Here is a 227,986-nt window from a genome sequence, read left to right as displayed (position 1 = left end):
GTCAAATTATAAAATACTTTCATTTGGCTTTCAGCTTGGAGAACGAGAGATTTGTACATGCTTGCTTATTCTGGACCTTTGCTAGGGAACATCATGCAGCTCTGCTGCACTGGCTTGGAGTGTGTATTTTCTTTAAGTGATGAACAAGAGACTTATCAGTTAATCAAGGAGATAATTCCAGCCACTGATTCAGTAAAGTCTGTCAGTGGAATATAAATATTCCTGATGACTTTAGAGGGCTTTTAGACAGGCCTTGTATAATTTTTAACTCCTAAAATCAAATTTAAGACTCTTGGGAGGAAAACAAATCTAGGAATAGAAAAGAAAATGAATGCATCTCCAAGCAAGAGAGTGAGAAATCAAATATCCCCCATCAAGGACAGTTCCTTCTGTGAGTACATAATAACAGAAAAATTGCTTTGAAACCTATCTCTGTACTTTCCTGAACCAAATAACAGGAGTCAAAAGCTCCATGAAGCTTTGAAAAAGCTCCTTCTTGACTGATAGTTATCATTTCCTCATCAGATGCAGATATGTTCTGAACAACCAGAAAGTACTTTGTACTTTCTCTAATCCCTATTTTTCCTTTCCTGGTAAAGACACATTGATAGGAGTAGCAAGTGAGAGATCAGCCACCAGAAGTAACAGAGTGGATAGTGAGTGGTGGTTTTCAAGGGGAATGACTGCAGTGTCTTCTAACTCTCTAATGGTTTCCTGCTTCATGGTAGGTTTTGTCCATTGACACAATCCTGAATGAGGTAGACTATTAGGGCACTGTTGAGATACACTGAGCACAGAGCAGAACCTAGCTCCATTCATCATCAACATATGAAAGCCATTTTTATAAATTTCAGTACCTCATTTTCAGGGAGTTCCACTACTGATCATTCGTTTGTTCTCATGGATGCTTACATTTTTTTAAAGAGGATGCCACTAATTATGATGATTACTATTAATATCAGAGCCTTCACCTGAAATCAGAGCCCAAGAACCAGGTGCTTGAGATAGATATGAGACTTTCTCAATTCTGAAGACTTTACTCTGTAATCAGACAAAGGGAGATGAAGTGACACGGTCAAGGCAGTGGCAGAAGTCCACATTGCCCCTGCCTGCTGCAGAACCTGAAAAATCCAATGAGACTGTCTGACAGAGCAATATTTACTCCCAAGTCAAAGAACTGCAAATCAGACAGAACTTGCTGGGAAGCTGTGTGGAGTGGGTCAGAGGAAAGGAGACAAAATGAAAAAGAGTGGGTTGTTTCATCTAGAGATTATATTACTAGAGGAACACACAAGAAAAATCTTAAAGTATAGACATATAAATATATGTCTATTATAATGAATGTATGCATGTATGTATGTGTGTACTTATATATAACGATTACTGCAAAGAAGAGTAGGTAGTCTATTCACCATAAACGTTGAGGATAAGGAGAGCAGTATGGATTTAAATATACAAAAAAGATTTTAAATCAAGATTAGGAAAAAAAATCTCTTTCACACAAAGGAGAGTGAAGCACTGGAATTTTGCCTGCAGAGGTTGTGGGATTTTCATGACTGGAAGTTTCAGGAACAGGTTTGATAAATGTCTGACAGACATTTTGTGTCTGCATGTGTTCCAACACCACGATGGTTGAACTAGATAATTCTTTTTGCCATCTTTTTCTTCTAATTCTGTGAAATAGATTAGAGACAGCTAAACAATTCCTCAAAAGCTCTCCACAAGCCATAGGCAGTAGTCCTCCTCATTTCTATGGCTTTTGCACCTTCTGCCTTCCTTCTCCACTGATCTGTTCTCGTAGCTCATAGACATGAAAAGAGGAAATGTTGCATTTCCAGGACTCCACAGCTTTATGCACTCAAGTTCCTGCAGCCACTGTCCCCAGTAACCACCTTGGTCATATCTACATGCCCTACCTACATGACCTGTAGGTCATCTCTTAGAATATTTTGGTTTCCTTTGGGAAGAATACAGCACATTGAATCCTTGCCCCAGGAAGACTGGCTGAGCAGAATAACTCTCTTCAGAGAAAGAAGAAAAATCTCTTCTTTTCCAAACCACTCTGGGAATACTCAGAAATCTCCTTTCTCAAAACGTCTCCAGTATAAGCCTACAAGCAACATCATTTCATTCAAGTGATGGCTTCCCCTGCCCAGGGGCACAGCGAGCGCAGTTCATTTGCCCCTGCTTTTCACAACGTAATTGCAACTTCTAGAGTTGCCTCACCTTGACAGTTCAGTTGGTTTTAGCTGGAGTGCCCCCCAGCTATGACGAGGAATACACGCAAGTCAGACTTGTTTGGGCCTGATCTCCTGCCCTCTGCCAGTTCTCTGGCAGCTGGTGAGGGAGACTTTGTGTCCTCCTGGCACCCACCAAACTGGGGCTCTGGCTGCCACCCAGCAGTGCTCTCGTGCCTCAGGCTCTCATCCACCCAGCCTCTCAGCGTCAGCACCACGGGCGTTACCAGCATACTCCCAGCACCGCTGGAAGCTCTTTGCTTGGAATAGCCAGATAATGAATTATCAGGTAATAAAATGCTTGAGAAAAACATCTTGACCTAAATGATCTTGCTCAATAAGAGATAGATATTCATTTTAGTCTGTATGACCCGCACATATTGGTATATGATTGAGACTCACCTAAAAGACAGAGCACTCTGATGGAGCGTACTCAGAGGAACGATGGTCATAATGTTATGGTCATAATTGTTAGTGGTCATAAACAGCTGGCTGTCTAAGCCTAACTCCTTCAAAACTGAAGGTCTCTATAGCTTGCTGCCTTTGAGGAAGGTTTGAGGCACAGGCCTAGAGGTCATTTCCTCCTGCAATTGTTCGGTCCCATATTTTCTTCTGCATGTGGGTACAAAAAACTGAATCTTTAATTTGAAATGTACTGCATACACCCAAAGAGTGAATTTGTGCCCTTTACTATAGCAACAGAAGGGCTGGAAATGGGTCCCCAGAAGCCACCTAGTCCATATCCCTTCCCTCAAACAGAATCAACTCTACCATGTTGTTCCTGACCGCTGCTTGAAAAATCACAGATCAAAAACCTCCCAGGATGGCAACTCCTCACCCTTCTCAGGACAGCAGCTAACAATTATCCTTACAGTTAAGGCTTTCCTGATGTCTAACCTAAGGCTTTTTGCTGTAGTATAGTCCTTTGGCATCTTACAGTACATGAGAAATTAGCAAGGCATCAAATAGAATAGCAGAGTTGTAAAAAATAACCCAGGATAGTACAAGCCTAATAGTTCCTAGTAGTGCCTCTGCGTGGATGGATTACATTTACATAACAAAATATAATGGCAGGTTTTTTGAAATGCATTCAGACAAGTTTGAACTGCATGCAGAACACCTCAAGTAAAAGACATATAACTAATACATATTTATTCATATTCATATTCATATAACTAATACATATTCATTACAAATTAATGATAAATTTCAGCATTGCTAAAGCAAGTAGGTGTATGACAGTAGTGGCTCAAAAAGCTGTTTGAGAACAAATATCTGAACTGACATTATTGAGATAACTGCTGTGTCTCATAGCCCTCTACTGAGCCACAGTCTTATGGCCACCCCTGTGCTATGTGGTCCTGGACTCTACACCTCCAGTTGTGCTCCAATTGTACCAGCCAGGCTGCTCCTTATCCCAGCAAAGCTTGCACACAGGCAACGCAAGAAGGGCTACATCCCTGCTGTTTCCCATCTTGTTCATGTTTATCCTCCTTCTACAAGTGGTCCTAGATCACCTTAATTGTAGCTGCAAAGCTAGACCTGCTGATATTCTGACACCTCAGGTGACAAATACCCTCTTGGCAGATGGTAAACCTGGGGCTAAGGGCTTCTCTTCAGCTTGCCTCAGGATGACCTCACATGAGAGTGTCTAAGCTACTCCTGCTGTGAAACATGTTCAGACAGGGCTGGAGACAGCGTAAGTACTACTGGGTTGAACGTGGAGTCTGACAGCTCCTGAAGTCTGCCAACTGACTCTGCTTGGCCAGCTGGGAGGATGCTTCTCTGGAGAGCTGAGCCAGCCACCCCGCCTGCCCCACCTGAATGAGACAGACATTTCTTGGGCATCGGCTCCTGTACGGACTCTGACTTGCCACCCTCCCCACTGGGGGAGTCACTCCATGGAGACAACTGAGGAGCGAGCAGGGGATCAACCAGAAAAATGCAAACCTTTTCCTGTTGGCAAGGACCACAGAGAATACCATTCTGCTCCCTAAGGTACAGGATCTGAGGGGATTGGGGGCTCCCCATCGATCCATCGGGGCAGGGTCCAGCAGCCAGGGCCTGTCCCACCCACAGCCAGGAGCAGGCAGCCGGGGCACTGGGGCAGCCCCAGCCCTGGCATCGGGCACCTCCCGGGGGATGGGGATGGGCTGAGGCCAGGCCTGAACGTGGGCCTGCGGGCGGGCCTGGCTTGGTGGGGGCCAGTGGCCAGTCAGGGCTGTGGGGAGCTGGAGACCGGCCCTGCTGTGGTGTCGCTGGGGCAGGGGCTGATGGCCCCGGGGGCTGACGTGGGGTCCTGGGCTGGGGGGAGCCCCAAGGGGCCGGGCAGGGACGGCTGGGGCTGGTGGTACCATCAGGGCCCTAACAGCTACAGGCCAGGGAACAGAGGTAACAGGAGATTATTTCTGTATCTTGCACTTATGCCATGACTAAGAAGTCCCTTTCCTCTGCACAAAGCAGTTTCTTTTGTTATAAATACCACTTGTCCAGAAGAAGCCCATTTAGTTTCATGTCTTTTTAATCCCTTCCTGCTTTCCCTGGACCAAGCTGGCATCCAGCCCTGGAGGGAGAAGTCCACAGTCAGAGGCATTTCTGTAGAGAAAAGTCTGCAAGAGCAGTTTCTTTCAGTGGAGAAACTGAAATTCAGGACATTTGACTGCCTGTTATCTTTGCACCTGCAGATGCACAAACGTAGCACCAATTTTTCTGATTTTTTCCATGCTTATGTCCACCATGACTTTTCCAGCACGGTGCAGGGCTGGGAGCTGGACTGGCACAGGGAGCACTGGCGCAATCACCTCTTACAGCCCTGGGAAGAACTTACTCATTTTGCAGAGACATTTTACTGAGCAGAGAGATAATAATCTGCTATGACATCTATTAGTACATGTTTTATTGGGTTTAAAGTAAACATCAATACTGTACACAAGAACACAGCAAGCTACAATGCTGGACAATATCTTACATGAAGAATTTATGGACTATTTAGCCCTACATTCACTTTGTCTCCCCCATACCTTCCTGCCTGTATTATGTAGAAGTTTATTTTTCTGTCCTAAGCTGGGCCTTCCTGTAAGGAAGGAATCTTGTTCCTTCTCATCTGAGGGGAGCATTTCAGACCCAAACCTCTCCTTTCTCTCTGATAGATGTGACAGTGATCAGCTGCATGTCCTGTCACCCATCACTTTTCAGTGACTAGCCATTCGCTAGCATAAAATAAATGCCAAACAATTGTGATGACTGCATACATTTAATTTGAACTGTCAGCAGTCAGCTCTGAATACAGGTAGGAGCTAACTTTGTTCAGTAAAATGAAAGCAATATATGTCTTGCCTAGTTGTAACGTTAAGCCTAAAATTATCTCATCCTCAGCTCCTGCTCTCCAGCAAATCTGAAACTTAGCTTGTGTTCTTGGCAACTGTGCTCTCTAGAAAAAAAAAAAAAGCCAAGCTTATTACTTTTTTTTCCTATAAAGGACGTGTTTTTAGGAAATCACAAGAGCTGAAACTATTCCACCTCTAAAACCACTTTAGAATACTTTTGGATAAAGTTCTTTTGGATGAAGTCCCTTTTAATAACAGTTTTATTTTCCTTGGAAACAACTTGACATCACATTCCTACAGGCAGAAGCTACTGGCCATTAGGACATGCTGGCCAACCCATGCTGTAATGAACTATTTTTATTCTCCTCCCTTTTCTGATGGGAGGTCATGCCACGTTCTTCCCTGGTGAGTTAGCAAACAGCTTCTCAGCACCACGATCTTCTGTCCCCTGTGCAGCTGTCACCCAGGTTCTCCTCTGGCCTTTCCCCTGATTCTGGAGTTTCAGGCTGTCAGGTTATGCAGAATTCCCTCTTGAGACATTATGCTTTTTTCCTAGAGGAAACTGAAACAACACAATCTTTAGCCCTGTTGCTTCTTGGCTAGAGACACAAGGAGGAGGTATTTGGGTAAAAAAGGATCTACATTGGTTGCCTGGGGTGAGAGGGAGGAGAGACCTGTCTACCTAAAGGTAGGACAGTTGCAGAAAATGTCCCTTTTGACAGTTGCAGAAAATGTCCCTTTGGTCAGTTACAGAAAATGTCCCTTTTCCCCCACAATCATGCCTCCATGTCGTCCATGTGTAGGGACAAAGCACTCAGGCAACGATGAAGAAAGCAGGAGCTCTACAGTGTGGCCCCTTAATAATCTGCAAAATTTGCAGATTTGGGGGCTTGCAAATGCCTTTTTGAGGTTTACCCTACATTTGCAAATTAAATGCATACTTAGGTACCCTGGGAAGGAGGCCTTGATGTTCAGAGACACTGTTCAAATGCAATTCCTATTCTGCACCTGAACTTCACATTTACAAAGCAAAACAAGTTCACTTGGTTTGTGAGCTAGTGAGCTAGAAAGGGATTTAGCTGTCCGTCTTGGTAATCTTTCCAGAAAGCATATTAGCTTTAATCACTCCTTACACAGGGACACAAATTATTGTTTATGTTTGAAAAACATCTTTTCTTTCAACGACCTTACCTACTGCTAAAAAGAAGGGAGGAAAGAGGATTACTACTAAAGGAGCATCCAGGCTTTTGTTCATTGTCAAGGGTATTTAGTATTGCTATGATAATATGCTTGGCAAATAGAGAGCGCAGCTGGATTGGAAAACTATTTAAAATTCAACAACTCAGCTGTGTGGCTTGTTCAACAAATTGTTCCTCCTACTGAGCAAAGACTGGGTGTTTTCATTCACTTTTAGGGGATCCACTTTTGTGGTCAGAATAGCGATTTGTCAATGTGCATCTTAAGCAAAAAGTCACAGGTAAGCTATGGCTAGATGTTCTTTGGAAAGCTTAGCTAGAAAAGCCACATTAGTAAAAATCCTCATAAAGGTATAGATATTGGAGTAAAAAATGTACATAGAAATGCAGCTTATGCTGGGCAGGGCACAGCCGGAATCTGCACTAGTATGAACTCTTCCATAACTACATCTGCTTTGGGGTATTTTCATCAGTTTAACTACCTCGGAAAAATTAAGGTGGAAAAGTCTATCAGTTCAGTTATCTTCTAAAGAGGTGGAAATAATTTTGTAGACCGTGAATCCTTTGGAACAGAGTTCCACTCCATACAAAAAAAAAGGTGGGAAAGGCTTTTTGTTTGCTTGTTGTTGCTGTGAATGTGGTCTAAGAACATGGGCAAGACAAGATTTATAGGTGGAGTTAATATCTTCTGTTAGATCAACTAATATTGTTAAGAAAAATAGACAAGTTTTTGTGCACACAAGCACTTCTTTGTGCCTTAAAACTCACCTAATTTTTCCAGCCATGACAGCTGGGGTGATAAAGGTGGAAGGCTGGGCCAACAAAGGTGGTAGCAGGACAATCAAGAGATACACAGGGGTGAGATAGAGAAGGTCGGTTCACACAGTGTAAGAGCATATTATTTACTTTGAAGGCAGTCTTTTGCTATAGGCTAACTCAGAATACTAAAATTTGATCTAGCTAACGAATTCCACTTTATAATACATATACAGAGACCAATACTGTTGATATGATCCTGGAATTACACATCACCTGGAGGTATCTCAATGCTGGTTTAAGTTCTTTTTTTTCATTCATTTTCTAAGAAAAACAGAATTTGAAACAAATTATTTCTTTCTCCCTAATGGAAGTGATCTCATACACAGAACACCAAACTGCTGACTGGATTTACTCCAAACTTTTCTAAACAAGAACATCCGGCTGAAAGAGGCTAATGCTAGAAAATTTCTGTTTGAGAACAAAACAGTATTTTGAACAATTTTGTGACTTATGTACAATAGTTGCTATAAAGAAATCAGTACAGTAATTTTTTTTTAAGTTTAACTATATTAAAAGCCAACAGCAACTTTTAAAAGTCTTTATCAAAATATTTGCATATTTCACATTTAGAACGATGATAAACTTAGTTTACAGGCAAGGTTGAGATTGAAAATACAGCACTCAATGAAATAATTAATAAAACTAGTTACTGATGCTATAGTATTTTACCCCTGCCACGGAGAAAAGGGTTATGAGGCAGGTATAAAATCCTTAATATAGCACGTGACATGCCAAATAATTCCACCTCCTATAGAAAATGAAAAACTATAGAGTTATGCAGCCTATGCCTTCTAAACTAGTATATAACAGAGAAATATGTAGGCTATTATAATATAGTGCGCTGTCCCTAAAGGCAAAATAGAATGAAAAAATTTACATAAATCAGATTAGTAATCTTAAATCAATCTGATTCCCTACTGAATTGTATAAACTGATGCTAAAACTTCCTGGGTGAGTAAATCATCCTTTGCCAAATTCTTCTGGTTTTCAAAGTAATTTTTGTTTATTTGGGTTGATTTTTTCCCCCTCTTTCTCTCTCTCTCTCTCTCCCTCTATTGTACAGGATTTGCATATGAGAAAAAAAAAGGAACAACATCTACACACTAGTCTTTGTTATTTAGTTATATTTGTTATATAGTGTCCGAGAATGATCAGGTGCAAATCAGGGCCTGTCCCCCCAAGAAAGTGGTAGGACAATTAACCCAACTGAAGTGCATCTACACTAATGCACGCAGCATGGGGAATAAGCAGGACGAGCTGGAGACCATCGTGCAGCAGGGAAACTATGATGTGGTTGCCATCACGGAAACGTGGTGGGAAGACACACACAAGTGGAGTGCTGTAATTGATGGCTACCAGCTTTTCAGAAGAGATAGGCAAGGGAAGAGAGGTGGTGGGGTGGCCCTCTATGTTAGGGGCGGTTTTGAATGTCTAGAACTCAACAGTGTGAATGACAGTGTTGAGTGTGTATGGATAAAAATCAAGGGGAAGGCCAACAAGGCAGATATCATGATGGGAGTTTGTTATAGACCCCCTAATCAGGATGTAGAAACCGATGAAGTATTCTATAAGCAGCTGGCAGAGGTCTCGCGATCATCTGCCCTTGTTCTTGTGGGGGATTTCAACTTCCCGGATGTCCGCTGGGAATACTACACAGCAGAGAGGGAACAGTCCTGGAGGTTCCTGGAGTGTGTGGAAGACAACTTCCTAACACAGCTGGTGAAGGAACCTACTAGGGGAAGTGCCCTACTGGACCTACTGTTTGTTAACAGAGAAGGTCTTGTGGGGGATGTAAAGGTTGGAGGTCATCTTGGGCAGAGTGACCATGAAATGATAGAGTTTTCAATTCTTGGTGAAGGGAGGCGGGGAGCCAGCAAAAGTGCCACCTTGGATTTCCGAAGGGCAGACTTTAGCCTGTTTAGGAGCATGGTTGAGAGTGTCCCTTGGGAGGCAGTTTTGAAGAGCAAAGGTGCCCAGGAAAGCTGGTCATACTTCAAGCAGGTGCTCTTAGAAGCACAGGTGAAGGCCATCCCCATGTCCCGGAAGACGAGCCGACGGGGAAGAAGGCCAGCCTGGCTAAATAGAGAGCTTTGGCTGGACCTCAGGAAAAAAAGGAAGGCTTACATTCTCTGGAAAAGGGGCTTAGCAACTTATGAGGATTATCAAGATATAACAAAGCTATGCAGGGGGAAGATTAGAAGGGCCAAACCTCAATCAGAACTCAGGTTGGCCACTGCAGTTAAAGATAACAAGAAGAGATTTTTCCAGTATATCAACAGAAAAAGGAAAACTAGGGAAAATATAGGTCCACTGATGAATGAGATGGGTGCCCTAGTGGTGGAAGACACAGAGAAGGCAGAGTTACTGAATGCCTTCTTTTCTTCGGTCTTCACTGATAAAGCCGTCCCTCACACATCCCATACCCTGGAGGCAAGGGGGAAGGTCTGGAGAGAGGAAGATTTTCCCCTAGTTGAGGAGGACCGGGTCAGAGACCACTTGGCCAAGCTGGACATTCATAAATCCATGGGCCCTGACGGGATGCACCCGTGAGTGCTGAGAGAGCTGGCAGATGTTATCGCTAGACTGCTCTCCATCGTCTTTGAGAAGTCATGGGGAACAGGAGAGGTGCCTGAGGACTGGAGGAAGGCTAACGTCACTCCAATCTTCAAAAAGGGCAAGAAGGAGGACCCAGGGAACTACAGGGCGGTTAGTCTCACCTCTGTCCCTGGGAAGGTAATGGAGCGACTCATTCTGGATGTCGTCTCCAAACACATAGAGGAACAGGAAGTTATTGGAAGTGGTCAGCATGGATTTACCAAGGGCAAATCATGCCTGACCAATCTGATAGCTTTCTATGATGTTATAACGGGTTGGCTGGATGAGGGGAGAGCCGTAGATGTCATCTACCTTGACCTTAGCAAGGCTTTTGACACTGTCTCCCATAACATCCTCATTAGGAAGCTGAGGAAGTATGGGCTAGACGAGGTGACAGTGAGGTGGATCGAGAGCTGGCTGAGTGACAGAACTCAGAGGGTTGTGATCAGCGGCACAGAGTCCAGTTGGAGGCCTGTAACGAGTGGTGTCCCTCAGGGGTCAATACTTGGACCAATTTTGTTCAATATATTCATTAATGACCTAGATGAGGGGACAGAGTGTATCCTCAGCAAGTTTGCTGATGATACCAAGCTGGGAGGGGTGGCCGACACTCCAGAGGGCCGTGCTGCCATCCAGCGTGACCTGGACAGGCTGGAGAGCTGGGCAGAGGAGAACCTAATGAGGTTCAACAAAAGCAAGTGTAGGGTCCTGCACCTGGGAAGGAAGAATGCCAAACACCAGTATAGGTTAGGGGCGGACATGCTGGGAAGCAGCTCTGAGGAGAAGGACCTGGGGGTCCTGGTAGACAGCAAATTATCCATGAGCCAGCAGTGTGCCCTTGTCGCCAAGAAGGCCAGTGGCATCCTGGGCTGCATAGGGAAGACTGTGGCCAGTAGGTCGAGGGAGGTCATTCTCCCCCTCTACTCTGCACTGGTGAGGCCACAACTGGAGTACTGTGTCCAGTTTTGGGCTCCCCAGTTCAAGAGGGACAGGGAACTACTGGAGCGAGTCCAGCGTAGGGCAACCAAGATGATTGTGGGACTGGAGCACCTCCCTTATGAGGAAAGGCTGAAAGAGCTGGGACTCTTTAGCCTGGAGAAGAGAAGGTTGAGGGGGGACCTGATTAATGTTTACAAGTATCTAAAGGGTGGGTTTAAGGAGGACGGAGCCAGGCTCTTTTCAATGGTTCCCAGCGACAGGACAAGGGGCAATGGGCACAAGCTAGAACATAGGAAGTTCCGTTCAAATACACGGAAAAACTTCTTTACAGTGAGGGTGACAGAGCACTGGAACAGGCTGCCCAGGGAGGTTGTGGAGTCCCCTTCTCTGGAGATTTTCAAGACCCGCCTGGATGCAGCCCTGAGGGATGTGCTTTAGGCAACCCTGCTCTAGCAGGGGAGTTGGACTAGATGATCTCTAGAGGTCCCTTCCAACTCTGAAGATTCCGTGATTCCGTGATTCCATGATTTAGATTAAGTCTTCTAGCCAAAATGGCAAATAAAATCAACATAGAAACAAATCAGGTTTTTGAAAGATCTAGATAAAAGATTTGTCAGTTTCTATTACATACATGTAAGATTATTAAGCCCAACACAAGTGAAACCATAGACAATAAGTGCATAGTGATTAAGATGAAAGAGGGGTGATATTTTTAGGGAAGCGATATGGACAATTAATTTTGTAATGTCTTAATGCATTGTGTTTGAAAGTTTTGTAAGTCAAGTAATAGAGATGTTTTAGCCTTGTGTCTTTATGAGACAATGAAGTCAAGACATTTGTGAAATTCATGTTGGACTACTGTTACTCTTCTAATAATATGAGTGACAAAAGTACAGTATTATCCAATCAAATAAGATAACCAGAGTCTACTGTGTATATCTACTAATGCACATTGCATATAAATATAGGTATAAAGTGGATACTTTAACGATAAAAACTGCAAGTTTGGTTGTTCAGTTAGAAAATGAACTATTGCAATAACGTTCTCTCTGATACATATCATCTGCTTAGCTATTGCCAAGATAATGGGCATGGTAACAACTGTTAGAGTTTTGTTTTGTTAGAAAACTTACTCAATATTAATACTTGTCCTATGCCATTATTCTCTTTCTACTGGACAAGTGTGCATTTATTATAATAAATCCAATAACTTCTACACATATTTTTAGGGAACAGCTATTCAATTGCTCTTTTTCATCTCTACAGAATATTGAATGTGGGAAATAACTGGGGTATTGCTCAAAAGCTTTCTCAGCTGTACTGAACCAGCAAAAGTAGCAAGTGAGGGCATGGGATAAAAGACAGCAACATTTTAACTGATAATATTATACAGCCAAACTGGCTTTAGGATTGGGATGAAACAGTGCTCTTCCTGCCATACATGTAATTTTAAGCAATAAAGATTTTGCTGTTGGAATTTACAAAACAGATGCTGAAGAGGCAAAATAAGTCAGGCTGGCCTTTAATAACTGTGTTGACTCTGCAGGGAAATGAACAAAGCATGCATTTTTTTTTTAAAATAAATTAATGTGACCAAAGAACAGGCAGCAAAATTCACAGTTCAAACAGTTTGCAGTCCTTAAAAATTATTTCTATCTATTTTCTACTCTCCAAGGAGAAGAGCAGGATGATGAAAGTCTTGTGCAATGGATAGTTGAATCTAGTCCAGGTTGCTTGTTATTTAAACACAGGGTGAAAATTATTCCTGGGGCTATGAATGCAGATGATCTTTGGGTGTATTGACATTTCTAGACAGCTTGTCAGTCTTTTTCTTAAAGACGGCACTTCATTATATTGTCAGAAAGAAAAGTGATGCTATTTATAACACATTGTGGGAGAAATGGTATTGTTTGGATGCAGGGATAATAATGATGGAATGGGCTACTGAAAAACGAATGTGCCAGTGCAAAACAAATCATTAAAATAGCTATACTGAGATTTGATGGTTTTTTAGTTTAGTATTAGAAGTCATGGCAAGGACTGAAATGCATTACAGCTTCTTTGTTTTCTTTTCCTCTGTTGCATGTCTTAAATTATCATGGAGCAGTAAAACTTATTTATGTATCTTGGTAGCTAATGGGAAAAACCTTCAGTAGACTCATTGTGATATAAATTCTTTCCAAATAGGGCAGAAGAATTACAGCTAGGCTGGGACTTGTTTCAGCAAAGCATCTAATACCATTTTCAACTCCCTAGGGAATCCTGTGGGGATTACAGCTGCCACTACAGAAAGCACTGGATCCCCTTCATATCCTGTAACATTTCTGCCAGCCCCATCCACATGTCTCAAGAACCTGAAGATTTCTAAATGACTCTAGCCATCTGTTTTGGGGCAGTTAAATCCTACCTCTGAAGTTTACACACTGAGACAGGGTAGGTACTAAGGATCTGATGTCATTTTTACTTTGCATTGCAATCAGTTGTCAGCAACAGTGCTGACGAGCTCTGAAGACTTGTATCAACCTGTCCAATGGACAAGTTTTTGAGATGGCCATTTGATACATTTCTGCACCATGTGTACTCCAGTGCTGAGACTCCGTAACAGTTCTAAATTTGCCATACACAAAAATGAAGAAAAAGTCTCTTCCATTTTCACCAAACCAGACAGACCCTGTGAAAATCCTGCCAAATGCTGATTGTCAAGTACGAGAAACCTCTAAAAGAGATGGGTTCTTTGCTGAGTCTTTTCTTCTACCTGCATAGCATCTGGAAGAGAAAATAATCCTCATGCTTGGCAATTGCCATGATGGCTGTTAGGTAAATTCCACAGCATGGAGACCACCAGAGCCACATGCTGCTGCCTGAAAGGAATTCACAGTCCAAAGCCTGCCTATGGAGAATCTCTGCCTCCCACAATTCAGCTTGATGTCTTCCTGACCTATGGGAAGCCCTGAGAGAAAACTGGAAGTATGGCCATTTATAATGCAGGAGATCAGTGAAAATGTTGAGAGCACAAAAGACATAGAACAATACAATCTCTATGAGAGCTAGAAATAGGTGTAAGATTCAGCTACACAGAGAACGTGGTGTTTTGAATGGGTCCTTCACCTGTTTTTCTTGTAGAATGCACTGAAATACAGAGCATACTGAAAGAGGGGAACAAGCTATGAGTTTGGCTACTTCTCAGAGTGAAAGGTTGCAGTTACAATAGATTATATTTATTTTTTATTCTTAAAATTTAATATAATTTTAATGTAGCACTTGGAATCTCATATTTCGAATATGCATACTGTTCTCCAGGAGAGGGCAGTACATTCCCAGGATCAGTCGGCTCCCATCGTGTTCTTAATCCAAGAAGTGTAACTAGAAACTGGCAAAGACAGAAAGTTTTTTTTGGCAGGGCACAACCAAGAGCCCAAGAGGTGAGTTCATATTAGACAACACTGTCTTGGACAAGACAAGGTTCTTCACTGTCTCCTTGAAGAAGAAAGAATGTAAATATGTAAATATGTAATGTATGTACAATTTAATGTAAATACATTACTAATCAACAATGTGCAAAAAGGAGGCACAGAAGTGGAGTGAATATATCACCACAGCTATACAAGAGCAAATAAATAGCATAACCTGAACTTTGGCTAGGAAAGAGTTCTCCCCATCTATTACACCATTATTGTAAATCTGTATGCTATAAAGGCATAAAAGCTCTATAGGCAGACAGGAGCTAAAACTGGCCTTTTATTTCATGTCATTTCATTCTTCAATTCTCTTCATTTCATTTCATTTCATTACTTTTCATATTTTTATTTCATACTTTCATGGAACAACATGAGGGGTTATTTCTGCAAACAACATGTAATGAGTCAGGCTGCTTCTCTTTGCTTACAATCGTCTCTGTCCTCTCTCTACCTGGCTCTGCCAAGTATATGATTCACCCCAGAGAGCTTTGAACTCCGCTCTGGAGTAAAAAGCAGGGTAGCCACATCAACAAGATACAGCAGCTAAAGTAATTAGCCTTAACAGCATCTGGCACAGACTCTCCTGAGTTTGTCTGAGATAGTATGTTCACGTATTATATTTCATGGTTACTGAAATCCACAGAAGATACTGGCTCCTCTCCTGAGGTGGTGTAGCAGCACTAGTGCAGTGAGTCCTCTGCAGCAGCTCAGGTGCTGACACAAGCTTATCTGCAGCTATTGTCGCACTGCATTGTAATTTGCACTGCAGGAGATCAATGTAACAAAACTCATGGAAGGAGAAGGTGATTTCTTTTACAAAATGTCTAAAGCAGTTGATTTTACCCATTCAAGCTCATTCTCCCATAAACTTCATTTGCTCACGCTCGTACACTTACATGCACTCAAAACACCTCTTGGCGCTGGACCTCTATGAGTCCAAGCCGTCTGCCCAGGATCACTGCTGAGGCACAAGGGATGCTGGTTCCTGAGTTCTCACCATGCCTCCCGAGTTATTTTTGATTAGCAATGGCTAATTAGTTTTTGCACAGGTCTTTTACCTCATTTAGGAGTCAAGAGCTGTAATGAGGTGGTCCTTTTCTACAGCCTGTCTTCCTGATCAGTTAACAGAAAAAAGAATGGCATAATGTGGTGTTTAGTCATGCAGTTCAAGCACTAGAAAAGGAAGGGCAAGGCATGGTGTGTACCTTTTAGCTCTTACCTTTTAGATGGAAGGTAGAGCATTTATCACCTGAGTAATAATCTAAGAACTCAACTACAAAGACTAACAGAGAATTTTTATTTGCTTAGAGAATCAAGCAGAAGCTTGAAATACAGTCATAAACAGTAATAAAGAAAATCAGTGAATATATTGACAGGACCAAAGAACTAGGAAAATAAACTTCTAAGAGCAATGTACTTTCTCCAGGCTTGCAAGAAGGATAGAAAAAGATAAGCATAGTCAGTGGGTTAGGATGAAGAACTTCATACTACAGAGTTGAAGGACAGAGGATTTCATTGCGAGGGAAGTGTACTGGCTGTTTATATTAGGAAGGTAGTATTAGGTTAGGAATACATGTGAAACTTTGAATTTAATCTCAGTTCACTATATTAGCTGGAAATTGGACCTAGATCTTTCCTAAATTATTTTTAGTGTGCTTGCTATCTCACCATCTACCCACATTACAGTCACATCCACTTCCTACAAGTTCCTTCAGAGTCTGAGACAAGTGCTGAAGATAAGTGCATTTGATAGGCAGAAGGATGCATCCTCCAAAGGGCAACAAAGACCATAGCCCAGTCTGTGTTCCCTCCTACTTTTCAGCAATGCAATGTACTGTCTGGGTGGACAATCATCAATAATTATGCACTTAAATACATGTGCATAACAAAGACTTGGTTTGAGAGCTTTATTTTATTGCAGTACTCAAAGGGAATGTTCTGTTAGCCACATTGTTCTTTTTCGGAGAATTTTAATTTCCTCTTGCCTTTCATTGGGAGTTTTGCTCCTGTGAACTTGAGGAAGGGCAAGGGTTTCTGTTTGTCTCTGAATTTGCTTTCATTTTATTAAGCTGTGGTTGTGACTTGTGACATCTCCCTTGCCCTGGTGCACTCCCCAATCCTAAATCATCTGCCACTCTTGCCAGACCTTTAGTGCAACATGCCACGGATCATACTTTCTCTTGTTGACTCAGAAGTACACACAAATGACTGTCTTTACCTTAGGAACTACATCTACAACCCCTCTCAGAGAGTGATCTGTATCCTTGCCCAGAGCTGGATGGGTAAACTCCCTGGGTAAATACATATTTACCTTGTCTTTTCCTTGTCCCACACTCATCCCAGTCCTGCAATGTTCTTGCAGCAATCCTAGTCCTTCCAGGTAATGATTTTAGTATCAGGATGTCCTTTGTCTGTTGAAGAGGGGACAAATACTACGTCTATACTAGTAAACTAAACATGGCCAGAGCCTGGGCTTGCACACTATCCCGTGATGGTACAAGGTGTTCAATAGCACATTCCCTGGCATGGCTCTGGCCCATGCTGGCTAGCATGGTCTCACATAGTGCCAAGACATAGTTTGGGGGCTCACAGAGTCTAGGGACTTTCCCAGCAAGCAGTGCATTTCTTTCTTGATAAAAAATAACAATGTTTGTAGAGTCTTAACTGCAGGCTGTACAAATGTTACGAGTGGCCGAGTAACGCTTGATGACATAGTATTCCTCTTTACTGACATTCATTAGAACATACAGGCAACTGCAGAAAATATCCCTTTTTTTTAAATTCAAATTTGAACTGAACCATATCTTTCATAAGTAGGAGCTTACAATAAAATTAAAAATATTTTCTTTTTCATTGTCAGAAATTGAGAAAACAACAGATGATTGTTGTTTATAATGTTTACATATATTTTTATATAATGTTATAATTATAATGTTTATGTCCAAGGACCCGTGAACACATACGCATATGAATTTGAGTAGGGATTCCTATCTAGCAATAGTTCTACTGAATTCAGTGAGCATTTCCCCACATAAGCGTTTGTACAGTGAAGGTTGGATGGGACAGTGAGGGGAATGGTCTTACTCTCCCCGAGAATTTTACAGAGCTCAATTAATCTCTCTGTCTTGAATCAGAACAGTAACAAAATCTCCAACAGTTTCACAAACAGAAACCTTTCACACACAGAAAAAGTTGATGAAGAAAGTGTAATTTGGGATGGAACAGAAAACAAGAGATGAGCTCTTGAACAGAGATTTATGTGGGAAGATGTAACAATACACTGGAAGGATTTGGGGAAAAATGACAGATGAGAAAGCTGAAAAGGACAGGAGTCAGTTAAATTAATTATATTGGTCTTATCGTTTCCATTCCAGTTTACAACTATGGGTAGGCTTGCTAGCCATTCTGATTGCTTTGCCATATAAAACACAGTCCAGGCCACTGATAAATGTCAAGCTGTTCAATTCTTCCATCTATTACTCTCTAAAGCACTTTAAAGGCTCTTGCAGCTCTCTCAAATATTTATAAAGAGACAGTTTTGGAAAGCACACAGCTATTTTGCCATATGTCTGAATGGCTGTTCTTCAATATGTTCTTGAAGAGTCATGACAACTCTTAAATTTTTTAAGGGCAATTTAAAGGGATCCTCTTCATTTACATTTAGTCCATAATTTGAGTTTTGTGAAAAAATGACTAGAGGGTCATTTTTAATGTTTGGACACATGATTTTTTTAATCAAGTACATTCCCTTCTACTTTGAAGTACTGTAAGGCAACTGCGTGGAAAGCAAGAGCAACTGGCTAACATAACACAAAAATTGCAAAATAAACATACACATTTGGGAAATTCCTTGCTGTTCTGTTGTGATGATGTGGCATCACCAAGCTCCAGGCTTGGCATTTCTTTCCCGTAACAGTAAAAGAAAGTGTTCCATGGTAATCCAAGCCTCCCTCTCTCTCTCCGTAGCACTCCTCTAGACTTAAAAACTGCATTGACATATCAGCATCTGTCTGCAGATATCAGTCTCTTAATTTCATTTATGTGTTTAAATTTAAAAAATAATAAAAAAACCACCAAACATAGACTTCAGGAAATAGGTGAAAGAGGGTTAAAAAAATCAGACAGATTACTAAGCAGTTACAGGAATGTTTGAGAATAAAGACCAGAAGGCATTCGTACGGGTGTCTGGAACGACTTCACGCAACAGATGGTACTTGGTAGGAGCACTTGCATTTCAATGCACACCACATTTGTGTGCATTAGGGAAGGAAAACCTTCACATACAGCTCTAAATTTTCTTCAAATGTAATTTTTCATGAGTTAGATTTAGGACATTCAGGATTTAAAAAAAATTGATTGTTATCCTCTTATTTATTTTTTCTTCCATCCTCATTTTCACTTTCCCCCCAAGCCTGCCAACACATGCAATAAGAGATGTGGTGCCCAGTATTTTGATTTTTACCATATACCTTTAGTTGCGTTCATTTCTGTTATGCTCCTATATTTATAAAAGGAAAAATAGAACTCTCTAATTTGTCAATCATCAGACTTAAAAACTTCAGTGTCAGTTCCCCTGTGATCAAAAGGCCCTACTTTCTACCCATGACTGAGAAAGCTTTGCAGCATGCACACAGGATCAATAAACAATCAATGGTACTGAGCAGAGTTTTAGTAGAGATTTTTACAACACAAATGATCACCTTCCACTGTATTTTATGCTTCTGTAGCACAGCTGTATCGCCCTCCATCTTCCCTGGGATTTTTTTATGCTGTCTCTGGATACTGAGAAATGCCATAATACCACCATCATGTCATGCTGGTGGTGGTATAGCACCAGGGCCTCTTCTTACCATCTGGGTTCCTGTAATAATTTATATCTAAACTCCTGAAAGAGAAACATAGAGTGAAAGCAACAGCATTCTGGAAATCTGATGCCAGCTGTCATATGAAGGTATAAAGTGTTTTCCTGACCTGTTTAATACTAGTTTTATTTACTGAAGAGTCATCATCACAGATAAAAAAATCATCCCATGTTGCTGTTCCTTCATGCTAGAGACACATTCTTTCAATGAACTACAGTTTTGGAAGTGATCAACAAACTATGCTTCAAGTTGTCTTCTTTACGCTTGCAGTAAAATATGCCTACTGATAGTATGTGTACTGGCAGCTGACCAGTCCATTAAGGCTGGCTCATATTCAAAATGCTGACCAGTCTCAGGTGCCTTTTGCATGGGATCAGTTATGGGGAGACATACTCTGACTTTTGTGGGGAGGACTTTACCTTGACAATACATTTTCAAACGTAATTGGACTTCTGAAGTGGGTTCTGCACTTCCTTTTAACAGCAATCAGGTAGAAATATGACCAAACTGAACATGATTCCACTCCACCAGGCTCAAGAGTGTAGCATTGGTAGGTTGAATGAGCAGCAGTACTGGAAAGAAAAATGTGGACAGTCAGCTGGAAGAGACAAGTTGGAGAGAGCAGGAAAAAGTGAGGGTAAGAGAAAAGAATGAGGTATGAGAAGAAGCAGTGAAGGGTACAGAGAAGTAGAACCCTACCCTAAGGAGAAGTCAAATCAAATTCCATTCTTCTATGCACAGTAACTGGACTTTATCAAACTACAACATTGCAGGGGCTGGGTTATCCCACAAATCCATATGAACAAATTCAGCCTTATCAATAAAAATGCTCTAAATTCACATGTAGAGAATAATCTGAATATTCTTTCATAGTTAAATATGTCTTACAAAAGAAAATAAAAATCATGGTAGAGAACACAGTGAGGAGAATGGAGGGAAGAAATGTACATGCTCTGGCCTTTACACTCTGGGATGCCCCAGTAATCTAATCTGGTAGCAGGATTGCTTGGGTAACACCATGGACTATTTTCATTCCCATCAGGATTCCTGCAGCAGTTTTCTTCAAAGCCCACATGAGTGAAAATTTCAGGTGTAAAGTTGTAATGGAAAGAAAAACACCATTACAGAAGTGAATTTTTTTTACAAATGTTTGTGGCTCAGTTCATGCAACCTGAAAGCCAAGAAAATGGATACTCCTCTTGTGGAACTGACGTCTCTGCCCAAACATTTTCTGCAAGATAAATTGTCATAAAAAGTCTCTCCATCGCCACTGGAATGCCCCGAAGAACCAACAGCCTTCAGTCCACTGTTTACAGAAGTGCAACAGTCTCAAAGGGTAACAGTACTCCTCTGTATTTTCATGCATCTGATATATTTGACTTTTATTGCCATATCTATTGTTTCTAACCTACAAGGTTTAAAAAAGTAATAGTTCACATAAGGAACTATGACATTTTCTTTGGAAGATACAGATAGGGGACACTGACTAAACAACAGAGGTTTTCCAGTAACACAAATGCCAAACTTGTGTGAAGTTACTTAAAGCGCAGCTAGACCTTCTTGCACACTTCTCACATAGTAACAATAACATATGGGCAACAAAAAGGCTCATCAATGTAATTATACTATTTCAGTTTCATTTTCACCTACTAAACAAAAAAATCCTGGCCCTACCGATGTTAAGAATTAAATTTTCATTGTGTTTTTTTTTTTCCAAGTGAGTGTTATTTTTTTCCAAGTGAGTGTTTTGCTTGAATAAGGACCACAAAACTTGGAAGCTTATAATGCCGTTTTAATCAAAATGGGACAAATTGCACAGTGTCTTAAAAGCATATCTGTCTGGCTTATTTTTGTGGTAAGAGATAAAAGTCAGAGTGAGATATATGTGGAGGAAACTATTCATTATAAATTAACTTCAGCAATAAGTAACTGTCTTTGATAATCTATGGTACAGAATTGCTGAAAGCACACTATTAATGGATAGTTCTGAAAGGATCATTCATAATATTTGGACAAATATGAGACCAAACTTTGATATGTGGAGTGTGCTACCCACTCACTTCTGGCATAGCACCCCCTTCTGAGTTCTGTCTTTTATTCTCCTGTAATCCTCCCCCTTTCTTTTCTTGCACTCTAGAAGATAAACTGAAACAAGATACACTGCTGATGAATCAATATTACTTTACGTATGTCTTACCTAACTGACATTCTGCACTTATTGTAACATATTTAGCAAATTTCAAACCTCAGTCCTACACAAACATGCATGTTATTCCACTATCATCAATAAAAGAAAATTAGAGGTATTAACAGAGTATTTATACACGGAAACTCATTAAAGGTGTCCTGTTCTCAACAGGAATGCCCCGTTGAAACTGAGAGGGGACAGCATATGAAAAGCAATAAGCCATTTTGTTCAAGCTGTTCTGCTGCTGCAGTTTCTGACAGCATGTGATTTTATCTCCAGCTTCTCATGTAGCGGTTGCATTGAAATGTTATTTCTGTTATTTGTATTAATGGTGGCAAACGGAATAAAGCCCATTCTCCTGAGAGTGATACAGGGTAGTGTTGCTGGAATCGGCAGTGAGGAACACAGGGGGAGGCAAGGCAAAGACAGAGCCTTCATCAGTACAGTTTATTGCTTCTGAAGGAAAATATTACCTTAGTGCGTGGCAGATGGGTTTCCCATTCAATGTCCTGAGACTAGGCACCTTTTAGATGCCACTAAAAGTTTCCTTGCATGTTAGCTCCTTATCTTTTAAATGCCTTGTTTACAGAGGAGTCATGAGGATAAATATATGCAAAGTTATGAATGAATCAAATGTGACAGCAAGGAGGACCTTAGAAATAAGTAGACAGTGACACAGATACCACCCCCTTACAGAATTACAAAGCCACCTGTAACTCTCTCCATCTCTGATCTCACATTCCTTGTGTTCTTCAAAATGGTTCCAGTTCAGCTACTCATTCATTTTTGCTCATAAAGAAATGTGCATTCTAGCTGGTTCAAGCTGAACAGAAGAACATTTGGGTAGGATGCACACTCAAGTAGGAGTGAGACTTAACTGAATCTCTAAGCAGCAGCAAGTAAAGGAAAATGTGGCTTAAACTATCTGAAAAGGACTTCAAAATAAAAGCTTAAAAACTTATTTGAAAACATAAGCAATAAACATCATTGTGGTTTGAAGCCTACTCTGTTATAAGCACAGAAATAGTACAGAAAAATTGATCAGGACAACCATAAAAATAAACTGATTTATTTGCCTTACAGACACTTCTCTTAGAAATGAACTTGTATTAATCCAATATATTTAAAGGCAGCTTGACTGACGCACTATACTGCATTACCTGGAAGTAACAAGGACGATCAGATAAATAACTCTTTCTTAATAACCCAATGTACACACAGCACATTCCTGCTATATTTCATAATTTTTCTATATATTTATGTCATATGGCATTTCTGAATTACTACATAACTGTACAAAATGTATTGACATGCTTGTTACTGTGTCTTAAAAATGCAGCTACAGCAGTAAAATAGGCTTATTTAATGCCTAAATGAAAACATGCTATCATTTTTTGATGTCATGAATGTCGATTGCACTGTGTTCACAGAAATGTTTACTCCATATAACCAAAGCTTTTACAGATCAGCTAAAAAGCAACATGTATCTTTTAAAAAGTTTACCATATTGCTTAGCATTTTCTAAATCCACTTATATTCCCTTGAAAAACAAATCCTGTGATATCTAGGCAACAGAAAATTGTATTTTAATCTGCTAAAAGCCTATTTTACTCCTATTTTTATATGCAATAAGAAAGTCTCATGAAAATGTAGTCACAGAAAACAGTGAATATTCTGTGCCTTTGGTCATGCTGCTTTTTAAAACTTTGGATTTCAGAAAAGGAGGATTAAAATTAGAATTGTTAAATTGTGAAATATTTCATAGTAACACGGGCAAAAAGCAGATCCAAGACCTGATCCACATTCCAATGGAGTTTAATAGATATTTTAGCTGAAATTAAATAAGGCTTTTTTGTAGAGTTTTAAAAGTCTAATTCTGAGAACATCTGAAAGACATCCTTGTCTAGACTGTATCCTTTCCCCCCAAAAAACTATAAAGGGATAACCAGGGAAGCGACCCTGGATAACAGGGTGTTCAAATATAGCAGTTTCTCTAGCACTCTCCCAGCCAGTCGTTTTCACATCAGCTTGGCTACAGCTTAATTTCTCAAGCCTGATACTGTGTGATACTTGAGTTCTGTTTCTTAAGCCCATCCCTAAATCAAACAGAATCTTGCAGTAGCTTGTTAGGAGTATGGCACCCACTTTCATGCCTCTGCGAGCCCCTACAAAAGATATTTCTCAAAGACGAGAGCTACAGATTCTACAAGTCTTTAAGTGGAACAAAGCTACTAACATTTGCGCTTTAAATATATATATATCATCATTTTCAGACAGTAGTTGGAAACCTTAATAAAGGTCCTTGATTTTTTTCAATCCTCAGCTACCATGGGTCTGATGTTATTGTAGTGACTGTGACAGTAGGTCAGCAAATCTGAAAATCACAACCTGACTGCACAAACTTGATTTTGAGAATATTTGATTTTAACTTTAGTAATTCAAATCTAAGGCAAAGAAATCTTACCAGAGCACAGAAATGCCAGAGAAAGACAACTTTGCTAATCCCCATTTTTGCCTAGACAGCTGGGGCTGGAAGCTCTGTATGTGAGTGCATAAAGTTTTATTGATTCCCACTGGAGTTACGCATCAGCAAACAAATGTGGTAAATGAAGTTAATAATTTCCTCAGTTCCAACCTCCATTTATTAATCTCCAAACATGACCTGGAATGTAAGATGTTACAAAATAATATTTAAATGTTTGTACTGGGTGCTGGGATACGTGAACTCGCTCTTGTCTTACTAAACATGCCGTTATTCTGAAATTGCTATGCGTCATTTTGTTTAACAAAAGATGTAGATAATATTGCTGAAAATCATGGATAATGTCTCTGAGCAGACTGCTGGACTCTGCATGTTCAACTCCAATTGTCTCTGCTATGAAAGGGTTACCTACAAGACAAGGAATACAGGACTGAAAAGGACCTTCAATCTAGTTCCCTGCAATTCGAGAATAGTACCATGCTGTCACACATAAAAAATTATCAAAGTCCATTGTAAAACTGTGTATGTTCAAAGCTTATCTCCTACATACTACTCCAACCAGGAAGGCTGTTCTTAACTCTTAGAGCTCTGGTAAAAGCAAGGACTAATGTAAACTGGGAAGGAGTTGGATGAGCTAGCATTTACAAGACTATGAAATTTCACAGAATTTAGAGTGAATCCTCTCTAACTTAAATTTCTCTAATAGTGTCTCTAAACAGAAGTTTGTTTGCACTGAAAACTATTTGAAAGCACCTGGAAAAGCCTAGAAGTGCACAGTCTCCCTCGAGGCAGGCTCTGCCTGGAGTCCCATATGCTTATTAAATCTGACTTTAACTTGTGGAAGGTCCTAGCTCCACAGACAGAGCAGAGATGCTTTAATCTAGGGAGGTGGGTGACACCTGAAAGCCAGACTCATCAGAGATGGGGAAAAACAGCCGAGCAGAGGGAGAAAAAGCAGTATGTAAGGTTCGGTTGTCCTTTGGCTTGACAGGGTATAGTTGTTATGCAACTGCAGTTTTCAAGAAAGAAGGACTGAAAACACTGGAAAATGCACAATAGTGCTGGCATTTGACCTCAGAGGTCAAATTTCTTTACACACAGACTCTCTAGCACTTAGAGTCTCCATGGCTCAGCTGTATGATGGAATAATTGACATTGACCCAAAGCTTGACTGTGTTCGGGTACACTCGAGGACAGGAATAGCATTACACATTATCTTGACAAACTGGAGGACCAGTCAGAAAAAAGGACAGTGCAAGACCTTAATTTTATCCAGACAAAATAGTTATGCAAAATGGAGTGGAAAATAGCTAGATGTATAGCAAGTCTGTGAAAGAGACTGAGCGTTCCCATTATTCAGAAGCCAAAGAGGACTTAGTATCAAAATCATTCAGTTTTGGCACAGCATTTCCAAAGACCGTTTGAGAGAGGACACTAAGAATTATCTTGAAATATTATCTGTGAAGAAAGCCTGAAAGACACAGGTTTCTTGTCATCAAGAGAAAACTTGCAGTTCTGTGGCAGTGGGTAGGTAGACAAAATAGAAACCTTCAGGTGTGTAAAAGGCTCTGCACTCATGATGGATAAGCTTAAATTTAAGTTTGAAAGACTCAGAACAGACATGAGGAACAATCTGCCTGGAATAGATTGGCTGAAAAGATGTCTTAAGTTCAGGTTAGACAAACCTCTCATAGGAATGATGTAGAAAAAGTTGCACTGTTGTAGGAGAGACGGGTAGAACAGATAACTTATTTTCCTCTGAAACTTTCTAGGATCTTGGACCTCAACTCTCCATATGTCCAGGAAGTTGTGTCATCTGGCACTTGGAACAAGGATGGGACCACAAGCTCCAAACCAAATGTCACTGTGTCTTAGGCCACTTCCCCATGTCTCATTTTCCTGTTCCAGTTTGAAGTTCAAACTTCAAAGTTTGAACCTGCAAAAAAGGTTTGAATCTTATTGAGCAGATTTCAAGAAGCCCAGCTTTATGTTTTAAAGCTCTCTGGTAATGCAAATATCTTATCCTACAAGATAATTGTGCCATTTTAATGTTTTATCTCTTCTGCACTGATAATATACCAAATGTTCTCAAATATTTTAGATATTCAAGCATTTATGGCATTCATTTATGGCATTACTGGATATCAGGGAAATTAAATTAGCAGAAAAATGCTTTGGACTTGAGCTTTGGAAAAGACAATCAAAATAAGATTAGGTTTTTTTTAAATTGTAGTCATCAAGTTCAAATACTGAAGCCTGGGATTACTACAGGGGATAAACAATTCAAAATGAATAGAAGGATACAGGGGCTCTCCAAAAGACAGATTAATAAAAGGATTTTCTGAAACTCAGTACCTCTCCCCTGAGCCCCAGCATACGATCAGGTGAAATGTCAGCACCATTCCTGGGGAATATACAGGAAAATCTTTTGGTGTCCTGCTCCTACTAGAAAAGAAATGCAGAGTGGAATTCAACTTACCTAACTTAGGTAAAGTTAAGATTTAGGTAAATACTGATTTCTAACTAGTCTCTGACTAACTAGTCATCCTTCAGGTTCCCTTTCCAATCAATTGAGGGATAGGTTTTTGGAAACAGTTTGTCTGACTAAACATATATGTCTGCTTTGGAATGAGCCACATCCTGGGAATTCTCATTTCTCTCATTCACTACAAAAGGAATTTAGTGTGATGAACTTGGCAGGAGACATCTACACTGTTGATCTCTGCATTTGATCAGATAAATCCACCTACGCTGTACATAGTCCCATTGAGACAGAGCTTGCTTCACTTCAATCTGTTCTCAAGAATATGCTGAGCAAGTTCTCCTTCCACTTCAACGTGCTCACCGTTAATGGGATGGCAAAAACAAGAGAACCTTTGGGCCTTTTCGTTTACTCTTTTTTTGCTGTGGAGAGACTACAAAAAATAACTCATTTGTCATCAAGATCCTCATATGCCTGTGGTCAGGGGGTTGCGACTACACAACTTTTCTTTGGGCAAGGTAGTCAGGCAGTCTCTTCTGCCATAATGTGAGTTTTGATATATGACCACAGACTCTTCTGTGCAGTACGTTTCTGTTTTTATTGACAGTTCTGCTCTCTCATTCCTAGGTAGCCTAATGCTTCAGCCACTTCATTAACTTATGAGGGGACAAACACTGACAACCAGGTGGCAGAATTTAGCTGAGAGAACAAAAAAAGTGAAGTACTTTCCCTTGCCTGGAAAAGGAGGAGACTCTGGGGAAGAGAATTTTAGAGGATTCACCCAGGAGTCTAGGCAGGAGTCACCCACCTGGCTATGAAGAGCCCCAGAAGCTGCTAAAGCATCAGCATTTTGACATTTTCTTGAAACAGGACAGTGCATGCCTGTAATGGTTTTTGTGATGACCTTTGAGGTATTTTGGTGCAGATTATTACTTATGATGATTGCAATATCTAAGGAGCTTTGCTCCTCAAAGTCTTTAGTCAGGATGTGCAATTGATATAGCATTCATTTATGCAATTTTCCATGCTAGTGGCACTCATACACACCTTGACAAAGTTTCCTCATTTTCTATATACTGATATATATAGAAAAAAAAACAGGTTTTTTGACCTTCCCATGTCTTAAGTTTGTCACTCATCATTTTATTCTTTTTATTATTTAGTTTTTATTGTCATATTGTTAACTGGTAAGAATTTCTTTCCTGCTCAAACCAAAATAAAAATACTAAACACACAAATAAATGAAGGACTACTATGTTTCATTCAATGTGCATATGAAAAAGAGTTCATCAAAGTACTGCTGTAATCAAGGGGAGTTGTCACAGACTTCAATGCAGTCAAAATATCATCCTCAGAAATATGGTACAGACAGCTGAGCAGACTTTAAAATGTACACGTCAAGAAAATAAACTGAATAATACCTGGTCTATTTGCAATGCCATATAAATATTCTCAGTTCATAATAACGTAATTTTCTTATGCTTCAACAAAAGCATTACTATGTGTCTGTTAACAAAAAGACTATTTTCTCAAGAAGACATCTGCTCCTTAAGGTATGGCATCCAAGTTTAAACTCACGCATACTTGCAAAACTCAAGTTAGTCCATGGAGACCTCTTGGACATTATCATCCATCATTTGTTTCCTTAGAATAACGGTGTACAGCACTGCTATTGAAAATATATATCCTGATATTAAATCAGCTAGTGCATTATTGATTTTTCCTTTTATGGACAAATTGAGTTTATTTGTGTTTAAAGATGTCTTGGGTTGGACTTCACAAATAAGACAAATATCTCAATTGCCCTTTTCATCTATTCTTTTATTCTGCGTGTAGGATACTGTACTGAGAAATGACATACATTTTTCTGAAACACTCACAATTCCTCTTCTAGTAATGAAGTTTGAGGACAAAAAGAAAAAACCCAAAATACACTTTTTTAGTGGAAGCACACACACACATACGCATATTCATGTCTTTTCTGTAGCAGGCAGCATGTGAAGTCTATAAGGAAGAAGATCTTCTTTCAAGGGAGGAGAGCTCTCCATTTAAGGCTGCACAGGTATGGCATTAACACAGACATGGCTAGCTTCCACTGATACTCTAATTTCAACAGTTACACCCTTTTTTTAACCTGTGTCACTTCTTCGTCATGCTCACTGTATTTGTTGTTTATCACTGAAGACAGTGAGGACTGAAAATCACAGCTCAAGAATGTGTAACAGCAAGGAAAATCTCTTCCTTCTCCACAATTTTTTTTCATTTCCTGAGGGAAAAAGCAAAAATAGGAATAAAATGCATGTACTTTCCATGTACCTTCTAATTCGTCTGCCTCCAATTTACAAAATATTATACTGTGGTTGCAATTAACTGAGCATTATATAAGAAATGTGGGAGCCAGTTTTTTGTCCTTAGGCAGCAAAAAGTCATATAGTGTAAGTATAGACATGCGATCTGAAATCATACTTCAATTTGGGCGGAAGATAGCACTGAAACATTTTATGCCATTGAATCTGCCGTGGTCTCAAGACCAGCCAGAAGGATGGAAGTTAAAGTAGGTTTTGCTTTTAAAAGCATCGAAACTGAATTTTTGCTGATCCAATGCATCGTTTGATTTTACTACATATCTGTATAAATTGTCTTTAAAAAAGTGCTCTTCTGTGGATGTCTGTAAGAGTGCTGCTTATGACATTTTATTTAAAAAAAAAAAAATAATAGCACAAGTTCCAAAATGATAAAGATCCTGGTAACCACATTGTTGCACATAGACAGGAGGTATTTGGTTATTAACTGAGTTAATTCGCAACTCCTTTGCTATTTCCTTGCCTATTCCACTGAGCTAAATTTATACGGAAACTTGATTACAGTCCCTTCTCTTTTCCCTCTGCTTCTTTCTCCCTTGTTGAAATGATTAAAAGGACCAGAAAGGAAAAGTGATTCAAGATTGAAATGTCAGTGCTGATGGAAAGAGAGGAGAGCTGTGCAATGGAGAATTTAAACATGATACCCAGGGACAGACTTTCACCTGTTTTCATTTGTAAAGTCACAGAAACATTGCAGAGAACTGTAGCCATTATTTCCAGAGCTGGATCACTCCCATAACACAAATGGTGTCTTGCTAATTTGAACCAGCCTATAACAATAAACTGAGTAAAAACGACAAGGAAAGTCCGAGTAAAGGTAAGAAAATTCAAGCTCTTACTTGTATCTTGCAGCTTGGGAGCCAGATAACTAAATCACTGGCACTTTCTTTTTCTCCCAAGGAAAGTAATTGGTTATTGAAATGAGAACTGCTCAGAATAGCTTTGTGTCGAATTCATACTCTTGAGGGTACGAAAGTTTGACCCCAGGAAGTGTATTGCTAGATTCCTGATTCATTAAACCCAAGTAAGAAAAGAGAAGCAGACATGAAATAAAAAATGGAAGAAGACAACGTAAGCATGGAATCAAAGACACAGACATTGGCAACAAAAGGGCAATAAGAGACAAAGCTATGAAAATGCTATGAAATGCATGAAGAAAAGCAGGCCAAAAATCAAGCTTTTGCACCAATTTGAACTAGAAGACCTCAGTACCCATTAATTAGAAAAGGTGCTTTAACATTCTATTTAATGTGCAAACATATTCTAGGGAAAAACAGTGAAGGTAATGAAAGGACATGCATTTTAGGGTCTCCAACTAATTTTATGAATTCTTAAAACTTGCTTGCAAAGATCTGACTCTATAAATATCGCAATAACTGCAGCAAATGAAAAATATGAAGCATAAGATGAGGTGTATAACAGGGAAAGATGAAGATTCAGAACAATATATCAATAGGAAATTCAGCTTTGTTTTACTGACTTTGAACACATATATGTGTACTTTTTGTTAGAGGTTGACAAGTCCATTAGCCTGACAGAGCTGCTGCAGCTCCATGTTCCCAGGTCCAGCACATAGCGAGGCTGAGCACGTATTCCCAACATGCACAAAAACACATACACATGTACACACACACACATGGCCAACCACAGAGCCATGGGACCCGCTTGTCCTGCTGGTAACAAGCTCTCAGCCTCTCTTATCTCTCCGGTAACTGGGCCAGGTTTGTGGCGGCTTTGATAACTAGCCCCCAACCCTCTACCCTACTTACTGGCTAGTTGGGCTTAATACTCGCTGGTAACCACACACGGACATACACATACTACTCTCAGTTTGCCACAATGACTCATGATCTCACTCCAGTTGCTGCACCTAAACCTCCAAACACTCATGTGCACCTGGAATAGAGACTCCTTCACCCAGAAGAATAGAAATGGGCAGGAGAGACAGCACTGATCAGGTGTAGAGTGTGGCTAGACCCAGCTCTTTGCATGCTATCAGCCCCTTTTATCCCCTTTTCCCTCTGGTTTCCCACACTTGTTCCTCCACAAATCATGTTAAAATCTCCCATTGCCTGCCTTTGTTTCCTCCCCTAAACATCCCAAAATAAGTACTGTAAAATCCTAAGGTGTTCTTCCCCTGCATCCCATCTTGAGTCCCACATCCCCTAGACAGTAAGCCCCCTTCAATCTGAAAGTGATCTGGGGAGAATCCCCCACCCCTTGTCTCATCTTGACAGGTTTCCCACCTGGTCCATGATGACCTGTGACAGCCCTGGGAGGAGCTGGGGTAGGGACTCTTTTTTCTCCTGCTGAGTTATTTGACCAAACAACTGAAGGCAGCGGCAAGGAACTCAACTTCTGACAGCACCTATGCACTTTCTGTCAAGCCTTTTTTTATCCGATGTGTGTGCCTTAGAACTGAGTTACAGGACCTTGGAGGAAAACGAGTGTAGGGAACATAAAAGTAAACAATAGTATCTTTTTTAGACAACTAAATAGAAAATTAGACACATGACTCCCATTTCAAATGTATTATATTAGGGTAGGAAAAAGCATTTCAATACCCAGCTCTTCATGGATTCTCGGGCTGACTTGTTATGTGGAGCCAGCAGCAAGTCATGGTCTCCACGAAGTGTGAGTACCTGCACATCGCCCTTCCAGTGTGGACATGTACACAAGCTATTTCATTTGCTACTCTGCATTTTTTGCTCTGATATCTGATGTTTCACAGTTCTCCACTGAGAAATATATTACCATGACAGTGAAAAAGGAGTAGGATAACAGTCACGGGGAGTGGTGTAATAGACAGTAGGCACAGTGTTGTTCACAGTATCGCAGTGTTCACTTGTTTTCCAAAGTGAATGAGCTTCGTGACCTTTAAATCTGTTCCTGCTGCTTCTGCAGTTTGTTTCTTACCCACTGCCACTCCACCCAAGCCACTGGACCCTAATATACATTCGGTACAGCACAATTCTGGAAGAGGCCATTATATATGCAGTAAGTAGAGGAACTTTCTTTAAACTATTGTGTTTTGCTTTCTTTGGGTTCCAGTCTTGCCTAGGTTTTTTGATTGCTTTGGTAGCTCTTTTTTTGTTTTATTATACAAGATGCCATATTTAAAAGAATTGTTTCTTATTAATCATGACTATCATCCTGATTAGCATTGCTATGAGTTCTCCTGGCAGAGATTGGGACCCAGGGCTTGGTGCCATATAGCCATGCAGGCCAGGAGAAATGGCCTTGGGGGTGAAACGGAGGTGCAAAGACTAAAAAAATCCCGACCAAGGTTAGGGAACAAGAGAGTAACAAGGCCAAAGCCAGTGGTCACTTAGGCTCATTGCAGAGTGCTATCCGTTTTTCTCACATAACTTCTCTTGCAACTCCTCACCACCTTGCTCTCCACCTGCGGAGGAGGCAGAGGGGAGCTGCTGCCCTCTGCAGATACCCCTGGCCCTGGTGCCCCTCTGGGGTGGCACCCCACGTCCTGCACGCTTGACACCAGCACCTGATAACGCACTTTGGGTAAAGCAGTGCTTGCACTCCCTGTGAGTAAGATGAGGGTGACAACACGTGCCTGTCTGCTTCCTTGGCTTCTGGGTAGTGAGCTTGTGCTTGTTAACAGCTTTAAAAATGAAAAGCATTGCCTATCTGCTCAGATGAGTTCCTGGTGAGCCTCCGGTTCCTACTGAACATGTCGGGGGCTGATATTTTAAATACCTAGCATCTATCACTGTAGGACTGAGTTTAACTTAAATATAAAAGAACCTCTGTATTTACAGTAGAAAGTGAGCTCTCCTTTTCTCGTCAAGAAATACGATTTTCTACTTGTTCATGCTTTCCTAATCTGTGAAGCCCCAGTGGTGTGGTGCATTTCCAGAGGTGCTTTAGGCTAGGTTGGGAGCTGTTTCTTAGGGGAAGTCAGATAATAATTTTGTTTCTCTCTTCTTTTTTTTCCTACGGATGAGAACAAGCAATCAGACTGGGTCATTTGAAAATTTCAGAGTGCCCTCTGCATTCTAGAATAATAGACTGAAATGCCTACATGTTATTACTGTACGATATTACAGTTACTTACATAGAGTTAGCAAACCATCAAGTTTATCTCAGTGCAGTTAGGACTTAAATAATTTCTGTATTTTGAGCAGATTTTGCTGGAAAACAAATACAATATGATGGTCTGCTGCAGCTTTTCTCAGTTATACATCCCATACGTGCAAATTTGAAATTTTCAGAGACGTATGAGGGCAAATATAAAAGATCATTCTATAGCACTGAAAATATCCACAAAATACTCAAAATATATTTTGCTTTTGTAAAACTACTTGAGTTAATTATTAAAATATACCTTTCACAAGTACATAGAAAGTTCAAATAATCTGGAATTTAAAGTGACAAACAGGATGGCTTAACCTTCACAGTACAGCCAGCTTTGGTGCTTTAAGATACTATTGCCTACGTTTGACCAGTTGTTTTCCACTGTGTGGTCTGAGGGATCTCTCACCTAAAAGAGCACATCCTAGGCACCAGCCTCTGGGCAAAGTTGCTTGGCTGAGTTTAAAAGCCCCTGTCTGCCATGGCGCAGTCTAAGCTGACTGCTCGTGCTCAGGCAAGCAACCTGCGGGTGAAGCTCAGTTAGATGGGCAGTAGTCGCCTGCAGACAAACGCTGCCCCGCAAGGGACAGCTAGGAAATGGTAACGTTTTAAGCCATTACAGCTGTTTCCAAATAAAACCAGGCTTAGATCGCAGCCAGATAAAATGTTTCAGCTGTTCCTGAGACCAGATTATCACCCAGACTATTCACACCGTTAACCCGTCCCTCCATATTCCACCATTAATGGCTTGGTTGGTTTTCTCGTTCGTGCAATTTCACAGAAGAGCTGCACGGTAAAAGCACTGGAGCGGCGAAGCAGCAGCAAACAGCTGGGAAGATAATCTTTTAATCCAGCTCATCATAAGAGTTCACCTGACTTCTCTTTACAAAGCAGATTGAAATGACTAAGGCAGCAGGTGTGACTCGCGGTGGTAGCAGACATGACTACAGCTGCAGCAGGCGGCTGCAGGCCGTACCGGGCTGTGTGACTAACAGGCTGACAGGGACAAGGCCATCCCCTGATGGCCAGAGGGCTGACTGCTTCCCACAGCTCTGCTGCGGGTGCTCGCTCTCTGGCGGGCTCGTCTGATCTCCCACACCTCTTGCTGCATTCCGGCAGCGGATCTGCGAGTGCTCAGCACATACAAAACCTGAGGGCTTGGCTCAGGCCACACGTGCGGTTTAACCGGGGAGACCTGCTGCCCGGGGTGCTCTCTGGCAGGCAGCAGGGTGCTGTGGGACCAAGGGCAAGGGAGGTGAAGTCTCCCCCACCCCACAGACAACCCATCAACACTGAGGAACGCCCCACGGCAGCTGTTGTTCTCAGCTGGTCATCCGTAATAACCCTGGTCAGAAGGGCAGATACTGTCAGAGGCGAGCTCCGTCACAGGTCACCTCTGAGTCACCTCAGTGAGTCACCTCTGCCTGGCCTTGCTGCTGGCTACAGAGCCCCTGGCTAGCGAGCGGCGTGGGAAGGAGCAGTCTCCTTTCTGTATGTCTTTACTCCGTTGTTCTGCTGCCATTGGCCCCTCAGCTTCTGCCCCAGCATGTCTTGTCCATGCCAGGCCCACCACCCAGGGGGTGTCCGTCTGGCCGGGGTGCCCCAGCTGGCCACCTCCGGCCAGGACAGCTGCTGCCCATAAACACCTCAGGCAGTAAATCGATCCCCGGAGAGTGACAAGCAAACACACAGAAAGCCCGGTTTTTATTTGGCTTGCAACAGGGTCTGAGGAAAATGGCTTGGCCTTGACACGTGACGCGTTTAGATGGAAATGGGAAAAGGTGCAGCCTCTCCTGGGTTGAGCGCAGAGCTGCAGCTCCCCGAGCCTGCCAGACTGCTCGGGCCAGCCCGTGCAGGGGCAGCTTGGTGGACGAGCTGAACCAATGAGCCCATCTGCTTCGCTGACGGGCAAGAAAAGCCTTTCATTTGGCTTGTGCTGCAGGTGCCAGTGCTGCCTCAGGGTGAGCCTGCCCAGGGCTAGGCAGGGAAGAGGAAAAGGGGCAGGGAACCAAAAGGTCTAACACAGACAATAAAAATAAATAGTGCAAACACTGCTTGATATCAAGGACTGCAGAGAAGGCTTCTACATTTTCAGCCAGTCTTCCTGGGTCATATGGTCTTACTGCAGGAAAAAAAACAACTCAAAACAAACCAGCTGGGTCACACAATTTTTATGAGAGCTTTCTCCTGCCATTGTAGTAGCTATTTAGTTTTACAGGTAGAGGAGTCACTTAGGACACAAGAAGGGCATTGCAAGCAAAGGAAATTATTTAACAGAAATAAAATGGTCTTGTGCACATACTGCAATGGAGTAAGAAGTTCTGCCTCTCTATATAATGCAAACCTTCTTTTGTTATAATTGCCCATCTATCCAGCAGAAGTCCTTTTAGCTTCATGTCCTTTTAAATCCCTTCCTTTTCTTTGCAGAACAAGCTGGCATTCAGCACCATAGGAAAGAATCCAAGCTCAGAGGCGTCTTTTTAGAGAAAAAACTGTGAACACAGTTTCTCTCAAAGGAGAAATTGAGTGTTCGGGGCACTTGGCTAGCTGTCATCCTTGTCCCTACAGATGCACAAATGTAATACTAGCAAGGACCTTTTGCATATTTTTTTCCATGCTTACGTTCACTGTGACTTTTCCTGCTGGGCACAGGGCTGGAAGTTGGACTGACAAACAGACTGTGTGTTATTATAATCACATTTTTTAAATCCTCTGGAAGAGCATGTGGGTTTTGCATTTCACTCTAAAGCATTTCATTAGGCAACTGAGCAGCATAATAGCAGTTACCACTAATAAAATATTTTTGGCTTTTTTGTAAAATGACAGAGCTACAGAATATGCAAATATCAAAAAAGTCCAGCGAAGTATTTTGCAATTTTATATCTATTTTGCAATATTTATATATAAATTTTATATATATATATATATATATATATATAATCAACAGGCTGAAAGAACTCAACTGAAAAAAATCTTACTATTATTTTTGTGGGTAGTCTTGAAAGGGTGGTTCCCCAGGTAGCTGGTGTGAACGTTGGATGAAGAGCGGGATTTCACTTCTACAGAGCTGGAACCTTTACAAGGACCGAAAACCCCTTTTGTTTCCCATGGGGCTCAGGCCTGTTTGCTTTTCAGTGTTTTGCTGCTGAGACAGCTTGCTGTCCCTGAGGGAAGGTGGAAAGTGGGGAGGAAGTGCAGCTTCTCAGGTGACAGAAGATCTTTGGAGGAACTGATGCAGAAGGACTGCTGTGGCAGGTCACATTGCACAGCTGACTCTGCATATTTTTTTGTCTTACACATAATCGTAATTTCTGACATTAACTGGATAAATTACTTGGCAGTGGGTCCTAACCTCTCACTGGTACACTAATGGTGTAAAATGGAGTGATTTTAAGATCCTGTCTCCTGTATAATTCAGAACAATGGCAGCTGATTCCTGAAGGACACTAGAGAGATAAAAATCAGGGATGCTTCCATGTCCTTCTTGTACATATTTAATGAAAAGTTAAGTTAAGCTTTGACTGAATAATGTGCAAGAATCTGCCTTGCGGGAGCTATCAAAACATCATTGTACAGCTAGATACATTTGGCAAATACAGTCATCCAAAACACTTTTGGCATAATTTTAAACCTGTTAATCTTTAGATTCATTACCAAAGTTCTATATGCCAGTATGCATGTTTTACAAACATGTCCCATTAAAGTAATGTAATATATTCATATAGGTACGTACAGATAAGAAATGTACAGAGAGCAATAAATAGCTCGAATAACACAACACATGATTTTGCACCACAGAGACAGGATGATAAAAGTTTTGGTAAGGAAGGACATACAGGAATTCTAGGCAGAATAAGAATGACACATGCAGAAATTTCCATCCTAGTATCTTCAAGGCAATAGTGCAGGCACAGGCTTGCATAAAGGTCAGTATATTGCAATATTGCTCTGTTTTATTTTAGAGAAAAAGAGTGTCCCACAAGAGATCCCTGTTCTGATGAGAGCCGTACACATTCTCTTCTTATAGCCTTGTATGGATCGATACAAAGACAGACCCACCTGTGGTCTTGTCCTGCTCTCCTAGGCTAGCACACAGGGACCAGCTGGTGCCCTGAGGAGATGCAGCTGTGACTGTCTGGTTCTGATTCTGGACATTAAAGTACTCATATTTACCATTTGGACTGGAGGAGTTTTAAGGATTTTCTCTAGTATTGAGACTGTCAACACAGAACATGAGGGACACATTTTTAACATAACAGTCTTAATTTGCATCTAAATTACATATATATGTCAGAAGGCACATATGATAGAGAAGAAAACTTACCTGCACCACTCCAGATGTCAGCCTTCAAACCCTGTATTCTGGAATGAGGAAGTCTCCCAGATAGAGGCCTGAACAAATTTATTTCCAGTACTTCATTTGCTTCTTATTACAGCTTTGGACGCAAGACTTAGAATAGGAACTGACCAAAATTGATATTTATTTAACACTTACAATGTAGCAAGTGAAAAAATCCAGCCAGATTATCCACTGTTGTCTTAAACGAAAAGGAAAGTGATGATTTCTGTCCCAAAGAACCAACTGTCTAAAAGATATGTGAGTGGATAAGATCAATCAATAAATCAGACTAGGGCAGACAAGAGCAAGAAATGCGGGTAATTGGTTAAGGCTTGCCTGCGTTCAATCAGGAACACCTTCCACAGTTTTCCAATTACGTAGTTTATGAGATCACAGGGGTTTTCACTTTAAAAGGAAATAAAATTTTTGCCTGGTGAACCTGCACTTTTGGAAGTTCAATCAATTGAATACTGTTGCTTTTTGCATCACACTTAAAGGAAGCGTGATAGAAGAGGAGGAGGAGTGCACCGAACAGCTCCTGTCAGTCTCTGCCACTGTGGCGAGGCAATAGTTCAGATCCAAGAGGCAATGTTGCATATTGATCTTTGTGGACATGCCCTGCTAACTGCCAAGGTCTGGGTTTCTTTTTTTAGCAGCTTAGCATGGCTTTTAGCAAGCATAAATATAGCTGCACAAATAGTGAGAAGCTATTTTTGAACATTTTGGTCACTGCTAAATACAGAATTGCTAACCCAAGCATTCACAAGTCATGATTCAGGTCCCCAGAATGAGAAGGCTGGCCTAAGTATGTAGATCCTTTTTTACTTGCTGTCTGTTTGCTTTGCTTAGTGAAACTTTAGAATATTTCTGGATCACGTCTTCAAGTAGTTTGCTTCAAAACTGAAGATAGAATTTTAATCTGAGTTCATATTTACCTCTAATTCCCATGGCTCCTGGAACTGGGACTTAAAAATTCTTCCTAATGTTCTGAGACAAGGGGGAATCTTGGGAAACACCGTAAAAAAAATTTTTTTTGCATCATGGTCTCACCTCTTATTAGCTCTTTGAGAACAGTCAAGAGATGTTCTTTGCTTATCTGCCAAAGCGTAGGTCATACTGGTAGCTGAAATTTCTTTAATCAAACCCAGGATGTCACCAGTGAAAGGACAGAGCAACAGAGGACTGAGAGTCCATTCATCTCCCACCTTCCCTTGTTTTCAGAGCTTTGATAGAAGGGGAGCACAGTGCCTCCCTGTACAGGGGTGACACTAGTCAACCCACGGCAGCACAGCAGCAACCTTCTGAGTGAGGCACTTGCTCATGCAGCATAAATACGTCATGAATGTCACACAGCACACAAACATCATGGCACAAATGTCAAATACTCCAAGGAATACTTGCAACAGGCATTAGCTTAAACTTGCTTGATGAATGTGTTGTATAAGTAATTCCAATTTGTGACGCATTTGGGAGGGTTTTTTTGTTTTGCAATTTTAAAAGCTGTTAATAGGCTGCTCATAAGCAGAACAAGGATCTAACTTTGTCCAGTGAAATGGAAATAATATATTGCTTGTCCAGTTGTAACCTTAAGCCCAATATGATTTAGTACATCCTCAGCTCCAACTCTCCAGCAAATTTTAAACTTGGCCAATGTTGCTAGCAACTGAATCCCCCTGCAAGAATGGTTTATTGTCCTCCTTCCCTTGAAAGGATCCATTTTTAAGCAATCAGTGTCATAAGAGCTGGTGACTGTTTCATTTCTAAGAGCACTTGAAAATATATTTTTGTGGATGAGGCACCCTTTATTCACTTTTGTATTTTTCCTGGAAACACCTCAAAACCAAATTCATACACAGTGAATATATTGGCCTTTTCGATAGTACAGATGAGCAAGCTTCCCTTCTAGAAAACACTTTTAGCATCCTTTTCTATTGCAAGACTCTCAACTGTTCTTTGCTGAAAATTAACAAACTTGTCCTAGCACCCTAATACCTGATGATTGGTTTTGTAGCCATTCGCCGAGTACCTGTTCTATCTCCTTCTTGCTCTCGTGAATTCCATGTTTTGCCTTACAGGGTCACCCTTCTGCTGAAATAAATTAGCTAAATGTATTTCTGTAAAAATACTGTCGTAATGGCAGGTTATTTTTCTCTGTAGCTCTCAAAGATGGCTGTGTGTCTGTTTTACCCTCCCTCCTGCTTAAAAGCTTCAGAGTCTGCTTGATACCTGTGAAAGAACAAACAGTCTGAGAGGGAAGGGCATGGGCAGGGCTTGCATCACCCTGACCCGTTCCTGCCTGTTGAGCCAGCTAGGCAGCCCAAGTCAGAGGTTACACCTTCCCAAAACAGGTGTAACTTGAATGCTCCTCCAACTGTACTAGAGAGCTTGGGGGGAAGAACCAGAGTCCCTGAATAATTTCTTCTGGGTTTTCTTCCTGTGGCTGAGCGTTGACGTCCAACCAAGAGGCAAAGCACCTCCTTGGTCACATTGTTTGTACCCCTACCCTTGCAGATAGCAGGTAGAATGTAACAGGGTTATGACTCACACCACAGTAACCTGAAAGTCAAGTCAGCATGGGCCATGCACTCTGCTACTACCCATGGAGGTGAGGGGATGGAGCACTCTGGCAAGGGAGAGACAAGCAGACAAGTGCAACCTCCAGGCTCACGGCAGGTCAGGACTCTGCAGAGCAGGAGCAAGGAGGCCTGCAGCAAAAATGAGCTGGCCTAGGGTATGTCTGGCCTTCTGTTGTGACCTCATCCTCCTGCAAAGCCACAGGGATTTCTCGCCAGGTCACTGAGCTGAATTTGCAGCTCTTTGATTTTGCAAATGTTTTCTTTAAGGTTTAGCCCTAACAAATGCAGATTAAATGCATAGCTACATACCCTTGCAAAGATGTTCAGAGACACTGAATATTGCAACTCCCTCTGTGCTTTTGCATTTCACACAGAAAATGAAAAACAGGCTAGCTCGGTTGAAAGACCTTGAGCTACACTGAAAAATGTTAATATTAAGTAGCTTTCTTACTTGGATGGGGGTTAAGGTTTTGGAAAAATTTCTTTCCTTTTCTAGCACTTTAAGGAAATATGAACCTTGAATATCAAGGGTTGCTGGTGGCCCTAAGGAGAACATCCAGTCTTTTCTTTACAGACAAGAAATCTGGGTACTGCTCTGATAATATATTCCGCAGATGGGGAGCACACAGCTGGATGAGCATTCAACAGCTAAACTGTGCAGCCTGTTCCTTAGACAGCTCTTTGGAAAAAAAAAAAAAAAACCAATGCATCTTTCTGGCACTGAAACTGTATCTTATTTTATTGATAAGAATAAACTTTTTTCCTACTTGTCTGCACAATAAATGAGACTTTCACAGTAAGCTGATGATAGGTGTCTATGATGTATGCCAGTAGCAGCTCTATTATTGATTTAGTTATACTGGTAAAAAATGCACATTTTATTTTAGTTTTATGCTGCAATGGGAAGAGATTCAATTATGCTCGTAAGCACTGCTGGAGCTGTATTTATAGTTCTGCCCATTTTTCCCAATATACATACACCAAGAAAACCTTTTTCAGCTAGGCAGATCTAACAGAAATTAAGATCACTCTGAGTGAGAATGCTTTGGAACAAAATGCCATGTAATCCAAGCATATGGAAGCAGAAAAATCAAGCAATAAACAGAGGTGAGAAGCAGGTTCATAAATGCATTGTAATAGATGACATAAATTAAACCTCAATTAGTTATTCTTAAGGTAGACCTCTTACTTTGAAAAAAAATCAGCTAAATTCAGTGCCATCAACCATGGTTAAATGAATACTTAGATTAGTATAAGGCTCAAGTTACACTAGAAGGGCAGTACTTACAGCATCCCCTTGTTCCTGCTATCCATCCTTTCTATAGCTGCTGTATATAACTGTGATTACTAACAGAACCTACCATTAAATATGACATCTGGATGTGCCCTGTCATGGCTGTAATTGTATTTATCTAAGATATTTCTTAATTCCCCCCCCATATTATACAACAGCAATGTTATATTTCTATATTAAAATAAACAAAAACAAAGGATGAACTATGTTAAAAAGAGGCAGTTGGAAAATGTAGCGGACTTGCTTTGTAACATCATGTAGGGAAGCTGGCTGATTCTTTACGTAGCTCGGAATATAGAGACTGTACATTTAAACAGTACCTTTCAGACTATTTTTATATGCAAATAGCCATAGTTTCATAATCAGCTTCTAGGACTCTGATGACCAATATGAGCACAACTGATTTATGTTGAATCTTCATATTCATGCATGAATGTAAGGCTCTGTGGATGTCAAGCTAGTAATCAGATTCACTTCTGGTTTGCACTAAAAATTGCAAATAGTACAATATGAAGAAAACTTCTCAGTGCACTTTAGTTACTGAGCTGTGGACCAAAATGCCGATGATCAAATAGGAAAGGAATTCAATGGCATATTTAAAAGGCTGGTTGCTTGTTACTGCTTTCTCAGGCAGAGATCTTTTAAATTCACATAAAGATCACTTGACCTTACAGTTCACAGGAAACTGGACTCTGTGCTGACAACACTACAAGCTGTGACTGTGACACCTACAACTTGCAGCTTTCTAGGAGACTCATATTCACTGCATTACATCAGAGAGTAATTTTGTTAGCTCTGCCCTTACCCTCTTTAGACAAGTGATGAGGCAGGCAAAACATCCCTTTCTGAAGTCTATATGAGCTAGTTACTTCAGGGAGAGAGATTCATTCACAGTTAAATCCTCTTATTCCACACTCCGGTTGGCAGGCTGTTGTGGATGTAACAAGAAGATTTGGAATAGCTGGAATAAACGTAGCATGAAATGTAACTCTGAAAATATTGGTGATATAAATAGATTTTAGGTATTTGCGGCACTAAACGTGCTTACAGGCTATTTTCAAATATATGCAGTGTGATAACTAAAATATATCAGAAAGCTCAGCTGAGGTGCAGTGCCATGAATGGGGACTAGCACAGAGCAAATTAATCTCTTGGTTGGGCAAACCTCACGCAGGGAAAACAACTGTTGAAATCAGAGGAGTCTAAGATTTTCAGAATATGACTTTGTACAAATGAACAAGGGTGTCGCATTCCCTTTTTGTGGATCACTGAAGCTGACCACATCCAAATAACAAGCTTGGTTTATTTGACACGTAAAATTCAATGGTTTATAATTTATACAATTTGAATATCAGGATTTTGTATCACTTGAAGTACAAAACCAAAAGACATTGCTAATGTTAATTGTTCTTTAAAAGTTTCTTAAAGCAATTAACTTACAGTACAAGTATAAAATAATAATAACAAAAAAAGGTGGTATGGTCAGCCTGGCTGTAAAACTTCATTAGTAGGAAATGACACAACTTTGGAAAGGAGGAGAATCCATATAAATAGTCTTTGTGCACCTTCTTCCAACAGGACGTTACAATTTAATATGCAGAAGTGGTGACTTAACAGCAGTGTGATTGATATATTTTAGAATAACTATTCTACCTGCAATTGTTCCTTATTCCACAATTAAAAAATTTCCATAATTAAAAAAAAAATATTTGTGACAAAATTATATATAATACCAAAAGTATTCTGGTGCTGTGTGCTTTTAAGTAGTTGTATTTCTTAATGAACTTTCTGTATTAGAGATGGCTTGTAATTTAAAAGTATTTATAAGCTCAATCACAGAATGGTTGAGGAAGAAAGGTTCATAATCTCATCCCAACCCTCTGCTTAAAGTAGAGTAAGCACGAGCAGGTTGCTCAGGGCCACAACCAATTGGGTTTTGAATATCTCCAAGGATGGAGACTCCACAACATCTCTGAGCAACCTATGCCATTGTTTAACCGTCCTCATGGTAAGGAAAGTTTTTCTCATGTTTTAACAGGATTTCCTGTGGTTTAGTTTGTTCCCATTGCTTCTTGTCCTTTCACTGGACACCACTAGGAAGAGCCTGGCTCCATCTTCTTTACTACCCCCCATCAAGTATTTATACATGTTGGTAAGATCCTTCCTGAGACTTCTCTTCTCCAGGCTGAGCAGCCCCAGCTCCCTCAGCCTCTCCTCAGATCTCAGATGCTCCACAGCCTTCGTTATCTTTGTGGTCCTTCACTAGACTCACTCCAGCATGTCCATGTCTCTTTTGTGCTGGGGAGCCCAGAACTCAGCTGTCATTTGGAGGTGGTTTATAGAAGTGTAAATATTACCTTTTAATGTAAAAATTTTAACCGAAGTGTTGTTCTTAAAATTTTAGGTCCAGATAAGAATAGCAGTCCTATTCTTGTACTAACCATAACTGTCCCTAGTCATCTTCCGTAGCTTATAGAACACATATCTTCTCATTCCGTGACCAGTCACCAATGCCTAATGAAGACAACGAGAGACTACCTCAGACAGATGGGCTATAGCCCAAATGCCCATCTAGAGAGTTAGTGTCCATATAAAGAGTTATGTAGAAGAAAAATAATCCTGTGATCTCATCTCAGGCAGGTTATAGTTATGCAACATGTGATGAAGTTTTGTAACTGACCCATACTGAATGCTTCCAACAGGTGAACAGGCGAGCTCTCGTCAGCAGTCCTTCTCCAGTATTACTGAAAGAATAATGTGTGCTCACCCTGTTGAAAACTGGGTGCCGAAGCTGCAGATAAACATTTTTTCCCTAGCCATGTATGCTGCAACGTCCATGCATCGTTAGAAACCCAGAGTCTTTTAACTGACACCAGCATATTTTATGTTAGTGTCTTAATGTCTAGGCTAAGTAGTAGGGCTAATTGACTGGTGTCTCTGCTGGGATTAAGGGGGAAGAAAATTTCTATCACAGACTTCAGACTATCTATAGATAAACAGCAGAAAGAGGGCTCAAACATGCCATAGCATTCAGCCTGTAAGAGAGGAAGAACTGGGAAATGGCAGATCCTCAGCTTCAATGAGGTCATCCTGTTCTCCACCAATGCATTATCTCATTCTATTTTCCCTGGACAGAAACAAGAACTAACAAAATTTTGACACCTTTGCTTGTATTTCTGATTACCACCACAGCTGAGAGCAACTGCCATGGAATTGAATGGCTTCAGAGTGCAATTTGGAGTTAAAATGGCTACTCTTAAAAAACAAAGCCCATTGTATCCTCACAGTCACGGTGAAATCCACCCAAAGATGCTGATAGCAACCATCTTTTTAAAAAAAGCATTTTCAAAAGCATTCACAGTGCTAAGAAAAACAGAATAAAGTTACAAGTTATGTTTGGGTTATGTAATATTTTAACATCTTAATTGGTTAAAAATCACTGACATCGCTTTGTTTTTATCTCCAGAAAAGCAATCATGGTATCAGTGATACCATATTGATGAGACTAACTGTATACCCATAAAGATAATAGGAACTTTATCTTCACCTTTTACACCAAAATGATATAAACATCTCATGCTTGTTAACAGACGCTGCTGTATCAGATTTTGCTACTGAACTTTCCCTTGGCAGATACACTAGAAAGAATTATTTTTCTGATATTCTGTTCTTCCCTGAGCATTAGTATGGCAGCAGCTGCAAAGTACTACCTGCACTGGCCTTAGACTGAGATGAATGGATTACCTATCGATGCATGGTTATATCGGCAAATAATTTTTTTTCAGATGCACTTCACTGGGGTTTTTGGAATTCTGATTTGTAGGAGAAAAGAAGGAAAAGAATCCATGTTTATTTTTATTTTTTTTTAGGAATGAAAGAATGTGAATGGGATTCCAAATTGCTAAAACTGTCCAAATTTTGACAAAACCCTTTCTTGGATGGAGTCTGAATCTGGAAAGTAGTGGTTCATTGAGAAGATTTTTGGAAAACTATGAGCGTAAGAAAAAAAGCAAAATGATGTACCCTCTCACATTTTCACTAAGGCCATTGCTATGGTAACAAAAAATACTTACATTAAAATAAAACATAACAATATTTTTCAATTTTTCCCAAAATTTCTTTTCCTTTTTCAAAAACGTCATGGTTACACGGGTAAATCTAAATCTCATGTTAGCCAACATAGTAAAAGTAGATTCTATTTCATTTATCTGTAACATATCTTCCCATCAACATCTTAAAAAGAAGGAGCTGTTACGCCACATGTGGGATAATAGGATTGCCAAGAATACCTAAAACTCCTGAGGGTGTCCAACAGCAAAGGCAAAACTTTTTCAAGTCGTCTACAGAGGTAGTTCTGCTGGCTCTGTGCAGCCTCTGCAACTGTGATGGACGCGTGTAGCATTATTCAGGCAAATGGGGGAGAGGAAGGAGGATGTCAGAAAAGGGTGTAAGTGTGGTAAGATTTGTGGTCATTGCAACTATGAACTTCTATAGAGCTCCATAAGAAGACTGTGCAGCCACAGAAAAAAAAAAACCCAAACAAAAAAAACCCCAAACAAAACCTCAACAATCTGATTTCCTGCCTTTGTATCAAAAAGTAAAAAATATTGTTCTGGAATAATTTTATCCCTTGAATTCCATGGTAAGCATTAATATTTAATCTCCATAGAGTACCTGGTTAAATGATTGAGTTTTTTCTTTTGGCTAATATGCAGTCTAATTCAAAAGACATACATGCCAGTGCTGAAATATTACAGTTGTGAATTTGAAGATGAACATACGGGAATTCTGAAGTCAGAAGTACATGATCCTGCAGTAGCTTTGGTCATGGTTCAGATAGTCAGCTTGGTGTTGCTTTTGATTCTGACACATGTTATTTGAACATATATCCATTCTTAGGAGAGGTCAAAATGTAGAGTACTTGAAGGCATGTTTCAGAAAGGTGATGAGCATAAATATGTTTGATACAGCATCATTTTTTACTCACAAATGCATGAAGGCCATGCTGAATAAATTCTGAAACTCTTAGAGAGAGCCTGCATTCATTATGGATCTTACAAATAACAGCTGAGATCACTGGGATTATTCATTTTCTTTTATTTAATCCACCCTCCTGTGCTTCTGGGATAATAGGAATGGTTAGATCATCCACTTTACCTGCTACTTGGTCTCCTCGGTCCCAAACAGACACAAGCCTCCCTAAACAACTTTAGAGAGTCTAATGAGATGAGCAGAGGGCTGCTCAAGCTGGGAAGGGAAAAAGTCAGAAGAAAAGGCCTCAGAAAACTGTCTCAGTCGACGGGCATAATACATTGCCTTACAATTTATCACCTGGGCAACAACCAGTATGTATTTATAATGCACCTGGAGATGCTAGGGATCTCTCACCTCAGTGGGAGGTACTAAGTAGGGCAGCCCAATGCTGTGTGATACCTGCAGATCTGTGGTGCTCTGATTCTCCACAGAAGGATGTGTGAACTCCATCATACAAAATAGGGAAAAAAAGACTCTTTCAAATCCTATAGAATATACAAGTTTTGCTTGGTTGAAGGTCTCTGGGGAGGGAAGGGAAAAGAAGGAAAAACGGGGGAGTGAAGGAGCTGTTGAGCTTTGCTGTCCAGCTTTTCATAGCTCTTCCAGGGATTTGAGTGCTGTCTTTTATGGTTCTCCATTGTTTTTGTCTAGGAAGGCTTCAGAAGTGGTGTCATTCATAACTGCCATCCATGACTCCTTCTGAACAGCCTCATAGAGGTGCTAAATGCATGAAGGCTACCTCTTCTGTAGCTGCTCAGCAGAAAATGTCACACGGATCTCAGCTCCCTAATACAAGGGTCATAAACTGGATTCCTCAGCTGGCTGTAGCTGGAGAGACTGCTGCTGCCAGGAAAGCAGATCAGCTCGCATCATTCAACAGTTATTTCAAGTGCTGCGTGCTATGTTTCCTAGCATGGATGTGTCTTAAAATAAGCATCAGTACCTGTTAAGAGGAAATACAAAACAATTCTAGAAATCATGACAGGGGTCAGTAAGACTTAAGTGAGAATAAAAAACTCTAAATGCATTGAAATAATGTCAAGTGGCAGGCGATTATCTCTTTAGAGTGTTTTATACTGTAGGAACTGTGTAAGTATTTAAAAGGATGAAAATAGTTATGCTCACAATGAGGTAATAGCTTTTCTTAAATAATGAAGTGGGCAGAAATGAGGGTTTAAGGTAAAAACTGAAACACTGCAGAACTGGAGACAACTGGGAGTTGTAAAATGAGTTACTATCTTGCTACCCTCTAGTTAGGGGGGCATTGCAACAAGTGGAGAATATCTTATTTCCTATTGCTGTTTACCAGAACCGAGCCATCAACAGGATTACACCACAAAACTCACCCTGTGAACGTGTGGGTGCTAAATTATTCCAGGTGATTCAGAGCAGAAGGAGGAAATGGATCATATAAACACTTACATAGATAAGTAACTGTCCTCCCAGGGTTGTCCCATTGATTTCAGCGTGCCTGTTATGTAAGTGAACTGATGTGAATATAAATGTTTGCAGGGATTAACATTAAAATTTCTCATGGCTGCTTATAACTGCATACAGCTGATGCAACAGCCAGGAACTGCTGGGGTAAGGGACTGTGAGATGCTGTGACTATTCGCACTGTAGAGAAAGAGCTGTTGGAAGGAGGAGAGACGGACAGGAGCTGTAGCAGCCATCCCTAGGCAGGGAAGTTTGATATAGACCTCACAGCTGTTTTCTGCTGGGATAATGCAGCTGCTGTAAGGCGGATATAGAAAGAATCTCAGATGCACAACCAGATATTTTAAAAGATATAGTCTGGAACGTTTTTTTTGCTTTCTGGGCTGATGAAAATAAATAGCATCACTTTAAAACTTTTAATATAAGCAAGTGTTCAAACTTGCAAGATGCTTGAATACAGGGAGAGTTGCATGCAACGATGCACTGAATCGCAGTGTCAGGCACACACAGAAAACAGATGGATATGCTCTGGGTCTGCAAACACGGTTTCAGAGGATGGGCCCCGATTCTTCAGTGGAGCTTCTTTGAAAATGAAATTGCTATATTGAAAACAAATGCAAACAAGCACTGCAATGATCTTGGTCTTGTTTATAAATGTCCCACAGCTGAGTGTGTCTATTATACAGCTGGGGAAAGAATTACAGTGTGATTTAGCAGGAGCCAAGCTAGCTTTAAGCAAGCTTACCCTGTTGTGCATAGTCGAGTTCAAGTAGCACTAAATTCAGCGCAGCTTATTTTCACAGGTCCAGCATCAGTTCTTGGGGAGACGTAAGCTACTGTCTGTTGTAACAGACTGTTACAATACATGTATTGATTCAGAAACATTTTCAGTCTCTTTATATCTAAGGACAATCTGTTCTACGTCCAGTGTCTAGGTACCTTTGAATACCAGCCCAGCTTTACAGACACTAAGTCCAAAGACAAGCTTTACACAGTAAAAGCATACTGCTTTGAGCACAACTGAGGTTTACACTTCTCGTATGTGGGTCACGCCGTTTTAATAATGGCAGAGGCAGTGTTACACACAGTTGCTTTTTAGGACAGAAAGTATCAAAAAAAAAAACCCAAACCTACTCCAGGTGATAAAACAATAATCCCAGGAATGCTTCTGACCTCATGCTACTCTTACGAACACATACTCCTTTAATAGCGATGAGTTAATGATATCAAGCCCTATGTGATCTGACATGCAGCATGTGAGATGACAGTCTTTAGTCAGAAATACTCTACCTCTGTCTAGCTAGCTGGTTCCTATTATAGCATGGATGTTAAACCACGCTGCTGAACAAGCTTTGGCAGCTATCATGAGAGCTTCTGAAGTGAATGAATCACGGTGGTAACGGATGATTGAACAGGGGTATATACACCGTGACTCCTTATTTTCTTTCAGAGGTTCACACTTCAAATCAATTGCAGCAAAACTCAAGTTATACGACATTGAAAACTGAGTTGGGTTTCTTTCAAAAAAACCGTCCCAACCTGATCTTCTGTGAAAACAACAAAACTGTAGATGGAAGAATCTGCATATTTCCAGGTAGAAATATGTCTCGGTATTTTATTTTTACTCTGGTGTAGCTAGCTGCAATATCTACATAAGAAAGAAATGGTGTCAGACTGTCTTCTAGATATTAAGTGCAGGTATTGGTCATGTTTTACTCTTCATCACATTGCAGAAGAGCATTTCTAACCTGGGACCAAGAAAAAATGAAAATTCTATCTTCAGCACATTTAACTAGATCTAGACTAACTGTATCTAACAGGCTGCTTTGCAGTGTCTGCTGCTGAACTTTTGAACAGCTTTTAGTGGAATTGAAATAAATAATTTATGGGAAGGAAAAACTAAATCTACAAAACTGTTTTTGTTGAGAATTTCATTTTTGCATGCAGTTCAGAGTGAAGAACCATCCAATTACTATGTTTCATTAACTGGTTAATGAACAAGTTGTGCCTTATTCTGCATAACATTCATAATGTGAAATGAAAGTTTGGCTTTGTGACAGGTACTGTGAGAAAAATTTTGAAAGATATTCTCATAACATATTTAATTACCTGCATGGACCCAAACTTTCTTTTTCTTCATGAGTATTTTTTGGATATAGAAAAGCTGTAGAACTTACAAATGACAAAAGCACAGCTGCACGTATAATCCCGCCTGATACTTGTGATGAAATGAGGAGAAAGGAATAACAGAATCTATGTCGCAGCAGTAGATAGAAATGTAAAGGGTAGTTGCAGTAGAAATTAAAAGAAAATCTATTTGAAAGACTATTTTTGTTACTAGGATGCTATTGCCATCTCTTAAATTTTTATTGCAAGTTCTAGCACTGCTGGTGTAATAAAAGGCATGCTGTTGGAATAAAAAGCAATTCCTAAGCAGTCGCAGTATCTGCTAAAAATATAAACCCACATGGTGGGTGAGAAAAAGAACAAAATTTAAAACAGAAATAAACTGGAAAAAGCTTGTCTATTTTGACAGTTACCTGTTTTCTTTTTAAACCTAATTTAATTTTGCGGTCGTGGTTTTGCAACTTCAGGCAATAAAGTCCATTAACATTACTAATATTTTAACTCATTTTTTCTGACAGTTTAAGACATAATTTATTTTAATGTCTGTTTTAATTCTGTGCATTCTTCTGTTCCAGTAGTGGAACCAGAGCGAACAATTTCATTTATCAATTTCCATGCACCTGTGCTCTGTTGATATGTTTAGACTCAAAAACTAGCAGTCAGGGAGTCTTTGAAGTAAAAACACATTTTTATTTCAATAAAAACACAAGAAGACAAAAATCATTAAAAGAGTTTGGTGCGTATCAATTTTTGTAAGACCTCTGCAACTTCTTTAAATTTTGTCTTTGCTAAATATTATCTCTGTACAGGCTCTGACAGTCTTATGACATCTGCTGTTTCCTGTACCGTCAGCCCCATATATTGCTGCATCTCTCCTTTCCTTCCAAGTTCTCTGTAGGCCATTCACAAACCTCCCCTCTTACAATTCTCTCCCTGATGCCAGGAGCTATGTTGCTCACTATGGCCTATTGCAGACAAAGAACTGCCATTGTATCCAACTTAGAGCCTTGCTTTGCTTGGCCAGTTATCTGTAGTGTTAGCATATTCTCCACGGTATACCACAAGAATGTGATGCAACCCAATATGGCGGGTTGCCCTAAAGGGAAAGGGGAAGAGGCATGCAGGGAAGTTTATCCTGGACCTCCTTGTTTGCGAGGCTGCAGTGAACCCCAATTTGCTTCAGGAAATCATCTTAATATTTACAGAAATTAGTGGCAGCAGGCAGTCCCCATTTCCATCTTTGCATTTCCACCTTTGTCACACCATCACATCTGTGGCAAAAGGCAGGATTAAATTCTTTTTTTCCTAGTTAATGAAAACTCTGGGCTTCTAACATACCACTACACTGATTGTTTGGATTGAAGAACCAAAGAAGCTGAAAGATTTTGCTGTGATTGCTCTGCTCTGCAAATATCTGAAGAGGTGGCGTCAGATGACGATCCATAACACGGCTGAAAAGAATGCTAAAAGCCATTGCTATGCAATTATTAGGAAAAATTATGCAAATAGTAGGAAAAAATTTAAGACTGAAAGGGTTATCAAGCATTGGAACAGGCTGCCCAGGGAAGTGGTTGAGGCACCATCCCTGGAGGTATTTAAAGGACAGGTAGACATAGTGCTTAGAGATATGGTTTAGTGATGGTTTTTATCAGAGTTAGGTTGATGGTTGGACTAGATGATCTGAAAGGTCCCTTCCAGCCTAGGCGATTCTATGATTCCATGAATTACTTCATCAATGACGTTGAGCCTTTGTTATTTGCAATCATACTTTAAAAAGTGCATACTGTGAAATAAGCATCTTTGCTTTAGATTTAGAGAATTTATGGTTTTATGGAGATGACAAGTAATTTACTAGGTTAGCACTTCAGAATTTCTAATGTTGACTTTTGTCATCTATAGTTTCTATGTACAGTTCATGATGACAGACTAGTAGGAACGTATTGTTTGTATCTGTCTTTAGAACTGCTTTTTGGTTTCGAGATCAAGTATTTGACCAAAAATCATTAACATGCTAAAGACTGCTTTTTTTCCATTATATGAGGTAATCTTAAGTAACAATTCTGCACTTAAATGATGATTGTGTTGATGTTTAAATGTCATGACCATCAGGGTCATGATGATCCAGGTATTTTTCTTGACCTATAGAAAACAAGGAACTGGCTTCCTGGATAGTGTGATTCATCTGGTCCCACATTTTAATACACTAAGATGATACATGTATAGTAGAATCACCTTCTTCATTTCAGCTTTGAAGAAAATCTCTTATTTCAAAGGGCCTGTTAAAATCAATGTGTAGAAACTTCTTTTCTTAAACTTGGACAGATACGTGGATAACTTTATATCATGAACAGTGACTTTAGAACTGAACTTCAGTTTCAGGCTAGAAACCTGTGCAAATTTCTTGTGCAGTTAATTTAATGAAGGCACAAAGCAGAATCTAGCATTGATTCCAGTCCAAGTTCAAATTTCACTCTTCAGAAACAACATATACTGTTTGTACACACATTACCGATGCCACGGTTTGCTGATCTGCTTCCAGCCCTATAAAACAAAAGATCAGGCTCTCTCTCACCAATTGTAACAATTAAATAACTCATGGCACTTTTCTGCTTTGAAGGGCGTTAACGTTGGTATTCCAGCCAAGCTATAGTTCAGGAAATTACATTTTTCCTCCCTCTATTTCCAAATGGATAACGTGGCTCCAGTTCTCCGTTCAAGGCCGATAACCATTGCTACTGGAGGCTTTAGAAAGATGGGGTTTATCCAATGAGACAAGTTGCTCCGTAAGCAGCAGAACAAATGATGCCTGCTTTTCTTTTCTTTTTTTTTTTTTTTTTTTTTCTCCTACTTTGCCTGCAAAGCTAAGAGCACCCCTGCTCATTCTTCCATCTAACGCCTCCCCAGGGGGGCCTTGAAGGCCTTTCATGCCTGTGACCTCCTCGGAGAAGGCTGTGGTGGCTCCAACCTCAGCAGGCGCGGGCCATCAGGCAAGTGGGCTGCAGGGAGCTGGCACCTGCTGAGCTAACCACGTTCCTCTCAGTAATCAGCTTTTTCTTTTACTCTACTCCCGGCTGCTCAAGCCGTGCGAAAACTTGCAGTTTTTGAGACCCCCCCCGGCACCCGCAGCGACCGGCGGTGGGTAACGGCGACCAGCCCCGTCGCGGCTGGGGAGGGAGCCAGGCGCCGGCCGGCGGGCCGACAGCTCCCGCCGCCCTTCCACCGCCGCCCGGCGCCGGGACACAGGCGGCCTCTCCCGGCTGGAGGACGGCGGGGAAACACCCCCCCGCCGCCGCCGCCGCCGCCTCCCGAGAGGGAACGGCCGCAGCCTCGCAGCCCCGTCCCCACCGCCTGCCTGAGGGGCAGGCCCCCCCCCCGCCAGCCTCGGCGGGGGCAGCGGGCTGGGGGAGCCCACGCCCCACTGCCGCTCGGCGCCCGGCCACAGCGCAGCGAGTGAGCGCCTCTGTCTCGGCCGGTCCCTCCTCGCCCGCCGTAGCGATGCTCCCGGCTTCGCTGCCCTGGGAGGCTGTTTTCAAGATGGCGGCCGCGCGGGCGGCTCTGCGCGGCCGGGTTCCTGCAGCTGGGTAAAGACATCCCTCCGTCCGTCCGTCCGTCTCCCCTCCTCCTCCTCCTCGCTGCACCCCCGGCGCCGCAGCGGGACAGGCCGGGCCGCGCACTGGGACCCGCCACCATGGCGGTCTCGGTGCATGCATGAGAGACGTCGCCGCGCTGGTCTCTGCCGCCGCCATGGAGGAGCCGCCACTGCCGGGGAGGTCAGTACCCGGCGCTGCCAAATAGGGAGCTACATGCAGAGAGCGGTGCGGGCCGCCCGCTGCCAGATCGTGAGGCGGGCCGGGGGTGTGAGTGCCCGCCGCCCCTCCGGCACGGCTCTGGCGCTGCACGCCCGCCCGCCGCCAGCCGGGCACGGCCTCCGGAGCCCTGCCTTGCCCGGGGTGCGATTTTAACCTTCCCACCCCCTTCTCCCCTCCCCGTCTCTTTGGGATGCAAAAGCTCCGGCTGCTGCTTCTTCGGCGCTGCTGGAAAGGGCCCACCGAGTGGGAAGGTGCTGCGATAAGGAATCTCTAGTGGCTGCGGTGGGTAAGGCGGTGTTTTGTGGGCACTTTGCAATTAAAACCAAATCGTTTCCTTCCTCCCCCCTCTGAGTTGAGCAGCGGGTGCTGCTGGGGCCCTGGCAAGGCCAGCTCTCGGGCACAGCTTTTACCGGCGGCGGAGCAGCGTGCGGAGGGGAGGGGGGGCCGCGGGGGAGCCCCCCGGCATGCGGGCAGGGTGTCACCCCCGCGCCTGGGCTTTGGCGAACTGCAGCGATAAAAACCCCGCCGCCTGCAAGAAGGGTGTCTGGTGTTCCCGGCAGCCGTGCTTAAACCCAAGTAGTTTGGTTCTCTCTGGCGCAGCGATAAAACAAGCAGAATCTTGGAGTACCGCTCCTGGCAATGTTGCAATCGATATTTGTCAGAAGATGCGTTTTTTTTCTAAAAAAAAAAAAAAAGGTTTTCCACAAAGAGGGCTAGCATTGTGATGCCTCGAGCTTTTTGCAACTGCTGTTACCTCCTGAATGTGCTGACCTGCAGATTGGCTTTTTGCAAGTCTCCATCTGTGCCCTGCTGAGAGATGGGGATGCAAATTGCTTCATGGTTTAGTGTTTCCAACTGGCTGTATAAGTGTTGCATAAGTCCAAGTTATTAATTCCCTGGCAATTATTTCTCCTTTTAAAATAACATCCTGTTGATGCACTTCACTTCTCACTAGGAGGCATTCAGGAAACGTTTTTTAAAACGCTTGTGTGATCAATTAGTACCGTAAGGCAATAGTCAGACATGTTGTATTCCAGGTGTGCTGTACAAAAAAGCTTCATGCTGTCACATTCCTGAGATCATTCTTGGATATTGCAAGGTACCATTTCGTATTGATACAATAAAAGGGAAGCGGTGATGCACTCCAGTTTGGATCGAGGCTATGGAGTTGAACAATGTCTGGTTTGAGTTTTCATTAATGCAGTTTAATGATTTGTTTTTCTTATGTCATGAGAATGTCAAAACCAGAAGGTATGTAACAGTTAATTAGATTTAACAGAAATGTTATGAAATACAAATGCCAGTAGGGCAACTGAATTCATAAGCTTCCAAGTTTCTTTTTACAGGATCTTCAAAGAGTAATAGTGCAGGTTAAGCAGAAAGTGATTTAAAATGAAGTTTGTACAACAGCATGACCCTAGACCTGGGCTGTCTTCATGTAGAAGAGTAATCTGCAGTGCCTGAATGGAAAACACCCAGGCATTTCCTGTCTAGGGCCATTTCTGACCTCTGCTGGATTCTGCTTATTAAAAGACAGTTTATATGAGTCGGATGTGGGTGTGGATAGTGTGGTGGCAACTTTACCTAGCAAATGAAAATTGAATTAGTTATTTCAGAGTGAGCTGGTGGGTGGGAAGGAGATGTCTCAAAATAATTAGGTAGCCTTAATTTGTGTAGGGTAATGCATATACTCCACCGTGATTCACTTCTGTGTGTACTTTGTGTATCAACTTCCCATCTGCTTTAGAACAGAACTGCTTCTCTGACTTTACATAGTACTTGCTTTTTCTTAAAAGAAATACAAGAGTAAAGTATCTGAAGCTTTTTCAACATGATTAAATTTGATTTAAATTTTGGAGTTATTAGGTGTTGAGTCTTGAGGCTGTGAGGTCAGAATCTTGTTGAAATCAGTGGGACTGTGTGCTGGCTTGAGAATTTGAAATCCTTTTGGTGGCAGATAGCTTTTAATCCCATTTGTAGAGTGTGAATGTGTTCTTATGATAAAGAGTTCTTCTGTCTAGCACTGAAGTGCATTGGTGTAGTGCATTCTTTTTAAGTTAAATGTAATTCTGTTGGAGAAGTCCTCAGTCGTTGTCATTAACAATATACCTACATTTAGTTAAAAAAGGAATTTTACTGATTTATTGTTGTGAGACTGCCGTGTGTTGGAAATCCGTTTGTGTAAAAATTCTGTGCCTTGTCATAATGTAAATGAAATGGTACATTTTGTAAATCTAAGGCAAGCTTACAGTATATTCATGGCATTTTTGTTTTGTACAGTCCTTAGCCCAAATTGATTGAGAATCCCTCTCCAAAAGCAAACTGTTTTTCCCAGGTCTTCCTTTCTTTCTTGAAGCACCCTGTGGGGTGGGGAGAGAGGGGAGGCAGCTCTGAACTGAAAAAGACTTAGCGGACCTATGAGCAGATGCTGATTTTGAGATAGGGTTGTACTTGGACATTGGACAGCCTGCTGTGGTTATGGATAAATGAAAAGATACTACTAAACTGTTTGGGAAGAATTCATGTTTAAGTATGAATCCTTGTAACAAAGCAAACAGAAAGTTTTCAAGGTAAGGTGTTTCCAGTTTGATAATTCAGAATGTGAATTTAAAAAGGTACATGTTTGGTTCTTCTTGATTATGGCCTGTAGGCTTTACATTTTCTGAGCCCAATTTTAGGCTTTCCCAAGAATTTTCTGGCACAAATCCACTGTAGAGAAAAATGAGGCCTTAAGCATTTCCTTTGTTGGGATGACAATTTTGGTGGCACTGCAAAAGCATGAAGAGCCGTAGGGCTACTCTAACTTGTGCCTTGATCACTTGTAGCCCTCTTTTCTCCTGGTGTGCATCCAGGGCAAGGGGTGAAGGAAGGAGCAAGGCTGTGAATAAAGCGGGACAGAATTGTGATTAAGGTGGAGGCTTCCTTTGCACTGGAGAATTTTTCAGTGGTTGGTCTATCAGATTTGTTGGCTCTATGATGACAATGAATTGGGCTGTCAGTCTGCAGCATCTGTTGTTTGGGGGAAGCCTGAGGTCATGTCATGAATTGCGCTCAACCTGTTTTTCTATTTGCCAAACTGTCTGTATGACTGATAGTGTATCAGCAGTGAAAGAGTTTAAAATTATTTTATTAACTTAGGATCATAGCTTCAGTGGGAAAAATGATTTAAGTTTTGAGTTTGACTATCCTTTATTGTTGTTATATTTTCCCCATGCATTTAAATGAGGTAAGATGTAATCTCTATTCTTCATGTATTGCATTTTCTTGTTTACATGTGCAAGATTGGGATGAATGACTGATTGCTCCACCTACGCGCAAACACACACGAAGTGCTAGTTGAGATGTCTTTGGCATTTGTAGCAGCAAGGATTAGTCTGCGTTGTGTGGCTGCTTGAGTTGTTTTTATGTCTGTTAATTAGTGCTGTCTGTGTCGAGGTTGGTTTTACTATTATGTAAGCTAGTGATATTGGCCCTTGTGGAATGCAAACTGTGCTGTGATGAAAAACAGATCTACTGAATTTAAAGGAAAGGATAAGGGATATGCAGTAACTTTTATTTTAGGAAGCGAATTGGGAATTTTAGAGGCTTATAAAGATTTGGCTTCCATGACAACCACATTTCTTAAATGACATACAAACCATTCTTTTAAACTGCATTTAAAATAGATTTAGAAAACAATTTTTTTTTTTTCTTTACTACCCACTGCTAGTCAAGTAGTATGTTGACCCCTGTCAGCACAGGAAGATAGGGGTATCTCAGCTCATATTTCTTCAGCTGTGTGGTTGGATTTGCTGTTGTATATGCCATTTATGTTTGCAGGGCTATTACATTCCTTAAGTTTTCTTCTGCTCTCAAGTGTTAACTGCATTGATGCTATGTTTAGCCTGTAATTTATTAACTAATTTTTTAATTTTTAAAAGTTAACTTAAAAGCTTATTTGTTTAAAGAGTTGCTAATTGTCCCATGCTCATCCTTGGCCAACTGCAAACATAAAGCCAAACTGGAATGTTTGCTCTTAACACCTGAGTTTTAGTGCTACTGAGTTGCCAAATGTTCACTCATGTCCAGTCCAAGAATGCTCTATGTAAAATCACATCAGCTCGACCTGAATCTTGATCAGGTTTATTCTGAATCCAGACAAAATGGCATATAACTGTATTGCCCTGATGAGTGTCTCCTGCTGTCGTGGGGTAGGAGGAGGACTTTTATTCTGTTCTTTCTGTGTCCTGCTAACATTTAATGGTATTGACTGTCATGTGTTGCTTTCTAGTGTGGTATACATGTATGATTTATTCTGCCTTTGGCTTATGTGCACTGCTGGTTTACTTGCTCATGGCTTCTCTGAGAGCAGTACTTGTTAAGGTTTTTACCATTTTAGCTATGAAACATCTGTCTGGTAAGTGATGTCCACTGAGCATTTGGGGTGCTCCAGATAGTGCAGAGTACTGCAGGTCCATTGCATTGCCCGATTTTTCCAAAGATTGTGGACTAGTGGTCCAGCACCTAGTGTTTAGGCACCAGCTTTCACTAAAAACATATTTAAATCTTAGTGCTTCATCTTGAGGTTTCTTGTAGACTTTGAATTCATCTAAAAGATGAACTGAAACTTTGGGATCAAAACTCGTTGGTGGCTTTTTCTTATCTAGGAATGGGACTCTCTGCCAGAAGAGTAAAGTTTGTGCACAGGAGAGCAGGGGAAGAATAGCTGTTACAGATCGTGCTATCTTTTATCCTAGGTCTGTGTCTTTCCCAATTTGTCACTGTTATATATGATATATTTATAGTTGAGCCTAGCAGCTTGATGCTTCCTGTCATAGTATCTCTTTTCCCAGTAGTATGTAACTTTTCCTGGTGTGGCTTAAATGTTCCTGAAAACCATCCAGATCTGTTAGTATAGATTTTTCATAAGTAGTTCTTAATTAAATGTACCTTATTTTTTGGGTGTGTAACTTGAGTAGCTTGAGACCTGGAGATCTAATTTGTGTAGGTGCCAAGAACTTATGGCATAGTTTTAACCAAATAATATATTTGTGAATGGTGGGGAAAAGCTCAAAACTGAATGTACATGCATATTCTGTAAATGCTGTTATGTCATAATCCAAATTTGCATGAAAACTTATAATAATCAAAGATGGGAAAATTAGTTAACCTTTCTCTGTTTCCAAATTTACTAGTAAAAAAGAACAGGAAGTTCTGATTATTATTTTTTCTGAAATGAGAACATGAAGAACAGCCAATACTGTTATAAGAGCTGTATTTTATTTATTTTTTGTACTTATTTCTAGCTAGTGTAACTTGCAGAAGAAAAATTACTTTCTTAGATCATTTAGATAGGTCTCAATAGCTCTTATTTCTGCTTGCAATAAAAAGATATGAATACTAATATGCATTTTGCTTAATTTATTTTTAACTCATTGTTTGACAGTTTCTGTCTTTTTGAAGTTTACCACATTTTTGTAGTCAATCAATAGGTGCTTCAGCACTTCTCTGCTCTTTCAGTAGCCTTTGTTACATTTTTCTGTAACTCTGTGTCTTTCTGACAGAAATACAGTAATCAAGCACTTAGAAGCTTCTGCAGGAGAATTTTGGGAAAAGTGTCAAAGTGTTGTAATTTGCAAGACTGACTGGTAGTTTCCAGATCTTGAGAAGCAGAAGATTTTATTTGAATTTCTCTCTTAAAATCAACATTGCTAGTCAGTACAGTAGTGCTCTAAGCAACTGTGTAATGGGGGGAACTGGCTACAGTCTGACATGTGCTTGAGGTCTACTGTAGAAATGAAGCGTTCACACTTGCTGGGTCCTTCTGTTCTAATTAAACAGCTTAATTGAGAGTTACCAAGGAGGAGAAGATGTCATTGGGAAGCAATTAAAGATTAACTGTTTAGCTCTAAGCTTTACATTAGTCTTTTCCCCAATGATGACTCTTTTTTCTTGTAGATTTCTGCAGAAATAGTGGTGGTTGTGTCACAGTGAAGTCTTGCTACAAACAACTGTTATGTTGCAGCAGAAATACTTACTTTTGTACTTCTCTCGGGCCTCAGCTGATCTGGGATTTATTGTACTTGGTGCTTAACTGTTAGCAGGGCTGTTGTAGCGTAAATCCATACTTTGCAAGCAGGTTGCAAGATGTATGTCCGGGGCTTCATGGCAGCATTGGGTGTTTGCATTTGTGCAGCCATGCTACATGTTAGTCTTCAAAGATAAACAAGGTGTAAATAGTGAGCAAAGCATGGCTATTACAGGGCTATTATTACATTCTGACTATTTACTAATGAAGTTTTAGTGTTTCTATAATTATTTCTATGTTGATGAGCCCTTGTTCATAGATTAATTTATAAATAAGCTACTGGAATTATGTAATTCCATCAGTTCTTGGTAGTGATTCAGGTATTACCTTAAGCATCTTCCTGACCATGTATTTTGCTTTTGTCATTGCTGCAAGTAAAAAAATGCATTAGTTTTGCCACTGACCCAGATTAGAAATTACTGTTCTCATCTCCTAACATCACTCTCTTTCCCCCCTCAACTAGGAGTATCTGCCGTATGAAACTTGGTAGCATAACATTAGGAATATTTGGTTGCTTAACCAAAACTAAAGTGGTTGAAGTTGGAAAAATCCTGCTAACAAAGACATTCCAACGAAGCTGTATTGTTTCAGCAGCACCAGTGAAGAGGCGGGGTTGGTACTTTCAGTCATACCTGTGCATCTTGGAGGCTGGTGACTTCTGTCAAAGTGTCAGTGGGAAGCAGAAAGGACAGTCATCTGAGAAATTGCTTCAGCTGCAGCCAGAAGGGAGCGTGACTGAGGGCACAATTTCACATTACTCTCAATGTGTTGGAACAGCAGGTTGTGTTCTTCCCCCTGGTCTCTCAAGAGGAGGCCGAGCTCCTTCACTGTATTATTTCTGGATCCAGCAGTCACACGTCCATAGAGTTTTCATTTTCAAAGGCTGGCCCCATCCTCCTGACACCCACCCTTTAAGTATTTATAAGAATTGATAAGGTCCTCCCTCAGTCTTCTTTTTTCCAGACTAAGAAGACCCAAGTCCCTCAGCCCTTTTCCATAAGAGAGATGTTGTAGTCCCCTAATCATCTTCGTAGCCCTGATGAAAACTTAGATTCTGTAAAATTTACGTCTGCAGACTTACTTCCTGAAAGATGCAAATGCTTTTTTTTCAGTTAGCGTCAGCAGTAAATGGTAAAATACTATCTCTGTTATAAGTAAATTCTCATGCCTGCCCCCCGACTCCCCCACCCAAGTGCCACCTTTTTTCCCCAGCATGCTAGTTGTTCATTCCTAGATTATAGAGACAACTGATGACATACCTTGCCTTCCCCTGATTCCTGTGGGAGGAATAATGTAGCTAGGTACAGCTGAACTTGAATATTTTTTAAACCTGAAGTTGTTAAGCTGGTACTATTTCTTCTTTAAAAAGTTACTTTGAAATACTTAGTGAATACAGAAAACCCCTAGATTTCTGCCGTAGGATGTTGTTTTAAGATGACAACATGATAAAATGTTTTTTCCTTTCCTCAAATCTCTTCCAGACATTATCTTTAGCATCTCTGTCTCTTTCAAACTTCCTTGTAATTTTAAGAAAAGTTTCAAGTTTGTTTTTCTTCTTCCTATTCATTTTAACCTTGACATTGCTGTGCCTTATCTAATACCTGCTTTTATGGTTAGAGAAATCAATGAAAGGTTGACTGTGACCCTCATAAATATTTATGTCTTAGTTTTCAGAAGAGATGGGAAATGGATGCATTTAACTAGATAGGATTAGCCACCTCATGTAGAAAGGAAGAATAGTGCAAATGTAGGGTGATCACAGGGATACACAAATAGAGTTAGAGAAGCGTGCTTGAAAAACAGGTCTGGAGAAATGAAAGGAGTTAGCAATCTTGCTTTTTACTTACCAACTGAAGGAAGAGTTGCAAGGGCAGCAAGTGCTTTAGAGAACAATGTTTTTATTTTGTGCTTTCTCCCTGCCTGTTTTTCTGTAGCCTTCGTGCCAGAAGAGATGATGCTCTGAAGTGCCCCTTTTCCACTATGAGATTGCTGTTAGGTGTTTCTCTGCCAGGCTTTATTGTCAAGTTGTCCAGATGTCTCATTTCTAGAGTAAAGATCGTTGTGGGCTGGAAACTTGGAACATCAAAGCTCTTGTTACTGCTCTCCCCTCCAGCTGAAAGTTGCTTTCAGTGTTTTTTGTTCTACTGGTGAGATGTGGTATGGGTCTGTGTGGTCTTGTTCTCTCTAAAATTCGGGAAGGCAGCAGGTAACAGATACTTCTTCCAGTTACTTACCCAAAAACGTGGGCATTCATTTGCCAAGCAGTGATATTTTACAGAAGTAATAAAGTTTGTTTTGTTTTGTTTTTTTCCCCCTCAGGAGGATGCTGATCTGGGCCTTAATAGAGGCATGGTGCTTTTTGCAAGTTTAATTGCATTCACCCTTCATAATTTGAAGACTTTTTTGTTCTTACATAATTTTTACACTAAAAGAACTTTAAGAAGGACTGTATCCACAGTTTATCTTCGTGGTAGTGATTCTTGTTCAAAAAAACCCCCAAAACTTAGTGCTTTCTTATTGCTTAGACAAATTATATTAAGGATAACAAATTAAAAAGCCAGGTGTGTCCTTAGTTTCAAGTTGAATTTAATTATACTGTTAAAAATAAGTATATATATATGTATATATCTCAAGTATATTACCAGCTTTGTAACAGTAAGTCTTATTAGTATGTTGGCAGCAATCAGAATTTATTGGTGACTGAGGTTTAATGTTGACTGCTCAAAAATGCTGAGCTCTGGCATATGAGATTCAAATGTGAATACGAGGTCAAGTATCTTCATTACTGTATGTCAGTATTAGGTTTTAATGTGAGCAATTTTTTTTTTTTATTGTCTTTGGATGTATAGTCACAATAGGAATAAGTGACATGTGCACCATTTAAATGTCCATGCTAGTCACTGAATTTTCGTGTCTTGCTAACCAGGTTATTTTTCCCCCCCCCCCCCGTAAGCACTGTGCAAGATTTATACAGGATGTATTTAGCAAAAAACCCCGGTTTTATTTTTACAAACTGTGAGCAAATTCCTGCTGCTCAGTAATGAAAAACAAAATAATGAAAAAGATACCGAAGATTTTTTTCTTGCTTTTTACTGCAGGATTCCTTGGAATTGCACTCATAGTCCCTCCTTCAAGGTTTTTTGGGTTACTGTTTTCTTTTGCTGCTCTTACAACAGTTTGTAATAACTGCTTCGAATGCAATAGCTGCAAGCACTTAATTTTAGTATTCACAAATGTAGCAGATCTTTAAGAGAAGACCGTATGCAAAATTGGATTTATAGTCCTTTCTGCGTTCAGTTCAGGAACTTTTCAGAACCAAGTCTGTTTGCTTAAGCTTATAGCTTCTCTGAGAATAGGGAATTGTTAAAAGGTGATTAAAAAATAGGACTGTGTGATGTTTTCATTATGTTGGAATGTAGCACTAGGAGTTTACACCAGATAGCAGTCCTGTACTTTAGCAGAACTTCTGTTCATTTAATCTTAACTTGCTTTCCTGATTAGGTTGTCTAATCCTCAGTCTTAGTTTCCCAAAGGGCTTCAAGTTGATTAATGGAGTTGGTCCAGGAGCACTGCCCCGTTCTCTTGTGTTGTGCAGATAAAACAAAACCCAGTACTGCCCCACAGAAGTTAGGGCTGCTGATTCCAGAGCTGTGTTGTGTGTGGTGTTTAGCAGCTCTAACTGGACACCGTTTTGTTTTTCAGTTCTGACAGATGCAGAGATGGTTACCTAAAATTGTCAGTGTAAGTTAGTGAGAGCATACTAATGAAGCTTTGTCTTCCTGCATACTTTAATTATCAAGCTGAATCCCTGTTAAAGAACATATGTTTGAAAAATAGGCACTTTGTCTCTAAAACAATGGCAAGTGAGTGTCAAGAACCAAATACTAGGTAATTCGGTGGTGGACCTTGTACAGATCTTGCCGTTCTCTGTGTGGAAATGGCAGGGTGCCATAGGAAGTGTTGAGAAAGAGCCCTACTGATGTGTCAGTGGTGTCGTGTCTTTGAAACTGCAGGAAGCTGTTGACGGCAGCAGCCTGTGGAGTGGGAAGCTTCCTAACTGTACTGGTGGGAGATTATCAAGGCTGCTGCGTTGTAATTGCCTAACTCACATTTATTGCTATGTGCTATATGCTATGTGTAGTCCAATCAGTTGACCTCTCCTGCTCTGATTCCCAGCAAGCTTTTAAGCTGTGTGTGGGATGATAACCACTTGCCAAACCTGAGTTAATTATGTAAGTGCGTAATACATTTGAACTCTTGCTTATGAGGATCAAGGGTAGCTGATATAAAGGAAAGATTAGAAAAATGTTTCCCCCGTAGAGCTGTCACAGTTTTTAGTATGACCTGTTATTATTGGTTGTTTCAAACTTTGAAAATTTGAATAATGCTTCAGTAAAGTGCAAAAAGTTTATACTGGTTAAAAATCATATTCTTAAGTGTGAGTTTAGCCTACTTAATTTTAATATGTCCCCATATGATCTTTCGTGATCTTTTAATGTGTTAGTTTATTTTTAATGATAAATGAGTGTGTTTCTCCAGAGGATTATGGCCTTTATCAACAACAGTAGTTACTAGACCTTTTGCTCCCTGTCCTGCTGCTTCAAATTTCATACCGCAGTTTTCCCCCTCTCCTGTTTTTGTTTTCAGGTCTCTGAAAATCTAGATGATGTATCTCAGTTTTCATGACTGAGCTGGAACTGTAAATACATTGCCAATACTTTGTTAAAAAAAATAAACAAAAAATCTCATTGTCATCTACACATGCAAATTGAAGAAATTCTGTATCCTGTTTCTTCACATTTTGGTTGAAGTGCACACTGGTGTAACATACAGTAGTTACTTGTTGGAAACATTCTTGGTTATTTATTTTTTGTTGCATTTCAGAGCTGTGAAGGCGTTTTGTTTGGTTTTTTTACCCTACTGCCTTTGCAACTTTCCCAATATTCCTGGCTATAGTCTCTTCTATATTCCTAAGGTAAAATTGATGAGAAGCTTTTTGGTCATTAAAATTGAATCTGGGACCAGCCTGTAAATAGACTGATGTGAAAACTATGCACTTCACGTTTTCCTTGTAAGCATTGGTTTTAAACTGTCCTTGGCAAATAGTGACTTCAGTTGTCACGTTTCTAGCTTTCACTTTTTGCGTGTATGCCTAATTAAGATTAGGATGGTTTTCACTGGCTGTGGGGGAGAAAACCTGCAGTTCTTGGTAGCAAACAAGAAATTAGCTTTGACTAGCGTTTCCCAACTCTGGTTGCAACAGTACCTAGGAACCAACAATTCTATGTAATAACCAGTGCTATAATCTGATTTAGGTTTGCCAGCAGTGCACTTTATAGGTTTGCAGATTTAATTAGTCTTTGGTTATGTCGTGGTTGAGATACACTATTTGCACACAAACCCTGAACTGAGTGTGCTGAATCTTTAAACTTGAATTGCAGCCTGTGCCTTCCTCCCTCTAAGCAGACCAGCCGGCTCCGTTTATATCATCTCGTCAGCTGCTAACAAGAGTGGTTCTGTAGAGCCTGATTGCTGTTTTGTGATGTGACATCTAGTGCTGCATATTTTGTGATAAATCTGCTACGGTTTTTAACAAATTAAAGAACAGCTTGCTAAATTAGCCAGGAAAAAAAAAAATCTGAATATTAAGTAAGTCATACTAGATCCCACTGTATAGGTCTTTATGTTATTCAGATGTGAGATTGGTGAGTGTTTTGAATGCTTTTGGACTTCATGTCCTCTCATTGGGTGTAGCAAGAAACAAACAAGGTAGTGACTGTTGGGGGAAGAACCAGCTTATGGTCTTTAAAGATCAGTCAGCCTGGTGAAGAGGTTTAATCGTTATATTCTTAGAAGAGGTTACTGACTTAAAAACAAAAGGAAAGCAGTGTTTTCACTGGTCTTTTATAACGAGATAACTTGTCCTAGTTCAAAACTGCCTTGGAACTGAGACATAATGCGAGTGCCGCAGGACGCTCTCTGCCAGGCCCTGCAAGAGCATCAGCACCCCACCCTGCGCCTTGCCAGGCCAGTGAGATCACTGAAAAAATAAATAGTTCCATAAGCACTGGAACTAATGACTTCTTGTTTCATGTGGTTTAGTCTCTTGTGGTTGATTTGTCTTTGGCAAAATCAGAAGGGTGTGCTCTGCCCAAAGGTTTTTTCTGCAGTAGGGTTGTTTGCAGTGGTTCTCAGGAATAAAATTTTTCTGGTGTGCAAAAACGTGTAAGCTTGTGTTCCACTTCTGCAGTTCAGCATTTACAAGATCCTTTTCTATTGTTTATCCACCGGTTTTCACATGATCTGTAGGAACAAATTAAGACTTTTTTGTTGTATTTGGCCAATAGTGGTTAATTAAATCAGATTGTTAGAAGACACACAAACAGCATGATTTCCCAAGGCAAGCAAACTAGGCTAAAAGTATTGGTGATTCTGTGTGCTTGTCATTATGGCCAAATTCACTGTAGGGCTCTCCTTAGACTACAGGTGGTGCTACGGTACCACCTGAGTGGTTTTTGTTAGGTAACTTCTAAAGTTTATCTGCCATAGTTGGTGAACTTCCCTGCCGCCTTCTCAAAGCTGTAATCTGAGAAGAGTAATTTCACACACTAAATGTTTCCATGGCTTTGCAGAGAACATAACTGTTCTGCATGTTAAGGTATTTATTTCTGTTTGTAGCTAAAGGCAAAGAAAAAGTACTGTATCTGACTTTTTGATTTTTTAATTTTTTTTGTTAGCCTTACTGCTTTTCAGCTGTCTGGCAATATTCTGGCATATTTCTTTCTGCAGACACTCAGACTCGCTCCACCACAGCATGAGTAACATTCCTCGTCTGCCTCAAAAATAGCAGCAAGTAGAATGTCAGTTGTGATTCAAGTGAAATTAAAATTGAAGTTATCAGGTACTGATGCTAGTCTTGCACCGTCTGATTTAGGTCAAATGTTTCTTTGCTTCCATGTCTTTTACAAGAGTCAAGATGGTGTTATTTGTATGCCTGCTTCAGAAATAAAATACGTGAGAGGTTGGAGGCAAATTGCATTTTTTCCCTCCTCCAAGCTAGAGTGGTGCATGTTCTTCTCCCAAATGTGTGTTAAAACAAGAGTTGCACATATGGCATCAGTGAGGAATGGTGGTGATGAGAGGACTCTGCTGGGGAATGGGTCACATATTCTGGGAGAAGGCAGAGGTCTCGGAGTCACTTTGAGCTCCATGGGATGAATCCATGGGATTCAATCAGTTAGGGACTTGTTTTGGCTTTGGAGTCCTCTGCTCCTCCTTCCCTTTTTATCCCTTCTCTGTATTTACCCTAGTTAGATAAACATCCGATGGGTATAAAGGGATAGTGATAAAAGTTAAAACTCTGTCCTGCTGCCATGTACTTTCCCCTGAAGCCTGAACCGACCAGAGGATTTAATTATTTTGTGGGTCTTTTTTAACATTGTGAAGAATTAAAATGATATATTATTGGTGGGACAGTGATACAGTTCACAGATTGTCTTAAAATAATTTGTTTCCATGTATGAATTTGAAATTTCCCAATATGTCAGCGTGCAGCATAAAATGTACTGAAGTTTGGTCGTTCACAGTCTGAGAGTAATTTTGTTGCTATGTGTCACTTTATCATGCAGAGGAGATCCAGCTATTAATGGTATTGTACCCAACTGCCACTCTACTGAAGTAATCTTATTTGGTGGGGCAGAGCAAGTGCTCAGGATGAAGGAAAGTGTATCTGACATGATTACTCATTTACTGTATTTGTCATATTTTATTTTTAAAGCAACTCCTAATATAAGAGTGCATGCATGCCCCCCATTGTGGTTGGTGTACATCTGACCTCGTCTTGTGAGAGCAAGCTGGCACTGGAAATTGTCTTTGAGCTTGCCGAGAGTTTACATAAAAAACCCAATGGCTTTTCTTTTTTTTTTTTTTTTTTGCCACATGAGTTTACAAATAAATCAGCTCCTGGAGTTGGCTTAGTGGGCAATTGTATAAGTGTCAGAACTGACTCAAAGGAAAGGCTATATAGGAGGTTTTGGCTGGGGGGAAGGAGCGGGACCGAAATCACAGCAGTCTAGACTTTGGTTGTCTTGTTCTGCAATGGAATTGTGCCATTGCTAGGGTGAACTATGTGATATCATGCAGTTGTTGTTTTGGGTTTTATTTGAAAAGACCTGTACCTCACTGAAGGAAAAAGTGTTGCTCTCTAGTTTTGTCTTTGAACAGTTTAAATCAAAATAGTTTAGAGTTTTGGAAAATTACAAAGACAAGCCAGCATTTTTTTAAATAATGAAATGTTTTGTAATACTGTATGTAATGCTATTCTATAATGTTTGACAATAGTGCTAGATGTAATAGGAATGAAAGTTTTACTTGGGGTTGGAAAGCTATTGTGCTGTACTCTACCGACACAGGTACTAATCTTGCGAAGATACATGCTTTCTGTTGAATTCAGTGATAGAACATCCAGTGGTTAAGCTGACCATTTGGATTTGGGGTTTGAAGAACATATATAAGTTATCTTAATTTTGTGTTTGCATGAGCTCTGACTTCTTGTTAAGTATTACCAGTGTCTTTTCCAAACCATCAAAGTAATCAAGGCTAATTATAAAGTTACTATGGAGACTCCGTTATTTTTTTGTTACCAAAAAAAAAAAAGTTCTGAGGTTAAACCTACTTAATATTAAAATCAGTGGAAAATACATGAAATACATTCAGGTCTCTTATGCTAGATAAAAGTTTTGTGAGGGGTGGAGAGCCTTTTTGGTGAACTTAGAAGTTGCTGTCAGGGTATGCACAAGTTAGGGGGTGGAGGGTGGAAGGGAAGACCTCTGCTGTTGTCTCTGCTGCTGATTAGATTGACTGTCTTGCACTATGTTTGTATTTTTTAACTGTTGTTTCATATATCTCTTAGTTTAGGCTTGCTACAGGTTTTCTCAGAAACAAATATATTACATATACATGTATGTTTGTACTGTGTTCTCCTCGTGACACTCTGGCTATACATTCTCTTTGTTGTATGTTGCTTATACTTTGCTTGATTGGAAAGTTGCCCTTATGGGTGTGAAAAAACTTGGGACAAATACACATGGCGGTGGCTGGAAAATATAGAAGGTTGACTGTGGCTGGGATTTATCGATGGATTAGCTTTCTAAACAGATATTGCAAGTAAAAACTTGTTATCTTTTAACACCATGGTTTAACTTGTTGTCTACAGGAAAGAGTGCAAATCAGAAGATGGTACTTGCAAGATCTCTGAATCTGACCCTGAGGAATTGTCAGATGAAGCAAGTGCTGATACCTTCTATGGAACTTCTCCTCCTAGCACACCCCGCCAGATGAAGCGTATGTCAACAAAGCATCAGAAAAATAACGTTGGGAGACCTGCTAGCCGCTCCACTTCGAAAGGTAGTTATGGTGTTTGTGGTTTTTTTCGTAAAATGATTGTAAAGTCATAGTAGTAGCCCTTTATTACCTGACAGAGGATATATGCAGAAGGTGGAGCCAGATACTGAGGTGCAGTGAAAGAACAGGAGGCAGCTATCATAAGTTGCAACAAAGGAAAACTCTTTTGTGTATTAGAAGAAAAATTTTACCATGAGAGTGATAAAACAGTGAACGGTTTGCCAGAGAGGTTATTGGGTTGTCGAATCTCCATCTTTGGAGATTTCCAAAACACAATCGTGATCAGGCTAAACTACTTTTGAAATAATAAACCCTGCTTTGAGCAGGAGGTTGGAAAAATGACCTTCAGAGGTATTTTCCAATCAATTTTTTTCTACAATTCTGTGGTCTCTAGTAATGGTGTAGTTGCTTCTGTGCCTCAATTTCATGTTCTGAAGCACTTCACAGTCTGTTTTATAGAAAAATAGAGTTTTCTGTGATTATTCTTTACTTTTTAGTGTCACTGAAGCAACTATATTGTAGTTACCACTGTTTACTTCTGTTGATACTTTAGTCATAAAGTCATAACTGGGGAAAAAGCAAAAGATACTTGATATATGTTTTTTCCTAATGTTACTAAGTAATGATATCTAATCCTAAATAAAACATTTTTAGGTTAAAGTAGGAGTTTTAAGCTTTTCTTTCTTTAATTTTGAGCAGCTATAGAATATGGTAATTGCTTATTGAAAAGACAATTTTAAAAAACATTCGGTAGCTACATCTTTTCAAGCTGCCCTTCCAGTAAGAAAAGAAAAAAATGTGCAATGGTAGTGGTTTTACTGAGCTTGGGATGGCTGCAAAAATGCTGTTTTTTAAGATTATATGTTCAGTATTTTCATATAGAATATACCTAGGTTTGGGGTTTTTTGGGGGTGTGTGAGTTTTTGGTTGGTTTTTTTTGTTTGTTTGTTTGGGGTTTTTTTTAAACTATGTCAGGCAACGTTATTTGCCAGAGTTGTTATGGCAACATGAGTATTGCCAATTAATATTTTGGAAGCAATTTTTTTAAATGCTTCACAGGAAACAGGAAATGTTATCACAGAGTGCATTTACTTGCAAGCAGTACATTTTCAAGGTAAAGTGTAGCAGAGAAGAAGGTAAGTGGTTTATCATAAGGGAATACAGTCTATTCTCCAGTTGTATAGAGTTGGGGGGTGTAAGTTCATAATAAAAGAGGGGTCCATGCAAACATCTTCCAAAACTTTTGGTTCCCTTCCATTTCACACAGCCTCTGAATAATGTCACTGGGGAGAGAGCATTCACCAAAAGATGTCTTCATTAAACTAAATTGAAGAGAAATCTTGTTACACTTGCCAGTTAGCTGTGTAGGCATTGGAATTATTAAGCTTCTTTTACTAGCTTTTTTAAATTGTGCCTTTTGGCTAAGTTAAACTCTTTTAATGCAACACTAACCTTATTTAGTTTTCGATATGGTAGTTACGTAATAACTTTCCTTGCTTTCTGTGATTTTTTTTTTTTTTTAAAAAAGTTTAATTTCTAAACAGAAATTGTGATGCTAAAGAACTATAATGCATAGTATTTCACAGTAATCCTTTGATGCTGAGCATATGTTGAGGATAGATAGCTTCATGAGAAATAGGGAGCTGTTGTTTATCCCTACTAATAGATTTTGAGTTCTTGGAGCAAGTTTTCTCTCTTCTGCAAGTTCTGTGATGACTTTGTGATTCTTCTTTCTTCCTCATATCCTCAGAATATAATTTCTTCTTTATCCAGAGTCAAGTGCCATTGTACGCATTGTGACCTGCCCTAATCATACACAAGTATGGCAGTAGTTAAATTATATTTTTTAGATGTGGAGGTTGGAAGGAGGAATGTGGCAGGTCACACTCTTATTAACTCATTTATTGCTCATTAACAGCTGAAAACAGGGTTTGTAATGGAAACAAGCAAAGGAAGGTGTTCTGACCACATAGCTCTTCACTTCTGTTTCAGACGTTTCTGCAACCTTAATACAATGCCTTTGTGTGCATACATTTGATAGTCTTTAAGCTACGTTACCGCACCATTTCTTTTCCAGAGAACTGCTGTCTTACATGAGAAGAGATTGTTTGGAATTTTGTGATGAAGGAAACAGATTTCTGTATGACTGTACCTTCTTTTGTTGCAGATGCTAGAAGATATGTAGTGAATGAAACAAGAGTGAAGGGCCATCTGATAATTAAGTCAGTGAAGTGCGTCATATGATAACAGCATTCTGTCAGGAAAATTTGTGTGATGCTAGGCAAATAACACAAATAAAAATCTTCTGTCTGTTTCTTGTTTTCCTAGAAGCAAGCTAGAGATTCTGTGATGTGGTCTGCAAGTTGTTGAGAAGTCAAGGTGCAGTTGAAGTCAGGGAGTGTTGAACACGAAGTGCTCAGTGTTCTGAAATGCTGAGCAATAGCTCTTCCCATTTTTGGCAACCAAAAGTATGCTGGCTTGATGGATCTTTGTTGTGATTTTCCATATATAGAAAGGGAATAATATTATTCTTCCACTGAATAGGCCTGTTTTGCAAATAAGCTTATTAGCGTTTCTGGTATTAATGCATGTTATGGTGAGGAGCAGAGTGTCAAAGACTCTAAGGAAATTACTACTTCTAGGGTGGGGAATGGGCCATGTGCAGCAGGTAATCCTTAGAGTCACAGTGAATAGTGAAAAGAAGACACAATATTAAGCCATCGTTCTGTTGTCTCTTCTGTTCTTGAGTAATCAGGGGCCCTATGACCATGTAGCTTGTTGTGTCCAATTGCTGATCCCTGGACTGCAGCTAGTCTACATACAGGTGCTTCTCTCCAGCCTGCCACCAATTCCTTAAGGGAGAGAGAGAGAGAACTACTGGTTTAATACCACGTAGTTCCTTCTCTCCTGATCTGCAAAGCCTAGGTTGAAGCGCTTTTGTTAGTGCTGCAGAAGAGGGATAAGGTCTGCTGCTCCTGAGGAAGAACAGGAAGAGAAGAGGAGATGGCACAATTAGGCAGGAAAGAGCTGCTGTTACGTGGTAAGGGAGAAGGCAAGTGTTTGTGTGTTGGGAGAGTGGGGAAGTAGGCTCCTGGTGTTAAGGCAGTGTATTAAGACTACAGAGGGGTTCCCAGAACTAAGTTCAAGCCCCAGGATCGGATCATTCAAGCTAAATTTCAGAATCCGTACATGCTCCAGTTTCTATGAAATTGCATGTGCAGTGGAGTCTCTTTAATTCTATTTGACTTGGAAACCTCAATAATGCTCTGTTGCATTTTGAGTTTTTGTTTGGGAGGTTGTATGGATAGAACGATTCTTTTTCTTGTTGCTGCAGTCACATTCTTTCTTTATTTCTTTTCATACAGAAAAAATGAGTGTGCCCACTCAGTCTGTGCATAAAGACAATGGGAAAACCATTGAGAATGTGGAGGAGCACAGCTATAAGCAAGGAAAAAAGATCCGAGACACCCTAAGGACAACAGAACGAGATCACAAGAAAAATGTGCAGTGTTCATTTATGCTAGACTCAGTTGGTGGGTCTCTGCCAAAAAAAACAATTCCAGATGTTGATCTCAATAAGCCTTACCTCAGCCTCGGCTGTAGCAATGCTAAGCTTCCAGTCTCTGTGCCCATGCCAATACCCAGAACTGCACGCCAGACTTCTAGGACTGATTGCCCCGCTGACCGTTTAAAATTCTTTGAAACCCTGCGGCTTTTGTTAAAACTTACCTCAGTCTCAAAGAAAAAGGACAGGGAGCAAAGAGGACAGGAAAACACCTCTTCTGTCTGGCTGAACCGATCCAATGAACTGATCTGGCTGGAGCTGCAAGCTTGGCACGCTGGCCGGAGCATTAATGACCAAGACCTCTATCTCTATGCAGCCCGTCAAGCTATCCCTGATATCATCAATGAAATCCTCACCTTCAAAGTGAACTATGGAAGCTTCTCCTGTGTGAAAAATGGAGCCAGTCTCAATGGTACTTCAGAAGGAGTTTGCAAAGCAACACATGGAACTAGTGCTTTGGGTTACTCAAGTTACCATGAACACCTCCATCGCCAGCGGGTCTCATTTGAGCAAGTAAAGCGGATAATGGAGCTGCTAGAGTATATAGAAGCACTTTATCCATCTCTGCAGGCTCTTCAAAAGGACTATGAAAAGTATGCTGCAAAGGACTTCCAAGACAGAGTGCAGGCACTCTGTCTATGGTTAAATATTACAAAAGACTTAAATCAAAAACTAAGGATTATGGGAACTGTATTGGGCATCAAAAATCTTTCTGACATTGGCTGGCCAGTGTTTGAAATTCCTTCTCCTCGACCATCTAAGGACAATGATCCAGAGGATGAAGAAGTTGATAGGGAAACAGAAATAAAGGAATCCTCAGGAACGTGCACAGAGGAGAGCGATGGTGAAGAACAAATCTCTGAGGAGAATGTTGAGGAACTTAGACAAGCCATCAAGAACAATTTTACTAATAAGCCAAATTTTGACTTTCAGGAACATTTTTCAAGGAGGCTTGATAGGCTTGAATCTGAGGATGACTCTGCCTCTTGGGTTATTCCAGAATGCAGTCCTGAGGCAAGCTGCAGCCAACACTGTTTGACCTCTATTTACAGGCCGTTTGTAGATAAAGCACTGAAGCAAATGGGGTTGAGGAAACTAATTTTAAGACTGCACAAGCTAATGCATGGTTCATTGCAAAGGGCCCGTATGGCGTTGGTAAGGAGTGATCACCAGCTGGAGGTAGGTTGCGTAGGCTGCTACTAATGTAAATGGATAACAGGCGTACTGCCCCTGCTATGTTGTTTCTAACTGAAACTGTAGGAATTGGGTTCTTATGGAAGTTTTGGTTGCTTTGTTGGTTTTTGAAAGATAGTGTATGTTATGAATAAGAGCCCAGTTCTGCTTCTGCTGAAACGAATCTGTCATTTGACCTGAATGAGAATTTGTGTGAAGCACAAGCTAATTCTCTGTCTTGTTTGTAATTGAAATGACATTTTTATGATAACATCTTTGCTCATTACATTTTTCTAATGTCTAAAGCCATAAGTCAGAAAAATTACAATGGAAAACTAGGCACAAAAGTTGAATCGTGAGAAAAATCAGAGATGGAAGTGGTCATTTTCCTTTTCTTGTCTGCAAGACTGGATATCTCTCTGCAAGACACCTTTATGAAAATGTCATTATTGTTTTGGGGTTTTCCTCATCTAAATGAATGAAGTACTGTGGTGGCACATTATGCTTGAGCTCAGATTGGATAAATGAATGGACTCTCTTAACGTTGGACTCTATGAAAGCAAGTCATGTTAGCATGTTGCATTCTTCAGCTGGCTCTTAGTCTATTTTTTTTTTCTTTGGGTCTTTTTATATCTTTAATTAAGAATGATTGCAAGTTTATAAAAACAAAAATATGAAATAAGCTGCAAACGGAGGACAGTAGCTGAAGTTTCATATGGTAAGTTGTGGTCACTAATTCTTTCAAGGCAGAATACTGTTTCTTAATATAAACTGTTACCTAACTTTTATAGACATTTTTATATTAGGCAGAACTAGTAGTAAGGATTACTTACCCTCCTCGATAAAGCAGCACTGTGTGTGGGGCTTAACCATGGATTCTGGACGACGAATTTCTTAGCCAACATGCCCATTCTACTATGGGTACCATACGTGGTCTTTGACACATTGTTGGTCTCTTAGTGTTGACTGTCACATTTGCAAAAGGAACAAGAGTTGTTTATCTCCCTTGGAGGTTATCTTTTTAGGATGAATAAACTTATTTTTATAAAGTTACTTGATTTTGAAAAAGTTTTTATACGTACTGGTGCTAATGTAGATATTACTGTAAAAAATGAAGCTATTAGTTGAATTTTTACTTACTCTCTAATTGGTTTCAAATTGTGTTCTAGGAAGTTTTGAATTAAGAAAATCTTTGTGAACTTCTAGAGTCATGTGCCTAAGCAAAACTTGCAGGTATCTGTTACAGTAACCAAAAGTACCCCCAAACCATATAGACTTAGATAGAAAGCTCCTAATATGTACCTAATATGTAGGTAGAAATACCTTTAAAAAAACCAAAGGAAATAAAACATAATTTGGGGTATTGAAAACTACTTTGAATGTATTTTTGAAATTCCTAAATACCTCAAATGTTTTGACTACATAAGTGTTCTTAAAACAAGTTAATGAAATGCTAGTAGCTAGAGTCTTTGCTGCAGCTTCACGGAATTAAACTTTTTGGTAATTTAGTGTTGGATGACTTCTATAAGATGTAAGGTTAATCTTTTCTCCTTCCTTTTCTACCCTTGCAGCTCCTTTGAATGTTCTTTTTCAGTAATTATTACATTTTCTTTGGAATATTGTCCTCTTAAAAAATGCCTTTATGACTAAAGGCGAATATTATAAAATTGTAAACTTCTTTCCTGCCCCAAAATTAAAAGAATGCTGTCAAAAAAGAAGATACTTTTTGTGAGAAGTGTGGTACCTACTGCAGCAAAAGGTGACATCAGGCTAAAATAGAAGAGATGGTTTTGAATTGCTAGGTCTTTGCTTCTGACAGTACATTGAATGTAGTGTCTTGGGTTTTTTTTGGTGCTGTTCAGTTTGATATTTGTTTGCAGCCTGAGCTATTAGTGTTTTGTTAATCTTTGTTACTTCTGTTATTCTTGTATCTTGACTCTGTGTTTATGTGTGTACATGCATTTTTTAAATCTCTGTACATACTTTCATTTCTATTGCTATTTAAACACTTTCATCTAAAATGTGCTTTCTAGATTCTTCCACTGTATCCATTTTAATGCTCATTTCATTTGTGAGTTTATACGCAGTCACTGGTTTTAGTGGTTTTTAAAGGACAAGTTTCATTTCTCATAGGCTCTCATACTTTAACAACGCCCTAGGTGCTATATGGTCTGTTTTGTGTAGAAGTTGTATGATTTGATTGTTAAAGAAAATGGCTAATATTTCTTATTTCAGTTTAGAAAAACAGAGATGATATTTTAGTAGAACAGTATTTAAGCCTGTGTACTCTGCTTGTTGTTTATTTAACTGGCTGCACTTTTGAGTATGGATTTTATGTATGATCTCAATAAATGGCTTGGACTTTGTTTTCTTGGGGGTTTTTTAAGAAGTATTTGGTAGTCACTTGAAACATTTCAGGTTGGGCCCACTGAAGATTAAAATTAGTCAGATTGAACAATAGAAGTTTAGGTGTCTAATACTAAGCCCTAATGTCATGTGCTGTTATCCTTAATGTTAGAAAATGAAATAACACATTCAATTTTGTTGTGTCATTTTTGCTCATAGACTAGTTCTTTCATATTTTTATAAGAACTCAGTTTTCTGACACTGTACTTGCGTCACAGTGAGGATTTTATTTCTTAAATGTTTTGTTGTGCTGTAGAAGTGTAGTATTTGCATGATCTGTTATTAATGAAAATTTCTTGTATAAAAGCCTTTGTCTCTGGTGCTATACGTTTCTTTAAAAGAGAGTTTGTAAAAATAAGACGTACCATCTGAGAAGATAAGTTCTTATACTGTAGATCAACTAGTGATTAAAACTTCAACTAAATTAGGTATAAAGGAAATCCCCACTCCTGCATGTTTGCTGTCTCTGCATAACAAGCTAGTGGTTTTATAAACCACTTCAGAATCTGCAGCGCATGTTTTGTGCCAACGTTAGACAGTAGTGAACATGCTGTCCTATCCCCCGACAGTTGAGAAACATGACAATATTAAAAAATAAAAACACTAAAAAACCTGACTTTGTCAATAGCTGTAGTTTTGTGTGACTCTTCTGAGAAAGCAGAGCTTGTACAACACCGTAGGCACAAATACCAGAAATGCATGTGTAGGTGTAAAGGAATAAACAATTAATTTTTTAATTTTTCTTATTTTCTGCAAGATAATAAGCTTAAAAGTGGCTTCTTTTTTTTTTTTAACTTTCTAGGCAGCATTTCATCATTCAATCTAATTTCTGGTAACCTTTTATCCTTTGAAGTGATGTTATTTAAATTTGGCACTGAAGAAAAAAAATGCTAGTTATGTCTAATATATGAATGAAGAATATTCAGGTGTCATATGTCATAGCAGCTGTGAAATGAGAATTAGGATAAACCAAACTTAATCTGAAACAAATCTTGTCCTTAGATGGTGTACAGTGTGTTGTTATCTTTAAGAGCTGCACACTTATTGCAGTCCAGATTTTCTTCCTAAATTAAATCCCATATTGCCTCTGTGTACAACTTTGCTTAGAATGTTATCACAAGGTATATAGTTTAGGTACCTAGAATGTCTATTTCAGATAGTTTCAATTATTTTCTCTAATTAGAAAGGTAATTTCATTTAAATGTAATTGTGATTTAAATGAAAATTAAGTTTATTAATTGACAAAAGCATCTTGATCTCTTTATAATCTTCCTTTTTTAATTTCAGTTTCAATTTCTTAACATCTACCAAAGTCCATAAGTTATTCTTTCAATAGTTATAAGTTATTCTTTCAATAGTTTTGTTCAATTTAGCTAGTGACACTTTCTTGAATATTGCATTACTTTACAATGTGGAGTTTTATATACTATAGGCACTATGTATTTATGTTACTTACCTGACATAGCCAAATGCAAACTTGTTTCTCTAGATATAGTCAGTAGTGTAAGACCTTTTTATTTACTTAATTTTTTAATATATGTTTAAATTCTCAAGTACTGTATTTTATAATGACCTGAATGTACGTTCCTATATGTTGTGTTAGGTTTAACTTGTATGTTCATCATAACCTCAAACAGCAGTTCCTTCCTGTGGGGAGGTGAATGCCAATTTTAATGGCTGTTTTAATCATTTTAAAACCAAAACGTAAAGTAAGAGATTGTTTTGTTCACTTTCAAGGGACTGTAATTTTTTTCCTCAGCCTGGTGAGGAAATAAATAAATTAAATTAATTTAATTTATTTATTTAATCCTTAAATAAAAAAAGTAAAAAGTTAGCTTTAAAAAAAAAAAAGAAAGAGATTGAAACTTCTGTGGTTGGTTTGCCAGTTAGCAGAATCTTAACTTTTAAAAATAGACTTTGGTGCATGCTACTTTAAACAAATGCTAAATTCTAGAGAATTTAAGGATCCTTTTCATGATGCCTGTTTCTTGTTACAGTTTTCAGAATTTCCAGATCCCATGTTGTGTTCAGATTATGTGCAGTTATTAAATTCCCCACCTTGTTGTGAGCAAAAATGCAGCACTGTATCATGGGAGGAGTTGAAATCCATGGATTTACCATCTTTTGAACCTGCATTCTTGGTCCTCTGCCGAGTTCTGCTCAATGTTATCCATGAATGTCTCAAGCTAAGGTTGGAACAAAGACCTGCTGGGGAGCCATCTCTTTTGAGTATTAAACAGGTTTGCTTCAACTCTTGTTTTTTTTTGGGTTTTTTTTTGTTTATATTTCCTATTTGAAATTACTTTGTAATTTCGTTATGATAAATTTGTCAGTTTAAAGGGGATTAGTTTAAGAAATGACAATGTATGATTATCTAATAACTTTTATAAATAGTCTTGTATTTCATATGGAGATCTGTTTTTTGCATAGTAAACAATTGGTCGTAGATACCTCTCTGATTTAGACTTCCAGGAATCAAAACTGGTGATTAAAGAGTAATCAGCCAGCGAAGGTAAACAGTATTTCTTCCATGTGCATTATAAGCTATATAACCTTCTCCAGCACATGTTCCTCCATTTGGATTTCTTAGGTAGCATAACCTGTTTTAAGGGCCTGTATGTTTCATTGTTCTTAGATTTGGTCCTTTTTTCTTTGCAAATGTAAGACGTCTGCCAACATACGGTAGACACATAGTGAAAGCTGATTAAGAAGAAAAACAACATGAAGAAAAAAATCTCCCAGCATGTCGTTTTATATAAACATCTGAATATTTTCTGTGGGTAGTGACCCCAGATTGTCAGTCCTGTCACTGGTTGAGAATGTTGTATGAGGATTTCTTTTCTGGTGGTTATCTGATACAGTGAACACTGTTTAGATCAATGCCATTTTTCAGAGGCTAGTCCAGGGCATACCAAAATTGTCTGAAGTCATCTCCCTGCTCCCTGGCGAGCATAACCAGATCAGGGTTTTATCAGGTGGTCTTTAAGGGTAAACAGTTAAGTAAGGTCTTGGGCTGATTATGATTTCACATTCCAGTTATCTGCTGCTCCAAAATCAATTGCTAAGTTACTTTATGGTCCCAAATAAATTTCAGTCCTGTCTCTTCCCCCCACCTCTCCCCGCCTTTTTATTTCCTTGGCATACTAGGATTTTGGATGTCCTTATATCCAAAAGCACAGTACCTACAATTTCAGTCTTAAGAGTCATAGTTATAGTAAAATATAGTATAGCAATACTGTATTGTAAAACAATATATCATTTTTCCCCAGAGACTGGGGCTATTTTTTTTGCTTTTGTGTTTTGTGTTCACCTTATGGACTTTGAATTAAGTAAAAATGACACTTTTTTTCCTGGAAAACAATGTGTTTGTTACAGACTGTTTTGATGGTGTATACTGTCTTGCTAATTACATTGAAAAAATGAATTCAACTCAGCAAGTGCTTGCTGTCCCACGCAATATTTCTGAACAGGCAAAGGAGCTGTTGAGGATATTTCAGAAATAGATGTATTTGTTTCCTGAAGAATTACAATTCCTAAAATCTTGGGCAGGCTCAAAACAGGGTCTAGGGGTCAGTTTTGTTTTGTAAGTTCACAGAATATTACAGAATTACAGAGAAGTTTGCGTTGGAGATAACTCTGGTCCAAACTTCTGTGGTGGAAGCTGGGCCCTGCATCAAGTTGTCCAGGGCCTTATTAGGCCAGATCATGAAAACTTCCAGTGAGAGAGATTCCACAGCTTTTCCACACAGTCTGTTCCAGCATTTGCTTTTTCTGCCCAGTAAAGCATTTATCTTGAACCCAGACAGAATTTCCCTGAAGCAACTTGTGCCTGTTGCCTCTTGTCAGGTCACCGTGCATCCTAGTGAAAGGAGTGTCCCCATTTTCTCTGTAACCACCCTCTAGGCATTGGAAAACTGTAATTCCATTCCCTTTGCGTATTCTCTTCTCTAGGTTGAACAACCCTAGACAACCAAAACAAATAGAATTGTTCTTCCTATGCACGTAGCACAGCACAGTTCGGTTTCTATAGTGATTGACCTAATGGGTGTCATTTGGGGCACTGAAACCTGTAAGTGTTCCCTACTTTTTGGTACCATTCAAAATGTGTAGCAGTACTGTTTGACCCTATCAGGCATGCTAGTTCTCCTCCACTTTTCCAAGGTGAGGTTAAATTTTTGGATTACTAGCAGGTCAATTTTATTTTAGAAAAAAAATCCGCTTTGCAAGAAAAAGTGTACCAACAAAAAGAAAACCAGCAAAGATTATATGCTTCCTACAGTATGCTTTTTCTCCTGACTTTTCTTACTAGCTTCCTCCTCCTGAGCCATCTTGTCCATGTTTCACTTTTAGCGATAGCTTTTGTGGGTCCTGATGATGCAATGTGTCGGAGAGAGCTGTTCTCTTTTAATGGCAATGTGCCATTATGTGGTGGCAGTGTAGTCCCTGAACAGTTCAAGATGGTTCTCAAGTTCTGCATTTGTGCTGAGAAGTGGAGGGGGGTGTGTGTTTGTATGTGCACATGCATACCTTTTTTTTTTTTTCTGTTAGGTGGTTAAATTAGGCACTGTTCATCTGTTATAACTTGTGTTGAGTGTCTTATAGCGCTTTGATCTGCAAAATAACTATCAGATCTCTCTGGATCTTTCATACCGGTTTGTATCTTCAAAAAGGTATACTAGATGATACTGTCATTTCATAAAAGCTTCTTCCTTACAAAAATCGGTGGAGAAATTAGGTCAACACTGCTGGAAGATTTTTAGTTTGAGATTATAGGCTACTGTAATAGAGAAATGCAATTTACAAATAAGTAATTTCTTCATCAACACCCACTTAAGTCTATAGCTAGAAGCACAATAGCATATTGTGTGTTGATGCAGGTGCTGATTTCTTAATTACCAATTCTGTTATCCACACACCTGTTAACCAGTTAATCCGAACATGTGTTTTAACGATTAAAGAAGACAACAACTAAAGGATGTGTATTTGGATGGGGAAAACCGTATCTGATGATCAATACTCTATCTAGGTGATCTTAAAGCATTCCTACTGGAATTTTTGGGTCAACAGTCCTTATGTCAGCCATCAACATTTTGTGCAGGCTGCTTACGGTCTGTTATTGGCATGTGGCATGCATTAACTCTAAGGTAGTCTGACCAAGTTGAAAAGTGAAAAGTCTGGTTTCTGGTTTCTGATAAGTGGCTGGTTTCTGATAAGTGGCTGACACCACTTGGAGCAGGGCCACAATGTACTGACTAGTTACTGTGTTCTGCTTAATCAGTTTTTTTGTATTGGGTATATAGGCCACTTAGAGTAGGTGTGATGTAAATTTTGATGTAAATGATGTAAATTACTGGAACCGAAAAAATTGAATGTTTGATGGCATGTTGTTATTTTATAGGTCAAGTAAATACGGGAGGGGTCAAGGGGAAACAAAAACCAGACCACCAAAACCCAGAAAACTTAATATAAACTTTCTTGCTCTAAACTACAGTACCCTGGAGGCTGTGTGACCTCCCCCACCTGCTTTGCAGAAAGGAATTTATTGTACAAACTCCCTAAACAAAAAGCAATCCATCAAACAAACTAGTAATAGTGATAATATTTTCAGTTTAAGCTGCACATTCTTTAGTGTGCTCGTTAGAGACCTTTTTTTTTTTTTTTGTTTCCCTGTTGCCTTGTGAGTGTCAGTTCCAAAAGCTGACTCTTAAAATTAGCACTGCAGGGTTTTTTGTAAATCCTAAATTCTGTTATTCAGTGGCACTACACATCACTGCATGGCAGTATTATTTAAACAAAATATCTCTATTTTTAATGAAGTTTTGATTATTTTATTTTGAAATAGATAAATGTTACTCTCTGCAAGATTTAGCAGTGAACTTTGCTTGTATCTGTAAGATATACCGTATTATATAGTAAAGTTTTATGGATAAATGATATTGCCAAGCCCCATCTGTCTCTGTGATGGGTAGTTAAATACCAGTTAATTTTTATTTTTTTTTTTGTGGATCCAAGGGCAAAAAACCCTGATAGGTTAAGACGGAGTACGCTGAATGTAATTGAGTGAGTGGAGAGTGTAGAATGCACATTCATTTTTTAAATATGTGACATGTTAAGTGATAAAAATGTGTAACTATTGGATTTCCATCTTATAAAAAAAATTCCTTTTTTTTCCCCTTTTCACCTAACTATTGGTAAGTTTTAAACTACAGAGTTTGGAATATTACCCTTGTTCCCCTGCATGTGGGGAACATAGTATAACATGTTCTGGCCTGTAAAAGGTTCCAAAGACTCTTGTCATATTAATAACGTTGTATGTTTTTTGCTTTCATGCCATTATAATTTCTCATACATTGGGTCCACTATATTGATATATTGTTTTGCCAGGATAGCCATTATAGAAGATTTTTATAAGCAGATTAACCAACAATTCCGTTCCCTCCAAATGAACCGCTCTCTTCATCTCAGACTCTTGATTTAATGAAGTTGCGCAGAAAAGGCCAGGGGCTGTCAAACCTGGAGACTGATAATTTCAGAAGCATACGCCCTTAGCACTGGAAGGACTTCTGAAGGAAAGGCATTTGTTAGTGTAGGTTTGAAACAGTTCTTGCTGTTTGTGTACTCCTGTGTCTGTGGTTGTGCAAGTTTCTTCAAATAAATATAAGCTTTCAGGGAGGGGTGGCAGCTGTTTGGCTAAAAGTGACCACTTCTGCAGTTGAAAAGATAACTTTCCTCATGTTAGCCTTGCCCAGGGAAGCAATAAAACTGTTTTCACTAACTGTTTTCAGGTCCGATATTGGTGTTAAGAGTTGCAGACACCTGCCCAATAGATTGACAATGAATTCCCTGTAGTAAAATATTTCTCATGGGTCTCTAAGCATCTGTCAAACACGTTGCATATTATTCCTGACTTGATTGCATTGAAACTGGTGATTTGGTGATTGCGAGCCCTCTTGCCCACTTCTAAATTTTTAATTATCCAGTAAGTTGCTTGCTGTGGCCGTGCACAGGGAATGAAGTCTAAAACATCTGTATCCGTCTTCATTTACAGTCATGTGGGAAATGGTGTGATGGCAATTAAATAATCCTGGAAAACTAGTCACATCTTTCCTGCAGGCATGTAGAGTGACTGTATTAATTTCTAAAACCTGTTGAATATGGTGCTAAACTAACTTATTTAGACAAACGGGACTGACAAATTGAGCTTTCACTTCCCAGGGAGAATTTAAGAGTAATGCCTTGACTGATGGCAGGTTTTGGGTTTTTCTCTTGCAGCTAGTGAGAGAGTGTAAAGAGGTTCTGAAGGGTGGACTGTTAATGAAGCAATATTACCAGTTTATGTTACGGGAGGTGTTAGATGACTTACAAAAGATTGATTGCAACATTGATTCCTTTGAAGAAGACCTGCATAAAATGTTAATGGTAAGCCTCAAAAGGAGAAAATATTTGGAGTTCTAGTAAGTGTATTAATCAGAATACCGCTAATAGAAATCTGTCGTCCCTGTTGGCTGTAGGTCATGGAATTTTTTTTTTTGTTGTGCTACTTTAACTAATTTTATTGTTTTAATGGACTTGTAATGGTAACACAGTAGCCATTGCCATATTAGCAATGATTTTATGAATACTGATTTTATTTTTTTTTTTCTGGACTGTGCTACAGTATACTTGTAAATTGCCTGTATTTACAGTAAAATGGTTCATAAATAGAACTGTAAATTCCATAAATTTAAAATAAACTTTTAATAACCTTTTGATGTCTTAATATCTTGGTCTTGCATTCATCCATTAATGATACCTTATTTTTAATATGTATTCATTATTGCAATAAGTTAAACATAAAGAAGAATTTTCAAGACAAACACTTGGCCTCTGAAAGATATTAAATGAAGTATTCTTTAGTAAATTTAGTTTAAATTACTGTTCCCTTTGATGTAATTGATTTTTATTCTTTGGTGAGTTGTTTGAGCTTTGTCCTCACTGTTCTGGGGAAAAAAACACCCAACATATACCTCAATACCTCATCACTAGTGTTTTATCAGCAGAGCTGTTGGTAGCACCTATTGTTGAGTGCATGTGGATTTTCCTATTACATGCTTTTCATTGCCTACACTGGTGAAAATGTACTGTTTTACCTTAAGTTCCTATGCTGTATGCCTGCCTTCCTCTCCATCTGAAATTTCTAGAAAATTCCAGCAGAAATGACCTGGCTAGATGAAAGGAAAATGGTTCACCTTATCCATTTTGAAATTTCTTACCTGGTGGTTTGCTTTTTTTATAGGTAGCCATAATGTTTTTGTGCTTTGAGGCAAGAGCTTGAATTCTGGCAGCAGTTTTAATTGTATAAGGATTTTGCTTTTTGTAGGTTTTGAAAGTGATGGTAACAAGACCGTGTAAATAGGAATAAGTATATCAGACTTCAAAGAATCACAGTTTGTGCCTCTTCAGAGTTGCAGGTTACTGTAGCCCCAGGAGCAGGGAAGAAAGATTAGATGAATGGTCAAGATTGTCAGAAGGTTGGAACAGCTGGGCAAAGATTGCTGAAGAGATGATCTGGACTGAAAATAGGAATAGGGAAAACTTGTAGGAAATGAGAAGGTTAAGACAGGATTAATGAGGGCTGGGGGGTGGAACTTATTCTTTGTCTTTATCTGTGGACTCCTTGTATAAACAGGCAAGGTAGCTAAGAAAAGTACTGGAAGAGGAATTAGACAGAGAGTGAAAGGCAAATTAAATGAAGTCAAGAATGTGGCTACAGCCTGATACCAGAACACAGTAACACAGTACCTACCTAATGCAGAGTAGGGTTTTACTACTTTGCACTTGTCAGACCCCACCTCAAGTACTGCATTCAACTCTGGAGCCCTCAGCATAGGAAAGACCGTGGATGTGCTCAAGCAGGTCCAGAGGAGGGCCATGAAGATGATGAGAGGGCTGGAGCACCTCTCCTATGAAGACAGGCTGAGAGAGTTGGGGTTGTTCAACCTGGAGACGAGGAGGCTCTGGGGAGACCTTATAGCAGCCTTCCAGTACCTAAAGGGGGTCTACAGGAGAGATGGGGAGGGACTCTTTATCAGGGAGTGGAGTGATAGGGCAAGAGGTAATGGTTTTAAACTGAAAGAGGGTAGGTTTAGATTAGATATTAGGAAGACATTCTTTGCTGTGAGGGTGGTGAGGCACTGGAACAGGTTGCCCAGAGAAGTTGTGGCTGCCCCATCCCTGGAAGTGTTCAAAGCCAGGCTGGATGGAGCTTCGAGCAATGTGGTCTAGTGGGAGGTATCCCTGCCCGTGGCAGGGGGCTTGGAACTAGATGGTCTTTAAGGTCCCTTCCAACCCAAATGATTCTATGTTTCTATGATCTTTGCATTATTACAGTGTGGTCCAAAAATACCTGAAACCAATAGGAAGTGTCTTGACCATTTCTAAGGAGGGACACTGGTTGATGTTATGGATTATTGAACTAAAACATGGTAAAATGACAGCGCGTTTTTTGCATTCAGTAAGATCCTGAAGGGCAGATGTTTGAAGAAGAATTGTACTTACCTGTGTTTTTATGTTGTTTTAAAACAATAATAATTAAATAAAGGTGAGAGATAAGACTTGATAGAAAGGAACACAAGATATAATATAGAACCTGAGAAGCCTGCTCACTGCACTTATCCATATCCAGGAGGATATGTTCAGATAGAGCCTTTTGGAGTAATCCAGTTAATAAAAGATTAGAAACTGTTTTTCAATAGTTCAGCTTTAAAAACTCTGGCCATTGTGGGTATCCACTGATACAATGGTGAATAGCAGCACAGCAAGTGAGGTGGTGATACTGTCAATATTTTCAGAGAAGTATCATGAAGACACAGTACAAATACACTTCAGTAGCACTTCTTCCCACGCCGTAAATTGCACCTTTTGGGTAGAAACATGTAGCTTGTTTTCAGTCATAGCAAACAAAAAATGTTGTAGAAATATTTTCTATAAATTGTATAATGTTGAGATTGTTTGTTGATTTGCGAAGTTATAGTCCTTAGCTCCGTGTTGTATAACAATTCCTGTTTAAATTGTCTCTTTCCATGTACAGGTTTACTTTGATTATATGCGAAGCTGGATCCAAATGCTACAGCAGTTACCTCAAGCGTCTCATAGTTTAAAAAATCTGTTGGAGGAAGAATGGAATTTCACCAAAGAGATAACTCCTTATATAAGAGGAGGTGAAGCTCAAGCTGGAAAACTGTTTTGGTAGGTTTTATTTAATTACTCTGCTTATGGTGTTAATTTGCACTACATAGATATTCAGGTCAGCACTTGTTCAGGGTTCCTCGGTTGAGCTTCTTGAAGCCTCAGTAAGCAGGTGATAGTCTGAGAATTCGTCGATTATTACAGTGACTGTAGATACAGGATGCAGTAATGCCAGGTTGCTCTTGCTCTAGCTGTAACAGGAATGATTGCTTCTATGGAAGGTCCCCATTCCTGCTAGCCCTGTGCATGTGCAGTGACTGAGGGCCCCCAAGATGCTGCTTGTTTCTGCAGGCGGACTCGGCAACGCAGCTCTGTTGCATTGGACGGAGTAGGAAGAAGTTTAAGGTGCCATGCTACTTGAATAAGACTCTGAAGTTCCACCATTTCTGTTGTTACAGTGATATTGCAGGAATGCTGCTGAAATCTACAGGAATATTTTTAGATTCTGGACTACAAGACAGTTGTGATGAATTTTGGGCCAGTGCCGATGACAGTACTGCATCAGATGAAATCAGGTACTAAGTCCTTCAGTTTAATAATAATAATTAACACATTCATGTTTCTATACCCCTGGCAGGTACGTACTGCATTTTATATCTTAGAATGAAAACTTCTAAATGCAAGACTCCATAAACTTTATTGCTGATATTTTTTATGCAGTAGTAATGAACGATCATTTTGTTTGTTTGAAGACTAGTAGCCTTATTTTTAGTTCTGGTTATGAGAGATTGTTTATGTAATGTTCTTTAAATTCAATTTTTATATTCCTATCAAAAACGTGCCTGCCTAAGTTCAATTTATTTCAGTCAGCTGCTTGTAAATGCTTATCTTTTCTATGCCCTTTCTGTTGACATACGTGTAAAAAATTCTTATTTTCTAAGAGCTATAAAAATGCAATATGATTTATTAAAACATTGTCAATTTATTCCTACCAATGTTTCAGGAGGTCTGTTATAGAGACCAGCCGAGCACTCAAAGAACTGTTTCATGAAGCTAGAGAAAGGGCCTCCAAAGCTCTTGGTTTTGCTAAAATGCTGAGGAAGGTAAGTTAGTAGTGGAGTAGAGTTTCATCTTATATGCTTTAAAGAAATTCAGTCTGAAAGCATATTCTTTTGTTTTGTCATTACTTGTAGGACCTTGAAATAGCAGCAGAATTTGCATTGTCAGCCCCTGTGCGAGATCTTCTGAACGCTCTGAAAACAAAAGAGTATGTGAAGGTAAATTCAGTTTAGAAGCATGAAAGTAGAGTGGGGATGCTAAGCAAAATGTCAACGATATTTATTGACATACTTTCAATGTTTTAATGTGGTATCTATATCTCAACATTTGGTGGTTGAACTAGATAACCTTTAAAGGTCCCTTACAACCCATACTATTATACGATTGTATGATTTAAAGTGTCATGTATTTAATATTAATTGTGTCAGTCAAATTATTTTCTGTACCTGTGAGTGGGAATGCTAGTCTGTGTTTTGGGAAATCAGTGTCTAATTCCTTGTCTTCCAAAAGATTTCTTTGTGACTTAGGAAAAGCCATTTTGCTTCAATAATACTTACTCATTTGTGAGAGGGGAGTAATAACACTTAGTAGAGAGAGTTATGAAAAATAAATGCTTTAAAGTTTATGAGGTAAACAAATACATTAGTAAATGAACATGTTAAAGTAGGTAATCTCGGACTATGGACCTGTGTTTTTTGTGCTTTTATAAAGCAAAAATATTACAATTGTCTGCTCTAGCAAGCTTCTGTGAGAGTACTAAGAATGTGAGAAATGTAGGGACTGTGTTCTGTTCCAGAACAACTCTTGCTGGAAAACTATTGTAAAGCAAAAGTAGGTTAAACTCTCGGTGCCCAATATTTACTGCACTATAAATTCCCACATTTATGGTTTTGCACTTTATTCCTTATAAATTCCTAAGTCAACAAGTCTTTATTGTAGTATGAATTTAAGTAAATCAATTGCTTCGATTAAATTTATTTGCATCTGCTGATCTTTTTTGTCCTTCCATACATTTAATATATATAATTCCCAATTGGGAAATAATCTACTAACTTTTTAATGAAAAAATTCTTGTTAGATTTATATAAATGATTCCTAAAAGTGGAAATTGGTTCAAGGGGAGACCAGCAAGTTCAGAGGAGAGAAGATCGTAAAGGATTGTTAAATACATGGATGAAACATCTGGCTCAGCAGGACTTTGGTCTGTGAATTGTTTAAGAGAATAGTTAGGAAAATCAATGTGTGTCTACTTTTAAAAAATATTTTCCCCTAGGTGTCCACTGTTGGCTGCTTTAAGACACAGTATTAAATTTGGTAGACCTTCTAGTTAAAGATTCTATCATTGTTCTTATGCACATGTTTTGAAGAAAAAAATGAATCTTGAGTTTGAAAAATCCGTTTAAGCACATGGGTTAAATAATCTAGGTAGTTTATGTGAATCTCAAGATTTATCCCTCTTTATGTATTACCACTCCCCTTTTTTACACCACTTGAAATGACACACATTTGTGATTAACACTTCGTATATTGGTCCTCTACCATTATGTAAGGAGTTTACTTTTTTAACAGCCTTTTCAGTTAGGAGCTTGTTAGTTTTGGGAAACAATTTTAGCTTTCAGTAACAACCATCTAGCCACCTAGTTTTTACATCTACCTGTAGAGTATAATGGTTTTAACTATAAAATATGGCTGCTTAACAGTGAAAATGTTGGGTGCAGTGTTTTGTCTTAGTTTGATGACATCAAACTCTGAAAAGAGAGAATTAAACTTCACTATAAGTCAGTTACCTCATGTCAAATCACAAGTATCAACTGTTTTACTTTTTTCACAGTCTGATTCTGCTGCCTGACTTGATTAAAGTATTGTTACCAATGTGACAGATACAATGCAAAAGTAGTTTTTAAGTAGTATAAGTAGTATTTTATTAAAAAAAGGACACTCTTACTGGACTTAATTAATCTCTCTTTCATGAATAGTAAAAGAATAACTGATTTTTTTTTTTTATTCTTGCCTAGTCTTATCTTTTTTAGCCATTGATAAATGTTATGTGGATTCTTAGATATCCTGAAGGAATCTTTCTTCTTTTAATATTCCAGTCTTTAAACTGTGTGCTTCATAAGTCTTATATTAGTCTTGACTAATTTACTTTTTTAAAATACGTGTGTATGTATTTTATACATACATATGCACACATATATAGTATATATGTGAAATTGGACTTTTTTCTCACAAGATTCCTTTAGAAGAATATGTAGAAAGATCAATTGAAGGTGCAAGGAAAGATGTCACTGGAAGTTGGTGATCTAGTGGATTTCAAGACAAATAATTTCTTATAATGCATTTTGACTTTTAGTGTAAAATGGATGCACGTACTGTTTTAGTATGTATGTTGTACAGCTGTTTAAGATGGAAACTCTCCCACTTGCAGAAATGAGATGACATATATCTATTTAATGTATCATAGAAGACAGTGAGATTCGCTCATTTGCTATATTTTTTTTTTTTTTTTTTCTACAGGTACAAATCCCTGGACTTGAGAATTTGCAAGTATTTGTACCAAATGGCATTGCGGGTGAAAAATCTGTGATTTTGCAGCTCCTCAATGCAGCTGCTGGAAAGGATTGCTCAAAGGATTCAGATGATGTTGCGTATGAGGCCTACTTACTAATGACCAAACACAGTGATAAAACCCATGAATTGGACGACAGCTGGAGTGCATGGGAGGGTCAACCAGTCAAAGTAGTGCCACAAGTAGAAACTGTTGATACACTGCGAACCATGCAGGTGGGTTTTTATCCCTGTTTCTGTGGTCTCCACACTTCTGTGAATGCTTATCCTTTCAGATTAACTACAGTAATTTAAGTGAGGCATGTGTCCTTTTATAGGTAATGAAAAGTTAAATTCAAGGATAAGGTTGACCCTTAGTTATGTTAATGCAAGTATTAAATTCAGTGGATTTTAGCATTTGCTAGAAGGATTAATCTCGACAGTGTGCATTTTTCAGGGTTGGAATTTTATAATAAAAAGAGTTTCAATACCTAGCTCAGTGCTCAGTAGCAGAAGTGTGGCTAGGACTTGGAAACTGTACATTTTATTAAGAAGTCAAGTCTCCAAGAACGTGTGGCAGTTGTGTGCTTTCCACACACTGAGGCGTAAAACCAGTTACTTTCAGTCTTGCGTGAATTGTGACATTTAAACTTAAATTTCTGTGGAAGCTACTGGATGTTCAGCAGTTCTGCAGGGAGAAATCTTTCCAGTCGTACTTTCCTTCATCCCAAGCCAACAGGGGGTTCCCTGCCAGCAGTTCTGCTACTCTCTAGCAACTGAGCCAGCTGCAGCTCCCTGCCCCTCCTCTTCTCATATCCTTATGTTAAGCTAAGTGAATTTTCCTTGTGGTATGTCATGCAGTTCCTTAGATCCCAACCATAAATGGGCTCTACTGTCCACAAACAAGAGTGACTTTCCTTGTCGCTGTGCCTGGCCTCTAGCGTTCAGAGGGCTGTAGCAATTACAGGCAGTTGAAAAAGTCACTCCTGTACGTACTGCTGTTTTTAATGTGCAAGCATGTTACTTCCTGTTTGTCTGTTGTCCAGGCTGAACAATAAAAAAAAATGGCCTTTGATTAAGTGCTTAGAATTTCATTGGACTTCTATCAAAGTTAGCATTTCATTCAGAAAATGAAAACAGCAAAAGATGGAATTTGGTTTGCAAATGGTATTCTATTAACATATATAAGTGCACATAAAACACTGTGTGTTTGAGTATGTGTTTTTGTGTGTATGCGTATAATGCTGTTTATTGTGTTATTTAAAAAAACATAAAATAGACGAATCCCATCAACATTTAAAGAATTTTGAGCATGAAAATATTCTTTGGGGATGAGGTATGGAAAATCAATCTGGATGAAGTAGGTCTTGTTTTATGAGTAACTTGTTGCAGATGCATTGTCTGTTGTCTGAAATCAACAGAGCTTAGTATGTGACTCATGGTGCCACAGCAAAGGCAGCACCATCTGTGACTGTGTACTTTTATAGACTTCTGCAATATCAGAGCTCTGGTTGCCAAAACATATTCTTACATTTTAATTTTCAGAATTCGAGCAAATGCTGTGTGGTAAATCCATCGTTTTCCTTGTTCAATAGTAGGTTTTGTCCTGAAGTGTATTACCTTAGTTGGATAAAACTTCCTTATTTATGCGATGGTTGTTACCTCTATCTGGTTTGAAAAAATACAGTTGTTTTGCTTAGATGCTGCCTTTCTGTGTATTCTGAAGATAATTTTAATATAGTGTTTCCTAAACCTTTCCATAAGTGAATAGGAGCATATTTGCCTTGAAAACTTGCTGTGGCATTTGCCCTAATAGAGCTCTGCTCATGAGATGAGAGTTTATCAAGTTCAGTTGCCAGCATCAAGATTTTCTGTGTGAATTAAAGATTTTCATGAAGAATGAGAACAGAGCTCTTTCATATTTTAGATTTAAAAAAAAACAGTGTTGGAATTTGCTGTTATAGGACATGTTTTTATAGAGAGGATTTTGTTTATAAGAACTATTTTGTATTCCTAGGTTGATAACCTCCTCCTTGTGGTCATTCAATCTGCCCACCTTGTGAGTCAGAGAAAAGCTTTCCAGCAGTCTATTGAAGGGCTTATCTCTCTGCACCAGGAACAGACGTCCAGCCAACCAGTCATCGCCAAAGCTCTACAACAGCTAAAGGTAAGCAGTTTTTGAGATTATCTCAGTCAAAATTGATTGTGCTTTACCCACTGGTAAGTAAAAACATGTACGAAGACTTGATTGCAATGCTAATGACATATTCTGCAATTGTAATTTATGGAACTGCTATGGACTTTACTTTCAGTACCGTTTTCATTCTGTTTTTGGAAAGGATTTTGAGAGTGTATTTTTGAGTGATATTGACGTAATCATTTTTGCACTGGGTAAGTGGGAAATAAGTCCATAATGCAACTGAAATATTAATAGCAACAGAATAAATACATCTTTGTACAAGAGCACTATTGAATTGAAAGAAATTGTTTGATTTAATAAAAAAAAAATTCTGCCAAAATCCATGACCTGCAAGAAACAACTTTTTTTCCCCATATTTGAAGAAGGTGGCCGCTTTGTGATATAAAAGCGGGTAGGTCTCTCTCTCTCTTTTTTTTTTTTCTCTTGTTTTTGGTGTGGGTAGTTTGTTTTTTGGGGTTTTTTTTTTGTGGTGTTCTTTTGTTGGATGAGGGTTTCCTTTGGTGTTTTTTTTTTTCTTTGTTTTGGAGAACCCAGGAAAGCAAAGATTTGATAGGTTGAAGCAGCAATATCAGGTCCCTACATTTTCCCCCTGAGTTCAGGAGAAGCTGTGCCCACAACCCCAGGGTGAAAATACAACCAAAGGCTTGGTCATGTTACAGATAGTAGAACTCATTTTCTCTGTTCTTGTCTGTCTGATTTTTGGTTGGGTGTTTATGTTTGAGTGGGGTTCTTGGGTGGTTTTTTTTTCCCCCCTTTGCTGTCTTTGTTTTTAAAGTTAATCTTACTCAAGCAAACAAACTTAATTCTAATACTTCAGTTATTGATAAGACTTGCTTAGTGCAACTACTGAAAAGTGTTTGTTTTTCCAAGACTGAATGAATTGTGATGGCATTAAAGTACATTTCCATTTAAAAATAATGTAATTGTTAGATTCATGTTTGCCTTAGTCAACTGTAGAATATAAATAATAATTTGATGCCTCCCATCCCTTATTGTTGTTGTTACTCAGAGTGATGCATTACAGCTATGCAATAAGATAAGCAGTGCCATTGATAGAGTTGATCACATGTTCACATCTGAGTTTGATGCTGAAGTTGATGAATCTGAATCTGCCACTTTGCAGCAATACTACCGGGAAGCCATGATTCAGGGTTATAATTTTGGGTTTGAGGTAAGGAAACAAAAACTTAATGACACATTTGTTTTATAGTTTTGGTAAGAACCAATTGAAATTTCTGGGTTTGCAATAGTGCAGATAAAGTAATTATAACTGTGGAAATACGAAGAATTCTAGCATAGCATCGTAAAAAGCATGTGTTGCCGCAGAAATCTTATGTGAAAGTGATTGAAAAAACCCAGATAGATCTATTAAATTCAGACTCCAGTTAGCAATGCCTGGAACTCTAAAAACCTTTAAGACCTTGATAAACTCAGGTGTAGTCTTGTAGGCTCTGCTATTTGGCAGCATTTTAGATGAGATCGGAAATATCCAAAAATCCTTTGATATTGAGTGTCATTGTGTAACTTGGCTTCTCACAGTTTTTCAGCCTAGAATAGCGTAATACTGTAATATGAGCCATTCTTTCAAAGTTTGTGGTGGTTCTTTGATGCAGTGAATGTAGCTTTTGAATGCCTGCCTCAGAGTGCTGATGAAGAAATGTCATGTTTGGATGCTTTTAGTATATTGTTTCACTGCTTGATTTCTGTGGGCTTTGTAAAATTTTTTTCAGATTGTGTCATATCCTAACTTACTTCTAAGGGTAGTCTTCTAAAAATCAGCTGGTGTTTCTGTTTAATTTTTCAAATGTACATACATAACTCCTTTATCCCCTAATATTACCTGCAGTATAACTAGAAGTAAACACTACTTTGCTGTTTAATCTCTGATTACAGAACTGAGCATGTATGTAGAATGTTTCTTAAATGTTACACTGTTAAACATCCACACATGCCGGTACACATGTAAGAATGCAATATGGCTCAAGTGCTGCCTCTCATTGTAACATGTTTTATATCATATACTTTTTCATGATTATTTTTTTTATAAATATACAACTGCTTGCATAAAATAATTTTGTCTAAGAATAGGATGTGACTGTTACCATATAGTAGAGTTTGTTAGCCTGCAAGTACGCCAGTGGATATTGCAAATGGTATTTTTGTTGTTCTTCTTAATACGTGAAAAGTAATCTTTAGTTTCTTACAGTACCATAAAGAAGTTGTTCGTCTGATGTCTGGAGAATTCAGGCAGAAAATTGGAGACAAGTATATCAGCTTTGCCAGAAAATGGATGAATTATGTGCTAACCAAATGTGAGAGTGGCCGAGGCACTCGACCCAGGTAACAACCAGCTTGTTACTGCCATAGCAGTTTGCATTTAAATGCCATGCAGGACTTCTCGCACCATGAATAACGCTTTATTGTTTAGAAGTAGTTCTTCTGAACTATTGCTGCTTCTGGCTCTTACATTTTGAAAGTAATTTGAATAGTAAATGCATAAAGCCAAATGAACACTCCAGCTGCTTAGCAGAAGATTTTGTAGAACATTTTGCCTCATTTTGCCTCATGTTAGATGACAGAAAATGGCAAGAAAAAGTGGAGATTGTTGCACCCAGACAATTAAAAGACACCAGAATAAGGGTCATTAGGTTGGAACAAAAGTGCTACATGATCAGGAGTCAATAAAGATTGCAGAGTATGCAACAGTCATTCTCTGGGTATTCTACAGAGAAAGCCGTATTCTTTTGTGCCCGTTGTGGAAACGATGTGTGTATGGAAGCTTTAGCCTCCTGTAGAAGTCCTTCTATTAGTCCTTTCTGAAAGCATCTGTAGTACGGCCCACTGATGAGGAAGAAGTTTCACCACTCTGGTGAAAATTCTTCAGTTTTATGATCGCAGATGCATTTGCGGATGAAACTCTACTACTGAGCACTATTGAAAAAAGTTAACAAGTTACATCACTTTGAGGATGTGAACAGAGGAACTGGGAAACTGGCCCAAGCAGAATGATACCATTACCTGAATTATTTAGGTGGTTTTGCAGCATTTTGCAGATGGTATATCGGAAATTTAATAGAATTCTTTTGCATTAAAATAGGTGCCTTATATTGGTCTGTGCTAGCAGATTACACACCAGTGACAGTTTACAGTTTTGTTTTCTTAAAGTATAGGGCTGATCAGTTTGTCCTGGAGGTGATTTATTTTGCTTGGTGGAAGAAGAGGAGGAAAGAATGAACCATGTGTGGATAGGATGGTTAGCTTGGTGTGCTAATCTTAAAAAAAAAAAAACAAAACAAAACAAAACAAAAAAAACCAAAAAAAAAACCAACCCACCACCACAAACCCCCCAAACAATTTAAAAGGCTTTTTTAACCATGTTAGCACAAGGAGGACTTAAGATGAGATGGATGAAATTGTCCATCTCATAAACTGGGACCAGGATAAAGCAGAGGCATTTAATGCCTTCTTTCTTTGCCGCTGTCTTTAACACATATGATGGGCCTTGGGACCCCTGGAGCCCTGGGTTGAAGGACCAGAACTATGGGAGTGATAAGCTCCTGGTTGACTTTCAACTTGTACAAGATTTGCAGCTGCAATGAAATGCATGGAAGTCTATGGGGCCTGTTGGAATTAATTCCAAAGAACAGAATAAGTTGGATGATGTTACTGCAAGACCTCTCTCAGTTATTTATCAGCAGTCTTGGGAATCTGGAGAGGTTCCCCTTGACTGGAAGCTAGCAAAAGTTATTTCCATTTTCAAGAAGGGCAGGGAAGGTGACCCTGGTAATTATAGGCCTGTCAGTCTTGCTTCAGTTCCTGGTAAAATTATGGAGAAGGTTATTCTAGGAGTTACTGAAAAACACTTCAGAGACGATGTAGTCATCAGTCAAAGTCAACATGGGTTCATGGAGGGCAAGCCATGCCTTACTAACTGAATATCCTTTTTTGACAAGGTTACCGGCCTAGTAGACAAAGAGAAGGCAATGGATGTGGCTGAGTTTTGTTGTTGTTGGGGTTTTTTTAATTATTATTTTAGCAAAGCTTTAGATACCGTCTCTCACAATATCCTTCTGGACAAATTGTCCATCCTACAGCTAGACACGCACACAATATGATGGGTGAACAATATGATGGCTGAAGAGTTGGACTCAGAGTTGGAATAGATGGGGGGTAACATCTAGGTGGTGGCCAGTCACTAGGGTGTTCCCCAGGGCTCAGTTGTACGGCCAGTTCTCTTCAATGTTTTTATCAATGATCTGGACACAGGAGTTGAGTACATACTAAGTAAGTTTGCAAGCAATACTAAATTAGGAGGAGCTGTTGATTTCCTCGAGAGTAGAGAGGCCTTACAGAGCGATCTTAATAGGTTGAGTGCTAGGCAATCACCAACCTTATGAAATTTAACAAGGACAAATGCCAGATTTTGCACCTGGGGTGGTGTAATCCTGGGTATACATATAAACTGGGGGCCAAGAGGTTGGAGTGCAGCCCTGCAGAAAGAAATCTCAGGGTTCTGGTTGATGCTAAGCTCTATGTGAGTCAACTTTCAAGTTGCCCTCCTGTGTGGAGTCAGGAGTTGGTCCCTTCCAACTCAGAATATCCTATGATTGTACTTGCACTTTTTAGGTTGCAGCTGCTAATTCTAGTAGGTCTAAAAGGAGGGAGTGGGGGGAGGGCAGGTGGCTGAAGACACAACTTGCTCTAGCCAAGTTACTCTTTTGTTTTGCTTTACCAATCTAGGCCCTGACTTTACCAACCTAGGCCCTGAAACCAGTGATGTCCAGTTGCTGCTGATCAGATAGTCATGAAATCATAAGAACTCTTTCAGTCTTGTTTCAGAAAGGAGAATTTAGGCAGGGGATGTAGTGGTTTGGCTTGTTGCCAACATATTGTGAGTGAATCGATGATACTGTTCCTGAAGATAACACATATAAGAGTTGAGGTATACAGCATGGCCTGCTCACTTTATTTCGCAGTGTGCTTGCTAAAATCAGACTTTTTCTGCATATAACTGGGAAAATATTAATACAAGCTAAATATATTACCTCCTATTTATTAATCAATTTTCTTACCAAGATTTTGTCATATTTTCTAGAGGAAAAATAAGTAACTGTCACTTACTGTTCTTGGATGTTGTTGAAACTCTTATGATGGCTTTAGCTGAAGAGCAATTCATTTTCTGTCTTGTCTTTTTCTTTGAGATAGGTGGGCAACTCAAGGTTTTGATTTTCTTCAAGCCATCGAGCCAGCATTTATTTCAGCTCTCCCAGAAGATGACTTCTTGGTATGAATTAAGTTACTCTGCTTGCTGTTTATTTCTAAATAAATGTGCAGCTATCAGTATATGTTATCAGGGATATTTTTTATACTGCTATGTCTGAATACTGGTGCTGTTCTGAAACAATTGGTGTTGTCTAGAACTGAGGATGTTGATATGTCTTCACCTTGTAAGATTCTGAATAGAGCACGCTTGCGACCATGGGCATTAATGTTTTTGGATTGCTAACAAGTTGCTGGTACTGTCTTGGGAGACTATCCTCCTTTGTCTCTTGGGAAATTTGTCAGCAGCTTTTCTGCAGAGTTACAATTTATAGTTGTCATAATAAATTTCTTAACACAGGCTTAAGGCTTGCTTAGCACCCAGAGTTTATTTATGGGTATGAATACAAATTCACAGTTGTTTAAAGACATTTCTTCAAATTGTGCCAATGTGAACCAGTCTTTAAAGCTCCTTTCTTTTGTTTTTACTATGTAAAATATAGTAGACTAAAACTGGCTTTTTTATGTGCTCTGCCTTCCCCTTTTTCCTGTGGAAATAAAATTCTGAGAATTTATTTCTCTGATCTTGGTACAGTACTACAGAGAAGTGAAAGCACAGTTGCCACAAAATAGCAGAATGTGAGTGTCAGCACGTCTGATTTTTATTAATTTCAAGATATGTTAGGAAATGCCAACCACATTTATTGCATAATAGAGAAACTATATAATTTAGTCTCTTTTCACATATATTTTTATCAAGAGTTCTCAAGTAAGTTATGTTTTAGTCCTGTGCATGCATTGTCGGGAAAGTGTTATCTGCCTAAACAACAGAGTTAAGCTTGTATTTGAAATACATTAATACTGTAGCTTTAGGAAGTAGCCTCTCAGCTTTATTTATTTGCTTTGATGCAGTTTCTAAAACACGTAGTATTTTGAAGAGTAACTATCTAAGATATCATGGCACTTCTTCAAATAGAATGGTTTTATGACAGAGGTTTCACATGTACAGAGAAGAGAATTCAGAGCAAGTGTTATTTAAGACAAAGTCAGAGTTTGAACAAGTGTGAGAGGAAGGGGGGAAACCAAAACTTTAACTCCATTGCTGAACTTCTGGTTTCTTAAACTGGATTTCAGTTTTAGAGAGCATCACTTGAAACCACTTTGATTAATCTGACTCCTGTATAACCCAGGTCACAGCATTTCACCTAGAAATATCTTATGTCAGTCCTAATCTCTTATTTGAATAATGCCTGATGTGACAGAAAAAGGACAGTCTAGATCTGAATCGGAGATTCTATCTCAGTCTGGGTTGATAAGATATGCCAATCACTGACTAAACACTTTTTTCTCCTTTTTTTTCCCTTTTTTTTTTTTTTTAAACTTTGTTGTTGTTCGTCTAGCTTCAAGTTCCTGGTCTTCACTAAGTTTCTGAATTTCTGGAATAAATTTTGACTAGTCTGAATGACTGGTATATAAAACTGGCCTTCATAGCAACTTGTACCTAAGAACATAATTTTAATTCTTTATTGTGAAGACGTATTTTATCCCTGGTGTTCTGACAAGTAAATCAAAACCAGAGGAAGATTTAATAACTTGTCCAGGGTTACATACACAGTGAATAGTACACCCAATAATTAGGCTCAGATTGCCTGAGCCCCAGCTCAGTGGTTTAGGTATTAAGCTTTCTTTCATTACAGTTCTGCTAACTTCATGGGTAGAGAAGGAAAGTGGATTTTGTATTTTTTTTTTTAATATGCAGTGCTTCCTATTTTTTGTTTTACAGACTTTAGTCTTGTGATTCAGGCTGTCATACTCTCACCCATTTTCATTGGGTGATTCTTCTTAGGGTGGGGAAAGGGAGGGCAGAGGAGACCCCAGCTTTTTCCAGCAAGCTTGATTTTAAATTTTATTAACAGTGGGTATTTTTAAGTTCCTCTAGATTTATATTATGAAATGTTCTTTATGATATATCATTTTTCAGTTCTTATGGTTATGTAATTTTGACAGGGTCAAAAGGCAAGGCAAGACTAAGATTTCTAGTTTAAAAAAAAAAATAAAATCAACAAAGTCAAAACCCTATTGTGCATCCAGAAGTTTAATGTAATTGATAGAATGTAGGGGTGCTTACTTGACAGATTACATACTTAACCAGTGTAATGTTGTTACTGTGAGCTTTGCCGTATCAGCTCTCTTGTAACATGAAAAATCACAATTTCTTCTGTTCATCTTTTCTAGAGTTTACAAGCTCTGATGAATGAGTGCATCGGTCATGTTATTGGAAAACCTCACAGTCCTGTTACAGGTTTGTACCTTGGTAAGGCAGAAGTTACTGGCATTTGTTCTGGAGCTTTGCTGCTATTATTACAGAATTTTGATTGTAAAGTAATTTTAAAATGTTAGAAATAACAATAAAAGTATTTTTACGCTTTTCATGATTGTGGATGTGGAACCATTATTGCCTGACAACGTGACGTGTTGGTTTTACTCAAAAAATTTAAAAGCTTTACAGATGCTTTCCTCTGTTTTTTGATCTTGAATCTCTATGAAGTCTTGCAGATCTCCTGGAAAAGGATTGTGATTTGTTTTAAAGGTTGGGTAAAGAAGTGATTATAACTTTAAGGAGGCAGTTACAGCTCCTTCTCCCTCTCATTGTGGCACTGCAGATATTTACACTTCTGATGGATTTACTAAGTATTGAGGTACAGAGGAGTTACACCTGGGGCCTTGATGATAGAGTGGTTGGAAATAGTTCTCTAATGTCACAAAATTTGTGATAGTGCAAAAAAAATCTTTGGCATTAAAGTGGAATCAACGTATTTCATTGTTTATCTTGAGAAAAGGATATTTTCTCAGCTGTGCTTCCCTTTTATGTATCTCTCTCTTGGCTCTCTTTCTCTTTTCCTCCTCACAAGCCCATTGACTGGCTTAACTTTCAAAATATCATGTCTTCTTTTTTTTCTTCTGATGTCCACTTCTGGATGGGGTTGATGGCAGAAAACATGAAGAGAAGGTAATTTGGCTCAGGCAAGAGGAAATTTTTCAGTATTTCAGGAAAGTTTCAGTTTTGATGTAATTTTGATGAGAAAAGCTTATAGCTGAGAAACCTTTCACAATGAAAGTCAGTCCAATCCTTTGGAAAGAAGCATAGTCTAAAATAAATTTTAGCTTAATTCTGTACTGTGATGTAAAACCTGTATGTTCACTTTTGATACTGTTGTTCAGAGGAAGGCCTGTTTTAGGTAGATCACTAGCATGATGATCCCAAAGTACTGAAACTCTTATAAATGCTATTGCAGACACAGCAGATGACACAAACTAAATTGCTTGGCAGCTTTCAGCTCAGAGGCACGGGGGAGGAGGTGACACAGACGGGTGGCACAGACTTGGAACAGCAGGCTGAAGCTTTCATACATGTGAAATATACATAACTAAACATAAACTGTCCTGGCAGCAGATATTGCAGATACCCTTTTCTGTCTCGTGATCAGGAGAAAAATAAGAATTCCTAGTTGCATTTGCATACCATGTTGAGGGACTTAAACCCACTGTGATCTTTTTCCCAAAGCTGCGGGTCCAGTTGTGTTCAAGCTGCTGCCTGTAGGCACATAGCTGGGGGTTTCGCAGTGTTTTATCCTGTCTCTTTGCTTTGTGAAACAGCCTGTGTCCACCCAAGTGGGTTAAGTTCTGCCTTCTGGGTCTTCTGCTAGTGTTTCTTGTGAATTATAACAGGACAACTAATACCTGGCCCTGGAATCCTTTACTTGTCCTGATACTGCAAAGAAGGCAGAATTAACCTGCCAGGCTAGGTTAATGACAGTGACCTGAGTAAGTACTGCCTCATGTTTTGATGGGCGATCTTGCGATGTGACTGCTGCAATATTTTTCTGGATAATTAAGGAGGGGTTGAGGGAAGGGAAAGACGCTGCAGACTACTCTCACGTCTCATTTAGTTTTGACTCTGTCCCTCTGTACCACTTTCTTGGGGCAGGCTGGCATGGGGGGCATTAGTATGGGTAAAACTGTCAAATGTGTTTTGTTTTTTTTATTCCCCAGCTCATTTTGCTTTCTGTTATTGTCTGAGAAAACTAATTCTGATGCAAAATGAACATTAGAGCGCTGTTTGCTTTTTAATTATTATTTGGTTTGTTAATATTTATTTTGCAATAAGATAACAAATCATCTTTAATCTGTGAAGTTGAAATAATGAAGGTGTAGTTTTAGTGGAGTAAGTATACATCTTTTAATTGCTAGTTTTTAATTCTCTGGAGAATTTTCATTATTTTCTAGATGAGTTATGTGATACAACAATATGAATAATATTAATACGTACAATTGATTTATTTAAAATTGGAATAATTTTCATTTTTCTTAAAGGACAAGAAAATAGGTTCCAGTTCACAGTTAACTCTGTAAAATAGGAATTTATTTTAATTTTGTGTCTTGAAATGTCCCTAACAGAATTTTTCTGACATCTGGGTAAATGGCTACCTTTTTTATGTTTGCAGCTATTCATCGAAACAGTCCCCGTCCTGTAAAAGTACCTCGGTGCCATAGTGATCCACCAAATCCTCATCTTATCATCCCTACTCCTGAAGGCTTCAGGTATTTAGCATTAATACAGAATTCTAAACTGGTTAATCCTGTCTTGGCTATGCTGACTGTTAGTAAGTGGACTACCTTTTTTTTTTTCTCCTGTTGAGGGCAAAGCAGCATATTAGTGATCTGAATTTTATCCATGTTGCTTTGAAGGACAATATTGTTTCTTTTTCTTATCCCCTTTCCTGAAAACAGTGTTTCAATGTAACAAGTTTTAATTCAGTGAAAACTGTTCATTCACAAGACTTTTATTCCCTTCCTCACTTTGAATGTCTGCATACATGCTTGTGACAGTGCTTTCTGTAGTTTAGTGTAGATAAGACTTAAAAATGAAGCATTCTGGAATATGGTGGCATTTCTGCATTATTACCAACCTGCTGTGAAGAAGCTTAAAGCAATGGATGGTTTTGCTTCCCTTTGGAAGAGTTAATGTGAGAATGAATGCAAAAATAGTTTTTTAAAAATTTCAAAATAAACTTTGCCATGCATATTTTTTACACAAACAGAGGGCCTTATTTTCAAGAAAATCAGTACAGTGTCAAACTCTACATTTGACTCTTTTTTTTTTTTTTTTTTTGGAAGTTGCTTAGCTGTCAGCAGAAACTAGTACTGTTCTAAAGATTTGGAGATTTTTATTTTGAAGATTATTATTGTTATTGCACATATTGACAGCCCCTGAATCTTCAGAGACCCAGACTTACTCCACATTAAAAATCTTTATGTGCTTGAAAAACTTTTAAAATCAGGCCTCATTATGCACACTTCAGAATTTTATTTTTAAAAGAAATTTTTGACTCCATGAGTTTTTTTTTTTGTTTTTTTTTTTTAACTGTTTCCTGAAGTTTTTCTTCTTGCCACAGCACGCGGAGTGTCCCTTGTGATGTACGGAACCATTGCAGCGTTGCTGTCAGTCGCCCCGCTCTCGTCGGTAGCGACTCAGCTCAACCCAAAGTTGTCAGCAGTGCAAATGATACCAGGTAGCTCCGCTCCATGATGTAGCAGCCTCGTTTGACTCACATCACCCATATAACTGTTTCCGCATACTTGCATCCTAGTCATTTGCACCGTGCTTTTCCGTCCCATCATGTCTTCCACTGACTCCTTCATTCATGTTTGACTTGAGCAAAATCATATGTCTTAGAAATAGATAAGACCGCTTTCAGATTTAAAATGTCTGAACAATACAGTAGTTAAAGCATGCGGTTCTCACATAGATTACAAATTTGTGCAGTAAAAATGTCCATGAAATTAACATACGCCAATCAGTTCATCAGTATAACTTTACTAAATAATTAGTATTGATAACTAACATTTTGCACTAAGATGACTGTAACAAGCAAATAAGCCCAAGGATACATATATATGTTTTTAATATTAACTAACAGCTTTGGTATTGTTACTGTCTGCCATAAATATTTTGAAATGCTATACAGCGGCAAACATGGCATTAAACACCTAAGATTTCAGGAGGATTTTTTATTTCTTGCTACACCTTTGACTTCTTAGGGTTTTGCAGAATAAACTTAATACAAAAGAAACCATTCCTGTATCAGGATATGTAACAGACACCACTTCTGTATCATCTGTTTGCAGACATCATGAGTGAATTTTTTGGCAGACCTATGTTAGTATCTTTCTTGCTTTTTGGCCTCTGATTTGGCTGTTAGATTTCAGAATGTTGGTGTTCCTTCTTCCCATACCACAGTCAGACCATTGACATGTCTCCCAGGTTCTCGAAATTTACTCTTTTTTTTAATTATTTTTTTTCCCCCTGCACTCCTGACTGTCAAAACCTTATATATATATACACATACATATATATATATATACACACACACATATATGTATATTCTTATTTCTACTGCAGAGTACCAGAAACTCTCTTGTACAAGAGATTTGTATAAATGGAGACACGTGATCTGGGTGTATCACACAGCTGTAGAGAAAAGAAAGAACAGGCAGTGAAAGAACAACAGATTGATGGTGACCAATGTGAACTTAGATATGACTTGATTATGAATTATTTATTTGTTAATAAATAATTCACAGTTGTTAGCCAACAAACCACAACCATCAGTGTTTGTTGATTTGTTACCAGATGTACAGCATTAACTTGTTAAAAGGGAAGTAAATTGTCACTTCTTACATAAAATCTTTCCTGCAAGCCTTTTCAGTTAATTTTTATGGTAAGTTGTGACCTGCAGGTACGGTAGCCTCTAGATGTAGCGCTTGTGAGTCTGGGCCCTTTTCTTTTAATTGAAAATACATCCTGAATTTTTGTCATTCAAACTACATGTATTTATTGTATATCCTTCATGCTTCTGTCTTAAGCCCCCTGTTGAAAAAGACAGAGGAGGCAGTATTCGGCACCACTATGCACTTGAAAAGCCATTTTCAAGTAAGTAACATTCTAGAGAACTTTCGCTGAGAGGTTCTGTCAGCTTCGTAAGCTGACAGGGTGAGGGTTAATTAGTATTTATGATTTTGAAAATACAGAGCTTGTTTATTTGATAATTAGTCTTTACACAACATATGAAGCAGGTTGGTTTTTGTTTTTTGGTTTTTTTTTTTTTTTTTAGAACATGTACAGCACCTTGAGCCAAAGCATATCTTTGAGGCTAGTTAATTTTTCAAGAGGGAGATAGGAGGGTAGTTTTTAATACTTGTAGGCTTTGTTGTGATTTGATAACACTCAATGCAACTGCCAGGTTTATAATTTGACACACTTGAGTACAGTGGTACATTCTTTTAATGTTTTCTGCATGTGTGTCCTACACAAATATTGATCAAAATGTGAAGGTTGGCGTTTTGACAGTTTCTTCTAGTTCAAGAAGATATTCATTAGGAAGAAAAGAAATAAGAATTTTACTTCTTAGTTGCAACCAAATGCATAATACTTTCATGGATTGTAACATCAAAGTCGATGTTAATGCGGCATTTTAGTTTAATTGCCTAGGCCTGTTTTTCAAAGACATGTGTTTTTGTTAGAGCTCCCAGTTTTCCCTTTTCTGATGGTTGTTAAAAAATATCACATGATTTTATTCTTTTTTGTGCATTGCCTGGATTTTTCAGTAGCATTTTTTAACCCCGGTATTATCTAGGAAGAATTTGAAGAAAAAAATTATTAAAGCAGAGACAGAGTTTTGGAGGCTTTTGTTGGGGTTTTTTAGGGGTTTTGTTTATTGAGGAAGACAAAATATTACACTGTAATATATTTATAGCAAATTTCTGGTTTTAGTGTAGTTAAAAGAAAGTTGCAAACTTTAACACAATGCGGTGATAAATTGAAATTACGAATTTCATTTATTTGCGCTCCAATGCGGAATCTGTTGGATCAAGCAAGCGTTTTTGGATTTTCTATACAAGAAGTGTGCAGTCCAGCTGCTGGACTAGCACAGAAACAGAAACTTTGTGCACTTTACAGAAGCTCTTTAGACATTTATGACATGATTGTAAGCATTAAATATCTAGAAAAAGTTGAATGTAGGAACTTGAACGTAGGAGGCTGATAGTACTAGGCAGTGCGTAGTGCACAAATGCCACCATAGTTCTATTGAAGTTTTTCTTTAAAAAAAAAAAAAAATCAGTTTAATATAACTAGAAAGTAAAATCCAAAGCAGCAATACCTGGTTGTTTACATTGAGCTTTCTGATGGTTATACATTTACACTATGTTCGTACTATGGCCTTTATAAGTGTTTAATTTCTGAGCTAGCTGGGGTTATTATTCATCTTTTTATATTTATCCAGGACCGGAGCAGAAATTTAGCAAATCTTCTTCTCTTTTACTCTATTTCTTTGCCTCATAACATGCACACAGTCTTTCTGGACACAAACAATAAAAGATCTGGGTGGCTAAGATGGGCCTGAAAACTATTTTAGACACCTGTATTCAAAGCTGAGATGCTTAAGGTCTTCTATTCAGCTACTGCCTCATTTTAGAGGTGCTTTAGCTTTGCTCTTTTTTAAGCTCTTTGTGAATCTGGAATTGTTGCTCGGTATGGGCTGAGAATATCCTCAGCCTTTTTGCCAAGTGAAACCTCACCTTCTTGAAGAGTACTGAGGATTTTAACTCGTTCAGTTCCAGTTCCTCCTCAAACTTAAAAGATCTAGTTGGCAGCAGTAGGGAGTGCAAAGCAGACATTGTGTTGAGAATGTTCACATGGGAATAGGGTGTCTTGGGTTTTGGCTTCTGTTCTCAAGATTGTGAAGCTTGTGTCTTTTTTTTAAATTTATTTTTTTAAAAAAACTATTATCAGGTAATAATTTTATACAATTCAGAAGCAACTTCAGGGCTGTAGGGAAGTTCTCTCATAGGTGTGCATGCTGTATGATGCCAGGTATCTTTCATCTTTTTGTAGTTGTTAGTTTTCAGTGAAGGATTTAACAATGTTCCCCACTTTCCAGTAGTGTTTAGCTAATACCTCTAAAGCATTAGGTTAAAGGAGGCATCAGCCCCAGCTCTTCCCCACCAGGCTTTAAAAATTGAAAGGGAGCCTTGTGCAAAAGGGAGCTATTGTAGAAAGACTTTCATGAGGAATTTATGGCTGTAAAATGGAGGTGGATTGATCGATGTCTTGGGCTGGAGAAAGGTGAATGAAGATTTAAGGATTTAAGGTTCATTTCTCTTAGTATTGTTTCCCTTTCTGTTCAATGTGCTTATTCATCTGGGTCTTATTCTGAGGTATCTAATTCTACTCTGTGCTGTCTGGAGGAGTTTGGGCCTCCAAGCAGTCAAGCTGCTGTCATTTAACGCTGTCCTTCCTGTCAGCTGGCTTGTGGCTCTTCTCACTGGTTTTGACTTTATGACTATGGACTATGGCTGTATTTGTGGCACCCTAGAAACGTATGAATTCAGTTACCACACCATATCTGATAATGTGGCTCATGGCTCACATTGTCACCCTGCTGAATCACTTCTGATTGTATATCCAAACCTGGCACTAGCTGCAGCCTGCAGCAGCTTAGTCGGATGTCAAAAGTCATTCAAATGATTTTTGTTGTTTTAGGCAAGTAACTGTTTCAAGTAATTTATGCCTTTGAAGCTTAGGTTTTTTCATAGAGTGGCATAACTAAAATTATATAAAAAGTCTTCATTTGGGGGAAAATAGCATGGAAAGGCTTTTGAGTTTACCCCTCAGCATCAGTTTTTCTTTCGTGTTACTTTCATTGTTCATGTCCTAGGTCTCAAAGGTTCTCCTCTTTAAAACTGCAGTTAAATTGTCCCTAGTAGTTATTTAGTGCAATGCTAAGTTAATTAGTACAATGGCTCTTTTTAACAGGGGTTCCAGTGTCCCTGAAAATGATCGACTCTCTTCAATAGCAGCTGAGTTGCAGTTCAGATCCCTTAGTCGTCACTCCAGTCCCACTGAAGAGCGAGAAGGTGATTGTCACAGTAATGGATTGTGGCCTGGGTGTGCAGATGATTTAAGTCATTAACATATTTCTCTCTGATCCCAGTTCTTAGCCTTTCCAGAATGTTTTTTCACCTTTCCCCATTCAAAAATCTTAGATTTTTAACTTTCACGCTTATATTGTCGGAGTAAGTTCTGTTTTCAGTCATACTGTTTCAGAATTGTACCTGAAGGACTTTGCTAGTGTCTTACTAAGTTACAGTGTTCAAAATGAAATGAGTAACATAATTGCTGAATTATATACCCCATTCAGTAGTAAATTTCTAAATGGCGTTAATGAGGTATGAACTGGACCCATCAGGACAGTGAAGAGTTTTCTATCCAGTTCTTTAACTACCGCCACAGTATTCATCTTACAAATACTTGCTGATATTTGAATACTGGAAGAAAGGACAGAGCGTGTGACTCGATGGCCTGATCAGGGCTCCCTCTTCAGGTTTCCCCAGCCCCTGTATGTGTGGTATTTATTACAACAAATACCTTGAAATATTGTTAAGATAGCGTGTTCTGTGCAAATTAAAATGAAGTACAAAATGCCAAGCGAAGTAGAGCTGATACTGTGGTCATCCTACAAAATGAACCGGATTTCTAAGAAAGAAATGCCTTAAAAATTTATACTAAGAGGTGTGGTAGATATTTTGGGGGGGGGTTGGTTTGTTTTTTTTAAGCAGATATTGAAAATATTTTCTACTTCATGGTTATTCACTTTTTTGTATATCTGTATGAATGGAAAACTGGCTTAGATTGGAATGAATAGAGGTCTTTTTCTAAGGAACCTTAGAAGCTTATTTTCCTACAGATTTCCTACATACTTGATTCTGAGTGCTCTGGCTTGAAGCGCTCCCCTCGGTTATGGAAGATCTCTGTTCCTGTATAAATTAAATTCTATTTCAGAATAGCTTTCATAATTTGTTTTCTAAAGATAAATAATTTTTGAATTCAAGAGCATACATTGCTATATGGTTGCCTCATATACTTGTAGGGTGTGTTAGTCCCAATATATAAGATCTCAGCTTCTGCTGAATATCGTGGCATAATCCTTAATATGAGATAAAGTCACTTTTACGCTCACAGTATTGTTTCTCTAGAACCAGCGTATCCAAAAGGAGATTCAAGTGGCTCGTCCCGGCGGAGTTGGGAGCTCAGAACTTTAATCAACCAGACCAAAGGTAGGTGTCTTGGAGTCACTGTAATGTAACATCTCTGAAACTAGTGCTGTGTTGAAAGGCTGAATCGTAATGCTGATTGCGAAGAGGTTTTCACGGCTTTGTACACAGGAAGGGGCGGGGGGAAAATCCTGATTGCAGATAGAAGGTACTGCTAACAAAATCACAAGGGGTACTCTCTGAGGTGGGAGTAATTAAACTTCATAAAAATTACATATTTTCAGTTTCTGAAAGATACTAGCAATGGTGTCCTACAAAGGGAGTACATTTTATTGCTATAGAAATTGCAGAAGTTTGCTGCCCCTTTACAGTGCCAGATTATGAATTGCCCTTCCTCACTTCCTAATATCTCTCCCCAACATGGGATTTTCTTATTTTGCGTGTCCAATAGTGTGTGATCCTAGACCATTTCCCAAATTCAAGGCTTTTATGGGGTCCCTTCCTCTCTGTCCTGCCGCTTATTTTCATGAAACTTAAAGTAACTTGATTACTTCTGAGACTCCTATACTGTACAGATACATACATATAGCTTTCTTACGTATATTCTGGCAGGGTAGAACCTCATGAAACATTACAGAAAAGTTTTCTGTCATATAAAAAGCTGATCTCTCATTGATGTGGCTCACACAGAACACAGGAAGAACAGCAAAAATTTTTCTGAAACCTTGAAGACTTATTTTTTGTTTGGAACATAAACAGTGAAGGAATTGAGTTTGTTTAATCTAGAAAAGAATTAGGGAAAATTGAAAATTTCTAGAAGACAAGGATTTTGGTTTAATTTAACTCCTTGAACCCAGTAAGAGATTATTAGAAAAGTACCAGTGTTCTCATTTTACTTTAGTTTCATCTGTGATTCATAAGTGATAGTTTCATATGTGATTGCTAAAATGTTTCATTCTTTTCCTACATCTTAAATTAGACTCACAAAATAGTTGTCTTCTAACTGAGGTCACTTCACGTGATATCAAAGGTAACAAAATATAAACACAGTGAATATTTCTCAATCAAGGAAACTGTTCGTCACTCTTTTTAGACACTGCTTCCAAGCAAGCACCAATTGAAGCTGTTCAAAAGTCTGTTCAGTTGTTTGAAGAAAGGAGATACAGAGAGATGAGGAGGAAGAACATCATTGGCCAAGTTTGTGACACACCGAAATCTTATGATAATGTCATGCATGTAGGTTTGAGAAAAGTGACTTTCAAGTGGCAGAGAGGAAACAAAATTGGTACGTTCATTATACCTTCATTTATCGGGCTAAAATATCCAGCTTAATATTTTTGAAGGAAATCTAAGACTATTTTCTGAAATCTTGGGTCTCTGTGTAGGTAGGGGTTTCAGCTGTCAGGGTTTTCAGCTTTCCTGAAATCAGAATATTAAAGTACAAAATACCAGTGCAGCTAGCATTTCCATTACGTAGCACTTCAGTGAAGTTTTCACGGGTCAAATAGCAAGAAACAAAGGAGGAGAAGGATTTGGTTAGAACAAGTACTTAGGTATGATCCTGTGATTCCTGCATGTGTTCAACCCTGTAAAAGTTTGAGTTCTGCTTTTGGAAGAACCAGAAATATGAATGGAAATGAGCACAAACTTTGGGATTTTTTTAATTCACCAGTATTGTTGTTGTTCCCCCCATATGATGGTCGTTTCCTCTCTGGTTTGGGATTGCTGGGGAAAAATCGTCATATTCATGAGAAGTTTTCTTTCAGGTCAGCCTGTTAATATAACTTTTTTACTTTTAATCATCTTGAATTCAGGATCGTAAGTGTAGTATGAGGTGTTACAGGTTAAAAGCTACTTGAAATGCTAAATAAAGGTAAATAACCTTGGGAAGCACAATTTTCAGTGATGTGTTTTCTTATTGCAGCTTATGTACATGTTGCTTATTGAATGTAGTGTACTTAATTTTTCTTATTTTAATTCTGCAGGTGAAGGCCAGTATGGGAAGGTCTATACCTGCATCAGTGTTGACACTGGAGAGCTGATGGCTATGAAGGAAGTGAGTACTCTGTAAACAAGGATCACTGCTGCCCTTGTTTTTTCCAAACCGGATGTGCGCGAGTTAGCAGGCATTAAGAATTTCTGAACACTATTGTTAGCTATCTGGGAAAGGGTGGGAAGACAAATTGTTGCTTCATGTAGCCACATCTGCTGATATCACTTGTTCCTCCTTAAGTTGCGTAAGCTTTTTCTTTTCAGTTTACAGCTTTCAATTTAAATGTATGTAAAATGGATCATGGTTGTTCACTAATCCCTTAGGGATGTTGTGAACTTAATAAATGCCTGCTTAATATGTGTGAACTCCCATTATTTTGGGAAGAGTTTTCTGATTAGTGAGGACTGCACACAAACTTACATTTTACTTTGCAGTATCTCATCTCACTTTTTATTCCTTTCTTCTGCATTCCTTTGAGAAAAAGATAGGAAGTGTCACATCAGATGTTTTTCAGCTTCTCCTGTAGTTTAAGTGAGCCAGGTTGAGTCACAAAACTGTTGACTAACCTGGTGGGTACAGAAAATTTAATTTTCAGGATAGAAGTAAGTAAAGCTATGTAGGCGTAGAGATCCATTTTCCCTACGCATCTTGTTGTTTTGTCTTTCCACACGTTCAGACAACTGCGAGCATCAACTGTTCACAACAGTTACCATGCCAGCCATTTGGTGCAAGAGAAGTTGCATTTTATGAGCCAGTTCCTCCACACACACAATACGTATGTGATCTCTCAAAGGTGTGGAAAAGCAAGACTGCGCTTGTGCTTAACTTCTTGTACCATACTCATTCACTGACTAACTAATACCAACACTTGAAATTTTGGTTTGGGTTTTGTTTTTTTTTTCCTGATGAAATAACATTTCCCCCCGCCGCCCCCCATCAGTAGCACACTGTTTCTGGAATTCAAAGTTGCTTTCTAGATGCAGGTGTTTTGTTTTTTTTTACAGAGCACATGTGTGCTCTTTAGCAGAAGTTCAAATAAGTTAAATGCACCTTGTTTGACAGACACTTCACTAGTAGGCTAAATATACAGTATGCTGCCTTTTCCTGTAGTATTTTTAACTTCCAGATTATTTCACCGAGAAACTTTCCCTGCTCCACCACTGTGGTCTTAAATGCAAACTCTTTGCAACTTCAAAATAAAAGGCTTTTCTCTATTTCCTTAAAGAGTACCTTGGGAGAACATTTAATTATTTATTCTTAAACTGGTTAAAAACATTGCATTCCCCCCAAGATTTCTTCAGACTTTATTGTCTTAACCACAGCGTCATTAAAATCTGTACAAATTAGAGTGGACAGGCTTTACTGCAAATATGTAGCATTGCAATTTCAAGTGTTAGGAAATACATAAAATTCTTGAATGTCATTTGTCACCTTTTTGCAATCTCCATGTGTTTAATTTTACCACTGTTTGAGTACAAACTGTATCCTGGAATTGTTATACAGAACAAAACAATCATAATATGATAGCAACCAAAGGTAAAATATGTGCGTTTATTTCTCTCCAGTTGTCCTGTACTCAATTAATTAAAGTTTCTGCTTTCTACCAGCATGGTAAAAGTAGCATCTTCCATAACTCGCTGTGCATTTTGCCGATCTTTGTTTGAATGGAAGCTTTAAATCAGTTTTTGAGAAGACCTGAAAATTTTTTTTCCTCCATGAAAAATCCATCACGGCATATTGTAGGAGAGCTGATGAAAACCTGTTTCTTATATCAAAACCTTGGTATTTGTGGTTTTTGTTCCATGGTATTTGTTCCATGCCACACCTTTTCCTTGCAGCTGCCTCATTCTCAATGAAGAAACCCCTCAAAGAAATCCCTTAGAATCTCCATTGATGAAGTACCTGGAAACTAGTCTTTCTTGCATGATAGCTCTCACTGATGTTACTTTCAGATTCTCTTGTACTGTGTCTGTCTACCACGTTTAAGCCAGAAGGCAAGCTCGGAAGAGATATATTTGTGCACACGTGTATATTTATACATTGAAGTAACAGCATTTTGCTGTTATAAAGTTTATACATCATTGTATTTGTATGTAATTTTCCAAAAACAGTTTGGTGTTCTTTTTTGTTTAAGTTTGGGGATGGAGGGGTGGTATTTTGGGGCTATTTGTGCGATGATGCTGTTTTTAAAAACAAAAAAAAGAAGAAAAAAAAAAAGGCTTTTTTAGCTGTTTTCTTGATTTGTGTTTGGCTTAGGGTGGGTTGTTTGTTTTCTGGGGGTTTTTTCCATAGTAATTTGAAATAGCGGCAAACTAATAAAAAATCTTTCTTGCAGATAAGATTTCAACCTAACGATCACAAAACCATCAAAGAAACAGCTGATGAACTGAAGATTTTTGAAGGCATCAAACACCCTAATCTTGTTCGTTATTTTGGTGTGGAGCTCCATAGGGTAAGAAAACCTAAATTATTGTGGCTTTTTTATAGGGCAGAGAGAAAATTTTAAGAAGCTTTGGATCATTGGAGGTTTTACTTGAGCACATTATAGTTCAGCTTAATTGCCTGGGTATCTCTGTGAATTGCAGTGTGTCTTCTTTCCTCTGAATGTTGAGGTCTCTGAAACACAGTTTGGAGACATTTTTTGGAACCGGTACGTAAACAGAGAACGTTCACAATAAGTGAATAGAGCGAGTAATGCTCTATTCTTTTTAGAGCAGTTTAACTGCTCTAAAAGAAGCTATATCATATACGCTATGGTAACTTCTGTGTGTAGACAAAGACTGGACAGCCTAAAAACAATCACTGTTAGCAACAAAGGTTGTACCAAGATCTTGTTGAGTTCTGGAAAAATTTTGTGCTGCTGTTTAAATCATGCTGCCAGACAAGTATGTTAAGGAAGCAGATCTTCTGGGATTCAGCTAGCATCTTTTCAGAAGGAAAAAATTTTCTTGCTTGAGCAGCAGAACTGGTTTTCTTAACGGAGTTGGATTTCAGAATTGTGTGCTGAGATACCCTACTTTTTCTTACTCTCTGCTTCCCACATGCCCTTCCCACCTCCCCCTGTGAGTCTCAGGTCCTTCCTGTATCTCTACTGAGTGAGGTGGGCAGGGAACAGGACACCTGGTGTCTGGAAAGCGTTGTGTGGTCTTGATTGATTTGCTTAATACAAATGGGTTGATTTGCTGACCCATTGCTGGTTTAGAAGGGGTCAAAAACTGTTTTCTGTCTGCATTTTTTTTACTTGAGAACACAACTTTGGGTGTCTGTGCCATTGGGTCGTTGGTTTCTAAGGCTAGTTTAAGACCTTAGTGTCTTTGTCATCTTTTTGTATTAATAAAGTCTGGCTGAAATTGGCTGGGCTTGGCGACACAGGAAGGGAACTTTTCCTTAAAGTGAGTTAGAGTTGGCATTCTTCAAGCCATAGACAACAACAAAATACTTGCCCTCCCCAAGAAATCAACACATGATATTGCAGGAACTGGGAGAGAGAGAGAAAAAAAAAAAAAAAGCACAACCAAGCCCAAAACATCGTTTTACCTTGTCTCTAAACATGGAAAGGATTTTATTGTATTTCTGCTTAATACACCTACAAGATTTCCAAAGTGCTTTTTGGTTGATGCCAAAGCAACGTATTTTATACCACCAAATAGTATCAGTTACATACAAATGATGCAGATAGACGTGTAGCAGAGATTTTCCATAGCTGTGCAATAGAATATATTGGGTTGAAGCGTGCCCAAGAAAACAGAGTTATGAAGAGATGATTTATTAGATATTCCATGGTAAGAGGTACTTCCATTACTCTTTTCACAAACAATGAAGGATGGAAGGAAAACTTGGTCCTAATTCAGTGTTTAAAAATAAAGAAGAAAAAAAACTTTAAACCAATCAAATCCGGTTTGGTTCCCACAACAGGAGGAAATGTACATCTTCATGGAATACTGTGATGAGGGCACTCTGGAGGAGGTATCAAAACTGGGCCTTCAGGAGCATGTCATTAGGCTCTACTCAAAGCAAATCACGGTTGCTATCAATGTACTACATGAACATGGTATTGTTCATCGAGACATTAAAGGTAATGTTAACCAAAAAAGGTAATGTTGTTGTTTCAGTGCGGTAGATGAGGGTGGGGGGGAGGGATGGGGGACATTTTCGCAGATTTAGTGCACATTATCTATGTGGCCATTAAGTGTATAAAACTTTCCTCTTGTTTTTCAATTTACAAGTTATTGGCTAGTTACATGCTCCTTTTTAAGTGCAGAACATAAAAAATATTCACAGTTGGTGTTGCAAACTCATAAATTCTGACCATGATTTATATAGTTTCTGTAGAGGTTGTTAAGATTGTTGGGGATTCATCCAATCTCAGATTTTGGTCCTTGTATTTTTAGTACTAATATACCGACTTATGTAATGTTGATTTTCTTCTCATCTGTGCAAGAAACGGTGTTTTCTGGGAGCTGACTAGCAGTGTACAGTGCTAGAGTTGTTCATCAGCACTTTTCCTTGTGATTCCCATTTTCCAGAAAAGTTTTAGGATTTCAGAGGAATGGTGGTTTAAACATAGTAACAAAAGCCTTGTTAAAAGAAATTAAAATTACTTATCTAGTGGGTTTTTTGCCATACATTTATCTACTCATGCCTGGGTCTCAGCTTTTGCAGTCTGGAACTACAATAACTGAAGGGGGGGTTGGTTTGGGCATTTGCTTAAGGCACCCAGTATCAGTCCGCATTTCACATTCATTTTTCTTTTCCTGCGCCTTCCAAAAACATCCTCCATGTCTAGTTCTCTTGGTTTTGTTAGTCTGGCATATTTTGCTCACCTATGGCAGAAACTTAAGAGCAGGTAGGGGAAACAATGCACACAGTATGCCCTGCGAACGCTCATTTTATGACAAGGTAGTGCAACCCAACGATGCTGGGTTTCTATGTCCCTCTTGCTCACAGGGTTTTGAATCACCGCAGCAGTGTAGGAGATTCCCAGTTGCTCTTGGTCCTTTGGCCTCGTGCTTCTCATTTGGGAAAAGAACTATCTACGATCCAGAGGCCTCCCACCCAGGTAGGCCACTCTTGGGTCAGTTTTGGCTTTTTTTCCTAGAAAACACTTTCCCTCACTCCCATTACCCAGCAATCTTGCCTTTTCTGGTTCTCCTTCCTGACCAAAGGTTTCTCTCCAGTTGTGGATTTCCCTTCGTGCTTTTCACAGTGCCCTCCTTGCCCTTTACTTGATCATTCCAAATCCAGGTTCTGCTTAGCTGGATTACGCTCTCCTGGAAGCTCGTTGTGATCAAAATCCAAGGCTGGCCGACAGGGATTTCTTTTGTGCTGCTGTATGTCATTACTGATTCCTAGATATGTTTCCAAATAGGCCTTCCTCTCATTAGGGAAGCGAGGAGAGCGGTCTGACAGAACTGTAATGCTGTGCTATCTGAGGGTATTTCTGTTGCAACAGGTTCCTCATACCAAATGTTGGGATGTTCCTTGAGAATAACAGCAGCTATAAACAGAGGGTCACTGCAGACACGTCTGTCTATAGTTTTTTTCCCGAAACTTAATAACAGGATATGAAGACAGACCACAGAGGGTATTTGTATAAAGGATGCCTGATGTTACGTTGGAAGTCTCTCGCTTGCTGTCTCCTTTTATGCTAACGTTGCATCCCCAAGTTTTCAGGCTAACGGCAGTAAAGAAAACTCTGGTTTTACTTTTAGCTCTTATGTAGTCGGGTACTCTTATTTTTCTGATAGGGAAGAATTAGAATACGTCATTCAGACTGTTAAAACTGGAAATCTCGCTGTCAGGTCACACTCTTGTGGTCTGTTTGATGACTGTAAGTGTGGATCTGTTTCTTTCAGCAGCAGATAACCAATTCTTAGAGTAACGGTTTATACACATCCCGCAGTTGGTGACTGCAAGTACTTTGTGCTCCAAAATTGAGTGTTTTGGTTAGTAGTGTCCACTAGTGGCACCGTTGTCCTTCAGATGCTGTTATGGCATCCAGTTCTATGAGTGTAAAAGATGAAGCAAGACACAGGTGCCTTGAATCCTTTTTCAACCCATGGTTGTGAGAGCAAACTGGGGGTAGTGTTGGCTGGTTGCTACACTTGGCTGCACTGGTTTTGATTAGTCTGCATCAATGTGTAAAGTAGTTGGTCTAGTATGTAGCAGGTGATTAAGTCTTTTGGGATGGCATTTTTTTATCTCTGTCCTGGTTATTGGATTTTAAGGCCTGTGGCTAAGCCCAGATTCCTCGGTTATAATTACTTCGCTTTTTGCAAGCAAGCTGTTCTGCTCAGTGATCGAGAATGATGGAATATTAAATGCTGAATGAGTCTCTGGATATCTCTGGTTGAGCCCTCTGTTCAAAACACGGCCAACCTCAGTATCAGAACAAATGTCAAATTACATCAAACTGCTCAGGACCTTGTTCACTTGAATTACGAATATCTCCAGGGATGGAGATTCCCTTTTCTCTGGGCCTCCGTCCCAATGACTGACCTATCACCATCGTGAAGAACTTTTTCCTGATGCCTCCCTTGAATTTACAGAGGTGTGTCCATTGCACCAGATCCTTTCACAGCGTGCCCTTGAGGAAAAAGTCTATTTCCATCTTCTTGATATCCTCCCATTACAACTGAAAACAGCAATAAATTCCACACACACACTCCTCCAGTCTTTCCTTCTTCAAGCTACACAAACCCATCTTTCAGCCTCTCCTTGTACATTGTGTGCACCAGCTCTCTGACTGTCTTGATGCTCTTCTGCTGGGTTTGCTCCAGTCTTGTACTGGGGAGCCCAAAAGCAAGACACAGCACACCGAGTGTGGTCTCGCAGGTACTGAATTGACAAGAATTAGTCAATGAGGTCATACTTGGTGCTTTCTCTCCAGGAGAGAAGGGCATATTCCTGAAGAGTGCTTGGATTTTGTTTTCAGAATGAATACAGAAAACGAAGGGATTGTATCTGAAACTTCAGTAAATTAAGCCTGTGAATGAGATGCTCAAGGCCAGGAAGTCTTCATCAAAGTGTTATTGTACTCTTGTTAACTTTGATGTTAGCTCTCAAAATTTCTGCTACTCCTGCCTTCGTGTCTTCGTGGTGAGCACAGGGGAAGGCAGGCCATTCAACAAGAGACAGAAGGCTGCTCAACAGATGAGTACAGGCACGTGTCACACTTTCTAAAGTAGAATACTAAAGCTGATTTTTCTCATCGAAGGGTAGCATTTGGCCTGCTTGTTTCTTGGATGAATTTGGCTGCTGTACTGCTTAAGTACTGGCTGAGGAATGTCTGTGAGCTGCCCCTCTTTGTGGAATTATGCCACAGCCTTTAGTGGGACCTTTGGTACTGCTCCTCAGACTCACGGTATTTACACCAGCGCCTTTGGAATATCACGCCACTGCAGTTTTCACTGCGCTGCATACGGGGCTGACTTGGTACAGAGATCCAGGGCATGAAACTTCAGTTTAAATGCTTTGGGTCATAGCTATTGTTTTTTCTAGCAAAGGTACAGCTTTTGACATTTGGTCTTTGTTTGCAGCCTGCCCAGAACATCTTGTGATACAAATGGCAGTCGGGCTGTGCAGAACTGGGCTCCTTCCTGCCTCTGCCAAGTACATCCAATGAAGATGCTTTTGGCAGTGTATGTGTAGGAGGAGAGAAGGAACAGATGGGTGTTGTGCCTTTTGCTGTTCTAGCTGTGATCTCCAGTTTTATTTTGCTTATTAACCATGCAGATACGGCAGGAATTTTGTTACATGCACAGTAGTATTAACTGTCAGAGGTAAAAAGGATCGAGCACTTTCAAAATACTGCCCTTGCGTTTCCTGTTCTCTTACCCAGGTCCTGCTGGATTCTGTGCAGGTTTCATCTAACAAGGAGACCCTTTGTAAAGACTCCTCCTAGAGTCTGATCTTGGTCTCTGAAGCAGAGACCAAGCAGCTTACAAAACACAGGCTCCGGCAGACAATGCGTCAGTGGAAGCCTTATTCAAATAGCTGACAGAAAATGTCAGCAACACGAGTCTTCAAGTGCTGTCTCTTTCTTTGTGGCGAAACTTTGGTTCGTTGCTTTGTTCCATTTGACAGTTCCAGGTGCTTTCAGGACAAAGGCTCACAGGAATTTTCGCAGTAACATTTATGCTAAATTGTCATGACTTTTTTTTTTAAAGGGACAAATTTAGTTTGAAAGGCCTTGTAAGTAGGTTCTGAAGTGTATTAAACCATCACAATAGCTTTAGATTCAGTCAGAAGAGAGATGGTTGCACTTCAGCTCTGCCGGTTTCCAGCCGCTGCAGTAGTAAGAAACTACTTTGTAGCCTTCCGTGAAATTTGCATGTTGCTTTCTTGAGGAATGGGAACATAAGTTTCCAAAACATCCTTGTAAAAGTGTTTGCTAGTGATGGCTATTTTTCCCAAGCTCTTTGTGTGGGCTAAGTGCACCTATTTCTATATGACAAGTAATTGCTTGAAAATCATTAGAAGAAGAAAAGCTGTGGGCAGTAGTTCAAAGGAAAAAGATACTGATAGAGTAACTCGCTCTTCTAATGCATTGCCCATATTTAGTGTCCCCTTGAGCTGCCTTGTACTGCTTTGGTGTGTTTCTGGATTCTTTTTCATTCAAGGGGCTGAGGGAAGGTCTGTCCAGCTCCATTACATGTGCCTGTGATTGCAGGGTGACTCTGGACACCTGTGTTTGGCTGGCAAACTGCAGAACCCAGCCAAAGAATTCTGATCTTGAATATTTGCAGGCACCTGAGTACAAGGAGTGTAAAACTTACAGACACAATATGCATAAGAATTGTATTAACTGAGCGTTAATTCTTCTAGAACTTGTAAAAGGCTTACAGTAATTAAAGGTTGGAATTTATTTCTGTTAATGATTTCTCTCCTCCTTTGATAGTGCAGTTTGATGCAACACCTCTTCAACTAAAGAAATCTTGCTTTAGTTATCAAGCATCCTCATGGTAGTTAGAGAAGCCCTTTGAGAAACGGGCAGGGTTTTGTCATCATTGACCTGCACTGCCTTCTTTTTTGACTTGAGTTTTTTGAGGATTATTTTTGTTTTCCATTAATATCTTGGGGATGCCCAGCCACGCTAACAAGATAAAGTCATTAACTAAGAGAACATAACACAAAGGAGGAGCAGCCAAGGATTCCTGCAGTGACCTATGTTCAAGGTGAAACAAAAATGAGAAACTTCTGAAGGCTGTATTCAGATGAGCTATTTTAGAAAGAAACTTCTGTGTAGCATGGGAAAAGGCAATGTGTAACAAAGCCCCCAACATTTGCCTACTCCTAGTGTAGAGGAGCAGTTTCGTTCTGTGCAAACCATTCGTCTTTCCTCACAGGAGTTCACAGCTTAAGCTGTATTTCTGCCAGGTGACTTTTGCAACCTACTTGTGGCTTCATTGTGGTACTTCCAGAATCCAGGATTTGGCCTGACACGTATAGTGAGCTCCTTCTGTTTTCTGTTGGCTGTCAACATGTCTTTTGGCAGGATGTTGAATGAAAGAAAACCACTGGTTATCGAAACCACTTGGCTTATGTTGCGGTGTTGTGTAGAGCAAGTGACTTGAAGCCAACTGCAGATTCCTCTTGGAGATTTTCAGCTATGCTAGGGAAATGTTTTCTAGTGTAAGTTGGCAGTGTAGCCACTTATTATAACAGTAATAAGAAATATAACAGAAATCCTTCTGGAAGTAGAGCGCAATAGGAGTGGGCATTTGGTAGGACACGTAATACAATGCTATAAGCTCCATTTTGCAAGTCTGCCATGATGACACAGCTGTACGATACCATCTGTCTTCACTCAGCAGAACTGCAAAGATGGCTAGTGGCAGGTACGCAGCCATGGCCTCTGCCAGGAACCTCCTTAAGGACAGATGTTTTCTTGCAGTGCAACACTCACAAGGATAAGCACTGGAATTCATAAATTCCTGGAGGAGTATTTTCTCCTAACGAGCACGTATGGAAAGGTGATGAGTTTGCCTGCAGTACTGCTTTGTGTTTTGAACACTTCTTGTTGTCGGCTTCCAGTACGCTTAGTGTTAACGCAAACCCACCAAAAATCCCATTGGCTAATGGTAATGTACCCTTTGGGGAACATCTCTAATGCTGTCGTATTCCATGCTTAACCTACAGGTAAAGATTTAAGTGCGAATTCAGCTATTATCTACTGTGTAACTTCCAAGAGTATTTCGAGAAGCCCTCACTCCTCGATTCAGCACTGGTTTAACAAGGGCTACTGGTTTTGTTGTGTTTCCTAGGAGCCAACATCTTTCTTACCTCATCTGGACTGATTAAACTAGGAGACTTCGGGTGCTCAGTGAAACTGAAGAACAACACCCAGACAATGCCTGGAGAAGTGAACAGTACTTTGGGGACTGCAGGTAAGGAAGCATGTGCTAGGCAGATACTTGTCTAGTTACCGTAAAAGAAGATACCTCTGCCAAAAGTCTGGGCTGGAGTAAAATGATGTGTTTCAGGGAAACTTGATTTTACCTCAGCTAGTTAGATGTGCTTTACATCCAGAAGCCAAAGCAATCAGTGAACGACGTAACTGGAAAGATAAAGTTGTATTTGTCTGGTAACTATAAAGGTGCTGGAGCTTGTGTTTTCCGTGGTTGTATCTTTCTCTGCAGCCTTACTGAAGCAGTACTGTTCTTACTGAACAGCTGCTTAATCTATTATTAAAAAATGAAAATAACTGCCGGCATGTACTGTACCAGCATTTTCACTATCACTTTTCAAACTGAAAGACAGTTACGCTGCAAATGTGTCAAAGAACAAGAAGCCAGCAAATGACAAAACTCAGCAAGAAAAGCTGAGTGGTAATTCATTACAGACATATTAAAAACCACCTGGTTTTGCCCAGTTAATTGCTTAATGTGTGCTGTTCCTTCTGCTGTATGAACTGATGACATCCTATGTGTTGTTTCAAAGCGTACATGGCTCCAGAAGTAATTACTAGAGCTAAAGGAGAAGGGCACGGACGTGCGGCGGACATCTGGAGCCTGGGCTGCGTTGTTATAGAGATGGTCACTGGCAAGGTAGGGATGGTTTATGTGCTGAATGAGCGCAAACTGTCCTTAGCACTTTCTCTGCAAATTCTGGTCCTGCTCCCAGCAATTTGTCACACTTAAGTCTGCAAGTACCAGGGTGGGTTTTAATTTCCTGGGGTACAGAAATATATGCTCTATTGGATAGCAAGTTACGCGCTAAACCTTGCGCTTAGCAATGCTGTTACCTGTTGCAGAGGCCTTGGCACGAATATGAGCACAACTTCCAGATCATGTATAAAGTGGGGATGGGTCATAAACCTCCTATTCCTGACAAAGTGAGCCCAGAAGGGAAAGACTTCCTTTGCCACTGCCTGGAAAGTGACCCAAAGATGAGGTGGACGGCCAGCCAGCTCCTCGATCATCCTTTTGTCAAGGTTTGTCTCCTGGCTTTGGCTACAAAGGCTGTAGATGGGGATGGGAAAGAGCTTTTAGTTGGCTTCATCATTTGCAGCTGTGCCACAGGGCTCTGTGTCATGGTGGGAGGCTGTCCAGAGACTAAATTGATGCTGTCCAGAGAACAAGGTTTGGCAACTTTTTGGAAGCACATGTGATGTTGGTAGGAAACGTTTGGCTAAAAGAACCTGGTGTGCACCATGCAATAAACTTTCACTGCTCTTTTGAGATGCGTTATTTTTACATTAAAAAGACTTGTCCAGACTTCATTTCAGTGGTAGTTAATTGATCTGAAGGGCTATGTGCCTAAAACTTCAGTGAGTACACACGCACCGACCTCTGTAATGTAGAGATAAGGGTCCTCCAAAAAAGTGAGAAACAAGCACATACTTGAGAGCTCTACCATCTTCCAGTGCAAGGGGCTGCTTTTCTTTTAAGTTCATATTTGAAGTTAAGTTTATATTGAATGTTTATCTGGCGGTCAGCATAACAGTCTGCAGTTCTTGCATGAACTTTGGTTTAATTCTTTGCTTAAGAATAGGCAAATATTCACAGCTACAAATTTAGGTGTATTAGTAACGTCTTCTTTGAAGAAGTAGGAGGACAGTAGGTTATTGAATTCTGTCCCGTTTTCCAGCAGAAAGTTGTTCGCTTTGGTATTCTGGTTCAATAACAGCATGTTTGGGATCATCATACCCATCCCTCCTCAGTGCAGCTGTAGCCAGATCCCATCCACCACAGAGGCAGAACACCTTTTTAGGCACATAAGAGTTGCCCGGTGACAGATAGTGGAAACACCAGTATTGGCATATAGACACTTGTAATTCATTATCTGTATTACAAGGGAGAAAGAAGAAAGCTTCAAAGATGTCCTGTTCCCTTTCCGTTCAATGAAGATGCTAAAGAAATTGATCTGTCATCATCTTCTTGCTGCAGTGGGGAGACAATTGAATTAATTGCCTTTTGTCCTCCTCACAGGTTTGCACAGACGAAGAATGAAGTTATTCAATCTCTGGCCTTTTTTATTCTGGCAAGATAGCTTTTAATCACTACTGTATGTAATATTTACATAAAGACTGTGCTGAGAAACAGTATAAAAGTTGAACTTACGAAGACTGCACAAGTGACGAGCGTCACTTTCTCTGCTGCTCCTGTATGTTTTACTTGGCGCACGTTGCTCACGTGACAGTGTCCGCAAGTTGGAAGAAGCTGCATGTTTCAGTGAAAGTGCCATTACTACTGTATATGGACCATACCTTTTTTTTGTTCTTTCTCCTGTTTCTCATTTGATTGAGAACTGTAATGTTAATATGTAGTATTTTTGAACTCTTTAGGTTCAGAAAAATGCTGTAGTGTTATCAGGCGTTATGGACCTTGTTTTTTAATCTGTTTGTTGAGTGCACTGACTGTGAACTTTTACTGGTTTTTTTGTTTATTTGTTTTTGGCAAGCTTCAGATTTGTTATGCACAAGGCTGATTAATGAAATTTTAAAAAAAAGTTTTTTCTCAATAAATGGTTTATTTTAGGAGTTGTTGGTGAAGGGTTTTTCTTATGAAAATAGATCTGTGGGGTCATGTGATGTTTTAAACTTTTTTTTCAATACTTGTTTAAGACTTAGGCTAACTGAACTGGAATAAGCGTCTCTTATATTACAATAGTCAACGTTTTGTCAAGTTCAAGATGTGTAAGCATCATCTTGCGTTGCACAAGTGATAGAGTTAAGGTCCTGCCCCTTCATCCCCTCTGATGTGCAATTCCTGACACTACCTAGTGCATAAGGGTTGGAGGCATGGGCTGAAATAATTTTCTTCTTGAATGCAAGTACTGTGAAGAGGGAATGGTCTGTGTGGCATTTCTGTGGCCAAGAGGCAAATCAGTTAAGATTATTCTTGTGTTCTGTTTGGCAAAAACAAGAACTTCCTGTTAGCTTTTGAAAACTGATTTCTTGATTCCAGACTTTGACTTCCCCACCCCCAATCGTCATCGGTCTCAGAAAATGAAGTGAAGTTAGAAGTGGTCAGCAATTAGAAGAAACAGTCTGCAACTCTCCATGCAGTTAGATTATTTTGTTTGGCGTGCTATTACGAACAGATGACTTAAAACTGTTACTTGTAAGTGTTAGTGCAGTTTACATGATCCTGTTACAGCTTTAGACTTGAAAACGGGTAACTTGTAAAGCAGAGAACTTGCTTTTAATATTTGGCTTTCTTCTAAGGTCCTGTCGCTCCTCTTAATCTGAAAATCCTTGGTTTGTTACAGGTGTGGGGTGGCTTTCAGCAGCTGGGTGAGCTGTTGAGAAGGAATGTGAAAGCTGACATGTAAATCTAGAAAAGCACCTAGGCTCTCAAAAAATACAGTGCTGAATTTAAACAAAGACTTTCCCTTCTCTTCAGTTCTCTATTTTCAGTTATGATAGGAGGGGAAGTACGGTGTCATCCTCAGCAACTGACTATGGAAGTACCTGAGGTAAAAGTTCCCCCCCTCCCCTCCCGGCCTGCTGTGTGCTTCACGTTGCGGTGTATCAGAAGTGTCCCAGTGGTTTGTGTCTTGTCTTGTTTCAGGTGCCCTTGAACACAGCAGGAACTGAGGATTGCTTTCAGGAGTCAGGATAAAGGTGAAAAGTAAAGTGTTACTAGTTTTTGTTGTTGCTGACCAAAGAAAACTCGCTGCACATCAGCTTTTTATACTTTTATTTTTGTATAAACAAACGGTTAAAACTACTTTTGTTAAGGCAGTTGTAGAACATACAGTTGCTTGTGGGGAGGAGGGGCAAACACTGCTTCTTAATGACAGATGTCATTCTTTTAATACAGCGAACTGGACTAGTTGAACTTTGGCAAGTACCAATAAGCTTTCTTTGCTGTGAATGCTGGAAGGGCCCAGTGGTGCAGTCCTTGTGCGCTGGGACTTGTAGAAGGGCTTAGGAGGACAGATCCAGGAGTGGCGTGTTTGGCCCTCAGCCTGTTCTAAGGGTTGATCCCAGGAAAATGGATATGAAATAGTCTAAATACTCTTTCAGAAATATTTACGTGTGGTGTTTTCCTCTGGGAGAAGTGGCACTGCATGCAGTCAGAGAGGAAAGGACTAAGAGTTCTAAGGAATGTTAAATGTCTCCCTACCAGCATGTTAAAGCAGCGGCTCTTTAAAAACGCAAAAAAGCTAACCTCTGTCACTACACGAACATGTATTTGCTGCTCGGAACTACGCACCTCTGTGTATAGGGTTCATTCTGCCACCCTGAGGCAAAGCCCACTGTATCAGCCAGAAAAGGTTTACAGTAAAATGCAAGATTGGTGAGATCTTTTTTCTCCCACCCCTACCCATTTCCAAAGTCTTGCATACAGTGTCTTCAGGCCTGGCTCACTAACATGCCTGATGCATGACTACGGGACAGATGGACCTTCAGACACTAATACAGGTTATAATACTCAGTTTTACAATTTTAAAATTGTTTTAGCAAATAGAGGTGTAGGGTGTGTGCTTTATTAAGAGAATACCTTTATAAGCACGGCCATATCCTCTGATCTCAGGCTCTATGTCATGTGTTGAAAAACTACACTAAAGCCCCTGTTTATGTTCATTACATCATACAACCTATTCCAGAAAGCTGCAGAGCACAGGCAGTGCATGTGTACACAAGACGGGTGGGGAAAAAAAACCCCAAAACTAGTTCCTCACACTTCCCAAGGCCTCTTCCTTCCTTCCTGTAACGTTTTACCACCTCCACGCTCAAAAAACTTTACTTCCTGCCCCCCGCTAAAAGCAGTACTCCACCTGCTCTTTAGCTGCTGCATATTAAAAAGACTAATTTCTAGATGATTGGATGTACTGAACAGCAAATGCATATTTCATGGAATGATTCATACTCTGTTGTATTAGCCCCTCTTTTTTCCGGCCTCAGTTTTATTATAGGAAAAGAGAAATGGGTTTTAGTATCAGCTGCTAGACCTGAAGGCTGCTCACTTTCTTCTCTAGAGCCACTCAGGCTGGCTGTGCCTAGACTATCACGGTTTAGTCCTATGTGCAATGAAAATGTACCATTATTGAAAGTGCCAATCATCATCCCCACTGCTCAGCATCAGTACCTTTAGATTTTAAAAGATTGGGGTGGGTTTTTTTGGTTTTTTTTTTTCCACTCATAATTGCTGGTAGCTGGAAGTCCTGTCCAAAAAGGAAAACCTTTTTCTTTTTTTAAACAAGCTCTTTTTAGTAACTTGCATATCGTTAACTCTTGAAGTTTAAAAACAACAGGAGGCTGCCCTGGAATCAGTACCAGGGATGTCAAAGCAACACAGTTCTCCCAAGGGGCTTGATTCTAGTTTTACTTAATTCAGAAGGGTGTCAAAGCAAGTCCAGCCAGCCATAAAAAAAACTCTCTAGGTCTCTCTCCCACCTCCCCTCTTCTCCCCAAAAGAAAAGCAAAAGATAATTTAAGTATTGTCTCAGGCTGACTCTTACGAGGCAGCATGTAAACTAATTTATCAGAAAAGACAGACAAGCAGATTAATTGGGATCGCAACAGTATGGGTATGGGGCATAACTGTTAATGCAGGCTTTGCATTTCTTAGTTACAGCATACCCAGTTGTTTTGTTTCCCCCTTTGCTAGGAAGGCCTAGAATTTTGATCGGTGTTTAAAGCTGAGAGGAATTTTATTACCTCAGTTTTTCCAAACTATAAATGGCGTTTACTCTCAAAAGTTAATTCCAGGTTTCAGCTATCCCTCTGATGTGTTGCCTGGGGGAAGATGTGGCAGTGGGTAGGGTAGCTCTGTTCAGGCCACAAGGCCAAATTCCACTCCAGGCTGTGGCACTGCAGGGCTCGGATCTAACACAGCGGGCCCTGGCTGAAGTTTTAAAGGGCCCCTGTGGTGCAAACTGTGGGAATAAGTTCTAGATGTAGAAAAACTCTACTGTGAGCCTGCCAGTTCAGCAGAGCTGCTTCAGTCCAATACTGGTATAACCAAGCAGAGCATCTTACTGTGTTTAAACATTGACAGATTATGGTTGTTAAACTATTAATGTGTAATCTACACAACTATCAATCAATTTTAATCATCTTGTAACAATCTTCTGACATTTATCCATTCCTTAGAGCGAGTTAAGAAAGATAAAGCCTGCACCTCTGGTTAGTTTCCAGGTAGAGCCTCTCTTTTTTTTCTTTTTTTTCAAAATTTAAGACACTTTATAGGAAAACAAACCAACCAAACAAATGCAAACCTGTTGTAGAGAGTATACGAAGGAGTGCATCTTTCAAGCATGTCATCCAGCCCAAACTCCCCAAGAAAAATAACAGGAGCACAAAATCAGATACGCGTGGCAATTGCTTATCCTACCCTTCCTCTGATCTCACCTGAAGGACCATGATATGCACTTAACAGTTCTCAGAAGTTGCATTTGTTCCCTTTGGATTGAAGCAGTCTCTGAAGATGCTACTTTTGTTTCTGCTTGTTGTCATTGTTACCGTAGGTGGAACCCTTGTTAATTTCTGTAACGGCTATCATCCATCTGACACCAACAGAAGCTGCAAAAGAAATAACAATAAAGTTAAAAGCCGCTTGCAGACAGAGATTGAAGGTCGGTAGAGGTGTAGCATTTTGAGAGACAAACAGCCTTCTCAACCTTGGAGCAGCACAGCATTAAAGGCAACTACCCGTGTTACCTGTACTTTACCTTTGATGAAACATTTACCCCCTGTATCAAATAAGTTGCCCACGGCATTCCATGAAGGTCCAGGGTTGCTGGCCTCAGGCCAGATGTGTCCTCTCCCACCAGCAGGGAAGAGACTACATGAACCAACATGGGGGCGAGAGGCACGGGCATGATGTGCGCAAGCCTTTTAAACCTTTGACAAGGCTGGCTGTGAAATGGGGGTGCTTTGGGGCTACTGGCTCCCAGGAGTGGAGTGACAAGCGGTACTAATGTATCTGCATGGTGCCAGGGGAAGGGAATGCTGCCTGCTTGCAACAGCCCCCATCCCTGGAAGAGCACGAGCAAGGGCAAGGGCACTTCAGATCTTCATAAACAAACAAACCAACCGACAAAAGTTGTGGCATTTTTTCACATGAAAGAGCCCATTACAAGAGGCCAGGGTGATTTAAAAGACTTTTTAGTTGATTTAGTGTTAATAACTCACCATGCACAGGGAACTCATTTGGTATTTTTTTTGTAATTTATTTGTAGTGCCTGAAGTGACTGTTTAAGTTAAACACAAGTTAGCCTAAGCCTTTCTAAGCCTTTCCCCTCCCCTGGCAGCTTTTTTTTTTTTTTTTTTTTTTTTTTGCAAAGGGGCTCAGCTGCCCAAAATCTATTATTCCCCAAACTTCTGCTCAGCTACATTACATATCAAGAGCTGCCATGCTTCTTTCAGGCCTAAACCTGCTTGGGAGTCACAAAGACCTTCCCTCTGCTCAGAACGCTTTTTCCAAAAACAACCCAAGAGAGCCATGAACCTCCCCTAAGCCTCCAACTCCCAGTTTCTTGCTGGCTGATGGTGAAGAGGCCCAGTCCTGTGAGATGCTCTAATTGTTTCATTCCCATCAGTCTTTACCCCTCTGAGATGACCCTGACCAATTCCTCGCCAGCCAAAGGACTCTTTATGGCAAGTCAGAGCCTGAGATCACCACGAGAATCCTGAGGCTTTGTACGGCTACACCAGGCACCAACTGCCCACAGCAGGGCTGATACAGAACCCTGCGTCCTGGCATTTGCTGCTCTTCAGCACAGGAATGGGAGGGGGCTGTCAGCTGGTAACCAGTGCTGCCCTGTGCTTTACCAGATGCTTGCTTGTCCTGGCACTACCACATCAACCACGCAGAAAACCATCACTTTTTTAAAATAGCTACTTCTCTCGTCTGCTTCAAGCAACCTGTTTGGAGGTGGAACACAGACCATTCAACAAATGTTATAACTGTAAGGCAGGCAACTTTAAAAAGCTGAATATATTATTTAAGTAAGAAGATAGGCTAGAAAGCAGCTCTGCAGAGAAGGACCTGGGCTTCCCGGTAGACACCAGCTGGTGGGAAAGGAGGCCGAGGCCGCCCAGGGGTGCATTAGGAAGAGCATTTCCAGCAGGTCAAGGGAGATGATCCTTCCCGCCCTGTTCAGCACTGGTGAGGCACGTCTGGAGTGCTGGGTCCAGTTTGGGCTCCCTGGTACAAAAGAGACAGGGACATACTAGAGCAAGGCCAGTGAAGGCCACAGAGACACCTGAAGGGAGAGAGTAAAGCTGGTGGAGCCAGGCTCTTCTCAGTGGTGCCCAGGGACGGACAGAAGGCAATGGGCACAAACTTAAACACAGAAGGTTCCCTCTGAGCATAAGAAAAAAAAAGGAAGAAAATCTTTACTGTGCGAGTGGTTGAACACTGGCACAGGCTGACCTGGGAGGCTGTGGTCTTCATTTTTTGTAGATATTCAAAACACGGTGGGACACAGCTCTGAGGAACCTGCTGTAGCTGACCCTGCTCTCAACTGGGGGTTTAGACTGGATGATTTCTAGAGGTACCTTCCCACCTCAGCTACTGTCTTCTGTCTGATCTGCATGGGTGAAAGGCACTGTGTATTTTGTTCTTTCACGATACCAGCACTTGAAAACCAACCCAACTACAGACTGGGTTTTGTAATATGACAGTAAATGAAGCGACAGTTTTTAGAAGTGCAAGTGGTAATTGGATACTAGAGGTGAGTCACACGTGGTATGACACAGCGATGGCTGAACAGTGGTGCAATGGGGAAGCTGGGCTGCCTGTGGGGCTGCCCTCGGGTCTTCTGGATGCTGAGGCACGAGGAAAGCAGAGCCCTCTCGCGGGAAGACAGCCATGCAGTGAAGAACCCAGAAAAGGAGATAGTTCCTAGGGAGTTCACTGTCACTTACACTCCACTGTTAGACCATGAATGGAAATGCAAACAGCTGGGACAAGTGAAGGGTTTCACTCTCACAAACAGAAAAGGACAGAACATCTCTGACATTTAAATGGCCGTGAGCTAGGGAAGACAAGAGGAAGATCCAACATGTAGCCTGGAGTCTGGGATCATAGCATAACAGTAGGCAAGAAATCATTAAGATTTTAACCAGAAGGTATAGTAACAGCATCAGGAGATGGACACAGAGCATAAATAAGAGCAGCTGTTACAGCAACCACACGGCACATTGGGGATTTCGTCCAGTTCCAAGAATGCTGCTGCCTGGACACCAAAAAAATACCTAGTTCAGCAGTTGTGATTAATTTTTGTTTCTTCTCCTTTGCTCCCTGGCAGAAGCTGTCGCTGCCCTTCTGTCCTCACTTCACCCTGCAGCCCTCAGCACGCTGGGGAAGGCGGGGTGCGGGGAAAAGCACCAGCTCACGTTTGCCAAGCCTGTGGAAGCAAAGTGGGTTAAGTGCTGAGGTGCCTCAGTGGTTTCTCCCTGCACTGCCTGCCTCCTCTCCACAGCTCTCCTGGAGCCTTAGTACATACCCTAGAGATACCATGACATTTAAGGATTTATTCTGCTGTTGTTTTAAATAGAACTATAGTAAAGGGAACTTAGTTTTTTTTACTACAAGGAAGGGCAGAAAGGAAGTTCAAGCAGTAATTGTGCCTAGCTTAATCAGCTGAGGGTTTAAGCCTACCCTGAGAAGAGCAGGAGAGAGCTGTTATCGGCTGAGGGACCCCTGCACTGCTCCATGGCAAACTACAGAAGGTAACCGAGCTCATGCCGTCTGTCTGCCCATCACTACCCACCAGCCAAAAGATGCAGGAGATTGCTGAGGACCTGCTCTGCCTGCCAGAGAGCTGGGTGCTGAGCTAACACAAATCGACAGAGCCAATAATGCGATCTCTTTCTTGCAACATTTTTTAGCTCCAAGAAAGCCACCACCTCCGTACATAGTACCACATCCCTCAGCTAAACCTTAGCTCAGAGCAGAGGATTTCCACCTTTTCTCTCGCACCTCAGGACTTCTTCTCATCTATTACTTGGGGTTTGTACCACACAGCAAGTGCTATAAGCAGCACAGCAGGCAGGGGCATAAAAATTTCCCATGTATAGTGTGCTGTAAACCTGAGTTATATAGGTTACACATTGAAATGAATATTTGTACAATTAAGCTTATACGAATAGCAGAAATTACCATTGAGGGCCTATCTTACATACCATAAAGGAGAAGAAACAAGCAAGTAACAAAAAAAAAATATGAGTTTTAGGCACTAAGCTGAAAGGCCAGATTGTCTGGCAGCTCCACCAACCGGCAGAATCAACACAGGCAGAATCCTGCAGATGGTTTATATCCTGTTGTAAAACTTGGTGTAACGCTGTTGGCTCATGCACTCCTCACTTTCCACTCATCTCAGCCTACAGGCATCAACAGCATTGCTGCCCAGAGCACATTATGCTCCAACCCTTCGGGACACATTCTGCACTTGGACACTGTCGAGTCACCAAGGGCGCACTCACAGTTTGTACTCTGATCCCTGGAAACAGGTCAAACAGCACTGTGCACACCCCGTATAGCAGACATACGACAGCTCCTGCAGAATCAAGCCTGGCTCATTACTACTCACACTTGGTTCAAATGAAATACTTTTCTTGCCTATAACTGATACTTAACTGCTGGCCCCACGCCATAAGCCCAGATGCCATTAACGCTTTTAGCATTAGACATGAAGAGCTACTTCTTCCTTTAAAAGCCAAGAGAAGCCCTCCCATCTTTTGCATACAGAACCAACAATTCCCTTTTAATTGCTGTTAACAGCTCTATAATAGAATACTTGTTGAGCATGAAGGCCGTCCTTTTCAACACAAGTTACCAAAACATGAAAGGCAACCTAACACTGGGTTCTTTGGAGCCAAACAAGATTGGGGAAGCAGAAGGAAGAAAAAAAAGAAGCTGCTGTCAAATACAAATACTGACATTTGACAGACTCACTCACTGCTTTTAACGGCAAAATATCAGCCCCAAGTTTTAAATAGCAGTTGTGAGTTAAGTACGTAAATCTCTTGCCATGTGTCCTATGAAACTAAAGCCAGTTTTCCAGAGACTTCTGTCCCTCAAACTGCTTCAGCATTTATCCTCTGGAGCAGGGACTGCCTTGTGTTGGGTCAAGCAGTATCACAAAGGGCTCCTGCTCCCAGACCGGTAGGTAGATATTAGCACAATGCCATGATTATTATGAGTATAAATAGCCAAAGTGCAGCACAGCAAAGCAAGAGGGGATGGCTCAGCATTCTCAGTATAAAGAGGAGACATCATTTATTTAGACCTGAAAGCGTTTGAGCTGAACCAGCAAAGCTATATATACATTGGTTATCCATTCCTTGGATCTGAGAGTTAGGGTCTGAGGGATTACAGTGCTTTCACTCCAGCTTGACTGCCATGGGGCACTCCTCTTATGGCGCTTTCTGCCTGAACAGCCTGTTACTTACAAGCCAGTAAGTGTTTTACTGGAGAGCACAATTAGCAGAGACTGTCTAGAAGACAAGTGACACTCTGAAAACAAAGCAGAGGGTACCAGGTAAAAGGATCTCCTAGTTCCTCCGCTCTTTCCTATCACAAAAGGTTTGGGAATATCTTGTGCTCGCTGCACCTATGCTAATAATGTTACAAGGTACTGAAATCTGCCCTTCGAAACAGCAATCTACTTACAATGGGCTATTAGGCACTGCGATAAGCTTCCTGATTCCGGAGTATTAGGTGAGCTGTCAAATTGCCATATACAAAAATAATGTCCCAAAGCTACCTATGCTGCTTCAGTTAACGAACAGAGGGAAAAGGTCTACTAGGAGCCATGTGAAAAGGCAATTTTATCACCTGATCACGATGGTAAATAAATCCCTCTGATTTACAGAAAAAGCTTCCTTTTTACATTGTTAAGTGAGCACGTACCAATCACTGCTCACACCGGAAAAGTCAGCTTATACAGTCCTCCCTGCTTTGCTACAAACTGAATCTGCCAGGCAGACAGTTCCAGCTGGCACCAAGAGTCACAACCTCCAAGGTACATTTGTGTTCATGTACCGCTACATCGCAGCAATTGCAGAAGTCTCTTCTGACACCTTGCCTAAAGCTGGAGGCTGACTGCAAAATAAAATACTTGTTGTTCCTCTGTCAGAAGATGGCTTCATCACTCCCAGGACATTCATGACAGACACACCCCTTGGGATATAAAACACAGTTTGGGGAGAACGGCCTTGCTATAGAAACTCAGCTATTGGCTACAAAAGTCAATGTGAGAGCTTGGGCTGAAGTTTTTAGATGCTTCCATAGAAACAGACCAAGCCAGTAATTACCACCGAACAGTAATATTGCTTTTAAAGGGATACAGTAAACCAGAAACAGACTACAACATGACTACAACATACCAAGTGAACAATTGCACTTTTGTGATGTAATGACACATCTTTTTTTTAAGTGACCAGGATAAACCAGATCAGCTTTTTTTGTTTGTTTTTACTGAAGGCTGAGCTTCCTTACACTCCTGTGGATTCTCTTCCCTCTACAGGTTCATGGAGGCTGCTATCTGCTAATAAGTGACAATATCATCTTTCTTTTTACGTCCTCATCAGCCAGAGGTGGCTGGCTGAGTCTAATCAGGCAACAGCCACTACTACAGGTAATGTAGCGTCTTATGCTGCGCCGCAAATCCTGGCCAATTACAAGCACTTTGGGTTTGATCACACCAAACATTCAGAGTGAGAACGGAGCTGTTGCAAAGCACAGGGTCTTTGAAAGCTTGCAGAGGACTGAAACCTGTAGCATCCCACAAATGTGGTGGATATGTACAGGGCAGCAATGCATATTGCAGTGGACCGTTAATCTTACCACTTTTAATGCGTTCTTCAGCTGTGCTTTTGCAGCCTGGGAGCTCATGCCTTCATTCTGGCAGTAGACTGCTGCTGTAGCTTGCTGTTAGCTCCAGCATTACAAATAACCTGAGAACCTTTGGATTATCACTGCATTCAAAAGAGGACTCACAGCAGCCTGCTGATTAATCTTTCCTTGTGGCTAGAAGCAGAAGAAAGCTAAGTGGGGACTAAGACAGGAAGAAAAAGAAAAGAAAAAATAATAGGGCTTTTTGCTGTTCATTTTTAGTAGCATCATAGGTTTTTTTTTCTTTACAGGTTCGTTCCCTCCCTTCCTGATAAAGAGAAGACGTGACCTGGTTGTAAAAGCCACTAATGGCAAGATGGTACTGGACTTACAGTGGGGGGTGTGGTGCCACTCAACTAAATTAATAAGAGCTAAATCCAGAAATATCATAGATGCCACAAGGCCAAACATTAAAGCATCTGGCCGTGAGGTTAAAATCCTGAATTAGGCAGCGAGGCTCCCTGTGGAGGGTACACAAGGTATGAGGCACTTTGGAACGGCACCCGAACAACCAGCCCACTGAGTGGAGAAGCTGAATTAAGAGGAAAATGCTGAAGGAAAGATGAGAAATTTAAAAAAAAAAAAAAATAAAAAAATAAAAAAAAATCGCAATAACTAAGCTTCAGTGCCCCATTAGGCCATTGTTCCACAGCTCGGTACCAAACGTAGACTATGCCAGCATGTCTTCCAAAGGCAGAACAAATGCCCTCTTGAGTGCATACCTCATCCCGCCCACTGTTGTATACCCATTTTGAACTAGAGCACAGGGGAGACAGATTGACCTTTTTCTGCAACTGAAGAGGGCTTGAACCCAACACCTCCCGTTCCTGAGGAGCACACCCCAACCACAGTGCTCACTCTTCGCTTCCATCTTATTCACTGGTCAAAGAAGGTGGCGGGGTGGGGAGCACCACTTGTGCCTTCCAACAAGTAAGGTGGGTGAAAAAAGGTGCTTTTAAGTTGCAGTCATTGCTCCCATAAATTTTTACACATTTTACATAAAACATTCCCAGGGTAAAAAGAACCAACAGTTTCTCCAGGTAAGGACAAAAGCACAGGATTCTTCTCCCTTTCCCTCTACCTTTCTCACATTAATGTACTAACTATTATGTTGGACATTATCCTTGCTCTTGTTTTCTTTCCTCTGGACCAAAGCATCATGAAGCAAATTTCCTACACGCATGCACACACACACACAAATTCTTCCTTTTCCAATTATCTCCCACAGTAGCTTATGCAGAATTCAATATGGTGAGCATTTTCTGGAAAAGAATATTGTGTGCCTACCATATCAAGATATTCACAGATGGGGAAAAGGACATTAGTTAATTATTCCTGATCAGACTAGCGTGGGACCTGCTCAAGATTCAGACTTTTTGAGAATGCAAACAATTGGAAAGTTACTGTTTTGTATGTAGCTCTCATAAAAAATAACGCAAGTACACAAAAATAAACAACAAAAAAAAAATCTATTTAACCTATTCCAGGCTAAAGTGGATATCGTATCAGATGGTCTACTGATGTGGCAAGTCATGTTTATATTTAGTAAGTCTCAATAAATCATGTCTGACAGTTACCATGTAAGTAATCTTTCTGTTTTAGAAAACTTACCTATTACAATGACAAATGCAAAACTAGCCAGTGTCAGCGATGATCCACTGTTGATCATGTTGATGAGCAGCTTGAATAAAGGATATAGCAGCAATAAGGCCCAGAAAAGCCAGTTCAAAAGTGTCCATGGTCGTCGGGGTGGTACTACAGGGACTGCTGGGTAGGTTCCTGTTCGGTAGTACTCTTCCTGGAATGCGTCCTAGTAAAACAAAGGAGGGCAACAATTAAATCCCCATCTGCCAACAAAACTAGCCATTCCTGGCTTTGATGTTCCTCTTTCTGCATGCTTGTAACTTCGGGGGAAGATCAAAGACCAAGTCATGGCTGGAAAGCTTGTACTTTGAAGTCAATGAACACACAGTCAAAAAAACAAAGAGCTTACACTGATGTGCGCATCCTTTTTTTCTCCTACACACAGAAGCCTGAAAAATGGCATACCTGGAAAGTATAACAAGCCCAGTAAAATAAGAAGGGTGAAGGGATGTAGGCATCGCTGTTGAACCCCCTGCAAGGTCCACAGCCGCTGGACAAATACTGTGGCTGGTGAGCCACAGAAGTGGTTGGGCTACATGTTCAGCAGCAGATCTCTGTTCCCTAATGCTATCTCCAACCACTGCTCTCAAACAGCACCCACTTCAAAGAACACCACCTCCTCCTGTCAGCTTTGTCCCATAGATGCAGTCCTGTTCATCCTGTTCCCGTGAACCTTACAGAAGGAAGTCTGGCTGCTGAACCTCTCCACAGACAGTTGAGCATGCAAACACTTTAGAATCTCTCATTAGTTTTGACCAGATGACTCCCCCTTTTAGTAAAATATAATGGGGTGGGGTTTGGGTGTTTTTGGTTTGTGGTATACAAAAAGAAGACTTAGAATTGAGTACCTTCCTCTAGAGCCCATATGGGTGAGCAAGCATTACCTTTAGCTATGTGATCAACCCGAGATATCAAAGTGGGTGAGGAAAAAACCCCCTTCCTTCTGGTTCAAAAGCAAAGATTATTAATCTGGGTTATCACAAGAAACTGGTTAATTAATGAACTCAGACTGACATAAAAAGGAACCTCAATTTAGTCAGAATGAGATGCTAAATTTCTTCAAAGAAAGGAACGTTTCATGACTGTTTCCAAAAATTCTGGCAAAGCCAAGATTGTCCTAATCAACCACAAGAAGATTATTTCTACTCTGCTATGATTTTCCATTTACTTACACTCCAGCTGACACAGACAATGTTTTAATTATTTAATGGCAACTTGAGCAATTACAGGCTGCTACCATTTTATCTATTTCAAAGGGAACATTTAGCTTTTAAGAGATTACACAGTAATTAAAGCATTGCACCCTCTTTATTGAGATTAGAAAAATTATGACTGTTTTGCGCATGCGAGCTAGATCGTACTGGGATCATTATGGCCAATTAATTAGCTATCTTTGACAAATTACATGGTATATGAAGTTTTCTTTACAGTGCCTTGAGGATTTTGGTTTATGACTGGTTTAACACAGAGCTACTAATCATCAGTATATTGAATTTTACTATATATAATTAGGTTTCTAAATACCAGTATTACACAGAGAAGTTAAGAATTTCTGACTATTATTGGTATCGCCATTAGGGGGCCTATTACTACAAACAGCAAGACAGACTCACTTAAAACAAGCGCAGCAGTGTTCTTTTTGCTGGCTCTGCACGGCATTAGAGGCAGCAAAACCATTGACCACATCTCACCAAGAAGTTTGAGACAGATCGAAGAAACATACAACGGGCAAGACAATGTCAATGCCATCACCTCCACTACACATTTTATACCATTGTGGAGAACAGCTCTTCAATTCAGTTATGATACCTTACCCTTAAAAACATTCACATTCCTTGCAGAAGAGATCGGTGGGCTGATCTGTCTTCTAAGCTTTTGCAAGGGTGCCTATGGTACCCATCAACAGCTCTAGTCAGCATTTAAACCCATGATGTACCTCAAAATTTCCCCCAATCACCTCCCCCAAATTAAGTTCCTTTCATTCCCCTGCATACAGAGCTCATTTTCAGTTTGTAATAAATCCCACCCACCCAAGTATTGTACTTGGACATAAAAATATGCTCCCTCTAATGCCCCCACCAAATCTGAGTTACTTCAGACAGTGGGGTGGGTAACGCAGTCGGGGGAAATCAGGGAGTATCCATCATGGATGATGGATGTGAGAGGCTAACTGGATTTTTCTTCCCTGCTCCCACCAGGGAGGCCTGACTGCAGAGGTATGCCACTGCCCTTTCATGAGGAAGCCCAAAGAATAAGTATCCAGAAACAAATCCTTTGTTACCAAACACTGGAGTTCTGTACGCTTCCCCTCTTCAGTTATGCTTTGCTAATTCCCTGGGGCATTTCAGCATGTATTTTCATGCCCTGTTTTCCATGCCTCTCTTACAAGTGAGAAGAGTTAGAAGCTCGCTTTCTTTTTAATGGAAATTAAGATTCTCAAGCAGAACTTCTATTTCAGGCACTGAGGCTGTAAGGATGTGAAAAAAGAAATCAAACATGCAAGCGCTAGTAGAGTTGTGACTATTAAACGGTACCTCATCAGACCAGGCACTCAGATGCTCAACCCCATCCTTGTTAAAGTCAAAGGGAGTGTTTATAGCAATGGGAGAAGAGGAGAGAGAGGAAAGAGAAAGGAGGGGTGGGGGGAAGGAGAAGGAGAGTGAGGGAAGGGGGGGAGGAAGGGAAGAGGGGGGCACGAGTGGGAAGTATATGGAGAGAGAAAAGAAAAAAGAGAGAAAAGAAAAAAGAAAAGAGAGAAAAAAGGCAATGTGCAACCCAAACTGCACCTCTGTCATAATTGGGCATTAAGAGATACAGTGCTGGCCATCTATGGAAAGACAAAATTCATCCCAGGTAAGGAAGAAGCATGTGGACATGGAAAGCCTGGAAAAGGGCAGTACAGTGTTTGGTTTAGAACAGCAGAGTGTCATTGTTTATTTGGCAAGGCCCTGTTCATTGCATTTGCAGCAGTGGCTGAACCAGAAAATGAAGTGATCAAGTAGCTAGAACATAAATTGCTAGAGAGCAGTACCTCAGACTGAGGTAACTGACATCGGGCAGCAAGGTAAAAAAAACAATGGAACAAGCTTTTCTCAAAGACTCTCACTCCTTTACTAATGACAATTAAAAAAAAAAAATAAAAAATCATGTCCATGTCCTTTCATGTCCACTAACTGCTGATGTCATTGTTCATTCAAACGGCTTTGTGTCCCTGACCATCGTGACTGCGTGGCACTCCGGCCTTGACCTCAGTACCTGGGGCACGCCCCACCTGCTAAATCATGCTATCAGAGCATAATTCAGTGCACAGTATGTAAGTCTTGAGAAGGTACTGCAAAATTATGAAAATCACTGAGAATGAGCAATGGCACATGCAACCATAATGCAAGGTAAAATAGGGACTCTGTTTTTCAGTAGTGTGCATACCTTGTCTTACTTCGAAACAGAAAGGGGAGTCCTACAGCCAAAATATATAAAGCAGGGGATGAGTGCATACCTTGCAACCCATTACTGCCCTTTGAATACAGATTTGTTACATTTTATCATAAATATTTACTAACTCTGAAGACATTAACCTGAAACAGAATCTATTTTTGGAAACAACACCTAGATGGCAATGCTGCTTCTTATCCAACCTAAAAGCCAATTATCTTTTTAAAGATGCATGGCAGAAAGGCGAAACAGAATTGAATTTTTACCCTGCAGGTGGGCTTTCACCACCTCAGAACTCTTGAAGAAGTTGTCCCTGCTCTGTATTCTCCCAGTCTGATTTTACAGAGACATTGGTTTGCGTAAACCAGCAATGACTGCAATGAAATAAGTTTCACTGATGTAAAACAGCTGAAGGAAGAGGAACGTACCACCTTCAGCAAAAAACCAAAACCAGCACCAAAGCAAAAAAAATCCCCAACCAAACAAAAAATGCCACATAACCAAACAGGTTTTAACTGAAAGGAAAACTGAACACACATTCCTTCATCCTATACTTAAATAGGAAACTATGGATTTAACCAACCAGCAAACTAAGCTGTTATGAAGAAAGCAAGACAGATGTATACTCTGTTTGCACTGAGCATTTGCCAAAGAGGGAATAACAGAAAAAACTTGAAGTGATTTACCGCAAACCATGTAATAAGGGATTCAGGAAAACAGTCACATTCTCATCTGATTTATGTTTTTGTCTTGCAAATGTCTAAACAGTTCTTTGGAACATGAAATGGTTAGAGATAAAGTCACAAGTAGCAGAAAGTGGACTTTTGCACTTATATGCCTGTAGAGAGGGCACAGGCCCATGGGTAACACAATGCCTTTCTGCAGAAAGGTGTTAGGGGTTGTGTCTGAATTAGGTGTTAGTGGCACGACTTACAAGAAGGGAGATCAGAGACAAAGCTAGTAGATCTACAACTGAGGTCTCAATACACATTTACTTTTCACATTCCTGTAGCTGCTTAGACAGGCCATGAACTAAACCAGAACCAAGTCACGGTTAGAAGCCGAGAAAGACTAGAACCTAGTCAATACAGAAAGGCTAACATGGTGTTCTGGCTAGAGTACAACAAATGGCACAGCAGAATTTTGCTGCCCCAGTGAGAAGAAACCAGAGTGTAGCTATATTCTATCACTTCTAAATCCAAAGCACTGCTGTATTCCAGTCTGAATACATAACTTTGATCAACTTATTGAAGCAAACTGAGCTGCCAGGCCCTCATGCTTTGCATACCTATGACTCCCACTGATTGAAATGGGAGGTGCTGCGTGTATTCAAGGACAGCATCCCCCAGCCATTATCTCCTATAGTCATAAAAACAAAACCCACGAGAAACAGATTCTGAAAGTCTGAAGGACGCATATGAGAGTATTTGGGAAAAAAAAATAAAATCAATGGGCATCTACAAACACACAGTCATTACTATTCTGCCTCCATCCTATGTAACTGGAAATCTTAAATGAATGCCTTCTACGCACGCAACGTGAAAGCAATTTATCAGCCTGTCCTATTAATGTTGGATCTTTGCAGTGAGAAAAGAGACAGGGTAAAACAAGGGACAAAAATTTTAGGACACTAGAGCGAAAATATCTCTCATTTAGCCCATGAATTACTTCTTCATTTAGGAGGTGCCTTTAAGGGGAAGGAGGTCCTTCTACCAACCAGAAGGCAGTTGTGGTTTTTGTATCCTTATGCAACTTTCTAAAGAAGATTTTTAAAACTACTCTGTCGAGGCTTGCTTAAGTTTTCTTCCTGTTGCTCTTTAAGTACAAAATAAAGGCAATCATGACTGACAGCACAAGACCAGTTTGTGTCTGGAGAAACAGAGCACTTTTACTCTGAAGAACAAACAAACCAACCCCACGCCCCCAAAGCAGGACCGCTACACATGCACACTGTAAAGGCCTACTAGTAATATAAATAACTGAGCACTAGTGGCTTGCAAGTGCTGTCTAAACAAAAAAACCAACCTTTTCTTGATACAGTTTGTGGAGCCAGTTAGAACATTCCTGTTCATCTTCTGGGACTTCCTCTAGCGGAATTCGCCTGCCAATGGTAAACAAGACAAATTGAAGAATATTAAATACTTCGGCTCCCATGAACAGTACTTTCATTATACACAGATTATCCACCTGACAGAAGACTCACTACATTTTCCATCTTTTTTTAAATTTGTGGTATCCCAGATCAGCAAAATATAGTTTGCTTCTAGAGTTTCTACATGTATCAGAAATTTAGATTTCTGAAATAGTAATGCATTATGTTTGAGCTCACTAGAGCCATTTTCTAGATAAAGGTTTGCAATTTTCAGTTTCCAAACGAAGGTTTTGAATGAATTAATTTCTTACCTCACCTATAGCGTTCAAGGGTGTATTTAACTAGCAAGGCATTAAAGAGATAAAACAAACTATTCTCCTTATACCTAGGGTAAAGCACTCTAGTATTTCTCAGGTAACATTTCCCATTCCTGTAATTTTTTGCTACGTGCAGCTTGGTTGGATGATTTCCAGCAAAATGGCTCCTATCACTGAAAAACCCTCTCTTGATAAAACAAAGTTTTAATCAAATTTTAGTCAATAATCCTATGACAGAAAAAAAAAAAAATCCCCTTGTAATCTTCATTTAGGTATGCTAATAGCAATATTTAATAATTCTACATTTTTCAGTATAGCATATATTTTAATTAATTTCCATTAAGAACAACATCAAATTAAATTCATTCAGCACAGGAGAGCTGAACGAATTTAATTCAGCATCCCATTTTTCATCATCAGGACACTCCTGTTTGCAGTTAATTTAAGAGGTGCAGCACTACTGTTTTGTTCCTTTATTTAAGGAAGTCATAAGATGACAAACATTAGCAGTCAACACAATTTAAGCAGAGACAAGGCCATCCAAATTTTACAAACTTCTACTGAATGCAACACCTATAGCACTTTAATAAGCAAATACGGAGGATTTTGAAGAACATCTGTGATGGTCCCCAATTAATTGCCAAAGATTTACCCTACCTGTAAGAGCTTTTCAGGAAGCTCAAAAGGACAGAAGGGCAAATAGTTAGCCCGAGTTGTGAAACGCAATTTCCATGCTCTGCCAGATTAATTTGCAGCAGGCTGGAAGGGTGTAAAGGGAGACACAGCAAGATGCACACCTCTACACTGTTGGAGGAATGGCCCACACAGGTAGGCCACCCTGCTCCTCCATGAACACTAGCCAGCCAGGCCATGTACACCAGACACGAAGCCACTAGGCTGAGCCAAGTGGGAATGCAAACACATGCTGCATCCTTGGGAATCAAGCGAAAGTTTCTTTTTACCCTTGTGCAAAAACAGTTCTGAAGAAAATATTTTTTCAAACAGGCAGAAAAGGGGAGGTAGGAAGAAAAGGTCACCTTACTCCACTTCATGTCAGTACCCAAGATAAACCAATCGGACCAGCCAATTATAGCTATAAAGGGGTTATGATGAACTCCTGATCACTTGTGGGATCACTTCTAGGCTCCTGTGCTCCAGCCCTAAACCATCACATGCCCCGAGTGCCTGCAGCATGAGTGCTGCTGATAGAACCTGGCCTGGGAATAAGGGTCTTGGAATTGGCCCATTCTCATTAAGATTATGAGAAACCATTGCGGTATTCATCACTCTCAGAAATACAAATGATACAGAATCCCGGTAATTGCTTTTTCATTAAACAACCCCCTTCTTGGCAGGGAGGAGGTGGCAGTCAAATACGTCAACAACTGCACCAAACAGAGACGGGAACAGTCCTGAGCCTGGCCTCCACCTGAGTGGGAACTATTGTGCCAAAGACAGGTATAAAGCTGCTCCATCTGAACACTCAGTAATTGTTTGATATTCTGGCCAAGTGTGTGAAAAGGGGTCCCACTGTTGCTGCTGAACTGACAAACAGACACACAAATGAATAAAAAAAATAAAAACCTCAAAATCCCGTAGACCTTTACAGGATCTCCACACGTTTATAGTTACAAAACTTCACAAGAAACCCTTCCCATCCCATATGAGTTTTTATCTGCAGTTCTGTGAAGCCAGGTTGGCAGACATTTGCTATCTGTTACCTACTTGAAAATATTTCCTTGCTTGTGCAATTGTGACTGCAAGTACACATTTCTGTATGGCAAAAAAGAATTAAAATATGGATTACTTGCCTTACGTATAAATCTGCATGATACTTCTTTCCATTTAGAACTCCCAGCAATGTTGGATTCTCATTATTTCTGAAGTTGAGGGTAGAATCATAGACTGCAGAAACTACAAGAAGAGAAACAGGTTATGTGATTACTGTAGTAATAGAATGAAAACAATTAATTCTCTCTCAGACAAGGAACATATTTAAATATGAAGTCATCAGCAATAGTATGAGCTGTCACCAAGGTAAAGATGATAATGGAATATTCAACATGCAGGTTTTAAGAAGCCAAATAACCAGTGACCCTTTCAGGAACAGCACCAGTAGAATGGAAGGGTTTGCTCTCCACCCTTTTCCCCTTCCCCATCAGGTGCAGAATGCCGGCCATAGGGAACACAGTTTCTGACAGTTAATATACCTAGGATGTGCTAGGAGTCAAATGGTTGAAAAACTATTAGCTTTCTCAACTCACTGGGAAGAGTGACAAATGACACAACTTTTCCCCTCTTCTGGGTAAATACCCAGGCAGATACACACTTTATAAACAACGAACAATATATACAGTTTGACTAAGAATAAGTAAGAGTGTGTGTGAGATACATCCTGTAGCAAGAGGGCTTAATGTAACTGTGAATTGCTGGGGCTCAAAACAACCTCCCTGTCATGCCCATTATTTGATAACTGAGACACTTGCTATAGGACAAAGGCAGAGGCAGAGTAACAGACCACGTCCTGCATGAGCTGGGCTGCTGCTATGAAGACATGCAGCTGTAAGGAATATAGAATCCAAGTTCTACAGCTCAGAACAGCAACCAAACTTTCAGCCTTAAGAAAACACTGTGTCTGCAGTTCAGGACTGCATGGTAACAGTAGAAGTATTTATGAAGGCCATCTTTAGTTAAACTAAGACAGTGCTAACAAGCAGTGTCTACAGAAGAAGTGTTTACTGTTTTAAACCACATGAAGTGTTTCAAAAGAGTTTCTTGGAACACATCCTTAGAGATGCTATTTTCCTGATGTCACAAAATTACCAGAAAGCAATTAATTTTCCTGATACTAAAACCAATTGTGCATTGTGGTACAAATTGTAAGACCAATGCCAGAAACAAAACTTTTTTTTGTCACTTAAATGGCTAACATGCACTTCACACATAGCTTGCTGTATTTTAGGTTTTCTGCTTTGGAGTTCTGCAATAACGAACACTCTGATGAACCTTTATTGTGAGAGCTCTCAACCCACCTAAGAAAAACATTTTATTACACAGAACGGATTTGCTTTTATTTTTGAAGCCTATCTACTATGAGAGATAAATATGGCTTGGTCACAACATTCAGCCTCCAGAAACTCACCTCAACATTTGTTATTGCAAAGCAGAATTCATAGCACAGAACAGAACAGCCTGGCTTCAGCACTAGAAGGAAATCCTGAAAACAGAGGCCTGCATACAGACTGTATCCCTCATTAACAACTCTCTTCCTACTACAGTTGGGTTTTTAAACCAAACTCAAAACTACAACATGTAAGCCAGAATCTGCTTCAAGCACACTACTCGTCCAGTACAATATAAGTAGGAAATAACTTTTTTGAATAAATTATCTACCTCCATTTTTAAGCTTCTTAGTGTAGAAGGATTTTACTAATCTACTCTAATTTACTAATCCAATGTAATTGAAGGAAGACAAGAGCTCAATTTGGTTTATACAGGGTAAGCTTCTTAGTATATTCTTTAATAGCATTAGATTATCCTAATGACAACAGGGACACAATAAGGAAAGTATGATGCATGCAGCACTTGCTCTTTAGTCTTTTGGAAGATGGCTATATTGGAGTTTTGGTACAAACTGAGTCCTTGTTCAGAAACATTGGAAAATTCTTCTCCTGTTCTGAAAAAACTTCTGCAGAGTTGGTCAGGAACATCTTTATGTGCTGATGGCCATACACAAAGTTCTCCTTCACTCCAGGGAAAAAATAACCCATTGCGGTTTGTAACTGGTCTGTAGTTTGATATTCAGTCCAGCCCTTTTTAATATTACACCAAAACCTTTTGGTGCAAAGCAGTGCCAAACCCAAGACAATGACAGCGTATGCAGGAGTAAACAGACCTCTGTTACATCCAGATATAAAATAACTGAAGACTTCAGCTTTTCTATTTTGAAAGTGCAGGAAGAGAACAACAGTAGAAGTGTCGAAGAAAAAGACTGCACAGAATTAAAATTTGACAGAAAGTTTCCACAGACAAAGCAGTACTAGAATGCTGCGTGACACACTGAAATTGCTTTTCATTAAATGTGTACTTCAAAATTACATAATTAGAACTGGACATCTCATGACTTTCTCATACAAAAGCTGAAGAGTCCAGAAACCTCACATTCTAAACCAAGTAAAAAAATAACTCCACAGAATCCTGAAAACATCGCAACTGGCTCACTCTCAGACTAATTTAGGCAGTGTTTGAGAAGCTTTGCTTCAATTGTGAAATACAATGTTTTCCCAAAGAAGTTATCTTAAAACATCTTTTTCATTAAAAATCAAGCACAATTCAATATTTGGAAGCCTTTTCAAAGGCTCAGAACAGATCATAACTGAAAACAAATTTTTTTTTTCAGACAAATTGCTATTTTCTGACATGTTTTTTCATTTTGTTTTCTAATCTCTGCCCAGCTTTTTTGTATCTTTAACTTTTGGTTCCTTGTACAGCATTCTGACAGAGACCTACGTACCTAAGAATTTAAGATTTAATTTCGGAATTTTGACCTAAGAAATCTTCGGGTTACATATCTAGAGAGGATTTTTCTTACTTCAGCTGTCCTCTTGAATTTCACGTACTATTTTGTGGACATGGTGGATTATGCCAGAATGATCATCCAACAAATCAACCTACAGGCAATGAGTATGCCTACACAGAGCTTCCTTAACTAGCACACCATGATCTGAAGTGAAGATTGGGAAAGGGAGGGGAAGAGATGGAATGGTGGAATTCACTGTACTGCTGGTATGACAGCCACCTTGACACAATCCTTTGATTTAACATCTCATTGCTCATCTTGGTCAAAAATCATTCCTCCTCTCAAACTTGGTAGCTTGCTCAAAAGGTTGACCAGGAGCGTCACTAAACACTGAAAAAAAAACCCCAGGACTAAAGTGCAGCTTGTGGGAAAAAAAGTCCTTGCAAAACCTCCAAACACCATCACATTGAACTCCATGAGAACATCACCCTGGAATTTATTCTTATGTGTTCCCTCTAGGACAGTAGTTCCCAGCATGCACAATCTACAATCCATCATCAGGCACATTTTTAAATAAAAGTCCTAACTAAATAAAAACAGCTGAAAGGAACTGCCCAATATACCGCCAGGCAATAAAAGTGACAGTTAAATACGACTTTTCCAATATTTATGATTTTTTTTTTTTTTATCGCAAGTAATGGATGAGTGTTTTAGAAATAGATCTGTATTTTCATTTGCTTCCATGAACAGTACAGGTAGCAAGCTCTACAACCAAACAGCAAATTTATTAGGACAGCAAACAGCTTCTAGAAATGAAGTTCCTGGGGACTGCATTTATACTGCCAAACTGGTAGAGATGGCCACTGATAAAAATATCAGAACAAGTTCAAAAAAATATTAAAAGCACTCATTTAATAATCAAACTGTGTGCAGAGATCTGAATTTGTGAAAGTAAGTCGCTGAAAAGAATTCTTCTCTCCCTTATGAAGGAAATGAGTTAGGAGGGAGGATTCTTTGTTTCTTATTTTGTGTGAAATATATTTTTATCCAAATATATCTGCTTATGCTCACAGATATGGCACCCACTGGTATGGAGGCAGTTTCCCATCTATACACATTAAAAGTCCTTCTGAAGCTAAGTTTTTCAGAACAGATGGACTTGCCAGACTGATGTCACCAATGTGTGCTTCCAACAGACACAGAACTGCTGCGCCAGGTAGCATTAAGAGTTAATATAAAGTTTCGAAAAGGACCAACTATGATCACTGCTATTGTGGGTGAATTACCTCTCCAGCCACAGCAACCAGCATCCGTCCATCCTACAGTACTACAGCCTCAGACAGGTTGAATCACACCCCTGTCAGAGGAGGAATGAAGAATACAAGAAAATGACATGCTGACCTCTGTCACACCCAGCCTGGATCTGGATCCAAACATTTGGCTTATCTTCACTGCTATGTCCTGCTGCTGCTACCTCCCTTAGCAAGGCACTCCAGCCAGGCCCACCACCCCTTGTGGAAGAACAGAAAGTCCATTAACCTAAGTGTCGGGCCCCAAAATGGGCTCAGGCATCTCAGCACCAGTCTCCCACTTTCGGAGACATGCAGGGATACCCCGCTGCAAACTTGGCCACTGAAATGGATGTGAGTCGTACTAAAAGAGCCTGCAAGAGTCATTCTTGTAGACCATTAGAGATGTCACTGAACTGAAGTTATGAACAGCTGCATGTTGCTATTGCTGCTTCTGCAGACAGAGCAGCAATTCAGTAGTTACACTGATGCTCTTTGGAACAAATAATTTGAGGCTGTAATAGAGGGATAAAGTCACTTGCTGGGATACATTATAAGGCAGAGCGTAACAGTGAGACTTCGGGGGTTTACGGTGAACAAGTACTATTTACCAATTCAAAAGAAAAAAAAACACCCAAATGACTACAGCATATAGCCTCTGCATATATTGACACCTACAACATGTTACTCCTTATAACGTGGGTACCAAATGTCAGCGAAGGTTAACAGAGATAAGTGGTCATATCCTATCAGTAAGAAAGGAATAATTTCTAGATAGAACTTATATTTTTTGATTATGGACTGACAAAATAGACTTCCATCATGTTCTCTATTCAGATAACATTTATGGACTTCCTTGTTACCCGTACGCATTGATGTTACAAGGAGCTCTAAAAATAAGATATTGTTTAATAAGATATTGTCTAAAAATAAGATATATTGTTTACAAAAGCCTTTCAATTGCTCTCCACTCATACCCCTTGTCTCTATAGCAGAGAAACATATAGTAACCCAGACAGTAACTCTTATTATCTCCCCTTCATTGCAAAAAGCAACAAGGCAAGTAAAGCAACATAACCAGAAGACTTTTCAACACCAGTCTGGGGTCATCAGCTGTTTGCCTCAGAGGTTTCTTTGTTGGATTTTTAAGCTATACAGTTTCAACAAAAACTATCTATGAGAAGTTATAACTGTCTGTGCTTCTCCTTGAACCCTTACAGGGAAACATTACCTTCTCATTAGCCTCACCCTGTTTGATCTAGCAAGTCACAGCTGCTAGATTGAGGTAGTAACATACACTTCCCTAAGTATATAAGTAATCTAGCTATCTCAGTCTTCTTTTTCTGAAAATATTTCAAATATTTAAGATCCTAAGGAGCGTTACTGTAATGTATCACATGAACGCCCAAATCCCCTTTTAATAAATATCACTTGGGTTCCCTAAAATTATTTCCTTTTGAAAAAATTTCCCACAAATCAGCTACTTGTCCATGATCATACCATGTTTTGAACCTGTCCCTGATTCCCAGCTCAGGGCATTGGAGGTCACAGAGTTTTGACTCAGCTCTTCTTCAATGCCACAAGTCTATCTCCCCCCGCCCTCAGCAAAACAGTTGCCCTTATTCAAAAAGTAAGGTTAAACTGTGCCCTAAAGGGAGCTGCTGGATGTTGCACATAACTTACCTTTTCAAATATCAGAAAAGATCCAAGCTATGCTTGGATCCATTTTGGGAGCGGGGAGTTGTGGATGCCCGACAAGCTACAACAGTGATATCATCTACCTGACTTTTAAGAGGATATGTAGAAGAAACATGACAGATAGCAAGACAGCTGACTGCAAAGCTTTTTTTACAGTAGCTATCCCAGATATGCCACATGAAAACATGTCTTCAAAGACAAAAGAAGCTTTGACATTAATTTCAGTCAAGCTAGAACATTTTCTTCTAAACCACTAACCACTTTGTCTTTCTTACATATCAGCCTTCCAACAGCACACAAATCTACCAAACCCCAAAGATTCTGTAGCACTATGGCTACTTAGCACTGTCTTTCCCTTGCCCATGAGTACACAGCAAAAGACTTTGATGGATTGTATTAGTCAAAGAAAATCACTTCAAAGGCATGCGTGTCATATTCTTACCAACAGCACTTAAAAGTTGGCAAATTCAAGTAACCAGAAATAACTTGGGGGTAGGGAGTTCAGAACAACATTAACAAAGAAAAACTTGCTCTTGTTCTGTAATGTAAAAATAATTTTTTTATAAATGTCTCCTACATATATCTTCAGTCGAGGTATACTCCCATTCCTCAGCTCCACAAAGGTTACTAAGAAACTATAAATAGTACATCTACACAGAAGTTGAAAGCAGAATATTTTTTTAGTTGAAAAATGGTGTTATTTGAGGCAGATATTTACCACAACAAAACACTGAAGACACGCTACCTCAGATTCTATAGTGATGTATTTGCTTCATTCGGAATAGGATTGCTTAGTAAATACTAAGAAACATTATCTTTTGGCAATAGGTACAAAACATGCACCTTGAGATCCCCCCGATACAGACTCAGTAACAGAAACAAAGCAAAAAATAAAAAAAAAAAAAACAAGTTGCCCCAAAACTTTGTCTGTAAAACCTAATTTTTAATTTTGACAGGCTAGTAGAAGAAAGGTCAGAAAGGATCCCAGGGCTTTTCTGCAAGGACACATGTTACAGGGAAAAGAAGAGCATGGCAAAGTGACAGCAGTTATATGAAATAACCATTTAGAATTGTTCTTTGTGACTTTCCTTACCTACATTTCTCAAACACTGCACAGTGACAGCAAATCCTTTCGTTCGCGGCAGTAGGTGATACTTGAGCTTGGGCAGGCCTTTGGCTTCGGCTACCTGCATGCTAATCTGGTGCTTCTGTTCTGTGAACCTTGTGCCCTCGCAATGAATCAGGAACTAAAACCAAGAAAGAACTACAGTTAGAAAGCAGCTCAGGTCTTCTACATCTGTGTGACCAGAGGCACCACCAGAGGCACCTCTAACTCCCACCCACACAGCCTAAATGAACACTGCTAGCAGGGACATTCAGGTAATTTAATAGCCCTGGACTTAAAAAAAAAAAGAAACCAACCAAATCAAAACTCTCTCAATTGCCCCCACCCATCCAACTTGCCATCCTCTGGTTTGAACTCTAGCCTTTGGGCTTTATCATCTACTCTGCTACTTGGTTTCTGAATGACTTGATTTCTCTAAATGAGTCACTCCATCTCTAATGGGTTGTTAGAAAACACTCAAAACACACCTCCTGTTGCAAATCTCTCACTGATGGTGAAGTGCTTGAGTGTCTTGGTATCTAAAACTTGGTTAGTGTCTAAACCAAATGCATTTCTACGAAATGCTTCAGCACCCAGATTGCTTCCCCTTGCTCTGACCCCTTTGCTTGCACTATGGCATGACAACTGCAGACAGTAACTTTGATGACAATGACTGAGCTGGTAACAGATCTAGGGCAGTAAATGTAGGACAACTGAAAGCCTCACCTCCTTATGAACTATACAGTGAAAGTGCTCAGACACGAATGATTGCAATTTTGCCACTGGCAGAGAGGGGAGAGCAGACAGATCTTTGGAGATTTACCACTTGCTCATCTGCTTTCTGCCAAGCCTGAATGCAAACTAGCACATCAGAAAGCACTGCCAAATCGCACAAGCTAAGTCTCCAGATCCCACAGCAAAGAGTTACCCAACAAAGACAGAGAGACTGAAGAAAATGAGCCAAGCAGCCAGCTTCAGTTCCAGCTCATCTAGGAGCACTTTTACTCATGTATCACATGCATACTGTTAAGCAGCTAGAAGAAACATACCATGCTAAACAGCTAGATGGAACATCCAGAAACTGATGAGAAAATCCTTCTAACCCACTTGGCATGCTCTGTCTTTCTACCTTCCAAGGTGCTATGCTGTTGCTGTGCCTTTTGACATTATGTCCCCACACAAGGGCAATTTAAAACTCCACGCTGCAATAACCCCAGGTGTACACCAACAACTGTATCTCTCAGGACAGGTATAACTCCTTTTTGGCAATGCCCTTACAGCAGTATATAAAGGATGGTGGCAGTTTGTGCTCATGAATTGGTGCTGAACTGCCTAGGGATACAGAAAGGCATTCAACACCTTTGAAGAGTCACAGAGCCCACGCAAATCCCTGTGAGAGAGATTAGAATTAGAAACCAAAAATTGTCCTTTTGCTAGATAGCCTTCTGCTTGGAAGTCATTTAATAATTATCCAAGCACAGAGCTTAGTTTCAATCGCTTAGCCGTTATTGAAATCAATGACAAATAAAAAAAAAAAAGTTTTGTTTCAGACAGTGAGAGATACAGCATATGAATCTTCACTCGGAAATCACTTCTTAAGCAATAGTTTCTGTAGGCCCTTGTGATGCTGCTTAAGGTACCATTTCATTAACTGAATCCCTCTCTCACCATCACCAGCTCACAAGAACTAGGATTTTTCTGATTACTGAGAAGAAAAAAAATTCAAAGGCTTTTAATTCCCAGACTAGAAAATGCCAGGCAAGTTCAATATTAAAAAATGATGGTGATGCAAAAAGTAACACTTTCCTGTTACTGAAAGGTGACACCAATCCTCTCCCTGTAACACAGTTGATGGCTCCAGGGGCCACTTCCCCGACCAGGTACTTATCTCCGGCTTGCACTTCTACTGGGCCATGCCTGTCTTAGCACCTTCACAGGAATGACAGAATCGCAGGAAAATGGAAGGAGAAAATACTAGTATGAACTCAGCAATAAGTGAGAGGGGAACTTAGCTAAAGAATACAGCTAATGTGTTTCAATACAACATTGTCACATTCTTCTGATACACTGCCATGAACCCCTGCATCTACCCATCTCCAGCTCCTGTATTTAGAGGACCACAAAGTCTACTGAATGGATAACAGTGGAGGCATTTGTGCAATAACATCTGTAGGACTCCATACTACAGAGGAAGAAAACCAGAAAAGACAGACTACTACATATGAAATTCAAGAGAAAATTCCATTCTTAGAGAATACTCTCCTGATACTGCCAGGAAGAAAATGAATCTAAGTTCTCAGGAGCAACATGGCGACGACCACATACTGTCTATGCCCTTCATCCCCTCCCTCAAAAGAAGGGATCGCACCTTGGACTCCACTCATTAGTCATCACTCACCCAAAAGTTTTCAGGGTAGTCCCGGAGATTCAGCAACTTCTGCATGACTGTTTTCCGATCTTCCTCCCACTTACGCTTGCAGAAGACTATCTCTAGGAAATACCACATCCAGCCTATGATAGGCATGTAGGAGAGCTCCTTCTTTGCAAGCACTTTGGAACTCTGCAAGAAAGAGTTAAAGCAAGTAAAACAGAGTTACACCACTTAAGAGTCCTCCGTGGATATGACACATGCACAGTTAGGCACTAATATATTGATTCCTATTGACCATCCACAATTTTAACACCAGTGCAAAAGCAAAAAAAACGAAAACGTTTTTCTCATACGGCAGAATAATCAAATCTAATTTCAGACATCTGCATGAAAGAAGACTTCCAGAATTTTATATATGTGTGTGTGTGTGTCTATCCTACTCAAACCCTGAAACCCAAAACACATGCCAAATGCCTTCAAACACTGAGGAACCCATGCAAAAGGCCCAAGCCACATGAAACAAAATTATTAATTCCAGCAGACACTGGGCAGTGGCAACTCAAGTTCCTTTAAGATATCTTGCAGCTATACTTCTCCCCAAAGCTGGGACACTTCACCATGACCAAAAATACCTATTCTGAATGAGAAGCAGAGCCACAGAGCCATTGCTGCACAACAATATGTTGATGCATACACGAGGTTTACCAATAGAAGAAGCCTGAAAGGACACTAGAAACAACAACAGCAATAAAAATTCTTCATTTGTGTTGGCTTCTGGAGGTTAAAAAAAAAAAAAAAAAAAAGTACTGTTCCTGTCCCACAGGTGTGATAGACACTGAAGTGATTTGTCCAGACCCTCCACAATAAGTCTATGGTTTATCAAGCATTCAGAAGTTTCAAATCTCAAATCCTACTCCAGAACTTAACTCTATGATCATCTCAGACTGACATCCCTTTGGGCAGGAGAACTGATTCCACTTGCTCCTTTCCTGTCTTCCAAGCAAGCCCACCTTGGTGAGCTGTCTTATGGTTCACTTTGTTATTTAAAGAATAAAATGGCACATGCATATGTGTGTGTATTGCATCATCATTTCCTGAAAAACAGTGACATTTTCTTACAAGGCAGATGGAGCAATTACAATCCAGTTTCTATTCATGATATCTTTATAAGCTATCCCATCAAAGTGCTCTGCAGATGGGTTCCAGAACATGGCATTTGACTAGCAGGAATTATTTACTGGCAGAAATTACCATCAACAGAAATTATTTGCTTTTATTTTTTTGGTCACTGTAGTTCATTTTGTTGCTAGAGGAAGAAACTTGACCTAATTCTTTATCTCAGCTCATTTCTCTCATCTGCTCTCCTTCCTTGAGAAGGAAAATACCATAAATAATTAAGCTATCTAAAACCTCCTAAGACTGGAAGGCAAGAGCACACCACGTAGCTTCACTAGCAATTGTTACACAGAAGCAGAGCAGAAGACAACATGAGACAATTCCAACTCTAAGAATGCAGGAACCATCTCAGTGATTTAACATGTTGTAATAAAACACTCCCTCTTGATCATTCGAGAATTTCAGTGACGGGCCCAGGTCAGGACTCCAAGCACATCTCCCCCACAAGGAGCAGCTGTAGGATTCGGCACACTTTTTGCCATTTCAATTTCAAGTTATATTCAACATTAGTCCCTACTGCATGGCAGCAGCAATGCTGAGCCCAGCTTCCTCTTGCAGCTCTCCAAACTGGACACAGCGAAACAGGCTGTCCTGCCACCGCTTTCCTTACCTCTCTGGCTTTTTCCCACACTACCATTTTTCCTTTTCTCAGTTACTCTTAATACAGGCAATTTTCTTATTTCCAAAATAAATGTAAATCCTTCTAGCATATAGCTTTAAAAGCCTCTAAAGAGCATTTTTGTGGTAGACCATATACAATATAGCTTCCATTCAAAGCACACAGACCGGTTCATACTCTCTTCCACTCCTCTCCCCTCTACCTGCCTGGGGAAGACAGCTGAACCAAGGCTTTGCCCCAAGAAACCCCAACAGATGCAAAATGTTTCTAGCTGAGCAGGGAGAGCTAAAACCTTAAGGAACTATTGCCTGCCTCAGCCACAACCAGGGCAGCCGTAGCCACAGCCTAGTGCAAGCCACTGCACGAGGAGGCAAACAGCAACAGCGTTACCCCCCAAAAAAATAGAAAAAACCCCATGCTTTTAGAGTTTATTTACAGTAAATGTTCAGTATCATAAGACCTACCATAAAAAAATTCAAGTATACTCTGCATAGGATGTTCCAGGCCTCCAGAGCAAAGTCAGAAAAGACAATCTAATAGTCCTCCCTCCCAGACTTTAAAACACAGGAATCCTAGTTCCAAAAGGAAGCTGAAGTAACCATTTCACCATAGTTATTTTCTAATGTTTTTCATATTTTAAAAAGCATATGAGTTAAACAAGGGGCAGGAGAGAAGTTGCCACTGTTGTTTTTTTTCCCAGTGAAACAAAGAAATGATGTTCTAAGCTAAGGTCTCACGTAGTCCAGGTGTAACCACAAAAGCAGAATAGAAGTTTGAATTCTTCCCCAGGGCATGTGCTTATTCATTTTCTGTGCTAATGCATTTTTTAAAATTTAAAAGCGCTCTTTTAGACACGTGAGTGTACGACTCCTTAAATGCACATAAAAAGAAACTAAATTACGTTACGCTGTCTATCCTAGGAGTCAAAGGAAGGCTAATGACACAGAACTAATTAGAGAAAGGAAACTCTTCAGTGCAGTATACTGGCAAGACTGCTCTTGTGTGGGAGGCATACATTAGGCCTCCCCTCAGAAGCTACCATCTCTCTTACAGTAACTAGAGCTACAATTCATTCTGTCTCAGTCATCTACCCATGCACAGCTCCTTTCCTCCTCCCGAGAGGAAAAATGCAGCTCTAGTTGAATTCAGCCACTAACTTTTCCTTTACAAAAGTGCTTTGGTAAATATGTGACAGTCTTCTCAAATTCAGCTTGTTCAACAGAATAAATTTCATTAAAAAGTGCTGATTTATTCCATGTAAGATGCCTTCTTGAAGGAAGCCAAACATTTTCAGTGCTCAGAACTGTGTAACTCCAACAGATGTTTAATGAAATTACTACTGAATGGGGACAACTTGTCTACAGTAATAGCATTTTAAGCCAGGTTAATTTCTTTTGGTCAAGTTTCTTCAGATGGAAATACCCATGAAGCTCTCCCTTTGTTAGTGCCTACACTAACATCACACACAAAAAATTATTTTTACAAGCTTACTTTAGATGCATTTGTACAGCTATGCTGTCACAGAAAGAAAATCTTGATTTATATGTCCAGCCTCAGTTATTCAACACCTCTTGATCACAGAATGCAACAAACAGCTTGAAATCAACCTGCAAGCTGAGGACGTCTAACAAAAATTGTTCTACAGTTTCAAAACAAATTCATTGTAGCTGCAAACTATTAGCAGCAGCAACTTGCCTTGTAAGTTTTTCTACTCTCCAGGCTGCCCTCAGCATTGACATACTTTTGATGATTCCATTTGCTCTATTTTTGAAATATAGCACTCCTTCATATTATATTCTCTAGGACATGAAGATGGAAAGATATGTTTCTTTAATCCCTCCATGGTTCTGGAACCCACCATGGTTCCAGAAATTTAGTTAGTCTCCTAAGTTCTAATGCTTCATATTAAGTAAAACTTTTCCATGTTGGAAAGCTAACACAGCAATATTTTAGAGCATATGCTAAGATGCTGTGTGAAAAATAAATAATGATGTAATTTTGGCTGCCGACATGAACAATTATGTAACTTCTATTAATACATTAAAAAGTACAAATGAACTGCTGTGTTCACACACCTATCAGTCCCATACAATAACCTAGAAAAAGTCTCTTCTCACACCTATATTTAAGGTCATGCTCCATTTTTCCAACAGCAAGCTTCAACATAAACAGCTTTTAAATAAAATTTGTGTTTCCTGGCATATGGAGCAGATAGTTAGGGTTAAAAATTATTACATTCGCTCAGCAATTTTTTATGAGAAACTTAAAGCAAGATAGTTAACAACTAGTTTTCCATAATGTTTTTTTGCCTTGCCTACCCTGCCAAGGAATAAACAGCTACGGCCTCTTTTGGAAATGCACATATTTTGATGCCACTCAGAATAATGTTTATGTTTTGCCAAGGCAGAACACCCACCAGCATTAACAACTTGAAACTCCAGACACCAGAAGATGAACAGATAAACCAGTAGGTTTAGCTTTAAAGTGTGGGCAAATTTTGCTAATATAAATGTCTCCATCTCAGAAAAAGAGTTACTAAAGTCACTAAGAACGCTATTTTATCACTGTTTGGTCAGATCAAACAATGAAGCAGAAGGGTACAGTGAATCCTGGCAGGGTACGTACAAATGTGGTTTTGGTGTAAATCCTGAACAACACTTCCCTCCTCGGAACATGCCTATGTCCTGATTTCAAGTTCTGTTGCCCAATGGCTCTGTTTTCAGAGGGATGCTTAGCACACACCTTGAAGAAACTAAATGCTACTGATGTGTTTAAATGCTGATACAGTAGCTAGGCTGTCCACCACTAAGAAGAAGGTAAGTCCTAGGACTGGAATGGCATAGGCAGGAAAATGGAAGGGCACAGCAGAGTGCAGGGACCTTTCACCAAGACCACATCTCTACTTACACAACAGAGCAACACAGAAACACTGGAGCTGGCATCTCCCCCAGCCATTGAACCGCATGGGGTGGAAAAGCAGAGCATCCACAACACAACCACTGCAGTCACCATAGTTCAGGTTCATAATAACAACCCTGCTTTTTATTAGGAAACACTGATGTGAACAAAGCTCTCTCCTGTTGGGGCTATGCTGTTTCTGACTCTACAAAAAGCCAAGTTGGCATTGCAGCTCCTCCTTCCTTCACAGCACATTGCAGCCACCTCTGTGTCAGGAGCAGTCAGGACTCAGCTGTCCCTGTGGTCATCCATGCTGCCCACAGAAGCATGATGCTGACTTGGCATCATTGGCATCAAGCACCCCTATATTCCCTCCCTCCTGCACACATCACTGAGGTCTGGCAGCACAAGGAGGTGGATACGTGTGGCTTACAGGTGTCAAGGACTGAAAACAAAGCAGGAAGATCCCTTCAAAAAAACCACAACTGAAATACAGATGTAAGCAATTAATAGTTTGGGCTGAACACAGGTTTGCCTGAAATACCTGTCAAATTCTAGTTTTTGTGAAGTTTGCTTCCTTCTTCTGATTTCCAACAACAACCAAAAATCTTCTAAGATTTGGTGCTGCAAACAATTACACAACAGTAACTTCAGCTGCATAGAGTCCAGGTGCAGCTAGCAAGACAATCTCACTGGCTACAGTAACTTGCAGAGTAAAAGTGAGCATAGAATTGCTTCTTCATGTGGTTTTCTCCTTCTCCGCTATAAACAAATAGATCTCTGTCTCTCACTCAGCACTGTCAACCCAGTACCTCCTAGCATTTTCAGTGGGTGCTCAAAAGTATCATATTAAAGAAAAAAAAATTAAAAGTAAAATAACTGTTAGAATTGCCTTCTTTTTTATTTTGCCTTTCTTCCACACACTTCTCAAATTCTTAGCACCTTCTTTAATTCTTTTTGCTAGATTTTCTTCCACAGCCATTTAAAAACTTTCATGAAAGCAGAGAACTTCATGCAGTCCAAGTACAAGAATTGAGTCATTAGAAGAGGACTCAGGTTTACAGACCTAACAACAACAGGCAAGAGACTGTGCCGCTCCCACTCCACCCCCCAAAACCACCAAAAAACCCCTAAAACCACATTGATAAAAACAAAACCACGTTGATTGACCATTATAATCCTGTTGGGACTATGGCAATTTGGCTATAAGGAGAGAGGAGAAAGCCAGTACAGGAGAACAAAGACAAAAGCAGGAGCAGAACAATGCACAGATCGAATGTTGCAACTAAGACCAGGACAGACAAGACAGGCTTAAGGAAGCTTAATTTTGCCTTTAAATGAGCAAAACCAAGCAAAAAATTACAGCATTTAATGGCTTCATGTAAAAAAAGTTCAAGATGTAAAATACTGAGAGTTTGGATGCATGCTTATGACACTGTTAAGAGCCAAGGCCACACAGGGTACAGGTGGATGTCACAACAAAGCCATTCTGTCCATCTGCTGCAGCCAAGCACAATCAGTCCCAACTCCTTTGGCCCTAAGTTGTCTTCACCTTCTCCCTCTTCCCCCTCCCCAGTCACCTCTCCTTATTTCATTGTATTAGTTAAGGCAGGAGAGAGAAGGGGTGTCTGAAAAATGCCAAAACAGGGCAGACAAGCACTAGAACAGATGCAGAAAATAGGATGGCATGTGTGCAAGATTTCCTTTTCAGCAGCAGTGGACATAAGATCAGCTCAGTAAGATGTTGGTAGTTACCTAAGGTTTGCATAGAAACTTCATGGAGTATAAAATTAAATAGCATTAAATATAAAACCCCTTTGGCTCACAAAATCCCTGAGCCACAAAATGCTGGAGGCTGGGACAGCCCTTAGAAATCTCTCTGGATGCGCGCCTTTTTCTTGTAACTTCTTTTCACAAACATCAGCTTTCAGCGTAATGGTTCTTACATTCCTAACTGTGCTGCCACACCAAACCCTGAAGCTTCGCACACTGCAAACGCATGGAAGGCAGCACAAAGTCAAACAAAGGTGCACTCCCCAATCCCTACACATTCATCCACTCCTGCACTGCCCCAAGCCAAGTACCAGTATGCCAATACAGGCAATCCAATCAGGAAACTGACTGCGTGTATCTTTTTCAATTATTTTTTTTAACCTGGCTTAAGATGAACATTGACTGGTTGCCACAACAGGGAAATACACTGCTTTGCTGCGTAAAGGCATATACGCAAATGAGAGCACATGGGGAACTATTTCTTCCTGGAACGGTTTCTGGGAAGTAAAATCATAGTACATTACTCAGGCCTGAAACAGTTTTAAAAAATAATAAAAAAGACTCCAACCATGTACCACTTCCTGAAAGAATCCTAAGATTAGCAAAGATACAAACTAAGTAATAACTGTAAGCACCTAAAAAAAAAAAAAACCACCACAAAATTATTATCAGTCAGTGCCGCACAGTAATTGTTCAACAGTTATGCTTCTACGCAGTGCTTTTCTTATGCATAGGGAGCAACATAAAATTAAAACATAATCCCGATTACCTTGAGAAACTATAAAAAAAAATAATATTAAAGCTAATGAGAGTCAATCCAACCACACAGCAACAATGTAAAACAAGAGATTTTTGACCTTGTAGGCCCCTATTAGTTTTTACAAAAATAATCCCTTAATTGTCTACAACGGTGCTTTCTGAAGTGGCACCTGACCCTCCAAAACGCAGCTCTATTTACAGAGCTGTAGCCACTAGGCTTACAACATTAGATAGACTACGCTAAAGCACTACTGTATAATGAGCATGTAGAAGGGAGAATGGTTTTGGCATGTACATCTGCCTGCCAGGAACACGTTTCCCTATATCTCCTGCTGTCTGATGCTATCTTTCAGCTCCATGCTCAAGTCCTAGACATGATGGTAGAATTGTTCCTCAGTAACCAGCAGCCAACTGGTAATATGCAGGGCCTGTAATACTTAGGTTCATTCTTCTCCATTTTTAAGGCCCCTTTTTATTATTTTAAGTAGACTGTCATTATAATAATTTGAAAGTGACTGAAGTTGTGCCTAAAATCCAGAAAATGCAAAGAGTGCATTTGTGGCCAAAGGAAAGGTCACAAAAAGTCACAGGTTCACACAATCCAAGGTCAGGAGTTTTGACAGGGCCCAGTAGTAAAGATAGAAGATGATGCTACCAAAGACCGCCAAAACGAGGTATTAGTCTGCTGTCTTAGGAGGGAAGAACTCTTATCTAAATCCCTTGTAGATAGAGAACGTCGTCACCACCTGTCCTGGTTTCAGCTGGGATATAGTTAACTTTCTTCCTAGTAGCTGCTGTGTTTTGGATTTAGTACAAGAGTAAGGTTGATAACACATATTGTTTTAGTTGTTGCTAAGTAATGCTTATATTAAGTCAAGGACTTTTTCAGCTTCCCATAGAAGCTGAGAGGGAGCACAGACAGAACAAACTGGCCAAAGGAATATTCCATACCACAGACATCATGCTCAGTATATATAAATGGGGGTTGGCTGGGGGACAGGGATCGGCAACCACTGCTCAGTACAGGCTAGGTAATCAAGTGGTAAGCAATTGTATTGCATCACTCATTTTGTATATCCTTTCACTAATATATTTTTTTTCTCTTCCTTTACTGTTCTATTAAACTGTCTTTATCCCAACCCATGAGTTTTTTTTCTTTTTTCTCCCTCTTCTCCCTATCCTACTCAGAGTGGCGGGAACTGAGTGAATGGCAGAGTGGTCCTAGTTGCCAGCTGGGGTTAAAACCACATCACCACCACCACCACAGAGTTAAGTCAAGCTGGCTTAGGAGCGGGGCTTGAATCATCCCAATGAGCTGACAGGGGAAACAAAAAAAACAACCCTGAAAACAAATGCTCGCATACTCCTGGCCTAATGTAATACTGTATTCAACTATGGATAATTCATTCCTCCCCCATCTCTTACTAGCTATACCCTGGTTACTGCTTTCACGTCAGGTGGCAGCTCTTTCATTCTGAGAGACAGAGACCACACCATTCAAACTCTAGCTGTGGATTTGTAAGACTACAGTAGAGAAAGCAAAGAAATTCTACAATTTACTGGGAAAGAATCACAGAACAGCTCATTTTTCTGCAGCACAATGAACGCTAATAGTTACCTATTACCTCTGTGCAAGCACACAGACAGAAACAACTGTAATGAGCTCCACAGGTTAAAATAATATATCCCCTTCATTAGCTTTAACTGCAATGCTTTTAAAATCTCTGTGAATGCCCAAGTAATCCTGTCTCGGTATTCCATGTTCTTGCACTACATTGCTTTAGGTTCATCCCTCTAAGTCTGGACAATGTCTGAGTGAAATTCAAGTACAGATCTGTTAACTTTCAAAAACAAAGAATTCGGTTTGTTGGTTTTTTTTTCCCCACATCCAAGAAGAGAAAGTTTAAATGCTAAACAAAACTCACCCCCAAGACACCAAATCTTTCACAAAAGTTCCAACCACAGAGAAAGTCAATTTCAAAGTTGTGATTAAGGATTACGATGGCATTCTCCTTCCCATACTTGTTGTAACTCTCTGGGTCAGTGTAGAGGGTGCAATTGGTGCCTGACCACCATTCCAGCAACATCACCATCTCTGGAATAAAGAACAAGAAATACATGAATGTATGTAGTATATGTAAAGCTGCAAATCAGTACCTGTTGACAAGCATCGGTCAGCTCAACAGGGCATGACAAAGAAAGGGCTGTAATGAAGTTGAAATGCTGAACATAAACCACACAGTCACACACCTTGGTAAAGCAAGGTGGGGGTCAGGGGAGAGAAGGGAAATAAGGAGACTGCATGGAAAGAGGAGCAGAAATTTTCCACAGTGATATTTATTTGAAAGCTGCAAGTTCAATGCCACAAATTATTTTATCAAAATACATGTAAAATTAGCATTTATAGCTTACAATAGTACAAAAAAATTACATGAAGAACAGAACAAACGTGTAGGAAAAACAAACACACCTATTGCTGCTACATACAGGTCCTCATGCTCCTCTAAAAACTGCAAAGTTATAGACCAGAAAGCAGTTTGGACAAGACACGTGGAACGAGGTCTGTTATATGTATACCCTATACATCATTCTGTGAACTTGTCAGAAGTAACAGCCATATGCCCTGCTACTACTAATTCATTCTACGTTTGACAGGGGTGTATCAATCATCCAGAGCAAAGCCAATAGCTCAGACTAGATGAAGAACATCCATCCCCAAACCAAAGACAAGGTGGGTGGCTGACAAAGTGTGCAGAGCCAATAATAGTTATTAACAGCGTAAGTGTCTGCGCATCCCTTAGTTGATGAACTGATGAAGCAAATGGGGGACAGAAGAGGGGTGGGGAAGCAGGGAAATCACTGTTAAATACCTCAAAATCACTCTGGATTGGCACCCAGCTTTGTTACCAAAAATGAATTTTAAGAAATGATACAAGAATTGGTAGGACACTGAGGGCTGTTTAAAACACAGCTGAACTTAGAAGCTGGGGAGTGGTTTCTCAGCAGTCTCCTAGTGACCATCATATAGCTTTCACCTTCATATTTGCTTATCCCATTATCAAGCACAGGGAAGAAGTAGGCTTCATACTTGTTCTGCTTGTAACTATAAACCTGACCACAAGACTTGTGAATCAAACCTTTATTTAGCAAAGTCTCTCTGGTCGGGGGCATGGGAAGTTGAAGTGAGTCAGTAAAGCCAACAAGCTTGGAGAGCTCTGTCTCTATGGAGATGGAAAAAGAAAATCTAAAAGCAGTGGCTCTCCTCAAGCAACCCACGTCCTGAGCTGGGTGAACCACAGGACTAATGAGAGTTATCTGTCAAAATGGAAGAGGAGTTAAGGGACACATTTGCTTCCTGTCCAAGCTATCACAAAACTTCTGCACCATGAAAAGGTCTAATGTGACGGGTTATTCTTTGCTAAGTGAAATGTATACCCTTCTCAGAGCATATCTGTGCCATATGAATGTCTGTGCTGGAAAGATGAGACATCTCAGATGCTCTCCTGGCTTCAGGCAGGCCCAAAAGCACCACAAATCCTCATTCACCTCAGGGAAAAATCAAAACCAGGCCAGACTTCGAAACACTTCTGAAATCGTTTCAATTTAGATCCCCTACTGGCCTCAACTAGTGACCGAAAACAAAACAGCTAGGAACAAGTCATCTACATTTTCAGTCATCATTAGCGAAATTAATTGCCTGAAGCTTTTGGATGACATTGTGCTGTACACTGGAGAACAGGCATTAGTGACATGAATGAATTTTATCTAATAGCCAGGCTAACAGACAATCTCTATTCAAATAACATTACCTTAATATGAGAAAACCATGTTTATGGTACAGATAAATTACTAACTTGTCAGTCGCCCTGCTCATTTCTAATCAGGGCAGGTAACTACTACAGTGGCAGGAGTATATATTATTCAATGCATACTATTGTGCATCAAAACAATAGTCAGAGATACGGAGGGAGACCTTAACTGCCATATGTTAACCGAACAATGATTTCACTGGTTGGGAACCAATTTCCCAACAAAAGCCAAAGATGTTCACATCTCAGCAACAGAGCTGTGGAGATACAAAAGTGTATACAGGGCTGGTTGCCACTTCCAGACTTCCCCTACTAAGAGACGCCTTGTGACACACATTCACAATTTTACATCTTTCCAAGGGTGTAGCTTTCTATTAGATTTGTATTGGAAATAAAAGCCCTCCATTCCCCAAAACACAGCAAAATTGAATAATAATTGGGAAAAAACCCACCCCACACTGGGGCAGAACACAATCACAGAAAAGAAAGGAAGCTAGTGACAGGATTAGTTTGTCTTTTGCTTAACTAGGAACCCAACTAAGAGAAGAAATGACTACCAGATGGTATTTTCTCTTCTTTAACCTCTACTGCCATTAAACCTATCACCTAAAACAAGTAAGTAGAGATTATGACTGGGAGACCCTCTTGAAGAAAAAGCCAACTTTATCTGGGAGAAAACCAACTTCAAATCCATCCCACTTCAAGTGTGTGGTTTTATCTTGTCTTTTGAATGTCTTTTGAATTTGAGACAAACTAATAATCCATCCAAATCTCGCTATACAGGTGTGCCACATGCATAGAACTCTTCAGGTACATATTTTCAGTCTCAAATACATTCCAAAAAAGCATTGACAAAAATACTTATATATGTTATTTGATTCTTCAGGCGTCACAAAGCAGGATTTTTTTTTTAATAAATACTGCAGAAATAGGTCCCTATTCCTCACCTCGTATGCCCGCTGTCACTGATGTGCTCAGGCAGCTGCTGCCGAGACACAAAGTAGGCAGTGAACGCCTCTGTATTAAATACAATAAATACCATCTGCCAGCCTTTAAGTTCTTAACATATCTCTTTCCCCTCATGTTCCCTACTCTTTCTTTCCCTTTCTTCCCAGCCTCCTTTCTGTTGTGGTTCTCAAGCAATGATTACTAGTGTCAGTTTGCGCAACTCTTGCATCATGTCACCAGCTTACTTCCACAACTTGCCACAGAAACTTACTAACCAGAAACTTGCTGTGGTGGCTCGGCAGCACAACGTCTCTCATACACACTCTCCTTCCCTCCTTCACAGCGTAGACAGCCAGTGCAAGTTTCCTCCTCTTTGCACACCAGTCAGACTATATAACTAAAAATCAATTTATATGGGGGGAAAAAAAGATTCTCTTGCTCCCAAACAGGGCTGGTCCAAGATTTCTAAGGCTTCACCCCACCCCCTTTCATGAGGTTTTGGAGTTTTAACATCACAAATGAGCTGTCAAATTCATTCACCCACGCCATGGGGGTCCCTACCTTGCAAAGCAACTCTTCCAGTGACACTTCCACATAATTAATGCAAAAGAAGGGAAAAAAACAAAAGAACTTGCAAATTCTCATCCATGCTTTGAAGGCAGAGTCCTTGCAGTACATTACAACTAGCTTCAGGAGAGGCCGATGGTTGGGAGAAAACATGCCTTCAAATGCCTAATATGGGTACTCTGTGTGCTTAAGAATTTTGAGGTTTTCTACCTTTCAGGAATAGGAAAACCCCTCACCCTGCTACACAGAACAGCCCCCAGCTCCTGCAAGAGTAGACTGCTTCCTAGCCTTTCACTGCACAAATCTGAACTGTCACAATGCTTGCACTCGTAGAACAAATAACTAAAAAGAAAACATCTCCAAGGCTGACCTGTACTATAACCAGTTATATGAAAAACATTTAAGGGAAGAAGGGAAACACACACAGAGTTTACTAAGACTTGTTACTTTCCACCTCAAAGTTTCGCAAGAATGAGTCATTAAAGCAGTTAACGCTGTTCTTCTGTAGAAGTTGTTAGTAATTCCTTTGTCTAACTATTCTTGATAAGACATGGAAACATTTGCTTACAAGACTAACCATAAAATACATATTTTAAAATACAACTAAAAGCATAGTTATGCATTGACTCAAAAGCATAGTTACGTATTGACTCAACAAGTACGATAATCTGAAGATCTCAAGTAAGTACATAAACTGTTTTAAAGAGCAACAAAACTGTTTCCCCCCATGACATTCTTCATTTTCTTTAACCTATGAATCAAGGCAACACCAAGAAAAAGACCTTCGAAATTCTTATGGGAATATATGGTAAAAGCATAGTAAACTCTCCAATACAAATAAAAGGCAAGACAAGCAGGCAAGCAGTGACCTTCATTTCAGAGACCAGACAGGGTGAATGGCTGCATGATGAATAAGTATGCTGCACAGAAGACTGGGGAAAGCATTAAAAAAAATGAATATGTAAAAATAAGGCTAAAGACAGACAGATAGGGTAATCCAGTCCATGCCTGTCTGTGGAAGAATGATTTATAATAATAACTTACTACTTTTCCAGATTTTCAGACTACATCTACTAAGTGCACCTTCTAAATGTTTTCCATAGAACGAATTAAGTCTACAGGTAACTAAGGCAAGCAAGTCTATGATCTTCTCTGGACTACTCAAAAGCCCTCTGTGTACCACAGACAGGGTTAAATCCCTGAACGATACCTACTATATTAACTGCAAAGCTGCCTAGGAGGTTTTCAGAAGACTTCCAAGTATCGATGCCTCCACAGCCTCCTTACACGGGCTGTTCTAGTGCTTCATTATGCCACCTAATCTGACCAGTCATTTATTTCTGGTGTCTACTCCCTTCTTCTCTGCAGGAGCTATAAGTAATTATGAGGAAAACTTGAAGGCAGGAGTTCTGTAAGCTTGCACTGATTAGGTACATGAAACAATTGGAACTCAGAGCTTGACCATTATTACTTGTCTACAAGAAAAATTTTTAAAATAACTTATTACTATAAAAACGCATACATATATCTCCTGTGAGGGGAACACAAAGCTAGTTCTTGGTAAAGAAACCTGCAGCTGCAAAGTCAAGCAATTCCTTCCCCCTTTCCCCGAGATGAGGGGGGCCATTCACAGAGCCCAGCCGGGCAAGGCATCAGCTCTCAGCTTCAAGCAGATTCCCTCCCATTCTTTCCTCTGCATGAGCCACACATGCAGGTGTGCAAGTGAGCACCAATGAGGTGTAATGGAGTAAGCTAGTCCACTGCAAGACAGAGGTCTTCAACCTGTAGGAAAATCCAACCCCCGTCTTCCCTCACCACCACCACCACCCATTACCTACTCCCTCCATCTACCCCGGGCTGGTGATATAGTCACTGTCATCTTTGGACTCGTCTTCCCCTCCTTTAAAGCTGTTTTGCAGCAGAAGGAAGCTGATGAGGAGAAAATCATGCATGAGAATTTAAAAACAAAAACAAACAAAAACAAAAACAAGCAAACAAACAAAGCCTTTCTCTATTGTCTGCAGGTCTGTGTTTGGAGATCTTTTGCCCCAGTCCCCTCAGGAGACCCCGTAAGCAACTCCCTTGAATGCAACTCCTTTAATGAGTGAAATGGCTGTGCTTTTAGGGACAGAAATCGCCAGAGAGGAAGGCAGGAATTACGATTTTTAATTTTCCACCCATCACAATAAGTTACTGGATGTGCTTGCACAGAACGAGATAAACACAGGCCAGCTCTTTCATATTTTCAGGCTCTGAGACCCATTTATTTCAGCATTTGCGTGCAGGAAATTCTTTTAATGTACTTCTCTTCACCAATCTTGTATTCCAACAAAGACAATGTGCTGGTTTTGCCACAAATGACTGAGGTCAGTATAGCATGTGCTGCTGATCAAAGGAGTTAGTACCAACAAACAGTGAAAAGAAAACATGCCGCTTGGTAAGTTCCCATGACATCGACATTTGCTTCGCATGGGCTTGAAACCAGGCATTCACATCTCTTCCAGATGCAGTTTCTCATTGCCCAAAACGCCACTGCCTTTTTCCTGCTGTGCACAGGAGCACCACCAGAGAGGAACTGCTTAGCAAAGGAAAAATGGTTACAGTGCATCCACTGAAAGTCACTGTGCAAAACGAACACCAGTCTCATTTCAACACTTCCTTTTAAGCAACTTCCTATATACACACGCACCGAAAAGAATTTTTTCTTCATTCATCCTTGGCCTACTTGTAGGTTTTATTAATTTTAAGCCTGCATATCTTTAATTTAAGAAATACTGTCCCTACTTAGCTGCTTTGAGTAAGCCTTTTCACTGTTAAGAATGGTACATTATAACCATTAGGCTTATAATAAAGACCTCAAAGTTCAGTTCTTCATCCAAATTAGTTATCAGCAGGAGGGAGATGACAGACCAAAACAAAGCCCAAAAGCTACCAACTCCAGCTAGCAAGCAATCCCCAAGAAGTTTCTGGGAAGAAGTTACTGATGCTCTTACAGAAGAAGGTTATAATTGAGAAGATGAAACAATACACATCTGCCCTGAACACACATGCATGTTTTCCACAGTGGTGGATTCATGTAAGTGACTTCTGCTTCCTCTCAAAGAAAGCCTAGTCTATAATATATTAAAACCAGTCAGAAGATAGCTGGAAAGGATAATTATGATGTTATAGTTTCTGTCACCTCCATGATGCCTGTGTACCTCCAACTAAGATCACTGTTCCACAGACAATTCCCTGTCTTTGTCCTGTATCTCTACTCTTCCCAAATCCACAGGTACCAACCCTTCCTCCTCTCAAAGGCTAACGTATTGCTGGAGAAGTACTAGAAGTAAAGGGTACAATTAACCACCGTAAATACTTCAGAGATGTGGCCCTGAAGAAAAAACAGGAGGCTATCATAAATTAGCCAAAATAAGGGAATACCAATTTAAGCACAAAAGGAACAGAATTGCTAACAAGGCCAAACAAGAAGTCACTTGAACTATGAGTGAACCATCCTAATTAATATAGTAAAAAACCCGCCCTCAGGTAAAGAGAGGCCCCTACTAACAAAAGCCCCCTCCTCTCAGAGCATGCATAGTAAAAAGAGAGAATGCTGTGACTTTAAACAGAGATGAGACACAGCAACAACCATGGGAATGAGGATGACTAAGTGTAACTGTAGAAATTACTGATAACTGTTGCTTAACTGTTGCTCAAAAAGTATAAAAGCTTACCCTGTGCCAACCGCTGTGTGCTAGCTTTGCGTATGAACCACCTAGCACCCATCTCTGCAGAAATGAAATTAACAAATATCTCACCTCTGTGTGTATACTGGCTCCTTGCACACTGAGTTAAAAGGACTCAGATTTGGGACAACAGGATGAATAGATAAATGAACCTTTGATCAACTGTTCTCAATCTGAACTTAACCTGGAGATTGCAATTTCTCTTTTAAGCTTGAGGAAGGGCTTTTGCATGCAAATCCTTTCCAGTTTTCCAGGTATGTCAACTGGTCTAATAAGAAACAATATCTATATTATCCATTTTTCCTAACTCTATCCCAACTGTCTTCAGATAATCAGACAACGTCATCCCAAACAGTAAAGACCAGATACACTACAGTGTCCTGTTCTCCATGTGGACAGACACTGTCTGTCACAATACTTCATGATGTCTAACAAATAGCACTTCACACAAGTAATCTCCACTGCCCCCAAGAAAAGCAGGTTGGGCAGCTTTCCTTAAACCATGACAAAAATGTACATAAGGAGTATCAGCAAAAGTTTTGCCCTGTCTTACTACTTAAGGAGTATTAGGAAAAGTTTTGCTCTGTCCTTACTAGAGGGAAGCATCTTCTCTCAGCAAGCAGTAGCTGAGGTCTGGCTTCTCTGATATTAGATTATGCTTTTAACTAAATTATTCAGTACTTGATGTACACAAACTAGGAAGTCTAGTATGTTGATGTCTATGAGCACTGACAGGCATAAGAGATGAGTGCTGGGAGAGGAAACATGAAAAGAGTAGGAGAGAAACAACATCTTTTAAGTGTTCTGCAGTGATCAGTAACACAGCATTTGATAGCCCTTATCAGTTAGTTTAGCTTGGGCTTGCACATCAGCCACTTTCTAAAGAGACAATCAAACACCTTTCATACTCTGGCACACACACCCACCTTGGGACAAAGGGACAAAGCAAAACGCCACCTGATCCATCACAGATCCCTCTTCTGGCATGCCTTCATCAAGTATGACCCTGCATCATGCCTTACCCAGGGGAGTGTGCAAGGACTAACTTCTGTGTCCCGCTGATGAAGTTGTCGCAGCAATGATAGCTTGAATGAACAGTACAACAGTATGAGGTTACTCCAGCTCTCATTTTGATGGTTAGGGTGGTATATTACTGTCAAAATCCCAAAACAGAGGCTTAAATGAGAGCAGGATGACGTATATCAAGCATAAGCAAGTGCCATCTTAAATCAATAGACTCAAAAAATCAAATCCAACAATTATGCAGTTGTTACAAATCAGCTCCCAAACTTTTATAAAACATCAAATGCATGGACAAGTACCACGTATTTGAATCTCTACAGTTTCTTTCCAAGTTCTTTCCTGATACCAGAAGGCCTAGGAGCAACTTGCTCTGAATAAAAGTTGAGAATCTGGCATAACTTAATAAACTTTCAGAAGAAACATCAGCTATTTACAAGACTTACAGCATGTACAAGCAGAGGAAAGAAAAGCAAATAATTGAAGATGGAAACACAAGTAAAAAACTCAGTAGGTAACAAGAAAAAAAAATTACAAATATTGGTGAAGACAGGAGCCACTAGATGGGCACAGTCAGTTAAAGAATTTTACCAGTTTTGACCAAGATTTCAGAGATCAGAAAAAGAAAGAAAAAAGTAAAATTTAGCACGGTACATGCCAAAAAAGAACCCACCTGCTAGTACAGAAAAGGCTAGGAGTGACAGAGTGGAAATGCAACTCAGGACTACAACCTAAGTTTTAAACAAAGTAGATTTTTGCTTCTTGTTCCTCAATAACTGAGGCCGTAATATTTCATTTTGTGAAAAGACAGTATGAGTAAGTCAGGTTGGTTTGGATTTAAGTGAGTGGGAGAGGAGGGGAATGGATGGATAATCCGTTCCACTGGGATAGGCCCAGAATTCTCTTGATATGAACCCCATACTTCATTTGGTTATGGAAGGATTATTTTTTTTCATATTATTTGAGAAAAATACATGTTGTGGCTTAACCATGGTCAGCAGCTAAGTCAAGCAGCTAGGAGGAGCTCTGCTTCTGTACCAACTCTTTCTGAAGCAGCTCAACTCCCCTCATAACGTTGCTAATATTTTTTTCATTTGGGGTGCTGTGGGCCTCAGATCCTCTATACCCCCAGACCATAGGGATGTTATGATGCCCATCTTGATATATTATTCCCCAAAACCGGATCTCTCATGAAGGTCCTTTGACCCTGTTTTGTTTTATGGCAGTATCAGCTTTCAGAAAAATCTGGATTATTCTCTTCGCTTTCTCAAGCACTTCCTCAGCCATGTTGCCCCAAACTAGGTGTGACAAAGGTGGGTTAACCCTGATCAGCAGCTAAGTGCCACACAGCCACTTGCTCATTCCTCCCATCCCCAGTGGGACAGGGGAGAGAATATTAAGAGCAGAAGCAAGAAAACTCATGGGTTGATATAAAGACAGTTTAATAAGCAAAGAAAAGAGGAAGATGAAAAGGAGGAAAAAAAACCCCACCAAAACGAGTGACGTGAAAGCAACCACCTCCCACAAGCAGACCGATGCCCAGCCTGTCTTGAAGTAATGGCTGCATTTCAAAAAGCAACCTTCCCCTCAGTTTTTCTTGCTGAGCATGACATTATATGGCATGGAATATGCCCTTGGTCAGTTCAGATCAGCTGTCCTACTTGCACCCACCCCCAACTTCTTGCACATCTTCAACCTACTTGCTGGGGGGGAACAGAGCAGGGAAGAAGGGAAAGCCTTGATGCTGTGAAAGCACTGTTCAGCAATAGCCAAAACTGGTGTGTTATCAACACTGTTATAATTACAAATCCAAAACACAGCACCATACAGGCTATTAAGAAAAAAAAAAATCCGTACCAGCTAGACCCAGTACAACTATAAAGAATTCACTCTTTAAGATTAAATTCTGTCTCTGAATGGTGAGCAGACTAATGACTACAGCAAATGACTAAGACAGTCATTCAGTAATTCCTAGCCAGGATGAGAGAAATGTCTTTAGATAAGCAAACAACAACAAACCAAACAAACAAAACAAACACTCTTGCCCCAGTATCACCAATGAGAAAGCAACAAGGAAGACTGTTGACAAGGGAGCAGTATGAAAACAAAGGTAATGCAAAACTCATAATCTAAGGAATTTCAACTCGGGGAGACCCAGATGACCTCCCAAAACACTGAATCAGAGGTTAATGAAGTCTAATCAGAAAAATAGTTTCAGATTGAGCATGGCACCATGTTTTTAAAAATAGAGAAGAGTAGAAAAAATACTACCAATACTTAGACTGGTGAGTAGATAAATGATCAGGGTAACTGCAGACATAATAATCAGGCCTCAGTATTACATCAGAATGAAAACAAAACAAAACCAAAACCCAAGTTATTCAGAAGAGTTGTCTGCAAAAGTTGGAATTTAGGAAAACAAACCCTCTATAATTTTTCAGAGGCAGGTCTGTATGTCATTATCTGATAACTCTGATTTTATAGACAAAAGAGAGACTTCAAATCTAATGCACCCAGGCTACACTAGGCCATTCATATGGTACAATGAAAGAAATTGCTATTAAATCAAAGAGAAACTGAAGATTAGTAAACAGCTGTAAAGGAGAACTAAACTAAGAAGTGCAACTATCTCTTTTTGTTGTCTTTTGGTCAATCTGGATAAAGAAAGATCTCCTTGAAGCGTTCCTGAGGACTAAAGCATTCAATGCAAATTAATAAATGTTGTGGATAATACAAAGTCAGAACACATCTTAAGAATTAGATGACCTTGAGAGTTAAGGTAACAGAAATTGAATTAATTTTGATAGGACAGATCATTGTGTGATGCCTAATAAAATAGAGCCTCATAATCTGGAATGACAGAGGAGAGATATCTGGGAACATTAGCTTGCCACTGAAAGTTTCTGCTCTGTTCATATTATGCAGTTTTAAGGAGGAGAAAGATGGCATTAGGATGTTTGTTCCTGGAGAGAAAGGGAAAAGCGCATTGCACTACTAAGATTATCTCTGGGCCAGCACATCAGTACCAGACTCCACACTCAGGAAGGAAAACCTGAAACAAAGCAGATGCAGACCAGGGCTATCAGGATGACCTGAAAAGAGAAAAGCGTGGCTCACTTAAGCTATCAAACAAATGCTGAGAAAGGACTGGGTTGCCCCCCATAAATATGGCTTAAGGATGTGGGAGGCTAACAGTGCAGAAAAAGAACAATTTAAGCTAAATGCCACTAGCGCAAGAACAACAGTGCCTAAAATGACTGAAAATACAGGTATCTGATATTCTGAAGCTGCGTTTTAATTGCTTTGACAGATTAAAAATACTTTACACCTTTATAAATTGAACAAGATTAATCTTAAAAAGAGTACATTATACTGTTGCTAGAAACAGTATGAATTTATTTCAATGACTCAGGAACTCCTTTCTAGTCCTATTTCCTGTCATTAGAAAAAAAGCGAGATTTTCCAAACAGATTGTCTTATTGTGAGGGTGTGCTCGCCCCCCAACCTGACCTTTATCTCCTGTAACCTTGCCCCAACAATAACCACCCATGGCCGTCATAAAGGGTGCATCCGGTTACGATGGCAACGTAGATTTGGGGGAGACAGATAACAACAAAATAGCCAAGACTAACTTGATCAATGCGCCTGCCTAACCACAGTACTGATAAAGTACTGATACTGGTCAATATGCAAATATGACTATAAATCAATCATCTTGCCCCTATAAACAGGAAATAGCCCAAGAGCCCGTTGAGCTCTCCGCAGGCTGCACACCAGGATCTCCCTTTGAGTAGGGACACCTCTCAAGATTACACTTCAAGGTTGAGAGATTCCTTGCCACAACAGATCCTCAGTAAGTGACTAATAGCATGCTAAACCTTGAAGCTTCACTAAGATTATACCTTAGGTTGATTGCGCACATATAATCCTTTAGACATAAACCATTGACCACATCTGGGACTAGGATTGGATCCTGCCGCACCTAGACTCCACTCTGAGAAGGAGTTTAGAAAGCAAGGGGTCCTCTCTGAACCTCGTGAGTCAGCAGGTCTCCCTGACAGTTTTGTACGATGTGTACCTTTTGCCATCAAATCTTGCTAAACCACTGTTGAATTTACTATCAAGTTTTGTTGAAACTGCTGTTTTATATCAATAAATTTATTGCTGTTTCTCTCTTACGAGTGAAGTGCATTACTCCATCTGTGACACTTACAGACCAATGTCTCCTCTCTTCCATCACTGCTTGAGAAACACACTGCAGAGCTACGCTACCACAGGCTGCAAGGAGCATTCACTGGACAAGGAGGAAGCCAGTATCTTGCAGCAATATGCAAAAGCTTCTGTTTAAACAGGGTTGCACCAGCCCACAACCTTTCCCAAAGGAGTTCTCAGCTGAAAAAATCATCTTCCAGGGGGCCAGGATCTGAAAATTCAAGTATGCATAAAAGCAAATGTGAACTAAATTAATAGATATCACAGTCTTAACTTGTATTTATTCAATCACAATTGACTTCTTTGACATAAAGAATCATTAGTATTTCCTTAATTATAGGGCTATCAACATTGTTCATACTTAGGGCTCATACTTTCACTCAGAATACCCCCAGTTCATGTGACCGGTTTTTTTTTGCCTTATGCATTGCTTATATGTACTAATTAGATCATCTAAAGTTTAGGAAATTTATTTGACTCTTAAGTGAAACTTTCATCCACATATTTAGGAAGAAAACCTATTTTCACATAATTTCTCTCCTTCTAGCATGTATTCTTACAATATTCTTAATTTCTACATAAAGTTTATCCTCTTTAGTTTCAAAGCAAACAAAAATTTGGACCTTCGAAAGAAAGCATTTCAGACCAAAATGGCACATCAAGAGAGAAAATACCATTGTTTTTGTTGCTCTAAATCCATGCCTTCAACTTGTTTAACCTGTGTTTTCAGTTACTGATGAGAACAGATGTGAATTTATCTCAGAGAAAAATGACTGATGACAAAAGACGCTACTGGTTGCCATAGAAAGCAATCTTTAGCACAAATTGGAAGAAAAGTGAATTTGATTAGCAAACTGGGCAAAAGATAATTTAAATCCTAAGAAAATTTGCAATGCTTTGAAATAAATCCTCTAGTTACTCTAAGAGCTACTTTTCATAGAGGTGCAAACATATAAAAAGAACGAATTACCATCTCTACAGAACAGCAGAACAAGAAAACTAGGGGTAATGGCATCTAAGGTTCCTGTACTTTTCCAATAGTATTTGTGTTTGGCTTTTGATTTCAGATAACTAGCGCGCTCATAAGAAATATCCACATATTACTAGAAATAACATGCTACAAACAATTTATTTGTAGGCGTTAAAGCAGATAACTTCTACTTAGTGTTCTTATGCACAACATATTCTATCTGGATTTCAGGACAGGACACAAAAAGCTGACTAAGTACCTGTATTATATCATCAGAGTTAATGTTGAATAGCCACGGAACCTCTATCACTTTGAGAACATTGTTCAGAACAAAACCATTACTCATTTTTCACTTGCATTCCTTGAATTCCCTGTCTCTGCCTGTAATCTTACAGCATCTCACCACGTGAGGTCTTGAGAGACAAGAACTATGTCCCGGTGCTTATTTTAGCGTCTTAATCCCTAACAGTGACTTTCACAAAGTGTTCTTTAAAGGGACAATAAGGTCAGAAAATACAAATCAAATAAATGGCTTTCATGAATTAAAAATAAAGTACTACAGATAAAATATACCTGATCAAGAACGTATAAAGCTGTGATTTTCGTACTGGGTGTAGCATGTAACCCCTCAAACTGAAGTTATCCAAATATATAAATACACAAAAAGACCCACTTTTTTTTAACCAAAGACTGTAATACACATCAGAAATAGTACATTCTGTTAAGACAGACATACACGCAAAGCATGCAATATTACACCACAGGTAAGCACACCAGTGCCTCTGAAATCACATTTAGTTTGACTATGCTTGCATTAATATTTCCTCAGAACTTAAGCGCAGCAAGAAGGAAAGAAAAAGAATACACAGGCGGAACGTCGCAACCTGTTCAGACCACCTGCAGCTCGTATGCTCCAGCAGGCGAGGATGTTAAGATACCACTGACTTGCCTAACCTCTCACAGCTCAAACTAAAAGGGTGCCCACCAAAAAAAAAAAAAAAAACCCAAAACATTACTGGCTTCCTACTCTGTAGTCACAGTGGCTCAATACAACACTGCAGAAATACTGCGCAGAGAAGTAACTAGCTTCTTGCTTTTGCATGTTTGCTGCAACAGTGTTGTATTCTCAGTATTATTTGCATTGAATACCTTTCCTAGGAAACAAAGGTTTAGCTTACATGGTGTATGGCAACCTTGCATAATCATCAGGCTCAGAGTTTACGCTCTTCTATTCAGTTTCCAAAATGACAGCCTGACAGTTACAAAAGGCAGGCTCCGCTTCTCTGGTAACCACGACATTCTCCTATTCAATGCTTTGCAAATTATGAAGAGTATCAGTCAGACATACCATTTCAAGTAGGTACAGGAGAAATAGATACTGCTTCTTTCAAAAGGCACAATCTGACTTGTCACAGCAGTGGCAAAATGAAGATCCATCATGCAAACAAGGTGTGCATGTGTCAGGAGTAGAGAGGTATCACAAGATCAGATGCATACGCACTATTGATATTTCCTTCAACTTTATCACAAGTATTTCTAGCACAACAGAATCACAGGAAAAAAAACAGGAAAAACTTCAAGATTTAAGCAGGGGATACAATATTATACAAAGTATATCAGGTACCAGAATTTTCTCCCATGACAAACTGATTAAAACTCTACAGAAACCCCAGAACAAAAAAAGGCAGCCTATCGCAAGAGTCAGTGATTTCCTTGAACTTAGCTCCTTGACCACCTTTGTTGCCCCAATTTTCTCAAAATTAAAGATCCACAGGACCCATGTGACTCACTGACTTGGATGAAGTGTTTATCAGCTTGCAAGGTGATGTAGACAAAGTTATCCTCCTCCCATCCTCTAGGCCATACACACTACTGATTTACAATGGATTGAAATACTCTGCTTTAAATCATGCAGGTTGACATTTTCCCTTTGCATTTGGAAGATTTACAGCTTTTTAAGATCATGCCTTCTTGATGGTCATCATAGACTTCTCACAGGACTTCAGCCACTTGAAATTAAAAGAAGCACAGTAATAGCCCCAGTTCTGGTTGCTATACCAGACCCAACAAGGGCAGACTGCAGAGTTGTTAGGTTGCCAGCTGGCACTGTGCCTGAGGTCTTTGAGGTTCTGTGCAGGCCATTTGGATCTTCTCTAAAAATCTTGCCTAAAAAGCTGGAAAGCAGAAAGGCAGTGCAAATAAACATTATTTAGCATTTGATTTTACTGACCTGGCATGGAATACCAGGAAAAGTTAACCCTATCCCCACCGGAACCAGGACACCTTATTTGAAGGCTTAGACAATAACCTCCTGTGTTATCAACACTGCTGCTTCAATGTCTTTGCAAACAGCTTGCACCACAACAGAACCAAGAAGGGACAGGAAGAGCCTAGAAGTACTCGAGTCCTCTCTCGCTATGGGCCTGTTACTTGAAAACTGTGAAATTTTTGCCAGTTCAGATCTTTCTCCAACTGGAATTACCATGTAGCCTGACAGGAGTGGAAGAAGCAACGTCAGCAAGTTCAGCTGAAGGACAGAAATCACTCATGATGTAGGTTGCTGTAAGCATCATTCCTTCCAATTTTTTTCTGACTGCCAAGGGTGTGACTGAGAAGCTTGTGAAAAAACAGCCCAGGAGCAGAGGACAACAATTCAGCCAGATGGCATGCAAAGCCTCCTCCAACAGCCTGGCTCTGTGGGATGAAGATTGCATGGAGTCTTACACAAGGAGAAATCAACCCAGAGTCCTCAAATCCTTATGTTGCAGCACATCAGATCACTCCTTGACACAGTACAGCAGTGGGCCAAGCAAGCAGATCTTAAAGTTCAGCAAGGAGGAATTTGATTTATGAACTTTGTGCAAGAGCTACATCCTCTTGCAGAGAAAGATGAACAGAAGGGAACGGAGCTTCTTCTACAGAGGGTCCAGACCAAGGGGTCAGCCCCAAATCTGAAGACAAAGTCTCTCTCTGCTCTTAGCTAAGAAAAAATAGCCAAACAGCAAAGGAAAAATAAATCTAAAACAAGACTCAAACCTCTGTTTTAAAATACACTTTGATTTTCAAACCAGAGATGGCCATTTATTTAAAAAAGCCCACACAACTCAACAAGGAATGTGGACAGAAAGCAGGGTTTCATCTAACATGCCTAGGCAGAGGGCACAGAGGGAGCCCTAGGCTGGCCACAGAGCCCACGTGCCGTTGCTCACCTTTTACATGTAGAAAGCAAAGGCAGGGCACGCAGCGTACAGCAACAGTGCCCAGGCAAGCATGCAAGGCAGAATTTTTTTATGGAGCACAGAGCATGCAAAGGCTGCTGAAAGCAGAGCTCATTGATAATTGCTCAAAGGCATGCTCTATGTAGAGGTAGTCTGTGACTGGCAAGGAATAACATGCTAAAAGGAACACTTAATAAATGCTCCATTTGGAATATTAAAGTACAAACAAAACTACCACTTTAAAGTGATAACAACCACCTCCTCCCAACACCTAGTAATTTGTAAACACAACTTCAAGATAAAAATCACAGATTCAGAGAGAGGTAGATATATTTTGTAGTTAAAAACCAAACCAAACCAACCTACTAACCAACACCAATTGTACCCCTCCAGCTGATTCTGTACACTATAAGAATCAAATGTAACTTCAAGCTGAAATGTGATTTTTGCATTAGCCATAAGTAAACATTAGTTCCTGAAGACTGATGGTACACAGATATTTTTCTCCCCACTTCCCTCCCCAAACAGACACTCACATTTACTTAAATTGTCCAGATCCTCAACTGGCATAAAATAATCCTCGATTCCAGTGTAGTCACTGTTACAACATGCTGAGTTACACAAAATAAGGATTAGACTCATCACACCCGTTACAAAGCTAAAGCTTTATCTGTAGTTTGATCTTCTTGGCAATTGAACCTCAATGCTTGCTTAGTCATAGAATTAAAAAGTCCATGTACACATACATGAACTGGCTAGTGTAGTAAGTGAAAAACATGTTGCTTTATTGAAACATTATGGCTGTAATTTTGAAGGCCGATATTACACAATGAGAGTTCTGGTGCTTGCTGTGCCTCAGCTCCATGAACATGATCCACTTCATTTTCTTACAGAATGAAGACAACAAACACTTTATTGATAAAAAGTGTTTCACCATTTTTGATGGAGTGTCATCAATGTTTTCTCAGATGAAACATACCAAACAAGATAAACTACATACAGTTTAACACGGCCAAGCTTGCGTTCCTGTAACACAGCCAAGCTGTAATTGCTTTAGGAATCAAGATCAGAATCAGTTTTAATGCAAGATCTTAAATGCACAAGCCTTCAATGTATCCTGAAAGTCAGAGTATTTCAGATCCTCATAAGGACTATGATAGGAACTGAGAAGTTGTGGTTAAAACCTGTACATTAAGGCACGCCTCTAAAATTTTAGCAAGCAGCTCTGATCTGGGCACAAGCTTTGCACAGGACCCTTGCAGTTACTGCAGGTGTACTGGCACACTACCTCACTTCCCAGCTTCCCCCCAGCTCCCATTCCCATATTGCCTTCCCTCTCAAAATGCATACTGATCATTCAAGTTTGACCAAATAAATTCTGTCTTTCTAATGTAATGCTCACAAAACGTAAAACACAATTTTTCTTCAGGTGAAGAAGAAATTTTAAGTTGGCACATGTATTCTTGATGCAAGAGGTTTCAATTGATGCTGCCTTCTCTAGTGCAGTCCTGAGCTAGCAGGGTGGAGCAATACAGAAACAAGTTTTGTTCTTTTCTTTAGCCACTGTTCCTTTTAAACTACCTCCATACTGAAAGTTAAAAGCAACCCTTCCTTCAGAAAAAAAAACAGATGTGCACTTCAAACATTTCATTTCACAGCTTTTTTCTGTCTTTTATCTCTACACAATCTGCCTACAAAACAGCTTCTTCTCTCCAAGTTACACAGGGTGTGGAACAAAGCCAGCCTTGCAAGTACAACGGGTTTAACACACATACAGATCTGCAGTAGTCAGTGTTTTGAAATGCTCTTTTCAAACCCTTTGGGGAAATTAATTGTTTAACAGCCACATGTGAGAGATTTGTGTCTCACATTTGAAGGCTCCTCTTATCCTTCTTCCCTGAGGAATTTAGCAATACTCCTACGTTTCAACAAACCAGCAGTTCCTCCTGGCAACAGGACCAGTCAGTGCAGATAACAATCAAGCAGGCATTTCCTCCTGCTCCTCTGTCCACCAGGGCTGTCCCCAAAGGCCAGCACACGACTCCTTGTTGAAGATCTAATGAGGCACCGAAGGGAGCAGCAGAAATGACCTTCCAACGGTAATACCAGAAATCAGTAGAGGCGCCCTTCCAGACAGACAAGTTGGTCCCATGGGTTTCTTCTACCAACAGTTATTTTTCATATCTCAAGAAAGACATCCTACAGAAGTACCCACCTGCCACAGCCCTGCTTATACATGAGAGCAGACAACCTTCCTATCCCTTTTTTGGTCTTTTAAAATTACAGGACTCTTCTATAGCAACAAATCTGGAAATAAAGGAGAGACTGCAGCATCCTGACTCTCAGTCTCTGTAGGAAAGCCGGAGACAGCATTACCATTCCCACCCCATTTGGGACATAGTACTCAACAGTATTTTCAACCTTCTCATACTGTTCACAGGAACCACCTTTGAAAAACAGTCCTGAAGATTACTACAGCACTCTAGTATCCTACATAACACAGGAAGAACCTAGCATACCACCGCTCTTAATAGAAGTCCAATCCCCATCTTTCCAACACAGAAATACAACTTTTCAAGGACTTATTTACATGGCATATACATTGAGTAGCAGTACATCAGGTCCTGTCTTCGTATTAACTATAAGTCAATAAGTTTAATAGTGTAACCCACACAGCTTGGGATGCTCCTGGGACATTGTTTGCCCTTTTGCTCACCTGCACTCGCATAATAGTCTACTTAGCAACCATCATTTGCTTTCCACATGAAGAAATTTATCACTTCTTATCAGAATAAGGCCTGTATCTCAAAGACTCATAGATCTGCCATTCCAGACTTTCTAATTCTCACCTGAGGACTGCATGCACCTACAGGAAGCTACAAGCTATCACCATACAAATAAGGAAATTTAAATCACCTTTCAGGAAACCTTGAATTTCAGGCATGAATTAATGGAGATTTCTAGCACTGAGTGAGAGCCTATGAAGACACAAGGAGGACAAACTCCATGGTAAGCTTCAATCCAAGAGAAATTTTCTGAACTCTCAGCATTTAAAAAATACTGAAAATATAGTGTCATAGTAAAAGGAAAATATACTGTGGAAAAATAGAAACTCTAGATAGACTAAGAACATGTGGAAACTAAAGAGGTATGTCAGCTATTTTGCCTGTGCATCTTCCTCCTCCTTTATGAGCACAAAAGGCAATACATGTTCAAACAATAAAACTTTAATTGATATATCTTGCTGGGCAGGACAACTCATTGATAAAAATTCAGCTAAGCTCAGTTCGCATTCAATTTCTGAAAATATAACCCCATCCAGCCAATGAAAGCACTTTTCTGAATATTGCAAGGTTAACATCCGCCTCCCTATCTTTTGCCTTTGTACAAGGTTTTTCACATAGGCCCTACAGATACATAGTTTGAGTTTGAAAGAAGTAACAGATTCTTCAGTTCTCTACAGCTAGCTTGCCAATATAGAGTCCTCAGCAAACTACTATTAGCACATTGCACATCTTCAGATAAGACACCATATAAACTAGGGAAAAAGCCCGGAAAATGTCAGAGAATGGTAAGAGTTTGTTTGCTTTAAGAAAAAAAGAAAAAAATCCAATAAAGGACTCTCTACAGCATTTGAGGGTGGTGCAGGAAAGGAACTCCTTTACAGCAGCAATTCTATATTAATGAGAGCCCCTGTCAAAAGCCTCACAGCTGCAGATCTCCCACGCTTAGCAAAAACCAAGGGTAAGCTTCATTAGAAATGACAGTGAGAAATCAAGTCTGTACAATCACTACCTGTATATCCTTACCTAACACAAGCAGCAGATACATTCATTCATCAAAATCTTTCATTAGCAGTACACATCGATTCCTAGATTTTATTTTGTTTTAACAGAGCCATGTAAGTACTAATGAGCACTAAGAAATTTATGTACAATGGAAAAACCCTCATGTATTTGGAAGCTCACTTGTTTTTTAACTTTCAAAGAAAACCTCACACTCAGAGATGCAATATACTGGAGATTCAATTTAGAAACACAGGTAAGTAAACTGGAGAATAATCAGACTGAAGTGTACTTCCTGCTCTTTAACACCATGAGAGAAAGGAAATGTTAGTTATTGACACTCCAATGCAATTTTCTTGAGTACAGAAAAAGCACACAGATCTAAAATACTAATAAAAGTGGGCTAACAGAAGAGCAAAACAATCTACCCACAAACTATTACAGTTTAATCTCTTATACCTCTATCCCTTTGTGGCTCCTTGTTTTGTTTCAAACGTTATTTCAGCAAGGACCAAGTGGGTCTAGCAAAGGGGTAAATGGCTTCCCAAAACCGAGCAGATGAAAGAATTGGTTTGCACACATTTCCATTTGGTTTCTTATCCACAGTTAAAGGATTCCTACTTCTGAACACAGTGTTGGAAGAAACATGTTTAAGCATAGACTATGCCAAGATGGATGTAAAGAACAACATATATTTAAATTACCCAAGAAGATCCTGCTACCTTGCAACAGTCTCCAAAGTGAGAAAACAACATAATCCTCAAATAAGAAGCCTTAACCTGAAGGTTGGAAACCAGTCACAAGAAATAAGCATCTACCCATAGAGGAGTACCAAGCACGTGCACTCAGAAGCTCTTTCATCTCAAGTGTCACACTGAAAGACCTCAAGTACCTGCTGAAAGGAAATACTGCTTCCTACTGGTTTGGAAATCCTCCTGCAAAAAGTCAGTCAGACACCAGATACTTTAATTGGACCAGCTGCTGAAATCCTCGCTGCAGGATGAGTCCGATAAACCTACTCCACAACAACTCACTGCTATGTGACTTTCATGCTTTTGGGAGACAGAGAATCACCTAGGTATGCACTTAGAGTATATTACAAAATACTTACAGTATATTGTAATATACTTACAGTATATTACAAAAGGGAGCAGGGAGGTAGAAGATGTAGCCAACCAATAGCAATGAGACAATACACCGCACCTCACTTGGATGTTACACCAGTAGATGCATTCCCTGACCAAACACAGGAGAATTCAAAATTCCCCCAGTAGTTCTGCCTATGGAAGTAGTGTTCTGCCCCAGACAGGGTTGGATTACTGCTAGTTTGTATTTGCTTGTAACTGGTGATGGCAACCAATGAGCTATTCTCTGCATTTTTACAGGGTGGTTACATAGGGTAATCCTTCAGATTTGGTACCATTTTAGCAATTAAAATCAGCCCTACAGCTAAAATGAGTTTCTACAATTATGCTACGTCTCTTAAGGAGAATTTGATCCCCTGATTGTGTTATTTACCTTTAATGAATAAACAACTGTAGCACGGAACTTGTACAAACATTAATGTCTTCATATTCTGTGCTATGGCTTGGATCACTAGATACCACGTTCCCGAGTCATATCAGATGGAAGCACTTTCACAGAACCATAGAATAGTTTGGGTTGGAAAGGGACCTTTAAAGATCATCTAGTCCAACCCCCCCTTGCAATAAGCAGGGACATCTTCAACTAGATCAGGTTGCTCAGAGCCCCATCCAACATGACCTTGACTATTTCTAGGGATGGGGCATCTACCACCTCTCTGGGCATCCTGTTCCTGTGTTTCACCACCCTCATTGTAAAAAATGTTTTCCTTATATCTAGTCTAAATCTACTCTCTTTTAGTTTCAAACCATTACGTCTTCTCCTATCACAACATGACCTGCTAAAAAGTTTGTCCCCATCTTCTTATAAGCCCCCTTTAGTACTGAAAAGCCACAGTAAGGTCTCCCTGGAGCCTTCTCCAGGCTGAACCACGCCAACTCTCTCAGCCTTTCCTCATAGGAGAGGTGTTCCAGGCCTCTGATCATTTTTGTGGCGCTCCTCTGGAGCTGCTCCAACAGGTCCATGTCTTTCCTGTGCTGAGGGCTCCAGAGCTGGATGCAGTACACCAGGTGGGGTCTCATACAAACACTCCAGATTTACCCTGGTTCAGGAATCTAGGAAGCTTGCTGGCCAGATCTAATGCTTAGCAAAAGGTGCTAGACACATTGTGATGTGAGATGCTAGACACCAAACAGAATGTGGTCCACCTTCTATTGCTTCCCTACCATCCCCCTCTCCAGTCTGCAGGCTATCACCATCACCTTTCTTCCGATCAGGTATCTGAGGGGAAAAAAAAAAAAAAAAAGAAAAAGGGAAAATGAAGACATGAAGCAACCTCTACAAAGGCCCCAGCAAAAGCAAAATAAAGATCAGTGACAGTGAAGATGCTCCTTTCATTAAGGATCAGACTAAGTGCCTCTAGCTCTTCACCAGTCTTGGACAGAAAGCATCAATACCAAAAGTTTTTTTCACATCCATTTTCCCAGAAAGCACTCTCTTGCTCCTAAACTAAGAGCTGGTCATAACAAACAATATCCCTTTTAGGCTAATTAGGAACTCTGCTAAAGGTCATGCACAGATGTCATTCAATCGCACCTTCATGAACAGAACAGCACTACATTCACACAGCATGCCTGCAGTCAGCATACAGTCTTGGTTGATCCACTAAAGCTCACTTTCAATACCTGAACCACAATGAAAACTGGATAACAATGCCTGCAAGTGGCATAAAATGAGAGGGACTGAAATGTTATTAGTTGATACAGTAAGTTAATGGTAGTAGGGAAAGTATGGAGGCATTTGCTAGGCACTGCAGAGGACTTATTCATAACTGAATATAATTCCACTAACGTATTCTGGAAAAAAGGGAGTTCAAGCTGTGATGGATGCAGAGAACAAACACATTATCTTACTTCGCCAACAAAATAATGGAGAACCTGCTGCAGTGATTGGCTCCTTCAGTCTTTCCAAATTAGAGAAGTTCAAGGTTTGGTATCAGTGGGGAACTGTACAGATCACCACCACCATTGTCACAAGTACATAACAGATATAAAAGGATATTAGGAAGCAGGCTGGAGGAAGATGTTAACGAATTAGAGTAAATGACACTTTAGAGTAAACAACTTCCAGTCTAACAAAACATCTACATTGTCAAGGCAAAGGAAACTAATAGTTTTTGAGGGCAAAATTAATTTCAGGATGAGAAAGATGTACCTGGATCCTTTGGAAGGTTTCAAAAGGGAAATCAACCATAAGAGCAAATATGATCTACCAGAAGGAAACTCTGTATGCTCATATGTCGTCATGCACACAATAATTCGGACAACTCAACAGTAGGATACTGGGGCACATGCCATCATATGACAAGAGAATACTCAGCAACAAAAAGAAAACATTTCAAAATCACACCCACAAACAAAAATGGTATGATCTCCCCGTTACCCCTAAAATCAAGCCTGACTGATTCTATGAAGGGCAATTATACAGCCTAGCACTTGAAGAGTCGAGAGATTCATATTTCAGTATTATGGCATACATCTCTAAGTCTACTTTCCAGCTCCCTGCCCCTAGAAGAAGACTCAGACCCCAGAATGAAGCAAGCAAGAGCTGGAAAACACACCAATACAGGCTGCAGTGTACTTCATTGCTTGCAACATTTAATCTACCTATCCCTCAGTATTATTTTGTGAACAAATACCAATACATTTTTTTTACTTACAGACACGTTTTCAGGAGAGGTACAATCCAGAGCTCTTCGAAAGACTGCTTACTACTAGTATGTTTTGGGCAAACAAAAACAAAACCTTGAAGTCATAAAATTTAGAAACACAGACTGTTTAAAATTGGAGCACAGTTTTGCCCCGTTAAGGGATTTTTTTTTAAAAACACTAAAAGGCAATACAGCTGTAGAAGCTAAAAATATGCTGCTACAGAGTTCATAACTTGTCATATATTATTTTAAATCAGAGGAATACCTCCTGCAGCTCCTGTTTGGATGGCTTCAGTAAATCAGATACTACTTTCTCACATTCTATTGTCCTTGCTAGCAACAAAAGGTGAGATCACTCCTGTCACTTTGCTCATTTTTCATGAGATCTTTTTTATGATGCAGTGCTAAGTATGTTACTACACTACTTATAAGGAAGGGAAGACAAAGCAAGTTAGAAAATTAAACATTACTGTATGATGACATATACATACACTCCTATCTGCTCCAAGCATATTTTATATTTAACGAAATCTGTCACACACAATATACCCCTATGAATTTAATTTTTGAGAGCAAAAGAATCCAAAGATTCAATGATATCCACCATTCTAACAAAAGTAGATTTTAAAGAAAGCTCATCATCTACCCTTATTGTACATGGCTCAGTGATCAACAGCAACGATTGGAACTTATAAGCAAGACACCCACTGAGTCTAACATGTAAACGCCTACTTCAGATTTGCAGGGAACATGGGAAGAAAGCTAAGACTGCATTACAGAAATGAGGTATGGCAATGGTTTGTCCAGAGTTACCCAAGGTAGCCCGAGTGCTGAGAATAAAACTGCTACAGCAGCATGCAGGCTGCAACAAACACCTCACCAGCCAGGTAAGTACTTGGGCACCTGCCTAGTCAGATCTGCCATGCTACCATAACTATCCTGCCCTCAGTAGCAGAATTTATCTGGACTGAAAGGAACATGGGCATTTCCTTGGTACGCTCTATTTCTACAGTTATTCCCATGGCATGGCTTGAGGGAAAACGAGAAGGCTAAGCTGATGGTCTGGCTCTCCAAAGGTCCAAATCAACATTTTCTCTTTGCCATGACTATCAAATCTGACCTCCAATTTTCCCTTGGTATTTGTTGTAAACCATTCATAGTCTTTACCAGTGGCTTTGTACGAATGTGGTGTGTGGAACCAAGACAACAAAGGCTTATATGGACAAGTAGCACTTGAGAAAAAGTCATTTTGCACACATTACTCAAAACAACATTGCAAACAGGCTAAGAAAGCAGTCCTAAGTGCCCTGTGAAAGCTCTTCGCTACATCTACATTGACAAGCACAACTCAATTTGCTTTATAAATAAAACAGTACACGATTATACTAAGGACACTGTGGCATACTTTGAACAACAGCAGACAGCTTCCTTCTGCAGTGCAAGACGGCGGTAGAGGGAAGTGGAGGAAGAAGCAAGCCCTGCCTCTCTGGGGCCCTCTTGCTTCCCCCACCCCTTCCCGCTTACTCAACTGCGCCAGAGGAGAGAATTCTCCTCTCTGTCCCAGCACCACCTTGGTACGAACAACAAGCAAAATAGCCAAGGGCTCCTCTGAACTCCAAGTGGGCAGCACATGCAAGGAAACAAAACAATCTTGAGAATTAACGTGGCCCGCATACTACCACAGAGCCTTATTTGGATGCCCAGTTCTCACATTGCAAAGCCTACAATTGTAAGTGGAAGGAATGAGCTTCACTGTCTCATAACAGCCAGCCAAGATGATGAACTTGAAGCAGTGCTCAATTTCTTCTGGTTTTGTTTCTAGAAAGCTCAGTCATAAGAAGAATAAGTTTCCATCTTGTTTTTGCTGCAGTCAACGAGCAGGCATCAGGGTGCCTCTTTCCATGCAAAGAAGGGCCTTCCCCTCAGAGGGATTTACAAACTGCAGCCTACATAATGTAACTTTACCCAGAGGTGTAATAACACCCCTTTCATAGCACAAGAATAGGTATTAGTACTACTATAATTTATTTATGAAGGCAGATTAGAAGCTAAGTCAATTGTTTTTAAAGCCCTTCTGCACCTGTCCACATCACTGTGCCATTGTTGGCAGCTCTTTTGTTTATGCAAAGTTCACCTCGTGCCGCAAGCCAGCAGAAGGCCAGTTTGCCATTCACGCTGGGAGCACAAGGTGGATCTCAGCACAAGGAGAAGCGAATTTTCCCCCAACACAGTGGGCAGCAAGAGGACAAGTTATCAACCACTGCTCCACTCACAGGCAAATAGCTTCCTGAGTAAATACACCCAGCACCACTGAAGAAGCCATTTGTCCTGTATGTGGATGTCCCACTCCTATAGTCTTGGCACACAGCAGAGTTACATCCAAACAGCCCGCAGGAGCCCAGCACACTCTGCTCACCCCAGGGTAGCACTGCACCAGCCTACCAAATACAAACTGGTTCAGGAAGCACAAACCACTTTTCCTCTGCCCCAGTGAGCTACGCAGCCATGTGCAGACATGGCACTAATAATCAAAACAACCTGTGTTTGGCCAACTTTACAAGCTAGTGCAGAAAAGCTGTGCATACCCTTTGTGGTGGTTTGCTGTCCTCAGACAAGGCGGAGGAGGAAGATGTATTCCCACCTCTTCCAATTCAGGCACAAACAGCATCCATGAGAACTGTGATGTATTCCACACTAAGTGCTTCCTTCCTTGGCATACATCTTGTCCCTCAGCCTTTTGGAAAAAGAGACTGAGGATAAGATGTCCCTAAATTATTTAAAAGTAAAAAATAAGATTGATCGCTTGTCCAACCTTTGTTCTAAGGCCATCTTCCAAGCACACTTATTTTTAAAATTTTTATTGTTACCACCTTGTTGAGGTTTGCAGTGTTCAATTTCCTTATTAGAGGTGCACTCTGTGGAGTTCAGTATTGGGGAGAGTGTATCAGGGTTGTCATTTTACAAAAGAGGGATTAACAGGCAGTTGAACCAGTTAGTGAACATATACTTGGAGCCAGAAAATATTTTGTGAAAGTTAGAAGTCCAAAGGTTTGTGGTTTTTTGTTTTGTTCTGTTTCTTTAAGTTTAAAACGCAACAGAGGGTGCGTAACCCTTACTAGTCTTTTAGCACTAGACCATTTCAAGACCAAAACAGACAAAAGTCTGCTCTTTTCAAGTTGAATGTCCACTCTCTGCAACTAAAACTCTTCAGTAAAGTTTGAGAAATACAAAGGAAGGAGGACTAGAATGTAGCATTACCTTGTAGATAGTTGTCAAATGGGATAATGGCATCAAACAGGAAGAGTTTATTCATAGCAAAACATTAAAAGTATTTTGGAGATATAAAAGCAACCCAAACTGCAATCTGGTGAATGGCTAACACACCATGTGTGGAGCAGGAGATTCAAGCTGAACAATGGCTGAACATTCACCTGATTCAAATTTCATAAAAAGCCATGACGGAAAAAATGGCATTTTTTTCATTTGCTACACTGCCATTAGAAAGTTCTCCCCGGTGCTAAAACACAATTAAGCAGGTCAGTAGAGAAGCTAAACTCACCCAATCTGACCAACCCAGGATTCACAACTGGTTTGAAGAAAGGCAACAACTTCCCAATACCAAAAGGAGGCTGAGGGGAGACCTTATCACCCTCTACAACTACCTGAAAGGAGGTTGTAGTGAGGTGGGGGTCAGTCTCTTCTCCCAGTAACAGGTGACAGGAGAAGAGGAAATGGCCTCAAGTTGTGTCAGGGGAGGTTTAGATTGGATATAAGGAAAAGATTTCTTCCCCAAAAGGGTTATCAAGCATTGGAACAGGCTGCCCAGGGAAGTGGTTGAGTCACCATCCCTGGAGGTATTTAAAAGACGCGTAGATGTGGCAGTTAGGGACATGGTTTAGTGGTGGACTTGGCAATGTTAAGTTTATGATTGGACTCGATGATCATAAGGATCTTTTCCAACCTAAATGATTCTATGAATACTTTTACTTGAGCTAGTCTGGCTTGATTCATGTGAACAGATAACACCCTGACTCAAGTTGGACTACTGAAGTGAGAACAAGTCATTAATCACAAGAGCAGTTTAGCTTCCCATATGCAGTATGACAGCAAATGTTGCATGTGGAGAAGTGAGAATATAATGTTCTTATATTAGAAATGAGATAGGAAGAAAAGGGGTAGAAGACAACAAAACAAAACCAAACCAAAAAATTTCCCACAGACCACCGTGTCAAAGACTAAATGCTCTCCCCTGATTTTATGGAATCATTTATGTCTGCCTTCGAATGGAAACTGACTGAACTTGCAAGATCTAAAGATAGCTGCTGCTTTCATTCCATTCTTAAGTTGAACCATGCCTGTTCTGTTTCACTCTTTGGTTGACTTGGTGACTCAGGCTGTACCAGCCACTCAAAGCAACATGATGCTTGTCACCGTCCTGGCTTCAGCTGGGGTAGAGTTAATTTTCTTTCTAGTGGCTGCTGTGTTTCAGATTTGGTATGAAAGGCATGTCAATCTGCATATTGTTTTAGTTGTTGCTAGGTGATGTTTATACTATTCAAGGACTTTTTTCAGCTTCCCATAGAATCTGAGAAGGAGCATAGGCAGAACAATGGAAGGGACAATGGAATGTTACATACCACAGACATCATGCTTGGTATATAAATGGGGGGTGACCGGGGGCGGGAATCCACGATCACTGCTCGGGATGGGCTGGGCAACCAATTGACCAGGCAGTGAGAGTGAGTTGTGTTGTATTACTTTATCTTGTATATTCTTTTACCATTATCATTATTATTATTGCTATTTTCCTTTTTCTGTTACTGTTCTATTAAACTGTCTTTATCTCAACACACAAGTTGTTTTTTTCATTTCCTTTCTCCTCCTTTTCTCCCTCTTCTCCCTGCCCTTCTTGAGGGAGAAAGGGGGAGAACTGCACAAGCAGCTGCGTGGTCCTAGCTGTCAGCTGGGGTTAAACCTCAACAGTCACCATTGCAAAGCACATGCCTCTTTACGTTCTCCAAGGTTAAGCTTCATTTTCTCAAACTATAGGCTGTTTCCATGACACTCATCAGACCCATACAGACATAACTTATTAGTCAGTACACCAATGGCCCCCAAAATGCATTATCTTGCACATACGCTACTACACAAACACATCGTGTTTGATTAATTGGTCTACTGCATTCTTCAGTTTTTCCAAATACTTTTTTTAATTAACTATCATTTTCCCCTTTTCAAATATCACGCAGATAAGGGTGACTCATATCAAATGTTAGCTTGCTCTGTTGTAAAGCTAAAGTAACTGTCTTTAACCTAGAGGTAGTTTGTTCTGAGCATGACTGTGCAAACACCTCACAACACAACCTTTGACAGTGGCATCAACACTGAAGACTAGATCAGCAGCCCCGAGTACAAAGCCATCTGCCCAACAAAGGACAAGCACACAGTGTCTGGCTAAAGGGTTCAGTCTGGAGACTCTAGAGTAGCTGATGTCTCTGCGCTAAGTAGCCAAAAAGGAAGAATGGGGAAGAAGGCATTGCATGAAAAATAATAATAATATACCTACATATATCTGTATACAGCTGTACAGTATCTTCCACATTCCACAGCTTCAAACGTATACTATGCTACCAGGCAAAAGGTAAAAACCTGGCCATATTCATGCAACTGTTCTTACATACAACTGAATAGTACTTGCAAACTCACTACTTCAGGGACATAAACACAGACTGCAAAAATGAAATTTTTCAGCAGGAACACCCTCTCTGTATTACAGAAATCATAAAACAACACCCCCAAATTATTTAGGCCTATACATGCTGATACAGCTTTGAAATTTAAGTCAAAAGTATCTTTAAAAACAATGCTTTAAATAGTTGCATATCAGAGTCACTGATGAGAGATAAATTATACATGGTGGCCTCCAATTTGAGACGTGTGGCAGATTTCTCCCTCAAGCAGTTCATTATGAATACTAACAAGGCTTTCCCTTGTTAGGTTCCTAGTGGCAGAACAGGTGACGTGAAGGAAACCATTTTGCTGCATTTCTGCAACACAATTCTTAAATACTGTGCTGGAGGGCTATTTTCCCTAGTATGAAACCATCCACAACTCACTTGGCATTGACGGTGACATCACACTTGAATAATCTTTAGGCATGCACTTTGCAACATTTTCATTTTTAGAAAGTACTTTTGAGTTTCAAAAGGCCAAGGGAAATCTCTCTGGAAGGTGGGCACATTTAACAGCACATTCTACTGAACACAGGCCCATTACCGTATTTTTTAACCGCTTCTGTGGAGAATGCTCTCTGCTGTAAGTTGAGAGCAATTAAATAGAAGTTAAAAGTTGCACTGCAATACCTCAGTGCTGAAACTGCAGTCATAGCTCTTTAAAAACAAACATATAAGCAAACCGATAATATCAAGAAAACTACATATGCTGTGATAATCCACTGCTGACGCGTGGAGATTCTATCAACCTCCTACTAACAAAGAAGAAATTAATGGATACAGGTCACATTCATTCCATTAGAATTACCTGTTTAGACAAGTGTTAGTGAATTGTCATGTCTCTCAGCAATTACAAAGGTCTCGTCTTTCTACAAGTAATATCCTGAGCTTATGCTCCCATCTGCTCCAGAAAATAAAAATAATTGCAACCCCCGCTTCTTTCAATGCTTACAGCCTACCTGCTATATTCTACATTATAACTGTATACATATACTGAATACATACAGATGCAGCTTAAGGCCTGAAATGCCTATTCAAAGAAACAACAGTTTACAACTAGCTTAAGAAGCACATGAAATCAAAGATTTTTCTTTTTTTTATCGTTACTTCCCAGTCCTGAACAGTATTCGCACATTAAACACTTAAACCAAGATCATAAACAAAATCATCCATGATAAAAAGATTGACAGCATTATTGGAAGTGACTTGTTAACACTGTAAGCCTACAGATAATGCATGTCAGCAAGTTCAGCTATTATTTGGCCAGTATTTCTCATTTGGCTTAATGGAACAGGATTAATAGCCAAACAAGAGGCATTCTTTCTTCTACATCCTGAGTCAAGCAAGTATCACAGTATAAAAAGAGCAAAACATTTCAGCAGAACAGGACATTTCAACAAAGCATACACCTCCTCACACAAATGCAAGTGGTGTAGGAAGCAGTAATGACCTTTCATTACTTTTATTACTACATTAATGACCTTCATTTCAAGGTTACTTTGAAATATGTTTCAGAACTTTTCTACCAATTCTCTCAAGACAAAATATGGAAATATTTTAAAAAACAAAATTAAATCTTACGGCTTGAAATGCAGTAAGCCAGCCTGCAGTTGATCCTCCTGAACAGTTGCTTGTTGATTGGCCAAAGTATAAGTGTAAAGAGTTGAATGAAGTTAATGATCAGTCCTGACACTATAAATATGTAGCAGATCAGAAGGTGGCAAATGAATTGAGACTTCAGAAAACCAACGATGTCCATGATTTGCTGAGAAAGCAAGAAGGTACCTTCAGACCCAAAATTCAGAAGACAACCTGCAAAACCAAACAGTATCAGTGGTTACAAAGTGCATTTATTTCTCTGAACAGACTGTTAATACAGACCTCCTGTTTTACACTTAAATACACTAAATACACTAAAATGAAAGCTAATTCTATTGTAGAAAAAGGCCTGATGACAATATTTGCAAAAGTAAGCGTGGAAAGAGAACACCATCTTTCTGAATGAATTTACATTTGGCTTTGGAAACAAATGTTCACATTTCAGTCTGCAAAACCCATGAGCATATGGCTCCATTCCATGGACTACAATACTCCTCTATCAGGTCTTTATTGATAAAATATGTGCAAAATAACCCACTTACATTTTTATTTGAATTGTCTGTACTACATAAGACATATACTGTGGCCTCCGCTGTCTTCAAGCGCAGCTCCAAAGTAAACGCAAGCTTTAGAACTTTATGTTAGAAGTTGCACCTTCCTCTACAGGCTATGCCAGCCATGCTCCCCAACCAAGAAGTAGCAGCTGCCCCTTAATTCTAGCTTTATTGGCTTGTTCCCTACTCACATTCAAACAAAAGTTGGTTTTGGCAAGAGAATAAAAGCTTGGCTATGCACAATACACACAATTTGTTCAATTATTCCTTGAAACTGTAATTCTGTCAGTTACAGTCCATAAGCCCAGAAAGGAAACATCAATAACAGTACTAACCCGTGACCCAGCAGTATTTCCAGAAAAAAAAAAAAAAAAAAAAAATCAACTCTTACATTACTTAAGAAATGCTTGTATAATTTTGGAAAGGACCAGTCCAACTATAGTAGCTGAGCATTCAGAGTAAGTGTCCTCTGCCAAGTATTCTGGCCTACCAAATACTGCGTGGACCTTCCCCAACCGTCACTACCACCAACGCTAGTCTCATTTGTTAGGAGAAAAAATATGAAGACGTGACCTCTCAGTAAACAAAACCTCAGTATTTTGAATACAGTTAAGCAGAAGGTGCTGCCATCCTGTTCCATTCCTACACTGTTTCTCCCTCCAAGGCACGGGAGAGTTTGCCCAGTGAGGAAGCCCTGAGATAGTGTTTCTGAATGTGCCAGTCATAGGCAATAACAAAACGACAGCTGTCAGCACCCCAGGGAATTAGTTGATGAAAAAAATCTTTATGCCTATCCTTGTAGTTTATATGAGACCCCATTATGTGAGGCACTAAGTCTAGATCAGTGTCCTGAAACATTTGTTTTACTGCCCTTGCTGACTATGCTTACCACAGCAAAGAGCACACACGCTGCAAAGCAACAGCAAGTTATTTAGCCAGGTTTTCAACCGCAAGGAAGATGAAGAAAAATTTAAGAAAGAGAATCTGTATTGTTGTATAATTTATATAGAGAATTTATGGCAGTCCCAAGCCTATTATTAGCAGACAAAATGTGCCCTTGTGTATCACAGACTTTGTTCCCTTTATCTTGCTGTACTATTCAGTACCACATCTGTAGCTCAGAATGGCAGAACAGGCCTCTGTTCATTGTAGTAACTACTGTCATGACACTTGCACAATGCTTTTCCAGCTTTAACCAGCCATTCTATTAAAGTTACGTTTCTGAGGGTGGCAGACAATTTATTAGCATGGGCTTTGATAAAAGGCTTTGTTTTTGTTGAAGGCTAAGTAGAATGAGAAATGTTGTCTAGTAGGAACCATTGCAATGATTCAGGCCCCAGCCCCTCCATTGCACACTTTGAAGACAAAGCCAAACACTTTTTTTAAAAAAAAAAAAAAAAAAAGAAAAAAGAAAAAAAAAAGGCAAACCCAAGGTTTTAATATGTTTACAGTGAAAGATACAAGATTTCACCTCCCTAATTCAGACTACTGTACTTCACCAAGTAGCAGGATTAGATCACTTCTTTAAAACAGAATGGAAGCAACCAGTTACTTACAAGTGTGTGGTTTAAAAGACTGTGCAGTCTTTAAAAACCCTGATGACTCGTTTTATCCTACCGTCCTTGGCTAAAACTGATCAAAAGTTTTTTGTGCTAGCTGGCTTGTTCAACTCCATCCCACAGAATCACTCTAATCTAATGTAACTCCCAGAGATGGGTAAGAGACAGGATCAAAAAATTTCCATATATAAAATAAGATCAAAGCATACTGTCTACTTACAGTGGAGACCTGAAAATTCACTATTTGATATAATCAACAGAAATATACTGTTGTAGGCAGTTGATCGACAGACTGTGACAAAGAAGAATTCACCAGAACATTATTCCAACAATTCAGGGTTTTTTTTCATTGTAATAGTAGTCAAACTGCATTAAAATGTTATGTTTATGGGAATCATTTACTTCGTACTGGGTCTTTAAAAAAAACTTCACAGAATTAAAATAAATAAAGATGAGATGACCCTGATAAAACATAATTACTGTCTTACAATTTTATGATGCCACAATGGAATGTTTAAAGTAATTTATTCCTTGCTTTCACACCTCAGTCATCAAATTTCAATTCTGTAAAGCTTCTAAGAAATGTTTTAAAGGCAAACTAAATCTACTTAAGCAGTACCACCGAAATGCCTCTAACCTAACCGGCTTGTAAAAGGAACAAGAAATTAGAGCCACTGTTTAAATTTTGCTTTTCTGGAAAGTAGAGAGACCAGAGAGATTAATTTTCTTTTCTGATTAAATGCAAGCTGTTTTCCCTACAAAATTTGCAACCCAAACATTGTATACAGAGCGCTAGCTAAGTGTTCTGTTTCTCAGGCATAAGCTCATTCTTAGATTTTTTTAATATGATATTTTTGGAATGTTTTCATTACCCAAGAAATGCAGTTTATTCTTGGTACAAGCAACAAAATAGCAGAAATTTATTTTCAGGAATCAATTCTGAGCTTATGTAAGAGGTCTAGAAGCTTGCTTTTTAAGAGTTCATAGGAACTTCTTCCACTTGCTCTTTGTCTTACTAAAGTTCCTCATGGGTAACATCAACGTAATACCAGTTTAAGTGATAAAGAATCAGGTCTTTAATTCTTAATCCATGATGCTGGTTTAATAAATTACACTGATTTCCTTATAGATAATGACTGAAAATGACAGCAATCTTTTGAAAACAAAAGCGCCAGGCAATGCATTTTCTCAGAAGCCATTAAGATCGGAGAACTGCCAAGAAGCTCTCTTCTATCAAACACCCCTTAAAACGAATTAGGAGAAAACGGCCAGGCAGAGGATCAAAAACAGATAGGGACATTCGTTAATAACAGTTTTCCTTCAGATATAAAACAAAAAGACTCAAACCTCAAATGTCTGTCTAGGGAGCAAGTCAACAAGCATCTGTTCATGTGACTAGGAGATAACAGGATCAGGTTTAAAAGCAAACTCCACAACTATTCGTTCTACGTCTTTTCATCAAGTTTCATTCTTCAGCAAGATCCACTGTGTTTTCTACTTTAACTACTCTCAGCATTTCCTTCTGCTTGTAACAACTGACCAGGAGGACATAAAAGAAAAGGCAATGTTACACCAGTTATATGCAAGGTGAACACCTCTCTTCTGGCAGAGGCTGTGGCCAATTAACAATACTATTTCATACCTCAAAGTCTGTAAGAGTTTCAAGACTATAACTAGTGATCTCGTAAAGAACATAACCACTTTCACTTTTACAGAAAGGACAAGAATGAAGCAAAGAACTCTCACCCACCTTGTTCAAAGCTTATGTAGTAAATAGAGTCCTTGGAGTGTGCAAAACAATATGGTACCTATCTGACAGCATCTGGACTGAGCTAATATTGTCCATACTTACAAACAGATGCAAGACAGCACTATACCTAGTTATTTTCAGAACAGCATGTTTCAAGCCTATGCAAAGGCTTTTCACTTAGGTCTACTCTTTGATAAAGTCCTTAAATGTTTTGCTGCAAGTTAAGAACAACCAAGCATATGATGATATCCATTATTACATTTCCTCATCTAAACCAGATTCTTGGATGGATGAGTTACAGAGGCCAAGGCTATGAATATACGCTCAGGTCAGATTACAGCAATTTCAGTAGTGCCTCTAAGTGAATTTCAGTTACTATCAGAACAGCACAGATAGCAGCACTGTATTTCATATCAGAGTCCATTTTAACAATGCTTCTGTATATGAAATACACATGCAAGGCAAGTCACAGGAAGCCCTTGTGCTCTTTCTCATTTTGATAGTGGGGGTAGCTGCAGGGATGGCTTCTGTAAGAAGACACCAGGAGCTGCCCCCAGCATCACACAGAGCCAATTCCAGCCAGCTCCAGGAGGGACTCACTGCAGGCCAATGCTGAACTCATCAGTGGTGCTGGTGGTACTTCTGTGATAACACATTTAAGAAAGGGTAAAAAATTCTAATCAGCAGCTGTGAGTGAAGAGTGAGAATAACGTGAGAGAAGCAGCCCTGTAGACACCAAGGTCAGTGAAGAAGGAGGGGCAGGATACACTCCAGGCACCAGAGCAGATATTCCCCTGCAGCCTGTGGTCAAGACCATGGTGAAGCAACTTGTCCCACTGCAGCCCATGGAGGACCATGGTGGAGCAGATATCCACCCTGCAGAGGACCCCATGATACAGCAGGTGCCCTGAAGCAAGCTGCTGCCCATGGAAGAGAGTCCACTCAGGAGCAGGCTTTCTGGCAAGAACTGCAGCCTGTGGGGGACCCAGGCTGAAGTAGTCTGTTCCTGAAGGACTGTACCCTGTAGGAGGGATCCCATCAGGAGCAGAGGAACAGCACAAGGAAGAAGGAGCAGCACCAAGCAATGGTTATGGACTGACTGCAACCCCTATTCTCCGTGTCCCTGGTGCAGTGGCAGAGGGTGGTAGAAGAGTCAGGAGTCAAATTGAGCCTGCGATTAAATTAATCTTCCCCAAGTGGAGTCTGTTTTGCCCATGATGGTAACTAGCGAGTGATCTCCCTGTCCTTCTCTCAACCTACAGGCTTTTTCATCTTGTTTTCTTCCCCTGTCCTGCTGAGGACAGGGAGTGAGGGAGCGGTTTGATGTGCACCTGGCAGCCAGCCAAGGTCAACCCACCACAGCTCCTCAGAAAAGTCCCAAATCAGGGAAGAATTTGAACATATCTTAAGTCCTTCCCCCAAAGTTAAGGGAACTTAAGAATGTTTTTAGGTTTTCCTGAGGAGCCACGCGTTCCTGAACTGCATATTTTGTAACACACACCGCTACAAAGGAGAGGTCAGTTTGGCTGTTTCAAAGGCTGAAGAATGAATACCAAATACCAGCAAATTTAGGATTTCCAATTTATAGACTTGCTATAAAACTGAATTTTTACTTATTTTCTATTGAGCACAGAGATAATGAGCATAACAGAGTATAAACTGAAGAAACGAAAGTAACCCAGGAGTTTTTGAAATGGTTACCATATAATAATGCTTTCCCCTTCCCCTTTTTTATTTTCTTCCTGCTGTGATCTAATGTAGAGCAAGACAGCTAGGCAAACGCTGCATGCCTGCCAGGACACAAGCTATCTATCTTGTATGCATACTTTCTGCTGGTAAAATGCACAGTATAGCTGCTGTTAGCCCTGACAGCCTCAATGCTTGTCCTCTTACCACGTAGAAAAAAAGAAAGTGTTTATACAGCAAGGCAAAGGGGGATGATGGCAACCTGGGACAGACACGCGTAGTCAGGGAAGGATGGGGAAAGATGGGAAGCCACTGCCCAGGTTCTGGTGAAAAGCTCCTTCTTCCAGGAGCATGAAATATTCAGGGAAAAGGGAGCTGGGCTTAAACACAAGGCAATACAGAACTCCTGGAGATGCAGTGTTAAGGGACTGCAGGGTTTGATGCTGAGGGATGCATTTATTTGATGAGGGCAAACCCCCTGAAGTTAAGCACTTCTGCTCCAAGCTCCTGCAGAGATCCTCAAAAAAATATGTCAGGGTGAAGTACAACAGTTATCTTGGCTGCAGAACATCCAGTTCACAGAAATAGCAGTGGAAGGCATGTTGCTTCTTCCCAGCATGCCAAGTGTTGCTCTTCAACTGTTTCCCACCTAAGGTTCTGTATTTTAATATATATATGTGTATATATTTCTCCAAAGCACAATATCTGCAATTTACTTGGGAAAAAGAAAAGAAAGCGCTGCATTAAGATATTTAAGACCTGGAAGAGACCATCAGAGTTCAGCCACAGAGTTCAGTTCTGGGGAAAACAGAGTCTTTCTGTTTCATCTTTTACTTTATCTCAGGCCGTTAATCTAACAAGTTACTTGTGTTGCCAACAAAGGCAACATAAAAAGCACAACTCAAATTTAGGGACTGACCAAGGGAGCATGACTAAATAGCAAACAAAAATTTACAGGAAAGTATACTGAGAATCTAAGCAGGATGTGGGCTATGCTGTCACACGAATATAAGCGACCTGGATACCACCTCAAAAATAAGCAGGATGAATAACAACAAACAGCCTAGGACAAGCACCTATCTAATGTTCTCATAGCCAATTTAATATTTGCTCTCATAGGCACCATTAAGTGTTTGGTCAAAGGTAACCAGGCCTACGCATTACTGTCATCTGGCACCCTCCTCTATAAAAACAAACACCCCAAAATGTGTTTCTGCCCAGTGACTTCTGGGTGATCTGGGGTGATCTGACTTGCTGCATAAGTGGGTGATCTGACTTGCTGGGTAAGTACAGGCGGCTTATCAAGTAAACAGGATCCGAATGCCTGCAACAAACTAAACCTTCTCAAATATATATATGTACATCAGTGTTTATGATACATTGATTAATGTACAGAACAGTCAAGGTACTGTTTGAGGCAACTGTACATCTGAGGTTCAGAGATCAGAGTCTAATTAAGCCATTGGTCCTTAATGCATGACCTGTGGAAAATAACTCAATTGTGAGATCTACAACATTGCTCTTGTGCATGGGAAATTAACCCATTAAAAACTACAGAGGCAGCACGGACACAACAGCAGGATGTTGCCACCTGCATCATAGTATTTATCCAGCATCAAGGGCACATCAAGATCACCTCTGCACTGGGTATTTCAGGAACAGATCCAACACAGGAGGAGCTACTGAGTTCTCCAGTGGTTATTATAAAAACATTTCTTTCAGAAAAGCCTAAAGAAATGGGGTAAGGGAGGGAGGGATAGAGACAAAGGATCATTCAGGAGCTGGTATAAAACCAGGGTTGCTTTTTTAAAAAAAAAAATAAATAAAATAAAATGTGCCAGAAGCCCAAACATTCTCCTGATGAGAGATAAGCTTTGGAAAGGAGGTTTCTCCTATGAAGATTCACAGTTTATGCTTGCCAAACACTGATCACTCATCTTGTTTTAAAGAACTGTAAATTAGATTCACAGCAACACAAAGGGTCAGCACAATGTACAGGAGCTGCCTATACACTATACGGACAAAATACTTCCCCCTGCATCCAAACTAGCTTTAGGCACGAGGCAACAAGGAAACATGGAGCACATGTTTATTTTAAAGCTTTAAATATTTAATCCTCCTATTCTTACCCATAATGAGTTAGTTACAAAGTTAGGCTACAAAAGTACCACCTCCTAACTCCAGTTCTGCAACAGACAGCTTTCCACACTACTAACACACATAAGCAAGTCTATCCAGGCAGAGAAATTTCACATCCATTCAGCAGACTTCATAGCAGGAGCAAGTCCATTTCTATATGCCTAATCAAACCCTTCATGGATAAGATTAGAAAACAGTAAGGATTTTTGACAATTCTTTCCTGGATTTATCTATCCCCTTTCATAGGAAAAGCTCCAGCCACTTAGAAGATGCCAGTGAAGTAAGCCTGGCAAGATCTGTCTTGCTGTCCCTGTGTTACACATGGGGAACTCAGAACAACGCTGTTGGAGAGCTTGTGACAGTCACGTGGCAAACCCATGACAGAGTCAACTCCAAAACCACAACGCATCAATTCCCTGGGCTCCAGCCTTCAACATAAACCAGTGTTTTTCATCCTCCTTTATTTGCCTTCTTGCCCATGCTCAAGTTTCCCTTGCCAACATCTTCTGACAGGCCATGTATAGACAGCAGAGAAGGAACGGATATATTCCACAAGGATCTTCAGTAGCAGCAGATGGTGCAACTGGTATAAATGCAGGAGATGGTTCAAACCAGGATGTACGTGCTGATCTAATGAACTCTACTTTCCCTTCCTTTCTCCATTCCTCAAGAAATTAAAACCGAGTATTCAGCAACTTGGATGGTTCTGTACTATAAACTAGAAGTTACAACTTCTAGTTGTAGCCAAGTATGGCGGGCATGTGCACACAAACATACATCTCTCTCATTATTCCTACCCAAGAAGGAATTAAAGGTGTTGCTAAATGTTTCAAGGACAACAATCAGAAGATAAAAATCATCAGCACTAGGAAAAAGATAATTTTCTTTCCTCTGTATGCTCCCATAAAATTACATCTTTATATTTTCTGGAATTGTGATTTACATTTTAGTAATTTTGGGACACCCCTTTAAGCCTGTTCCTAGAAGTCTAATTCCTAACTTATGTGGCTCTGTTGTTTTGTTTATTCAAGAAAGCCAGAAAATGCAATTAATGAACAATAAAGTATTTATGGCAGCAAAAAATCTTTTAAAAAGATCTGGAAAGTGGAAGAGATAGGGCATAAATCACTGAGCTGAGAAAAAAGCCTTGGTGGCAATGTTTTATAAATGGGAGTTCCACCACGAGACCGTGAGCTGGTAACAAATTTTCTGCTGTCCCCACAAAAAAACAGTGAAAATACTTTTAACATAGTGTCTCTTTCCAAGCAGCTGTATGGCCTGCTGGAGACAACCATGTTCTCCCACTTGGGGGATCTGAGCCCTGCTCACAACTCTGCCACAGATTCAATGACGACATGGGACGGGCCATATCCTCTGTGCTTCCTATTCACAGGAATATGGGGGAACAGCGCTGACCTCGTCTGTGAGGGGAACCAAAAGCTTCCAGTAAAAATCACAAGATGTTGTTAACAGTGCTGGAAATGAAAAGTGTCATCCACCTGATTACAACTCCAAGTGAGCTGTTAGTTTTTTTGATCTTCTATGACAGTAGTGTGCCTCCTTCAGCTAAGCCATTTGCATATTTTTAATTAATATGAAATAACATTCACTAGTATGCTCTTTGAATACTAAGGAAATGTTAAACAGAAAAAGATTTGCAACTTTTTTTTTTAACTTCCAAGTATTAATTTAATTTGTCTGTATTCTATCATATGACACTAAAGAGTATGAAGCAGATGAATTCCTCCTTTATGAAAATCACATCCCAAAATTGGAAACAACAATGCGTATACAAGATGTAGCCACACCAAGACAGGGATACACAGAATATTAATATTTATTCATTAAGTGTTTTCTAATGCTTCTGTCTGTATAAGATAGTTTAACTGAAGAATGAGTGCGACAGGGAAGCTTCCATATTTATTATTCAAAGAAAATCAACTCCTGCCTCAAAGAGGTAACAGCCTATACTTAGAAAAACATGTGTCTTACAGCTGAGATATTGTTGTCATGGTTCCAAAAAAATAAGATGCCATCTTCACTGAAAGGTTCAGCTGCACCCACACATAAAACAATCAGACACCCAGATGCCAAGTAAAAACCCAAACAAACATGGTCACTGTTTTACCCACATTTCAGTGGTCCTATTCCACATCAGTTTTCACTCGCCTCTGCCTCTAAGACAGGAGTGTTCAGAACTGTTTTGCTACACCATGAACTTAGAACCCTTTCAGCTTCTTCATTCTCCCCAATCATCAGTCCCCTAGCAGCCTGATTTAATTTGAGAACTTCAGAGAATAAAAGCCTTTATCACAGGCACCGGATTTACCAAGTCCAATAATAATGGGAGGTTTCATTTTGGACCTGATTCAAATCCTGTTGAAGGCAAAAGAAATATCTCAACAAGCTTCAGTAGTCCTTGTTGTTTGGAAAACGTTATCCCTCCAAAACAGCCAAATGTGATATAACTGATCAATGGACTTGTGTTCTCAGCACCTAAAGCCAGGGCTAGTCAAAACCACCTTAAACTTCCAGCTAAATCATTCAGAGACAGTGCTTGATCCAACAGCATTTACCTTACTGGACAGCAAGTGTCCAGTAACATTTTTATAAATTTTGCACTAAATTAAGCATCAGGTACATCAATACCTACCTGGATTTTCCACAACATCTCTACACAACTTCAGGTGCCTAAATCCTTTTAAAAGACTGGCTTTCAGCTTTTGTCCTGCTAACTTCAAATAAATTTGAGACAGTTTTACATGGCTTAAATTCAGAATGAAGCTTTTCTCTGTCTCCACTTTGGGTGAAATGCAGTATTTATGCACACTCTCAGAGGTACAGGCATAGGCATGTAAAAACCACACAGTGACACCCTGAAAGCTCAATGAACTAGGAACAGCACTTTTCTAGTTATCTTTCTGCTTAGTTACAACCCTATTGCACCTTTCCCACTATTGGGCAACAGAAATGAACAGTTTCTTTCAATTATCTTAATCCTCTAGATACTTGGTTTACATTTGTTGGTTGTGGGAAGACAGTGGTATTGCTCCTGCCTACCATCTGCACATTTGGCAACACTGATGTTATTGTATTGTTTTACGGTAATTTTCACTAATACCAGACCAGGGGGGTGGTGGAAAAAAGGTCTGTGCAAGTTTCGGCACTGTCTAAACATATCCTCAGAACCATAAAATAAACTAAAACCTTGTTAACCCCTGACAAACCACCTGTGGCTTGAAGGGGGAAAACCTCACAAATGATTCAAGTGCAGGTGTAGGCTGCTGCAGACAGAATGCTTCCAGAAGTGCAAAGCAGCATCTGTAGTAATGGTATTTTCCAAAGAGCTGAAAAACATATCAAGAAGAGGCAAACTATAATGTGTGAAGACAGGGATAATGTGGAGACACGCGGAGAAGCAGAACACAGTTTAACTTTCACACAGTAGTAGTCACTTGAAATGGATTAAAAATCATGTGCCATTTCTACACATAGACTTCGCACAAATATAGCTGTCTTCAAAAGCAGGCTTTAAGTCAGGTCTTCTCCTTTTTCTGATAGGTAGAAAAACTTGCATCACCTGCCAACTGAATCTGCACAGGCAAACCTTTTCATTCACCTGGATCATGCTGGAAAACTGTGATCGAAATTTAACTTTGTTGCTCAGATTAAAGGGAAATCTGGAACATGTCAGAATTTTTTCAGACGTTAATAAACAGTCACACATGCACATGAAATCAATGTGCTTGTCTCTGCCTGCAGCTTCTAACCTTCTGGCAAGTAAACCCTCTCTCAGTGACCTATACCTCTGACTTGTTTCCAGCCTGGAACTGGTTAATTGTCTTTCCCTGTTCCTATTCTTTATGCTACAGCAGAAACCTCAAGCGAGGTCAGCCCTTTTGCAAGCAGCAGAAAGTGACTTCAGTGTTAAGCTCTTTGCAGCATAATATAACAAGACAGACAGAAGGTCTGAAGGTGAAAATGGACGCATAGAAGTAAAAAAGCTTTAAGTCCCAAATGAAGAGCAGACAGCTAGCAGGACCATAATCCAGCATCTCCCAACTGTGGGCTCATTACAGTTGCCAGACTGCTCTGCCCAGTTCCTAACACGTGGGTTATGGACCTTTTCAGGAAATCCATTACAGCCATCACCTTTTTCTCACATTATCAAAGAGCGGTCTTTACAGCATCATCATCCTTGCCACAACACACAGTTGTCATTCATGTCCATTTCCTCCTTCCCTGACCTTACCACATCTCTAGTCTGAGCTACTGGAGGAGGACTGGCAAAAAGCACAAAAACGAAGTGAGTCAGCAGTTTCTGGTCAGCACACAAGCATTACTCAGAGGTGATCAGGGTACTCACTACACAGTCAGATGTGAATAAGTTTAAGACCACCAAACAACAGACTGGTGGGCAAACTTCCCCAAATGCTTAAAACTGAATCACTGGGGAAAGCCACCCCACAGGCAAAGCACTTGGGCAAAAAACATACTCAGCTGCTGCATGCCAGTGCCGAAACGCAACAAAGCATACAGGGTACTGCTCTCACATTTCTAGTTTCCTTACAAAAAAAGCCCACTGCAATTAGTATAGCTAAATCAAACACACCTGAGGAGACAGTTGCCTTGACTCATATAATGTTTTCCTAATGAGGGAGGCCCACAGTTGCAAAAGCTTTCACTGACTAAAGCACACGCACAGTGCACTACAATGCCTTGTAACCCTTTTGTTCCCTGCTCCCTTAACAGGGCAGACCAACAGTAGTAGTAGTGATGCAGTTAGAGAAGTGCAGTCGACATTCAACGTTTTAAAATTTAAGACCAAATTACTAATGCAAGTTCTAAGGCCTCAAGTGCACATTTGTGACACAAGAACAATATCTTGCTAATCTCGGCACAGCTGTGACAGTGTCTTCCTGCACTGAAGAGATTTCAAGGGGCATTATTCCTAGTCTTCACCTTCCAGCAATACACCAGTATACAACAGAAAACAATAAACGACCTCTTTTCAGCACGGTAGAGCACAGTCATAGGATTCTCATCCATCACCTGCAAGACAACCCTTCTCTTACAGAGGTCTTCTCTGTTATGGTACAGTAAGTACATTAAACTGTAAATGATGTACAACTGTCACTCCAGGAAAGCACACCTCACTCCAGAGAGAAGATGAGCACCACTTCAGTGCCTCTGGATTTTAGCTGGACAGAGCAAGACACTGAAAAAACAATCTCCCCACCAAACTGACACCTACTGGGTTTCAAGAAAGACAGTTAATTACCGTGCTCTGGGCACAGTGTTCTCTGTTCTGTGACTCTGGGCAAGTACTGACCTCTCTGTGCAGTTTCTCCACTCCTAAAATATAATACAGCTTCTTGTGAAGCACTTACTAAAATCTGTTATTTCAGTGCTTGTCAACAACACAACCAAACTTTGCTTAAGAGCAATCTTTATCCATCAGCAGCTTACTAAACTTCCTCTCTTCATTGCAGGCTTTCTGATACATTCTTCCACATGAATCCTGGCCCTCAGTCTTCCATAAAACATGTCCATAAAGTTTCATTTTTAGATACAGCTTATTCAGGCATTGTTATGCAAAACATTACTAGGAAAGGGCAAAGCTATGCACAATATTTACACAAATTCCTAAAATGAATCAAAATGTATTTTAAACCATAATATTTGGAAAAACACAGCATTAGATCAGCTACAGACAGCTAGAGAAAGCTGCTGTCAGTGACAGCAAACATTTACAGCACTTCGACTATTGCAGTGATCCATTCAATCAAGTCTTTATACAGAGGTAGTCCTAGCATAAAACAGACCTCCGTATGTTTACAGTAATCTTACCATTCACACGAGACTTCAGAGAAGAAAGAAGGCTGCAAATTTCAGCTTAAGCTGTTCCACACTAGTTTCCTACTCCACCAGCTTTTAATTCTTTTGCAATTCACTCTTAGTGTTAAGTGATTATCAGTGCAAGCTGAGGCTAGAATCGCCTGGTACAACTTCCTGGGCTGGACACATTACTGTTTTTAAAGAAATGCTTGGGGGACTTTTTTTTTTTTTTGAGAGTTTCTTGCATCCTTCCACCTCTTGTGAAGTATTTTCAGTTTTCACGTGGCAGCAAGGTTTCCCTCACCCACGCAAGTACCTGCATAAGGTACACCATTCTTAGATGTTTGCACACGGTCTTAAAACACTTACAACTCAGAAATGCATAACAAAGATAAAGACCAGAAATCTCCGTGTGGCATTGTTCAAACAGACTCTTTTCTTGGTTGTCCTTTCAGCCACAGGAGCAAGTGTTCACTTGTTGAAATAAATGCTACAAAGGATTACTTCTTAGTCAAGCCATTACCCCCCCCCCCCCCCCCCGGAGCCTTCCCCGCACCACATGGTATCAGCCGACACATCTTAAGTCAGTTTGTGGCCATTATTTAATTCGCCTTAAATGAAGACACACAGAGAGATGAAAGGCAGAGCTCCTACAACAGGCGAACACGCCGCCAGGGAGGCAGGCTCCCTCTTCCTCCGCCTAACCCACCGCTCACGCTGCCTCAGCTCACGGACTTCTCGCTACCACGGGAAAAAAAACAACCCCCGCGACCTGTGACCGTGTACCCCCCGCGTCCCCTCCGACACCCCCCCCCTCCCCCGCCGTGGGGGCACGCTATCCGCTCTCGCTATGGAGAAGCGCCTTCGGGGAGGAGGCAGCCACCAGGCGATCGCACCCGCCCGTTTCCACGGCAACCACCCTGCCCGTCCCTCCCGCCGGCCCCGCCGCCGCGAGGGGAAAGACCGAAAGTGGAAGGGGCCGCTGCCGCCGCCCGGCGCGGCCGGCCAAGGAGAGGAGGGGAGGGGAGGGGATGGGGGGGGGCCCGGCGGGGCAAGGCTGCCGCAGCTCTGCCGTTTCCACGGAAACCCCGGCGCGGGCCGTGCTCGCCACACAAAGGGGGCCCGCGGGCGGCAGGAAAATTCTCGGCGGCGGCTGGGCAGACCTGGCCCGGCGGCGAATAAATCAGGCAACTTCTGTCCGCAGCCCGCCTCCCGCCCCGCCGGCCCCTCGCCTGGCCGCTAACAGCACGCCGGGGGGGCGGTTGTTTTGGGGAGGCAGGGAAGGCTGGTGTCGGGTTGTTTAGGGCTTTTTTTTTTTTTCCCTAAGCGGGGCACCACGCCGGCCGGAGAAGAAGGGCGGCCCCACACCTGAGGAGCTCGCTGTCCGCCAGAGGAAGAGCACGTACCTGGCGCCGCCGGGCCTTGGCATGCGTGCCGCGCTGAGGCGCCGGGAGCAGGCGGCGGGGCGGCAGCCGAGCCCCACCAACTGCCACTAGTTTGCACGCGCCGGGAGGCGGCCGGCTCGGGCGGGGCCGCCAGGCTCCACCCGCCGGGCGGCTCCGAGAGGAAAAGGGCGCCCCTCACCTCCCCTCCCTCCCCGCCGCCATGTCACTTCCTCCCGGGGCGGCGGGAAGGGGCGACCCCTCCCCTGCCCCGGCTTCGCCTGCCCCGCCGGGCGCCGCCAGACGGAGGGCTCCGCCGCTGAGGGGCGCGGGGGTGATGGCGAGGAAGGGGGGCCGGCTCTGAGGAGGGATTCGGAGCCGGGGGAAGCGGCGGCCCGGGCGAAAGGGGCGCTAGGGCAGCCTGAGGGACGGCGGTGCCCGGACTGACTGCTCGTTAAGCGTGGGGTGAAGATGGAAGGAGGGGGCAGGCCGGGCCGCAGGGAGGCGCTCCTGAAGGGCAGCTGCCGCGGGGTGAAGGGCACCTGTGAATGTCTGGCACTTGAAGTAGAAACCGGGGAACAGAGCAGCGAGTGTATGGCCCGGGCGCTGTGGAGGAGCGTAAATGTGGGTGGCAGTCATCCAGGCACCCAGTGCCCCGACACATGGCATTCGCTGTCAGGCTCTGACTGCGGGGTGAAAAGCAGCCTCCCTGAACAGAGAGCAGCAAGAACTGAGTCTATTAAACACTCAAAGAGTTGGAAGGCGATAGTGCCTGGGATGACGTATCAGTGTGGCAGCACTGTCAGCTCCACAGCGTTGCACTGTGGCTGGATGGCTCCCGAGGCGAGGCTCTGGCAGGGGAGGCTAGGATGAGCCTGCTGGAGCAGAGCCCTGTTACAGTCCTGGTCCATAACAGCCACATAGCACCACTCTTTACCCTCAGTATAAGATTTTGGGGTTTTTTTTATTAAATTAAAAGTATTTGAAGTAAACACTGAACTATGGAAGTTGTACTATGCATTAAACAGGGGCAGAAGGCAGATATAAGCAAGATTTCCCAGACTTAGTCACTGGAGGACGTCCTCTAGGGAGCAAGAGGGGAGTGTCCTGACTAACATAGCACATTTGGGAAGGGCAAGAAGCTACAGCTCTCAGGGAACGGCCAGAACAAGGCTGCTGCTCAAGGGAGGACAAGCCTTGAGCCAAGGGTGACCACAATGCAGGCAGTGTCTTCACCAGCCAGAGCACAGCCCCACAGAGTGGTCACAGCACGGCACGGGATCCGTTGACAGCCTTAGACAAGATGAAGCAATGAATCAAGTGCAGAGTTTGTACAGGAAATCCAGTGAGGAGCAGCAGAGCATAGGGCTACAGCTGGAGATAGGGCTACCACATGGATCCATCCAGGAAACGAGGCAGGAGACCAAACTGAACGCACATCCACCTACTTGAGAGCTCAGGTAGGGACTGAAGGCCCTGACCTCAGCTTAAATGGAGCCTTGGTCCATGGGCAGAGTGTGTGGATGGGGGTCCCAGGTGGGGCTGGTCAGGGCCATTAAGACCTGACAGTGCCATCAGGGCCCTGACATTCTTGCTGGTGAGGTGGGTGAATGTACTGTTCAGGAAGTCAAGATTTCATAGAAGCATAGAATGTATTGCGTTGGAAGGGACCTTTAAAGGTCATCTAGTCCAACCCCCCTGCATTTGGCAACCCTCCTCCCGTTTGGTCATGAAGGAGTTGAACCCAGCTCACTGACATGCTCAGGCCAGTGGTCTAACTGCTGAACTGTTACATGGAGAGAGATTGGTAAAGGGTATTTCTCCAGCCGTATTTTAAAAGACTGACCCCATGTCTGCATTTTTAAAAAGGGACACTTCCAGGCAGAGGGAGAAGACTTAAAATCCCTGAATGAAGTACTTAATTCTGGAGAGTGGCTGGATTTGTAGCACAGCTATGTTCTAAGCATCCCCTACTAGCTACTTTAACCAGCTTTGTATACTACACCTACAGATTTTCAGGATATTTTTCCAAGGGATCTCACTCAGGGTCTAGGTGTTATCCTGCAAGCCAAGGGTCCAAAAGTCAGACACCCTAATGCTGAGTGTGGTAGTGCCCAAACATCTTTTACTTATCTGGCCTTGAGACCAAACTCTCTGCAGCTGGTTATTTGTATGTTCCCCATTTTCTGGGGAGACGTGTTAAAATCTGCCTTCTTGCTTTCATTGGTGTTAAGCTGCAGCTGAATATAATAGGATTTATGGATGCAAATCCTAGTTTTTATGGAGTACATCTATTTCTCAAAAGTCTAACCAAGAAAATGTGAATAATAAAGCCCTCTTATTTAAATAGGGGGTTTAAAAGGTATTAATCTTATGAAGCTGTTAGATACCATGGTAAAGACTGTTACTGGAAAGCCCATAGCAAAAGAATACTTTTGTATTAAGAGCAAGGTTTGTGAGGTCCTCACTGTATTTTTTTAGGTGCTGTGAACAGGGAGGATAAAAAAGAATCAGATTATCTTTCTCTTTCCTTATGCTCTACCCTCCAGAGCACTGAATAGAATGTATTAAGATTTTTACAGCTAATTTAAAAAAAAAAAAATCATATGACCAAGGGCAGCTAAATTAAGTTTCTTTGGGTCTCAGTTTTGGCATTTCCTTGTTCTGAGTGCTTGAGTTTGCAACCTCAATGAAGTTCTTTCCTTGTTGCTTGTGGCTATGCAAATACCTTATTTGCATTGGGCAAGACTCAAGAGCTGAGTGAGGAACTTGCACCAGGCGATGACTCCTCCCAGCTATCCAAGGGCCATTTCCCACTGTGAGTGAAATGGGTGACTTTCAATGAGTCTCCTTGTAAGAAAAAAAAAAAAACAACACAACAAAAAACCCCCCAAAACCACACCAAAAAACAACAAACCAAAAAACCCCAGACTCCTGCTGGGCAAAGCACGCATTCCAATCGGTAAGGAACCCAGGTATCTCTCATGGCTGAAGTGAAATTAACTGCTTGCTGGTTCTAGCAGCTGGTCCCCAACCCTGCACTTTTAAGTACCTTGTGAATTCAATTTCACAAATTTAATTGCAGGCAAAAGCTTGCCTCTTCCAGAAAGTTCTGGTGTTCTAGCCATGCCAGCCTAGAGAAGGAGGCAGCACGCATAGTGTTGATGCTGCTAGATAGATAGGGTGGATACTTTATAGGGATATGCTGCTGTGAGCAGCTGGACTCAAGAAGCCCAGTTTGCTCTTGCTGCATGTCTTATGGTTAGATTCTCTAATATCTAATAAGGTGTGGATTATAAAAGACATGTTTCCTGCATTTAAAAGCATTCATAATGTTCCTCTTCTGGTTGAGTGTAATAAAGGCTGAGCTGCAGGCTGTCCCTCCACACAGGCAAAAACAGGAAGTCTTTCCTGTACTTGGCTTATCTGACTTTATGAAATCTGTGGGAAAGTAATTGTGTCTGAGATCTCTGCTACTTTTTCGGGCTTGATTAAAATCAGCTAACAAGTTCAGGAATTATTGTAAGAATTGATGCATATAGCATGACTGCACAGTTTTTTTCCTTTAGGAACCCAGATGAAAATACGTGTGCATAAGTTAATATATGCTAACAGATTTTTTTTAAATATGGAAACAAAAAAATGAAAGGTACTGAAACAATGCATTGTTCTGATGATAGAAGAGTCCTAATGCGGATGCAGGTGTATCAATTTAAACATGCCAGGGAAAGGGGGGGGGTGTGAAAATCACACACTCATAGCCCATGTAACTAGCTTTTCTGGGCAAGTTTTTCTAGTGTGGACTAACCCTAACTGTGACACCTGCCAGCTTCTCCTCTACCTCAGCTGTACAGTGGATCCACTGTTTTCATACAGAAAACTCCACTTCCCTGCACAGAAGCCACATGGTACCCACAAATGTAAACATCCTGTTAAAACTAAACCCTGGGGCAGCAGTTAATTTTAGAATACACTCATTCTTTAATTGAATACACTTTAGCAAAAGAGCTGTGTGAGGTGCATTACAGGAATTTAAGTTCCAAGTTGTCCAATTTGGCCCTTTGCAAAGCCTAGTACATACAGAAAGACTACTGTCTGAGATGCAGAAAAATCATGTTTCTTTTAACATGTTTCTTCTAACATGTTTCTTCTTTCAGTATGCTTCATTTTCTGCAACAAGTCTGTGGCCACTAATCAATTATGGTGCATTTATAATTTTAAAAGAATATAATTCCTTTTATGAATACCAAGGATGATACTATACAAAAATTTTTCCAAATTATTCTTTGCAGAATTAGACCAAATATTTTCACATCTACTGACATCCACAAAGTAAGCACTCCTTACGCACTTGCAAATATTATTTCCATGACTGTTTTAAGTATTCAAATTGAGCCTACCTATAAGGAGAAGAGGGGGCCTTTGTTTCTCTCTACACACATATCTAATACAAAATGCCACAGGTTTGTTTTCCTTGTTTTCTTAAAGCTCGATTAAAATGAAGACTTCTGCGTGGACCACTTTGGGCCCAAACTTGGTGGCGCAGTTGACTGGCTTTAGAGATACCTGTTATGTGCAGATGACAGAGCAGAAATTCTACACACACGCACACCCCCCCCCCACCCACACACACACCCCCGACACGCACACACACACATGCACGTGTGCGCGCGCCCGTGCACACACCTCTGCCCCGTGGCAGGAGGAAATCTTGCAGCTCTGATCAAAGACGGTTCAGAGAGTGACAAAACAGTGAGGGCTTCAATGGCACCATGGAAACACAGAGATGCCAATTTCTATTACTGTCATAGTCATGGATATGTGTGTTGGGGTGAAATTCCTCTAAGATCTTAGAGGAAAGATCACTTTGGAGCTGCAAAGTAGAGGGTACATGGGAAACTGCCACTCTTCCAGAAGCAGAGATAAGAAACTGTAGAACAAAATCTTGGCCTGAACAACTGGGAAGCTGGAGTAACTCAGAGCATGTAATAACAAACGCTGCTTATGCATAACTGTTTACATCAACTTTACCAGGGAAGAGGCACACTGGCCGCTCTCCAGGCCTTCAGGGGCAATACCTAATCTGCATATATAGTTAGACAGACATTAACAAGTCAGGAACAAATCCACACCACCATTTTTTTTGCCTGTATATGTACATTGCCTCACCTAGAAGAGGAAATAATTATTTCAGCATGATGAGGGTAAAGCTGCTTTATGCTGCAATAACGTGTAGAGATGAGCTATGCCATTTTGAACTTTTACAAACTTGCAGAAAATGGCAATCCCTGCAATAAGTGTGTGCTTCTTGATCTAGCTTGTAATGAATTCTGTGGCAGTGTTCTCATCCCATGGATGGCTGCGTGCTCACCCTGCCCATAAAAGACAGCAGCTTTAAGCCACACTTAAAGCATTCATCTTCATTCTGACAGGGAGCAGCTCTAGTTTCCTTGTCCAAATTTACATTGAAGTTAGCATTTGATTATCTGTTTGCTTAAATACACAGAATTGGAAAGGTCATTTAAAAAAACCCAAACAAACTTTTAAGAAATAGCAGGCAAAATACTCATTCTTACACTTTGCTCACTGAAGAACACGTTGCCTTAAGCAGCTCCTCTCACCAACCCTGCACCATGCTGTCCACACTGGAAACACAAGACAGGACACAACTCTCGTCTTGATCAGCTGTTGCAGTCTCTGTCCAATGTTCTCTTATGCGCTGCTTTTGTAAAGACTGCTTCATCTGAAGGGAACATCAAGGAGCTGTCTATTTCCTGAGAAAATTATGGGGTAAACCCTGGTTAGGTGGTAGGAAATATCCACTATGCAGCAGTCTTTATATGGATGGTGGATATATTTTTCTTTTATTTCTGTGCAGTCTGATGCGTTTGAAGAACAGATATGTGTCAAATTTTATTCTGTATATTTTGGTAGAGCCCACTTATTATTCATAAAGACCCCACACTTTAGAGACATTCTGGGAAGTATGGTTCTTGAAGACTCAAGGGTTAAATTTAGTGGTACACCTTATCGACTAAGATATTTGGTGTGAGCAAATTTGACCCCTCAAAAAATGAGATAACTGGCATTCTATACTGTTGCTTTCTTTCTTAAATTGAGCTGGTGGTTAAAAATAAAAAGGCATTAGCTAAAAGCTAATTGGGTAAAAGCTGAATTCTTACAGTTCTTGTAAATGTCTATTATGCACATTAAGGAATGAAAAAATTTGGGACAACATATTTGATACTAAATTGGAGAAACAGATTGCGTCAGACATGATAACAGGGAATACAGAGACAAACAGCATTAGAAGCTCAATGGTTAGCGAGAAGGGGTGAAAGAGTCAGATAAGATTTTGTACTGGTTTTGCCTTGGGCTGTCAAACACCTGGGACAACAATACCATTGAAAAAAATATAGCACACTGTACGTTTGGACTGCCTTATCCCACTAACTAGAGCAAATCTGTGTCCTGTGTGAAAAGCGTACAGGACACTACTTTTCCTGTAATTTCTTCCAGTTAAACTTTCTCCCTCTCTGAAACTGTGGTCTGGGGAACCTAGACATTTCCAGTGTCACAGCAGGAGACAGGTCTCCTGCCTTGACCTCAAAGTTCTTCATTTTCTACGATTTGTCCTGATCTTGCTCCCAGTGGCATTTCATTGATTTCAGGGGATGCAGACACAGCTCCAGAACTGGCTATTGCATAAGGATGCTGTATTAAGAAAAACCCTAAGTTTCAGAGAAAAGGAAAATAGTTCCTGAATATAAAAGTCTTAAGTGACCATGAAAACCTTAAAACAGGAATATTTTTACATAAAATAGCTGGAAATCTCGTGAATGATAGAATCATAGGGTTGGAACGGACCTCTGGAGATCATCTAGTCCAAGCCCCCTGCCAGAGCAGGGTCACCCAGAGCAGGCTGCACAGGAACGCATCCAGGCAGATTTTGAATGTCTCCAGAGTTGGAGACTCCACCACCTCTCTGGGCAGCCTGTGCCAGTGCTCTGCCACCCTCAGGGTAAAGAAGTTCCTCCTCATGTTTAGGTGGAACTTCCTATGCTCAAGTTTGTGCCCATTACCTCTTGTCCTGTCCCCGGGCACCACTGAAAAGAGCCTGGCCCCATCCTCCTGACACCCACCCTTTAAGTATTTATAAGTGTTGATAAGATCCCCCCTCAGCCGCCTTTTTTCCAGACTGAAGAGACCCAAATGCCTCAGCCTTTCTTCATAAGAGAGGTGTTCGAGTCCCCTAATCATCTTGGTAGCTCTCTGCTGCACCCTCTCTAGCAGTTCCCTGTCCTTCTTGAACCAGGGAGCCCAGAACTGGACACAGTACTCCATGTGCGGCCTCACCAAGGCAGAGTAGAGGGGGAGGATAAGGATAACCGCCTTCGACCTGCTGGCCACACTCTTCTTGATGCACCCCAGGATGCCACTGGCCTTTTTGGCCATGAGGGCACATCGCTGGCTCATGGTCATCCTGTTGTCCACCAGGACTCCCAGCTCTCTTTCAGCTGAGCTGCTTTCCAGCAGCTCAGCCCCCAACCTGTACTGGTGCAGGGGGTTTTTCCTCCCCAGGTGCAGCACCCGACACTTGCCCTTATTGAATTTCATAAGGTTCCTCTTTGCCCAGGTCTCCAACCTGTCCAGGTCTCTCTGTATGGTGGCACAGCCTTCCCGTGTGTCAGCCACCCCCCCAGCTTTGTGTCATCAGCGAACTTGCTGAGGGTGCACTCTATCCCCTTGTCCAGGTCATTGATGAATATATTGAAGAGGACTGGACCCAGTACTGACCCCTGGGGAACACCACTCGTCACTGACCTCCAACTAGACTCTGTGCCCCTAATCACTACCCTCTGAGCTCTGTGTGGTCAGATGTGAAGACATCTGATCGTCCCTCAGCAGCAGTCGCTCGAAAAGAATCTAGGAAATGAAAAGCATACTGGACACCTGTGAGAAAAATGACAGAGTAGTTCTCAGAAGCCCAGTTCTCAGAAGCCCAGGCCTCAGTGCTTAGGCTGTTTCAAACACCAGGATGCTCTCAAGACGGGCCATAATGAAAAGGAAACGTTGTTGGAAGAGTGATGTTATACTTTCTGAAGTGAAATTGCCTCAATGTGAAAGATTTTCTGGGTGCCTTGCTGGCATCCACTAATTATTTACCTTTGAATCCTTAACCATAGTAGTTTACACATCTTTGGTTCCAGTTCTGTACCATGCCCTGCTGTCCTGCAGCCTGTGCATGGGGCAAAGCTTAAAAGGATCTGCCAGAGATGTAAGAAAGGCATGTAATCCAGGGGTGCCTTTTGGTAGACGCAAAATAAGTGATGATGCCACACCATTTCCCTTTTCAAAACAGTGCCAGCCACTGTGCCATGGCAGAGCCTCTCCATAACCACTATCAGACACAAAAGATCAGGCCATTTCTGTAAGAGCTTGCTTTTGCATCCAGCTGCCCCCATCTGTGTTCTTGTCTGCCTCAGTCCTAAGTGTGGCCTTCAACACAAATCACAGCAACACCCGGCACTGTTTCAGTATAAGGGCCCTGATTCTTTTTGTCCACTTAGAAATCAGCTGTTCCATCTTTGCTTCATGGCACAAACTGCCCCATTGTATCTTCCTCCCTTCTGTTCTTTGATTCTATGAAAAGCTCAGGACCCAGGGGATAGCTAGGGGTGCAACAACAGGGTATGGAGCTAGTCAGCAGACTGAATCCAGCAAAGGATGGTGGTGAATCAAAGGCTGTTTATTCAGATGGCTCCTTTGTGGTCTATGTGAAATTGCAATTGTGAATTTGCAATTGCAATCCACTTCCTTTGGAAAAATCACTGCAATTGATAGTAATTAGCAACCTCTTACAAACTGTTGGCAGGCTGTCCTGAAACCAATCCTCAAGATCCTTGGGCATCGCATTGTGTGAGGCTGCTGGGTCCCTTGTCACAAATTTAATGCGTTCCTCACGCTTGAGGCAAAGGCCCTGCTCCAAATACCTCTCCAATAGGAAACTGCGCTAAGTGACCTTATGGCTAAATGCCCAAATGGCTCAGCCAGAAATTGGGCAACTCTCCCACTTGGCCCTGGAGGGGCGAACCTCCTGGAGATGTCCACCTAAACTTCGTACTAAGGTGGGTACCTTAGAACAGTTGCTGGGCAGGACCTCATCAGACGGCTGCCTGCGTCACAAATGGGTCTCAAACACCCAGGACCTTGAGTCAGATGAGTGTCACAACCACAAGTTTAGATCATCTCTCATGAAAGCTGTTACACAGAATGGACTGTTTTCTGAGAAAGACTGGCCCTATAGCCCAGCATCAGAATTGCTTTGACTAGACATGTATTTGTGTTAGAAAAGTGCATAAAAACATCAACAATACAGTTTTATAGAAAATGCAGCAGGAAATACAGAAGTACCAAAGCTGAGTGCAGTACGTCAGGTACTTTTTCGTGTGTTGTATTAAAAACTGATTGGGCCGAAGGATTGCTGTTAAGGGACACCTCTTGCTCTGCAGAGAATCCTCACTGTCATCCTACTAACTCATTTATCACAGGAGTTCAGGTGCCCCTGAGCTCAAGCCATCAATGTTAACAAAAAAAAAAGCTTGTTGTGCACACACGCAGCCTGGTGAGCCCATGTCCTTATCAGCTCTTGGATCTGCAAGCTCAGCCCCAGCTCTTTGATGTAGATACAGGTTTAGCACAACTATTCTCAGAGTGATTTGACAGTGTCTTATTTGTATGCGCACTTCCTTGCTAGCAGTATATTATTCCTCCAAACCCCACTGATTCATTTTTTTTTCCAATCTGAATAACACAGCTAATGTCATTTCCTACTCACCAACTCCCAGATGACCAAGAATCGCTAGCCAGGAAACTCTGAGCTCTGGGATCTGTCAATCAGTCACCTGGCAATTCAACCACAAAAGTCTGCCTAAGCACTCGGAATCTACTGCTTTTCACATGCGTTTTGAACGACAGGTGTCCCAAGTATTATCAATGCTACCAACAAAGCCTGCTGCCTCCCAGGCATGGTAGCCATAATGGTAGCATGAATCAGAGTTGGCTACGCTCACTGCAGTAAATCGACAGCACTGAGCAATCCCATTTCATTAATAACAGCATCTCATCACCAGCTGCTCCTCAGAGACAGATGGCTGCAGCTGACTCCCTATGTATTGCTTTCTCTTTCCACCCCCAATGAGTTGTAGCATTTGAGACATCAGTGACCTAGTAGTCTGAGTTTGTTTATACATTGGAAATGTCTGTTCTGTCCTGTTGCCTTCTTTTCCTGTACCTTTTTTTTCATAAGGGGAATCACAAACAATCTAAAAAAAATCAGTGTTTATTTCAACACAGATGATAGAATTCCCAAACGCATGGCTGAAAAATCTCCACCTCACACTAGCACTGTTACAAGACCTACATCAGGCAGTGTGATACCATCATGGCAACTAATTAATTTAAAAGTCTTTTGCCGAGGGAAAACTTTCTACCTGGCAGGTATGAAATACTTTTTCCTCTTAATTCAAATTCCTTATTTAGGCAAAGAAATGAACTCTGAAAACAAATCCTATGCATTGGCACTAGTCAAACGATTGCAATCCTAATTGGACCCTCCCTCCTGCACTGAGTTGTGCCAAGGGGACTTTCCTCAAATCCGCTTGAAATTAATAAAGCTTCTATGAAGACAAGGGGATTTCCCAGTGCTCCATTTAGTGCAGCATAAGGATCTTATAGACAGTGTTACATTCACTCACCAAGACATACAGACTTTCAAACAGCAATGCCCTGCACGTGCAGGAGTTTCCATCATGTGAGAAAACAAGTGAGGTTTGCACAATCCCACGGTAAAGACTTCTGCATAGACAGGTTTACTTCATCCAGCCGCCAAAAGCGGTTCCGGAGCTCATGTGCTGAATCACTGTGTATATCACAGCTGGAGGGGTCCAGCTGCATTTATAGCATTTTGTGGGTTTTGCCATCAAGTTTCAGCTCTTCTCTTAATGGAACAGGGCCTTGTGGGAATATTATGTGCCTCCAAGAGTAACTTGCCCTCCGACTACTGCTCTGTGCAACAGTTAGGGCAACAAGTGACAGGCTTGGGCAACAGAAGTTGTCTAATTTTATGGATAAACTATTTTGTTATAAATATATTTGGGAATCAAAAAGCCATTTCTGAATTAGGAAATGAAGGCAAACAAATAGACAATATGCATCTTCCCAGAAGAATGTACCTCTTGAAAACTGTCCCAAATTTTTTCACTTACAAGCAATTCTAGTACGTTCCTTTTATTTCTTTCATTTTCCTGTATCCTAAAATTCTGCCTAGAAGCTGGTTATTAAGAGTGTATTTTTGGAAGCATGGCCATCAGTACTTTTAAAGTAATTTAGAGCAAATGACTTTATATTGGATCCTAGCAGCAAATGGCAGCCAGCATAGTAATGGCAGAGGGAGTGGGTTAGCAGAGAGCAAAAGCTCATGAGAGAAAATACAGTAAGCTAAAACTTTCCTGACTTCAGATATCAGCACTAATGATCACCTTGCACTACAGTGTCTGGCACTCAAGCTGATAAAAATAGCGTTATTAAGAAGATCCTTAAGTGTTTGTGGACCAGTTGATTGCATTGTCTTTAATTAGACAAGGGTTGAATTCCTTAATGTTGCATTCAGCTCGCTACCTGAGTGACTTCAAATCACTTTGGGGAAGGTTGTGGCAGCTCTGTTTGGGATGATGTGGGGGCAGGTGGGGATGGGATGGATCTGCAGCTCCATAGAGAGGAAGCTATGCCCTGGCCTGACGTTCATCTGGTCAGTGTAGAATAAATATAAGGAACCTTGCCTTCTGCTGGCTAAATATTTATCAGGGCATGAACTATAAACAGGTATAACTGATTAACTGGTGTAAACTTGGTGTAGTTCCATGAGTTTCCATGACACTAAGTACTGGTTTACACTACAGGAGACTGTGGCCCTTTACCAAGGGGGGCTTACTTATTTACTTACTAAGGGGGGCTTTTTAGCAGACGGACTCTGGCAAATCTCACCGGGGCACTTTCAGATGTTATTGGTCTCCTAGCTGTCTTTCCTACCCTCCTGGGTTATTGATCCTGTAGAAGATGAAGGAGCAACATGTACCTGTGTCTAAACTGCTCCAGGACATAGCCCAAGTTTTCAACAAAATCACCCACAAAGGTGAACTGCTCAGTGCTAAGTAATTGCCATTGGAAAAAAGCAAGTAACAGAAGAAGGGCAGGGCACGCAGACAGGCACGGTAGTGTCTTCAGCCACTTCAGCAAAATTCTTCAGAGGACGTTTGGCAAGGTCCTCACTGATATTGGATCTATGCAGAAAAGTATGGAAGGTACAGTGACTTACTTCCCACAGTTAGCTCTCCTAAGGAGAGGGGAGAGGGCACAGACATTCAACAGATCTTGAAATGAGTCTGAGTAGCAAAATGTGGCTACAGCATGAGATTTCAAACTTCATAGAGCTAATAAGTGTTTTAATGCGCTTTTTCCATTTAGATTTATAAGTTACACACACACAACCAGCAAAAGGTATGTTGCAGTCAACCACTTAGAGAGGGAAATGTCAGTATGAAAGTGGCCTGTACAAATTTACTGCCTCCTCTGTGGGTCTTCATGTGTTATGTAGGTTTCAGTTTACATGGCTGCCCAGTTCCTTTTCTGCAGATCCCTTCCCATATTCAGAAAAAAACCTAAGCAGGTCTCATTTAATGAGAAGTTATTCAAAACTATTTTATCTTCCTTGTCCAATGTGTGTGGCAGGAACACAAGCTCATATTTATTGCATGTTCTTTAAACCCTTGTGGGCGTTTTTAACGGTACTGACTGTTAGAGTGTCCAAGTTTATTTTCACAACTCGTCTGTGAAGTGAGGCCAGGGGCACGAGTCTGATCCTGCCATCTTTACCCGAGGTGGTGAGTTACTTCCTTCATGATTACTGGTGCTGCTCTCCTGAAAAAGGAAAGAAAATTCAGGCCAGTCAGCCTATTTGTGCTTCTTCTAAATGCCCCTCTTGCACCAGAAAGGTATGTGGGAATGTGATAGTCATCATCTGGGACGAGTTAGGTTCTTACCAGGGAGATGTAGAATGAACTTGATATCAAGTTCAAAGAGGAGGAATGGGGATTGTCAATGAGAGAAGGATGTGTTGTTAAGTCCAAATTTTGTTCTGCAAATGCAGTTTTTCCAGTACCTTATATACAGTTTCTAGTCACATAAATACTCACGTGCAGCCTCTTTCAGTTGTAATGCAGGGCGCTCCTGGCTGGCAGAGACTGAAGTACGCGGAGGCAGCCTGAAACAGCGGCAGAGGAAAGAGGATGAAATTGTTTTATCATCGTACTTTACAACTTCCTTTGTACTATAATATAGGGCATTTGATAAGCCAGCCGTTTGCGTGTACAAGGTCAAAACATTGTCCCTTAGATAGAATAGCTACTCTTGTAATTAATGAAAATGACAGAGTCAGGATATAAGAGATGGTAACAGCAAAGGGGAAAAACATGCCTAATACTTTACAGCAAAGCTCTTCCAATGGCATATAACCGTAGAAAACCTTCAGCTTTCGAATTTCCTACCACTGCTCATTCTTCAAGACTCAATTCTTGGTGAAATTATAATGCATTTGCTTTGTTTATTTAAGATTATAAGCTAAAACTAAAGCAAAAGCGCCTGTTAGGATTTGTTTGTTCGTTTGGGGTCTTTTTGCTATTAAATGAGAAATATTGAATAATATTTGTAACAACTCTTGTTCCTCAGCAGTTTACTACAGAAGGAGGTATTTTGTCACAGAATAATTCTGCCAGAGAGTTCTGCAAGTGCACGTTAATGCATTTTGCTTGAGGCCAGACAAGTTGTTAAGAGGCGGGTCAGGATGCATATTCCAGTGTTCCTGACTTTCCATGTTGGTTGATGTGTTTATAAGAAAATTCATTTGTTCATGCAAAGACTAAATTTTTTTGAATGAATCCTGACCAAAATGTTGCTCCTGTAGTTGTGGTAGTCCAGCAGGGGTATGGTACCACAGTTTATGAAGTTTGCAATGCAGGATTCACAATGTCTGTAACTAGGAAGTAAAAAAGGGATAAGGTTGTACGTAAAAAGCTTATTGTTTCCTTTCTCACTGAAGTAGGACATGAATGAACTGCACAGGGTCTATAGTTACATGACAAGATTTTAATCTTATTATGTTTGCTGCCAGAGTGTGGAAGATGCAGGGTCTCCAGAAACATTAAACTGTATTTTGGAGAAATGGTTTCTGACAAGCCATTGCTCTCTGCAGAGAGGGTGCACTGAGGCCACTTAGCTGGTGGTGCTGGCATTTGCTGCTAGGTTTTCCACTCAGCCGTTTGCTAAAAGGTTATATGTGTTTTTGAATAATTTTCTGATCAGTGAAGTGTTTTGGTTTTGTTTTCTTTCTGAAAAAAATTATCCTGTAAAAGAGTTTAGGAGTTTTTTTATTCCTTCCTACAGAAAGAAATGAAAACTCTATTCATGCTATAGAGTAGTATATTTTTCAAGAAGCATATATAGGAGATAAAATCATACCTGCTGTGTGATATACCTCCTTAATATTCTACTCAATGTCTGTGGAATGCAATTTATTTAGTCCCTATTAGGTGGTATAAGACAAAACTAATTCTGGGGAAAATGTTCAAAAGTGCATAAATGGCAGAGAAGACAAAATCCTATTTTAAGTTTCTTAGATACTGCAATAAAGAATGAAAAAAGCTCCTTAAAAATGTGTCCCGTTTAAATTTTAAAAAAAGTTATTATCTAGCAATATAGTTTATATTCTGCCAATCACCATAATACAATGAGTTCAATAAAAAAGAAGGAAAACGTACTTTTAAAAATCCCCCATGAGATGTTAAACTAAGTAGGAAAATATAAGGATGTGATTATGTGGCATTATTTCAAACACTGGCACTTACTGATAAAGAGCCATTATAATCCCCTCTGGAAAACTTCCTATTCCCTCCTTGCCAATAAACTGGGCCCAGCCTGGAATCTGTCAGACAAAAGACCAAGATCACTAAAAGCCACCTTTATGCCTTTCCTCTTCTCATCTCTCCCCTGAGTGTTACATGCTTTGAAGCTGCATTAAGTGAGAAGGTTGGTTCCATAATCCACGTATCACTGGGCTACTGCCACCACAGAAAAAAGTTTGACTGTAATCAGCTGTGACTTCAGTGTCCTCCTTGGTGAGCTAGGAGTTGCACTGCTTGTTGTCCTAGTCATCTTTAAATAGTACCCAAAACCAGGCTGGCTTCTGCTGGTGTCACCCCACCAATTCGAGGTATTTAACTGAGATACTGGAGTGAGGAGCGTGGTTGCTCCAAACCTCATCTGTAGTCGAGAGAGAGAGGCAGACACTTGGTGGATATGAGTCAGATAATTTCTGCAGTTTTCATCACTGATGTGTTTTAATTAATGCCAACCTCATTCTTCTCATGAGTCAGTAGAAACACCCCCAGTAACACCACAGGAAAAGGCCCAGCTTTTGGGTTGAACCCAACAAACTTCTTCATGCTTCCTGTACAGCCCCAAAAGAGAGAGAGGGGCGGGGGGGGGGGAGGAGTTAATCCATTTATGACAGCCACCTATCCAAATGTATGCAATACTTTTCCCCTTAAGTTAATGGGAACTTATGATCGCAATTAAAAGTAGAAACTAAGACGGGACGGGGGAATGGTAATTTTATCATTAAAATATCATTAAACAGCCTAATTTGAGGCTGTTTAGCCTCCTTAGCTTCATCTCTCTGACTTTACTTCACAGTTGTCAGTATCTCGGTGAGAATTTAATGTAGCTATCTGTGTTTTAGCCTAGCTTTCTTGCTGTCAGAGTCTGTCTGTCCATGCAGCTGTCTGTTAGCACTCCCTCTAAAACTTTTCAATGTTAGCCAATTTCAACCAGATTTTGCGAAGACAATAAAGATCTCAAAGACACTAAATTTATAAAAAGAGGCTGCCAGTCAAGTACAGAAAGCCTGTTAATATTCATCCTGAGAAAAAAAACTTCATTGTTAGTTCAACCCTTGTTAGACATCAGAGCAGTAGGAGCTCCAAGGCAGGTCATGCTGCCGTGACCCCATGTGTTGCAGTGTCCTGTGCCAGCTGGTTTAAAGCAAGCTCTTTGTACTGGGTCTGGCTGGTACAGACTTCATTTTCTTCATAGCGGCCTGTATGGTGCTGTGTTTTGGATTTGTGACTAAGACAGCGTTGGTAACACACCAGTGTTTTGTCTGTTGCTGAACAGTGCTTGCATGGCATCAAGACTTGCTGGTCTCTGCCCCTCCAGTAAGTAGGCTGGGGGTGGGCAAGTGGCTGGGAGGAGGCATAGCTGGGGTGGCTGACCCGAATTGACCAAGGCAATATTCCATGCCATATCACATCATGCCCGGCAATAAAACCTGTGAAGCTGACTCTCTTAAGTAGCCGTTGCTCAGAGGCTGGCTGGGCATCCATCTGCTTCTGCGAGGTGGTGAGTGAGTGATTTTTGTATCGTTTTTTTTTTTTTCTCTCTTTACTTCAGTTATTAAACTGTCATTATCTTGACCCATAAGGGTTTTTTTTCTTGCTTTTGCTCTTTCTAGTCTCTCCCCCATCCTGCTGGGTGTGGGAGTGAGTGAGGATTTGGGTGGGTGCGTAGTTGCTGACCAGGGTCAACCCATGACATTAATCTACATCTACGTGAGGTCTACCAATAGCAGTATAGATGAACCTTCAGGATAAAGAACTGAAACATGTTTGGCAAACGGTTAAATAAGTTACCAAACTGGAGGTATTCAAACCCATCAAGGTCACAGCTTTATCGAACATAGCAGATTTACAGTACTGTAAAGCAGTAAAAAAATGCTCTTGTAGCACTTGGAAAAAAACATTTATAACAGAATACAAACATGTACAGGGGTGATTACCAAAGGATGTTCCTGTACTCGATCACTTTGCAGCAACTTGCTTGTAACCTGAGATTCACAGCAGCAGCCAGCTAGCACTGTATAAATGCAGAAACTGAGAAAAATAAAGTCAGAAAGAAAGTGTAGACACCTCAGAAGTTGTAAGTGCATACTTTGGAAACAAGGCGAAGAAGGCTTTGGGTGAGGTAGATCATCGCAGGATGATTATTAATTGCCAGCATGATGTGTCTGTGAACAACATGTTGTGACCTGGCACGTGTCAGAAGTGTTTCCAATAGAGACAGGGAGGCAGAAAATGCCATGGAAGGTGGGGGTGCAACCGCGTGGGATGTTGTATGTAGAAGTCCATCACTCATACTTGAAAACAGGTAAAGTAAAATTGGAATAACTTGATTCTAGGATGCTTAGAGAAGTGTTGATCCAAGTTTTTAAGCTTGGCCTATTAAGCCTAATAAAACAAATGGAGCAGAAATACGATCGCTGTCTGCTCCATCCAGTCAGGGAACAAAGGGAATAGGAAACATAAACAGGAAAAAGAAAACTTTAAGCTTACCAGCAATATTGATATAATGATAAACAATTATAAGGTGGCCATTAATACCTTGGAATGAAAAGTTTTCTCATCACTAGCATCTGGAATCAGGTTCCAGAATTGCCTTGCTATGAAAGCAAATGGGACTTAAAAATTCCTTGCCACAACACTCTGTGAATTTATGGAAGGACTTACATAACAAGGTGCCTGTAATGGCCGGACACAACAAACTATCAAGACCTTTCTACTCCTGAGATCTTAATATCATGAAAGGGAAAGAAATTAGGTGGCGTTAAGTATCAGGAAAACCTCCTGGTATGGAGATCTGTCTGGTAATGTCATTGACTGGCAAAGGAAGCTGCTGGGTCTGAGACAATGACTGCATTAATAAAAAAGGCTTCTGGATCTCTCTATTCCTGCAAACAATTAAATAATTGATTGAATAGTTCTCAAAGTTGAAATTTTCATTTGGAAGTAGGCCAACACAATGCTGTAGGGACACATATGAAGGGACCTCATAAGATCATCTTATCTATCAATACCTACTGCTTGTAAAAATAGTGTTCTCTTCCATACTGGGGTGAAGGCAATAAGAAACACCATTTTTGATTGGACCAAGCAGTGCTGCGTAATAATAAGCGTACATCATTTATCTGAGACTTGCTCAAGCTCAGCTAAGGCCTTTTACAATCTAATACAAATGTTTAAACACAACTAGCAAAATAGTATGACACATATTGTTTGCTGGAAATGTAACAGGAAAGTGACACTGGTTGCACTCGTTAGAAAGGACTCTGGATCATGGGCATTTTTGTTTTTCAAAGAAGGAAACTTCATGATTTAAAGTTTCACAGGGACAGATTTTTCCACACTGCTCAGCATCCAGACTCAGAGAAATAGTTTCAACTTTTGTCTTTTATGTATGTGCACTACCTTTGCTTAAAGACCAAAAGAAGGTATTTTTTTTTTCAAAGTACATCTGATGGTGACGTTTGACAACCTGGCCTGTTTTGGGTTTCTGAGTGGGAGCTGAGTGCTTACAAATATCAAACTCCAAGTAGGAGAGCAATCGGTACCCCAGCTCATCCAGATGATGATACAGTTTATGCGCAAGCAGTTGTACTGCCCCGGCCATCACACATTGCAGGGGTCTATTGGAATGGGCCCTTCCTGAGGGCGGAAGGGACTTAGACTTGCCAGACTTCTAGACTGGCAAAGGTCTTAAAAAATAGTGCAATGTAATGGCATAAATAAATATGTAAATTTCCTGATCTACAGCTTATTTTGTATACCACACTTGTCTACCAAGCTGGTTTATTGTATTGGGTAGTTCTGTGCTGGAACAGCAAGAAAAGTAGGCTTTCTGTTGTGTAGACTTGGCTTTATATTTTTATTTATTCAATTCTACCCCAAAGCTCACACAATAAAGAGGACTGAAAATGAAATGCCACTGATTGTTTTTAATGTGCACAGTAAATGTCACACGAGAAGAGATTACTAGTTCAGGAGAAGATATCTGACCACGCAGGAGCTTATTGCTAGCACTGGTTTGAAGCTTATGTTTCCTTTCTGTGAAATCCAACAGAATGAGGCAATAGGAATAGCCTTGATCATTGTACAAAATAAGGACCTGAGTGATTCCAACTCAGTTAATAAGCACCTTAGTATTCGCTAAGCAAAGCCTGAGTAACATTTCAGTATAGTGTTAGATTCAGTACATCACTGCTAAAACTTACAAGCTCAAATCAGAATTGATTTCAGCTTCATTAACTGACTGATTTTAATGTAAATATCACAGTCATTTTTGCCTTTGAGAAGCAGATTTAAAAAAAAAAACCACAAACCTGGCATTTGTGTACAAACCTGTATCACTGAGCACTTGAAAAATGTCAGTGTAGCTTAGTAAGATAGGGGGTTTTTTTTCTGGTTTTTAACTCCATCACCTGTGGAACACATGGACTTCAGCTATTCATTAAAAAATATTCAAACCCTTTTACCATATTGTGATCTCTGCTTTGGAAAAGAACAGTGCAGGGCTTTCCAGGTTTAGCTTCCAGGCATAAACACACTCAGTTGGCTGAACCTATTCAGGAGCATTTAGCATCCATTCCAAGAAAAACATTTTATTGGCCCCAACAGCAGTAGTATCCGAATACTATTTCATTTTATTGATTGCTCCTTTTCATTTTAGCACTATCTTTTGAGCATCACTTAAGGTCTTCGTCCAACCAGTTTTTGGCCTGGTAACCAGCAGATGAAGTTGGCAGGCTGTCAAAATTACTGTTTATGAGGCAGACAATACAATCATCTACCAAGTAAGACTGAGTGTGCAGTGTGTTGCTTCAGCTGTACTTAACTAAAGGTTTTTCAAACAACTCTGACATCAGTGGGTCAGATTTTAGTTTGCACTAAAACGAGGTGGACAGAGTGGGCATGAATGTATTTTGTAGATGAAATATTCAACTAACAAAGAGACAAAGAGGAAACTGGGACATAAGTTCTCCCAGAGATCTCCTATGTAATGCTAAAAAGTCAAACTATTTTGTGTTTTCAAAGTCTATAAATTAGCCTTCTCCCAGTGAAGCCAGCGGTAAAATTCCCAGGGACTGCAAAGGATGTC

At 40.3% G+C, this 227,986-nt stretch overlaps 2 protein-coding genes across 14 annotated transcripts; one reads left to right on the top strand and one right to left on the bottom strand.

Moving 5' to 3' along the window:
• The first annotated feature begins 53,280 nt into the window (after positions 1-53,280).
• Positions 53,281-123,590, top strand: MAP3K4 (mitogen-activated protein kinase kinase kinase 4). Of its 12 annotated transcripts, XM_054193817.1 has the most exons (28): positions 53,656-53,941; positions 68,937-69,127; positions 70,184-72,164; positions 72,490-73,868; positions 78,266-78,508; positions 83,541-83,687; positions 86,338-86,495; positions 86,894-87,010; positions 87,439-87,538; positions 87,629-87,712; positions 90,012-90,278; positions 92,059-92,208; positions 93,251-93,412; positions 94,448-94,581; positions 97,447-97,525; positions 99,736-99,814; positions 102,006-102,102; positions 102,957-103,073; positions 107,378-107,478; positions 108,598-108,678; positions 109,709-109,900; positions 110,601-110,671; positions 112,944-113,060; positions 114,524-114,683; positions 120,874-120,996; positions 121,550-121,656; positions 121,863-122,042; positions 123,040-123,590. In XM_054193817.1, exons 3-28 carry the CDS (start codon positions 72,128-72,130, stop codon positions 123,058-123,060), a joined length of 4,503 nt encoding a protein of 1,500 aa, XP_054049792.1. In that variant the 5' UTR covers positions 53,656-53,941; positions 68,937-69,127; positions 70,184-72,127; the 3' UTR covers positions 123,061-123,590. The 12 variants fall into 12 exon arrangements, with proteins under 12 accessions (XP_054049793.1, XP_054049788.1, XP_054049787.1 ...); XM_054193809.1 differs by lacking the exons at positions 53,656-53,941; positions 70,184-72,164 and adding an exon at positions 53,287-53,616 and having other exon boundaries at positions 99,736-99,802; XM_054193808.1 differs by lacking the exons at positions 53,656-53,941; positions 70,184-72,164 and adding an exon at positions 53,287-53,616.
• Positions 123,591-123,718: 128 nt separating this feature from the next.
• AGPAT4 (1-acylglycerol-3-phosphate O-acyltransferase 4) lies at positions 123,719-208,047 on the bottom strand. 2 transcript variants are annotated; one of them, XR_008465200.1, is made up of 10 exons: positions 207,911-208,047; positions 192,961-193,191; positions 161,523-161,692; positions 152,400-152,561; positions 149,990-150,143; positions 143,202-143,304; positions 141,007-141,082; positions 135,517-135,715; positions 127,413-127,583; positions 123,719-124,351 (listed from the first exon to the last, which is right to left on the bottom strand). XR_008465200.1 is itself a non-coding variant. In XM_054193820.1 (9 exons), exons 2-9 carry the CDS (start codon positions 193,136-193,138, stop codon positions 127,492-127,494), a joined length of 1,134 nt encoding a protein of 377 aa, XP_054049795.1. In that variant the 5' UTR covers positions 193,139-193,191; positions 207,911-208,047; the 3' UTR covers positions 124,563-127,491. The 2 variants fall into 2 exon arrangements, 1 of the variants encoding a protein (XP_054049795.1); XM_054193820.1 differs by lacking the exon at positions 123,719-124,351 and having other exon boundaries at positions 124,563-127,583.
• Between the last annotated feature and the right edge of the window lie 19,939 nt (positions 208,048-227,986).

Source organism: Rissa tridactyla, chromosome 3 (genome assembly GCF_028500815.1).
Source record: "Rissa tridactyla isolate bRisTri1 chromosome 3, bRisTri1.patW.cur.20221130, whole genome shotgun sequence".
Lineage (NCBI taxonomy): Eukaryota > Metazoa > Chordata > Aves > Charadriiformes > Laridae > Rissa > Rissa tridactyla.
The sequence above is the reverse complement of the archived record's forward strand: the minus strand, read 5'-3'. Positions and strand labels throughout refer to the sequence as shown.

Excerpts from the sequence above, each read along its gene's own strand:
- MAP3K4 (XM_054193808.1), top strand. The coding sequence starts at position 53,555 with ATGAGAGACGTCGCCGCGCTGGTCTCTGCCGCCGCCATGGAGGAGCCG. Across the intron at positions 94,582-97,446 it reads GGCCGAGGCACTCGACCCAG|GTGGGCAACTCAAGGTTTTG; the intron begins GTAACAACCAGC and ends TCTTTGAGATAG. Across the intron at positions 99,815-102,005 it reads TGTTACAGGTTTGTACCTTG|CTATTCATCGAAACAGTCCC; the intron begins GTAAGGCAGAAG and ends TTATGTTTGCAG.
- AGPAT4 (XM_054193820.1), bottom strand. The coding sequence starts at position 193,138 with ATGGACATCGTTGGTTTTCTGAAGTCTCAATTCATTTGCCACCTTCTG. Across the intron at positions 161,693-192,960 it reads GGCTTACTGCATTTCAAGCC|AGATGGTGATGTTGCTGGAA; the intron begins GTAAGATTTAAT and ends TCTTTATTCCAG. Across the intron at positions 150,144-152,399 it reads ACTACCCTGAAAACTTTTGG|TTCCTGATTCATTGCGAGGG; the intron begins GTGAGTGATGAC and ends TCTTGGTTTTAG.